Source organism: Sphaerodactylus townsendi, unplaced genomic scaffold, assembly GCF_021028975.2.
Source record: "Sphaerodactylus townsendi isolate TG3544 unplaced genomic scaffold, MPM_Stown_v2.3 scaffold_18, whole genome shotgun sequence".
NCBI lineage: Eukaryota > Metazoa > Chordata > Lepidosauria > Squamata > Sphaerodactylidae > Sphaerodactylus > Sphaerodactylus townsendi.
In genome coordinates, this window is record NW_025950341.1 from 2693102 (window position 1) to 2934482 (window position 241381).

At 43.5% G+C, this 241381-nt stretch overlaps 2 protein-coding genes across 4 annotated transcripts; one reads left to right on the forward strand and one right to left on the reverse strand.

The window, feature by feature from the left end:
• The first annotated feature begins 4699 nt into the window (after positions 1 to 4699).
• COLGALT2 (collagen beta(1-O)galactosyltransferase 2) lies at positions 4700 to 80238 on the forward strand. Of its 3 annotated transcripts, none has more exons than XM_048482525.1 (13): positions 4700 to 5186; positions 51126 to 51236; positions 54287 to 54404; positions 56246 to 56380; positions 59747 to 59951; positions 62806 to 62925; positions 67683 to 67759; positions 71212 to 71318; positions 73586 to 73718; positions 74675 to 74802; positions 76189 to 76395; positions 77822 to 79801; positions 79958 to 80238. In XM_048482525.1, the coding sequence occupies exons 1-12, from the start codon at positions 4921 to 4923 to the stop codon at positions 78096 to 78098; spliced, it is 1884 nt and encodes a 627-aa protein (XP_048338482.1). In that variant the 5' UTR covers positions 4700 to 4920; the 3' UTR covers positions 78099 to 79801; positions 79958 to 80238. The 3 variants fall into 3 exon arrangements, with proteins under 3 accessions (XP_048338482.1, XP_048338483.1, XP_048338484.1); XM_048482526.1 differs by lacking the exon at positions 4700 to 5186 and adding an exon at positions 6000 to 6124; XM_048482527.1 differs by lacking the exon at positions 4700 to 5186 and adding an exon at positions 44874 to 44925.
• Positions 80239 to 83312: 3074 nt separating this feature from the next.
• RGL1 (ral guanine nucleotide dissociation stimulator like 1) lies at positions 83313 to 190657 on the reverse strand. The gene is made up of 18 exons (XM_048482505.1): positions 190433 to 190657; positions 189213 to 189323; positions 140032 to 140240; positions 127151 to 127228; positions 115827 to 116011; positions 113607 to 113719; positions 109804 to 110019; positions 108209 to 108312; positions 106744 to 106828; positions 104680 to 104769; positions 97858 to 97944; positions 96239 to 96271; positions 95307 to 95428; positions 93362 to 93451; positions 92029 to 92215; positions 89838 to 90092; positions 87210 to 87324; positions 83313 to 86110 (listed from the first exon to the last, which is right to left on the reverse strand). The coding sequence occupies exons 1-18, from the start codon at positions 190457 to 190459 to the stop codon at positions 85923 to 85925; spliced, it is 2295 nt and encodes a 764-aa protein (XP_048338462.1). The 5' UTR covers positions 190460 to 190657; the 3' UTR covers positions 83313 to 85922.
• Between the last annotated feature and the right edge of the window lie 50724 nt (positions 190658 to 241381).

A 241381-nucleotide genomic window follows, 5' to 3' on the forward strand; every position in this document is an offset into this window, starting at 1 on the left:
AATGAAGACGCAACGTTATATGGTAGTGGAGGAAAGCGATATCAAGTTGCAGCTGACTTATGGAGACCTTGTAAGGTTTTCAAGGCAAGAGATGTTCACAGATGATTATACATCTAAAAATTTAAAAAATCAATGCATGGGCTTCTATTTACACTCACACTTTATATGATGGCCTATGTAAGTATAATTATTCATGGATTCAAAAATATTAAATTTACAGCCATCGTTGAACTGTTGTAATAAATGTTTAAGGGTTGTTTTTAAAGGCTAAGGCAGATTTTAATTTTTGGTGGAGCAGGGGGCAAGAAGCAATATTCAACCCTCTCCATACCAGTCCCCTCAATACACAAATCAGTGCCTGGATCATCCCCAGACCTCTTCCACCTTACTATTTCCCCCAAATCTTGGTATTCCAGGGTTGCCTGCTGGGGGTGGGGGCAAGAGACAGAGAAAAAGCCTTACTCCCTCTTTAGCTGTTGCTGATGTGGAGAAATCAGCTCTGGGGTTACAACAGGGACATCTTGGATTGCACGCCCTAAGAGAGCCAGCGAGGTGTAGTGGTTAAGAGCAGGCGGGCTCTCATCTGGAGAACCGGATTTGATTCCCCACTCCTCCAATGAGTGGCCAACTTTTATCTGGTGGACTCCTACATTCCTGCTGGGTGACCTTGGGCTAGTCACAGTTCTTTGGAAGTCTGATGGAATTCCACATAGGGCAAATGTAACATGTGTAGGGTGGAATACAAACCATGGGGTGGGGCAAGGATGTAGGTAAGGGGGGGGTTTTTCCCAGGTTCAACCCCCCGGCCTTACATGTCCAAAGCTCCGCCCGCTGTTTGTGGGGTTTTTTTGTATTTTTAGTGTTTTTTCAGTTTTTGGGCTGCAGGGGGCATATTTTTTAGACTAGTAGCACCGGAATTTCAGGGATTTGTTGGGATACTCTCCTGATGATACCACCCAGGTTTGGTGAGGTTTGGTTCAGGGAGTCCAAAGTTATGGACTCCCAAAAGGGGTGCCCCATCCCCCATTGTTTCCAATGGGAACTAATAGAAGATGGGGGCTACAGCTTTGAGGGTCCATATCTTTGGACCTCCTGAACCAAACTTCACAAAACCTGGGTGGTATCAGAAGGAGAGTCTCCTAAAGATACCCTGAAAGTTTGGTGCTGCTAGCTTAACAATTGCACCCCTGACAGCAGGCATTCCCCAAATTTCCACTGATTCTTCTTTTAAATCCAGCCCCTTTGGCATGGATTTAAAGGGAGAATGTGAAGTCCCCAGTTTATTTTCCTGGGCAGTAACAATTGGAAACCAAGCTGCTGTTAATGGCACAGGAAACAGGTGACAAAAGAGTGGGCAACCCTAATTCTGTATGCTATAACAACTTCAGGTTCCTGTTTGCTCTTCCCTTCTCCTTTTTTTCACCAGTCAATAAGTATGATCCTCATTTTTATTAATAATAATATTAGTGTTTTATGGTTAGAATATTGTCATTTTGGAGTATACAAAGAAGAAGAAGAGTTTGGATTTACACCCCACCTTTCTCTCCTGTAAGGAGACTTATGGTAGCTTACAAACTGCTTTCCCTTCCTCTCCCCACAACAGACACCTTGTGAGGTAGGTGGGGCTGAGAGAGTTCTGAACAAACTATGACTAGCTCAAGGTCACCCAGCAGGCTTTGGGCGTAGGAGTGGGGAAACAAATCCAATTCACCAGATAAGAGTCCACTGCTCAGGTGGAGGAGTGGGGAATCAAACCTAGATCTCCAGATTAGAGTCTACCTGCTCTCAACCACTACCCCATACTGATTTTAACAAACATTTTTCAAACAACTCTGTAAAGTAGGACAGTATTCTTATACCCACACTGTAGGTGGAGAACTGAGGAACAGATATATTCTTACCTGGTATTTTCCTACCTGAACGAGGCTTTTAATAATAGGATATTTTGGAGGTCATTAATTCATAGGGTTGCCATAAGTCATAAGGCACTTGATGGCACATAAAACACATACGTACATACACAAAAGCCATGGCAATTGCCTGATTTCACATGTGCCCCAGCCTTGACATTGTAGCCCTTTCTACCAAAACTGAAGGCAAATTATTGGCCCTTTCAGTGTTATGTCACAAGAAAGAAGTTCTCAAACTGTGTTCTGCTTAAGAACCTCCTAAAAATAATCCTACAAATTGGCAACCTTGAGAAAGCTCCTTTTGGGTTTCCAAAGAATGTTAATTAAAAGCCTGTGTGAGAACAAGTGCGCCATGCAAACAGGTTTTTAGACATTTTTAAAACACAAAACTGCCTCACGTGAATGTAAGTTTCTTCCCCATTCTGTTCCCTGAGGAGCTATACTTTTAAAAAATGCTTGCAACAACTCTACAAGGAAGGTTAGGTTGAGACACAATTTTACGGTTGAGTAGATTTGAAACTTGCTATCCCACATGAAACCACTGCATCACACAGGTGATTTTTCTGAGCCAGTTGACTTGTAACTAAACCAGTGGATTTAATGTTAGGATGTACACCAGATCTGGCAGTAAACTCTGGATTGTGTGGGGGAGATTAATAGGAATCTACTAGGTGGATAGCACTGCCTTCCAGTGAAGGGGCTTGCTAGTTGGGTTTATAGCCCAACTGAATGCTTGTAATTCAGTGGTGGCGAACCTTTGGCACTCCAGATGTTATGGACTACAATTCCCATCAGCCCCTGCCAGCATGGCCAATTGGCCATACTGGCAGGGGCTGATAAACCAGTCAGCATGGAGACCTGGTCGCTCCTGGTAATCCCTGTATCTAGATAAGAACCATACCACTATTATGTCAATAATTACAGAATTCAACCGTACTCTCTGGTGAGACTGCATATAAGTTTGAAGTGTCCTAACAAGGTTACTGTGCTGGGTGGGCTGCAGTACCGGATTTACCTAGGGCAGTGATGGCGAACCTTTTTGAGACCGAGTGCCCAAATTGCAACCCAAACCCCACTTATTTATCGCAAAGTGCCAACCTGGCAATTTAACTTGAATGCTGAGGTTTTAGTTTAGAAAAAATCGGTTGGCTCCGTCTACCTCCCCCCCCCACTCAAGAAGGGGCCAGCCTGCTGTAGCACCGCTCTGTGCCTCTCTAGCATCTCTGCCTCCTCTGCACACACACCCCCTTGGGCAGCAGCCACCCGGAGCACAAGCACCAGGCCTGCCAGCCAAGTCCTCCCTACTCACCGTGGTGCATGCACATCATGCTCAGTGGGCTAGGCCAGCCTAGATGTGTGTGTGTGGGGAGTGATTTTCAAATCCTGTGTGTGCATGCCCACAGAGAAGGCTCCGAGTGCCACCTCTGGCACCCGTGCCATAGGTTCGCCATCACTGACCTAGGGCCTCAATATATTGGGAGCCTCTGGCCGAGCTAGCGAGATATATTTTTGACAAGGTTTTTTAAAAAGAGTATAACAGTAAACTTACAATTTAATTTTCCTAAACATTCCTGCTGATTCCACAAAATAGTTACAAAGTTTGGTTATTGCACGTTTTTTACAATGTTAATTTTAACATGTATTGTCGATCCTCTGAAGATGCCAGCGACAGATGCAGGCGAAATGTCAGGAGAGAATGTTGCTAGAACACGGCCATAGCCCGGAAACCACACAGCACCCCATTAATTTTAACATTTATGCATTTCCCCCCCAAGCACTACAGTATTTAACAATAACAGCTTATGTCCTTTAGAGGAGGAATTGTGAATTGCAGAGTTTTAAACACCTGTCGTCTGGCTTTACTCAGTTTTGTTTAAACTCTCTTCCATCTTCCTCTGGTCATGAGGGTAGGGATTGAGAGGGGCCTCAAAAGTGGAATAGCCTAGGGCCTCTCTTCATCTAAATCGGGCACTGGTGGGCTGGCTGGACAACTGGCCCTGTGCATAGACACACAAATACAACATATAGATGAACCTGGATGCCTGGGAATAGCCTGGATTTAAAAACTAATTTCCAGAGATCAGTTCCCCTGGAGAAGCTGGATGCTTTGGAGGGTGGACTTGGTGGCACTGTACCCCACCGAGGTCTCTGTTCTCCCCAGACTCCATCCCCAAATCTCCAGGAGTTCCCCAACCTGGAACTAGCAACCCTACCACAGGTGCTGGTGCTGGTGGGGTGTGGGCAACCCGTAGTCTCACAGAAGAAGGTTTGTGAAGGAGAGCCGGTGGGTGTGTCATTTTCACACCTTACAACGTGATTTTGCTATGTGTATGTGGTGCGCTGGATAGTCGTTACGTTATGCAGACCCCCAGTTTAATTTGCAACAACTTGGCTCCTTCTTGGCACACAGATGCCCACATGCAGGATGTTAGGGGCATCCTATCCCTTATCCCAAAGGTGAACAGGGCTTCGGTCCTCATTCCATGGCATAGGGGGAAGGTGCTGGCGGCCTGAGATCCCCTCCCCCTGCAATTTCCCATTTGTGTGAACGCTCTTTTTACCCTGATGCTTGAATTGGTATTTTCTCTGCCCCCCTCCCCCCCTCCCCACTTTATTATTATTACAAAGTGACGTTGATTGAAGGCTGGGAGAGAGAGAGAGAGAGAGAGAGAGAAAGAGAGAGAAAGCCAGCTTTGTTTGTTGCTAACTTGCTCCCAAGAATGGAAAGCAAAGGGGATTGGCGGCCACTTTGCCGCCACCAATCCGCCTATTTGCAAAGGAGCGACAGCCTCCTCCTCCTTCTGCTCGCAAAAGCACTCCAAGACGCACGCATGCCATCCGAGCGGAGCCTGCAAGCCCGCTCTCCTTTCCTTCCCTTTCAGCCTGTTCCACAGGTACGCCTGGAGCTTTTTTTCGCTTCGTCCTCTCGCAGCCCCTGCTGGCCTTGCGCGGCCACCGGGAAGATTTTTCTCTCCCCCTCCCCGGATTTTTTGGGGGGTTCCAAGGAAACATGGCTGCGATCCTCGCTCTCCCTTCCAGCCCTGCCTCGATCCGGCTGCTGGGGCTTCTCTACTTGTCTTCATCCTTCTGGCTGCAGAGGAGCCGCTGCACGGAAGAAGCGCAGGAGTTTCCCCATCCGGATCCCTTGCCGGAGTCCGCCTTGCAGAAGCCCACCGTTTTCTTAGCCATCCTGGCCAGGAACTCTGCGCGCTCCTTGCCCCATTTCCTCGGCTGCGTGGAGAGGTTGCGGTACCCCAAGGACAGGCTCGCCATCTGGTAAAGGAGCCCCCAGCACCTGGGGGAGGGGGGGAGGGCTGGGGGAGGGGGCAGCTCTGCAGTATCCCAGGCTCAACAGGGAATGCAAAAAGGTTTCTCAGTTGGGTGCTCCATCAGGATGGAGGAAAGCACGTAGGGTTGCCAACTGACCCGGAAAGAGGCCTGACTTGGTGCTTTGCCTTTAACGTAGCCTTCAGCAGGTGAAGATTTTCACACAACACAACCCATGCTTATTACCAGTTGGTGCCTGCAGCCCAGGCTGCTGTGAGAGGCACAGGATTAAAAGTCAATGAGAAGACAGTTGGCCATCCTTAGCTGCAGGTGGAGGTTGCTGTGGGGGGACTGCCCAAGACCACCTGGTCCTGGTGAATGGAAAAGGGATAGATGCTGATTGGATTTTGGAGGGGGGACGGGAATATAGCACTGCTGTCCTGTTCCTCCTTACATTTGACTAATCCCCGCCAAACTCCGTGGCACACTGAATAAACAAGAACACGACCTGAATGGAAGTGTGTGTGAAATTGTTGAAAAGTCAGAAATGGCAGACTGGTCAGGTTATGAGGGTAGAGAGGAAAGGGGGGCGTTTTGTAAGAAATGTGAAGGGGAGTCCTGGTGGCTCAGAAGTTTGTTTGGTTACGTCATGGCTTCACAGACTGAGGACCTTCCAAAGCACGGTTTGGGTGAAGAAATCCAGTTGTTAGCAGTTTGGCAGGCTGGACTAACAGTGCTGAGCCAGTGATGACAAGAGAACAGGGGAAACCGTTGGCTCAATTGGACCTTTTTTTTTGGTTACGATACCTGGCTAGCCCCGAAACAGCTCTCTGTTTATAACTTTAACTCTTGCCAGATGCGTCTGTTTTAGAAAGATACATTTTGGATCCTGTGGGATGTGTAGCTGTTTCTTATCCTGAATGGAGGGCAAGATTCACAATGTGGCTGTATGTGCAGTATGTACTTAATTCTGTTTTTTTCTGAGGTACAACCATTGAATCGATTAAGCTCAGAAGACGCTTGGTGGGTTTTTAATAGCAGGCTGCAGTGCCACTTTCCCTCATAGTAACTATGACTTGATTTTAAACATAATGCTGGTTGGGGCAAAGGACTTCATGCTCGCAAAGTGTCACGTTTAAATGAGGCTGCATCCTGTGCCAAACAGCTACATGTGCAGCCTCGCTGCTTCGCGCAAGTAGAAACTCAGATGCAAACATAAAGTATCTATGAGTAAGGGTGCTTTTTTCTGTGCCATTGGTCTTCATATTTAAAATCTGGCCAGTCTTAAAAAACACTAACACGTGAGGCATTTAAGCCATGCACTTGAGAGGCGAGGGTGTCAGAGTGGGAAGGATTTGGTCCTTCGCCTACAGTGTGGGTGGAATTGTTTTCCGACAACAACTAGTAATGAGGGAATATGTTGCTGTTGTAGTTCTTTAAAGAACTTAACTGAGATTTATTGTAGAACAATTTGTTTTCTGGGCATTTAAAAAGAAATTAGTTTCGGCAAATTCTTCCCCATCCTCTCCATGTGCAAATTGAAAATGGACAAAGAAAAGTTCTGTAATGATTTACTCAGAGCAATGTTTTGGCTACATCTGAACATTGGCAGCTATTGCACTATTGAGCTGTTGCAGCAATTTGCAACAGGAATGACTTGTCCACACAGAGCAGTCCAGTTACAATGGTTGCTATAGGACAAAAATACCACAGTATGCAGTGATACGTGGATGTGGTCACCACAGAGGTGATGTGGCTCTCAGTGTGGTTGTCGACAGTAATTTGAAGTGTGCATTTTTGCTTTGCTACCCTGTTTCCCCTAATATAAGACATCCCCGAAAAATAAGACATAGTAGAGGTTTTGCTGAAGTGCGAAATATAAGGCATCCCCTGAAAGTAAGACATAGCAAAGTTTTTGTTTGGAAGCATGTCCGACAAACAGAACATCCCCTGAAAATAAGACATAGCGCATCTTTGGGAGCAAAAATTAATATAAGACACTGTCTTATATTCGGGGAAACACTGTAGCTCAAGCTCTGCCAATACAAGGCCATTTAAGCATTCAGTACTTACCCTGTGGATTTTGCTTTGCAGTGGCTTTTTCCTGCAGTTTTTTGTTCACACAGGGATTCTCCTCCTGTAAAATTGTACCTAGCTGAGCTGATTTGCCATTTTGCCTGCCTGCCACTTCCTTGTTCTTTCTGTGCAATCTCTGTTTGCTTGCTGCCTTTTTTCTATCCTCTTTAGTCTAGCATTAGTTTGCTAAATCATGTCAATTTCTTGTCAATTTCAGAAGGTCTATCCCTGAAGTGATTGACCTTCAGTGTAATTTTTTTTAAAAAAAAGGAAAACCCTTCTGATCCTTCTAAAATGGTGGCCCAAAGAATGGGAGGAGCTGCTTTGGTGTGGGCAAATACATTCCGATCTCCTTCGCTTTCCCTGTGAAGGGAGATGAAAACTTGCACTTTCAGAGCTTTTGGAAACCATCAGGATTTTCCGATCTGAAGGCAGGGGGACCACCAAAGAGGGGAAAATGTGTGTGTAACCAAGAATCAAACTCAAAGGGAGTTCATGCTCAATGCAAAGGAGACAATGTACCTTACACAATGTTATCTAATTATAGTTCTCTGGACTAATTTAATGTGCCATATAGTTCTATGACTGGTGATAAAAATAGTTTGCTATTTTGAACAGTAGTTCATCCAGCTTTTTACATCCAGATAAATATTTTCTCCCCTCTGGGCATTCTCTTTAATTATGCCAGTGGTGAAAATGCTTCAGTGCTCATTTCTGTCGCTCCAGTTTGCAGGGACAGGGTGGAGGGAAGCAAAGTGAGCTTTCTGAATGCAGCAGAACTTCCAGGGGAAAAGAGACAGATTACATGTTATGCCACAGTGCATGGGTCCAGGTGATCACTGTGTGGCTTGATTCGACAGATGAATGCGTACAGATTCCTAGTATCTACATTCCAAGTATTTGCTTGATTTTGTAGGCCAAAATTATCATATTGGAATATATCAGGCTGCTGTATGGAATAAGTTCAATTAGGGAGTTCAATATTCACTCTCTTGGATTTTGCATGCTAAAGAGACAGCAATAAAAACAAAGAATACAGCCATCATTTAGAGGAATTTTTTTTAACCTCCGATGCTCAATTTGTCCCTGCAGCCTTGGATGTCTTTTGGATGTGTTTTTCCAGTGGCTTCAAAATTACCAGAAATTTTACATCTCTAGTTCCTCCCCTTCTGTTGCTGCGGTCTCCAGTTCAAAAGTCTGTTGTTGTTATTAAATGTCAGAAGAAATCAGTCCTGAGACTGATAGTAAGGTAATTCTATTGCACAGTCCAGAACAGAATCAGTGGGCTTAGAATCATGTAACTGCACAGTTGGAAAACTGTGCTGTGGGTTTGTGCTGAGGTTTGTGTATACTAAGTACAATCTTGACTCATAAGAACTGCAATTTGGGGTCACCCAACATTATTTACGAGTGGTAAATACAGACCAGAACAAGTAAGTATCTCAAGAAATGGTGTTGTCTGGGTATTGGCCTTGGTTGGAGACTGGGATCCTGCTGAATGAATAGCTGGAAGTCGAGGAATAAATCATATTAGAAATAAATATTTTTCAGCCTTGGAAAACCCCTGTAAAATGCATTGCTGTATATACGTTGGATGCAGGATTACCACCTTGCCAGAATTTTACTGGCCAGTCCAGAATTTTTTTCTCTTGCCTGTTTGTCAAGACTGGGAGAAGCAAAGACTGAAGACAATCCATCCTAACCATTTCTGTTGTCAGCACGTGGGTACGCACACACACACACACACGCACACAGAGTCATAATTAGAGGGCGGTATCTCCTCAGAGACCAACAAACTTTCCGGGTCAAGAGCTTTTGAGAGTCAAAAATCCATCAGGAATCTGCAGAAGGGAGCTCTGACTTTTGAAACTTTATACCCTGAAAATCGGGTTGGCCTCTAAGGTGCTGCTCGACTTGAACCTAGCAATTCTACAATGGACTAACATGGCTGAAACAGTTCTGTCGCAGTGTATCTTTTTTTTGCGGGGGTGGGGGAGCTGGAGAGAAAGAAAGGAGGGATCCCCTGTGACCACAGGAAAGGCTGTGCCAGGGAACACGGGATTGGCATGTATAAAAGCCATGTGCGGTGGGAGATGTAGAAGTAAGGCAGGGAAATGGGTGAGACTGAGTGAAAACGATGGCTGGATCCAACCCCACTCCCTCTGTACATGAGCCATATGAGGCATATTCACTGGAATACCCCACAATCCTGGATTGTCTTTGAGTGGGAAAGGAAACAATCTTGTCCCTCAGGAAACATTTTAAAGAGATTTTAGGATAACATATCTTGGATGAGATTTTACAGTCATGTTTGGTTTACTGTTTATTGTTTTAGTGCTTTATTTGGTATCTAACAGGTTTTGAGTATTGTTATTATTTATTGGGTCATTGTATTATTCCTCTGTTAAACTTGTGCTATGCTGTACGTTGTCTGTTATCTGCTGTTGTATGTGCATGTTGTTACAGCCTATGGCCACAACACTAAATACATTCACACATTCGTTCATTCAGGAAAGGGCAAGGGTATACCATTATAAAACGGCACCTGGGGCAAGCCTTGGTGCTGCCCTCCCTTCCCCCGGAAGAGCCAGTTCAGGCAGGGAAGGGAGGCCGGTGTCTGTTCTTCTCTAGACTGCAAAAGAAAATGATTTTGCTTAGATGTGGTATGGAAGGACGGGGGCAGCAGCAAGCTTCCCAGTCCAGCTTTCTGGTTCTATGGAGGAACTAAGGTTCTATGGAGGAACTAAGGCAACTGCCTGTGTGAGCAGGATAGGCAAGCAGTGTGGGCTAGTGCGGAGCAGGGCAGGCAAGCAGCAGGCAAATGAGCAGTGAGCAGGGTAGGTGAGAAGTGACAGTAAGTGAGCGGGGCTGGCAAGCGGGAAGTAGGGTGGGTGAGAGGCGGTGGCAAGTGAGTGGGGTGGGTAGAGCAGCAGTGGTGTAGTGGCTAAGAACACTGGCTAAGAGCAGGTGCACTCTGATCTGGAGGAACCAGGTTTGATTTCCAGCTCTGCCACTTGAGTTGTGGAGGCTTATCTGGGGAATTCAGATTAGCCTGTGCACTCCCACACATGCCAGCTGGGTGACCTTGGGCTAGTCACAGCTTTTCGGAGCTCTCTCAGCCCCACCTACCTGTTGTGAGGGGGGAAGGGCAAGGAGATTGTAAGCCCCTTTGAGTCTCCTACAGGAGAGAAAGGGGGGATATAAATCCAAAACTCTACTCTCTTCTAGATGGCGGCAGCAGGCTGGCAAGCAGCGGTAATGGGCAGGTGGCCAAATGTGCCCCTCTACATAACACTTGCCTGGGTTGTCTGCTCCCTGTTGTACCCCCCAGCAGATGTGTAGTGCCCAGGGGATGGGGGGGGCGGCATCTTGCCCCAGGCACGTGCTGGTGCGGAGGCGTGGCAGGGGCACAGGGCGCACACATGCCCCGGGTGCAGTTTTCCCTCGCTCTGGCCCTGCCCCCCATTGGAAAAGGTCTTTCAGCCTGAGTGGTCAGCATTTCTGTGAATAAAATGGCTGCCATACTTAGTCACTATACCAAGAAGTAGTTGCAAGACTGTCAATGATTAGGTGTAATTCACTACAAGTAAAACAAATCCATGAGTTAACTTCTGAGAACCTTTTGTGAAATATGAGCATAGGCAACAGGGTCAGTCTACTTTGTTTTCAAGAATAAATGCAGCAATCATCTCATGCTTTTGCATGCTTTTGCTAGGCGTTAACAAATGACACAGACACCCCTTCTGCTGACTGCAGCAGAAACGTGAATCGAAGAATTTTACAGCTCTTTATTTTTCTGTCAGAAATTTTCCATAATTGTCTCATAAGATTAGTAACAATGAATAGATGCTGTTGCCAGTACCATATTAGGGAAGCTTTTCAGTTTCAAAGTTGTAATTATTTTTTAGGTGATTATCCCAAGGAATTGTGTGAAAGAGTACACGTATGTTTTATTGTTTTGTAAACTGGGGGCAGGAGGATAAAACCACAAATATGTACTATGATCCAAACATTAAAAAAGCAATTTCTGAATACCCTGATTGACTATGAAGGCCACATCAAAATTAAAAGCCAAGTCATCAGTCAAATAATAAACTGATAGGTGATATTACAAAGAGTGACAGTGACATTGGGGTGCATCAGTGACCCCCCCACCCCCATGACAGAAAGTTAAATTTTGTTGAAATGTTGGGTGGATGACTACATCCACAGCATACCGCATACAATTCTTTGGGTATGCTAAAATTAGCATGTTAACAGTTTTCAGAGCCTTGGTTTTTTTTCTTATATTTAAACAATGAATTGACTTTGCATTTTTTCAAGTATTATTCAGATGAAAATAATAACTTCCATATAAAGCTCTGAATTTGTTTGAATATAATTTAAATATAATCATTGATTAATCCCTCCCTAATCAGATATTCCATCTCCACGTGGCACATGGCTATAGCCCTACTCTCCTTCATGTTGCTCTTTGTCACTTCAGAGTTACCAAAAGAAGGATGTGGATGAGCATCTTTAGGAGGCCATGAGTGGGGTGGGTAGAGCAGCAGTGGTGTAGTGTTTGCCTGTTGCTAAGTTGACAAAAATTGTCGGTCACCAAGCCTTAGATATAAGCCAATGAAGTGTATGATAGCAAAATATTATTGGCCAGAAACATAGTCTACGGATGTATGCAAAAGGGTGAACACATTTCCTTTCAGTTGAAAATGAATAATACATGGTCACAGCAGCAGAAACTAGTTGATCTAAACAGAAAGGACGTTTATATGCTTAGGGTTTCTAAAAAAACATATTTCCATCTTAGGATGGAAACGAGACTCATTAATCTTTGCAAGTTTCAGAATCAGTGATTTGGGACGAAGGAGTCATATTTTAAAAACCTTGTCAGTTCCAAAACAAACTTGCATTAAGGTATTTGCCCAAAGTATTTCTTCCCCCCTAGCTACTGTTTATCTACCTTCGTAAATTCTGTGGACCTCTTAAAAATGACAAAGGTTTACTATTTTAATTATCCACTGTTGCTCTTCAGAAACTGTTCATATCATTTAGGACATTGGTTTTCCAGTAAAAGTACTTATTCTGAATGCTTGCATAAAGTTGAGCTAGAAATAAAATATAAAGCTAATGCTGGCAGATGTCCAGGTGATATAGAATTCCCTAGGTTGTCTGAGGGAAAGGATAAATTTGTTGACAGTTTGGACTCCAGAATGGTGCTCTTTCAATTAGAGAGCATTTTATTGTTTCCCTGAGTGGAACTGTTGACCTCCATGTTAGAAAGCCACCTGTTTGGGATATAGAAGAATATTTTAAAATGGTGCATCAGATATGGTTGTTCATTGCTGAGTTGTGGTTGATTCCCCATTTCAGAAAGGATAGCCTAGGAAAAGTTTGAAAAGGGACAACTTAGGGGTTGAGGCACCTTTGTGTTCTTAAGGCTTAAAGCCGTTGAATCATTTTCGTTTATAGAGGAAAAGACAAGGAGATAGAAAGTAGTTGGGAAAGAGGAATAAACAATTAAGAACTGTATGAATAGAAATCTCTCTTCCAGTGCTAGAACAGGGGAGGAGGTCACTAAAGGGGACTGATAATCTAGTACAGGGGTCTGCAACCTGCGGCTCTCCAGATGTTCATGGACTACAATTCCCATGCTGGCAGGGGCAGATAGGATTTGTTGTCCATGAACATCTGGAGAGCCGCAGGTTGCAGACCCCTGATCTAGTAGGTTCAGTTGTGGCAGACAAAAATATGTAATCACATCATGAGTAGTTGGCATGTAGAAATTACTGCTAAACTAAGTTACTTTCATGGTGGGAGGGACAATATGTAGCTGTTAGCCATGGCACTTGAGTGGAACAAACAAGTTAGAATTTAAACCCTTCAGTCTTGCTAAGTGATGGTAAGTAGCAGACATGTAGTTTTCTTTCTCTTTCTCTGGATATTGTATAGTGAGACTGACCATCTTGTTTGAACTATCCATATTTTCATCTTGAAGTTGTATAGGGCAACCAAGGACCAAATAAAATTGTTTTGGGAGCAGCTGGCCCTCAGAGAATTAGGCAAGTGTAGATCTTTCATAATTTGCGTTGTGTACGATCAATATTTCTGAAGTTCTTTTAGAATGTGATAGCAGTCGATACTATAGAACTTGTAGGAGTCTGCCATTGTTTGAGCCTACTGTATTGATAAACAGAGTTTGCACCCCAGCTCTGCTTTGCTTAAGTTTTAGAAGATGTCTACAGTGCTGAACCTCCTCATAGAGTTCTACTGTGCTATGAATGGTGGAATCCTACCTAAAACTTCCTAAAGTTTTCCTAAAACTTTAGTTTCCTAAAACTTCATCAAGTTTCCAAAAACTTTCCTAAAGTTTTCTTTCCTAAAGTTTCCTAAAACTTCATCAAGTGACTTTTGGGAGACTCTTCAATCCTGGAGAAAGTGAACCCTTTTCATGAAATAGCAGCAGTTAACACTTTGCATGTTGACTCCTTAACTTTATGCTTTAGCCAGTCAAGTGGAAAATCATAAACATATCACATTTATGCTCATTTAAAAGATTGTGTTGTCATCATATCCCATGTTTGTGTTGCCTACTGTTCAGAGCAGCTATTCTGGTCCATATGGATTTGGATAGATATTCAAAATATACGCACAACATTCCTCAGAAAATTCTATTGGAACTTCTTTTTGTCTGGACTAAGACTGGAGGCACGCTTAGATTTTACTGTCAAAGATACATATGGATTTTCCTGTCTCCCAGAAAACTGGGATGTACCTGCCTTTCAATGACAGTTAATATTTCCTCCCAATATTTTGCCCTTCAATCTGGCCATGCTTTCTGTCAGGGGTGATGTTTCTGGGATTCCACCATGCATGTCAGCTATATTGCAAACTGGACCAGGGAATTCCATGCATCTTTCTTCCCTTGGGTTAATGCTGCTGCTCTTCTCGTGTCACAAAGAAGGGGCATGCATGTTGTTCAGTTCTGCCACACCCTTGGCATTGCATGGTGAATGTATCCATCACATGGCCGGTTAAATTATCAAGACACGTTGCAGCCTCTCTAACAGCACAGTAATGTGTCCTAGCATAGTCCTGGATTAATCTAGAAGTCTAGGACTTGAAGGTCACAGTCTTGGACGACTGCCCAGTAAAGGACTACGTCCTGCAGCTTCCTATATTAGAACTGGAATGTGTTGTGGTTGTAAAAAGGTTTTGATAAGAGCTGTAAATTTCAGGTTGGTGGGTGTTGTTTGAACAGCCAGCTGCTATTTTCAAACATTGTCATTTATTCCAGAACACTGAAACAGTACAACTTCAAGAGAAAAAAAATCATGCTCCTGGGGTTGAGACTTAATTTTCTGAATATCAGCACTGCCATCATCTTCCATTTCTAAGTGCATAAGGTTGACAAGACATGTTTAAAAGTGTCAGTGAAACCTCATAAGTTGGGGTAGGGTGACTGCATAGGTCAGTGGTGGCGAACCTATGGCACGGGTGCCAGAGGTGGCACTCAGAGCCCTCTCTGTGGGCACGCACAAACAGTCTCCCCCCCACCCCCACATCTAGGCTGGCCTGGGCCACTGCCCCTGAGCTGGGCTCGATTAGCATTAAACTTAAGACCTAATTTTGGGGAAGCAGTGTAGGTAACCCTGTTAAGTGCTGTTAAACCCCACTGATTTTCATGCGAAGAACTAAAGCGCGATCCTTTACCTGGGAGTAAGCTTGGTTGCTGGCAATGGGGCTAGCTTCTGAGTAAGCCCTCCTTGGATCGTGATTCCCCCTGTGGAAGAGTTGCATGGATGCTTCAAAGCAAAGCCACCAAGCTTACTCCTGAGTAACGCACGCCTTGGAGCCAACCGTTTTTTCTAAACTAAAACCTCAGTATTCAGGTTAAATTGCCGTGTTGGCACTTTGCGATAAATAAATGGGTTTTGGGTTGCAGTTTGGGCACTGGGTCTCGAAAAGGTTCGCCATCACTGGCATAGGTCTTTCAAGGGTTAAAGACAGGCTGTATCTACAGATCTTTGAAACTTTTGCCATGGCAATTATTTGCAACTAGACTTTGCTGTGTAAACAAAATAACCCACTATAAAAAGTTATAATGACTACTATAATGTGACAATAGTACAGTATCTAATCATGTGGCCCATTAGATCTTCTACCAGGATTTACAATCTGAAAGTGGATATTCCAATATAATGGTGCAAAAGACAGACAAACCACCTACCAGTCAAAATTTTCTCAAACTTAATTTAAAAAGACCATATTAGAGCTTCCTACCTTACTAATAATGCTGACCCCAGAACAAGTTTTATATTGCTTTGTTTTCAGATCATGCCATCAGTTAGTTGGATGCTCTATTTAAATACCAGCATTCTTGTGTGATTGTATTGTGGAGCTCTTGCCACTGAGAGTGTAATTCAGTATATTTTTCGCCCCTTATATTCAGAACCTAGAGCCAAATTTTTGGCAGTAGTAGTCTTGTAAATAAATTGATAATGCTTTTGTCTGACAATGATCCTTTTATTTCTCACAGTGTCTCACTTTTTGGTTCTGACTGCCAAAAAGATGTGCCAAATTAGTTACAAATCAAAAGACCTTTATTAGGCATAAGTATCAAGGATAAAATCACAAAAGAAACAAATATAACGAGAGAGATTAGGTTTCTCTTGCCAACAAAACCTGCAGCAAATACTGGGCTGTGTTCCCTAGCATCAAGGGATTATTACTGTTGAGTAGTTTTATGGTGGTAGCTTTAGGCGAGCAGTTGCGTATGTACTATGACAATAAGGCTTCCCTGTGAGGCTTATATTTTGGGCAGTAGAACAAGATGTGTTTGAGCGTTTCAATGCAAGTTGGGCAATGTGGACATATTCTGTCCGAAAGAGGGGAATTCCCAAAACGACCCTGTAACAAGGCTGGAGAGAAAACATTGCATCTGGCTCTGGTGAGGACCCACCATTGCCTAGGATTGGCAAGATTCAATAGGCATGTGGCCATCTTGCCAGCTGCTGGATTGATACCAAGGAACAAATGAGATAATGCTGTTCTTGCTTGACTCATTGGGAGTTGCTGCTCTTGGTCAAGTAGTTTTGCTCTAACTTCTCTTAATATTTCTTGGGGCTCCATCATAGCAAAGGCTTCCAGGGGTAGGCCCAAAGAGGTAAGTTTACCAATAATTGTGCAGCACCATTCCGAGGCTTATAGCTCAGGTAGGGCCCTGTACAGTAGGCTATTAGTTTCAGTGTAGAAGCACAACCTTATCCAGAACTTGAAGGTTAGTAACCATGCCCTAGTTGTTCACAGGTGCAGGCCAGCCTTTAGGCATAGAACTACATATGGGCCGTAATGGGGTACTCCGAAAATTCTGTATAGAAACGATGTTTGGACCCTTTCTACTGATTTGCTCCGTGCACCAATCCATAATGGGACCCCGTATAAAAGCTACTGCAATACCTTGGCTTGATACCTTTAAGGCTGATGAAATATATTTCTGCCCTTTAGAATAGAAGAAGTTACTCACTGCTGCTGTAGCAGTAGAGCAACCCTTGACTTCAGTGTTTCTGTGATGAACCCACTTCACATTGGATTGGAAATAAATCCCCAGATACTTAAAGAGTTCCACCTGTTCGATAGCAGTTCCATCTATGGAGTTTAAACTTATTAGAAAATACCATTATTTTGGCTTTTGTGGTATTTAAGGTTAATCGGTTAGTTGCGCAATACTCAGTACACTTCGTCATGAGGTGGTTAAGCCCTGCTCTAGATATTGAGAGCAGAATTGCATCATCTGCATAGAGCAGAATGGGTATTAAAGTATTATCCACAACGAGGCAGTGTGAATTTATTACTTTTAGTGCAGGAGCCAGATCATTTAAGAATACATTAAACAGTGTTGGAGTTACAAAAGTACGGGCAGCTCCAGTGGTGGGATCCAAAAATTTTAGTAACAGGTTCCCATGGTGGTGGGATTCAAACTGTGGCGTAGCGCCAATGGGGCTGGGCGGGGCACGACGAGGGCGTGGCCGGGCATTCTGGGGTGGGGCATTCCTGGGCGGGGCTGTGGCAAGGACGCAGCCGCTGCGCCGGTCTTTGGGCGGGAAACGAATGCAAGCATGCACAGACTGCCACGCACGCCGGTGCACCTCCTGCTAGACTGCTTCAAGTTCTGCACACTACTGCTGAGAGGAGGGGCATAACTAAGGCAAAAATCATGTGGCAAAATCACCAATTAGTAACTCCCTCTCGGCACACACAAATAATTAGTAACCTACTCTTGGAACCTGTGAGAACCTGCTGGATCCCACCTCTGGGCAGCTCCATACAAGAGCTGGGCACCTAGATGCAGTGGCGTTCCTGCCTAGGGACAGGGGGTACCCTATGTCCCCGGGCGCCCCCATTTGGTCACGTGGGGGGGCGCCAACATTTCAGGGTCGTTTGTGCATTTTAACATTTTAAAGTGTTTTTTCACGTTCCGGCCTGCAGGGGGCGCATTTTTAAGGCTAGTGGCACCAAAATTTCAGGGTACCATCCAGAGACTGTCCTGATGATACCACCCAAATGTGGTGATGTTTGGTTCAGGGGCAGCAAAGTTATGGACCCCCAAAGGGGGTGCCCCATCCCCATTGTTTTCAATGGGAGCTAACCTGAGATGGGGGCTACCCACTTGAGGGACCATAACTTTGGTCCCCCTGAACATACCTTCACCAAACTTGGATGGCAACATAAGAATAGTTAACAGATGATATCCTGAAATTTTGGTGTCACTAGCTTTAAAAATACACCCCTTCCAGGCACCCCAAGAAATTTGCCCAAGATTCTTTGTTTTGCAGTGACTTTGCTCCATTGTAGCCAATGGGGAATTTCTGAGTGTGTAGGCAGGCTGCACATTTTTGAAGATAGAGGCACCAGACTTTCAGGGTGGCTCCAGGAGGGCCTCCTGATAATAGCAATAGTTTAAACACCATTGAAAGTGATGCTGTTTGGGGGTGGATTCCACTGGAGGTGTTTTGTGAGAGATGATGCTGACATTTGTTTGGTAAATGTTTTGCTGGGGGTGATTTGTGAGAGATTTACATGCTTAATACCCACTTGCACTGGCTTGGAGTTGTTTCTCAGGTTAACAACCTACCTCATAGGGTTGTTGAGATTAGGAAATTAGGAAAAGAGTTGGTGGGGAGAAAACCATGTATGTTTTGATGGGAGTGGGAGGTGTTTTGTGAGCTGGTACAAAAAATCAGTGTTTGGTCATGGTGGGGGAGGGTGGCCGCCCATACACCGGGCGGGGGGGCGCCAAACTCAGGTTTTGTCCCTGGGCGCTAGTTTGCCTAGGTACGCCCCTGCCTAGATGAGATGCTGGAGTCACCCCTGGTTGCTGCCCCCATACAAGCTTCCCAGTGATGTAAGGAGGGTCAAGATAAAAGTAAAAAAAGTCTTCCCACCACCAAGAAGCCTTTATGGGTATCAATGGACTTACATAGGCCAAAAAGGTGGCTTAATTCCCCAGTTTGGGCTGCCAGCACAACACCGGTAATGGCCAGGAGGGAGCCGACTAAATTTGGCTCCTCCCCTAGCGATACTCCCATCCTGCTATGTTGGTGGTGGCAGCACTCCTGGGATGCTGGTGCGGCCTCTTGCACCACATTCCAGTCCTGGGGGAGGGAGTGTGGCATCCGGATGCCAGCAGAATCACCCCACTGCTGGGGTAAGTGTCCCAGGGAGGGCAAAGCGCAGCACTCCTTCGAGTGGATTCGTTCCCCCCCTCCCACACATACACATTGGATGGGGCTTTTGGATAATTACTTGATTTTTGTGTGTTGTGAAATTGTAGCACCATTTAAAATGGATTATTTTAATTATCTATTATCTGTACTTTTAATTTAATTTTATATTCTTGTGGGTAATTGTAATGGCCTGTGGCCAGAAACCATAAATTTAACTTGACTTTAAAAAAAGACTCCAGTCATGTGTGGATGCAGCCATGGCTTCCGTGCTCTGTAATTTTTAAGACAGATTGCAGGGGAAATGCAAAGCTATTCAATTTGATAAAAGTTGTAGAATTCAGCTTTAGGGGATGGGGTGTACAGATGTTTTATTTTAGTGCAGAGGACACTTGGACTTGATTATGATTTGGTTTTCCCTGGACTAAGCGTAGGGAAGCTTTATTCTCCTCAGCTGCAAAAAAAGGAAACAGTCTGATTTTTTTTTTTAAAAAAAATTAAAATAAACCAAACTTTGCCTAAAGGGACTTTTGACTCCCCTAACCTCAACTGTTTGATATCTCAGTCAGCAAGCAAAGCCTGCACATGGCTGAAGCCTGTTCTTCATTTCATGCACACTGACCCAGTAATAGTTTATGGCATCAAACCTTGAAAAGTCTGCTTGACTGCTGTGGCAGGCAGATGATCACCACTTGTGCGGAGGATCCAAGGTACCGCTGACTTAACTTGCACAGTAGCAGCTTGCAAAACCGAAAGCCGTCTGAAAGTCAGGCTAAGAAATGTGACTTTTAAGCATTCTTGCAGTACTGTTGATTCAGATTGAAAGGACACATTCAGCAGATACTCCAAGGAACCCTATCCTCTGTGAACGGTTGCAGGGCAGTGAGAGAAGGCATAGTGTGAAACAGCGGGCAATGAATCCATGAAGCTGCCTTACAGTGAGACTTCTTCTGCACAGATGTCTCCCCTGCTGCAAGATTATAAGTCGCAACTTCAATGTGGCCGCTGCTGCTCCCCATCCAAGTGTTTGGATGCAAAACCTACAGACTTGGCTGTGCTGCATTTAATTTGCCAACCTCTCCAATCTATGCTGCTTTTCCTGGGAGGCATTACTGCCACCTTTTCTTGGGGTTTTATGCATTATTGAAGGCTTTCACAGCCAGAACCAACTGACTGTTGTGGTTTTTGCAGGCTGTGTGGTTGTGGTTTGATCCTGATGTTTCTGTTTGATTGCTTAATGTTATCAATGCATGCAGAAAACTGCATTTTCTGTGGGGTCCCTTGCTCAGAAAGAACAGACTTGCATTATTAAGTTCAAATGAATGTAAACCAGAAAAACCATAGGTTGAAAGTTGAGATGTTACTGAAGAAGAATGAGCAAAGTCTATTCCTGTAGCCCTCCTCCAAAAAAGCCCACCTCCATAGATGACTGAGGAACCTCTCAAAATACTTTCCTTCTCCCAACTCATATTGTGACCATAAAAGCTGCAACATAATGGAATATTTGAGTTAAAGTGGGAGGCAAATGTTAGCGAACTGTACTAATTTTTTTTCTTTTAGAATGTATGAAAGTATCTTCCCTGCTCGTGTGAGTTAATTTTGGGGTGTACATCTTGACTTTGAAGGTCTTCTCAGACCAAGAAGAAATATTCAGGCTGAGATTAAACATCCAGCTTCTACCTGAGGGCAGGTAATTCTGTGGCATTCAGAGTGATTATACCTGTTGCAGAGGCAAGGCAAAATTGTGGCTCTCCCAGCAGATGCTTAGAAGAAAATTGGACCAGAGCAATAGATTATTCAGAGATAAAGCGGGGAACCTCTTTCGGTGTGTGTGTATTTCAGGCTTGGTAGGGAAAATGGTATTATATAGCCGGAACTCGCTACAGCTTGGAAGCTAAGCAAGATCAGAAGTTGGAAAGGAGACCACCAAGGAAAACCCTGCGGAAGAAGGCAATGGCAAATTACCTCAGTTTCTCACTTGCCTGGAAGGCCCCTTGCTGGCCTTGCCATATTGCTGTGGTGGCGAACCTTTGCCACTCCAGATGTTATGGACTACAATTCCCATCAGCCCCTACCAGCATGGCCAATTAATCCATAACATCTGGAGCGGCAAAGGTTCGCCACCACTGCCATATTGGTTTGAGACTTGATGGCGCTTGCCTAAGTATTTCAGCTTTCCTTTAATTTGTCATGCCTTTCAATTTGCACTGTTTAATGCAGAGTTTGGCAGAAGGTGCTCCTAGTTCAATCTCATAACAAAGTCAGTCATTTCAGTTGTGGCCCTTCTTCAGTGAATTGCATGAGTCTTGAGCAGGAAATTATTTTGGATAGGGAGGGTTTTTTAAAATGTCTTTTCAAAGCAGTATCATGTTACTGAAACAACATGGTTATGGTCACTCTTTGTAGCTCACACAAGAGTAATAATTGCCTAGTGTACTTGCTGAACATTTTTCCTGGAACAGACAGCCCTCAAATTACTCATCTTGGCTGTTTTAGGTACTTTACCTCAACTTTCAGTAATTTTGCGAAGCAAATCAGGGCTCATCAGAGGACTGTATTGATTAGAAAACAGCGTGAGAAGGGACTGTTAATTTTAGAGCAGCATCTGGGGCTTCCTTAGTAGCGTAAAGGTAAGTGGCTGCTGAACCCATAACAAGTGACCCTCCCAGTTACGTGTTATTTAAGGCTGGTGAAGTCATGGCTGTCTCCTTGACAGATTCCATTTTTGGAGTCCTTCAATGCAAAATAAATTTATTGCCAATAATTCCTCTCCGCATACTTGAGTCTTAAACGAGAGCTGCTTGAACAGGTCAAGATATGTTTTCGTTGGTTTGTCGCCTCTGGATGTGGCGGCTCCCTTTAGTCATTGTGGCTGGTAGCCACTGATGGACCAGCCCTCCGCGGAACTGTCTAATTCCCTTTTAAAACCACCTATGCTAGCAGCCATCTCTAAATCCATGTGTGATGAATTCTACAACCACTTGTCTCTGGAGGAACTAATCAAATCCACTGTTAGTGTCCGTGTGTGGGGAAACAGGCAGTTTCAAAATGTCCGTGTACTGGGTTTCTAGATTCCCTGATCACCAGTCCCAACAAGAAAAGGGGAAATTAACAAACTTAACCCAAAAAATAATTAAGTTCTGAAAGGTTAAGAATAGATAAGAGCTATTAAATTAAAAACTGCTGTATAGCAAAAATGCATATGTATTTATTCAGATTAAAATCACCCAGTCATAACAGACGGCCTATGATAACCTGCCTTATGTGTATAAAATCACAATGAATTAACACAAAAAGATCCTATGTCAAACCTTATGACCTAAAACCAAATGCATTTTGGCCCTCTGGCCTTCTTCAGTGGTCAAAAGTGGTAATTTCAATGTTTGGACTTTATTAAAGAGAGAATGATACAGCGGATGGAGTGGTTCTGCCAGCAGGGGGGAATTGGTATGGAGATCAGGAATCCTGTGCTTTCTAATTCGCCTTCTACTAGTTGGGGCAAGAGCGGGGAGGGAGTGCAATCCCGACTCCTTACCACAGCAGCGCATAAATGCAGGAGAGTCAGCTCCATCGCAGACTTTTCTGACTCCTCTGATAGTGAGCCTGGTTCTACGGAGGAAGGCAAATTCCTTTCTGAGGTGGAACAAGAGGAGGATATTTCAGTGCTTGAGTCTGAGCACAGATGTTTCAAACAGGAAGATTTCCAATGTTTGATACTCTGGCTGCCCTTTACCTAACTGAAGTGCAGGAAGAAACTGAACAGCCTAAGAAAAAGACAAAACCTCAGCACAGGGGGCATGCAGAGTTTCTCCCTTGCACTACTGCCGAGGAAACGTCCTTTACCCAGAATTTTTTTGGAAACCAGATGAAAGCAGAATGGAAAAATCCATTGGCCAATTGCCAATACCCATGCTTTATTAAAAAGCTGTGCTCTGTTCCCCAATATGCTAACAATTTATTGCAGGTGCTGCTGGTGGATGGTCCCATAGCAGCCTTGCAGTCCTCCATCCTCATGACTGAGGATGGGGAAGGAGACAGCGGGTGATAGGCAGGCTGACCAACTTTCCAGGAAGGAGCACAAGGCGTTCTCCTTGATGATTAAAGCATCTGTAGCTGCCTCCCTAGTTTCCAGAATGTCCGTTGTATGGGCAAGAAAGATGGTGCAGCTACTGGCTGATTCCAGCCTCAGACTGCAGGAGGGAACCAGTTGCTTACTCAAGGCAGTCACTTTCATATCTGAGGCCATACTCAATGCATTGACCTTCTCAGCCAGGGCCATGGAGGTAGTGACAAAAGGCTACTCAATAGAGTTTACCTCCTTCCAACTGGAACAGTTTATTTTCTCTCCTAGAGCAAAAAATCTTCAAAAGAGAGAAAAGCAGTACAACATCTTCTGGACATTCAAGATGTAGAGCTGACTCCTGAGGAAGATCGGGGAAGAGAAAGGACCTAAATCAAAGGACTCTCCTCGATGTCATAGATTCCCTACCTGGAAGCTAAACACTGTGTTGGATGTACTCACCAAACATCTGTTCAAACCTATACTGGATATCCCACTCAGATTTCTCAGAATGAAGACTATCTTCCTCAAGGCTGTCACCTCATCAAGGAGAATCTAAAAAACTGGAGCCTTGTCAGTCGAATCCTCTTTACATTTCTTCCACAAGGACAAAGTAATACTTTGGGCAAACCCGACTGTCATGCCCTCACAGAAGCCTTTATTATTTTCATTGTTAAGTATCAGTTTCCCATAGATAGCATGGGTTTAGTCCTCTGTATAGTCTCCAAAGCGAGGAAATTTTAGTTAGCCCCTGTCCCTTTAAGAAGTTTCCCAAGAGGCAGTCTTTCAGTTATCTCCCAGCAAGGCCCCTGTTTAACTCAGTTCAATTCAGTACAGGTGCCCAAGGAGTTAGGAGGCAGCAGTATTTTGCCACTGTTCTGTTCCCCAAGCAAAACTGTTTCTGGTGCCCTGTGCCTGGCCAGAACAGAGTGGGAGAGTCACAAGCAAGGTTTAACAGTTCAAATAAAAGGTTTAATATTTAGAAGAATGGAGACCCTAACTCCTCCCAGGGTCTGCTTCAAATAAAGTACTTGCTTGACTGGACAGTAGAAGCTGTAGACTTTTGTTCTTTCTTTGACTGCTTTCAGGAAAGTCCACTTCTTTAAGTTCTTTGAGTCTTTATCTGGCTACTATTCTCTGTAAACCTCAACTTTGTGCTCAACATACACCTTTGATGTGGCAAAATACTGCTGCCTCCTAACTCCTTGGGCACCTGTACTGAACTGAACTGAGTTAAATGGGCATTGCTGGGAAATAATAGAAAGACTGCCTCTTGGGAAACTTCTTAAAGGGACAAGGGCTAACTAAAATTCCCTCCCTTTGGAGACTATACAGAAGACTAAACCCATGCTATCTATGGGAAACTGATACTTAACAATGAAAATAATAAAGGCTTCTGTGGGGGCATGACACTGACCTTCATTCCCAGGGTGAATACTACTTTTCATAGACAACAAGAAATATGCCTTCCTTCATTCTGCTCTCAACTGGGAAAACCAAGGCGATGTTCATAGCAGTTTCTCCACTTAACCTAGGAAACAAAATCTTGAATTCTTCCATCAGCAAATGCCTAAAAGACTATATAGTGGAAGCATACAAGGCTCAAACACTTGATCTACCCTCTGGGATTGCTACTCATTCAATAAGAAGTTCAGCCACCAATGCTGCATTTAGAAAGAATGCTTCTATATAGCAAATTTGTGAGGCAGCAACGTGGTTGTCAGTCTCCACATTTATCAGACATTACAAGATAAACATATACAGTTCTGCTGATGCGGTGTTTGGGAGAAAACACATGTTAGAATTGCACAATGATGACCCATCCAACAAATAAGGACACTTCTATGGGAAGTCCCAAAGATGTCCTTGGAGTTCAGAGAGAGAATGACTGTTGGTTACTTACATGTGAAAGGTCTTTCTCCTCTGAGTTAATGAGGACATCTTGCCCTTCCATGTCATTGTTATCAGCAGGGATCATAGTGTATTCTTTACTTCTTCCTACATACTCTGCCTAACTTTATGCTCTCTTATCAATTTTCAATTATTGTTAATGTTTGCACAGTTTTATATTTGGCTGGAGTCTTAGAACTGAAAGAGAGAAGGGTAATCTCCACAGGAAGGATAAGGATTTTAGTTCCTGCCTTCCTAACAAGAGGTGGAAATCAGCCAGAGATGTCCTAATTCCCTCAAAGAAGAGGGATCTTTCATGGATAAGTAGTCAGCAGTCGTTGCATAGCGACCTCTTTGAAATTTTAAGATATAGGAATTATGTCTTCCTGCAAGTACCTGCTTTGTCTGAGGTACGATTGACTTACCTCAGACCAATGAGATCACCTTTGCAGCTGCTGCCCTCAGGTTGTGGTACTTTTCCCCTCTGTTCTGTTCCCCAAGTAAACTAATATTAGGTGCCTTGCACTCAGCTAGAACAGAATGTAAGACCCACAGACAAATGAGCAACAGTTCAAAATGAGTTTAAGAGTATTGAAAGTTTAGGACTCTGACTCCTCCCATGAAGTCTAACTAATAAAGAATACTTGCGATGCTGGAAACAATTGGAGATTATTTGAAGAGCTTGCAGGCACCAATTCTTCCTTAACTGCTTCTAGAAAGTCTGCACTGCTTGTGCCTCTTCTGAAATCTCCCGGTGTCCTCTAGCTGGACTCTGTTTTCCTGCAATTCTGTTGAAACTTGATTACTCAAAATATTAAAGATCTTTAACACATTATATGTCTGGGATGTTGCTGTCCTCAGCCTTCCACAGACACCTGAGATTAAACAAATTGTAAAACAAAAGGACTACAAGCTAATAAAGATACGTAGTGCTCTTGGCTTCTTAAAGGGACAGGGTCTTACTAAAGTTCCCTCCCAAGGAATACTACACAAAAACAACTAAGCCCATTCTACCTAAAGGTATAACTGAGACCTAAACAAAGAAAATCGCGAGGGTGTCTCTCTAGGGGCATGACACCCTCCATTTTTAAATTTTGGAGTGCCTTTGAATCTGACTGATTGGTGATGACTCTATTTCTTCCATTTTTATAATTTTAAATTATTTTTACCAATTGTTTTATTTGTATGAGGCAGCATTGAAATTAACTGAATAAATAAGTTCCCCACTCATCCTGACTTTTTTGCAAAAAGTAGACTTATTGTCCATTGAGAAAGTTTAGAAACTAAAAAAGACTCTGGTGGGTAGGGATAAGAGCTTCAATAGTCCTCCCTCCTTTCAGTTCCTCATGGCAATCCCTTTATACAGCTCCTATATGTTCATTAGGTAAAGCAGAACTGGGGGAAAAACCTGTAGTTGGTAATCCTGATCCCCCAAAAGCTGGAACCCCCTGGCTTTTTTCTGGGATCTTTTTGGGATCACTAGCTAGCTGTAGAAAGAGAAGAGACTTTTTCTAAAAGAAAAAAAACCCTCTTTGGCATGGCACATTCACATCAAATTATGCAGTTCTTTAAAGTTTAAATCTCCCCCAACCTCCTGCTGCATTATAGCCTATGGGGTATTTTTCCAGGGCTTTGGTGGAGCTGGGTTATTATTATTTTTTTTGTAAAGTGTAGGCACCAACCCTCTAAACTTGATAAAGTTAGATCAGGGGGTCCAGTTTTATGTCCAGTTGGACAAAAAAATTGGACCCTTGTTTGTTTTAAATTGATAGTTGCCTTGATGGCCCTTGGTGGGTTATAAATTTTGTGAATAATATTCTGAGGTTGATCTTCATTGTCAGTTTAAACACGACTTCTGGAGGTTAACTTTAATAATGTTTAGCCATAATTTAAAGGTGGGAGTGAATCCATGACATTTGATTCTTGTGCCTCAACCTTTGGGCTGTGTTCACCATTAAGTATTCTCCAAAATTTATGAGCTTCTTCACTGCATTCCAGTAGATTTGTAAAACTGTACCGGAAGCGTACCCTGCAGATTTATGTGTAAAAACAAAAAGCTTTTTGGAGAGAGAGAGAAAAAAAGATGCTGAGAAGCTTAAGGGAGAAATTAATCTTGAAGCCTCTAAAAGTATGCTAGCCAACCCTCTGTTCTGTGTTGGAGGGAGAAGAGGAAGAGGGAGAAAAGGGAACGTTTGGGCAGTAATGCTTTCTCTATAATCCCCGGCGTTTCACTTTCTGCATCAGTTTTGAGATCCTAGTCCTGAAAACTAAGTCTTTGGCCTGTTCTGCACAGGCCAGTTAGACCAGCGGGGGGCCGGTAAAGACACTGTTGTGGAGAAGATCGTGGCGTCCCCCCCCCCCCCACGGTGTTTTCTTTTTGAAAACGCCGGCTTCCATCCAGTGCTGAGCGAATGGCATTGAGTGGAAGCGGCATTTTCCCCGTGCTGCTCCCAGTCCCCTTTTACCTCCTGCTGGCTCCTGTCACTCTGTGGAGTTCAGTAGGGGACATGCCTCTTGGCCTCTTACCCTGCAGGCGTTGCTATGGCCACGGGGGCATGTCCCCTGCCCTCCACAGAGCGACGGGAGCCGGCAGGAGGTAAAAGGGGACTGGGATCATTGTGGCCCGTGCGCAGACTGTGCCACTGGTTGCTGGGCCAGTGGGGCTGTTCATGCGAATTGCCCCTGCTCACATGGGCTGTGCGGAAAGGACCATAGTTTCTATGTTTGCTCCTGCCAGCTTTAATTGTTCATTTATTTAGAATTTTGGTTGAATGATGTCATGCCCCCCACAGAGGCTTTTGTTATTTCCCCATTAAGCTCTAGTTTCCCCATAGTTAGCATGGTTTTAGTTCATTGTTCAGTCTTCTAAGGGAGGGTATTTATTTAGCCCCTGTCCAGTGGTGGGATCCAAACATTTTAATAACAGGTTCGGATGGTGGTGGGATTCAAACAGTGGTGCCGCCGCACACACGGACCTCCAGTCCCTATTGGGCAGGGAGGTTGCTTTAGTAACCCCTTCTTGGCACTCAGAAAAAATTAGTAACCACTTCTAGAGAAGTGGTGAGAACTGGTTGGATCCCACCTCTGCCCCTGTTCCTTTAAGACATTTCCCAATAGGCAGTCCTCCTTTTTTACCCAGCAATCCCCTGTTTTAGTTCTAGCCAGTCAGTCAGAGCAAGGTGCCAAGAGTAGCTGGAGACTGGAATATTCGTGACATATATGGTGATATATAGAGCACAAGTTAAGGTTAACAGCAGTTAGAACCAGACAAAGACTGAAAGAACTAAAAGGAAGCGAGACATAGTGGACTTTCTTGAAAGCAACTAAGAGAGGACACAGTCTGCAGCTTCAAATCTGCTCAAGACAAGCAAGTACTCTGATTTAGATAGACCCAAGGGAGGAGTTAGGGTCTTGATTTTCCGAAGTAATAAACCTATTGTTGAAGTGTTGAAACTGAGTTATGTCTCCCCGACTCTGTCCTAGCCAAGTATAGGGCACCAAAAACAGATTCACTTGGGGGGCAGAACAAATGATATGGGGCTTTATAAGGACAGATTTTAATCTAATGAGAAGTTAAAACATGCTTATTTGTTTTAACCTATTTTGACTCTGGTGTGTCACTGAAATAGGGAATGGAAAAATAAATGTTTGTTTTTTTAAAGAGGGAGGGTCAGCTTGACCAGGCCCAAATATGCCCCTTCCCTGGGCCAACCTCTCTTTCTTCCTGGGGCCCAAGAACGTGAATGTAGACTGGCTCCTCCTTTGTGACAACCAGTAGCCAAACACCACTCCTTCTCACTTCCTTGAAGATGAGGATCGAGTGGTTTTGTGTCCAGCCAGTAGGATGACTTATAGTTTAGACAACATCACAAAGTTGGTAGGTTGCAAGCCAAGCATGCACCTAGGATTGAGGCAGCTGTTTTCCAATGGGGGATACCTGGAGACACAAATACCAGGCCTCAGGATACTAATCTCAAAGTGAGGCCAGGAGTTTTCCCAGAATTTTCAGCTGCTCTTCAGAGATAATTTCTCCAGAAGGAAATGACAGCTTCAGAGGGTAGGCCATATGGCACCTCACCCACTCTGTGCTCCTCTCTTCTTCCCAAACTTTGCCTTCCCCGGGCACTAACCCCAAATCTCCAGGAATTGTCCAACCTAGAACAGGCAAGCTTATTATAACTACCAGCTCTAGTGGGGCAGAAGAAAACAAGGATTTGCTGTTTGCTTTTGGGAAAAGATTATTTATGAAAGAACCAAATGGGCAATAGAAAACCACCTGATGGGTGCCATTTTGGGGAACACTCTTCATCACTGGCTATTTACCAAGCCATATCTTCTTCCTTTACTTTGTTCTCAGCTTCATTAAAACTTGATAAAATGCCCCTCTCAGTTTGGTAGTCTTTTAAGCTAAAGTTGGAGTTTTATTAGGTATACCTTCTAACTACAGCTTGGGGCCTCAAGTTGTCCAGATCTTAGAAAGTTGCTGCCAGAATTGCTAGTTAAAACAATCCAACATGAAACTTAACAACTTGCTGACCAGACTGCAAATCAGCAAATCGATTAGATAATTTTCCTAGGATCTGTCTGAAGTATCTTCCATTTAATTCTTTCTTTTGTAAAAAAAAAATCACTTAACTAATCAGTGTTAATTCCTACATAATCTCATAGGCCTCGAACACCTTATAATTTTTCCCATCACCTCAAAAACACTTGGAAGCATTAATTTAAAAAGCAAAACTGAATGGTTAATGCACATAGTTGACTCTGACATATCAACAAAGTAGCTATTGTAGTGTTGAGTTTAAAGCCCTGGTATCAGAAAATAAATACATCCCCATAAAAATAGAAATAACTAATGCTGAACACATTCCACTCTGCTGCCTTTTATAAACAAAGCTGCTTACAATTGATATGGATCATCTTGTAATCCCACTTTGTGCTTGACCCGGTGTCTTTTGAGCTGTGTGAACAGTACACTTAATCCTTCCTACAGGTCCTACCTGCCCCCTGCCCCCTCCACAAACCCCTCCACAAACACCGGTGCTTCAGGGCTTTGAAAATAAATCGTCCTCATAATTGATGCCCCTAGAGAAACCGAGGGCTTATAAAAATGCTTCTGTAAATGCTGATGGGGTGAGAAAGGAAGTACAATAATAGCATCCTGTTTCAGACTTCTAAAAGAATGTGTTCAGGGTGAACTCAGTTAAGGCTGAGGCAAACTGCTTTGACACAATTTAAATTTGTTTTTGTGAGTGCTAATGAAGAGTGCCCCCTGTGTTTGGCATTTATCATGTATACCAGGGGTCCCCAAACTTTTTAAACAGGGGGCCAGTTCACTGTCCCTCAGACTGTTGGAGGGCCGGACTAAAAAAAACTATGAACAAATTCCTATGCACAAATGATTGTAAAATGTTTGATTTCACCTTTCAGCCTTTCTGTCATGGTCTATTTTTAGAACAGTGACCAAAGTATGTCAAGTACAGGGTGGGCTCCAAATATTGTTGCGGAGGCTGTGGAATACCTTCCCCTGTAAAAAAAAGCAGAACTTTCCCAATGAAGCATTCCATCTAACCCAGGATCAGGTATCTTCCTGGGTTCTTTCCTCCCTAGCAGCCAGCGGTAGCTTATTCGCCAGCCTGGCTGATGCCAATGGGAGTGAGGCGGAACAGAAAGCCTGAGAGCAACACATGGAGTAGCCGAGAGGGAAGGGCGGAGCAGGCGTTGCCACATGTAAGGTTTCCAACTCTGGGTCAGAAAATTCATGGAGATTTGGGGGTGCCATCTGAGACCCTCCTGATGATACCACCAAGGTTTGGTGAAGTGTGGTTCATGGAGGCCAAAGTTATAGACCCTCAAATGTGTAGCCTCTTCTCCTATTAGCTCCCATTGGAAACAATGGGAGATGAAGGCACACCATTTGGGAGTCCATAGCTTTGGACCCCCTGGACCAAACTTCACAAAGCCTGGGTGGTATCTGTGGGAGAGACTGCTAATGATACCACCCAGGTTTGGTGAAATTTGGTTCATGGGGGCCAAAGTTATGGACCCTCAAATGTGTAGCCCTCATCTCCTATTAGCTCCCATTAGGGTGTTTTTTCAAAAAGGTGCATATACAAGCAGGTCCCAGGAAAATCCCGTGTTTGGAGGGGGGTGGGGGACGGGACTGATCTGTGTTCTGCTGTTCGACAGTGGGAAGATCATGAGGAAACCTGCATATTTCAGGTGACTATCCCAGGATTAATCGCCAGTGGGAATTCGCCCAAAGCAACTAAGGATCCACTGCTCAGTGTTTAAAGCGGCTGTGCATTTATTTTTCATTTCTGCCATCCTGCTTCTCGCCCTGTTTCCCTTGTTGTAGCAACTATTCGATGTTCCTCTGCATGCCTGCAATTCCACATCAAATGTAAAATAGGAAGTTAGCATAGTTTTAAAAGAATAAGAAAGCCTCAAGTGTCCTGGAAACAGGTGCAGATTGATTTTGGTGAAATGGCATCTGATTTCAAAGTAGCTGCTTAATATGTGAACCAGGAAGAGGTGAGCTTGGATTCATTTGTCTAAACAATACTTCTTTGTATCTCTGATACTTGAGAGCAGTTCTGTCTATGTTTTTCATTTGGAGAGGTGCATAGAAGGAACCTGTGCAACCAGATCTCTGAACTCTGTGGCAAGAAATCTAACTTCAATACAATGCCACCCTCTTGCACACACAGCACCGGTTTTTTCCCAGTGCTGTTCTTCCACCCGTTCTCAAGTTTCTTCCACCCATTCTCAAGTTTCCCTAGTTTTCTTCCACCCATTCTCAAGTTTCCCTAGTTTGATGCCATTGATTGTTTGTGCCAGATATATACTTGTCTTAGTTCCCTCCCTTCATTGATTAATTCAAAGTTCCAAGAAACTCTGTAATTTGAGAAGTGTAATACTTCCTGCCTGGGCGGGGAAAAAGGTGGGGTTGTGTCAACTTTTTTCCCAGGTATTGCCATTGAAGTTGAGACCTGTCCTGAGGTGTCTGCCTGTGCTTCTGTGACTGATGTGACCTGTCCTTGGTTCATCTGTTGATCCACAGATAGAGAAACCCATTATATGCTTTCACATGTGTCTGGTGTGGGAAGTGTAGTGGGAGCATATAGAGTTTGTTGTAGATAGTTTCTTGTCCTGGAAGGAAGGTGAATGAATTCTGTAGGATGTTGATATATTAATATGGATGACCCCCCCCCCCCCCCGTCCCCGTATTCACCTGGAATACTGTGTCCACTGTTCTGAGCACCACAATTCAAGAAGGATATTGACAAGCTGGAGTGTATCCAGAGAAGGGCAATCAAAATGTAAAGAACAAGAAGAAGAGTTTGGATCCCCCCTTTCTCTCCTGTAGGAGACTCAAAGGAGCTTACAATCTCCTTTCCCTTCCCCCCTCACAACAAACATCCTGTGAGGTAGGTGGGGCTGAGAGAGCTCCGAGAAGTGGTGTCTAGCCCAAGGTCACCCAGCTGGCATATGTGGGAGTGCATAGGCTAATCTGAATTCCCCAGATAAGCCTCCACAGCTCAAGTGGCAGAGCGGGGAATCAAACCCGGTTCCTCCAGATTAGATACACGAGCTCTTAACCTCCTACGCCACTGCTGCAAAAGGGTTGGAATCTATGCCCATGACTAAGGCCCATTCCTCATTGGCCAATAAACACAGGTTTAGGATGGTAAAATGATCCCACCTCTAAAATGAGTGCCCCGTGTTATTTCCCTCAAGCCAGTTTTTTTTTTTTTTTTTGAGAATCATGCTATTTGCGAGTCTTTTGAAAAATCCCAGGTTGCAGCCGCTTGGGAGCGAATGGTCAGGTAGGAGGTGCTTTATTTGCCTCCATTTTCCTTTTTTAAAAAACAATTTCGTGGCTTACATCTGCATAGCCACGCAGGTACATATAGTCGCACTGTGAGATGTCAGCATGGCTGTGGGAGTTCATTTGTGCATTTCTGCGTATCTATGCCTCAGTGAGAAGTAAATAAAAAAAAGAGATGTGTCTGAGTGTGAAGGCACAACAGCAACCCAGGTTGTTTCCCTGGACTCCAATTGCAGTTTGCACGGATGCATGTTAACGCAAAAACCGGAAAGTCGGTTACTTTATCCCAACTGCAACCCTCTATACCAGTGATGGCGAACCTATGGCACGGGTGCCAGAGGTGGCACTCAGAGCCATCTCTGTGGGCACACACAAACAGAGTTCATCATGGGGGGGGGGGGAAATCGCCCCCCCCACACACACACATCTAGGCTGGCCTGGGCCGCTGGGCTTGATTATTAGCATTAAACCTAAGACCTAGTTTTGGGGAAGCAGCGCAGGTAATCCTGTTAAGCGCTGTTAGGCCCTACTGATTTTCATGCGAAGAACTAAAGCCCAATCCTTTACCTGGGAGTAAGCTCGGTTGCTGGCAATGTGGCTTGCTTCTGAGTAAACCCTCCTAGGGTTGTGATTCACCCGTTGGAAGAGTTGCACAGTTGCTTCAAAGCAAAGCTACCAACTACCACCAAGCTTACTCCTGAGTAACGCACGCCTCAGAGCCAACCATTTTTTCTAAACTAAAACCTCAGTGTTCAGGTTAAATTGCCGTGTTGGCACTTTGCGATAAATAAGTGGATTTTGGGTTGCAGTTTGGGCACTCGGTCTCAAAAAGGTTCGCCATCACTGCTCTATACATTTGCTGTGTGGAAAGGATCTTAGAGAGCTGGGTTTGTTTCGTCTGGAGAAGAAGAGGTTAAGGGGTGACATTATAGCCATGTTTAAATATTTGAAGGGATGTCATGTTGAAGAGGGAGCAAGTTTTTTTTTCCTGCTGCTTCAGAGTCTTGGAGTAATGGATTCAAAGTATGAGAAAAAAGATTCCACCTAAATATTAGGAAGAACATTCTGACTGTCTGGACTGTTCGACAACGGTGTTCACTGCCTTGGAGGATGGTGGAGTCTCCTTCTTTAGAGGTTTTTAAACAGAGGCTGGATGTCTATCTGTTGGGAGTACTTTGTGTATTCCTGCATGGCAGGGTGCTGGACTGGATGGCTCTTGTGGTCTCTTCCAACTCTATGATTCTAAATATAGGGCAGGCTGGTGGAAGATAACTTCATAACTACAAGCTGGAGAACAGTGGTGCTCATTAAGTCACAGCTGACTTATCACAATCCCACAGGGTTGTCAAGGTAAGAGCCACCAAGTACTAACCCATGCTTAGTTGCTGAGAACTAATGAGATTGGGCTAGTCTGTGCCAGTCAGTTCAGGACCCAGATGACCCAAAACAGATTCACAGATACTGAATTCCTAAGCAAATGCAATGGTCTCTGGAATGTGATATCTAGGACCGCTAAACGAAAGCTGGATCTCAAGGCAGCTGTGATCTGTGGGGCACAGTTTTAGTTCTCCAAAAAACAGCAACCAGGCAGAGAAGCTGGGTTAGGGAAAATGAAACAGGCAGGGCAAGGAGGGACATACAAGCAACAATCTGGAGTTCTGAACTAGCAGCTCCAACACTTGACAGTCTCAGTTTTCTGATGACTGGATTTCTCCAGAGGCTTGTGAAATAACCGTAGCAGCTAATCATTCTGCATTTAACTCACAAACAACAAGCAGGGCTCCAGAAGAGAACCAGATGTGGTGATGACAGCCAGGGGCTAGTCCCGACATCCAAAGAGACACCCCATGCCCTTACTATTTGGGGGGTGGGATGGAGGGGCAATGGCTATTGGCTCAAACAGTGTTTACATATTTAGGGCGTTAAGGGCAGTCAGTCATCCTACATGTTCCTTATGACCAAGCACTGGAATGTTCTCCATTCTTAGCCATTATGCTGCACCATCTGTAGAAATCTGAAGGCTCTTCTGTCTTGTTTACACTGTCCTATTGGTTATGTAAAAGAATTTGTGAATGCCATATTTGCCCATGCAAGAAAAAAGTCCATGTAATGCCTTTTAATTGAGCCATGCTAACCAATATTATATAGATTGTGTTCTTGCTGTTGAACTATTGGTTTCATGCCAGCTTAGCAGTCATGGCTTTCTAGAAAGACTCCTGAGAGCTGTAGGCCTTTTCTGCATACTGCAGTTATCCTGTTTTCAACCTGTTCTCGATTGCATCGTTTACAATGTACAACCTCCTCCTCCAAATGTTGTTTCCTCGCAGCAATTATTTATTTATTGCTTTTTTCACGCCTGTGCTGCCATGATGATTCATAGCTTCGCTGACTTGATGGTCCCCAAAAAACAAAACAAAAAATGCAAGAAACGAAAAATGAAGAGCAGAGGAGGGAAGTATAAAGGTGAGGGACAAAAAAAATAGTGGAGCAAGTACCAAAAGGGAGGTTGGGCAACTGCAAAGTGAGCATGGATAGTAGTTTGCTGTTTTGGTGCTGTTTTGGCGGGAAACTTTCAGAAACGTTTAAGCGAAAAACACTGTGAATGTGTTTTCAGAAACAACAGAGAAAAAACATTTCTGGAACCAAGCAGGGCAAAACCAATGTGGAACTCCATGGCGGAAACAGTTTATTATCATCCTGGAAAAGTTGTAAGTGACGTGTGGAAAAGGCCTCAGTTTTGCAATGAGCCTGAGTTAAATGAGTTAAATGCAGATAATTCTGTGAGAGTTCCTCAGGATCTATCTTGTTCCATGATTTTGTTACTCCACAGTGGCTTAGCAGGTGACCCCTGAAGGCTCTCAGTGAGAGCAAGGAAGCTTGAATGCATCAAACAGTCATATACTTAGTGAGACACTCGACTGCCAAGGCCATTATACTCTGACTGGCAGTGGCTTTCCAGGGTCTCAGGCTGAGATTTTTCACATCACCTGCTACTTGATAATTTTAACTGCAGATGCCAGGGATTGAACTTGTGTGTTCTAACTCAGCCACAATCACAGCTCTCTCTTTTTTTAAACTATTGATTGTCCTCTCTCTTGCCTGAACAAATGGTATTCAGTGGTGCATGGCTAAAAACGAATGTTCCATTTAATCATATTCGTCAATTTTGATGGCATTTCTATCCCCTGTGAATGTGTCTGATCCCACTTAAAGCCATCTAAGGAGTTGGCCTTTACTTCATCTTGTGGTTGCAAATTCCATTTGTTTTTGCATGAAAAAGAACTTCCTTTTGTCCATTTGCCACCTCACAGAAACACAGTTTATTGGATGACTGGGAATGACTTTTGTATTCATTGATGTCTGTAGTACCAACACACCCAACAAAACTCTACAAATCTTTTTTTAGTTTTTTTTCCACATTCCCAATTTTGCAGGTCAGTCCTAAATTAAGAGTTGTCTGATGTCTTCCAGACTGTTTACTTCTCCTGTATTCTTAACAGATTTTCTTTCTTGCACATGCAACCCATCACTACTAAATCTCTCAAGATTCTGTTATCGGCATTTAATTTGTTAAAAAATTAAACTTTGAGTAAATAACAACAACAAAAAGAAGAGCAAAATAATAAAATGATTTACAGATATAACTTTATGCTGATTGGGTAAATACATCCTGAAATGTTCGCAATCATGGTCACATAAAGCATTACCGTGTAATTTAGTAGTTATAGAAGACAAAAATGAAAAGAAATTTAAAAGGAGGAAAGTGAAAAAAAGAAAAAGAGTTAGAAGGGTTGTAAGATTCAAGAAAAAGAAGAGATTAAAATTTCTAACAGCTTTTTTTGCTTCCGCTATCGAAACAGATCTGTATAATTACTTCAAAGAAAACAATCACCTGTTACAATACTTAATGGTTTATTTTAACATACTATATATTTATTTCCTTTCTCTACAGGATAAACATACTGGAAGAGTGGAGAAAAAAGGGAAATCTATCCAGATTTAGACATTCAAAATAGAATCAAGATACTTAATATCGGGATTTTTTAATGTGTTTTTTCTCCGTAATATTCTCTGCTTTGCATCATTAGCAATATTTAACATTTCTGCTCCTCTGCCTTCTAACTGTAGCTAGTGAGAACTACTGCAGATCTCTCTCAGTCATTTCATGAACCAAACAGGAGTATCTTTCATGAAAGGAAAATGCAGAGTCATGTTTAGGAATGCAGATGGGTAAGAGAACGTACTGTGCCTTGCGCACTCAGTAGGTAATTTTCCAGCAGCCAACACCACAGGAATATAACTGACATCAGAATAGGAAAGAAATCTGACTGAATTTACTAATGACTGTTTTCTGGACTCCTTTATGCAAAGCTACTGAAGTTTTACCACCTGCTGTTTTTCGTATATTTAAAAATAGGGCAGGTCTGGAAGGGATACAGTTCTGCGCTAAGGTGGCTGCAAATACTGAAGATGATAGGCTGAGGTTTTGCTGGGGGTTGCCCACACACTTTCATGTATATATCTGCAACCATACAGGTTTGTTTTATTTTAGGTCTTGGGCAGCTCAATTCTGTGATCGTTACAACATTTGCCAGCTTTTTCTATGCTGCTATGAAACTATCATTCGTACTGGCCCATTCCGCACCACACAAATAAAACATCTTGCTGTTTTAAAAAGAAATGTTTTGGCTTTTTTATTCACATTAGCGCAAGCAAAAAAAGCATTTCAGGGGGAAATGGTTCTATTGTCTGCCCCCCCCCCCCCCCAGCTCTCACTTTTGGTTTGTAAACAACTTGCGCCTGTCTTTTTCTACTGCTTCAGGATTCTCCATACCACCTGCCATTTGCAGAAGTTTCCCACAGACACTGGAAAGTTGCTAACTTAGCATTTTCGGAAAAGTCTGTTTTGAACAAAAATAAAATGTCTTCCAAACCTTTGGGGGGCAGACTGTGTGGAATTCCACCCCAAAATGCTTTTTTAAATGTCCTGAAGACGTTTTATTTGTATTGTGTGGAATGGGCCACAGTCATACATTTTAATTGAATCTTGCCTTGCCTTTTAGCCCTGAAGAGCTGTCCATTTATTTATATTCTTATGGAGATTACTGTTCCAAAACAAATTCTGCTGCACAACTTTGAGATAGATTCATTTACTGATCAACAATGACCTTCTGATTTATATGAGCCATCTTATCAAGCATTTTGTAGATACTTTCCATTCTTGTATTGTTTTGAAACAGGTTTAGATTAGTGATCCCCAGCTTGGTGGTTGTGGAGTCTGCAGCTGCCTACTAATGTATTTCCTGATGCCTAGTTGCTTCCTCCAGTCCTCCCAAAAGCAAACATCAAATTCTGTGTTTTATTAGGAGGTAACACTGTTGTGTCTTCAGAGACACCCATTTGGAAAATGCTTCACGTGATGGAACCTCCTAACATTTTATGGGCCTTCCTAATATTTGTTGATTGTCCTCCTGGAAGTCATCTTTAGATGACTTTTGATTGCTGAAGCCCATCTGTTGTTTTATTGTGGTGACCAGCCCACTTTTTTTTCCTGCTGTCAAGTCACATCTGACTTATGGCAACCCTGGTGGGGTTTTCAGGACGAGAGATGTTTAGAGGTGGTTTGCCGTTGCACGCTTCCACATCATATCCATGCTTTTCTTTGGCAGTCTTCCCTTATCCATGCCCCGTTTAATTGCCCAACCTCCCCTTCAAATTTGGCTGAAAAAAAGTGGTTCTTTGTGTGTGGGGTGGGTGCGTTATGTGTTTCTGTCCCTTTAGGTAATGGCACCTGCTCCAGGAGGTTTTTTGGTTCCAGTTTGGGTTGGTAGTTCTCAGTTGTAGAATTGGAGGCTGAGACATTTTTTAATTACTGCTTCAAAAGGTGACTGTACAGTAACGCTGGAATGCCTACGCAATAGAAAAAAGGGGAGAGGGTTCTGCGTCACAGATGATAGCTTACCTCCATTGGGAATAATACTTTTTTTCAGCATAAATGCAATGGAATTTTTTCAGCATAAATGCAATGGAGAAGACAAGAGGGAAAAACCAAAATGACAGAGGGAAAGAAAGTGTGCAGAATGATTTTACAGAAAACATTTCCAAGAAACAAAGTTTGACCTCTGGTGAAATCTGTGCTAAGCTGTGTTGCATGCGGAGAAGGGCAACATGTAGGTTGCTGTGTGGGTCCATAGCAAAAACCAAAAGCCATGTAAAATCTTATATTTAAGACCCACACAATATAATACAATAAAATAATACAAATAACACAATGCAGCGTGCAAGCTTTTGAATCTTTTGAGTTCTGCATGACTCTACCTCTGGCTGGACAGTAAACACAGAGCACTGAAGTGAGGGGTCGACCCTCAGATTTTTCAGGCCAGTATCTTGCGACCTCTTGGTAAGCATCCTGAGTAGAATATTTTGCGGACTGCAATGGGCACAGGGTGTGCCTACTATCATATTACACCCTTGGCAACAAGAAGCAAAAAATGGATGCCATCCAGCTAAAAACTCAACAACCACTAGCTGATTGAATGTCTCTCTGAACTAAATTATTTGCAGCTGAAACTTTGGGGTTTTATTTAGTAAATTTTGAGCATTTGCAAAGAAATTTCCCTGACTCTTATGCCTGTGGAAAAACTTTCTTGGATTTCTACACACATTCAACAGGATTGAACAGGACAGATGAAGGAAAATAATGGATAAATCAACAGAAAACATCCTTTCATTTATTTTGGCATATCTAAATCACTTTGATTTCACAGGATGGTCAAATGCAGAGGATAGTTTTGTGGAAAGAAAGTCACTTGAGTCTGTGAGCATTTTAACAGTGCAGAAGCTGAGGGAGAGGACTTTCCAAAGCACATGTGGATTTAGTAGTATTATTCTTTCTAGTTTGCTATTGATTAGTTCTCAGCCCAGTCTCTTAGACTGACCATTTTTAAGCATTCCCAGTTTCCTCACATCTAATTTCCTATTTATTTGTGTGTATATATATTCAGCTCTGCATGTATCTTACTCCTTCTGTTGGTTGACTCAACATCACACAGCTTTAAATGAAGTATTTTTCCCTGCAGTTTAAATCAGCAGCTTTTTGCACTTGATAAATATTGGTGCTAAATTGAATTGAACACTAGAAGGAGAAAAATTGACCACTAGAAGGAGAAAAATGTGTGCAGAACTGAGCCCCCCCCCCAGTGGTGGGATCCAAAAATTTTAGTAACAGGTTCCCATGGTGGTGGGATTCAAACTGTGGCATAGCACCAATGGGGCTGGGCGGGGCACGACGGGGGCGTGGCCGGGCATTCCAGGGGCGCGGCATTCCTGGGCAGGGCTGTGGCAAGGATGCAGCCGCTGCACCGGTCCTTGGGCGGGAACTAAATGCACGCAGGCGCAGGCTGCCACGCACGCCGGTGCACCTCCTGCTAGACTGCTTCAAGTTCTGCATGCTACTGCTGAGAGGAGGGCGTAACAAAGGCAAAAATCACGTGGCAAAATCACCAATTAGTAACCCCCTCTCAGCACACACAAATAATTAGTAACCTACTCTCGGGAACCTGTGAGAACCTGCTGGATCCCACCTCTGCCCCCCCCCCCCCACCACCACCAAAATGGGAAGTTAGATGTGAGAATGTGTAAAAACCCTGAAGCTGCTGTTTCAAAGAACATACCCACATGGTTAAGAATGCATGCCTCATGTCCTGAAGAGGTGCATGCATGTATTGCTGTTGGACTAGATGATAAAATATTAAATGGGCCTTGCTTCCTGGAAAGTGTTCTTAGAATTTCAGGCCATGTGAATAGTGGTGAACAGAACTAGACAAGAAATATAGTTAAATGCTTTTAGGTTTGTGTTTGGGGGGTTATTGAATGGGCAAACAAAGACTGGCAGGATCATGGCAGCAAGCTATCACTTTGATTGGTAGTGAGTGTAATACAATTGTAAGAATGGGTGTGTATGATCATGAATTTCCTGTGTGTTGGAAGGCAGAGAGTTGGCAAGGAAAGAAAAATGGAAGAGGGCACCTGCTATTGCTCCCCAGCCTGGGCCCTTGCCTGCTAGTGGCTCTGTACCCATCCCCTTCCCCTGTTGTCAGCTTTTGGAGGTGCGGCTATCCCTTGCAGGAGCTTTTTATTTATTTATATCCCCTTTTTCTCCTGTAGGAGACTCAAAGAGGCTTACAATCTCCTTGCCCTTCCCCCTCACAACAAACACCCTGTGAGGTAGGTGGGGCTGAGAGAGCTCAGAGAAGCTGTGACTAGCCCAAGGTCACCCAGCTGGCGTGTGTGGGAGTGTACAGGCTAATCTGAATTCCCCAGATAAGCCTCCACAGCTCAGGCGGCAGAGCTGGGAATCAAACCCGGTTCCTCCAGATTAGATACACGAGCTCTTAACCTCCTACGCCACTGCTGCTCTAAGGCCTCTGAGCTCAGGAGAGAGGTGGATAAATGGCAGCGATAGCAATAGCCTGAGCACTGGCTGAGTGAGGCGGGGCAGGTCCTCACTTACTCACAGCTGTGCCCCCACCATTGGTTTTTGAAGGGGTGGTTCTCCCTTGCAGGGTACCTCTGAGCTTGGGGGAGAGGTGGGTGAGTGGAGGTAAGAGGTTGGATCAGCCATGATCCTGTCTTACAAAGGGGTGGTCAGGACCCCCTCACTAAAGTGCTGCCCAGGGTACATGCCTTGGCTTGCCCCACCCTTGTTACACACCCGACAACTCAATATCAATTCCTCTCACAGGGTAACTTACTGGAAGAACTGGTATCTTCATAGACCTTGAAGGCACTGTTGTATATAAGAAGCTTTTAGGGGCACAAGTAGCAATATAAACTTGTGGTGGCCAAGTTTGCAGATGATACCAAATTATGTAGGGTGGTGAGAACCACAAAGGATTGCGAAGAGCTCCAAGCGGACCTTGATAAATTAGGTGAGTGGGCTCAGAAATGGCAAATGAAGTTCAATGTAGCAAAATGTAAAGTGATGCACATAGGGGCAAAAAATCCAAACTTCACATACACGCTACAGGGGTCAGTGCTATCAGTCACAGACCAGGAAAGGGATTTAGGCGTCTTAGTTGATAGTTCCATGGGAATGTCAACTCAATGCATGGCAGCTGTGAAAAAGGGCAGCTGTGAAAAAGGCAAACTCTATGCTGGGGATCATTAGAAAAGGAATTGATAATAAAACTGCAAAGATTGTCAGTGCCCATATTATATAAAGTGCAGTGGTGCGACCACTAACTTGGAGTACTTGTGGTCCAGTCTCTGGGTTTCGCCGATCTCAAAAAGGATATTGAGGAGATAGAAAAAGTGCAGAGAAGGGCAACAAGGGATGATTGAGGGACTGGAGCACCTTCCCCTATGAGGAGAGGCTGCAGCCGTTTGGGACTCTTTAGTTTGGAAGGGAGGAGGGAGGCTTGGGAGGGGGATATGATTGAAGTCTACAAAATTATGCATGGGGTAGAAAATGTTGACAGAGAGACATTTTTCTCTCTTTCTCACAATACTAGAACCAGGGGACATTCATTGAAAATGCTGGGGGGGAAGAATTAGGACTAATAAAAGGAAACACTTCTTCACGCAACGTGTGATTGGTGTTTGGAATATGCTGCCACAGGAGGTGGTGATGGCCACTAACCTGGATAGCTTTAAAAGGGGCTTGGACAGATTTATGGAGGAGAAGTTGATTTATGGCTACCAATCTTGATCCTCTTTGATCTGAGATTGCAAATGCCTTAACAGACCAGGTGATCGGGAGCAACAGCCGCAGAAGGCCATTGCGTTCACATCCTACATGTGAGCTCCCAAAGGCACCTGGTGGGCCACTGCGAGTAGCAGAGAGCTGGACTAGATGGACTTTGGTCTGATCCAGCTGGCTTGTTCTTATGTTCTTATGTTCTTATAACTATTATGAGTCAAGCTTCACTAAGGGCTTTTGGGCAGGATGGGAGGACATCTTTGTTTCAGCCTAGTACAATTCAATTAAGAACATATATAGGAGAAACACATTGCTAGATGAAGTTTTGATCACTATAGCCTACAAAGTTATACTATTACCATGGGTTGTGGTTTCAGGGAACAGCCCTAACTTACCTGGAAGGAGACGGTTAGCTGATTTGGATTTAATTTTGAAGAACAGTTTCAAGTTTTCAACCTGAAGGGAAGATCTTTTTTTGGACAATATATCCTACTAAGGGTACGGTGGCAAGAATATATGTGAAATTGAACAGTACCTTTTTTTATTTTTAAGTACAGGTCTATTCCTTTTGAAATGAGACAAAAAGTTGAAATGGAATTGGCAAGATTATGAAAAGCAGGTATTACAGACAGAACACCTGTGAAGCCTCATATCAGCTTTGAAGCCCCTTTTCCTTTTCAAAATATCTTCTAGACAGATTTCAACTCATGGCTATTAAGTAGTAGTACATCTCAGCCAGATTAATTGTAAGAGTGACAGTGTAAGGTACTACTTAAATAAACTTACATTCTTTATAGTATAACTTTTTCTTCTCTTTTAAGCCTCCCTGAACTGGATAGTGGGATAAAAAGGTATTTAAAACAAACGAAAACATTGTGCAGCTGCCTTAAGTAAGACCTGAATGTAATTTGCATATCTTTTGTGTTCCCTTTTGGAAACTTGGCTAACAGCAACGGCTTAATATAGTACCCGTTTGTTGCTTTGTTGATCCCCATCAATGTTTTGGCTAGCAATTGTGATGGCATTGTGGTAGTTGTTTCCTGACAATGCACATTCCAGAAAACTGATTGGGTATAATGGAAAATGCCTGCCGGGGATTCATCTTCCTTCCTGAATACTCTTCATGAGCTACACTTTCAAAGGGGCCCAGCACACCTGCATGGAAAAGCAAAGAACAGCACACTCGTCTTTAGGGTTGTTGCTGTCAACACAAAATCTTTGGGTAGCTATTCCATTTGGCTATCTTTGGTGACCTGGCTTGTAAACAACTGAGATACACAAAACAGGAAATCTCACCAAATCCCTATTGCTGGCTACATGTTCCAGTACACACATGTGTTTGTAATATGTGCATTTACTTTGCAAATGAAACTGGGGATCCCTACCTGGATACATGTAGAGTTTGTGTCACACATTCAGCTTTACATGCTTTGATTGTAACCTGAGAATTACTCAAAGATCAAGTGTGCACTATACATGAAACGCATGTGTTTTCACCAAAACTGTGAACAGAGCTTGTGTTGGGATAGAATTGACCCTTGCCGGTGTCTTTGCTCCTAAGAAAATGATGGAGATTATTAATAGTATGGGGTCAGGTAGGAAGCCTGAGAATCAGGATTTTGCCCCTGTGCTTGCCATTTTGTTAATAAATGTATATAATGACGTTGGGGAAGGGATCAATTCCTGAAGTGTAAACTTTGTAAGGGACTGTGATTTTGAAGTGAAAAGTAGGGGTTTGCTTATTTTCTGAGTGAGGCATAAAGGTTTTGTTGCTCAGAATCGTAGCTGTTGCAGGGGGATTGCAAACATTCTTGCATGCTTGCCCTGTTCCCCAGCAGAAATAGTGGTCTTGACGAAAGTATACGTAGAAAAAAAAGAGTTGGTTTTTATACACTGCTTTTCTCTACCTTTAAGAAGACTCAAAGTGGCTTACAATGGCCTTCCTTTTGCTTCCCTACAACAGACATCTTGTGAGGTAGATGGCACTGAGAAAATTCTGAGAGAGCTGTGACTGGCCTAAGGTCACTCAGTAGACTTCCTTGTGGAAGAATGAGGAAACAAATCCAGTTCACAAGATCAAAGCCCCCCACTCATGTGGAGGTGCAGGGAATCAAACCCAGCTCTCTAGATTAGAACCCACCTGCTGGTAGCCACTACATTTTTGTTTGGAAGGTCACTTGTGTTTTTACAGGCTGCTGGTGCCAAAAAAATATTCACTGGTGGCTGGAAAAGCATGAAACACAATTTATTCAATTTACTTGCAAGAGTGACTGCCTTCCTGTCTCAGGAGGTTTCCTCCCTGTTTTTTTCCCCCTTTTGTTCTGGCGAATAGCTTCATCAGGGAAGCTTCACATGCTACATAAAACCATTTGAGAAAGGAATCATCTACACACAAAGAGAAAAGGTAGCCTTCTCCAAGAAATCCTAGAATGCCTACAGTGAAGCTGCAAAATATGATACCAACTAGTCCAGTAAGACCAGTTTACATTTCCATTTTTCTTTCCCTTTTGATGTTATTTTGTCTATTTTTGACAGTAGTAGTCTGCCCAGGGCAGCCTGATCCCATCAAATCTTAGAAGCTAAGCAAGGTTGGCCCTGGTTAGTATTTGGATGGGAGACCACCAAGTAATACCAGGATTGTTATGCAGAGGAAAGAAATGACAAACCATCTCTGCCTTGAAAATTCCACAGGGTTGCCACAAGTCAGTTGTGACTTTGGGGCATTTTATACACACAGACATTAATACATGATAACTTATTTACATGGTGTAGCTATCTTGCATTCACTTAATTTACACAGCTGGGGATCTTAGTATTCCCTCGGCCAGAGGAAGACTTTACATTGGGATGAGTAGACTGATAGGATGAAAGCCAGTATCTGCTTGTTCATTTCCTTGTTCATTTCTTTGTAGGGTGCCATCAGAGTTCATTGTACTTTAATTAATATGACAAGACAGGTCCTTCTTCCAAGGATCTTATAATCTGAAGCTCAGTAAAGATAAGCAAAGAGAAGGGAGAAAGAATGTGGCAGGGATCAACAGAAAAAAAGCCAGCATTTATTTGAGCTGTAAATGCCTCGGCTTATTTTTTGGCTGAGGAAGCATAATAAGGGGTTGTACCAAAGATATTGTGGTAATGCTGTGTTTGAAGAGGTACTTGAAGGAAATGCACAAATCCTCGAAAAGGTTTCTGAAATGTTTTCAGACCCCATCTTTACCATGATTTGTCTGCACTCACCCCCTCAAAACAATTCCTGGCTGCTCTTTTGTGATTTCTCCCTTTTCTAAAGAGAATGTTGTCCAAGCAATATTTGCTTGTTTCACAGCGAGGTGCTGCAATCTTCTATGCCTTTTACAGTCCATCTGTTGAAGATTAGCGCCCTCCCATGAAAAAAGGTTCCAAAAACAGGAGGAGGGGGGTGAGATTACATTCACAAAATGGCACCGATGAGGAAGTGCAAAGGCAGAGAGGTGTGGGAAACATCTTAAAGAAACTGCACAGGCAAATGAAGCCGTTCTAAAAACCTTTCAACTAAAGAATCATTTTAAAAGGGCATTCATTAAAAAAAATTTTTGAGGCTGCAAATAAAACAGTTTGGAGTAAAAACAATGCGGAATTCCACAGTGGAAACATTTTATTTTTTTTGTCTCAAAAGGTTTTAAGGTGTCTGTGCGGAAAGGGCCATGGTATCAGCAGTTCCAACATAGGGGACAGCAAGGGAGAAATGCACGGTCACTAGAAGGGGTTGGAGAACCTTCACTGGTGGAACTGAAGGAGTGTTTGGTCCACAGACATAAAGAATGGGGAGGAGCAGGGCAGAATGGTGGAGTATCTGTTTTGAATGTGGAAGGTCACAAGTTCAATCTCCAGGAAGTAGGTGATGTGACAGACTTCTGCCAAGAACCTGGACTGCCAAGTGCACAACACTGTCCTTGATAGACCAAAGGTCTAACTATGCCAATATCTTGAATTCAAGTATTGAGAGGTGCTGCAGTATGTCACAGCATGTATCTGGGTTGTGTGTGTTTAGGAATAAAGAGTCTGATTCCTCATCAGGATATTTGGCTTATAATGAAAAGTGTCTGTTTTCTTTTAAAATTGGGTTTCTACTTGTGGCAGAAATTGCATGTCCCTATGAATAAGACGGAATAAATGACTCACCTGTTTTTACCATTGGTTATGGGGAAGCTAAAACCATGTTGTTTGGTTTGTATTAGGACTGTCCTACTTTTCTATCAATTCTGGTGTTTTGGATGGGAAGGATGCTTGTTCAAAGCTTCTCCTGTTTGGAATACGTTGTAGGAAGCTATGTTGGTGCACATGATTTTTTAAAAAACAATAGTAATAAATTATAGATAGTAATATCATGAAACTATGGGCAAGATTTTAAATTTACCAGAATTCTTCATCTCTTCTTCAAGCTAGATGCTGAATATAAAATAAAAATGGGGGGTAGAGAAAAAGAGAGATTTTAGCCCATGATGAAGAATTACAGACTTTGTGTCATGACCTAGACCGTGGTGGCGAACCTTTGGCACTCCAGATGCTATGGACTACAATTCCCATCAGCCCCTGCCAGCATGGCCAATTGTCACGACCTAGAACGTCTTCCCCCACCTTTTAAATTTTTTGGTATTAAACATCCAACAATCAGTATTGCTCCAGATTTACTTATATAATGCAACACTTTTGTCATCACTTAAACACGATTATGAGAAACAGCAAATAGTTGAGGATTAGGTTTTGTGGTAGGAATAATTAGGTAATATGGTCATTTAAATATAAAACCCTGAAGGCTGAAAAATGAGTCTGGCTGCTCAATGTTGTGCCTGGCTCCTAGAGGCAAAGGCCGTTTCCGCATGGGCAGAAAATGACGGCCTGGAGATGGTAAAAACGCCGTCTCCAGGCCGCCATTCGCACGGGGGGCGCAGCTGCAGCGCAGCCGCGCCGACCTCGCGCCGCCCGCCCGGCCTGAAGCCGGCGTATTCCCAGAACGCTGGGAAACGTTCTTTTCGGGAATACGCCGCCGTGAAGCCACTGCCGAGCGAACGGCAGGGGCTTCACGCCGCCTCCCCCACCCGGCACTTACCTTGTCCCTGGGCCTCCGGCGCGTCGCGAGGCCTGGGGACATGCCCCCCTGGCCTGCGCCGCTCGAGCAGGCGCGCGGGGCCAGGGGGGCGTGTCCCCAGGCCTTGGCGACGTGTCGGAGGCCCAGGGACAAGCCGGGTCGGCGGGGCGCTGGCGCTCTGCGGCGCCGGCGTCCCACCTCTTCCCAGGACCGTCCGTGCGGACGGCCCCAGTGTCTTCGGGTCGGCGCGGAATGCGCCGACCCAGCCGTTTCCGCCGCCGTGCGGAAACGGCCAAAGAAAACTTGTCAAGGCCTGGTGTATGCTCAACAATATGGTGTGACCTCACATTGTAGGGAGAGGCATATGAATGCAACCATGTGGATGGGCCCAGCTGCATGACAGTTTCTGTCAGAATCAACACACAGACCCACACCATTGTCATTTCCCGTGTTGTCCTCTTATTCACGTGCATACCCTTGCAAAATGGGGCCACACCACACCACACTTCTGGCCATTCCTCTGGAGGCCTCCATAATTTGATGAGGGTGAAGTTAAGGCCTGGGTAATGTATGTTGTTTTATTTCACACGGGAGTGTTTAAATATGCCGCTAACCTCAACCTGAACTGATATAGTCTTTTCAGTCTCAACTATCTAACACCACATTATACTGTATGTGTAAACCTGAGATTTTCCATCTAGAACCTTTCCCACAAAAGATTACTCTTTCCCAAGATGAAGGAGAAGCTATTTATGTTTGTCCTGTGTAGCTCATGTCCTCTGTCTCAATCCTGTTTGGTTTCCTGCTTTTCCTTCTCCAGTATAAGGGAGGTTCGTGCCAACAAATGTGCTCCTCCTTCCCTTACCCCTCCCAGTCTACCTGAGTAATAAATGAATGAATATTAGGATGGGGGGGGGGATTGTGGGGAGGAGGAAATATGTTTGCTTTCCCCCCACTTCATAGACCACAATGAAGTATTTACGCTGCAGAGCCACAAGGCACAGAGTGTGCTTTCGATGGGGCAGTACTTTTCCAACAAGGCAGAAGATTAGTAAAATAGTCCTTCACTCTGCTGATACAAGGTTCATAGTGGACAAGCAAAAATTCAAAATAATAATATAGAGGAAAAAAGTGGATGGAACCCCTAGTGTAACACAAATTGTCTCGGTGTGTTTGTTGAATATACAACAGTGTGCTCTTTCATGGGGTGGCAAATTAAACAAGTTTGCCAAACCAAAATGTTTTGGTTCTGGCCATCTGGCTGCCTTCGCATGGTATCAAATTCAGGCCCTGTGTCTGAAGCTTAATTATCAGAGTGGCAGCAGGAAAGAAAATTTCCTTAAAAATAAGTATACCAAATTTTGCAAGGACCGAGGTTGTGTGTGTGTGTGTGTGTGTGTGTGAGAGAGAGAGAGAGAAAGAGAGAGAGAGGAGCAATTTGGTGGCTTGTCTGGCCAGCAGAACCTGGCTTGAGGTCCCAAGAGAGGAAGAGATTATTTATTTCTGTATTTACAATATTTATATGCTACCTTTAAATGAAATGTTTCCAAAGTGGGTTGGGATTCTTTGTCACACATGGCCTCGAAAAGCAGCTTATGGACATTTTGTCAAGACATCCTACTTGCTTTTCACCTGTGACTTCCTGGTAATATGAATCTAGAGATAGGTTCAGGTGAGTAGCCACATTAGTCTGCAATGTAAAAGCAAGACTCAAGTCAAGTAACACCTTAAAGACCAACAACGTTATGCAGGGTATAAGCTTTCGAGAGTCAAATCTTCCTTTGTTAGATACATGTTCTTTGACTCTCTTTGTCTAAAGCTTATATTCTGGAAAATCTTTTTGCTCATTAAGGTCCTACTGGACTCAAATCATGAATTTAGAGAGAAAATAATACTGGCTTTGCTCGAAATTTAGAAGTCTAGGCCTGAAATTGGGTACAGTAAAATGGGCACTCATCCATTAAGATTTGAGACTAAAAATGCTGCTATCAGATCTGAAAGAAGAATTAAAAAACCTGCTAAATACTGCATTCTTTTCATACTGTCCCCAGGGTTTATCTGCCCAGCCTTGCAGTCTGCATTACAAATATTCACCAGGAAGATTCTTGTCTTAAACATGTCATTCCTTCCTGCACTGTCACACAAAAGTCAGAAAAGGCTCTGGTATTTCTGCTCGTCTACAAAACAACAACACTATTTGTGTATCTCAGTCACCAATTCAGTAGAAATGTCTTTTGTAAGATGAGGCTTTGACTGATGAATCAATTTCCATTTGTTTTTGTTTTTTCAAACTGGTCTTCCTTTGTCTCTGCTCTCTTGCATTCCTGTTGCTTGCAGGTTTAATTTAGAAAATATTTGTGCCATGTATTTGAAGCGTGTGTGTTGGATGAAAGGAGATGTCTGCAATAAGTGTTGTTTTTCTTTAATGTGCCACTGGACTTCGGTTTTGTTTTGCTGAAGGAAGCGCTTTACTCTTAGTAGTTTGCAGTTGAGTGTGGACTGCTCTTTAACAGGGGCCAATGTCATTTCCACAGGAGCCCTTCTGCATTATAACAGTAGTTTTCTACATAGAAGTCGTCTTTTGCTTGTGAACTGAATGCAGGCTTTTATGCTTCCCAAAGACAGAGGAAGGAAACAATGCAGCCAATTGAATTGCTTCCTTATAGATTTGAGTTGCTTTGTGGGTGGCTAAACATTCTGGCCATTCCTCTCTGGAGCAATTTTCATTAGAGACTGATGAATCTTCTTCTTCTTATCTAGTCCTCCTCACCAGCTTTTTAGCCCAGCCGCTGAAAAAAAAATGCACACAACAGAATCTAAAATGACTTTTCCACAAATCAGTGGCAGAATTGCTTTTGGCTGGAACAGTTTGGTATCTGAAGCTGCTACTTATACATTGCAGACAATCTAGAATTCATAAAAGGGTGTCCTTGAATGGACTAACCTATTTTTCTGGACATATAGACCCTTTTCAAACTACTCTTATAATCCATTTCAGCAACCAGTTCCTAACAGACTATTTGGGTCAATTAGAACAACCGTTTTGACTCAGCTGCTATCTTTTTTTTCTTCTTTTTAACCTATTCAGACAAAACTGCTTACCTCTGTTGGCATCCCAGCGTACAGTCATTTCTTTCTGAAAACTACTTTCTTCTGTGTTGGTTGAGAGTGTGGGACTGGCCCAAGGTCACCTGGTGATCCTCAGGATAGAATGAGGTCTCGATCTATGATTTCCCAGATCCTAGTGTAGGACTTTCACCGTTGCAGGGCAAGGGCTGCATTGTTATAACTTTATACTCTCTGCTTAATTAAAACCTGAATTTTCAGCTGCGATTCTAAACAATCTGAAAGTTTGCCCCCGCAACCAAAGCAGATCTAGTGATTGATATTGTGTTATTTTAGGATGTTGTTGGAGGTTGGTTAGTGGGGACGTACGCGCATGTTTGAGATTCAAAATATAGCTCTTATCCTAGAACAATGTACAGTAGTAATGTCTGAGCCTCAGTTGCCAACCATATTGGATCTTTCTGGGGTTATCTTGGATGTGAAGATGGTGATGCTCAGAAGATTAATTATTCTGTGTATTCACTATTGCAACTTTAGGGTAGCTACGGACCACAATGTCGACAATACAGTGGGTATCCTGAGAGAGTGGTTGAAGAATGTACAAAAGATGTATCACTATGTGGAGTGGAGACCAATGGATGAACCTCAGTAAGTAGTGGAGCACTAGCCTCTTTCATCTGAAGTAATGAGTTGAACAAACTTTAGTTCCTTTGCTGCTGGGGAATGTCTTCTGCAATACCATCTTACCCATACCAGAGAAGTAGGAGGGATGAATACCCCCTTCCCACTGCCTTCCCTTTCAGATATGTTCAGTGAGAGACATTTGAGGGAGTTGGCAAGTTCTTTTCTCTCTCTGTCGTGCCCTTCCCACATCTTGTTTTATGGGTAGAACTGGATTTGTCATTCAACACAGGATTGCTGCTTAAAATGGCAGCCCTGAATTATGTTGCTTCCCATAACAATAGTTAGTCCATATTATCCATGCCATTCACCCCCCTGCTCTGTCTTCTCCATGTTCTGGGATAATGAGAGAAGAGAAGTACAAGGAAATGGCAGAGTGAACTTAGCAGGAAAAGGAGGACAGAAATTGGCACACTGCTGCATTTTCTGTGGCTTGTTTCTGCCTCTAATTCTGGCCTCTACAACAAGTTGTTTTAATTCCAGTTCAGTAGGCAAAATACTGATAATGTCAGGCTGTAGGTGCTGTCCTCTTCTCATATCTGTTCAGCTTTAAGTTGCACTCACACGTTGATTTATCAAGCCAATAACAGCAGAAATGTTTTGGAACTCAATCATGAATATACATATCCAGAGAGGAAATTATCCAAACTAGTTTTTTAAAAAGCACCTAGTTCAACTTTCATGCCAAATTCTGAAACTGCCTTGGAATCCACATGCCCACCTACACTGCTGAAGTTCAGCATTGTGTTTGCTTGTAGAGAGGTGAGTGGGCAGCTTACCATACTAGTTTTTCTGCCACCTGAAAAGTTTTAGCATCCCATCCTTGCCAGCTAGTCAAACCCTAGCCCAGGGAGAATATGTTAAAGCCACCAACTGTTGATCTGTTATTTGAGGTTAATTGCTGGTAGTGAGAAAAGTCGATTAAAATGTTTGGTTAGCAAACTTTGGAGTTAGACAGAATGCTTTCACAGTACAAAGCTTGCTTTGTGGGATCTGTTCTGTTTTCATATGGAATGGATCTGGCAGCCACCCTGGTGGCTTTGGTTACTTCTGCATAAATTTAATACCCATTTGCTATGGCACTTGCTTGTGATGAGAATGTCGCTGTTTCACAGTCTTCTAGAGTTTGAACATACTTTTCTCAGTATAAACATGTAAATCACAGAGCTTTCAGTCTTGGCAAAACCAGCCTCTGTTTTTGCAAAACTCTGCTTTAAACAGTAGATGTTTACAGGGGAATAGCTTTCCTTCCACTTATTCAAGTTTATCAGTGTGGTGTACCAGTTAAGAGCAGGGGGACTCTAATCTGGAAAACCTGGATTGACTCCCCACTCCTTCACCTGAGTGGTGGATTCTTATCAGGTGAAGTGGATTTGTTTCCCTGCTCCTGCACATGAAGTCTGCTGGGTGCCCTGGAGTTAGTCAGTTCTTTAGAATTCTCTCAGCTCCATCAACCTCACAAGGGCCCTTTCCGCACGGGCGCCTGACCGGCGCGAAGCCAGCGTTTCCCAACCTCGCTTGGCAAGCGAGGTTGTTGGGAAACGCCGGCTTGGCTTACAGGCGCCTTCCCCCCCCCCCCCCCCGGACCGGGCGACTCACCTGTCCTGTGGCCCTCCGGTGCGTTGCCGAGGCCTGGGGACACGCCCCCTTTGCCCTGCGACCCTGGAGCGGTCGGGCAGGGCAGGGGTGTGTGTCCCCTGGCCTCGGCGACGTGCCGGAGGGCCGCAGGACAGGTGAGTTGCTCTGACAACGGCGCAGCTCTGCGCCGTCGTCCCTGCCATTTCTGGGACCGTCCATGCGAACGTTCCCAGAGGGGTCGGGTCGGCGTGGATTGCGCCGACCCGACCCCTTCCACCTCCGTGCGGAAACGGCCAAGGTGTCTGTTGTGGGGAGAGGAAGGGAAAGGAATTTGTAAGACCCTTTAAGCCTCTTTACAGGAGATAAAGGGAGGGCATGAAGCTGAGCTCTTCTTATCTAAAAAGATAAAATCTTCCACCTTAAAGAAAAGAGTGCTCCCCTTACCCCATATTTCATAGAGATAACCCAGATTTGCTGTTTTTGAGGTTTGCTTCTTTGAACAATTCATTGCTTAGTTATTATTATTTATTAATATGTTTATTTATTGATTTGATTTAATATACCGCCCTATCCTCGAAGGGCTCAGGGAGTTATACCTTAGAGAGTTATACCTTGCTTTTCTCCCTAGTGAGGTCCCGAAGAAACTCATGACCATCCCCCCCCCCTCTATTTTATCCTTACAAGACCACTGTGAAGTAAGTTAGGCTGAGAGAGAGTGAACAGTGAGCTTCTGTGGCAGCGTGGGTATTCTGTCCTGGTTCTCCCAGATCCTATCTAGCCTGACACTTTAAGCACATTAGCCTTCCTTGTCAAAAGGCAGAAGGAAAACACAATGCCAAAAGACCATGCTAAAAACATTAACAGTTGCCCTCCTGGATCATACCAAGGGCATCTGGTCCAGTATTCTATATCAGAAGGCAGCCCCGTGCCTCTGCCTCCTCAAGATCAAGTAGTGAATACAAGTGGTAGTTCTAGCTGAATTTCTCCCCTTGAATCTTTCTAATCCTTTTTGTAAGCCATTGAAGCTAGATGTAGCTGTTCCTACATCTCATAGTCATGAATTTCATAAGTTAATTGCTGTTTTGTCTTATGGAAGCCACTTTGTGCAAGCCTGGGGGGAAAGTTTCCATCTTGTTTTTATTTTTATTTTCCAACAGCGTTTCTTTTAATGCCTACCTGGGGCACGAAGTGCAGTGATTCTGCATGTCCTGCTGAGTCCTGGGCACACACTTCCAAAATAAATCTGCAAGCATTTTCTTTGCTCAGAAACCTCCTTCTACTCGTACTTTTTAGGGGCACTCAAGGTGACTGAGTATATTTGCTTTCTCTCTTTTTAAAATGCTGATGTCAGAAAGGAAACGTTAGTGGGCAGTCCTGCATGAATTAAGTATGTAATACTGTGAGGTACTATTTTTTCCTTTTTGCCTGGTGTTTTGTAGGTCTTATCCTGACGAGATTGGGCCCAAACACTGGTCGAACTCCAGGTTTACCCATGTGATGAAGTTGCGGCAGGCGGCTCTGAGAACTGCCAGAGAAAAATGGTCTGACTACATCATGGTGAGAGTTCCAAGCTGCTGGCAGAAGAGGAAAAGAAAAACACCCGAATGGTGTTTTTACTCTTCCTCTGAGATTTAAAAAGGGGAAATGGGGTGTGTGTGGATTGTACTGAAGTCCTTCCCCACTGCTAAAAGTTTTTGTAAACAACTTTGACATTTTGGGATTTAGTTACCTTTGGTCTCCCTACCTCCCGAAGTCCTGTTTCCCAGACTTATCACTCTCTCCACTTCTTCCTGGAAGAGGATGTAAGTTGCCTGCAATCAGTCCTTTAAGAGGTTGGGGTGTTTGTTTCCTTTGCTATTGGATAAGCTTTGGTGGGGAAAAGTGAGTTTGTAATTGCCACTATGGCTAACAGGAGGAACAACAGGTTTTCTTGAGCTTGATACATGAGAGATGAACATCTGACCTGAATGGGTTGAATGTGATTCTGTGGTTGACTTACTCTGTAGGGAAGGCAGGATAGTATCAGTGGCATGGCTAGGGGGGCATTGGGGGACTAGAGCCCCAGGCACCCCTTCCTAGGGTCATATCAGTTGGGGGGGGTGTATTGCAGGGCAGAGCCAACAGTTTGATCCTGACCTCAGCAAGGCTTAGATCAGAAGGTTCTCAACCTTCCTAATGCCGCAACCCTGTGATACAGTTCCTCATGTTGTGGTGACCCCCAACCCTAACATTTATCCATTTTACAGATGGAGAACACTGATGCAGAGAGTCTTAGGCAACCCCTGTGAAAGGATTGTTCGACCCCCAAAGGGGTCCCGACCCCCAGGTTGAGAACCACTGTCTTAGATCGAGCTTCAACTTGCAGGCTTGAAGCCAATATCAAACAGGGCCATGCTATTCCCAGACTCCATGTGATGTTCTGGGGTAGGGGCAAGCATTGCTGGCTGGCATTCAACTGTGCCCCTGCCCTAAACTCCTCAAGGTGTTTGGGGTTGGGACACAGTTGCAAGGGGGAGCTCTGAGGTGCTTCCTGAGTCCAAACTGGCACTCTTATCCTGCTTATCCAGTAGTAAAGGTCCAAAGAAAAACGTGTCAAGTGTTAACTTGCCTGGAGGGCCTAATGCCTGTCATCCCAAGTTGCTGATTGGCTGGTTGTGATCTCTCTGTGCTAAGGAAAAGGCACTCTGGTCCTGCTGGAATACATCTTACCACAGCTGTTCCAAGTTAGGCCCAAGCAGATTTCAGTCACAGATTATTTTAAGTCCTTGTTCTCTAATGGCTCCAGCCTTGGACTATTTTTGTGGGCCTGCTACAAAATATGTGGAGGTTTCTGCTCTTGTTTATGGAGTTAATAAGTTTAGGGGCTCCATTCCAGTTCAGTGGCGATCACCTACTAAATAGTGTTGCTTGTTGATATGTGCCTATAAGCAGTTATAAAGTTGACCAATGTTTGCCTTGGCTGCAGTTCAGTGTAAACTTTGGTTAGCTTAATGCTGATAGATTTGTGGTGGAAGTTTCTACTTACTTGTTCGTTTTGCAGTATTCCAGGAGCTCACGGTGGGTGAGGCTCTTTTTAAAAGTGAGTCTTTTAGGTACCCATCCTCACAATTTGATTGGACAAAAATCCACTTCACGAGGTTGGTTCCAGTGCAAAACTTGCATTTGCGCTAGAGCTCTTGCATAAATGGAATCTCAAGAGATGCCCACGACAACAACTTGCACCATCAAATGCACTATTTCCCCATTTGTATTTCTACTTATGCATCCAATATCTGGGCATAATAATATGTAGAGAGGAAAGCTCTACATGTTGTAAAAGATCTTGCCCAAATGGAATTGTGCTAATGTTTTGGTTGTTCATCACTGGATCCAAGCCCATATCATCATCCTTTTCCTAGTTCATAGATGCTGATAACTTCCTGACAAACCCAGAAGTGCTGAATCTGTTGATAGCGGAGAACAAGACCGTTGTGGCACCAATGCTGGAATCGCGCACTCTCTACTCAAACTTCTGGTGTGGAATGACTCCTCAGGCAAGCGATGTTACTGTATCCTTACTTTACCGTACAGCATTGCCAATATCCGTGGGGCTTTTTGAGTGAGCAAATAATGATAGAAAGGACTCTGCCCCAAGGAAGACAGGCAGCACTAACAAAGGATGAAACAAGAGCTAAACTGTTTGTGACGTTGAGAATCTACAATTAGGTTCACTAATGTGTAATTAACTGCAAGAAGCAACTATGTTTTTTGGAGGTCAGGACTGATGTAGGTTGAGACCACAGTACTTTAGAGGCATTACCATTCCCTCTCCCCAGATTGCTTTAGGATTTTTAAAAAACAAAATAACTTAAAACACAAACACAATATGAATACTGTAGTTTGCAGTATAATAGTACCACACATATCAAAACCCACAAGCTTTATTAGAAAAGCCTATATTGGCCTGTGGCAACTAGATCAAGATCTTCTCTTCTGGGTCACTTCCTGGGTTGGAGGTTCAGAACCTTTCTGAAGGAAGGTCAAGAAATACAGCAAAAATGTGGAGGGGCTTGGCACGTGACCTTAAATTAGAAGAGTAAGCAGATTCATTGTTGCATTGTGAAATAGGGAGGCCTCTTTCACTCAGATGAGTTTCTGCTTTAATAGTTACTCACTGCAGCCTACTAAAACAATAAGCAGTGTGTACTTCACCACACTATACCATCAGGTAGTGTTGCAGTTGTCATCCAAAAATGCTTCCTCAGTATTCGCAGGCCAGAGACAGCTGACTTTGTTATGTATATCTGTCAACTGGAAAGCCCTCAAGGCCAGGCAGCTCACATGTAATTAGGGAAAACAAGCTCATGACAAAAAATTTCTAACCTATGTGAATGTTGCGTTCTTTGAGCATTAGTTGGACCAATTCTTTTCCTTCCAGCAGCTGGTGGTGGTTCCTTCAGTTGCCAAGGTGGAATAATTTTAATGCTACCCTGATCTGATTATCTGAGCCAATATAATTTATTATACATTTAATAAGTGCTGCACTTACTAGCATTCTCCTGTAACAACCCATTGAATGGATGTTGTTTCTGTTCGTGTTGCGCAGACAGAAAACTGAGTCACTTTTATGGTTCCTAATTTCTAGTCCATGAAGCTCAACATAACTTTCCAAGACCCTCTAACATCATCTGTTTACGTTTGCATAATAAGATGAAGAAAATCTACTGGAGGAATAACTTATTGCAGGATTTTCTCTCCTGCTTTTCCCTCATTTGTTTTGTTTATAAATACTTCCAGTGACGGCATTTCATTCTGTTCCATCAATTTTCCCTCCTGGGAATTAATAGCTGACGCATAGCCTGAGAACACCAGGAAGCTGGAGCAGTGATGGGGCAGGAGGCTTCAGAAGCGGGAGCAGCCCAAACTCCTTGTCGTTCAGCCAGGCATTCTCAGTTGATTGTGCTTACAGAAGCATCTAGGTGTATGTTTCCAACAAGCAGGACAACTTCCCAACAACCCTACAGTTTATGGGAGGTAGCAAAGCACAACAGGACAACAAACTGCATGCTCAACTTTAGTGAGAATGCTCCACTTCAGTGTGACTATTTTAGGTGACTCAGTATCTGGAACAATCTCTGGTGTTGCCTTGGCCTGTCTCTGACTGTTCTCGCTTTTTGGCAGTAAGCTCGCAAGTTGTGCTTTTTCAGGGTGGACCTGCTAGACAATTATTTCCATCGCTTAATATTCTGGTAACATGACTTGCACAAAATATTTTCTGGGACGTGCGCAACAGAAAAACCCACATTGGCAGTATGCTTACCAGGCATGAAGATATGTCACAGCTTGGGGTTTGTCATGCCTTGCCCATACATCTTCAAAAGGTGCCCTATTTCTGAACTGAATCTCTGGAATAGGAATGGCAAAGGTTTTAGATCCGCATGGAAGGATCTCATCTTTGATCAAAAGGACCAGTCAATTTCACGACAGCCAGTGACCTTAAAAGAACTTAGAGTGTTGCAATCATTTTCCCTGATCGTGCAAAGCCCACCCCCCTCCACACAACGATGGACAATAGGGTCCTGTTCGGTAACAGTGGCTACCAAAATAAAAACCGGCACACTTCCATTGGAATGGAGATTGCCTCTTCAGATATCTTTAATCTCTTTTAAAAGCAACTATTAGGGTAGGGTAGGGTGGGGATTTAGATCAGGTTGCTGCACTGTTGCAGGGGGTGTAATGCCTTCCCCCTAAATTGTTTCCCTAAGAGAAACATCCCCTGTCTCTGTTCATGAAAACACAGGTTGTCACTGATCCCCACTGTGTTACCTGGTTGTGCTCCTGATGTTTTGTTATACCTGGGCCAATTCACATGATACAAATGCCTCTAGCCATGGATACCACAAGGACTTTGTTTCATACATGTCCTGGGAGTTCTGTTCCTCCAGTTAAGTATTTTGATCATGGCCACTGTGCATGTTCAGAAGAGCTTTGGCCTCCCAGTCAGTGTACTGTTTTCACAAATGGACATGGCCCTGGGCGCCTGGTATTTCTGCATTTGGAAATTTGCCCACAACTATCATTGGCAACCACAAAGTCTTCCAACTGTGTGACTTGGCCCCTGCTATCTGAATAGGTGCTAGGTAAGTGTTTTGCAAAAGTTGGGAGATTTCTGGTGATGGTTTCAGCTTGCAGAAACAGCCTGTTGGTCTTGAGCGGTGTTGGTGGTAGTGTGGGGTTTGACTTGCACTGTGCCCATCCTGCTCTCTACCTGTTCAGTCATATATGTTTTGTAAATCAGTCAGTTTGTTTCACAAGCCTCCAGCAAACCCTGTCTTTCTATGCCTGGAAAATGATTCTGTAAAAGGCTGCTTGGATACTTGCTCCTACTGTGGCAAGGAAGGGCACAAAGTAATATTGTCAACTTGGTACAGAAGAAAAGCGCAGCAGATGAAAGCTGACATTCGAAGAATGGCCTCGAAGAGTAGAGGGAGAACCAGATGGCCATTTGTAGCTCAGATTGAGGGTAAAGAAGTCTGGGTATGGGGTATTTCCATGGCACACCATTTATTTTTTATAAGGAACAAGGTCTCTTCTCCTGCTCTAGCTGCCTTGAGGGCAGACCTGTTAAGGGTACAGTCCCAAGAAATCTCAGCAAGCTTGGTAGGAGTATATTTCACATACTTAGTTCATTGATCAGCCATGATCCATTTTTTGTTGCTCACCCAAGAGAAAAATTGTAACGATATTTTGTGAGTGAGTGGGTGAGATTTCTTTGCCTGCAGTGCCCAGTGTTCAAACAGGCCTGCAGATTAGATACCTCAAATTCTGGAGGTTTGCTGCTTGCCGAAATGAATTGGGAGTAAAGTTTCTGGTCGGCAGTCCTTCTCAGCTTGATAAACTATGAGTTGTCTTTGTTGCAGGGTTACTACAAGAGAACACCAGATTACATCCTGATCAGGGAATGGAAGAGGGTTGGTTGCTTTGCTGTTCCGATGGTCCACTCCACGTTTCTGATTGATCTGAGAAAAGAGGCCTCAGATCAGCTGATGTTTTATCCCCCACATAAGCACTATACCTGGACCTTCGATGACATCATTGTCTTTGCCTTCTCAAGTCGCCAGGCAGGTAGGCTTTGTGAATAAACTGCTGTGGACAAACATGGTAATATGTAGTGTCATGGACCCAGAGATTGTTCAGATAAATCAAATCTGTCCTGTTCTTAGAACTGAGGTGATTTTGTAATGGCTGTAATAAGACTAATCTCTGGGCAGCCGTGTTGATAGATGTATATTGCCTCTAATGTGCAAGTGTATCAATGCCCTTCTTTCTAGCATCAGACTAAATGGTACAAGATCTGCTCATCACTGGCCTAACAATTGATCACTCTCTTCTCTCCCAAAGAGAGAGAGAAACCGCTCTGCCACACTACCAGGCAGAGCTACCCTTCATACTGTCTGCTCTGTTTCCTGAGCGAGACCTGAGCAATCACTACTCTCTTCCAAAGGGAGAACTCAACTCCCTCATCTCCTATGTTCTCTCCAACATCTTCCCCTTCTCAAAAGTGATTGGATGCTGGAACAGCTCTCCTGTGGGCTCATCTGAGTGGCCGATTTTCCCGTCAGGGGCAGGATAACCTCCTGTCTGTCACAGAAGCCATGCTGCCTTTGTAAAACTGGGCATTGGGTAATGTCCTGGACTTAGTCTTTATTCAAGGTTTTAAGGTACCCCTGAGGAAAGGCATTATGATGGAAATATTGAGGATAAAAACACTATTGGAGCAATTGCTTCGAAATGGCCCTGAAAATGTTTTTTTTTTTACAAGGCAAAGGAGGTCAATGTCTGGGAAATTGATGGAGGCGGATGTACGAGTTGATTAAATCATTGCCAAATCCATTAATGTCAGGATATCTTTTCATCCATTTCCCATAATGATACCTGACAGGTAAATTGTGGTTTGGCAAAGGATTATAGTCAGCTGGTTTGCCTGCAGAGGGAAGTTCATAATGGGGCAGATGTACAACTAAAAATACCTAGGGGGTTCTGCTATTAATAATCTGGAGCCTCTGGCACAGCTGGTCATGTCTGAGTGGAGCTTAATCTTGAACTGCTAAACTTGGATCTTTCAAAATGTATATCCCCACCCACATTTATGTGTGTGTGTGAGTACACACACACCACGCACATACTTGCACGCACGCACGCACGCACGCACGCACGCACGCACGCACGCACACACACAAACAAAATGGGGGGTATAAATTTTAGGGAAGATATATCTTTGTATTGGATTACAGCTTTGGGATATCCTGAGTTTCTGCAGCTTTTTAGGGCTGCTGTTGATTTAACTGCGACTCTGATTGGCATCCCATAGCCATTACTCGGGCTTTTTTTCCATTGGTTTTGGCAGCCTCTCACTCTGTGGATGAGGTCCGGAACCGGAGAAGGGACCTGCTTCTGCAGAAGATAATCACATTTGCAACCAGACCTTTGGAATTTATTGCAGAGTGGGCGGCTCATGAAATTGCATTGAGTCTTATACCTGGCGATATTTTCCAATGAAAAATCCGCTGTTCATTGAGTAATGTTTATTGGCAGCATATATTTAATTTTTTTAAATTGTGGCAAATAAATATTTTGCCTATTATTCATAGAAGTCTATCCCATGGTCTATCAACTTTGCCAGTATTAAAAACAAATATTTAATGGATTCCATTTATCAGCAGCATTCTTACTGTAACAGGTAACTAAAGTGAGACTTGCTTCTGAGCAGGCCTGCTAGGAACGCTCCCTTAATTATGTTTTTTAAAACGGAGAGAATACAAAGGAGGGGCCACCTTGGAAATTCTACCCGTGAAAGTAAAATAGAGCATTCAAGACTGAATGTAGGACTTTCTGGCTACATACATTCAGTTAGGAGCAGAAACAGCAGAGGCGTATTGAGGGCAAATGGCGCCGGGAGACAAATGGTCTCCAGGCACCCTCCTGCGCCTGGGGGTGGGGCTTTGCCCCTGCCCCCCACGTGACCAGGAAGACAGCAAGGCAACAGGACTTCCTGCTGTCTCGTCGTCTTCAGGCGCCCTTAACCCCGCCCATGTCATCATCAACATGGGCAGGGTCAAGGGCGCCTGTCTGCCGTGTGCCCCCACGTGCCCTGCCCCCCTTGCTTCTGGCTAGGCTCTCAGCTGGCAGCAGGCAGTCTCTCCTCCCTCCATGTGACCAGGACGACGGCAAAGCAGCAGGACTATCTGCTGCCTCGTCGTCTTCTGGTGCCCTTGACCCTGCCCATGTCATCATCAACATGGGCAGGGTCAAGGGCACCTGGCTGCTCCCACCTCTGGGGAAGCCAAAAATGACTGCAGTTTTTTACCCTCTCCTTCTGTCAGCTAATTTTTCAGTGCTTACTCCTGAAGCCAGGATGAGGCCACCAGGAGAGGGAACCTTAAGATGCTGAATTTGTGAGAGAGGGCCCTAGAAAAAAGGAAATAACTCCTTGTCTGCATTTTGAGACTTCATTAACAGCTCATGTTTCTCCCTTGCCTGTGTTACCTCCTCTGCAATGATCGATCTACATTCATTTGATTCCCTTTTTAAAATTCTTACTGTATAGGATTTCCTGGGCAATTCTGGTTTGCTTCTTTTTAGTCACATCCAAAGTTTTCTCTGATGCTTCAAAATCCCTCTCCTTTCCTCTTTTTTCAAAAAAATCTAGATTGACAGCTTGAGGACAAGGAGCTGTGCATTGCACAACTGCCTAGTGTACAGGGAGACTGGCTTGACCTTCAGCCCTGGTAACAAACTTGGTGGAAGGAGACCTTCCATTTCTCATGTTGTGCTGATTAGGAAGGATTAGCTGGTGGTGTGCTCTGCCCCCAAGACCAGTCCAAAACACTCTGAAAGAGGTCATGGCCTGTTCCCATGGTAACCATGTCTTACTAGAAGGGTCTACCTCACATTTCTGCCCTTCCCCTTCTGTCCCCAGGCATTCAGATGTACATCTGCAACAGAGAACATTATGGGTACCTCCCTGTGCCCCTGAAACCTCACCAGATGCTGGAGGATGACACTGACAACATTGTTCATGTGCTGATTGAGGCAATGAGTAAGTAAATGCATTAGACATCTATGCTTCATTACTTTGCAAGAAAGGTTCCCTTCAGATCTCTGCAATATCGTTATAATGTCAGGCTCATCTGTATATCAGGCTCTCTGAAAAGTCTGAAGCCCCTTTCATTGTGATGATATGCCTTTTCTCTTATATCTCCACAATGAAAGAGGCCATACCTACATATAACCTGGAAATAACCTGCCAAAGTCGCCTCGAGATTGCTTTACGGAGTCCCAATTTGGATTCAAGCTATCAACCACTCCTTGAATTCTCTTCAATCCAATTTTTTTCACAAGATAACTGGACTCCCAAATTGTGTGCCCTATGCAGCCCTTTGTCTGGAGTTAGGTCAAAACTCCTTGGAATCAGCCGCGGCTGAGGACTTTTAGATTCTGGCTCGCTTGAATACACTTTCTCTCGGACTGTAAGTTCCCTGGTCCACCGTCTGCTCTCGGTCACCCATTTCAACCCCTGGTTTTCCATAATTGAAGAAAAAATTGCCTCCATTGGACTGTCAGTGGATTCACTTTGCCCTTTGTCCTATTCAGAAGCTTATAGGAAATTAAAAGGTCAACTATTGGATAGAGAGTTCTCTACCCTACTCACCACAGCCAAGAAAACGTTGCTCCCCCGTGTACTTTTCTCTCCCATTTGAACGGGGCCACTTGGCACACTACCTGTATTGCTTAATAAACCCTGTTCAAAGGAGAGCCATAATGCTCGCCAGGTTTAATGTAATGCCTTCTGCCTTGTTACATGGCAGATTTAATAAGCAAGAAAAGGCGAAAGGTTGTGCCCATGTAGCGATGAAACTCCAGTTAGAATCTCTGGCCCACCAATTACTTCACTGTCTCAGATTCAAGGAAATCAGATCCAAGTATGTGAATCTCACTCCCTTACATTTACCAGATCTCCCCGATTTAATTAGATTACACTACTTGCTGAACAACCCTGATCCTTCTCTCTGTATGATAGTGGCAGACTTTCTTCTGGAAATTACTAAATGCCAGTAGATTTCCTTCGTCCTATCATGTATATCCTGTATTGTATATGCTTTTTAATCTGTTTTTATTATTGTTGTACTGCTTTATGCCAATAAAGGCTTGCATATATAACCTGGAAATTCAAATAACCTGATAATATAATAATATTCAATTGCTGATTATTTAAAAAAAAACTGAAAAAGGCCCAATGGCCACTGCAAGAACAGAGGCAGAGAAAATATCTACTATATAGGTAGAATTGGAAAAATCCAGACATTCCCACCCATACAGCAGCCATCCATGCAAGCCTGCAAGCCTGATAAAGATCGGAAAAAAGCCTAGGATACCCTGGAGGTACACGAATATAGCCCATTGCAGTGAGGAAGCGAAAATCCAGGGCATATAACCTGCATGAAAACTGCCATTATCCATTAATTGCATACATTTTTGTGGGTTTGTCATTTTACAAGTGATTAATTCTTTTTGAGAGAAAGTGTGGGGTTTGCTAATCATTATGTACCCTTCTGAAACTTTTAAACAATGGAATACAAATCAAGAACATTAAATAAATATTTATGATAGTGTGATACCTGTGAGTTTTATTTCCTGGCAAACATAGGAATGTGTACGGTATTGACAGATTATTTTAAGCAGGTTTCTAATCTTAGCTTGGTAAAATATACTGTGTTTCTCTTCCCTTTCTTCCTCCTGCATAAATTCTCCACTCCTTTCAAAGTGTCCTTTAAACATGAAATAGTGTTATGTTTGCATTGGTGCTAACGATGCTTAATCCCACCTAGGATTGCCTTAGTGGTCTGGGTATAAAGTGCATGAACGTACCCTGCTTAGGAGAGAATCTGATTAGCATGAAGTAACCATGGCACCAAAATTTGCCGCTGGAGGCAATTTCCCTTCCCTATAGCCTACTTAAAACTGGATGCTGCTAAAAGCAACAACTACATTTTCCAAGCTTCTTAATAGTAATTTGATACTGCTAGATGTGGTTAGGCTTTGAGCCTGAACTGTATATTACAACAAGATCTCCCCATTTGTACAAGCCCAGTGGGTTTGGACAAAATGAAGCCAAGAACTGTTCCAAATTGAGAACGTGAAATAATTGCCTTGGGTCAGTGCTGGATTTAGATGAAGAGAGGCCCTAGGCTATTCCACTTGTGAGGCCCCTTCCAATCCCCCACCATCATGACTAGAGGAAGATGGAAGAATTTTTAAAACAAAACTGAGCAAACCCGAGGATGCTGATGGGTGTTTACAATTCTGCAATTCACAATTCCTTCTCTAAAGATCGTAAGATGCTATTGTTAAATAACGTAGTGATTGGGAAAAAATTCATGAATGTTAAAATTAAAACTGTGAAAAACTCTTGCCATAACTGAACTTTGTAAACATTTTGTGGAATAGCAGGAATTTGTCAAAAAACTGCTGGAGGCAGTGGCAGAGGCGTATCTAGGGAAAATGAAGCCTGGGGACAAAGTCTTGAGTTTTGCGGCCGCCCGCCTGCACCGTGACCAAACCATGATTTTTTACACCAGGTTGTTTCAAAGTCACCATCACATTATAGAACATGCCGCAACTCACAAATCTGAACACAGCAATGGGCCATGCCACACAGCAGAAATAAAAAATTTTGCAAACATTTTTGAAATGCTTTAAAAATGTTTTATTCCTGCTGTGAAAACATTTTATGGTGCTGTATCCAGTCCCCCCAATTGGGGAAAACAGCATCACTTTCAATGTTATTTAAACAGGGGAACCCAGATTTTCCCTTTAAGGTGGAATTAAAAGGAGAATCTGGGGTCCCTAGTTTAAACAAGTGATGCTGGAATCCACCCCCAAACAGCATCATTTTCAGTGGTGTTTAAACTAGGGAGTCCAGATTCCCCTTTTAAATCCACCATAAAGGGAGAATCTGGGGTCCCCAGTTTAAACAGCAGTGAAAGTGATGCTATTTTGGGGTGGATTCTCCTCCATCCTGAAACAGCATCACTTTCAATGTTTAAACTGGGGACCTCAGATTTTCCTTTTAAATCCATGCCGAAGAGGTTGAATTTAAAAGGAGAATCTGGGGGAATTTGGGGGCTGCCTGCTGTCGGGGGTGCAATTATTAAGATAGCAGCACCAAAATTTCAGGGTATCTTCAGGAGACCCTCCTGATGATACCAGCCAGGTTTGGTGAAGTTTGGTTCAGGGGGTCCAAAGTTATGGACCCTCAAAGGTGTAGCCCCATCTCCTATTAGCTCCAATTAGGAACAATGGGAGATAGGGGCACCCCCTTTGGGAGTCCATAACTTTGGACCCCCTGAACCAAACCTCAGCAAACCTGGTTGATATCATCAGGAGAGTCTCCTGAAAATCCCTGAAATTTTGATGCTGCTAGCCTAAAAGCTGCACCTCCTGCAGGCCAAAAACTGAAAAAAACACAAACCTGAATTTTTGCATGCGCCCTGAGGCATGCGCCCGGTGCCACGCACCCCCCTTATCCCCACACACTAAAAAATACAAAAAACCCACCAACAAACCTGCATTTTTGCGCCCCTCCCCCCATGTCTCCATTGCAGATACGCCCTTGGGCAGTGGTGTAGTGCCATGGAGGCAGGGGGTTGCCATTGCAAGGGCATGGCAAGGGCATTCTGGGATGTGGCAGGTGCAGGTGTGGCAGGGGTGCAGGGCACACGCATGCCCAGGGCGCAGTTCCCCCTTGCTCCAGCTCTGGCTGGAGGCCCCCTAGATTTTTAGGTTTCAGCCTGCCAAGCCTGTTGGTAAATCTGGCACTGCCTTGGGTATAAAAGGCCTGGCCAAAGGACAGCCTCAGCTTTCTGAAGTGAGACCAGATGGATAGCTATAGTCTCTTCCTCTCAGTATACTCCTAAATTGTTATAAGAATAAACTGTGAGCCTGCATGCCAAATGGCCCTTTTAAGAGAGCCTCCATGTAGGCTGATGTGCCCATCTTCACAAGACTGTGTCAGGCACTTTCTTTCTTTCTTTCTTTCTTTCTTTCTTTCTTTCTTTCTTTCTTTCTTTCTTTCTTTCTTTCTTTCTTTCTTTCTTTCTTTCTTTCTTTCTTTCTTTCTTTCTTTCTTTCTTTCTTTCTTTCTTTCTTTCTTTCTTTCTTTCTTTCTTTCTTTCTTTCTTTCTCCTCTCTTCCATTTTATCCTTACAACAGTGTGAAGAAGGTTAAGCTGACATTATATGAGTTGCCCAAGGTTTATAAAGATATTGGAATGAGACACCTAAGGTAGCTTTTCAAAACCTGTTCTGGTGCTCCACCTCAATTGAAGCTCAGTTCAGAGGTGTGGAGATCACAGCCAGGACTGGACTTCTGAAATTAAATTGTCTTTTATGTACACTTCGTTATCATCACATTATTTATTTTTTATTTATTTATTTTTTATTTATTTATTTATTATTTGGATTTTTATACCGCCCCATCCCTGAAGGGGATATAAACACACTATCCTAATGCAGAGTCACTCTGGCTTAAGACCGTTGTGGATGTAAACTGGAACAATTCTATATAGGATTGCATTGTAAGTCTGTAATTGGATGTATACTTATCTAGGAACAAGAGCTGTTGAACACAGTGAAACTGATTTCTGACTCAGCATATATAGGGATTAGTCTGCCAACAATTTGCCCAACATAATGAGAAGCTGAGTATAGCCTTCCTTTTTCTCAAAGTGCCCTTTGTTCCAAGTTTCAATGATTTCTTTATTAACATCAGATGACAGCGGTTCATTGTCTCTTTCAGTTGACCGTCCAACAATTGAACCTTCTGAATATGTCACAGTTCCTCCAAAGCACCCTGACAAGATGGGATTTGATGAGGTAATTAAATGACCCTTTGCAGGCCAATTTGGGGAAGGGTTTAGTGGGTAGAGCATTTTTGCATACACAAGGTCCCAGGTTCAATCCCTGGCAACGCCAGTTAAAAGAATTAGGGCATAATAAGTGATGTAACACTTGAGACCCCGGGGAGACATTATGTGTCACAGGAGATGATGCTGACATGGATAAATGAATGCTTTAAAAGACATTTCCAAGTGTTCAGTGTTAGTGAGCAAAAAGGGAAAGAATAATATCAGGTGGTTTTGGAAGTAGCCATTGCTATAATTGAACAGATGGCCATTTGGTTTTAGACATCAGAGATGCAGCCTAAATGGTTTGCAGCCCCCCCTTTTTTTGCACTATATGTCTGAGAGTTTCTGTCTGCCATCAGGTTTTACTTTTAACATTGATCTGAAGATGATGTTCTAAGGTGGTCCATGAGGCCCTCATGAAAATCCAAAGAAGATGCTGAATTCCCTCTTCAAAGCTAACAGCAACAAATGCCCAAGGGTGTAAGGAAATCACACGACACAAGGAAAAAGACAAACATCTTAATTTGCATCTTGTGTATGAGACACACCCAGCCAAAGATTTATAGCCCTCTTTCTCATGCTGTTTTGTAACAGGCTACCCTGTTAAATGGATATTCACATACTGGGATCTTCAACTTGGCTCCAGTAATCCATTTTGCAGGGAAACGTGCAGTGATCCTTGCTTGTGGTCATGTGATCCAGCTTGCTACTGCACGCAAGTCTTTCTGGACTGGGATAACAATCCCACACTGAAATTAAAAGCAGCATTATCTGAAGCCCCTCTTAAGAATGTTGTAAAGACAGAGCTGTTCCTGCGTTCCTTTCTTTCCAAATCGTGCTGGGATGGTGGAACAGTAAGAGAGCAATCCTAAGCAGGGCTACTCAGGATCCAGCTCAGGTCTATTCCAGGGGCTTACTCCCAGGAAAATGTTTTTAGGATTGCATTGCAAATGTGCAGCCCCCCCCCCTCAAATCCAATGTGTATCAGTGATGGTCCACTGCTTAGGGGTAAGGGTCACATGCATTTGGGCTAACCAGGGACTTGGCTAGTGGGGAAGGCACAATATTCTTCAGAATCCCATCCATCTTAGGATCCCTGAAGACAACCCATCCCGTAGTCTAAAAAAACTGGCTTGACAATAATACCATTTAGAAAGAGGTGGGTAAAAAGTGCTGACAGAATGTGCATTCATTAAGCATGGGGTAACAGTGCATTCATTAAGCGTGGGGGTAACACCTTTCTTGGGGATACTAAGTACCTGTAGGCAAGAGCTAAGTACCAGTAGACAAGGACTAACACAAGTGATAGGCCTATGAAAACCTGGGCTGGACTCAAAGAAGCGGGGCTCCTAACAGAATAATCCTAAACAACATCATACCCTTCTAAAGGTTGCTTAGGATTGCACTGTAACTTGGCTAGCCTTTAGATGTCTCTGTGTACATGGGCTGTATAATTAAATATAGGAATGGTGCCTAGCTATGTGGTGGCACACTGTGTTTGGAGCTTATTCTGACTGTCTGATATTTTGAAAGTGTGCTGTTCCTGATGTGGCTGTTATACAATTTTCCGCCTTTATTTAGTTGCACCCTGTTTTGAAGGAAATGCTGAAGCACCACCGGCTGGATTTATATTTGTCTCCATGTTCCTGCTACCCATATTTCAAGGTTGCACTTGTTTTTGCTTGCCTTTGAGCCACAAGCTCAATCCAGGATTCTTGGCCATGTTTGTGTTCAGTGACACTGAATAGTTTGTCTTGGGCAAGGTACTTCCTGGCAGACTTTTTCTTCCACTGGTATATTTGTTTTATAGGTTGGAGTTTTTCCCCAAGTTTAGATATAGGATTTTAGCCGTTCTCTGCACATCTCTGCATTTCTGTGGTCGGCAGATATACTGATTACAGCTAGGCCTAGCAGAGAGATGAGTTATGCCAGTCGAGAGACAGCATGGTGTAGTATTTGAAGTGTTGAGCTAGGATCTGTGAAACGCAGGTCTGAATCCCCACTCTGCCATGGAAGCTTACTACCATGGACTTTGGGCTAGTCACGTACTCTCAGCCTAACCTACCTCACATGGTTGCTGTGAGGTTAAAATGGAGGAAAGAATGATGTAAGTCACTCTGGGACCCCTTTATTTATTTATTTTTATTTATTTATTTATTAATTCGGCTTTTATACCGCCCGATCCCCGAAGGGCTCCGGGCGGTGAACAGCAAGGATTCAGAGACAACAGGAGCAAAACACATATACAATATAAAGACATAAGCTCCATCTCATGTCAGCACTAAAATAACCTAAAACCAGCGGAAACAAATTAATACATAAAAGCATAAAAGCAGGCATCCAACCTCAAATTTAAAACCTACCCCCAGAAAAAAGGGGGGGACGGTAGGCCCCTCAATATGAGGGGACCCTGATGTAACAGCCCTGAAAACCAGAGGGCAATAAGGAGCAGTAGGGGGCACCATATCAGCGGCCAGACACTCCAAAGGCCCGGTGGAACAACACAGTCTTACAGGCCCTGCGGAACTCACCCAGGTCCTGCAGGGCCCGGACAGTTGGAGGAAGGGTGTTCCACCAGGCCGGGGCCAGTGCTGTAAAAGTCCTGGCCCGCGTGGAGGCCAGCCGCATCATAGAGGGGCCAGGGATCACCAGCAAATTGGCCTCTGCTGATCGCAGAGGCCGAGTAGGGATATATGGGGTGATGCTCCTTTCTTTAGGGAGAAAGGTAGGATATAAATAAAGTAAATAATGCTGCTTGCACTTTTTTTTAATCCCACCCTTTCTCCAAGGAGCTCAAGGCGAGGAGATATACAGCTCCAGGCAGTCAACAAAACAACTCAGTAAATTGACTGGATTGGCTGATCTAAGATCACCCACAGTATTATCCTAACTCAGAAGGGTGTAACTCTGCTTAAGAGTACGCCACTTGTGTACTTTATAGCTGAGCTGAGATTTGAACAGGGGGCTCCTAAGCCTTTGTCCGGCACTTTAACCATTATTCAGCACTGGCTGTGAATACAGCTGATGAATTTCCTCTGTGGTATCACAGAAAGAAGTTCTCAGGCAGTGGGCAAGTAGAATCCAGTTCCCCCACCAAAAGTTACATTTAGGGCCTGTTAGATTCTGCTTCCCTTTGGGATCCTGCCTGGGAGGAGCTTAGAGCAAACCTTGGATTGACCATTACTGTGAGGAGAAGTTATCAAGTGGACCATGGCATGGGTGGATGTAGGAAAAATCCTAATAGCCCCTAGTTACACCCCCACACTCGCTTTTATGTTTCAGAAATTTAAGTCACTATGTTTTATTACTTTCTGCCCCAAACCAGAGGAAACCTGAAAATTACCCATAATCTCCTCCTATGCCACTCCTCATTGCTTACATTTATATTTTAAATTCTGGTTTCTCTCCTCCTCCATCTAGATTTTCATGATTAATCTGAAACGTCGGAAAGACAGGCGGGACCGTATGTTACAAACATTGTATGAGCAGGAAATTGCAGTCAAGCTGGTAGAAGCTGTGGATGGAAAGTGAGTTTTGAGTTGCCACGTGATTGTGGAAGGTTTACGTGCTGCCTGACAAAGAGATTTGTATTATTTTGACAGTCTAAGGCCCCTTTCGCACAGGCAGCAACAGGTTCATGAAACCCATTTCTGCTGTGCTGCCGCCGTTTACATGGCAGCTGCAGGATCTAGCTGAGATCCCAGAGGCAGAAGGCAGCATGGTTTGCACAGAAACACTGTGTTTCTGTGTGAACCATGAAGTTGAGATTCCCCCGAGAATCCACCCCCCTGAGAATCCCCCCCCACCTGAGAATCCACCCCCACCTATCTGCATGGCTTGGTATTAGAGTATCCTCTCTAATGACAGCTCCCTGTGGAATCCACCATAATGGTGGAGGGAAGGGGGTGGGGATGGGATGCTCCTGCTTGCCATAGTTTGCACTTCAAAGCAGGAAGTGTATGCAACCCAGGTTTTAATCACAGTGAATATGTCAATATAATGGAGTATGTATTTGAGCCCTCATTTCTCACTCTCTGCTTGGAAATGCTGGCTTGGATCCCCCAGTACTTTCCGTGGACAGAAACAGTTAACATCTGCAGGGGACACCTTCCTTGCCCTCTCTCTCCTGTTGCAGCCTGAAATGCCCCCTGAAATGCCACTCCCAGGGGATCTGACCAAGAACTGCATGAGTGGGGAATGACTTTGTTTTACTAATGCTGTTATACTGGGAGGGTAAAAAGGGCCTACAGAGAAATTATGGGTGAGAGGTAATTGCCATCAAGGGCTCCTGCATGGGGGAAGTCCTCCTTGGAATTGACAATATGCAGCTCTAGGCTATTTCTCCCATAATAAATGTTCAGTCCACCTAAAATCCATTTGGTCAAATGTTGTGAATTTTCAGGCATGGCAGTGTCCACAAGGAAGAGTACAATGAACATTTGCCACTTCCTGTTAAAGCTAAGGCTTTGGTTGTGTGAGGGACCACTCAGCCTGTAGGGGTTATTTGCTTTCATTGTCAGGAGGCGGGACCTTTTAGATCTAAGTGCCCTAAATTAGAGAAAATTAGAACACCTATTAGCCCCACGACTGTCAACAGGTTGAGAACATGAATAGTCAAAACATCAAGATCATAGCTTCTGACTAACCCAAACAGACAAAGCTGCAAAAGTTTTAAAGGTCCAAAGGGTAGAAGGAGATCTTAGTAAAGACTTTATGGAAGCATAAAGAGAACCTTGTGGGGTTAAGAGACACTGCTGCAGTTGTTCTGTGGTAACTTTGTTCTCTGGAGGCTGAGGACCAGTTCTAAGTGAGCTGAGCTATTCTGATTAAGGACAGATGTGAAATAGGAAATCTGTTCCAAGGTCCTGGAGTTAACCATAACACAGTAACCCTGAGTAATCACATCAGTGGCTTGATTAATTTCTCTGAGGAGAACCCACCCAGATATGGGCCAATGACGTTCCTGAAGGTGGTTTAGTTGGTAACTGGAGAAAGGATTAGGTTTCCTGGAAGAAAGCCACACAACTTTCTCTGATAAGCACCATGTGAAATAGAATTAGTATTTGAGGAACTGTGTAGGTTATACTTACCTGAGGATAGAAATTAAGGTTTTGTTAGCACTTTAACCAAGGCTGATATGGAGCAAACTGAACACTATCCTGGTGGGGCTTTAGTTTGTGGAGAATTTAAATGATTGTAACAACTTGAAGGCACTAAAGGCACTATGTGAACCTTGTGTCCACTGTAAAAAGATACTGAAACAACTTGTAAAATAGTAACCTCTCCGAAACCAGCTTCTTGTATATAATTTCAGTTTTATTCCTTTGCCAGAAAAACTGCCTGATTTATTTCTTGTAAATAAAAAAAATGATTCTTTGTTTTAACTTTACAAGCTTCTGGTGCCAGTTTATTATTTTTTTCTGGCAGAAAGGAAAAGGTTGTTTTGGTGTCCCTACAGATCTGCTCATCTTCCTGTCTGTGAAGTGCCCTGGTTGATCAACTAAAGACCATTGTTACTGTTGAATTTAATTTGTAAAAGTGGAAAAATGCAAAATCTAAAGTCTAAATTGCCACATTTATGCTACTGCATTGCCTACTGCAGTACTGAATGCTTCTTAGCAAGCACACAATCTTGCAATACTGAATGCTTTTTAGCAATCACACAAATTGGCATAAAACCTTTTTATAAAATTTGCAGGTAGTTTTTAATGTTGGGGAACATTACATAAAATTAAGAGATCTAGGACATCCTGCTGATCTATGGTTGAATGATTTCATTCTTGCCATCTTGCAGAGCCCTGAATACAAGCCAACTCAAAGCTCTCAACATAGACATGCTTCCTGGTTACCGGGATCCTTACTCCTCAAGGGTGCTGACAAGAGGGGAGATTGGCTGCTTCCTCAGTCACTTCTATATCTGGAAGGAGGTGATGTGCATTTCACATTTTCTTGATCATTATCATGAAGGGGTGCTTTGCCTATTCTCAGTTTGACTGGAAGAACCGGTAGATCATACTTGCTGGTGCTGTTGATTTATTGTTTATGCTGTAGAACCTTCATATTTGCAGTGTTGCCTTTCCTGGAACGTCTCCATGTGAAACTCCATACCTCTTACCAAGGCCTGCTTCTTGCGTCTTTGTGTGGACAAGTGTGAATGATGTGGACCACACTAATGGCACCTGCATTATGAAGTAGCTTTCCTGAGATTGTCAGGAAGACATCCACTCTCTTAAATTTTAGAAATGAATATCAGGCAGAATTGGGTGGGTTTTTGTTTTTTTGAGAGGGTGACTTTTAACTGATGGTTTTAACTAGTGGGTAAGTCTATGCGAAGGTTTACTGTAGTGATTTTTAAACAGGATTAGACAAACTCTTGAAGGGCTGTTGTATGACTGGGTAATGGCTGAGGGAGCTCAGCGGCACCTCAGAAACTGGTTCCATTTGAAGTCCATGTGCTGGAGACAAGTAATTGAGAAATGCCACCGGCTTTTCCTGGGGGTATCTGGTTGGCCCCTGTGGAAATCAGGATGCTGGCTTAGCAAGACCATTCTCTTCTACTTGTGTTAAGCTTTCATAAGCTTTACTCGCGTTCTCTGGTCATTCTTCCATTAGCTGCATGTCTTTCCTCCTTTCTCTTTTCTGTTGTCAATCAGTTAGAGAAAGTTCAATTTAACTGCCTTTTAGTTGATTATGCATTCATTTAACAACATGCTTCAATTTCTGTCCAACTTGAAAATTGAGCAGTGTGATATGTTACATCATTGGTATTGCAGAATTGATTTAAAACAGCCTGTTTTAGGTATGCATTCTGTAAGCCTTACAATGGGTTTTGGGCATTGAGCATCAAATCTCTCCCAGTGACTTTTCAAAGTGCTCTTCTAAGGTTGTGGACAAGGAAATGGAGAAGACCCTAGTCATAGAAGATGACGTGCGCTTTGAGCATCAGTTCAAGAAGAAGCTCACGAAGTTGATGGATGAAATCGAGAAAGCCCAGCTAGATTGGGAACTCATGTAAGTCAATTTCACCCCTCCTGGGTTCTCCTTTCCATGGAGTTTAGAGAGGAGGTATTGAAATGGTTGAGGGGCTGACTGAAAGGCCAGATAACTGCATTGCACAGCCCTTGAATAAGAGCAGTGAATGTAGAGCCATGCCACCTCTACAGTGGCTTCGGGCAGCACAGAAAGGAGGGCTATTCAAAAACCCTCCTGTTGCCCAAATTACAACATAGCCTAAACAGGTTTATGCTGCACAAAAATACAGCATAGGTCTAGGACTCTGGAATGCTGGTGAAAGCCAACTACATTTGGCAACACCTCTGGGGATGTCCCGGCCCACCCCACTCTGCATGGGCGTCTGCTCAGATGCCTGTGTTGCTCTGTGACAGCACTCACTTCTGGGTTTCACCGCTGCGAAAATGTGGGGCCCCAGCCACCGGAGCCTCTGCCCTCTTCACTGGCAGGGGTGTGGCAAAGGGGGGAAAGCATCAGCGCAGCCTGGCACTGCATCCATAGCCCAGTTGCCTCCATTTGGATTGGGCTGCCGGAATTCCCTGGTTGCTCCTGTGTGTGCATGAACTGAAACCCAGGCATGTCTCCTGATTCACACAGAAGGAAGCAAACCAGAATAGTGATTGTGAAGAGAGACAACAGTCAGCCTCCTATAAAATTAGTCTAGTCTGCATTGGGCATTTTTCAATCACATCTGATTTGGAGCCATAGCAGAACTGCCTATCTCCAATATAGGCTGATATGGAGCAAACAAATCCGGAGTGGTGGCTTATGCAAAGACATAAAGGCTGGGCTCCTCAGAGACCAAGTAATCCTTCTGATGCCCTGCATCAGGAGTGATTGAGCTACTTGCTAGTGTAGAAATGCAGCAGAATTACCCTCCTCCAGCAATGGCTGATTGGAAGGAGAGAGGACCAGATTAATTGAAACATGGTCAGAGAACTCAGAGAAACCATAAACCACAGCCCGGAAAACCCACCACAACCAAACCATAAACCATTTATTTATTGTGTCACATAAAGCATTGGTGGCCCTGACTTCCCTCTGTCCTTTTGGAGGGTGGGGCCCTTAGCTAGGGTCATTTTAATGGTAGCTTTCTTGGTTTTTATGTTTGCATGGCTCAGAATGTAAGGAAGTGGAGTTATGACAGTCTTTCTTTTGCACTGGCATTAACTGTGCCTGCCTGTGCATTTATTACATTTCCCACCTTTCCTTTGACCAAGAGAATCGTGTGTGTGGCTCTCAATGGTTTCTTACTAAGGCACTAATGAGGTTTACTGGTTCTTGGCTTCACAACTGCTATAATTTCAAGTGCTGGGATGAGCATACACTGGGGACTAGAAACGGAACAACATTTACATGGGAGAATTGCCCATCTTTTCTTTCTAGCTACATTGGCCGGAAACGAATGCAGGTGGAGCGTCCCGAGAAGGCTGTTCCCAGGGTCATGAACCTTGTGGAAGCTGATTACTCTTACTGGACACTTGGCTACGTTATCTCCCTGCAGGGAGCACAGAAGTTGATTGATGCTCAGCCTTTTGGCAAGATGCTGCCAGTCGATGAATTCCTGCCGGTCATGTACAACAAGCATCCTGTGTAAGTTATTTGCCCTGGTTAGTTTGCATGATCATAGTCAGTGAGATTTTACCATGCCATGTAGCAGAATGTCAATGTACATCCAAAGTAAACAACTGCCGTCAATTAAGCAGCAAGAGCCTGTGATTTTGGGTTGGGGTAGAATGCTGCCCATCTCTTCCTCCATTTTTATGAGATTACTAGCACTTTCAGAAATGGTTGCTGTGATAATTTTGGAAATGGCCTGCTGAACAGAAGAGAGGGGATTGTTTCTGGACTAGGGAATGACAAGAAGATTGGAGTTAGCGTGAGAAAAATGGCATTCATATCAGGTAGAATTATGCCCAGTGGGAAGTGTGGCCATACATTGTTAAAGAAATACTGGAGAGCTTTAAGAGGAGGTCCCAGAAACAGTAGACCAAAGGTATTTTGAGCAGTATGATCTTGATGCTGGCATTCAGATTTATTTCATTAAAATATATATATAATCCTGTCTGCTCACAGAGAGGAAAACTTAATACTTAGCTTTAGGGCTGCTCAAACTCCTGGTTCACTTAATGTCCTGTTTGCCCGTCACACAGAAGGAGATGATGTTTTAGCCAATTGGTGGGTGACCCATTTGCAGTTGTTCAGCAGGTTGCTTCAATATATTTCTTCCTAAAAGTACAACTTAGCACATTTGGCTTTTCAACATGCGTACTGTCACACAGCCCAATGGAGTTTTGCTTCTCTCTTGTCTTCACTATGTTGCTGCTTCTTTCAGCCACCAATTGTTTAAAGAGATAGTTAAACTAGTCACATAAATCAATCGCTGTGTCTGCATAGTGCAAACCGATGGAACTGTTTCAAGTGGTCACAGGCCTACTGGAATTCGGCCTATACAGGAAGGAGTGCTTGGTGTTCCACAGTGACCACTCAACAGATAGTTTAATGTGGATAGTTGTGTTGCAGACCAAGATTCAAGTTCAGGAGCACCTTAAAGACCAACTGTTTCCACAGTATAAGCTTTCAACAGTCCCTCTTTGACCCTTGAAAGCTTATCTCCTGGAGATTTTGTTGGTTTTCAAGGTGCTCATGGACTTTGTGGATAAAATTTGTGGATAAAAAATTTGTGGATAAAAAAATCTATTGCATTTGTACCAGCTTGGACTCTATATTAGCCATGACAGGATCAGATGGTGCCAGGTACTAACTTGTCCAGTTGATTATGACTAAACAGATGTTGACTGGACAACTCCAGGACTTCCTAAATGAAGCCAGCTATCTGGATCTTTACCAGTGTGTCTTCAGGCCAAAACGTTGGATTATTACCACCTTGGTCACCTGGTCAGATGACCTGCACCAGGAAATAAACAGAGGGAGTTCAAATTTGTTGATTCTCCTATACCTTTCAGCAGCTTTTGATACCATCATCCATGGTCTTTCTCATGGTCTTTCTTCCCTTTAGTGCCAAGTACATGGAATACTATGAACCAAGAAACCTGAAAGCCTTCTCTGCAGAGCCTCTGCTGATCTATCCAACCCATTACACTGGGCAGCCAGGTTACCTCAGTGACACAGAGACCTCCACAATCTGGGACAATGAGACCATGGCCACAGACTGGGACAGAACGCTGTCTCGGAAATCACGGCAGCAAGGTCAGATCCACACAAATGCCCAGAACAAGGATGCTTTGTCGCCTCAGCCCTCCCTGGATGCATCATCTGCGAGGGATGAGCTATGACTGCTGGGATGAACTACAATTGCTAGACCTCCCTCAGGCTCCGTTTTTGTTTTTTTGCTGTAGGGAGGGGGGTTTATGGCAAACTCTTTCTTTTTGGGGCCAGAAGCTTCCAGAGATCTTACGGTGTTGTTTTAATTGGCAAACAAATCAATTTGGTTGGATGCATCTTGCATTTTTGTGGGGAAAATGTTGAACCTGAGTGAGTCAGGCTAGCAGACTTCTGAGAAGTGCTGTATCGACGGTAAGCCGTCTCTTTGGCTTTCAAGATTCATATCATAGAAGCATCTGTTGAGATGTTGGGGGATTTGTCAGGACAGTGAGTTTAATGCATAAATGGAAAGATGGTTTCTTGAATGAGCTCTTTCTACTGTTCCTCACGTAGAATTACTGTATTTATAAAGATTAATATATGCCTGGGTTAGGAGAGGTGTACAAGCCTTCCTTTGTCACTCCACTGCTGCATCACATGAATTGTTGCTGGTTTTCATTTTGTTAATCACCTGCTCTGAGAGAAGTTAGATGGGAAAGGGCGGGTCTCCCCCGCAAAGGGTTCATTGTCAGGAATCACGTGGCTTACTACTGGGGGCTTTGCTGGGGCTGTGTCCTGGCCCCCCTTCAAGCCCTCAGCAGTTTCAGTAGATTGGCTCACCTGTAGTAATGCCATAAAATACAGCTGTAGTTACAAAGATTTTCTAACAGCTTCCCATTTGCAAGATGCAGCACAGTCCATCTTCTTTATCAATATCTAATTCCTGGCCCTTTCTGCACAAGTCACCTAGAACATTTTAATAATGTTTTTGATCCTCCCCCCTCTACCATGATGCTTGTCTGCTCTCACCTCCTCCAAACATTTCATGACTGCTGCAAGGGGCTTAAACATTTTTTTTTTGCTTATTCATTGAAGAAATGATTCTTCATTGAATCCCTTCTTCAATGCTCTGTAGCTCCATTTAATTGATGCTTTGTAAATTCACTCAAAACAGCAAAAACACACACAAAATGGTGAAAATGAATCGGCAAAAGGGAAAGAACAGAAATGAATGGTGTGAAAAAATGGCACCGAGGAGGAAGTTGGGCGATGGTACAGAGGTGTGGAAAACAGCAGAGGGAAAGATAAAGCACTGTAAAGATGACTGCACTGAGCAGGAAGCTGGCTCAGACAAAAGATAGTTGTAAAAGGGATTTTTGAAAAACAGTGAAAAAGCTGCTTGGAAATGTCTTTGGAGCCAAAGAAGGGAAAAAACAATGCAGAACTCCATTGAGGAAATGTTTTATTTCCACCCTGAAAATGTAGGGTCTTTGTGTGGACAGAGCCCCGTTAGATCCCTCTTTAATTTCTCCCATTTTTCATTTAAAGTGCATGTAAACTGGTTACCTTATACTTCCAGTTCAGTGACTCACCCCACCCAAAACTAATGTTCTCTTCACTCTTTTTACCAAATCAATTTCTACTCCCCCCAAAAAAGAAAGAAAAAATAAATATTTGTCTAAAAAGAAATAGGAATTCTTTTTCAAACTTCCAATGAATAGCACAAGGGGTTTGAGGAGAATCAAGCTTTGTAGCCATGAATGCCAGTGGCACCAGGTTTGCTCCTTGGAGCTTTGAAGTGAAGAACACTTGGCTCTCCCCCTCCCTCCCCGCCCCCAGGTTGATGACCAAGCGTATCCATTTTAGAGATGAGCTGCAGTATGCTCCCTCGCAGGTACTGCCTCCATAGGCTAAGTCAGGGGTAGGGAACCTGCGGCTCTCCAGATGTTCAGGAACTACAATTCCCATCAGCCCCTGTCAGCATGGCCAATTGGCCATGCTGACAGGGGCTGATGGGAATTGTAGTTCCTGAACATCTGGAGAGCCGCAGGTTCCCTACCCCTGGGCTAAGTCCTTTACTGTTTAAAAGTGCACAGGTGAACAGCTTCTTCTAGAATCATGATTAGCTTGTGCAGGGTTCAAAGCATTGGATGGAGAAATCGTTTCTGATACAAAATGTTAAAACATGCAAGAATGTGTGCATTTAAAAAAACTGCTATAGATGCTGTACATGGGAATTGTTGGAATAATTTATATCTGTGTCCTTTCTTGAGGGGATATGATGCTGGTTATCAGCTGGTCTGGTAATATATAGCAATGGGTTCAAATCAACTCATCTGTGTCATGGTCTTTATTATTGACGTCATATGTAGCAATGCTGCAGAGAACGCAAGTGTGGCTGGAAGACAGAAGAGCACACAGCTTGTTGCTACCATTTCTGTTTTGAAGGATTCAAGAAACCTGGTTAAAATGCTTTTGGTCCTGATATGGCTGTTTGAAGGAATAAGAAAGTCGCCGCACAAGTTTGTTGAAAATACCCAGGTGTGGGAGTATGGGTGTGAGACTGGGCTCATGTGTTTTGCTGCTTTGAGGTTTATTATGCACTTGTTTGATTTCAAAATTCTTGTTCAGGGAATGCATTGAGTAGTCTTCATTGAATAGGAAACCACACACATCTGCCAAAAAGCTGGTTGCAAAGAATTACAGAGGATTCTGGGGGCATGTTGTGCAGTGGGCCAGCAATCATTAGTGAGTTGCTGGCCAGAAGTTTTGGGACATACCTCCACTCTATGTAAATTGGATGAGTGACCTATTTATTAAGATCACTTTTAGCTAATTCTCTACATACTGTACTCTAGCCTAGAACGCACCCAACACACCCCTGCAAATTGCAGGGGAAGTTAAGCAGTTGTGCGTCTTTTCGGAAAGTTTATCTGTTTTTACTATTAATCCTCTTAAGGATATCCTCGACAAGCTGTTGAAGGCTCTCCAGAACACAGTCTGAAAACCATGGGTGACAGAAATATTTAGTCTTTCAGAAATGGTTGATGGAAAGTCATTAAATAGAATCTGTAACATGCGAAAAGGTGTTTAGCCAGGATTGGCTTCAGATTTGCATTTGATTTTATGTTCTGGTTTTCTCTTTCACTTTGCAATTCATCAACACAGTGCCGACTGAATACAGCTACTGTCTGGTACGTGTAATGGGGAGGACACACAGTTTTACACTTTGGGCCAGGCCTGTCAGAATTATGCACAAAAATTTGGAAGGATGGAAACAAACTGAGCCATGTAGGAGCCCACCGCTGCCTTGAGTTGAAGTAGTGATGGTAAAGAAATGGTAAAGATGGTAGTTGAAGTAGTGATGGTAAAGAAAGTCATGTGCATAATCTTTTTAGTACCGCGCTTCTCCGAAAATAAGACAGTGTCTTATATTAATTTTTGCTCCCAAAGATGTGCTGTCTTATTTTCAGGGGATGTCTTATTTTTCCGCTCTACAGCTGCATGCTCTGGTGTCCTGTTCGATGGGTGTGCTTCCAAACAAAAACTTTGCTACGTCTTACTTTCGGGGGATGTGTTATATTTAGCACTTCAGCAAAACCTCTTATTTTCGGAGAAACTGGGTAGGCACCTTCTAACAGAAGTTCTGTTTTGTTTGACAATGATTGTTTCTACAGTCTGAACCCAATGTGTTTTCACTCGTGGATGGAAAGCAATGCAGGGATTTTTGTGCTTGGCCTCGGGCAAGGAGTAGAGGGATTATTTCATGCGGTATCAAAATATACATATATGAAAGTTATTTAAAGGTCATAAGGAGCAGATGGTTTGTATTTGCATTTAACAGTAATATTTTTGATTACATCCCTGTTTTGAAAGTACCACATGCTTCCTTTCAATCTTGTGAAAGAGAGAACGCTTTTTTTTTGGAGGCAGTTAAATGGAATTTTCCAAAGGTTTGGGAAGGACAGTGGTCATTTCCCCACTTTAAAAAATAACGTGGAGCCAAACCGCACTCCTTTGAATCGGTGCTTTTGAGTGCGAGGTCTGACTCCCCACCGCAGCTTGTCCCTGTAGTCAACCTCGCGGCAGCCGCTAGCTTCATGACGTGCAGCATTCCCCACAACCACGCGTTCCGTGGTCATCGGCAGGGCGCTTCTCTGTCCCGATTGGCTGGAGTATCGGTTTGTGGGCGGAACTTGGTAAAAAAAACAAACCTGAAATCGTCGATGAAACATCGACACACACAGTCATCATTGCAAATTGAACCAATGCCTTTTTTCCTTTTAAAAAATGGTTTCTGATTGGCTGTCGTGCTGTGGTGCGAAAATTTGCAGAACACAGAAGTGCCCGTTTTCCTTTCTCCTCCATTTCATGAGATGAATGTTCTGAGATGAATTAGATGAATGTTCATGAGATGAAAGTTCTGAATGAACAATGAATGTTCTGAGTGAACTATGAAAATATGCTGTGTCCGCGTGCGCTCGAAGCGACGTGCAGACAACTGATTTCCTGGTTTAAAAAATGGTGGAAGGAAATGCTGCATGCGCATCATGCATGCCCTGCAGTGCCCTGATTGGTCCACGTCACCATGTGCGGTGGGAAATTCAAACCCACAGTGACCCCCGGCTTCCCCACTGCCTTCTCTCCCCTGCGGTCGCCGTGGGGTTTTCAGAAATGCTGCTCGACCATCCAGGGGTTGAAATGATGCGTGCTGAGGAGGACGGAGAGTGGCAAGTTGGGGTTGTTGCGTTGCTGCTGCTCAGGCGAGGAAAATGCAACAGGCCCCCGGTTTATTTGCCGCAACTACCGCGCAATGAAAGGTGAGTGGGGAAACGACCAGTGACAATCTGCAAAGGACCATTCACAGACCTCTGCTAGTCTCATCGACCCTAGCCTTAAATATTCACCATCTATTTTTCAAATATTTGGTATCTATCTTTGATAGCCTGTAGTATCTGACTGCTGCATGGATAGTGGGGTTGGATGCAGACTCAGTGTTCCATTATTTGCAGGGACGGTCACCAACACAACAGAACTATTCTGCCTCCACTTCCCAATGCAGCCCACTCAGCTCCCCCAAAACCTGTTCCGGGGGTGGGGGGGAGGGACTCTTTCAGGTAGCTAAGTGAACTGTGGTGGTAGTGAGGAAGCAGAACAGGTCTGTTGTGTTGATGGAAGCACCTTCTGCTATTGGAAACCAAACTCTAGATCCAATCCAGTACACCAATTTTATATTTAACATTGTTACAAAGGATTGGATGGCATTTACTACTGACCAGTTTATAAGGAATCATTCTGCTTTTGACAAGTGTTCAATCAAGATGCCAATAACTGGTGTTACAAACTGCTTCTTGGAATAGTGGAAACAGCAGTCATAAATAAATGAGACTCCTTTCACCCAACAGTTAATAACTCTCACCTTTGTTTAAAAAGACACTCTTATCATTACAAGCTTAACAATATAAAAAAATCTAGATGATTCTACAGCTACATACAGAGTGTATGTGCATATACTTCCCACACACAACACACATTTGGGCACTGCTTTATCTTTCACCAGAAATCAAAGAAAATGGACCTTTTGTCACCTGCTGAAAATTCATCCCAACTCTGGATATGTTTAAGGCTCAGTTTTGAATTAAACCCTTGATTTCTCTAGGCAATAACACTGTGGGCGTTTTAAGAACACAGGCCAGAATGGAATTCTTTTGAAACAGCAAAGAGTTTCAAATAGTGCAAAATATATCACAGTCATAATCTGATAAAGCCAGATTAAAAAAATAAACACTTATGGGAAGCGATGTTCAGGAGTGTGCATGTGCTGTGCCGACAGCACAGGGTGCTGTGTCAGTGACTCAAGTTCTGCAGCAAGAAAAGCAGAATTCCGTGATCCCCATTATGCAAACTGGGCATTCTCTTATATAGCATGACTGCAAATCTGAATTCAGACCCCTTCCGAATCCATATACAGTACTGCAACCATACAAGTCAGAACAAAATAGCTTTAAAAAATTATTAAAGCTATTATTTTTTTCCCCAGAAGATGAATTCTGTATTCAGGATTAGATTCTGCACTTCCCCTATGCTATTGCTGTAGCATATGCACAACTCTGAACAAGGTCATGACAAGCTGTAAGGTATATGGGCCAGGACCCAACAAATCATACATGGAAATCCAAGAGCCCTAGAGGGCTTTTAAGTTGGTTTTAACTAGTAGTGTGCACACGCTGTCTCCTCATGGCAAACTGCCTTTGAAACGGAGAGGAATTTCAGAAGCAGATTGCAATAAGAAGGCAGGAGTGGCCATTCAGTTCCATTGTCCCACAACAGGCATTTTCCAAGACCTCAAGGAACTTTTTCAGATCCTGACTACAGCCCCAAAACACAGCTCTTTTTCCTTGCATAGGCACTGCTGCAACCTGTGGCATACTGACAAGATGTCAGTCATGCCGAATTCAAGGCAATCACATAATTGCTTAAGTTGGAATTGGTGCCGTTCTGTTTGGCATCTACAAAAGACATTCTGGGGGGAAACCCTGCTATCTTTTCTGTACAGGAAAAGGACTGTACCAGCAATAGCCAGGGGAGGCTGCGTGATGGATTGGAAAAAGAGGAAGTTACTCTTGCAGCTAAATGACGGCTGATGGTGAGGAGCGGGGAGTCGGCACACATTTATTGGCAAAGGACACAAAGCATCTGCAATGGCAGAGGGCCATCTGCCAGAAAGGCTGGACACTGATAGCCTCTTCCTATCTACTGCACTACCTCACCAGTCGCAGATGAACTGTTCACAGTCCAATTTTCCTTATGGCTTTGAAGTTATTCATTTTTGTGATTCTGCACTGCTGTGGCTGGTGCTCTGGTTATCACCTCCCACGTCATTCGCATGTGTGTCAAAGGAAGTCCCCCAAGAATAGCAATTTGGTGGGCCAGACTATAGAAAAAGCTAAATTCTGCAACCCTGTAAGGCTGTACCATGTCAGGAAGCTTATTTAGTTAAGGAGATGCATTCTAGGAGAAGGGAGATCCCATAGATTTTTTAAAAAAACAACAAATTCCACACGCATTGTAAACGATCGTGGTATTCTCAGATGCTGCCGACTACGTGTAAGTTGTGTGTGTGTGTATGTTTGCTGATTATTTAAAAAAACCTGATTATATGGCTTGCCACAATGCCAATGTGGCTGAATACAGGTAAACTGTTCCACACCTAAAGGGGTGTAAAATTGCACACTCCAAAGATATATACCTTGATCTCTTTTTTTGATAAATAGATTAGCATAGCATTAGAAAAAAACAATGTAGTGGCATTAAGAGGAGTAATGTCTGCATTATTTTGACTTGCTCCCAACCAAACGAACCCCTCCCCCCCCAAAAGGCATTCCTGTGTTTGCTTAATGTTCTTTAGGAGGGGAATGCACTTGTTCCAGCTTTGATCTCAAGGCTGGAAAAAAACCCAGCCCAATGCAAGGAAACAACAGAGCCTGATGTGGCTCCAGAGACTGGGGGAGGATAACAGGAGAATGAGAGTCCTCCCAGCTGTCAGAAGCAGCTCTGCCACATTGCTTGAAGCAGCAGCCCATCTACACCATCTACTCATTGTTATAATTCAGCCAATGGTCAGTCTTGTGCACCTTCTCCTGTAAATACAGACACAGCTTAATGGCAATAGCTCTCTTCCATTTATAAAAATAAATCCACAGTACTCCAAATTAATACTGGCACAAATGAGAACTGAAGATAGTTGAAGAAGAGTTGACTTGGAAGAGTTGTCCGGCCAGGAGCACAGTTCTTTTTTCTTCCCAGCCCAAAAGTGGTCTTGCATTCTTGAACACTGTGCAAACATTTTTAAAAGATGGCTGTAGGTCTCTCTTCCCACTTTTTCTGCATCTAAATGTGCATACGCTCAACAGCAAACGCTGGCTTTGCATTTCCCAAAGCTCGAATACTGACACATTCATTTCCGGAGACCTTGCAATACTGGATGGTTTTCTTTTGTGTTGGCTGACCCATTCTCAGAGGGTGATTTTGCTGTTTCTGTTGCTCCAGCACCCCTTCTTGGAGGTCCTGGGAAGAGTCAAGCTGGACCGACTTCTCAGTTTCACCTCACTAGCAAGAGAGTTTTTCTTCCGCAGGATGAAGTCGAAGTTCACCTGGCTGTTCATGGCGTAAAAGACGTTTGCAGTGTCCGGGATGACTAATTCTGCAGATAGAGGAAACACCAATTGCATGAAGTCATACACTGTGCAGTTTTTGAGAGCTGACTTCCAAGAGGCAGAGTTCTCAGGGTGGAGACTGCGTGGCCTTTTCCAGTGGGCCAAACAGTTTCCACCCCCCAGATCAGAGGTGGGATCCAGCAGGTTCTCACCAGTTCCCAAGAGTGGGTTACTAATTATTTGTGTGTGCCAAGAGGGGGTTACTAATTGGGTCCGCTTTTCCATCTCCACGCCCTCGCCTCCCTGAGAGGCATACTGCCTTTGAACGTGAAGGTTCCATATAGCAATTGCGACTAATAATGTAACTCCCGGAACTGGGTTAATCCCTTCCAGGTACTGCAATTCATTGATTCTCAGCCTTTCGTACCTTTTATCTCACCAGTTTCTATCAAAGAACCTGTGTGTTTCACCATTGCTGTGTTCAGATTTGTGAGTCTGGGCATTTTCTGTAATGTGATGATGATTTAGAAATGATCTGGTGCAAAAAAATTTTTTGGGGTCGTGGTGGGGAGGCTGCCCATGGGGGGTGCATCCAACTCAGGTTTTGCCTAGGGCTCAGGTTTGCCTAGGTATGCCCCCTGAGGGGGGGGGGGCTGGCAAGGGAACCTGTTACTAAAAATTTTAGATCCCACCACTGCCCCAGATGACAGCATGGATTAAAGGCACCTTTGCACACACACCATAATCCTGATCTAGTGTGGGAACAGTGCAGAGGGGAAGAGAGAAAAACATGCAGATCAAGTATGACTAAGGATATACACACAGGATGGGTCCATGGTTCCCACCCTGCAACTGTCTTGTGGAAATAGGCCCCGAGTGTAATTACAAAATATGTGATTACAAACTGAAAAAGTGTTGGTTGGGATGATGGCAAACGTTCTTCCTCATTATATATGATTCTCATAATGAAGGAAAATGAGGACAGCCTGTTAAACAGATGCAAGGGCGGAATTCAATCACAACTAAAATTGCATGAAAAGAGCAGAGGAAGATTCAGCCGGGCTGAACTCTCTGCACAGCTGAACTCTCTGCCTCCAGAACAAAGGCAAGTCTTTGAGAAGCACACCAAATCCTTGTCCTTCTTACCTTTGTCTTCTGAGATGACCTGCACAAGCTCATAATCCTCCACAGGATCAGACTCCAGGTTGTGTTTCAACATAGCTCTCTGGATAACAGCCGGAGTCTTGTCTTGGCTGGTCAACTGGAAAGACAATGTTGTCATGTTTGTCTTATTCTCTGAACTTGAATTTCGAGCAAGTTTAATTATACACTACCTATAGTGTATAATTCCGGAAGGCACTGGCCCTCCGGAATGACTGCCCCTTTGATTTTAAATCTCAGCTGGAATCCTAACAAAAAACACTTTGTTTAGAAAGACAGATAATAGCCCAACATTGTTAAGACCTAGAAAACAAAAACCTGACCCCTTTCTCTTAGGCCAATATTCAATCCAAGATGAAATATCAACCAAGCAGTGAATTATGTCACCAGTGATTACCAAACTATATGATAAGACAGGCTGAAATGCATTTTGAAAAATTAAGCCACTATATTTGAAACCCTACTGAGCAATGAAATGAATTCAAGGGAGGGAGCAAAACTTGGATTTCTCAACTCAGCTTGCACTGGTTCAGGGAAATCTCAGAAAATAAAGTCTTCTTCATGAGGTCTGAATGATAGCAAAGGTCAGATCCTTGGGACTCAAAATCTAGCCTGGCTGCAAATTAAAGAAGGTTGCTTGTCCATGGTTGTGACAACTGACTGCAGAAGTATCTCTGAGTATAACAGTGAAGGCTGCATCAAGTTTCTTCCCTGACAAATCAAAGCTTGGGAAATGTCCATCTATATAGTGGTAGTAGTCATTTATTTAAGGTTAACAACCAGTAAAACAATAATTTATAAAAAGCCAAATTCCAAATTGGCCCATCTATATAAATAAGTTCTGTTTGAGGCTCCAGTGAATCACAAAACCTGGAGGGCAATTCCTTGCCATTTGGCCTTTTTAATGTTCTATTCGATACTCTATCTCATAAAAAGATGTTAATGGATTGTATATTCATCTGCCTCAGGACTCAACATGTGGAGCTTCTCTCATGTAGAATGCTCCACCTGGATCCTAGTGCCTACCTAGCCCGCTTCAGCCATGTTTGAAAGTTTGATAATAGTCGTTCAATGAGCTATAAATGCTCATGTATCAAAGTACCATGTTCAATAATGCACAAAATAATGGTTTTGGCAAAGGCCGCACATTAAAAATGAATGATAATTCTTATGTATGTTCAAGATTATATTCTAATGCAGAAGCATACAATTTTCTCAATGGCTGCACTTCAACTGACAATACTAATATCTTTTCCTGAGACAGTATATTAATTTTTAAAAATGTATTTAGGGAATTAAAATGGTATGCACAGATTTTCCCAAAAAGTGGAGTCACAGTACACAGTCAACATCTGTCTATACTATGCATATGATGCTTTGATATGCATAAACTGACCAGTTAATTATTTTAGTATTTGTATTCATGGTTACCCAGGTTATATATGAGTGGTAAATATACATGTTGCCTCTATCCATACAACATGGCAATTGCATGTATCAAAAGGATTGCAGGTGGCACATGTTCCCAGTGTTTGCAATTGTTAGGCTCCCAATATGTGTGATTTCAACATCTGAAAGGAACTGTGAAAGTATTTATTAGGTAAAAATCAGACCATATGTATTACTGTAACGGTATCCCTATACAGATGGCTGCCTAGCTGCTGTGAACATAATGCTGAACTTATTGAATATTGTTTGGATGTGGAAATTCTTATTGTTCTTAAAATCTCTGGTTCATTATTATTACATTCACGTAATTGCTTGTCCATCGAAAAGATACTCAAGACAATGTGCAAAACAATAGGGTTATCCTCAGTGGTGGGATTCAAACAATTTAACAACCGGATCCGGTGGCGGGATTCGAATAATTTAACAACTGGTTGTTTACAAGCACCATTTTAACAACCGGTTCTGCCGAAGTGGTGCGGACCTGCTGAATCCCACCACTGGTTATCCTGCCATTTGCGGGCTCTGTAGAATAAGACTTTCCAAATCCTCCAATTTCAGTCCACTGAATCTCTCCCCCAATTTTGTTCATTTTGGGCGGAGCTGTCATTCTTGCATCAAAAAATAAGCCATAGGAACCAACATAGGATAAAGGTAGGATAAGCAGTTCTTAAGGAATAGAATCACAAAGTGCGATGGTAGAATGAGCAAAAACTGCTCGCCTGCTCCTGAAGACTGAAGAGCCATTAAGTTTTAAGAACTGCATGGATGAGTTCGAGACACTATAGCCATATATTCACATTAAAACTTCAGTTTCTAGCTCCACCAAAATATAAGAAAAAACCTTGTTCTGATGCTCTAGTCCAACTCGATTTCCCTCCAAAAAAGAAACCTCTTTGTCCCTTTTTCCAATTGTCCCACGCCAGTAATATGGCCTGCAATTTCATGAAACAAGACTGCAGAAATCAAGACTACAGAAAGCTCCCTTGTCAAAACGCCCTCAGATGTCTAGTTTTCTAGGGAAAAGAAACACATTTAGGCCATGGAAGCACACTGTGTTCATAGTTACCAGATGGACATTTGAATTGGTTCAGTGTCCTGAGAGTACAAATGGACACTACCTGCCCAAAGCAAAGGCCCCCCCCTCCGCAATATTCCACTTTGTACCATGATGCTCTTGTACATGTTCCCATTGTTGTCTTCGACGCTGATGCGGATGATGCAGGTGTCTTCGTTCTGTTGGTTGTAAACGGGAGGCAAAACCGTTGAGGTAATGGAGGTGACAGAGATGGAGCGCTGATGAATTCGGGGGTTGCTGGCCAATGAAGGCGGAGTTGAGAGAGGGTTGGTGAAGGATGACACTCCTGAGGAAGACGTGTCCATGGAATGGAGGGAGGAACAAGAGGAGGAGGACTCTGAGAGCTACCAGGGTGGAGGGGAGAGAACACAAATTAAGAAAAACAATTACTTCAAAGGCACTGCATTTGTGTGACTGGTTTAATATGCTACCTTTCCTTCTAAGAGCTCCCTGAGAACTGCAGAATTAAAGAGAGAATGTTCCTCCACATTTCCCTGGAGACCACAATTGTGTGTTTGGGGGGCGAGTCCTATAGGGAAAGCCCCTCTCTGCATCCCTGAGAATCAGGAATTCCAGGAAAAGTGCACTTACATGTTTATAACATTTTTTTAAAGTCACCTGAAGCATTGTGAAACCTAGGCTTTACTTGCTAGAAAATTTTTTGAAAATAAAATTTTGATCATACAATGGGCTATTTGAAAATTTTGAAAGCATTCTTATTTTTATTTCAGTAAATGCATACTTTTGATCCTTGGTATCAAAGGAAAAACAATGGCAGCCCCTCAAAAGCCTTTTACATGCCTCAAAACATTAAAAGAAATGTTGATCTGAAAAAGAGTTTTTAAATATTTCCCACCCTTCAAGTTGTAATACAAAGGCTGTGCTTTGCCCAGGACCCCTGAATGTAGGGTTGCAGGTATGCACACCTATAGGGCTTTTACCCCCCCTCCCCCCGTATTTCAGGTTTGATACAAAGAACAGTCCAATGGGAGACATCCTAGATTTATTTGTGAAATCTATCCCTTATAAGTTTTCACAACCAATCTCTGCAATTGAAGGATGAATGATCACTGCTTCTTCAGCAGATGTGGTCATTTAGCTTTTTAACTATAAGTACAATTGTGATTCCCTTTAAAATTTCCCAGAATAGGGCTGTATATTGGCCAAAACATGTTAGGATTTAGATTCTGTATTATATTTATTCAAATGGAGGACTCTTTTCTCCCCAGTTATGCCATCAAAACTCACATCTGCATATAGGTTACTCTTACATTCATCAATAAAAAGTGCTTTGTATATAACTTTGGTGGAGGGGGGAGTGTTGTCTTACATTCAGGATTGTCTAAAATTCTTGAATCCACATGAATCCACTACAACCTTCTGCCTTGCATTTAGAGGAACTGGCCAGTGGATGGCAGCAGACACTAAGTTGTTTTCAAGACCAAGGCCTCTGGTATTTTGTGATGGATCTTTCTCTCATTGCTTTTCTAGCAGGACCTGTACATGATGTTCTGTCTCTCTGAGCAAGGTACACCATCACCTTCTGGGCTTCTGACACTGCTGGCTGGGTCCAAGCCAAGCCCCTGGGGCACTGTCACAGAGACTTGGATTAAATCCAGGCAATTATATAGTGAGCCCAGGAAGTTTGACCTGTGCTGCTGGTAGCAGGAAGTGAGCTGAGCTGATCCTATGCATCAGTGCCCTCTACATTGTGAGGTTGTTTTCCCAAAGAACAGCCTTTGATCTCTAAGCAGGTCCTTCCACACAGGTCTTTAGAGACTCCAGGTGGCCTGGCTCAGTCCTGCTAAAAACTCACCTATCACTTATAAAAAAATCACTACTGTCTTTTTCCCAGGGCCTCTACAGCCTCACTGTGCATATGGTGCTTTGCAGAATAATAAAAAAACCAGTTATCTGCAGCAAATAACATTAACATTCAACACAGGGAAAGCAACAGAGGGAGAATAAATGAGGGACAAACACTTGCTCAGTTCAGTTACATACACTTGGGGTCTTATTTCAGTATGGGATGAGGAGTAATCAGGATCCGTTAAAATCAGGGTTTAACCCTCGAACTCATGAATAAAGGGAGGCACCCTAGAGAACCTCCATTGCCAAAGAGTGACAACAGAGGGAGTCCCCTCTATCAAAACTTGTGCGGTGTGGGGGGGGCGGGGGCGGGCTACGGAGAGCAGAGACGTCTTTCCAGGAAGGCAGGCACCCAGGATCCAGCACCTCTTCCTAGAAACTATCTTTCCCAGAGGCCCACCTGTGACATACCTTCTTCTGAGGCTCATCGGGCGTGTCAGTGGGAGTGATACAGGCATCCTCGGATTCAGAGTGGTTTGACTCACAGGAGGACACGCTGACAGAATCCATGCTCTCACCGGAGCTCCCACTCGGAGTAGACTTTGGCTGCTCTTTGGTAGGGGTGCTATTGGCAAGCAGATCAGATCCCAGAAACAGCCTGGGAAAAAAACAGATGAACAACAAATGAAGGGTGGGGTGGGGTGGAGGGGTACCATGCACAATCCAAAACGCACCTTTCTTTTCCACAAGGCACGTTCTTTCTCTGTGTTATCCTTTCTGGTACTTTGTATTTTTCAAGTACAACCTTTGGGGTATGTATACACATAATGGATATTCTGAGAGGGAATAATACAAACTACAGCTGATACGTCCTTCCAAAATTGTAATCCAGGTTTACCCAACATGGTGCCTGTGGGCGCCATTGGTGCCAAGTTTTTCAGAACCAGGTAAAGCAGGGTTTGATACTAGCTGCCTTCCTTGAAATGAAAGGGTTTTCCACTGGAGGATCAAAAGGACTGAAAAGCACCTGGGCCTTCCTTAATCAGTGCGTGGTTCATTCTATTCAGCTCCACTTCCTGCAGAAACTATTTTGGGTTTGGCTCTGCCTCCTGCGGGAGCTGTTTTTTTGTGGTGGCACACTAACCCCTCTCAAATTTCCCAGAGTACTCACAGGATCATAAAGTTTGGGGACCCTTGTAATCTCTGATTTAACCTACTCTTGCCTGCCTAATGTGTGTCCTGTCAGAGGAATAATAAGCCTGCCCCCCCCCCCCGATTTTTGAATGAATGAATGAATCTGTCTTTCTGTGACCATCCATCCATCCATCCATCCATCCATCCATCCATCCATCCATCCATCCATCCATCCATCCATCCATCCATCCATCCATCCATCCATCCATCCAAGCATCCATCCATCCATCCATCCATCCATCCATCCATCCATCCATCCATCCATCCATCCATCCATCCATCCATCCATCCATCCATCCATCCATCCATCCATGAAGAGCTTGAGTAATCCCACAAAGGGGACTCTCACCACATTGTTTATTATACCCATTAGTTGTCTCCTGTGGTCTGATTTGCAACAATGACTGAGGTATCCCAATTTTTGCAGGAAGACCTGTGAATGATAACTGCCTGACCAAACCTCTTCTGGAGAAGTTCTACTTTGGCAGGGAAATAAACTCCATCTCTGGAGTGTGGCTATTGATAGCATACTTTGAAAGAGTGTTGTCATGCCATTTCACCTAAAAGCCATCCCCCACCCCCACCCCTACCCCTCATGTGTGACACTCACAGACTCAGACGCTTCACCATGCTCTTCCGAGGTTTTGGCGAAGTGGTCATTGTGTCAACAGCAGCTTCAACCTCACAAGAAAGGGCATAACTGTAAAACAGAGGCCACATTGAGGTCAAACCTAAATACAATTCTGCTATCATGCAAGAAAATACAACCAAGCCAGAGATTGGATTGGGGGAAGATTGGATAAACACAGGTTTATGTTTTAGCTGCAAGGATTTATTTTTACTTAATTATTTCAGGAAGAGATATTTTGCACAACTGTTCTATTACTATACAAGAATTCGTTACAGCTTGGAATAAACAGAAGGGAGAATGTTGCCTTGAAATTTACTCTTGTAGGAATTCTGACAGGTCGTTTTCAACACTTTCATCCAATTGACCTCATAAGTAGACTCTTATATAAGTCAATTTCGACATCAGAATAATCATTCACATTACTACTCAAAAACCGGACAAGTCTTTTTTGCCCTTCAGCTGAAGTTAGAACAGATTAGGCCTGCTACTGTAATCACATGTTTTAGTGATCCTCCCAGGCTGTTTTTAGGCTATCTAATCATTTAATTTAATCATTCTAATTAATCATCTCATCCAACAAGTTCTGTAATATAGCCAAAAATATGAATGAAGTCGGAATATTCAAACTGACATCTTCAGCAAAGACCTTATATTATTAACATTTCTATTATAAATTATATTCATGATAAAATTATATTTATAAATTATATTTAGTCCAACAAAAAGTCCCTTCAATTGTTATATCCCCCCCCCCCCCAGGGATATTTATTTGTTTGTTATTAGAAGTGAAAATGCCCCATTTGTTACTGGCATTACAATAATGAAAACAAATAGGAAAACGAACAACATTTGTGTGAATTTGCTGTTCTAGCCCCTGGCTGGCTGCTTGAGAGAGTTCAAACTGCATTTATTCAGAGGGAAGAGGAGAGGTCTGGAGATCTAATAGCCAAAAGGAAGGGAGGGACAGAGAAATATTTTGGAGTCTCATGAACTGGAGAGGAGGAACAGGGAATGTCTGGGGATACAACCTCAGGAGGAAGCTGCTTGCCAGTAATCTGCCGTCTGCTGGAAGAGAGCTCATTTTGATCCATTGCGCTGTATTTGCAGTATTTGTTTAATTTATAGAATTAATTTATAAAAACACAAAGACACCTTAAGCAGTATCCTTAGATGCAGTATCCTTGCATCTAAAAGAAACAAAACCCTAGAGCAGAGTTTCCCAAATGGTGGGTCATGACCCGGCACTGGGTCACGAAAGCAAAATTCTGGGTCACCTAATGTCCGGGGCTGGGGCTGACCACCCCACCCCTGGCCTTGCTTGGAGGGCACCACCCACCGGGAACCAGACCAGACAGGATGATACGGCAGCTTAGGGGCTCCTCACCGGTCACCCGACCAGTCAGAAAGGAGCTGGGGATGGTGCCACAGCTCGTGGCAGACGCTGTTGCCGTGAGGGAGGTGGGGGTGGAAATGGCACCCTGGGAAGCCTCCTTGATGCCATCACATGCAGATGAGGCTTGCCCCTGCTGAGCCAGGCCGGGGGGGCGGGGCATTCAAATTTGTTTAATTTTACTAATAAATAGGCCATAAATGAGATATTAAAATAACCAGGTCATGGGGAAAAAAGTTTGGGAAACACTGCCCTAGAACATTGCTGCTGGAATCTGGTGAAGTGTGTGATGGCAACATATATGTACATACAACTTAGGTACAAGAGCACAGACAAAGAAACCAGACTGAAGCTATAAGCATCCGTTTGAATGCTGAATAACCACACATCGACATTGTTGTTTTCCATGTGCTTGTACCAGTAGATCCTACAGTCATCCCCCTCCCCCCCAATTATCACAGATATGGGTGAGAATATCTGACTGGGTTTTGAGAAAAAAACATCTACCTCTCCTGTAGAAAAACTTTACCTCACCTCTCCTCCTCTGTTAAATGCCTCTGTCTCCTGAACCACTGGATAAATTTTCTGTCTGAAGCCATGCAATAGCTGTTACAGGAGGACTGGAGGAGCTTAATCTGAGCAATCACTTCAAACTCCTGAGAAAGTACATGAGAGAACTTCAGTTAGGAAACAACGCCAAATACAGATTTGATCTCAGAAACAGTAGTAGGCAGATGCTAAGAACTGCACTAAAGATCCACCTACAGTCATGTACCCATACATAGTCCAGTTTAGAAAGGGGCCGAGAACCCATAATTCCAACTTGATAAACGGACCAGAGGGCATTCCTTGCTCCTACCATTCGCCCCCCCTGTCAACAGCAGCCACTAATTCCAACAGCATAATCTATAGTCCTTTTCCACTCTCAGAACATCCCCCCCTTCTCTATCCTAAATTTTCCAAAAGCCTCAGGTGTGTTCTAGAAAATCCCAGTGAAAGTTGGTTTCCAGAGAATCACTTATTACAGGAATCATCCATAGATGAAGGCTTTATTCTAAATTGCCAATAAAAAAGGTAAATAGGTTGTGGTGCACTTTAGTAACTGATCTTACGAAAGACACCTTTATACTTCCAAGGCAAAACCAGAGCCTGTTCCCTGTCTCACCCCACCCCCAAGTGAGTCCATATGCCAAGATTCTGGGCTTCCTGCTTTAAAGGCACCAGTATTCACTTGGGGAGAGAAACATCCACCCACCCACACTGCATTCAAGAGTTAGGTCAGGAAAACTTGCAACTTCCCCAAGTGCAGCTTATTTCTTCTGAGGCCTGCCTGGCAAATTGAACAGAAAGTCTTCAGTATTTTCACTTGTGCCTCACTCTGAGGCCAAGCAACTAATCCCTTGGAAGTATGAACAGTGAATCATTAACACAGCAATGAACCCAGGCACAGGAGACAATAAGCTTACCCTCCTTCTCTTCTCAAAGTTTATTAGCCCTCCCTGTAAGAAACAAAGAGTACAGAAACGAGTTTTAAAATCCACATGTTTGTACAACTGCAGTTATATAACTTTAACAGAGGAAGTAAAAGTGCTTTCATTCAAAACAGCGATCAGGGATGAAGCTGGCCCTTACCTGTTGGAAGGATGACTCTTTCAGGACCAGACTCCTACAATAGCATTCATACATCTAAATCCCTGTTTTTGTATCTTTCAAGAAGTAGCCTGACTTTTGAGAGTAACAACTGATTGTGGCTCCCTGCTGCCAGTTCAAAATGTATCTTCACATCATTTTAAAAGATGCCCATTTTACCTTCAAGCTTTTATACTTCAGAAGCTGGCAAGTCTCATACAATGGAGAGCAAACCTATTCAGTTCTGTGCTGTTGTAGCCCCATGGAAGTGTTCATGTTGTGACAATGGACTGAAAACGTTTTGTCAGGACCAGCTGTTCCACGTGGGACTATAAATACTGCTTGCACTGTTTCAAGCCACTTCCACTGTGCAAATTGCAGTGGCTGTACATATAGGTCCCTCTGTGGAGATGGTAATTTTTACATCTCCACATGAGAAAAGTCCAGCTACGAGCCCTCAAAAACCCCCACTATATCCCCCAAAGCACACACATGAGCTGTCATAGGTATGAACCATCCTGAACCACCAAAAAAGGCTGCAACATATTTATTTCAGATACTCTAGTGTGGATACTGTTTTTTCTGAAGTTCCACCTACCAAGCTGTGAAATTATTATTACAGATCACTCAGACTTGGGCATTTTTTGTGAGGCATATCCATGATCTCTGAAGGGGCCAAGAACAGACTTCATTCATCAGATTTGTCCATAAATCTCACATTCATTGAAGAGGTCCTTCATTGAAGAGGTACTATCCAAAGCTGTCCTCCCCTTCTTGAAGCTAAAATTCATATTAATTTGTTTGGGTAATGGTGTCCACATGTGCGGTTAAGGGTTAACTGAAGGCATCTTCCAGCCAAAGTTCAGAACTCCTTCCTAAATTCCCACACTTTTAATGGAAATTAAGCACATGTTTTGGTCATCCCTTGCCAAACTGGCTAGACAGTGCACTAATTTTTGATAGGAAGGCAGGGCACTGAACTGCGAATGTTCCAGCAAAACAAAAAATATTTTGCATTCAAAATATTTACAAGCCAGATAGTTTTTAGAAGATGCTGCACTGATAAGTCTTGGTTCTCTTTCAGAATAGAAAAGTTGGTTTACAATTTAAATACCAGTAGTGTGAATCAAAATCCCTTCTCTTGTGTTACAGTGTTAAAAACAAAGAATGTGTTTTTGGAAAGCAATATATTTTGAGGCATTCTTTCAAAATAAACTTGATGTCAAAGCTACATTTGGTAGCAATCTTTATTCCCCTATAAAAATTCCACTCACTTCTATTTCTGAGATTCTTTTGAGGGGAGGGGGGGAGGGAAGGCAGCAGGTCACCAACGGTAATAAAGATGCAATAGGAAAATATAATAAAATCTCAATGACTGCTTGGAATGCTAAACAAAATAGACGTCTAGTTACAGCGTTGAAGTGCTATTCCTCCTATTTAATAGGCAGATTACTACCTCAACGTAGTCCTGCAGGGCTGTGTCCAGCATCGTCAAGTCAGTCAGAAAAGTACCAAGGTAAGGGACAGTGCCCCGCATTACGCCCTGCATAGGAACAGAGTGCAAAAAGTTAGACATTTTATAGTGCAATCATATGCACAATTACTCCTGTTGAAATGAATAGGCACTGTTAGTGTGCCCGAAATGACTGTGCGTTAGCTTTTGGATCTACTTCCATGTGCTGATTATTTAAAGCCCTAGAACAGGGGTAGGGAACCTGCGGCTCTCCAGATGTTCAGGAACTACAATTCCCATCAGCCTCTGTCAGCATGGCCAATTGGCCATGCTGGTAGGGGCTGATGGGAATTGTAGTTCCTGAACATCTGGAGAGCCGCAGGTTCCCTACCCCTGCCCTAGAAGATGGATGTGGATATTTTGCAAACTTGGGAGAAGCCCTGACCAGAATGGCCCAGGTTAGCCCAATCTTGTCAGATCTCAGAAGCTAACCTGGATTGGCCCTGGTTGGTATACAGATGGGACACCATCAAGGAAAACCAGGGTTACTAAGCAGAGCAAGGCAATGGCAAACCACTGTTGAATGTCTTGAAAACCCTATGGGGATGCCCTATGTTTTCTGCGACTTGATAGCACCTCACACACACACACACGCATGCAGGCATTCTAAGCTTTGGTTTGTATCTTCTCATCTGCCAGCAATGCACTGTAAGAAAGACACAATTTTCTTGGTTTGCTGGTGAACTGAACTGCTACATAGTCATCCTTCTGAAACTGTAGTGATAACTCTGGTTAGACCGCTCCTTTTAAGAAAATAATATTTTTTGTATTACATCCACTACAATATGGTGTACCAGCCACCCTACATAGAGAGATAAAAGAAAAAAAAATGAAATACATAGGGTCAACCTCTATCCCCCCCCCCAAATAACCATTAACCCAAACAGTGACATTTAACAAAGAAAAGGTCAGAATTAAAAAAGAAAAAGAATTCTAAGTGTTTCTCATCCTGCCTTCACCTTCTGTATAACATTATGTATAACCTTATGTGTAACATTTCTGACTAAGCCCATTTACCAGCTTATGTTATCACTGTTCCCACCTTTAAAAAATAAGTTAGTTCTACTAATATCTTATTTGCACTTAAACAATGTATATGCACCTTTCTTTTGCTTTAAATCCAGCCAAAATAATTTATCTGCTTGACAATTAATATCTTTCTGATTTGATTCCCCCTTTGTTTCAAATCCTCTGAAATCCTTTTGAAGTCAGTAGCTAGCCCTTTAATCTCCTTTTTTAAATGCCTGATATTTTCCCATCATCTTGTCCTTCATATCTGACATATCATTTCACATGAAAGTCAACAACAGTTCTATTTTTTGCATAGGGTCCAATCCACCACATCAGATCCAGTGCACATTCTTTTCTTATCTGTCATCTTCATTCTTGCCACTAGATGTCCTTCTTAGCTCACCAAATGCCCTTAATTCACTCAGTTTCATTCAATCCAATCTCCATGCAATCTCGTCCCCTCTTTTCCTTCCAAAAAATCAGTCATCAGGATAAACTTTCCTTCTTCAAGATGAGTTATAGTTAATTTGCTTCTCCACTGAGCAGCAGTGGCGTAGTGGCTAAGAGCAGGTGCACTCTGATCTAGAGGAACTGGGTTTGATTCCCAGCTCTGCCACTTGAGTTGTGGAGGCTTATCTGGGGAATTCAGAGTAGCCTGGGCACTCCCACACATGGCAGCTGGGTGATCTTGGGCTAGTCACAGCTCTAGGGAGCTCTCTCAGCCCCACCTACCTCACAGGGTGTTTGTTGTGAGGGGGAAGGGGAAAATTGTAAGCCCCTTTGAGTCTCCTATAGGAGAGAAAGGGGGGGGGATATAAATCCAAACTCCTCCTCCTCCTCCTCCTCCTCCTCCTCCTCCTCCTCTTCTTCTTCTTCTTCTTCTTCTTCTTCTTCTTCTTCTTCTTCTTCTTCTTCTTCTTCCAGATATTAACAATTTGCCCATAATCTCTTTTAGAAAATAATGTTAATAGGGTGTTTCAGTTTCACACTATAGTTTTCCATTCAAACAAAATGGCAATCTATGATGTAGTTCATTCAACCAGTATACAAACAGATAGTACCCATCTTTCAGCAGATTTAAAGCTCTAGGTGGTCACAACATATGGTGGATGGCAAAATGACCCTTTTGTTTTTCTTTCTATCCATCATGTTTCACAGGTTTCACAGGTAGCACTGCATTGCTAAGGCTTCCACAGCTGGTGCTGCCTCCTTCTCCTCCTGTCAAGATGGCATGAAGCAGGCTCCAGTGGGAGAAGTAGACAGGGCTGCTGGCAAATTTCCAGTGCCCTCACTCATCCTCCTACCCACCTTAGCAGATCAAAGCACTTCCTCTTCCAGCTTTGTATCTCCTACAAAGCTGATCTTGCTCCAGGATCACATCCCGGTGCAAAATAAACAGAGGGGGAGTCTTTCCTTTTGGGAGAGATGTCGTCATTAGCAATGACCGGAACTGGAGCCCTTCATAACTTTGATTAGACCACTCCTGAAAGTTACAATGCTGCATTAAACTTTTACTGAGTTCAGGCTGAGGTAATCAGTAAGCAACATGGTTTACATCAGAGTCTTGGCTGCAAAGGACATGACACAATAAAGAGCCTCAAAAATGGCTGTAGAGTTATAACCGAAAAGGGCTTAAGAAAGAGCTTTTGTTGTCATGAACAAGTTGGACTACACAGGGGAGGCCATGAGAGAGTTTTTCAAAACCACATTTACAGGCCAGTATCTTAATCCCTTTCCCTTTTTGCCATCAAATCGCATCTTACTTATGGTAACCCCTGGTGGGATTTTCAAGACAAGAGACATTCAGAGGTGATTTGATATTGTCTGCCTCTGTATCCTGACCCTGATATTCCTTGGAGGTCTTCCATTCAAATACTTGCCAGGGTCAACCCTGCTTAGCTTCTGAAATCTGATGAAATCACAGTGGTCTGGGCTATCCAGGTCAGAGTCACCTTAGATCTTACCAGAAAGAAATAAAGAGTTTTTCCCCAATCTATTGTTTCGGAGAGCAGCCATGTTGGTCCACAGTAGAATGACTAGATTGGAGATCAATAGCACTTACAGACCAAAAGGATTTACAGGGTATGAGCTTTCAAGACTCAAAGATCCTTCAGAGCTACTGAACTCTAGTCTAGATCTCCCCACATATACAGGAACAAATCAACATGAAGACAGCTCAACAACCTTGGCTGGAAATATTTCAGGTACTTCCCAAAGCTCATAAAATATGCGACCCTGTTCACCCCACAGTTTTTGGTTTTATGGACTCCATTCTCAGGCTCATTATGTCTAGTGCCCCAAGTTATATGGAAGGCACTACTGGCTTAGTGAAGGAACTACAATTTATTGGCAATTTCCTATAGCCGTGGTGGCGAACCTTTGGCACTCCAGACGTTACGGACTACAATTCCCATCAGCCCCTGCCAGCACGGCCAATTGGCAGGGGCTGATGGGAATTGGCAGGGGCTGATGGGAATTGTAGTCCATAACATCTGGAGTGCCAAAGGTTCGCCACCACTGTCCTATAGCATACTATCCTTGCTGCAACGGATCCCAACATCACTTACAACAATGCATTATACACAATCAGAAATATTATCCTGATGACATAAGAGACGTTTAAAAATAAATGTAATATTGAAATTCTTGGCTCCCTAACTTTGGCTCCCTAAGTTTGCTTCAGAAAAGTGCTATGTAAGTTCAAAATAAATAACTGACCCTCCCCCCCAAAGCCTACAGTTGAAACTTATATATTTCCCTGATTAGTGAATTCAGATTTCTTGCAAGAGAGGGCCCCTATCATGCTTCCCTTGACAAGTCATTAGAGTTTTAGCGAAAGTGACCGATTCCGAGTCTTCCTATGCCCTACATGGAGCTGATTACACCAGAGTAAAAATATGATGCAAGAACCACATTTATTGAAAAAGGGAAACTGTGGCAGAAAGGAAAGTAATATACTATGTGGAAATTAACCATCCATGTTCTAAAACCACCAAGAAAATAGAAAAAAATCTCAAGGCTTTCTATGTTGAAGAGGAAACAGGAACTGAATGCTAAGAATTGTAAGACCCTCTCAGAGGGGCACTCTGTAGGTGGGATTCAAATATGAAAGAGATCTTCACATTAGTCTGCTGAGGAACACATAAAATTCTGCCTAATTTGTTACAGAGGGCTGTAGGGCATATTCTGAAGCAGTGGTCTTCAAACCATGGGCCAGAGCTCTTAGGTAAGTCATAGAAAACCTGGATCATGAGCTCCTACAAAGCTTCCTTCTTGCTGATAACAGGAACAGGAAAATGAAGTGAGGTCACTCAGTGGTAGAGATGGATTGTCCACGGCTCTGACCCTTGGCTTGATCTCCACTGTAGTAACTGCCTGGTCCTTGGATTATGTTTCCATCCAGTTCCCAGCTCTTTTGGTCGGCTGCTATGGACCTGGCCTTCACGCCAGTGAAGTCATAAATCTGTCTCCCTCTCATCCTGTCACACATTTCCTTTGACTTGTCCTAATGGGCTTGCAGCTCAAAGGGCCCTGGCTTTGGAATGGTTGCAGACCACTGTTCTGGGGCGGACTTTGTCCACATCTTTTGAGACTTTTACAGTTCATGGCTTGACTGGAAACCTCATCCAGTCTAAAGGCTCTCAGAGCAACCAAGTATAACAAAATATAAGAAATACCATAGAAGCTCTTGCTACTACAGAGCATATTGGTTCCATCAACTTGCCTAGTTTCAGATCCTGAGAACAAAGTTATTTCCTAAGAACTTTCTTCCTTGTATAAAGCTGGGGCAAACTGGAGAAAAAAAAGGAAGGGTGTTCCCCAGACAAACCTACCCAAATTCTGCCCTCAAACCATCTATGCACAAGACATCCATCAAGCTGTGGGACATTGCTGCAAGCAGAGGTGTAGCTCCAAGGGAACCCGGGGGAGGGGGTTACGATGCACCGGGCACGCGCCCCTACAGGGGCGTGGCAAAGGTGTGGCAGGGGTGTTCCGAGGGCATTCCAGGATGGGGCAGACGGGGGCGTGGCAGGGGCGGAGGACGCACCAGTGCACCGGGTGCTTTCCCCTCTCGCTCCGTCCCTCGCTGCAAGAGCAATGGAGCTTGCTGTCACACTCCCAAATTGCATAGCACACAAGCCCCTTTACATTTCAGGATAAAACTTGCCCCAATCTGTATCAGGTAGAAATGGTCTTAACAGAAGCCAACTGATTTGGAAGCAGCATTATTCATCAAATGGGCTAGATACACTGTAGGTTTCCCCCCCAATGATTTGAAGATGAAAAGAGGTGACACATATCATCAGGTACCTCTGATGCTCCCTCCTCCTCCTTTTTTTCTGAAGTGAGTAGGAGAGAGTATAAGAAGATCTTAAAAACACTTTTCCTAGCAGACCAGGGGGTTGAAACACCACTGAATGGTGAGGAGGATAGATGAAGAGGAAACCTCCATTTGGCAGATTCCCCAACATTTATTCTGTTGTTCTCAGACCTCTCCCAAGCTCGCCTTTTTTTTTTTTTTTTTTTTTTTTTTTTTTTTTTTTTTTTTTTTTTTTTTTTTTTTTTTTTTTGAGGTGACACAGTTATCTCAATAAATATCACAGTTCCAATACACACATTTATGCTTAAGGTATAGTTAGCTCAGCACTTTAAACTTGTTTGATCAGAAACCACAGTTTGAGATAGAAATAAACGCGGACATCATAGGAAGCAACTGATTCAAGACCTCTAAGAACCTGTCTGTCTTTAGTCACTGATGAACAAGGACACTAGAAAAAAAAACACCAAGCCTGTCTGTATTTGAAGGGAAAGAGTCTCCCAGGAGCTGTTTTTGGCACCATTTGACTTATATAGCCCTATTATCTTGGTCTCCTAATATTACTTTCACACTTACTGACATTCTATTTTCTTTGAGACATTTTCAACTATAATCGGCTCTGCTGATTTCTCTTGAACAGAAATTTCCCTACACCTTTCCATACAGTGTGAGTCTGTTGGATATAGGACAGACAGGAAAGAAAGGCATCTGCCTGATCTTCCAGTATCAATAACCTCTATATGAATAGAAGACAGCAACATCTGGAGGAGGGGACATTCAGCATCACACAGTTTCAGGTGTTTGCTCTGTGTGTTCATTATATTGAATGTTAGTCCCTTAGACACCACTAACTTGACACCCAGCACTTATCCCACCTAGGACTACGGTGAGCTCAATGCAGATGTTTCAAACGCTCCACAATTTTAACATATTTGTTCTTATTCACCTTATACCTAATAGTATCATTTGACAGAAACATGCCAACAATAAACGTGTTTGTTGGTCATGAGGAAATCACCAATCTGCTACCTCTATGGAGTGCTGCCTTGAAATATGGCAGCCTCCAGTGGCCCTACTTGCAAAGTCACCTACACTTTACCTCAGTTTGTTCCTGTTTGTGGACCCTAATCAGCAAGTTTGGGATCCAGGCTTAGGACAACTAACAGTGACTAATGCTAACCACAGTTACATGTTATGGACTGGATCTTGTGGATTCATTCCACTAACAGAAATGTTTTCCTTGAACAGAGCCCTTCCCTATGGAACAGGATTCAAATGTATGTCTGCATTGGGCCGGGGTGTGTTCTAAAATCATGAGGCAACATAAGATAGATACCAGTTAGGTTTTCATACTGTTTGGAGAGGATAGCACTTTCTGGTATGTACCGTAATTCCTTAATATCCTGATTACCGCATGGATGTAGTTTAGAACTCACCATATCTTTCTGTAGTTGAAGCCGCCTCTGAGTTCTCTTCTGGTTCTCTTTCACACTGCTGTCCAGATTTGCAAATTTAGAAGTTCCTTCCTGTGGGTGGAAGAAAAGGGCAATGGAAGATACTATACTGAACATCCTGCCAAACATTTTCTCCACAAAACTGCCAACTATACACTCTTCTCTCAAGTTCAAAAAACATGTGGCTCATGTTCCTGTCTAAGGGAGTAAAATGTTTGAGTTTCTGTGTCTGCTGGCATCATAAAGAATGCCTGTGCCAAAATGCTACAATTCTTATAAAATACTTCTGGTTCAATTGAAGAGTACAGCCAACCTCTGGACTTCCCTGAATCAAGCTTATCTAGAGTACAACTTATTCATTTTTGGATAACTTAATGGGCTTTTTCTTCTAAACTTTCAAAATGCATGTTGTTAATAAACAGTTCCCCTATCCATTATGTAATGCGCTGGTATTTTTCTAATTCTCTTGAATCAGGGGTATTATGACTAATCTTTTGCTTTGCTAGACCGGCCTGTTTGATGATAGCCAGGAAATCGAGAATACGTTTATTTCGAACATTCCAGCAGCCTCCAATGGCCTTGCTCTGGACTGCTTTTTCCAATAACTTTATGAATGAGAGCCATATTTCACAACACTTGTTGGTTTTCTGGCACAGAGTGATTAACCTACCGATATTATTCACTGGGCTGCTTTTAGTCACAATTGCAAGGGTCAGCAATTTGACATAGCTCCTCAAGTGCTGTCCCCAAAAAGCAGTGGTTCAGATGTGGGTCTTCCTTCCATTTTTTACCACAATGAAGGCTAGCTGAAAGCATTCCTTGAGCTTCTCTATCTCCATATTCCATATGCTTGGTTTCTATAGTCAGGTGACACCTGACATTTTGAGATTGCGTCCATTCAAACATCTTTTTTTTTTTTTTTTAACCGGCCATAACTTCCAGCTGAGCTTTCTGTGATCCGATGAGACTGGCTAGCCTGGAGCTATCCAGGTCAAGAAACGCAGAGCTGGTCACCAAGAAAGAGTGGGGTTGCTATGCAGAGGAAGGCAATGGTAACCATCTCTGTTCATCTCTTATTGATTTATTTGTTTGTTTGCCTTGTATCCTGCTGCCCTGCTGGAGCAGGTTTAGGATGGCTTCCAACACATTTATATCAAGCACAATACAATATAAAATCACTAAAGCAGTAAAACACCCCACAATAAGATCCAGCATGGCACAGAAGTAACCAGGTGGAGGAAAAAGAGAGGGAAGAAAAAGGAAAAAGAAGGGAAGGGAAGGTAGGGGAGGCCAGCAAAATGACTCAAGCCACTGCTTGCCCTCAACTATAGGCCTGGCAGCACAGCACTGTCTTTCAGGACCTGAAGAACTAATAAGTCCCACAGGGCCCTGGTCTTATTTGACAGGGCGTCCCACCAGGCTGGTTGAAAAGGCTCTAGTTGAGGACAGCCAGACATTTTTCAAGCCTGGAACACCCCATGGGTGGGTTCATCACAAGTCACTAGAAGCTCAACAGCTCATTCTTCTTAGAAACATAACATCCAACTACCTGCACAACACAGGAAATTCACTACTTCCCCTCCACCCACTCCCCCAGTAAGCACAGAGGAAGGTAAAAAACCTCCAGGATCCATGGCCACTCTGACCTGGAGGAAAAATCCTTCCTGGTCCCAAAGTAGTGATAAGCGTTACCCTGAGGATGTAAGAAAGGGCCAAAAGAGCCAAGCACTGACTCATCCCAGTCTGCCATTCCTCTAACAATCTGCCTACGTTCACAGAATCAGCACTGATGTCGGGTGGCATCTAGCCCCTGTTTAAAAACCTCTGAAGAAGGACAGTCCACCACTTCCCAAGGAAGCCTTTCCACTGAGGAACCAATCTAACTGTCAAGAACTTCTTCCTAATGTTTAGCTGAAAAATATTTTAATTTTAACCGGTTCGTTCTGGTCCAACCTTCAGGGCAATAGGCAACAACTACGCTACTTACTCGTAAGTGATAGACCCTCAAAGAGCCAGTGCAGAACTGAAACATCTGCTGCTTCTCACCTTCATTAGCAACTCCCGGCTTGTCAAATAGTTATCATGATCCGAAAAAATTTCTGACAGTTCTTCAAACATCAACATTCTGTCCCTGCATAGGGGAGGAAGTGAATGAAATGTGACTTTCTCTGGCATACTAAAACAAACCACCAGCTAATTTCTTGGGCAGGATGTATGGTCTCACTGATTCAGAATTCAAGGCTACTGCTGGTGTTGAATTGGCAGCCCATGGGATGGGTATTCAATGGCCTTGTGTAGTCATCTCTGCACAGAAGGCACATAGTATTTTCCCCCATGTTTTTTGGTTCTCAGAAACATTTCCTGTGATCATGGGACCTGTGCAGACAAACAACCAAGTAAACTCTGGTGGGGGCACTGGAATAAGGAGAGGAATAAAGAGATGAAATAATCCCCTCCAGTCAATGGAGCTTTGCTTGCAAAAGAGAGGAGCGATTTCACCCCTTGTCCCTCCAGCCTCCAACGTGCTTAGATATTTCTCTTTTTTGCATTGCCCTGGCAAGTAGCAATCAAGGAAGAAGGAAAAATATTCCTTGGTTCTTACAGAATAAGTGAAAAAAATATGATAAAATGGATGAAAACCCTGGGGGGAAATATAACTATGGAACAATGGGAGATGTTTGGACTAAAAAAATAAAATGTATAGAATGTTCAATACTGAGAGAAAATTGGTACAACAACTTTTTAAGATGGTGCATAACACCTAAAGATATAGCCAAAGCAGATAAAAGTTACAGTTCAAAAGACTGGAAATGTCAAAATATCAGTGCTGCTTTTTATCACATGTGGTGGATGTGTCCAAAAGCAAGAAAATGTTGAATTATGATTCATGATGAGATGCAAAAGATATTGAAAGTAACGTTTATATTTGAACCTAAATGGATGTTATTAAATATCTTGCCAAATAATATACCAAAAGTGTATAATGAATTGTTTAAATATATGGTGACAGCTACTAGAATTGTATTTACAACAGGATAGAAAGCAGACTACCCCCCGCCCCCACCCCCCCCCGACCTTCTGGAATGGATGAACAAGCTAACATAAAACTCAACAATGGAAAAGCTAACATCCTTGGTGCCCAGTTGACCTTCCACAGAGTATGAAAGAACATGGAAAGCTTCTTTGGATCATACTAATTGACGACTTGTACAGTTGTATAAATTAATTACTTGTATAATTAGAGGGTATAAGGATAAACAATGGTAACTGTATAATAACTATGATTGGAATTTTAGACGTATGCAGACTTCACAATAGGTTCTTGCCATTGTTCCCTGTAAGCTGCATGGGCGCGTGGCCACCAAACTGGTGCTGCACAGTAAGGTGTTGCCCGGCTGGGAAGTTTCAGTTCCGCACAGTGTTTTCGAAGTTCCACACAGAACTGGGGAATGCTTAGAGAAACTATTGGTTTTAGCTGGAAAAAAAAAGGAGCAGTAGGGAAAAGTCTTACTTTGCAACAGATGACCACGTCTTCTTTAACCGATATATAGAGTTGGACTGCAGAGCTGAAACAATGGCCCTCAAAGATGAAAAATTCTTCAGGATCCTACATTCCTGAATAAAGAATTATTAAGAGACAGAAGAGGGGTTAAATACCAATATTCAATATTCAACAAACCAACCACTGTTTTACAGGCATCACAGTTGCTATAAATTCTTATAGCCACCTGAACAAATACTGAGATTTTGGAAGGGGAAAAGGAGTCTGTTATCCTTCTCTGTCTATGAAAACATGCTATATATAGGTTTGGGCACTTTTTATCTTGTTTTCTTCACTTTTAATTTTGTTTTCTTGCACTGATGGTGTTGATTCAATGCTTTACTTCTCAGTTTAAATGCTAGAGCAGGTGGGTCTCTAAAGACAAATTAAAGGGAATTAAAATGTATCTAATTAAAATCTGTTGCTGCTGCTATATCTGTCTAAACTCTGGCCCCACCAACTGCAAGGGAATGAGTTCAGATACCTTAAAGTTACTTGGAGCTCTTCACTTATGGAAGGTTCTGGACATGGAAAGGAGGAGACATATCAGCAATAGAGGCAGAAAATTTGTTAACAAATGCAAATAGCCAACTTCTGTTGAGGCGGATCATACTGGCATGAAGGCATTTGGGTCAGAAAAAGAGCATGGCAGTTTAAGCAGAACTTCAGACCACTGATATTTACTGGTAACCAGGTCTTATTTATGAAAACATGGCCACTGTAAATTTCTGATGATGTGAGGAATCTCAGCTGATTTCTATCAGCTGAGAAGAACTTCCTCATCTCTTGCTTCAACCCCAATTCCCCCAAGGAACATGAGGAGGAGTTGAAAATCTACAGCAGGAGGGAGAAAGCATTAAAAAAATCTGTAGGATCCAATCTCATGACTCAGGTACGTGGAGTGGAGGCTCCTTAGCTATGACAGGAAAATTAATGGCTACAGTTTTGACATTCAGTACTAAAGTCAATGCTCCCAGAACACACTCATTGTAGTGGTCTCGTGCAGGAAAACCTCTTCGTGAATATGTGTGGTGTTGTGGTTAAACCCTGAATGTGGACTGGAAAGACATGAATTCAAATCTGTGTTCTGCCAGAGAATCCTTAAGCCAGTCAGTCAACATCTGTTAGCTTTATCTACCTCATCTTATGAAGATAAATAATACTATCTGGGCTCCTTGTGGGACACAAATGTAGTTAACAAAAACAAATGTCATTAAAAACAACTCTAAATCCCAAGAGTAAAACCAAGGGTTAGTAAAAGAACGGCTATCGAAAATAATTAAACTGTGTTTTGTAATTGTCCTGACCTGACTGGCCCAGGCTAGCCCAATCTCCTCAGATCTCAGAAGCTACGCATGGTCAATTCTGTCTAGTGCTTGGATGGAAGACCAGGGTTACTACACAGAGACAGGTATTGGCAAACCACATATGTTCTTCCCTTGCCTTGAAAACACTTTGGGGGTGCCAGAAATCAGCTGCAACTTAATGGCGTTCCCACCACTATTTTGCAGTGATCCTTTTTCTTTGAAAATTAATGGAATGAAGTATTTTAAAAAGCAGCTTACATGTGCAATGTTGATCCACTTCTCTATGATTTTGGCTCGTTGTTGTGTTTTCAGCTCCTTTCCATTCAGGATGGTTCTGATGACACATTTGGTCACAGCATTAAACTGTGCGATGGTGGCTCTGATGGTGGGGGCTAAGTGCTTGTTTTCTTTCTTATCCCTCCGAGACCAGATGCAGCCCAAACAGTGATGCGGAACCACTCTCTTAAAAAGTTTCTAGAAGAACACACACAAAAAGGTCATCAACAAGAGCACCCTAAATTCCTGTTAGAAGTATTGGTTTGTATCCTACCCCTCAGCTCAGCAAAGTTTTCAGCATTACTCCAGGCTTCCTCAGATGTAAGCAGCCCTTCCACCAGCAAAAGAGTCACTTCCTTCTGAAGAAGGGCACTAAACCCGAAGGAAAACTAAAAAATGTGCTAAGCAGTATGGTGAGATGCTGGTCATTTGTGCCAAATTTCCAAAACTTCTCCCAGCTGAGGCACATTTTTCATCCTGATGTAAAACTGAAGAGTGTACTTCATACTGACACAAGGCCAGATTTTCTTTTAGAGTAGGCTAAAGCAAGAATCACCCACCCTCCGTGCTTCTTTTAAACTAGAAAGAGGCAAGCCCAGAACTGCAACTCATATGCCAGTGATGGCGAACCTTTTTGAGATCGAGTGCCCAAACTGCAACCCAAAATCCACTTATTTATCGCAAAGTGCCAACACGGCAATTTAACCTGAACACTGAGGTTTTAGTTTAGAAAAAATAGTTGGCTCCGAGGTGTGCGTTACTCAGGAGTAAGCTTGGTGGTAGTTGGTGGCTTTGCTTTGAAGCAACCATGCAACTCTTTCAACGGGTGAATCATGACCCTAGGAGGGTTTACTCAGAAGCAAACCACATTGCCAGCAACTGAGCTTACTCCCAGGTAAAGGATCACACTTTAGTTTTTTGCATGAAAATCAGTGGGGTTTAACAGCGCTTAACAGGGTTACCTACGCTGCTTCCCCAAAACTAGGTCTTAGGTTTAATGCTAATAATCGAGCCCAGCGGCCCAGGCCAGCCTAGATGTGTGTGTGTGGGGGGGGGGGGAATCACCATGATGAACGCTGTGTGTGCTCTGAGTGCCACCTCTGGCACCCGTGCCATAGGTTTGCCATCACTGTCATATGCAGATAAAACAGATAGCTTCCAAGGATGGATAATGCTATCAAGTTCCTACAAGCCTTATATCTAATCATACCCAATGCAGAAGCTGGTTGAAAAGATATAAAGCTAGAGAAGTAAATTATAAAGAGATGCAGCATGCAGCCCATTGAGCTTTTTTGATGGAAACCAGTTTGGGAATTGAGCTTTTTTGATGGAAACCAGTTTGGGAATTACAGCAGTACTGTGAAATCTGAGAAAAGCACAGCAAGATCAGGTAAGCGTAAACATTTTTATGCATGTCTCCATGTAGAAGGCTGGTGTTTTTTTTAATGGATTTTCCATTTTATCATTTAGGGTTTTTACTATAGATAAGGCATGACTCTTCTCCAACAATTTGAGCCTCAGAATATCATTGTCACTTTAACTGCAACCCTACATAGTGATATATAGACACAGGGAAAAGTCATGCACATAGACTGAACTCTGTTTGGCTGCTTGCACGGCATTTCCAACCATCAGGGAAATAAATCCTACTAGATGCTTGAATCTTCAGCAGCAGGAATTGCTATGCCAAACTTAACTGACTGATTTTGATGCGGCTGTTCCTCACAAAGGCTGATTCTGACCCAGCAACTCAAACAGGTTACATGAACCCACGTTGCCTGTGCTGCTGTTTGCATGGCGGGTGCAGGGGCCATCCAGGGTCGCTGGGATCCTGGTGGCATGAGGCGGCACGATTTGCATGGGAAACACTGCGTTTCCCTGTGAACCACACATCTCAGATTCCCCCCTCCCCCGAATCCCCCCTCCCCCGGATTTCCCCCCTTTACTGGCACAACACAGCAGCCGCCAAGAGAATCCACTCTAATGGCAGCCACTTGGGGAATCCACCATAATGGCGGCTGGGGAGGGGAGAATTGAATGCTTCCTACTTGCCGTAGTTCACATAGGCAAGCGGGAAGCGACTGAAACCCAGGTTGAAAAGAAAAAATCACTAAGTTAGCAACTTTCATCTAACCTGGGTTCAGCCAAATATAATAAGTCAGAAGCGTTTTGGGGGCGAGTTCTGTGGGAACTTCTTCCTCAACACGTTTTTTTCACTTCTCCAAACCCATTATATTTGATCTGTGTGGAATCACCCAAACCATCTCTTTCCTTGGCATACTACCATTGGTGTTATTTTTATTCCTTTTTAATATTTGTTTACAATATTATTCGGTAAGCTTACTGAATGTGGAATCTCTAGGCAAGCTGGTTCCTTTCTGAAAGTTTATAGTATCAATCGACAAACAACCCAACAGCTGGAATCCCATTAATAATTCTGAGTTTTATCCACTTGTGTAGAGAGGAGAGCAAACTGTTTTTGTGTGGAATCAGATAAATATTTACAACCTGCATTAGCAAACCAGACTTCTGGCAGTCTGCTTTTATAAAAGCCCAGTCCAATTTTTATAAACCTTTTAATGCTCCCAGCTGGATATCTATGAGTGGAGTTTGCTCATACGAGCGTTGGAACATTATTTAAACAGCACAACTGTACACAAGGAAATGTGTTCTTCCCACCCCAAATCAAACACCTTTGGAAGCAAGGTCTGCTATCAGATATGCCCATGCACAGTACTGGTAGTATCTGATTTTTGGTCTCTGTGTGTTCAAAAGAATGCAAACACTGAGAATGTTTGACTCTTCAGCCTAAATATTATCCACTTGTAACTGTGGTTGCACACTTAAACACACCTTAAAAATTACCATTTCAATAAGCTGCTATTTTGAAACATCTGTTTGCAGAAATAGAAAGATTTAGACAAAAAAGGAAAGAGAGCAGATCTAATTAATGAGTTGACTGGTTTCAGAAAAAGGTTTTTACTTGAATAAAAAAAATATTCCAACATCATATCAAACCATCATTATGTTGGGACAACTATGGTTTAGTGTAATATCTGAAACAATGAACCATGGTTTGCAAAAGGACAACAAATCAATACCAGAAACCATGGGGTGAAGTGGGCTTTCAAGTCTTTGCTTGGCCTGATTTCTGAACTGACAAACCACAGATAATGGCCATCACTAGACTAGAGGACAGAAGAATATAAGAAATCTTGCCGGATTAGACCAGACCAGTGAGTCCAGTATACTGCTCAACACAGCAGCCAGCCAATTGACCTAGAGAGCCAAAAAATAGACATAGGAGCCAAGGCCCTTCCCTGCTGCTGCTTCCCAGCACTGATATTCACAGGTTTGCTACCTCTGGATATGGAGGCTCTCTTCAGTCACTATAGCTAGTAGCCACTGATGGTTCTATCCTCCATGGATCTCTCTTGCTTTCCTTTATAGCTATTTACACTCTTGGTCATCACTACCTCTACAGGCAATGAACTCCACAGTGCAATTACTTGTGAAGTAAAGAATTCTGCCCCAAACCCATTCCCCAGCAATTTCATTGGGTGTTCATGAGTTCAGGTATTATGGGAGGGAGAAAAAGCTCTATGTACTTTCTCTGCCTCATGCATAATTTTAGAAACCTCAGTCATGTTTCTCTTTGGCTGTCTTTTTTCTAGGTTGAAAAGTCCCAGCTCTCCAGACTTTCCTCATAGGAAAGATGTTCCAACGCCCTAATCATCTTCGTTGCCCTCCTTTGAGCCATAATTTGGAGTGCATTTTATACTTACGGCATCCATGTAGGTAAGCTGTTCTGCCACGAGGTCCTCTGGGAAAGAAGAAAACTCTTCCAACCCACCAGTCTCCATTTTTTCCTCAAGGGCAAGAGCGTCAAGGATCCCAACTAGAATAACATAATACTATTGTGAGCACAGATAAAATAGACTTTCGGTCATTTAACTAAAGCACGCAAACGTATGTACAATTTCCATAACGTTAGAAAGCCTCACTATGCTGAATACTATACTGGAACATAACATATCTAATATACTGAAACATAACATACATTTCAGTCAGTGGTTAAGCATGGTGGACTCTAATCTGGAGAACTGGGTTTGATTCCCTGCTCTTCCAACATGAAGCCTGCTGAGTGACCTTGGGCCAGTCACAGTTCTCTCATAACTCTCTTAGCCTCACGTATCTCACAAGGCGTCTGGTGTGGGAAGGGAACGTGATTGTGAGTCACTTTGAGGCTCCTTTCAGTAGAGAAAGCAGTGCGCAAAACCAACTGTTCTTCTTCAATGAAGGATACAAGAGTTGGAGGCAAGCCACTTCAGGGAAAAAAAGCTTTCTAGCTCCTGCTTAAACACATGAACCACATTATGCTCCATTAGTATTTAACTGCACACTCACTACACAGCATCCTGAGGTCCCAGTATTTTACATCAAATCCTCATGGGAAGCCTGAACCTCTGAAGGTGAGGAGGGGCAGAAAGACAAAGGAATCCCTGTACCAGAATATCTTGCATCACAAGGGTACCGCACCCCACCAGCTTACAGAACAAATTTCACAGTTCTGAAAGATCCCAGCCTACGTTGGTGCTATACTGCCCTGGCTGACAATGCCATTTAAAAGGTTTGACATGTTTAACATTAATTAAACAAATTAAACATGCAATATGCATAACAGGGAAAATGTAATGATTTCACAAAGTGTACAGAGTCCACAGATCTAAAAACAAACATAAGTTGCTCCTACAGTGTCCAAAACTATTGTTTATGCTGTCACGATTTAGATCAGTTTTGCCCACTAAAGTGTCTGCAACTCTGCTGACAAGCATTTCCAGAAGGAAATACAAATTTTGCACTGGCCAGACTCCTGCACCTAGGAGATTCTGTGAGAAGAACTAAAAATCCTGTGAAGATCTAATGGTAGAACTCAGTATATACATTTTCTTTGTTTGGTCTACTGGAAACAGTTTCAGTGAAGAATACAAATAGAAATGAGCAACCCTGTTGACTTGGATTTTTTTTTTCCCAGTGAAAGGAACCATTTAGGTCTAGAGTACAAGCCTTTAAAATAAGCAATTAATTTTACTCCACATCTGATTTGATTGTAATTTCTGGAATGTTCGTGTAGGTGACGTTTGACATTGGAAAGAATCACTCATCTATTGCATTCTTCTATTCTCTGGCATTGTTACTTCCCATCAATTTCTTACAGTTTTTCCACGAGAACTGGCTGTGGATAGTATTACATTCATTTCACACCAGTTCCAGCAACCCTCTAGCTATGGTAATTATGTCCAAAGGAAATGTTCTGTCTTGGGGGGTGGGGGGGAGAGCTATTTATCAGACTTGTCAACGCACACAGCATTCCAGTGTCACTACCGTTCACAAGTGGTTCAGTGGCTCTTTGACCCGGTAAACGTAAATTTTCCTATTGTTCTTGTATGTCAGCAGCTCAGATACTCAGATAGGAAAAAACAGCTACAGACATTTCCCTTTGTCACAACAGCAGCTAAGGAACAAAATTTCATGACATAAATGCCTCAATCCAAAAAAGCCTGTTTAGCCTAAGGAAAGTCACATTACTGAGCTATTTTAGAATTGGGGAAAAAAAACAGATTGGGGAAAGACTATGTTTACTTTGAAGACTTCCAAATTGCCAGCCACTAATAATAACAATTAAGGCTACAGTCATTTTAACAACTTCAAAGCACAATAGAGTTTCAGAAATGCCACCATTAATACTTTTCAGTGAGAAACTCTAAGCGTGTGACTTGGCAGTCAAATTTGGGTTTTCACCCTACTAAACAAGAGCAAAAATAGACAACTGGTTCGTTCACCAAGCACTTGGTTCATTACAAAGTCAACTGTGTCTGATTATGCTATTTAACGCAATTGCTATTGAAGCACCATGGGTAGAAGCTGTCCAAAGAAATGTAGCATTTGTATTCAGTCACTAGTTCTTTTAAGCATTTTGTGATAACTGAATATACTATTCTTACTGTCGTTCACCAGTTCTTGTTTCTGAAACTGCTCCAACAGATGTTGTGCTCTTCTTTCTGGGTCTGATCCTGGCATGATCCGTGTCAGATACTCCAACAGTTTCCGAAGACAAAGGTAATGGGGTGGCTCCTGGAAGTCTTCAGAGCACTGGTCTAGCCATGCTCTTAGGATGGAGGCTATTGCACTGGTAGGAGGGGGGTGGGGGGAGAAATTACACACACATAAAAATTCAGATACATCAGTTTCAAACTATATTCCAGTGAGCCTCAGCCTCCGCCATGCACATTATGTGCCATCAAGTCCTTTCAACTTACAACTCCATAGACAAATTATATATTACTGGGACCCAAGTCAATGTACATCAGAAATCTTTGTTATTTCAAGAGACAGACCCAGGCAACAGCCCCCCCCCCCCTTGTTGTTGTTGGGGGTGTTATTTTGAAAGCAGGTGACTTTTAAAAACCCTACTTCTAATTAGTTATCAGTGTTTCCTTCTCAGGACTTGTGACAAACTGCCCAGCAATGGCTAAGATTCATTTCAAAAACAGAGTTTAAAGATATTCTGATGCAAATTGACATGTCTGCATTATAAAATGTGAGGCAAACCCTATCATATCGTGCAGTCATTTTCCCATGTGTAGGAGCATCAGTTGTTAATCCCAGCCAAACAGGAGAGTATCGAATCTTGAGATTTCAACAAGAGCCATCTGTGATTTGATTTGGCAGTTACAAAAACACGACTTATAATTTAAGATTATGTATCCACCGATACAGTTACTGTTGTAGATTGCATTATTTGTGTTTCAGTGCTGCGTATACAAATATTTTAAGTCACATTGTGATGCTACACAACCCCCTTTTATAACATATTGTGATATCTTAAGACTATCCAGCTCTTCCCTGCAATTTAGGGGTTGAGTCTCAGCTACAAAATGCAGACTTGCCCAAGGTGTCTCTTAGACAAAGTTTAATTCCTTCTTTTTTGCAAAAACTCTACATAACAAAAACTTATGTGCACAGGAACGCATTACGGTAAGCAAGCATCAATGAATCTGAAAGACTGCCAGTTCTTGCTATTCTTAGAACAGGAAACATAACTTTTTTTAAAAAAAACCCAACCATACAAACATAGTAGTTGTAAATGTTTTAAGCTCAAAACTTCTCCTGAAGAGAGAAACATCATAAAGGACGGCAGAAAAGTACTACTCAAACAAGAGGCACATAAAGTGGATGGGAAATGTGCATTCCTAAGCAGTAACTAATCGGAGGGAGTGACCTAACTTTTGCTCTCTGACTAAACTCCAGAGCTCATCTTATCGCATTCTAAGACCATCTGCCAGAAATGGGGTTTAAAGAAAAGTTTTTTCCTTCCAAGTTCCAGATTGCACATCACACACAGTGGGGCTCTGGCCACAGCAAGAGGACAAGACTGTGGAGGTCTGGCTATACTTAGAGATACTCAAAAGCCCTTCCCTGAATGTTTCAGTTTTCATATTAAAAGACAAAACAGAAGAGAAGATTCTGCCCTTTTATAGAAACAAAGGGATAAAAACAGCAGCATTCTCAGCAAGAAAGTTCAGCTCTTTCAGAGCAATTGCAAAGAATGTGACCTGTATATTTTGCCTTCTCTTGCCAATGAATGTCGATAATGAGTGTTGATGAACACTTGGGATACCATTTTATTAGAATAATAAGTTGCTTGAGTTAAAACACATTAGACTACTAGTATTTAGGCTTTTGGGAAATCAGATCTTGAAGCTAAAGAGGATCAGTAGTTGGATGGGAGACTATCAAGGAAGACCTTGAAGAAGAAGTCAGTGGCAAACTACCTCTGCTTAATCTCTTGGCTTAAGAACTCTATGGGGTCACCATAAGTCAACCGCATCTTGGCAGCACTTTACAGACACATTTAGACTTTTGCTGTTTCATATTGATTTATGCTGCTCCCTGAAGAATCCTTAGCAGCCCCCTATGTGTTATAAATTGCCACGTGAGAAGTAGCCTTGACTGTAAAGACAAGGCAGCAATTACAAAATTACCGGCATCAATGTGGCACTGCCCCACTGCCTCTACTAGGGCTTTCTGGCGGTGTGGCAAGCTCAGAAAAGCCCCCAAACTCCCCCACTATCAGAAAGCCTCACGGGGTTTAAAGGACATGCGCCACCAAAAGGGTGGCATAAATCCAAGGGCTGGTAAGCCATGCAACCAGCCCTAAACCCCGGGAGGGAGCCAACTAATGTCAGGTCAACCTCCAGGAACACCTCAGCCTGCCTCCCTCAATGTTGGCATCCAAGCAGTTCAACCTCTGGAAACACCACAGCCTGAACATCCAGGTTTTGCAGCAGCAGAGCACAAGGTTGCACCATTTCCAGGAGCCCTTTCAGTTGCCCCCCTGCCCCCAGGATGGGGCCGACATTCACTTTATTTATTTGTTTGTTTATGTATTTATTAGACACCCTTTCTCTTATGGACTCAGGACATTGTACGTCAAACATAATAGAGTAAAATTGCACAAAAGTTCATACAATATCATAAAATCATTTAAGGAGAGGGTAATACAAAACATATCAACAAACCCCATCCATACTGCCTAAAGAAAAGGAAGGATTGGGGAAAAGGAAAGGAAAAACAGGAATGGAAGGGGGAAGATACAACACTGTTGCTGCCCTTGGCCATAAGCTTGATGGAATAGCTCTGTCTTATAGGTCCTGGGGAACTGCAGCAGATCCCGCACAGCCCTGGAATCATTGGACAGAGCATTCCACCAGGCTGGAGCCAGGGCTGAGAAAGGTCCTGGTCGAGTGTCACTGGACTGGTTTTGGGCCTGGGATCACCAGTAAGTTGTTTGCTCAGTGCGAAGATCTTTGAGGAGTGTAATTAGAAGCACAGATGTTTTGGGGTGTTTAACAGCACAGGATCCCAACATGACAGTGATTTTCAAACTGTGGGACTTTAAAGATCTTTGTGAACCCAATCAGTTCCTCAGTGAAAAGTTTACTAATGGCAGATTCACTGCCATGTTCTCAGGCATTCCTCTTAAGTCACATTTGGCAAAGGTGACACCCAACCGGCTTGGTCAGCACCCTATGTGAACTGGAGTGTGGATTACAGGAAAGTTTAAAGTACTCTGCCTGCCTATTGGCTCTCCCTTGTAAAGTCCCCTCGCCTTGCCCCCACATGTTTGCTCACCATGGGGAATGAAACTGCTAAGCTGATCCCCCGCGACCTCTTTGCAAACCACTTTCAATAGCCTTGAAATTTATTGTCCAACATAAGGGATTGCAGAGGAACAGGCAAATGGGAAGTTGTTTGCCTGTGCTATACCAGTGTGAGCTGCATGCACAGTTGGCTGCCAGTGATATGTGAGATTCCCCTCTGAGAACTCTTCCCACAACCATGGAAACAGAATGCATGGGTCTGTCTGGCATGCACATCCACAGCACTTGAAAAGTACAGAGCTGCCAAAATTGCAAAATAATATCTGTCAGAAGGGACTTTTAAAGACAAGCTATGCAGGCAATGCTTATAGCCTGCTGACCTCCTATCAGCAGACTTTAACCAGTGGGTTAGGGAGGGAAGCTTTCTGGAAAAGGCTGGTCATTCTGCCAAATCTTTGTAGCAGCTTTACTGTTCGATGCCCCTGAGAAACAACTCCCTGTTCCTGGCAGGCCAGAAACATAGATAGAGCTAGGTTTCCAGGATATCAGAAGGAAAACTGATGTCTTTGCAGCTGTACTTTAGAAGAGGAGATTGCTCTTGGTAAAGCTTTCAGTATGCCTTACCTTTATGTTATGTCTGCTTGCTGAGACATATTGACCATTTACTTTATAAACTTTTGTCTTGGACACTGTATATTATGTTTTAGAGCAGTGGTTCTCAAATGAGGGTTTCAACTCAATACTGGGGTGTGACCATTTTCTCAAGGTTTGGACGCTAGAGCTGGGACAGAAGGCTTTCCACCTCCCACCAATGCAAAGAAAGGTCAGCTCGGCCTCATCCCTGAAGCCTTATTTTTCCCCAAGGGCATAGTTTGCACCCAGTTGCCTTGCAGAGTGGGAGGCCTTGGGCTCACACCCATGGCTTCCCAGATTCACACTAGGCCGGCAGAAGTTGAACCCCACCTTGCAGAAGTGGGTCCCAAAAGGGACAGTATATTTAGAAGTGGGTCTAGAGTTGCCAGCTCTGGATTGAGAAATACCTGGAGATTTTGGGGATAGAGACTGAGGAGGGCAGGATTTGGGGAAGGGAGGAAATTCAATGGGGCAAAGTGCCATAGACCCTACTTTCCAAAGTCACCATTTTGTCTAGATGAATTGATTTCTGTTGCCTGGAGATCAGTTGTAATCCCAGGAGATCTCCAATCACCACCTGGAGATTGGCAAACCTAAGTGGGTCCCACTTCAAACACTTGAGAACCTCTGGTTCATGCCTATGAACTGGCAGGGAAGGTCTAGAATCTTGGGTCTTACAGACTTTAGGTATTACTTCCTCCCAATTGTGAACTGTCTCACATCTTGACAATGTCCTCCATAAGCATAACAGTTCAACATGAATGAGCACAAGAAGGACAACAGCACAGTATGCAAAAGTCTGAAGTGCACCAAACTGCCCTGTTTTTGTTTTTTGTTTTTGGTTTAGAAGAGAGCAAACTCTGGATTATGGTACAACCAATGACATGATTATCGTGGGAAGTTCTGGCACTGTTTCAAACCACGGAGGAACACCTTACCAAGCATCAGTAATGCCTTTGGTTACATTCCTGTTGCTGGGGGGGATGCAGTTCACTAAACTGGCTGTATGATATGGTGTTTGAGTTAAATGAGGGAAGAGTGGATAGGGAAAGGGAGATGTTCATTTGGTACTGATGCAGAGCTGAGGTAGGCAGTCTGACATGCAGATGATTACATGGACAGGGTGGAGCAGGGAAAGGTCAGGTTCAGTCTTCAGACCACTAGCAGGCCTTTCCTAGTCTAACTGATCGTGAATAATTTTAAAATCCTCACAGTAATATGCAGTTCCACATAAAATCTGAATAACGCATAAACAAAAGTATGTGTCTCTAACCGAAAATCTTCTCAGCCATAAATCCCACTAAAAGGTGTTGTTTTGATGTCTTTCAAAACATTCTTGACAGAACAAAGGAAGATATCTTCCATGGATTGAGACAATTAAATACACACGGAGGATTTTTCCAGGCAGAAGGGTTTTCCACAATTTTTGTGTTTTTCCTCGCACTGCAGCCTCAAATACCCACCACAATATTGTTCCAGGAGCAGGGGGATTCCGAGGAATATCTTTGGAAAGGAATCAGGGGTTGCATGGGAAGAGAGGCAGAACTGGCAGAAAGCAATCATGGAAATCCACTGTTAGATTTAAGCCAATTATTCACTTTGTCCTACACTGTCTATTCCAAGCAGCAGTAGTTATACTAGTAGACACCAGGCTTGCCAGATCTCCTGCTATACTTGGAGATTTCTGTTCTGGCCACGCTGCCTCCACTGCTGCTTGATGAAACAGCAGGAGTAAAATGAACGGGGAAGTCAGCAGTGAACCGACACCACGGAGGGCCTTTCCCCACTTACCTTAATCCCCGCACTATTTGAGGAGAGTAGCGCGGGGTCCTCACACCCCCCACTTAGAGGGAGGACACAGAGTCAGCTGCATGCGGCTACGCTGTTCTGTTTCCTCAGCGTACGGCATCCCTGGCTTCTGTGCAAAGCCGCACTGATGACCAAGCGCCCAGAGCTGGGTTGTGGATTTATTAAGGATGCCGGGGAGGCATGCCAGGAACAGCGACATGTAGGGGGGATCATGGTGAGTGGGGAAACGCCCTATATCACTTCCGGCACAAAAACAGAACTGATCACACCATGTCAGTGATGCTCTAGGATTCACCCAAAACTAAATTAAAACAATCGAGTTTGGAGTGAATCCTAGGGTGTTGTGTTAATATGGAGCCATCACTTCCGGGTTTGCACTGGGAGTGATGTTGTGGCATTGGCCCATTCCCATTTGTCGTGACTCCCCATGCCCTTACCAGATGCTGAGGACTGAATATTGGACTTCATGAATGTAAAGCATAAAATGCACCGTAGAACTGAGGTCATCATTCCAAAATATAACTATTATATGAGCATAGATGCACATTAAGGCGCCATACAATATGTGTTTTCCCCTCAGACTTAACTAGGCTTGATGCTGGCTGAGCTTGGTAATCCCTTTATGTCCCTGCGGTACTAGGCCCTTTAACTGCTCCTTTGTATCTTCTTTTAAGTTGACTAGGCCTCAACCACTGTTATCATTACTCACTTTTTCCTCTTGGTTTTTCATTGTGCAACTAATTTGTCTTGTTTTTATAACCTTCCCCAATCTTCTAGTTTTGTTAATTGCCACCATTTGGCCCTTTGTCTCCTCACTTCAGCCACTTTGGTTTCTTTTGTTATTTTAGTCTTTAGTGGAATGAAAAGTCGAACTGCATACAAGGCAAACAAAACTTAAAGGCATCCCACTGAGGATTTCTCTGCTTTAAAGAACTCCAGCCAATCTTCTTTCACTCATTTCAGATTCATTCAGCGGTCACATCTCTTAAGTCCATTGCTTTGGTGCAATTATTTATACAACCCTGAAACAGGATACCAGACTTTACTGAAGGAATAATAATACCAACAGGAGACAAGAAGACAAAAACCCCTTTCCACAAAAAAAGAAGTTGTGACCTGGATAATACATTATTATTTTTAAACAGTTTCATAAAACTATCCCACATGCTACAATTTTGCTCTTGTAGGTTCTAAAATTTGGCACCAATTATTACCACATCCAAAGTTTAGTTCCTTGAATTGTGTCTCTTTGCTACTTGTTTGATTACTGTCTGATTAATATTGCTATCAACGTGCCTGCCACTTTAAAGCATAACACAGGGAAGTGGTTGTGGCTCGGAAGTATAGCTGCTGTTTGGCAAGCAGAAGGTCCCAGGTTCCATCCCCATCGTCTCCACCTAACGCTATCAGGAAGCAGGTGATGTGAAAGTTGCCCTGCTAGAAAGCCACCACCAGTCAGAGGAGACAATACTGATCTTGATAGACCAATGGTCTGACTCCAGATAAAGCATGTTTTCAAAGGCCCTGGCCTGAGAGGCTCACAGTCAAAATTTGACACAGAGAAGATAATAAATAGAATGGAGGAAAAAACAGACAAGTGTAAACTGGGGAAGAATATATTGCTACTTTAGTTTAGTTACAGGCACTGAGATGGCTTAGTCAGAGGTGGGATCCAGCAGGTTCTCACAGGTTCCCGAGAGTAGGTTACTAATTATTTGTGTGTGCCAAGAGGGAGTTACTAATTGGTGATTTTGCCACGTGATTTTTGCTTTAGTTACGCCCATCCTCTCAGCAGTAGCACGCAGAACTTGAAGCAGTCTAGCAGGAAGTGCACCACGTGCGTGGCAGCCTCCGCCTGCATGCATTCGTTTCCCACCCAAGGACCGGCGGAACGGCTGCGTCCTTGCCATAGCCTCGCCCAGGAATGCCCCGCCCTCAGAATGCCTGACCACGCCCCCATTGTGCCCTGCCCAGCCCCACTGGCGCTACGCCACAGTTTGAATCTCACCACCATGGGAACCTGTTACTAAAATTTTTGGATTCCACCACTGGGCTTAGTATTGGTGTGGGATGAGGATTAAGCAGTTGCATCGAGGCTTTAACATTAAGCATCATGCAGCTGTTCTGGGAGGCATGAGGGAGAGGCAGACTGTCTTACACGGAGATAGGAATTTCTGGAAGCAAGGAACACCGGTATGTGTTTTGTGCTGTTTTTACTGTTATTTGCATTGTTCTGTTTTATTGTTTCAGCTGTCAACAGCCTTGAACAGATAATGAGAGGCCACACACAAATTCTCAAAACAAAATAATAAATAAATTAACATCCAGTACAACCGCAGCTTGCCTAGCACGTGTGGTAAGAGTGGGCAGAGTTCTCTTTGGCTCCATGTGCACAACTTTACACAAGGAAGTACATTTGCCAGCTAAAACACCACTGAGTTAGAAAAAGAAATTTCACATGCCCCCATGATTCATATGGGAAATAACTAATTTCCCATGAAACTAAGCAAAATAAACCCATTGTGTTTCTTTGAGAGAAAAACCCTAGCTTTACAACAGTTCAGAGCTCAATTTTATAGCTGCATTGACTGAAACTCACAAAGGTCAAGTGACTTGCCCAAAGTCAGAATGAACCAATGTTTCAGGGCTGCAGCCATGTCAAGGTCAATCTGACTCTCCTCCAATTTATCTACACATCACATTATGCCATAGGCTCCTTGACATATCTGACATAGTTGAAATTATCATGTGCACGAGAAGTGCTTTGTGACAAAAGGGCAGAGGGAAAGAATAGTGAGAGGTCGACTTCATGCCAGTCCAAAATGCTACAAAATATGATATAGATGCCAAGACAGCATTTTTCTCAAGACCCTGAAAGGTTAATAATGTGCCTGAGGCCATGCTATTCTTTCTTGCTGGACAAGGAAATAAGACCGTAAGACTTTTCAGATGAAGAGGCTTCATTCATTATCAGGTATTTACTCTCAGAGCGAAAGATAGAATGCTGGACCTTGACTAGATTTGGGGAGACCAAGGATCAAATCTTACTTCAGCATGTAAAGTTCACTGCGTGACTTGGAACCCATCATTATTCCTTAACCTAACCTATTTTACCTGCTTGTGTCAAGAAAAAGCTGACTGCCCCATGTACACTACTCAGTGGCATATCTAGGAGGGCAGGGAAGTCATTTGACCCAGGTGCCAACTGCCTGGGTCACGTGGGGGGTGCATTTTGGCCCCCTCCCATTGCCCCCACCTTCAGCTGAACTTTCTGTTCCCCCCGGCAAACTTCCCCCGCTGCAAAAAACCTTTCCCCAGGGCAAACTCCCAGTCCCCTCACCTTCCAGTTCCTGCGGCCTCCCTCCGGCTTCCTCCTTGGCTTACTGGCCAAGCCACCTTGTGGTTTTTAATTGTTAGCTTTTTGTGCTGTGTTTCAGTATCTTTTGTAAGCTGCTTTGAAGAGGCATTTTGGAGAGGCATAACATTTTTCTAAACAAATAAATAGCTTTCCCATTTCATTATTTGTTTCAAATATTTAGATCTTACCTTTCCACCTATAAACCAGAGCCTAAGGCAGCTCACACAATATATACAACAGCATAAACATTTTCTATTTTTCTGTTTTTCAAGTTTTTTTCTTTATTTACTTGACCTGGTTTGATACAATCTTCCTGGAAAGAGTGCAGTCCAAGTGCATTTGCATTTCATGTGGGTGAAAAGGTGAATGTTTTTGAAGGTCTTTATTACACCAATATCATCTTCCTATAGCAATACTACTATTTTTTTAGAAAGAGAAAGAGATCTCTGTTGGTAATGAGACTGCATGAGGTCTGAAGTCAAGAGGTCTGAAGCTACAAAAGTGTGAGGGAAATGGTCATATAGATGCTGTATTGAGATGAGAGCTACACAAAGAATTGTCACTGTGTGGAAGCAATCACTGTTGCTCTGCTATCATCATTTTGTGTATCTTCAGAAGGGGATACAACTTGCAGGAGTTTGTTGCTGCTTCCAGAAAGGTTTAACTGTATGTCATAGCATATCCTGCCTTTCCTTAATTAAAATCCCTTCAGGCTTTCCTCTACTAGTAGTATCTTTGGTCTCCTTTGCATTCCAATTCGGATTGCCAGTGGATCAGTGGGGAGGAAAAGAGTGAGATGATGTGCTTGTGATGCTCTAGGAATATCCCTGATCTGGGGAAATCCTACAAAATTGTGTGTCATTTCCAGGTTCTGCTCTGCTGGTCTCCATCCCCCAAATGCTCCCAATGCCGTTGGAGCTGGGCTGGCAACCCTAAGATAACTTGAGTGTGGAATCCAATTGGGCACATTACTACCAGTACCCTGTTTCCCCAAAAATAAGACCTACCCTGAAAATAAACCCTAGCATGATTTTTCGGGATTTTTGGAGGATGCTTGAAATATAAGCCCTACTCCAAAAATAAGACCTAGTTACAGATTCCCCGGCGCAGCTGATCTGGTCATGTGAGGGGCGCAAAATCAAGGAAAGAAGTAAGACATCTCCTGAAAATAAGCCCTAACACATCTTTTGGAGCAAAAATTAATATAAGCCCCTGTCTTATTTTCGGGGAAACACGGTACATAGAGCCTGCTCATCAGTACTGGGCTCAGAGGAAATTGATTAGTTCTGCTTGCAGCACAAACCAGCCACTGAGACAGAAGACTGGCTGACCCCTAAGTCTGTGACCAGATTGTCACCTTTTTAAGGTGGGACGCGCGCGCGCGGCCTCAGGAGAGCACTGCCTTCTGGGGCACTCCCCGCAGGAGCGCACTGCCTTCTGGGGCGCTCCCCACAGGAGCACACTGCCTTCTGGGGCGCTCCCCTGTTTCCCACCCTGTCACAGGGCGGGAACCGGGAGTGCTCCAGAAGGCAGTGCGGCAGCCTTCCAAAAATCGGGACATTTTTAAAAACCCGCAGGACGCAGGACAAATTGGTTAAAAGCGGGACTGTCCTGCCAAAAGTGGGACGTCTGGTCACACTACCTAAGTCACTAGATCACTTCCCTCCACCTTGACTGGAAAAGTTAAAACTCATAGAAGTTGTGTTTTATTTTATTTTTTTTTGCAAATCAAGCAACAAATATATTTTCAAGCGAATGGACATCCACACTGTGCTTTTTAAAAAAGGAAGCCAGCCTACCTAAAGCAGAGGGGAGGAGCAAATCAGACCAGCTTATCTACATCGGATTGGATTCATATTTCCATCAAATGCATTGTCAAGGCCCTGACTTCAAGGTAAGAAAGCCAGGTGTGTGATCGGGCACCAAGTAGTGTACGGAAGCATTAGCTGTACTTTTTGGAGGCGGGGAGGAAAAACAATATGCAAAATAAATAAAGTTGTAATTCTTTATGAATCACAAGACAAAGACAAATGAAAAAAAAAATCCAAACCAGGACACAACCCAGCCAACCTTAGGCACTATTAAATCATATGTGTTGTAATGAGAAAGATATGAAGAAAATTTGAACTCTGACTGGCTCATGTCCATGATTTTTCATTTATTCAGCCCGATCCCTTGGCATGGTCCCCTTCATGAAATTCAACTCCTTCCTCTGATCTTCAGTACAGTTATGAGAAAGTTCTACCTCTTTTTTGAACACTAAGCAGATTGGTGCATAATTTTCTAAGGAAATACTAACCACATCCTTTTCCTAGTACTGAATCCCGGCTGTGATTTTTGCTGTTCAGAGAAAAGCGACACTTACTTCCTGAGTACTGTTTTGGTCTCGGCAGAGTTCTGACTCCCATCTTCTTCACAGTTTGAGGTTTCCAGGTTTCCATATCTAAACATAACAGGAAGATGTACAGTTCAGATAATGGTGAAACATGGGGGAGGCATGCCTAAGTAATTAAATATTAAGAATATCTAATTTAGATATTAATTAGATATTTATCTAATCTAGCTATCGATTTTTTTTAAAAAAAAAACAACCCTAAAACTTACTAGACAACTGCAGCCAATTAATTGACGGATTAATTCAAACTGGTATGTGAAAGTTCCCTCATTTATTCCTTCAATTTGTCACAGATAGTATTCCTCTTCAATAAAATTCATAAAAGGCACAGCAGCCAGAGACTGAATGCCACCTTGGCTTCACGACTCACTGGCCTTTCCTGTACAACCAAAATAAAACGTTTCTTCTGTGGGGTTCTGCATGGTTTTTTTCCCCCAAAGCATTTTATTTTCAGACTGAAAACATTTAAAATGAATCCTCTTCTTTGGCAGTTCTTTTGTAGAAACATTTTCACTTCAGCGATTCTTTTGTGGAAACGTTTTCACTTGCTGTGCGGATCTCTGTAAAACTTTTCCCACTCCACCCTGCAGTCCCTGGACTTCTTCCTTGGCACCATTTTGTGAGCTCCCTCCATCAGCTCACCTGTTTGTTTTCGTCATTAAAAAAAATTATTTTGGGCAGGTCAAATTATCGAAGCCTCATGTACAGTACCTATGTGACTCACAACACAAAGCTTTGAAGCAATGCAGCATCAAATCCACAGAGAATTTTTAAAAACCCCAAACAATCACAAAATGTTTTTTAATTAAGCACATAAAAGCTAACGAAGCAAGAAGTGAAACCTTTTAAAACCAACGCAATCCACCATGATTAGAAATTAAATTGCATATGCAAGGAATAAGTGCTTTATTTTTCAGTCAAAGGAGAACTTTAATTAAGGGTTGCAAGTATATTAATTTTTATGCAACCTCTTTCCCTGTATTTAATACTTTACTCTTGTCAGGGCTTTTTTGGTGACAGCATGCACCTATACTCAGAACCTTCTTTCAGGGATTTCCCCAAGTCTTGAGGGGAGAAAGAGGATTGGAGGAAATCAGTGCAACCTTATATATTTGTACTGGCACTAGGTTTTTGTATACCGCACAAATTACCCAATAAAGTAATGCTTTCCTTCTCTTAAAGCAGTCATCATTTATTTACACTGCAGGGCTAACCAGAATCACACCTTTCTAAGTTCATCAAAGTCATTCGGTGTTGATTTGTTTAGGTCTGCATGGGTTGCAACGAAATGATCAAATCTGTGAAAATTTGCATATCAATCAAAATTCAGATGAAGAACAGAATAACATTTTTAGATCATCACAGATATCAATGGCCAGATTGTTCATTCTGGTATTCATTCTAGTTTTCTGGGCTCCATGGCGTCTTTGTGACATTTCTTCTCTTCCTTGCTCGATTTATGTTCTAAAACCACATCTGTGGCTGTGCCTCATAAACTTCATAATCCCCTGTGTTCCAGGTGATAAAATTCTAGGCAACGCATAATCTACAAAAAATTTCAAAGATAGCATCCCAGGGATTTGCAACCTTTGATTCTGAACCATTTGTGTGATAGGAAGAAGTGGCGATTTGCTGGGATTTCCTGTGGATTCTACTGTTTATTATAAAAGCTGGAGAAAATTATAATGAGGTCAGCTGGCCTTCCTGTACAGGATGTGTGCAAGGCTTGCTCTACAATTGGTATGGATGTCAAACAGATCAGAAGTGAGGGAGTACACCATATGCTACACATCATCACTTGCACGCGGCTTTGCTACTGATATTTTAGAACTGCTTTAATTCCTTTTCTGACCTTATGCTGTTTATGTTATAGGTTTTTATCTAATCTTGTAAACCACCTTGTTATCCTAACTAGGCAGTCTTCATTTTGGTTGGGTGGAATTAGCTGAAGACAAAGAGTGAGAAGGGGGTAACTGTGAACTGTAACCTAAGTATACCAGGATGTATACTGGGTGAAAACTCTCAAATGAGCAGGCAGTTCAGAGGTGGGATCCAGCAGGTTCTCACAGGTTCCCGAGAATAGGTTACTAATTATTTGTGTGTGCCGAGAGGGGGTTACTAATTGGTGATTTTGCCATGTGATTTTTGCCTTAGTTACGCCCCTCCTCTCAGCAGTAACGCACAGAACTTGAAGCAGTCTAGCAGGAGGTGCACCGGCGTGCGTGGCAGCCTGCGCCTACGTGCATTCGTTTCCCACCCAAGGACTGGCGCAGCAGCTGTGTCCTTGCCACAGCCCCGCCCAGGAATGCCCCGCCACCAGAATGCCCACCTCCGCCCCCATCGTGCCCCACCCAGCCCCATTGGCGCTACGCCACAGTTTGAATCCCACCACCATGGGAACCTGTTACTAAAAATTTTGGATCCCACCACTGAGGCAGTTGTATAATTAAAATTGGTTTTATTAAAGAATTAAGATAATAAAACAAGAAATATATTTTAAACATTGAACATATTCACACAAAGCAGACAAGAGATGACTAAGAGAAAAGAGAGAAAGTTGGAAGTTGGTTTCTTCTCTGCAGGGACATCCAGAGAAAGCAATAATGAAGAGGAAAATGTCCAGCGTTTCCAGGAGCAAAAGGAAGAGCCTTCATGAAAGTGGGGTTGCATCCAGAATATACACACTATAAATGGCCAAAGGACCAATATTTATACCCCAAAATGTGTCCTGAGGCAATATGAGCTAAGGTAGCAGGAAAGCCAGAGAAAAAGAATGGCTTGCTTTTCTAGGGTTTTAACAAAAAGATAGAAGAAGCTTGATGAGTCTTCATGATCCAAGAAAATGCCTGGGCTATTCTCTCGAATATTGATTGATTGCTGGGATGAGTGCAGGTAGGGTAAGTAGTGGTTGGCGAAGAGTGCTTTTTAAATCACCCCAGGGGGACACAATTGGGTTTAGCTGGCCTCATTTTCCAGCCAAGCTTACCTTAGAGCCAAGGGAAAAGTTCAGTGGCCAATTGCCTTCCTGTTCAGGCTTGACACATAAGATGGATCCCAAAACTCTCTGTGGAGCATCTATTTGGAGGAGAGCAGTGCCTTGTTCTGATGCAAGCCTTGGCCCCTGTGCCTTAGTGGCACCCTTTAGAAGGAAAAGGGGCCCTCCTGCTTGCAACTTCAGGGAAATTTTGTTGGTTGACAAGCAGTTGGTTGTTGGTTGACAAGCAGTTAAAATAAATGTTCTAAATAAGATATCCTACATTTTCCTGTCGCTTTCAAAAATAGTGTCAAGGAAACTGTAGTGCCACAATTGCAGCAGAAATAGTAATCTCCATATTCTCATGTAGAACAAGCTGAGCTCTACAGAATTTTCGGCACAGTTCCATGAAAAAGGTTTGTATGCTTCATGAGTACTTATCAACTTGGAGAAAATATGATCAATTTTTACTGAAAATAGAAAAAACTTGGTATGGACATGTCTTGCAGTTTTTGTAGTATAGTACAGTATAGGTGGGTTGTACAACTGTCCAGTTTACAGAGATCTCCAACAGAACATTCTTACTAATAAATCTTAAGAATCAAGTTCAAGAATGTTGCCACTAGAATTATCCTATTTACTTTTCTCACTCTTAGCAATGAATGGCAAAGGCTTTATTGCATGTATGAGCTGAATGAATAATGCACTGGATTCAATTACTGCCTTATCACACTCTTACATACATAAAACCTTTATTATGCATAATACCAATAACAACCAGCAATATCCAGACAAGTGTTCCGTACATAAAACCGTCACAGGTATTATTCCAAAATTCCTAAAAGAAACCTAGCTACAGAAGTTAAAATCACAGAAGAGGAGTTGTTTGGAATATAACCTTCCCAGCAGCGGAATATTCCTCAAACTTGACAGGAAGAAGAGCCAAGAGCCTGGTCCTAGCTCCCTTGTATTTAGGACAGTCGAGCATTATATGTTCCATGGATTGCACCACTGTAATACAGTGGGAACATTTCCGCTCTTGCGAGTCAATTTTAAGAAACCTTCCTTGAAGTATGGAACAAGGGAAGGAATTACAACGAGCCCTAGTGAATATCCATCTAAGCTTGGGCTCTTGGAGTATACTCAAATAGTCTCCCAGGATAATCCCAGGGAAAGTATTTTAATTTCAACTGCCCGCCACCACTTAGATCCATGGAGCTGGGGAAGGATATGATAAGTAAGGCTACTAGTGTTCGAATTAAAGCACAGGCGAATCCAAAACTTTAAGGTAGCCAGCCAAGCTTTCGTAATAAGATGCTGTCCTGCTTCCAAACAGAGTGCAGCATAAGGCATGTAATGTGGCACTCCAAATATTTTGTATAAGAAGGCTGACTGGATCCTTTCCACTTTATGATTCCAGGCATTAATCCACCAGGGAATCCCATAGAACAATTGGGGAATCGCTTTCATGTTAAAAACTCTCACAACGGCAGGGATAAACCTATTACCTTTTGTAAAAAAAAAGTTCTCCACACCCGCCACAGTAGCTCTACAAGCTGTCATAGCTAGGTCTCTATGGCCCTTTTCGCACGGGCGGTTAATGGCGCCCTGGGGACGGCAAAAACGCCGTCCCCAGGGAGCCATTTGCACAGGGGGCGCAGCTGCTGCGCAGCCGCGCCGCCCTCGCGCCGCCTGACCGGCGCGAAGCCGGCGTTTCCCAACCTCGCTTGGCAAGCGAGGTTGTTGGGAAATGCCGGCTTGGAGCCGCTGCCATGCGAACGGCAGCGGCTTCCAGGCACCTTCCCTCGCCCCCCGACCGGGCGACTCACCTGTCCTGCGGCCCTCTGGCACGTCGCCGAGGCCTGGGGACATGCCCCCTTTGCCCTGCGACCCTGGAGCGGTCGCGCAGGGCAGGGAGGCGTGTCCCCTGGCCTCGGCGATGTGCCGGAGGGCTGCAGGACAGATGAGTTGCCCTGACGACGGCGAAGCTCTGTGCCGTCATCCCTGCTGTTTCTGGGACCGTCCATACGAATGGTCCCAGAGGGGTCGGGTCGGTGTGGATTGCGCCGACCCAACCCCTTCCGCCTCCGTGCGGAAACGGCCTATGTTTGTACCAACAAGCTTTGTGATGGAAAACAATTCCTAGATATTTACAAAACTTAATTTGTTCAACCAATGTACCATCTAGCATCCAACTGCTGGGTTTATAAATGTTAGCAAACACAACCACCTTAGATTTGGAAGGATTGATGGATAATGAATTCCGTGTACAATAATCACTGCAGTTGGATAACAAGCAGTTTAGGCCCATCTTCGTTCTAGAGAGTAATAGTGCATCATCTGCAAATAAAAGCAATGGTAGGGTCACATTACCAAAGCTGGGACAGGGTGAATTGACCGCTTTTAGGTCAAGGGACAAATCATTAATGAACAGGTTAAATAACAGGGGGGCCAAAACGCAGCCTTGTTTAACACCTTTGGAAGATTGTATTTTTGGCGTTAGTTTTCCTGATGGATCACATCTCACTTGGAGAGTGGTATTTGTATATAGAGCTTTGACTTTTATCATACTCTCTCAATGGTCTTCAACTCATAGATTGGGACTCTTAGGTGGGTCATGGAGTCCCCATAAAGCAGTGATGCCAGAGGTGACACTCAGAGCCCTCTCTGTGGGCACGTGCCAACAGAGTCACCCCCCCCCCTCACACACACACATCTAGGCTGGCCTGGGCCACTGGGCTCTATTATTAGCATTAAACCTAAGACCTAGTTTTGGGGAAGCAGTGTAGGTAAACCTGTTAAGTGCTGTTAAACTCCAGTGATTTTCATGCGAAGAACTAAAGCCAAATCCTTTACCTGGGAGTAAGCTTGGTTGCTGGCAATGGGGCTTGCTTCTGAGTAAACCCTCCTAGGGTCGTGATTCACCTGTTGGAAGAGTTGCACGGTTGCTTCAAAGCAAAGCCACCGACTACCACCAAGCTTACTCCTGAGTAAGGCATGCCTTGGAGCCAACCGTTTTTCTAAACTGAAACCTCAGTATTCAGGTTAAATTGCCGTGTTGGCACTTTGTGATACACAAATGGGTTTTGGGTTGCAATTTGGGCACTCGGTCTCGAAAAGGTTTGCCATCACTGCCATAAAGCAACCATTTGTGTTGCTTTTGGGAAAGACCTGTATGAGCAGACAGCAAGGGTTCCTATCTCCTTCCTCGGCATGCAAGTTAAAAGGATTATTTCAGCACAGACAGATTCAGAGACACCCATCCTCCCCATTAAACCTCTCACTTGCCTTCCCTCTATTTTCCCAACCAAGAACAGTTGAAAGTAGCAACCCTACCAGCTGGTTTGCCAGTGCTCTACACATGTGGCAACAAAGAACCTCCAGGTGAGCTCGTGACTCTCACTTTTCTTCCTAGCATGTGACTTTGATGTCATGAACTTTCCAGTCATGGGTTTGCTGCTCAGTGGATGTGATGCTTAAAGGTAGGGATTAATGGTGGTTCCCAGATCTGGAAAGATTGGAAACAGCTGTTCCCCCTGAGCTCCCTATTCCTCATCGTCAGCCTGTTTGTTTTTTCTTGTTTCTTACTTTGCCTATGTTTTTCCTTGTTGGCTTCAACTTCCCTACAAAACTCAGTTTAAACTTTTTATAGCTTAAATAGTCTTCAAAATCTAGCTCCTTATCTTTCAACTCTCTTATCTCTTCCTACTGCAGTTCTAGGGGTATTTTATTGCTTGTCAAACCAAAATCTCATTTGTTATCTTTCCTCTTTGTCCTTTTTCTCTGATTGTTAAGGAATGCTTTGTCTCTTGAGATTAGAACACCATAATTGGTTTGGTTTCTAAACACTACTTGAACACTACAATTGTTCTCTCAGGACTAATGGCCTCAAATCTCCTGCATTTCCCTTTTGGATTGTGGGGGTCCTTTAACTTGACATTCCTTTGTTTCAAAAGCACTGAGGATATAGTACATAAAATTCACATTTTTCTAGATTTGACTCAAATTTGGCAGTAAAGGGCTTTTAGGAGTCAGATAAAATTGCTCCAGGATCAGAACAAATCAATGAAACTGATAGGAGATCGACAACACACATCCAACTATTCTGAAGTGATTGTGACATGGTTTTAAGAGAAAATTCTTTTTAGTGTTAATTTTGAAAGCAAAAAACCAACAAAAAACTAACACTAGAACAGTAGCTTTGTTTGCTGCAACATTTTCTGATTAAAAATGCAGCTATTTTCCTTGATGATTATGCTCATTGACTGACTGTCTGATTGTTGTGGGTATATTCAGCAACTACTGCATTTGTCCAATAAAAGCATGATGCAGCGGGGAGACAAAGTTGCTGGCTCGATTCCCACATATGACCCAGAAAGGAGTTCCAGGCACATCAAGATTTTGGGGTAAGACCATGGCTCACTGGCAAAGCATATGCTGCAGCATCTGGTACGCCAAGGTGTTAACTGGAATCCATTGCTAGCATTTTGCATTTGCCTTTATTTCTCTCACTGTTTCGTTTACAGGATGTTATCATATTAACTAAAGATTTGTAGTGATGCATATAGTAAATGCTATAAAAATAAAATATGGAGAGGCAGAAAGACCCATGTTCAGTCTCTGGCATCCAAGTTAAAGGGTAATGTAGCTGTTAATGTGAAAGGTCTCTACCTAGAGTTGCAAAGGTCTAGGACAGAGGTTTTGGCCATGCTGGCAGGGGCTGATGGGAATTGTAGTCCGTGAACATCTGGAGAGCCACAGGTTGCAGACCCCTGGTCTGGGAAATCTTTCGCATGGACTTTTTTCCAGGTTGGGTGTGTGAGACAGAATTTACTAGTACCGAGTACCATCTTTTATCAGGGCTCTCCTAGGTCTGTGGACCCTCAGGAAAAGCCTGGTGGGAATCTGAAAAAGGAGGGGGAAATTGGTGCAACCTTGTAGTTGAGTAGTAGCACCTTTTTAAAATCCAAAAAGCATCTTTTTTCATTTGATCTAGTAAAAGCTTAAAAATTTGGAAACCACTAAAAAAAATCCCACTCGATCCCCCCCCCCTTTTGGAATGAAAGAAATGCTTTTTAAGACAAAGTCTTATGAACTCAAAATGTTTAGCATACAAACACTGGCGTAATGCCCATTGGGAAAGGTGGGCAGCTGCCCAGGGCATCACCTTGTGGGGGGCATCAAAATGCTGGGTTCGTTTTTGTGTGTTTTTGTGGTTTTCCATTTCTGGCCTGCAGGGGGCGCGGTTTCTAGGCTACTGGCACCAAAATTTCAGCGTATCATCAGGAGACTGTCCTTATGCTACCCCCCAAGTTTGGTGAGGTTTGGTTCAGGGAGTCCAAGGTTATGGACTCCCAAAAGGGGTGCCCCTATCCCCCATTGTTTCCAATGGGAGCTAATAGGAGATGGGGGCTACAGTTTTGAGGGTCCATAACTTTGGCCCCCCTGAACCAAGACTGACACCAAACAGGGGTATCGAAGAGTCTCCTGATATAAAATCCCTTCCGAAAGTTTTGAGACTGTGCCTTCAGAAATGTGCCCCCCAATACTGCAACCCCCATTGACAGCAATGCAGAAAACTCAATGCAGAACAAAGATTCTGGGGCAAATTTCTAGGATGTTCCTGCAGGAAGTGCATTTTTGGATGTATCGGCATCAAAATTTCAGGGTATCATCTGGAGATGATGGCACCCCCCTAGTTTGATGCAGCTCAAAGGAGGCAACTTTGCCACTCTGTAATAGGGATGCCAGCCTCCAGGTGGGATCCCCCAGAACTATTCGTTTGCAGACTATGGATATCAGTTCCCTGGAGAAGATGGATGCTTTGGAAGGTGGGTTCTATAGCATTGTACTTCACTGAGGTCCCTCCCCAGGCTCCACCTCCCCAAATCGCCAGGATTTTCCCAACCTGGAACTGGCAACTCTAACCCCGCCTCCCAATTCCTACGCTGGTGGCCAGAGGGGACAGGCAACCCTACTCTGCATCCTCCTCAGTCAGAAACACGAATTAGCTATGCCTGCTTTATTTACAGACCATACATCTTTAACCCAGTTGTAAACATACTACTTCATTGATAGTGCAATCAGTGAAAAGGTTTCTGCAAACAAGCCCATTGAAGTCTGTATAGGATTAAGGGTTGAGTTTGCAAAGGATTGCGCTGTGAGAACCTTTCTTTTATTGCCTCCAGAGCAATCAAAATCACAGCGTTTGGATGGATGTGAGGTTTTTTCTGCTCAGTCACTGGAAAAGTGCTTTTCTTTTTCATCTGCCAATGACAGTGCTGAAGTCCCTGACTAAAGGGAGTGAACATACAATATAGAGCTGGAGTGACAGTTTGCAAACTGATGTTCTTTGTGAAAGTACACAGCAGCAGTAACAATGAGCAGCTGCCGAACCAGCTTCCCCCTGAATTTCCCAGGGCCGGGCCTCAGCCATGACTAAAGGAGGTTTCTCCCCACCACCAGGCTAACTTAAGGAGCTCAGGACAGCCGTGCAAATCACTCCCTGGTTTGCTTTGCAACTAAGAGCCATCCCCTTTAAAGAGGAACTGAAAACCACAACTTGCAACTAACAATTTTAACAGCAGTCTTTCTGAAACAGATTTGTTTTAAAAAGTACTAGTGGTTGGCTGGTTGGTTTTTAAATGAGAGCTTTCAACTCTGGATTTACAGTACGGTACAGAAACTCACATGGATTATGCAAACCAGGCTGTATGAAGACACTAGTTTTCCTTTTTGCCAGCAAACAAAATGCAGATTTGGACTAAAAGCCGAACAGGGTAGAATACAGCTTTCTTCATGTATAGTTGGTGGTGCTGCCAGCCTCCATATGGGGCCAGGAGATATTTACAATTGATCTCTAGACTGCAGAATCCCCCTGAAGAAAATGGCTGCTGTTTGGTATTACAACTCGCTAAGATCTCTGCCCTCCTCAAACCCTGTCCCTCCAAGGTTCTACCCCCCAAATCTAGGAATCTCCCAATGCAGAGTTGGCATATGAGGCTACTCCCTGCTTATAGCCTGCTTTTTCTCTGCAACTCTGAGAAGCAGAAGAAACATTTTTTAAAAAACAGCAATGTCATCACTTCTGTGGGAAACCAGAAAATTAAATATGGCAGCTCTAAGAGTCACTGGAAACTCTATGGTTTTACAGTAATCCCTGAAGTTACCCAATGTCACTTTAAGGTGTTGCATGCTGCCCCCATTTCTCCACCTCTCCTGTTATTTGGGTTGGCAGCCCCTGAGGTGGAAATCCTAGTTCAGTTGCTGTTCCTTTTAACAGTTCCCTGCAGAACTGTTAACAACAGACACAGTCCCTAAGCTATACTGCAAAGTTATACACTTCAGTAGCCACAGCTGCCTGCAGAGTCCTGGGGACTGTAGTAAGGTGAGTATCTGTAAAATACCATTACCATTGTAAGGGACAGTACCTGTTAATTTAATTTCAGGTATGTAGGGTAGATATGCTTGGTGACTCTGTTAGAAGGCTCAGTACCAGCTAGAAGCTAGAAATTATTTCTGCAAAGTGGTTAGTTGGATTCACCCATGGCTACTGCCTTTAAATCTTTTTTTTGTAGAAAATTAACCCTGATCAAGATGGCCAAGGCTAGGCTGATCTCAGAAGCTAACCAGGGTTGGTCCTGGTTAATACTTGGATGAGAGACCACCAACAGATACCAGGGTTGCTATGCGGAGGAAGGTAATGACAAACCAACTCTGTTAGTCTCTTGCCTTAAAAACCCGACTGCGTTGCTATAAATTGGCTGCGACTTGATGATATTTTGCAAATTAACTCTAAAATATTGTTAACTAGTCAAGGAAAGAGCACACAAAATAAAACGCTGTGCAGAGTTAAAAAGGGAAACACATACATTGTTAAATTCAATTCATGAACTTTGTTTTCGATTTTTACAAAAAAGCCTGAGCTGACATTCACATTCATGAACTGTTTAGTGGACTCTGATCAACAAGTATACTAGTAGCGTCTCATTGTTCAAACCTCAAAAGGGAATCTTCAGCTGTAAAGGCATAATTAATACAGGGAAATACCAGAGAATGAAGACGAAAAACACCACGCAATCAACAGCAGAGCTGTTGGAGAAAACATCGTGTGGGTGGAAGCTGACAATTTATTATCCTAATTTTTTAAAAAATTATTAAGAAAAGTGTATGGATGCAGCAAATTTAGAGGCTCCAAAATGACATCTCAAAGTTCAGCTGTTCTTGATTATGTACTGTCACATTTTAATAAAAATATTTTAATGGTGTGCATCATTATTCTTCCCAAATGGCTCCTGCTTGCTTCAGATGTAAACAGAAAAGGTTTATGTATATTTGTAACAGATTTTTATTCCATTCTTCCTTCAAGGAGCCCAAAGCCTCACATGTAGTTGTTCCCTTCTTTGTTTTATTCAAACAGATAGGTTTGGCTATGAGAAAGAGTGTCAGAACCCAATGTCATCTAGTGAGTGGAATGATGGATTGGTGACTGAACAAAGATGTACCCAGTCATAGTTAGAGACTCTAACCTCAATACTTCAGTGGTTTTTATTCCGTGTCTCTGAATACCCATTTCCTCCTTTCCCCCATCTATGATTTCTGAGCAAGAATGAGGATTCTGGGGCAAATGTGTTAGGTCTCGGACCCTTAAGCCAACAAACAAACTCCGAGATATTGGTCAGAAACGTTTATTGAGCAGGCCAGTAAAGCCAGTTCTGACAAAGCTGGCATTTGAAGTCCCCTTTATTCCCCAAGAAAGTCCTGCTCCCATTTTCCCAAGAATTTGTGAAAAACAAGCAGATAGCAAGAGAAAGCCACCTGCCCCAAAAGATAATGAACATAACATTTTTAATTAACGATTTGATCAACTGTTAAATTATGTCTGTTGTTCAATCTTATTTATTGTATATAATTGCTGCTTAATTTTAATTGGCTAACAGGTTAAGTTTTATGTGATTGCTGTTTGAATAACAGCCGTGTTGTGAGCCGCCCTGAGCCCTTCGGGGATGAGGCGGCCTATAAATCGGATAATTAATAAACAAATAAACAAACAAACAAACTATTCTTCTCCAGCTTTGGTTGCCCTGCTGACCTTCCCAGACTTGTTTCTTGTGCTATATCCAAAATGGCTTCTAAAGACAAAAGAGGATTGTACCACTCTTCTTGGGTTTCTGATTTGAATGTCCACTCTTGCCTAGCAAAGGCGGGGGCTTTGATCTTAAGCCTTGGTTCCACTTGTACTGCATTATAAGGGAAAGTTCTCTTCTACAGAGCATTTTCCTTTAGCATTCAGAGCTTTGAAGCCACAAGGACCCGATATGAGAATTGGCAATACCCAATATGAGAATCGGCAATATGCGCATAATTCGTGACTTCAAACACACCTCCCACAAAAAAAAAAAAACCCGAAAACTGACACATGTGCAGAATTGGCAGTCAAAACTAACTTTATTCATGTACTTTAAATACTTGAAGTGTGGCCAAATGAGCTGCAAGCAGAAGGAACCTTCCATGGGAAACTTCAGAAAATGGCAGGTGGCACAGAGAATCACGTGTGGCAGAAAATGGCAGGTGAGACCTGATCAGAAAACAGAAGTGGGAGCTGGGCAGGAAAAATAAAATGTTTCTGCTCTTTGCACAGCGAGCAGAAATGTTTTGAAAATGTTTTCAGCAAAAAAAGTCGCTAGTTTAGCATTTTCGAAATAAAACATTTTTAGGAAAAATAAAGTGTTTTACAAACATTATGGAGAAAAAACTGTGTGGGATTCCACCCAGAAACGTCTTATTTTGTGACATGGACACATTTTTTTTTGTGTTGTGCAGAATGGACTATTGAAACGCCTTTCTTTTCATTTCCATTTTAATAATTGAATCTTACCTGTCAAGGAGAAGTTCCAGTACCTCTTTTGTCGAGGCGAATCCCCTGTAAGTCGACAGAAAGATGCTGATATAGGTAAAGTCATTGTCCCCAAAAGCTGTCAGCAGGTTCTCCACCAGCTTCTCTAGCGTACCAGCTTTTATTGTTCGGATCTTACACGTCTCATATTGGCTGACAGTATGCCCTGGGGGCAGTTGGTCCCCTTCAACCTGTGCAAGGAACAATAAAAACAGGGGGGAACCAGTAAGAAAGAGAGTGAGCAGCAACTGGAGATTATTTTAAGGCACACGGCACACCTTTACTGGTGATTGTAAGCAGGTGCTGCTCCATAAGGTACCTTGGTGTGAGATCTGTTTCAGGCTTATCAGCGGAAAGGTAATAAATACATTTGTCAGAACCTATCTCTAACTTTCATTAAACTATTGAAGATCTGATTATTTGACACTTCAGCGTAATATGATTTTTATACCTTCAGTGTTTTGAACAAAAAGCAGGATGTTATCAGAACAGCAGCCCCATGTCTAGTTCCCCCTTCTCCCCGCTCCCCCCAAAAGTTTTTAAAAATACATAATAATTAAAGATGTCATGGCACAAGTTGGATCCTGTCAACACAGATTAGTTGCCTCAGTTGGACTCTTCCACACCCCTTTCCCTGCTGCACCTCACTGATCCTCCCACTAAACATTTTGTTTCTGGAGGTGAGTGGACTCTTAGGAACAGGTTGAGGGCAAATCAGTTAAAACTGACTGATCCTTCCTCCTATACAAATATAAGTTCCTTTGGGGAAGGATAGAGCCAGTATGAGACAGTGGCCAGTTACCCATCAGTGCTCTGGTTCATGGTGGGACTGGAAGTACATCAGAACAAGAAATTTCGTCCCAATGCATTTCCTGTTTGCAACGCGCCGAGAGAGAAGGTGCATTAGTTGTTCTGACACACTTCTTCTTGCCCTGCGTGTGACACTTCGCGTCAGAGAGCAGGGAACAGTCAACAGGGGGTAATTGGACAGTGACAGAGCATCACTTGTACATGCAGAAGGTTGAGAGTTCAGTTCCTCAGGCAGCAGGTGATGTGAGAGACTGACCTCAACCTAACACCCTGTAGAGGGTCAGTCCGAGTAGACAAGAGACACCTCACAGCACACAGTGATATAGACCAGGGATAGGGAAATGCACGATGTGATAAAGTCAGATCACACACATTATTACTGAGCATTACAGAGGAGATGAGGGGGAACTAAACATAGCACTCCCAATCTTGGCAGTGGCCCCATGATTTCAGAATCTAATTCTGCTCAAAGTCTAGTATAAACATTTGTCTCCAGCAAAGAAGACTGTCAAGAACCTTCCTCCACATATCTTCCAAAACTGAAACTAAGCCTGAAAATGCAAGATGAAGCCAAAGTCAACACAGGCAACATGAGCTTGATACAAAACATGTACAAACAAGTTGGATGCGAAAGCACTCGGCGGTGAGGATTAAAGCGAATGCGAGCTGAATTAGATTTCTGAATGGGATTATAAACAGGCAACCTGAGACATCAAGGTAACAAATTAGTCAGTTCAGAGATCTCTTCAACAAAATATACTTACTAACATTCAATACAGCTGTCCCAGCTGCAGTGTACCTTTATTAATTGAATTTCCCCTAGCTCTTATCAGATCCAGTATTTTAGTTATTTTAAGTTTCAGCCTCCATAGGTGCTGATGCAAATATTTCTGCATTTGTTGGAATGATCATTCTGGACTTCAGTGGATTTTCAGGGAGGCCCTTTTAGGGGTGATAGTTTATCATGTGGCTATAAAATCAATATATTTCTGCAGATACAAGCCCTTGTGCAGAAGTTAGGCAATGAATATGCAAGGGAATTACACCACTAAAATGCCCAGGCCTAGGACTATAAGTAGCCTATTGCTTAGTCACCCAAGGCTACCAAAAATCTCAAAATTGTCTCAAATGTTTGTTTGCCCCTCCCCCCTTTCCTTTTAGGTTACAAATAACTAAGAGATCTGTAAGCAAAACTGCAGACACATAACTTTTTCTCCAGAGTCAAGCATCCCACAAAACAGATCCACTGTCTCACAAGAGAAAAAAAACCCACAGGAGGCCAGAGCTTGGCCATATACGCAAGAATAGAAGACATGGTTATCTGAGAAAGAGAACTGTGATGGCAAGAATAGTTGGTGGCTTCTTGACCAGTGGGCTTGGGATCATGCTCAATGAATCTCAGGACGTGGATGTTTGAATATGAGACAGAATGTAGTGGCATGTGTTTGGGTGATTGTGACAAAATAGCAAATGTCAAAAAGTGTGCCAATTCATAGGGAAACCAATCTCGTATAGTTACCATGGGCCAAACCACGTGGGCAGCCATTCACATGAACAGCAAAAATCATAAACGAGCTCTCCATCCAATGTATCATTCCGGCAGTGCGATTACCACAAGGATAATGAATGAACAGGCCCTGTATACGAGAGTGGGAAGCACAAAAGGAGGGAGGAGGAGAATAAGGATTTAGAGGCAGTGGCGATGAGGGGGGGGGGGTGATCCATCTGTGATTTTTTCTCTTTTTTTTGCAGTCTCCAATTGTGACTATCTCAAGTTACACTTAATTACACGATATATACCATTTGGAATAGGATACACACACATCCATCTATTTTATCAGTGAGGGGTTACACAAAGGGAAAACATTAGCAGGCTACATTTTTCAGCAATGAAGTCTACATGACACCAGTGATCTCCCAGGAGGAGCTCCATTGCTTACATCACTTGCATTAGACTGTGAAAAGGCCTAAGTGAATACGCTATAGAAAGTAATCCAATTGAGGATGGGCTCAATTACCTCATTATGTTCCTCCAATTTCTGTTACACCATCAAGATGGAATGAGAGATATTCAGGCTTCCCTCCCCCCCCCCCCACCCGCTGCTGTGAAGTAATGACACTGTACAGATCTTTCTCTGTCAAGACAGCAAAGCTTTCATGCATCACATCTTCCACTGGTATGGAGGGTCCCACCCTGGCATTATCTGTTTCTGTTTCACTAAATGCGACACACTCACAGAAATTATAGCATAACGTTGCTGCTAACTGCTGCTCCTTTCTCAGATATCTATCAAGATTTTGCTCTACCAAGATTTTACACAAACACACAAACACACACACACACACCTTCTGTCATACTGGATGCAGAAAGAACTGTTGTACCAGTCCATCACTCCTCAACTGTCCTTATGAGACCCTAGTGTGCCTATACAAAAGCCAGTTCAAAAGGTTCGATCACATGGTTCATCGTCGCACCAAGAGAAGGAACCTGGGAGAAAGAGAGGGGCTGTGCAAATCAGGGGCAACTTATACAAGTTGTTCCTTTTGATGTACCACCCTAATCTGGAAACTCCTTTAATTGTTCCACAAGCCCCAAATTCTGGTTGGGATCCTGCCTTTCCCACTCTGGGCTGTTTTTTTTTTAAAAACCAAAATGATGCCAGAGGAGTGGGCTGTAACTTGGAACATAGGTAGGGCTGCCAGGTTCCACCCAGCCAGTGGCAGGGGATTGGGGGGGTAGGGTTGCTAGATCCACACTGGGAAACTCCTACAGATTTGTGGATGGAACCTGAGGAGGATAGGGACCTCAGTGGGTTCAATGCCAAAGAGTCCATCCTCCAAAGCATCCAGGACAACTGATCTTTGTAGTCTGGAGATGAGTTGAAATTCTCTGGGATCCCCATGTTCTGACATCCCTAAACATCACTTCTGCTGCTGTTGCACTGCATGTACGCATTCGTATGCCCTAGCCCAAAGGTGTCAAACTCAGGCCCTCCAGATGTTCATGGCCTACAATTCCCAGCAGCCCCTGCTAGCATGGCCAATTGGCCCTGCTGGCATGGGCTGATGGGAATCGTAGTCCATGAACACCTGGGGGGCCTGAGTTTGACACCTATGCCCTAGGGTATCTCCAGTACATTGGCCCACTCATATGTCATGATAGGCATTTTATTAGAACAAAAACCATGAATAATCATAAAATGTGTCATAAAAGCTAGGAACTGTACAATGGCAACAAGTCTCAAGAGTGTCATAAAAACAAAAGTATGTTTGCAAGGAGAAGTGGCAACTGTGGGCTGCATTGAGACACACACACGGTCACCTAGAAGCTGTCCACAGAGTATAATGTCCCTTTGTGCATTAAAGTTCGTGAAAGGATCTTTGGGTGCCAACACACCTGGTAGTTCCCTACCACATCTTCAGGTAAAGCTGGTAAGGACAGGTCTATTTATGTCAGGAAAGTAGAATAGGTTTTGTGCTCATTCCATTGGTGCCCTCAAATGCAATTTCATTGGTGCCCTCAAATGCAAGATTTAATCCACCCCATGCAGATGAATGAATAGTTGCCACCAGCTTTTATGTAAAAACAAACCACTGACTACTGATCCCAGCATCAACACAGTCTGCCATGTGTTCCATACTTTAGTGATATATCTTGGAAACTGTGTTTATACACACACACATCCATACACACAGACACACACAATTCAGGAGAGAGAAACGTTTGTAATAAAGATTTTTCATTTAGAATTTCTCCTCAGAATGATGGTACATGACATCTTGGAACACAGACTTGAAGCATTTTGTTCTTGACAGATTATTAATCTTTGATGACTGTTTCAATCTGATTCTTTAAAAAAAACCCTCATCATAAACTACCACGAGGCTGACGCAAAAGAAAATATCAGCTCCTATTTCTTTTTTGTTTGTTTAGAGGTGCTAATTTTTTAAAGTTCAGTTCTGTAAATAGACAATAGTGAAACAGCATCATTAATGAGTGAATGAACATTATTAAAAGACAATTAAAGGTACGAGCATTATAAATGCATAGTTATTTTTGTTTGTTTACATGCAAGGGGTTGTTTCTAAGTTTCAGTTCTGCATTTGTGCAGCAGTGAATGCCTTCAAGTTGGTAAAAAAATCTGGGGGAAGGCCCTCCATTAATTATTCTCCATTCATTTTTTTTGTATTTTCTTAATTTTTTGCCAGCGATTAATATGTATTTATATCATTTTTCTCCCATTAGTGTAACTAACCTTCAAACCCAAGTATTTCCTGATTTCATTTTCTCTATGCAACTGCAGATTATTGAAAACAGCGGCTGGAAAGAGACTGTGCTGCAGGCTATTTTAAATAGCAACACAACCAGGAAGTGGCAGGGAATTATCAACCTAACTGCTCCTCCTGGCAGGTGTATCAATATTGTTTTTTGCCATTCCATGTTAAACCTGGCTAATTCCTGTAATTTTGTTCAAAGGAAAAATTAACTGCCACAAACCAAGTCTAAAATATACGGAATTATTGGTTTGGAACTTTTGAAGTGTTTCCATGGATAGAAGGATTTCTTCCTGTAGAACCTAATTTTCCTGACTCCCCTGCTTGAAATGCCACCAAAACTTGGTTGAAGTATGTGTGTGTAGGGGGAAGAGGGGGGGTGCAAAGCAAATCACACTGTTGTGGGCCATCCCCAGGAGAGAGATGAGTCCTCAGGGGATGAGCAGAGTCCAGCAAGTCCAAACCAGGTTGTGTACCAACGAGGGCAGGGCTTGGAGCAGCCAGGGCCCCTGCAGGCTTTACAGCGTGAGCAACGGGCAGGTCAAGACTCAGAGTCAGAAGTGCCTGCAGAAGCAAGCCATGCTTCCAGCCCTGCTCCAGCTGCAGAGACTCAAGCACCTAGCTCACCTGAGCCCAGGTGTCAACAAAGGCAGAGACGCCGGGAGCAGTTGGAAATTAAAAGGAAAAGTGCACGTCTGCTAGCTTAGAGAAGACACCTTCTGCAGCAGGGGGAAGCAGAGTCTTCATGGGATGAAGCCTAACATGCCGGAAGACCCTATATCAAGCAGGCTCACAGAACATATCAACATGAACGCAACAAAGCATGTGACTGCTGCAACACTTCCTCAAACGTAGTGATTCTATGCACTCTGACCCTCGGACCGGACTTCTGATGCTGAAATTATTTAACCGACTCTTGGTCTAGACACAGCTCCCTACTTGTAATTTGACACCTCTGCCTGACAACCCAAGCCGGGACATACACATTGTGAATAGAAATTGTTCTGATCTGTGGTACTGCTCTGGTGGGTCCAAGCAATGGGAACTGTAATCAATGTTATTTGACTTCTCCGTCATAACTGTTACAAAGGATGCCAATTCCATATAAAATCAAGTGAGAAAAGAACCTGTGTACGTTGATGCTAGGAGCACAAGGGGAAGGGATCTATATTGCAGATTTGCCATGGAACCCAAAGTCCAGGTTGTCAAATTTCCTTCCCTTTAGATGTTTTCCAAGAAAAAATACAGGACATCTTGACTTTCAGGCAGGTGATCACTTGGAACAATCCACAGACTTCCTGCTGGAACAATTAGATAATGCTTTCACCATCCTCTTGAGAAACACTCTGCTACTAATTTTAAACCAAAGTTATATTAAGAAAATGTGCCTTTCTGTGTTTCTAAAAATATGCTCTTTACAGGCTTGCACAACATGACCTAACAAACAAAAAACAGCCCACTGGCTATGTTGTTGTCAGCCCAGCCAGGTGCTTAACAACCCCCCAAATTTTGCAGCCTCCGGCCAGAAACAAAAATAGTTATTTGTCAAGCCTCTACTGGACTCCTTCCAGCTTGAGGTGACACATCACATATAATGCAGGCCTTATTTAGATTGTTTTTCCATTGTCCCCCTGTTTCTGATTTGTTATACATATCTCCAACTCATCTTTTGGTGCAAATCAAAGCCAGAATTTTGTTTTTACAGGGAAAAGTCTTGAAATGTACTTCTCTTTATAACCTACTTGTAGTTTATCAGCGTCATGCCTATCCCACCCCCTCCCAAGGACACAAAGAATTTAGCATTGCTCAAGCTGCACACCTCAAAGCTTTCTGTTGAATAATGCCTCAGAACATGCAGTTCCTTCGGAGGATGCGCTAGTTGAATCAGTGCATACTGATTTGGTGGCTGCCAATCTTAGACGGCTTTGAAGCAGACATGCGAATGAGATGAACGTCTAGGGGTTGAATGAAGAATATGGAAACAAGCGTAGAGGAGACAAGTGCAGTATGCACCAAAAGGGGAGCCTCAATGATCAATTAATTTCACACGATTTCTCTCACTGAAAGAAATGATGCATGAAAACCTAATTCTCAGATGTAGGGACACAGCTACAGCACTGAAATTGCACACACACACCCAGACTCCGCTGCCCCAGCACCACCTCCACAGTGGGAAGGAAGGAAGGAAGGAAGGAAGGAAGGAAGGAAGGAAGGAAGGAAGGAAGGAAGGAAGGAAGGAAGGAAGGAAGGAAGGAAGGAAGGAAGGAAGGAAGGAAGGAAGGAAAGTAGGTCGGTCGGTCGGTCGGTCGGTAGGTAGGTAGGTGGTGGTGTGTGTATTTGAGACAGTGTGTGAGCATCTTGGGGTCTTCTCTGGTATTGTGCTGAGTGAGTCACTGACAGTGGCAGGGTGCGTGCGTGCGTGCGTGCGTGCGTGCGTGCGTGCGTGCGTGAATCTCAGCAGGCAAGCCTGCCCAGAGCTGTGCAGGCAAACCACTTACAACAGTGGTAGGAGGAAGTCTTGGCATGCCTGCCCAGAATCAGATGGTATTCAGAGTAACCCTGATAGCCAAATATTTCTCACAGTTTTAAGCCAGGAAGACCTATAAGAACATGCTTTTCAGCATGCCAATGGCCCTTAGTTTTCAAGCGTAACCTAAATCGTTGTCTCCTCTCTAGAGTTCCCTAAGAGTTCAGCAGGCCACAGAGTGTCTCTCTACCTGCATGTGTATACAAAATGATGCAAATTATCAGCCACTCAGCCAGTCGTGCTAAGAATCATTTTAAGGAACATCTAGGGTACTATTTTTGCTCGTGTTGTTTCAGCCATTCAGCTTTGAAGTCTTTAAAGAGACTGGCAGGCCACCAGGCTATAGCACCGACATACAGAATTGAGGGCTGCGCTGGCATGCTAACAGGAAACAGGTCAATCTGGATTCAATCAGTGACCATCTCTTTTCTGGCACAATCAAGATCCTTGAAAAGCAAGAAGAATTTTCGGGCTCGTTTTCTAGCCAGCTGTCCGCCTATAAGAAAATCTGACAGGATTTTTTTTCCACAGGTAGCACATGGGATACCAATTAAGGTCAGGAGAGGCCATACGCAGGAACTCTCTACGGCCCCTTCCGCACACGCAAAATAATGCGTTTTCAAACCACTTTCACAACTGTTTGCAAGTGGATTTTGCCATTCCACACAGCTTCAAAGAGCATTGAAAGCAGTTTGAAAGTGCATTATTCTGCATGTGCAGAATGAGCCTACGATTTGTATTTTAAAAAATATTATCTTCCTACATGCACTTTCACATTTTACAACTAATTTAAACACAGAGTACTGTGGGATATGTCCTTCACCTTTGCAAGTTATTGGAATGCCACTTTAAAGCTGATTCACTTAATGCAACCAGTAGCAGTTCCAGGTATCTGCCTTGAACTATTCTGTGTGGAACGCTTTTGGGATAAGTGACTACAGCTGCCTTAAAATGGTCTTTTTGGGGGGGCTCATGTTAATTAATTATCCAAACAATTCACATTAGGTAACAGTGGCCCTTTCCCCACTCACCGTCAACCCCCCTTGCTGCGCGCTACTTTCAGCGTGCGTCATTTCTGGCGCGCTCCCGGGCGCCATTTTGAGGAGCGCCAGGAATGACGCGCGCTGAGGGGGCGCGAGAGCGGCAGCATCGGGGCGGCTGCATTGTCGCCGCCCCTGTAGTGGGGAGTGCTGCGGGACCCCGCGCTACTTGGCAAGAGTAGTGCGCAGCAAACAGTGAGTGGGGAAAGGGCCAGTAACTGACATTTCTAGCGGCGCTATGTGGCTCACTGGCAGCCTTCAGGGATTGTATCACTCATTCCTTCTCTCTTCCAGAGTAGTTGGGCTAATGAAAGGGGACAATCTAGTCTGTACTATTACAGAGGACTCCTGGATGGATTCCCACAGACTGGGCCAACAGCACCAGACAGATCAAAAGCAGCATGGGAGAGCCACAGACTGCTTCTAACCCAACCTATCTGAAATGAGAGCAGGTTCCAGAATCCCCTGGTGCACCTTCTAACTTTGCTTCTTCTGCCCTCCTCCCAGACCTCTCTCAAAGAGGAGCAGAATAAATGGTTTGGTCAGAGAATACACATCTGCATCAACTATGCACACATGCTCCTGTTGTTATTTGCTAGTGTGTATATCCAAGTGTCAGAGATATTAATTACACATATTAGAGTCCAGTACCCTGGACACTTGCCTTTTCAAAAGGTAGCAATCATGTTTACCTTCCACCTGCTTCTAAATACCCTTGGCAGCTTAGAAAAACAGAACATACCCCACCAGCCTTGCAACAAAGGCAGGGCAACACATTAAGAAAACACAGGAATCATAAAAATGTGTTTTTCTCATAATGTTAGTGTGGGGGCTGGACAGCACATGTAGGAGAGAATTGGCTGATGGAAGGCTGGGCTTACTTCTGGTGCTGAAGCGCGGGGGGTGGGGGGTGGGGGGAATGAGGCATCTGTAAGGATGCTGCTCAGCAAATGGTTCCCTATCCCCCACCTCCACATTATCTGAGCAAATATGGATGTGGGAACATGTGTTTGCCAGGATTATATGAATTTCCTCCCTGCCCTTCCCAATCAAATAAACCTGAAGTGATGCTATTTATTAAATGTTAGTGAGAGAATGGCTTCCCTGCCAGAGCAGAAATCCCAACACCAGATGAAAGTACTTTGAAAATACTGAGATATATCAATGGCATTCCATCAACAGAAACATAACATTTCCATTAAGAAGGCCTTATCACCCCACTGTGCACCCTGAGGGGTGGAGCTATTTTTAAACTCTGAACAGATTTAGGCTCCTTCCACTTGGAGGATTTCTGCTTTGCTGTCCAAACTGGAACACTTTTTTTGTTGCATTCACACACACTCGTGTCCTGAGGGTGCTCAAATCAACTTTTCTTCACACACAATATGGTTTTCCCCAAACCTGCTTCACTCCTATCTTTTGTGGAAGAGCACAGACCAAGTGTGTTTACCATGCCGATTCGACAGGAAGGTGTGCATGTCCTGACTACACTGGTGTCGTTTTCCTTGTGAATTCCTCGTGGCTGCTGTTTTCCCCATCATGTTCCAGAAGGCCTTTTGATGACTTAAAATAGGTAATTGCTACACTAGCGTGCCATTTATTGATTTTAAAGGCCTTAAATAAAGCTCCCCAGCTAGAGATGCCAGCCTCCAGGTGACGACTAGAGATCTCCCTGTATTACAGCTGAACTCCAGGCGACAGAGAGCTGTTCACCTGGTGAAAATGGCTGGTTTTAAAAATAGGCTCTGTGGTATTATACCCCAGTGAAGTCCCTCCCTTCCCCAAACTCTGCCCTCTGCAGACTCCACCTGCAAAATCTTCAGGTAGTTTCCAACCCAGAGCTGGCAACCCAGTGGTGGGATCCAAAAATTTTAGTAACAGGTTCCCATGGTGGTGGGATTCAAACTGTGGCGTAGCGCCAATGGAGCGTGGCGGGGCACGACAGGGGCGTGGCCGGGCATTCCAGGGGCGGGGCATTCCTGGGCTGGGCTGTGGCAAGGTCGCAACCGCTGCACCAGTCCTTGGGCGGGAAACGAATGCACACAGGCGCAGGCTGCCACGCACGCCGGTGCACCTCCTGCTAGACTGCTTCAGGTTCTGCGCGCTACTGCTGAGAGGAGGGGCATAACTAAGGCAAAAATCACGTGGCAAAATCACCAATTAGTAACCCCCTCTCGGCACACACAAATAATTAGTAACCTACTCTCGGGAACCTGTGAGAACCTGCTGGATCCCACCTCAGTGGCAACCCCACCTCCAGCAGCACAGTGAAGGGAAAATGTAGCGCAATAACAGCCTGTGGAAGAATGTGCAAAGAAAACTCCTGTATGGAAACTTCATTACCAACTTGCATGCCTCCGAATTTGCTTTGGCAATAATGCAAAATGAAAAATCGTCATGCTGTGGGTGCAGCCCCAGAGTGGCATTCAAACAATGGCCCTTTCTGCACAGACACTTTAAAACGTTTTGAGGCAGGAAATAAAACATTTTCTCCATGGAGTTCTGCATTGCTTTTACCCCAACATGTTTAAATTGCAGCCTCAAAATGTTTTAAATGAATTTTAAAATGATTAAGCCATGCCCCTCACTTGTTTTTCCTGTACGTTTCTTTATGGGGGTGGGGGTAGCTAATCATTAAAGGATGGATTGCAGTAGGTGCAGAGAATTGCACCCTCTGGTGTGAAGCACAGAAGCAACATTCTCAAACAAAAAGGAAGAAAAAAGGGAGAAATCACAAAATGGCAGCCAGAAATCATTTGGAGGAGGTGAGTGCAGCCAGAGGTGGGATCCAGCAGGTTCTCACAGGTTCCCGAGAGTAGGTTACTAATTATTTGTGTGTGCCAAGAGGGGGTTACTAATTGGTGATTTTGCCACGTGATTTTTGCCTTATTTACGCCCCTCCTCTCAGCAGTAGCACGCAGAACTTGAAGCAGTCTAGCAGGAGGTGCACCGGCCTCCGCCTGTATGCATTTGTTTCCCACCAAAGGACTGGCGCAGTGGCTGCGTCCTTGCCACAGCCCCGCCCAGCAAGGCCCCACCCCCGGAATGCCCGGCCACGCCCCCGTCGTGCCCAGCCTAGCCCCATTGGTGCTACGCCACTGTTTGAATCCCACCACCATGGGAACCTGTTACTAAAATTTTTGGATCCCACCACTGGTGCAGACATGCACCGTGGAGGACTGAAAAGGTTTTACAAACATTTTCAGGGATTAGTGTAGAAAGGGCTTTAATTTGTGAAAGCCCTAAAAAAATCCACACCTTCTGTTTTCCTGCCCCATATTCATGTCCACTGAGATTCTTAGGGCATCTTCTGAAAAACATCTCATGCAGACTAATTATTCCTAAATGCTTCAAACTACATACTCTTATCTCCAAAAAAAAAAAAAGGTACTTGTTACAGCTACAGTTAGCTCACATTTTGCTTTTTGAACTTTGGCACATTTCCTACCAAAATTTCAATGATAAAAAACAGCCAACTGAATATTGAACTTATCCATTCAAATCTAAATGCATGAGAATGGTCCCAATTTGAAACATAGAAATGTGAATTGGCTCTTGCAGTAGATTGGTCTGCCCTTTGAACTGGACTGGTTCAATCACAACTGTATCTAAAAGTGAGCAAAGGGCAGATTTACATTTTATATGCATACTTGGTAGGTCATATTTCTCCATAATATGACTGGAAGCTGTTAGGTCACGAACCTTGAAGCAACAAATGGACTCTGTAGTGTTGATCAGCAGCATTTATTGTTGGCATTGAAACACCCAGCTTGACAAAGCCAGCTTGACCTGGCTTTTGCTACCCCCTTTATTCTGATGTTAATCCACCCCCCGCTCCTGGGAGAAAGAGTTAGTGAATAAAAATAATTGATTTTTTTAATTTGAATCAGGGTTTTTAAAATTAAAATCAGATTTTTAAAAAAACAAAGTACTTTTTGAGGAAAATCTATCTAAAGATAGTTAATGGTTATTCATCATGAAACAAGGATTCGTTTTAATTATGTAGCTTTAGGCTGTATAGTCATACAACATTTACATTTTTTGGTAAATGAATTCCATTAATCCATTCACACCGCCAAGTTTCTGTAAGATTATTTTGGGCAGTTTTTCTGTCTAAGATATTATATCAGATGCCTGGTTTTGCAGTTCTCAAAACTGTAAATTTGTGTCTACTGAGAAAACATGTCGCTTCTTTACGGCAAAAATGTTATACAATGGACATACAGACTTGAGAAGAAGATCGTAATTCTTTGCAAATCTGTGTACACAGAATCAACCCCTTGTCTCTAAAGAGCTACGTTTCAAGAAGGTCAATGAATAGAAGATTGTTTGGTATAGAACAAATCTGCGCAAGGAGCTAAGTGTGAGGAGGGAGGGGCAAGCAGTCAAAAAGAAAGAGAAACTTTTTGATCAGAATACTCCGCAAGTCTTGGGATCTTTGCTGTATAGGTTTATCCTATTATTCTCTCCTCGAGGGTAAATAGATATAGTTTGGGAATATTTTAATGAAGTTCCGCTACCTATAGGTAAGGCAGGCAGGCATGCAGTATGCAAACACTACAACAAAGAAAGGCAAGGCCCCTTTGACAGAATGAAACTGAAAACAGATAATTATGGCATTATTGCCAGGTGAACTATGTATTTCTAATAGCATAACCAAATCAGTAACTTCTGGTATAACTATAAAACTAATCTGAAAAATAATTATTTTAACAATGAAACTTTCATCTTTGGTTGCAAATATTAAGATTATACCAGCAAGAATGAGTCTTTGTGTAGAAAACCATTATTTAAATATAGTCTTACTGACTAATGCTACAGTGCCTCCAAAAAAGAAAAAAAAGGGGTTGGTGGTTCTTCTGCGTCACAATATCCCATCATCAGAAATATGTTTGTTAGCACTATTGCATGGAATAAATGCATCTGAAAAGACAAAGGGGCAAAAACTCCATAGCACAGTGATGGCGAACCTTTTCGAGACCGAGTGCCCAGATTGCAACCCAAAACCCACTTATTTATCGCGAAGTGCCAACATGGCAATTTAACCTGAATACTGAGGTTTCGGTTTAGGAAAAGCGGTTGGCTCCGGGGAAGGCATTACTCAGGAGTAAGCTTGGTGGTAGTTGGTGGCTTTGCTTTGAAGCAACCGTGTAACTCTTCCAACGGGTGACTCACGACTAGGAGGGTTTACTCAGGAGCAAGCCCCATTGCCAGCAACCGAGCTTACTCCCAGGTAAAGGATCGTGCTTTAGTTCTTTACATGAAAATCAGTGGGGTTTAACACCGCTTAACAGGATTACCTACGCTGCTTCCCCAAAACTAGGTCTTAGGTTTAATGGTAATAATCAAGCCCAGCGGCCCAGGCCAGCCTAGATGTGGGGCGGGGGGGGGAACTGTGTTTGCGCGTGCCCACAGAGAGAGCTCTGAGTGCCACCTCTGGCACCCGTGCCATAGGTTCGCCACCACTGCCATAGCACCATGGGGGAAAGGTAGTGTGTGGAATGATTTCACAGAAAGCATTTTCAAGCACAAGGTTTGACCACTGAGACAATCTGTTGTAAGATGTTTGTATGTGGAAAAGGCTGCATGAAATGCATGTATCTTTTCAGTTCTTTTCCTTCATTCATTTGGAAAGGAATGCACGTTCCCCGATCGTCATCTGTTCTCCATTAGAGCAGCTCACACCCTGGAATTTTATTCCACGTAAACTACAGTTTGATGGGAAGTCTTTTGCTTCAGAAAATAATATCCTTCAAAGAACTGTTTCCTGTGACCCTTTGTGGGATTCCTAGTAACCAGTATGCCCACGCTTGAGGAAGGCTGTTTTCTCAAAATCATTTTGTCTGCTTTGATTCCTGTTCCAATTTTCCACATTTCTGGCTTTGGTAACAAATCTAACAAAGCTTCCAAGGTCTGGCTCTTCCCAAGACAAGAACAAAAGAAGCGTTTTGAGTTCATTTATATTCTAACAAAACTTGGGTTCTTCATTCATTTTGAAGCCCCTTTCCTTTTGCTTTCCTTCCATATCTCAGTCTACTTGCACCACAAACAAGACCTCCTTACAACCTTTTCTAAATCATGTCAAAAGGAATTTTATAGCTACAGTGATTTATATCTGGGACTTGAAAGAAGCTATATGTAAAATAGGACAACTAACATATGGGGCATTTTCTCAACTTTCTTTTGATGGTATGGTAACTTTCTTTTGATGGTATGGTAACTAACTTTCTTCAGTCCCAGTGAAGGAAATGTTGCTACCATTCATGATTTCTTTTGCATGAAGACAATTTAAGATAGCCACAGATTTTTTAACAGCAGGGATTAGGCACTAGAGCCTTTTATAATCTCAATGGGGCTTCTGAATGGATGAGCACACTGCCACAGACGTTGACAAGGAAAGCTGATAGAGAAAGCTTTCTGCAGTGCTGTAAATTGTACTGACAGCTGCAGCACATCCCTTTCTGTCACTAATATTATCCTGTGATTTGCAAGTTTACTGCTTCTTCTCTTCTCAGCTATCTGAAGCTTCAAGGGGGGGGGGGATAGGAAATCCCATACTGCCTCTGAGAACTTCAGAAAGTGTGAACTGATCTGTTAAATTTCTATTCCACACATCTTCTAAAGAGCTCAGAGTGGCAGAAGGTTCTCTCTTCCTCCTCACAGCACCTGTGTCGACAGAGCAAAGTTGTGAGGTAGATTGGAGAAAAAAGACAGGATCTTTATCAAAATAGATGCATGTTAATTTTCCCAAAGTCATAGCAGTTCAAGGAAGCTCACCAATGGGCCAATAATGAATAGGACAAATAAGACATCCTGAGGGCAGAGGAAAAAGGCATCTCAGGGAGGATCCACACAGCTTTCCCCCCAAGACATCCCCAGAATGCCTTATTTCTGCTCAAACCATCTTTTTTGGAAGTTGCTAAAATGCCAATTCCCCCCCAGAAGTTGTCTTTAAGACGTTTCCTCTCACTGTGTGGAGCTCCAGAGATGAGGAGCAAGGATGTAGATAAGGGGAGGGTTCCCAGGTTTAACCCCCCCCCATTACATATCTGAAACTCTGCCCCCATTAGTGAGTTTTTCAGTATTTTAAATGTGTTTAGTCATTTGTGGCCTGCAGGAGGCGCAGCTTTTAGGCTAGCACCACCAAAATTTGAGGGATTTGTTGGGAGACTCTCATGATGATACCACCAAAGTTTGGTGAGGTTTGGTTTGGGGGGTTCAAAGTTATGGACTCCCAAAGGGGGTGCTCCATCCCCCATTGTTTCCAATGGGAGCTAGTAGAAGATGGGGCTACACCTTTGAGGGTCCATAACTTTTGACCCCCTGAACCAAACTTCACCAAACCTAGGTGGTATCATCAGGAGAGTCTCCTAAAGATACCCTGAAAGTTTGGTGCTGCTAGCTTAACAATTTCCCCCCTGACAGCAGGCACCCCCAAATTTCCCCAGATTCTCCTTTTAAATGCATCCCCTTCGGCATGGATTTAAAGGGAGAATCTGAGGTCCCCAGTTTAAACATTGAAACTGATGCTGTTTCAGGGTAGGGGATAATCCACCCCAAAACAGCATCACTTTCAATGTTGTTTTAACTGGGGACCCCAGATTCTCCCTTTAAGGTGGATTTAAAAGGAGAATCTGGGCTCCCTAGTTTAAACACCATTGAAAGTGATGCTGTTTGGGTGTGGATTCCAGCATCACAGCGGCTGCCCATGGGGCCCCCCCACAAAACTCAGATTTTGCACCATTTTCCCTAGGTACGCCTCTGCCCGGAGGGGAAGGCAGAAGGGGCTGCCAGTTGGGAGCCCAGCTGGTGGGGGTGGGTGGGCGGGGCAGGGGAATCTGAGTCCCTGGCCTCAGAGAGCTGCTTTTATAAGCACTGAGGCCAGGAGTGGGGCTTGGGGAGCGTGGCCACACCCCCAGGGGTAGGTGGGGGTGTGGCCCTGCCCCCCGAACCCATCCATAAAAATCTATACCTATATCCCTGATGAGGAGACATCTTATTTTTCCCGCCTGATCATTAAAGCTGTCTGGTCAGCTTCCTCCGTCACACACACCCAACATTTTGTGGTAATGCAGGGATTACCAATTCCTGCAGCTTTTTGCTTAGGTTTTCTTGGGGTGTTTGCTCTGCAGGCTTTGCTGCAGGGTGCTTTTCCAGCCTGAAAAGTACATAATTGTACTCAGCTTGTCCTGTCAATTCTGGCAATATATAGGTTTCCTTGTTTATTTTCGATGTGCTGTCTTCGGCTACGCAGACACAATTTCTGAATACAAGCTGATTTTCATATTGTGTCTCTGTAGCTTTCATATCTTGTCTGATATGATGCCAATTTTGTCCATGCTGTCCAAGTAAAAAATGAGGAGGCAGCTTTTTCTAAGTTGTCCCCAGGATATCTTATTTGTGTTGTGCATAATCAGCCAAAAACACCTTGTGACCTTCATGGCTGAGCAAAGGTTTGAATCTGAGGCTCCCCTAGTCTAACACAAACCACTATACCATATCATACTGACTCTCTAATTCAGGGGTCTGCAACCCCTCGCCCCCCCTTCCTTGCTTTGCTCCCTGGTTCTCTTGCTCCCTATTTTATAATCGGTTTTTGCATATTTACTGCTATTTTTAGGGAGGAGTTTGGTTGCTCCCTTCTTTTTGGGGTGGTTTTTAAAGGAATTGGATTGCGGGACGCCATTTTTATTGTTATTGTTTTGACCGCTGTTTACGTGGTTTTAATGGTTTTAACGAATTTTAGTATATATGGTCACTATTGCGACCCTTGTTATATATTGTACATAGATTATGTTGTGCACCGCTCAGAGCCCCTTGGGGATTGGGCGGTCTATAAATTTAAATAATAAATTAATAATAAATTAATAATAAATTAATAACAGCTACCTCAGAATATCAATCAACGAAGAGACATTCAGCTCCTTCCTCATACCCACTTAAGGAAATAGTCCGCATTCTCTTTCACTCTCTCACTTTGGCCATATCCACAATAATAGTATTTTCATAGATTGAAGTACGGATTACTGAAGTAACTTATGCAATGAACCCTTAAGAAATGTATACTATGAACAGTTCATCCCCCTATGAAATATGGTTTTAGAAGCTAGTTATCAGGACTTCCTTTTTTCCTGTACTCCAGTGATTAGTAAGAGTAGATATATCAGAAGAGCTTGTAATTTTTCACTTCTATTAATTTACTTAATGCTCATAAACGAACAAGCCATGAGCAAAAGGAAAAGGGTACATTTATATTTAGGAAAACTCTTGGGTTCTTTGAAAAGTTGTCAGAAGTTCCTCAATTGGAAGAGTAATGATGATGCCTGCACAACCGTGAAAATCGTTTGTTCTCCATTATCTCCTTTGTTATATGCTAAATGAAGGCCTTTTTCTTGGAAGCAATCTCAACCTTCAGAGGCCAAAAGTGAGATCCAACATTTCAGTCCAACAAAATGTTGCCAGACTTCTGCTGGTAACACTGAGGAGATTTCTGGGGCAGGGTCTGGGGAGGGTCACAGCTGACCAGGAAGTTATATCACTTCTGGGCTTAACTCTAAGAATCTGGGCTTAACTCTAAATCCTTATGGTAAAAATCATAGAGGGTATGGGAATTCCTAGAGTGTATTTGAAAGTTATGCTACTTTTGGATCAGATGTTATCACTCCCACTCCTGCCACAACATCAGTAGTGCTAGGAATATAGCAGTAGGAGATTGCCCACTGGAAACAGGCCCTTGGTATGCCTAGTCCGACACCTCACATAAACTAGGGACAAAAAAAAAATGCCATCCCTGGGTTTGCACCACGTTAACGAGTTCCCAGATTGGAACTTCTTTAACTTGTTCTGTAGGAGCCCAAAATACAATTAAAAAGCCTTCAAATATAATATGTCTACTAATTTCAGCTGGCAATGTTTAAATATTCCCCTTGAGGAAAGTTGTAACATTTTTTCCATCCCCTCCAAGAATCTGATCAACTCATCATTTACCATACAGACCACAGAAAAAGAAAAAGCAATGCTTGAAAGTGTAAACAATGCTGTTGAACTTCAGATGGCCTTTAAAAGATACAACCCAAATTCATTCCATTGCATAACAGCAGCACAAAACACATATTATATAAATCTACATAGCTTTGGATAGCAAGACTGGAGAAACAGCTCTGATTTGAGATTATGGAGCTTATTTTAACAGTTCAAAGCATTGTAAGGCCAACAATGAAAAAGTAAAAAGAAAAAAAATTACTCAGGAAAGCAGGAAACAGCTACTCTATCCAAAGCAAACAACTTAAGATGGATAAGAAGGTTTATCTTCTGAATTTAGAAGATGGGGAAGTGAGTGGTAGACAAAATAGATTTTACTGCAGAGAAATAAATACTCAACAAGGGTATTGTTCATTTAAATTTGACTTTGCATGGGGATGTGTGGAGACTCGTTCCATCAAAGTCACTGACACATACTTGTTGGAAAAGAAATCGGCCGCAGCCCAAATTTATTCACATATAACAAAACTTTGAAGCTGGGCGAGCATAACAGAGCACATCCTGGCCCCCAGGCAGCAAACCGCTGACCTGGTTATAGGGCAGCCCCAGCTGACCCCTCTTTAGGCCCACCAGGACAGAACTCCACAATCCCGGCACATCCCCCGAGGGAACCGGAAGAGGAAGTTACTAGATGCCACATGGACGCAAACCCAATTTGTGACACCCCTCCCTGCCGGGCAGCGAGCTCTTGGCACGGCCCCCAGGCTTGTCTTCAAGAGCTCTATCGCCACCACGGACCTCATATGGAGGCCCCCGTGGGAAGGCCCGGCATGCAAGCTACTGCCCAACTTCCCACAATAAGGATGTGCTCTTATGCCCAAACCGCCCAGTGAACTGCGACAATATACAACACAATAAAGAACCCCAATAATCCTTCAAATTGGGAGTGGAGGGAGGGCCTTTGAAAGCCGCCGGCCTCGAAGAGGCCGGTCCCCGCCGACGCAGCCCTTTATAGGCTGCTCAAGGCCCCTGTCACGTGCCGGCACCCGGCCACGTGACAGCCTCCCCCAGCTCTGGCAGTCCAAGGGAAGGAGGCTTCCACTCGTTCCTCCCCCCTTGCAATGGCGCCTCCAGGTTGAAGCCTGGGGCGCGATTTACAATGACAAGTTAATTCAAGTAAGAGATTTTCTGCATAATCTTTAACTAGAGTTTATATTATCAGCATTTTTTAAAATTTAAAAATACATCATCATCAAAGAACATTAGCCGCTGTCAACATAAATTAACAGTGTGAGCTGGTTTGTAGTAACGTTTTTGGGGAGTTTATTTTGTTAATCAACTTTTATATTGCATTAGATACTTCAAGTATTAGACCAAAGAAATGAGGAAAATCACAGAACTGTGTAAATGAACACCAAAAATGACAAGCTTAAACATTTCTAAAAAGATTAAGCTCATGCTAAGTAGATTAGCTAAATATACACAACAGAGAGTCTTATGGCACCCTGAAGACTAACAGCCCAATCCTTTGCATGCCACCCCTTACTCCTTCCCCTGCCTCCCCTCCCTTGCATGCCATCCCTCCCTCCCCTTTCCTCCCCTTGCATGCCACCCCTCCCCCTCCCTCCCCCTCCCTCCGCTAGGGTGGGTGGGCCAAGTCCAGATGCCGGGGCCCCTCCCCCTCCCTTGCATGCCACCCCTTCCCCTGCCTCCCCTCCCATGCATGCCATCCCTCCCTCCCTCCCTCCCTCCCCTGGTGGTGGAATACTGTTACTTGTAGAAATGTAGTAGAATCTTCAAATTAAGAACAAATATTTATCACATGAGATGGTATATTGGGAAAACCTCAAAAATCTCGAGAGTGCTCTCAAAAATGTTGATTGTTCCCCTGCACTAAAAAAGACTAAGTTGAGGGCTGAACGCTGCATGTCACAGAGTAGATGATGCAGGAAGACCTGACAGTTTGTCTGGAGTTCATCAAATCATGGAGTACCGCTTGGAAGGTTTGCTGGAATTGTACTCACCTCAAATCAAAGGACCATTTTTATTGATAATCTGTATTCAGGGCATAGGTACCTAAGTACAAAATATGTATGTCTCATGTTCATTGTGGTTAGTTTATGTGCCTGGGAAGGATTGGCCATTTAACTTACAGGAAAACTTCCCAGTGGGCTGCCGACAGTCAGGAGTGAGAAGAGCCAAGCCTTAGTAGCTCTTTCAGCATTGCAGAACCATTCAGATCACACCTGTCCAGTGCCACCAATGATGGTGGGACAAGAAGAGGTGAGACAATGACTATCACTGGAGTGGCTGCTGACCAAGTTTGAGCTGAGCAACCCTGTAAGTTTAGTCTGTAGTGCTGCAAGAACCACTCAGCCTGATTTGTTCCTGGGTCATTTCATCTTCTTGGTCTGGCCTTGCATGTGCCTTCAGATTGTTGTATTTCTCAGGAACATAACACAGATGGTGAAGCCAATGTCATAGGGCCACACTGGAACATTTGCCTTCTCTGCTGGTATAACAGACACCCCTGCTGGTGAAGAGGGCAAAGGTGCCAGTGGCCTGGTGCCCCTTAGCTCTGCGCCACTGAAACCCAGAAATGGGCGGCACCGCTGAGGGATGCAGGTGTCTGATTGGACACTGGTGGGGGAGGGGCACAGGCTGGGGTGTTCCCTGAGGTGTAGCCAGTGTTAGGCAGCTTCCACCCAGGCCTCAGAGCCAGAAACACAGCACCCAAGTCTTGGACATACTCCGCCTGAAAAGATGGCATAACTTCATTTACAACTATGGAGGGCTTCTGGAGGATGGGGGTGGGGAAATGTCTCTTTCTGCATAACCAAAATTCCCACAGCTCATGCACTCGAAGCTTCAAAGATTTCACTCCCTGAAAATAAAATGACAAAAATAAACAGGCACAATGACAGAGCAAGCTCAGAAAATGGCACTGAGGAGGAAGTTCAGAGACTGCAGAGAGGTATGGGAAATAGCTTGAAGAGATTGCATAGCAAGTCAAAACATTTTTAAAGCATTTTCAGCAAAAGGATTGCTAAAATTGAGGATGCATTTAAAACATTTTCAGGCTGGAAATAAAACATTTTGGGGTAAAAACTATGTGGAATGCCTTGGAGGAAACATTTTATTTCCTGCCTCAAGACGTTTTATTTGGGTTATGTTAAAAGAGCCAATTTTCATCATTTCTGTGTTGTTTTTAATTTGGGGGAGGTTAAATCTTTGAAGTTTCAATTACATGAGCTATGGTGAATTGCAGCACGAGGCATTAAAGCATCAAAGCTTTGAGTCCACGGAGAATTTTAAAACATGGAAAAAACAAAAACAAAATGGCAGCCAGGAATTGTTTTGAGGGGGTGAGTGCAGTCAAACATTTTTGTTTTAGCCGCCTCCTTGCATTGCCTGAAAGCCCTCTGGAGGTGGTGAGGCAGCATGGTAGCGGCACCATTCCTGGCCAGACTTTGGATTGGGCTGCCCAACATATATTGCAGTATAAACTTTCATGGTCTTGAGAGAGAGCCCACATTTTGAGAATAAATGTTATCCTCACCGCATTCTGAGAATAAATGTTATCCTCAGTCAATAGCTGCATATGCTATTGCCATTTGGTATCTCAGTTCATTGTTTTCTGTTTAAGGAAAGATGGACTCATATTCTAGCCATACCTGAAGAAGTCGACTGGGACTCATAAAAGATCAAACTCTGCCAGAAATGTTGTTAGTCTTTAAAGTGCTCCTGGACTCTTGCTCTTTTGTATTGTTACAATATTCAGTGGGACAAAGCAGTACAATTCTTACTCTAAAATATGAATAAAAATATAAGATCATGAAACAACCAAGTTCCATAGTGGTCATTTAGTGACATAAAAGAGAAAACGGGGAACTTACGAAACTTTCCGCAGTTATAGTCATAAATGGGACATGAACGTTAAGGGATTGTTTGTACCATTTCAGACTGTTATAAGCGCCAAAATAGGAACTGTGGTAAATATGCAGGTTGCTCCAAAAATAGTCAGTGCAACTGCTGGAGACCAAGGAAACAGAATGTAGACACTTAGGGGTGATGCAGGTCTAGGAGACCTTATCCTGCACCTCTGACCCCGACAGCCCTTCTAATGCTTCGGCTACTTGTGCAGAGATGTTACCTTAATTGCCAAGCAAAACGATCTGGTGCGCTGCTGTTGGCATGCATGCCGGAGGATATGGCCAATGCAGATGTAAGAAATAGACCTCTAACCATGATTAAGAGTTTGTATGCAGGCCACACATCTCGTCCAGCTGGCCCCCTTCTTTCACTGAAGCATATCTTCCCCTCCCACCTTACAGCCAGTTAGAATACCGCCTTCAACTGGAAAAGCCAAAAACATTTCAGTACTTGAGTTGGAAAATCCAAATCTTTCTCTCTCCTTTGTGAGACAAGAGTAAAAGATTTTTTTAAAATGAATTAACAGATTATTTCTTGCCCTAGATTTCCACCAGCCCTTGTGATAGGACTCTACCTTACAAGAAAGAGGAAAATGTTTTCTGCATTTGTTCCTGTGAGGAAGAGAAGGGTAGCTGCAGCAAGTTCCTGAGGCACTTCTGTGTGGTCCACACTCAAGAGACTCCTCTTAAAAGCCTGAGAATTCCAACTTTCATTTTTAATCCAACATAAATATCTTGTAAGCCCACTTTCCCAGAGTTTGATACTGGGAGTGACTGTGACCCTGTCAAGATTATTCTAAAGATTAAGCTCAAAATGGGGGGATGGCCTGTATACTTCACTGAAAATACATCAAAAATCTGAGGAAAAATTGTGGTGAGGTCTGCTCAGCTCCTGAGGATGGGAGCTATAGAAGAAAAAAATAGCAGCTTGGCAGCATTACTGCTCTCTATGGAGTTCCCCATTCAATGGAGTCAGCCTCTTTAAGGTGAATTCTGCATAGTAGAAATAAAACATCTTGGGGATATTTTAAAAAGCATTTTGGGGAAGAAGTTTGCACAGCTTTCTTCCCCAAAATGTCCTCAAAACATTCTATTTCTCTCAATCCGGGTTTCTGATAATTGCTAAACTAGCAATCTTTCTTCCCCAATCTGGGTTGAAGATGTTTCCTGCCTGCACAGCTCTCTTCCCGAAAATGTCCTCAAAACATTCTATTTCTCTGAACCAGGGTTTTTGAAAATCGCTAAACGAGCAATCTTTCTTACCCAACCCAGGTTGAAGATGTTTCCTTCCTGCTGAGAACAAAAGCAGGCAGGAAATGCTGTATCTCTCCTGCCCGAACCTCTTATTTTCATTTTTGCCGTTCATGCCCACCATTTTGTGTCCTGCAGCAGATTCTCCTTGAAGATTCCCCACAGAGGTTTCCTCTGTTGAAGTTGATCCGCACACAATTCTGCTGTAAAAAGTAGGTGAATAAAGTTTGTTTTGCCTAGTGATCCTGTGCATGAATCATTTTTCCTTTTCTATATATCTGCAAAGCTACAATGTCACAATTAATGAAGCTGCAATATGTGCGTATTTGTGCCATCGTAGCTTTGCAGACATTTCCCTCAAAACAAAACAAAATAGGAAAAACAACACGTGCCTGAGATCACTAGGCAAAACAAACGTTATTCATCTACTTTTGCAGCAAAATCACACATGGATGAGCTGCGAGCAGAGGAAACCTCCATGAGGAATTTTCACAGAGAATCTGCTGCAGCACACAAAATGGTGGGTGCAAGCGGCAAAAATGGAAGTTAAGAGGTTTGGGCGGGATAAATACACCATTTCCTGCCTGCTTTTGTTTGTTTTTGTTCACTCAGCAGGCAGGAAATGTCTTCCACCTGGTTTAGGAAAAAAAGATCGCTAGTTTAGAAACCTCCGTGGAAAACCTTCACCAAATGGTGGATTCACAGCACACAAAATGGCGAGCACAACTGTGAAACTGACCATTGCTCTGTGCAGCAGGTGGAAAACAAGATCCCTTTTGGCTGGCTGTTTTAGGCAGGCTGTGTGTGAACTACAAAAGCCAAAACTGAGATTTTTTTAAAAAAACCCGCAGAACGTTTTATTTCTGCTGTGTGGAAATCACCCATGTCAGACATAGAGGCCAGGTTTTGCAATTTTCTCCCTATTGGAACAAATGGCAAACATTTATTTACAGGCAACAAAGAGGTACACTCAAGGACACACTGGAGACCAAACATGCTCTCTGGCCACTAGTCACTTTGACCAACTGGCCTCTTCCCCAACACAGGACATGACATTGATCCCCACCCCCCGAGTGGCCTGAATCCTACTGCTCCACTAACCAAAATTCAAAGCCTTCCTCCAGCTTTAGAAACTTACTTTCAGCTCAAGTGGTTCTTGCTTTAACAGAAGAACCATTTAAGTTGGAGGAAGATTTTGTCAGGCTGGAGAAACACTCCTTTGAATGAATGAACTTCCTCCAGCCTAAGGCAGAATACCAAACAAAATGTCAGCTGGGACAGCAAAGGATGCCAACTTAGTGAAGCAGACTGGTATTAATGGTTGCTCACTACTATGACCACTGAGTGGTTCTATAAGCATTGCTGTTATTAAAGAAGAAAGTCAGATTTGTCATCAGAAGAGCTAGATTCAACCAGCTTTTCCATATATAAGGTGGAGGGGTTCCCTCAGACCACCTTAAAAAGTTATGCTGGAGATCATGGAACCTGGAGATACAAAAACCATGTGGAACAGGGGCTGCAGAAAGGAGGAGAATTGGACAACATTGAGTGAAAAAGCTAGGTGGATCCAACCCCAAGTCTGTTTTCTCTCAGTTCCAGATCCTCTTTACCATTTTTTTCTTAAAAAAGAGCTTAATTACATACAGAAGAAAGCACATCTCATGACGATTAAGTGTGTGGGAATTCTTTCCCATATTGCGTGGTGCAAGTAGAGTGATGAATGACCCAATGTTAATCTGAAGCATTCCACAGAAGAATACATGTTGGTTCTCAAAACACTATAGATCTTACTTGCACCTGAAGGAACTTTGCACTTCAATCATGCACAGCAATTAAGTAGTGCACAAATAAAATCTGAGTAATTTACAGTTTAAGACAATATAAACAATGCCTTTTACTGCAGCCACACTGCTATTTACAAGACTGATTCATTATTTGTTTTATTCAACAACCACAAATATGGCTTTAATTCGACTGATTTCAATGCCTGTTTAACCAACTAGAGCACCAACAGAAGACCAGTGCTCTCTCTACAGGGTGCTATCCAGGAGGGGCTAGAGTCCTCAAAAAGTATCTATTTATGCATCAGATTCTATAATCATCCAAGATATCATTAATGGGTTTAGGGTTAACATTTTTTGTTATATCTCTGTGAAGTAGATAGAATTGGTAGAAATGCATGGCTGAGCAAGAGTTTGAATGCAGGGTTACCCTGTTCTATAACTATAGAGCCACTACATCAATCTTTCGATTTCTATGATCCACCTTTAAACCCAAGATGCAACATAAAACACATATTATCCTGTATGTCTTTTATTATTTGAACACACATCCTTCTCATCCTCTCACATCTTCTCCTTCCCTCTCTATGTTCCACTAGTATAGGATGTTTCCTCCAATGGAAGAAGTCTTTCCCTTTAGCTATTTCTGTTTCCCACTGAAGTGTCTCTATTAGTGAAATGTATCCATGTGAAACCAACCCTCTGGTAGTGCTGTGGCTTCTCCTTCCTTCTCTCTCTCACTTTTTCTTTCTCAAGAAGATAACCACAATAACACTGATGTGACTCAAGTATAAAATAAGCACCTAACTGTGAGCCTCGATACACCATCTGATGACCAAACTGGCACAATTTTTTCTCTGAATGTGCTTCTAGGAATTCCTTAATGTACTTTCTGCTATGATAATACACAGTATGTAGTATTAAGATACTACACTATGGCTCATTCCGCACATGCAGAATAATGCACTTTCAAACTGCTTTCAGTGCTCTTTGAAGCTGTGTGGAATGGCAAAATCCACTTGCAAACAGTTGTGAAAGTGGTTTGAAAATGCATTATTTTGCGTGTGCGGAAGGGGCCTATGATACTACACATCTGCACATTTGATGCCATTTCTTTACTAGTGTGAATTTCTGCTGCCGTCATCCCAGCTAGTATTCGTGAGATCATGAATTAGCTCAGACCAGACTTGCTTTCTCAGGCTTTCTCACCATTTACTAATATTACAACATAAAGCACATATTATCCTGTATGTTTTTTATTCTTTGAACACACATCCTTCTCATCCTGTCGCATCTTCTCCTTCCCTCTGTTCTGTTGGTAGTTACATGCTGATATGTTCCTGCTGAAGAGTATTCTGGCACGATAAACTATGGGCCATTTCCACACAGATCCCTGAAAATGGTTGCAAAATATTTCTTATCTCCTCTGTTTGTTCACACTCACCCTCAAAACCATCCTGGCCACCATTATGTGGTCATTCTGCGGGTTTTTTTTACAGATCTGTATAGCCAAAGCTACAAAGCTTCAAAGCCTCGTGCTGCGATTCTCAAGGGTTCATGGTATTCAAAGTTATGGAGACACAACTCCCCAAAATTAAAAAAAAACCTGCCTCAAAACGTTTTACTTTGGTTGTGTGGAAAGGGCCGCATAACAAACTTATTCACACTCTCATCACTTTGTTCCAATTCAAACCAGTTCATTAATATATATGTATATAAATGCTCCAAAATGTGTAAATTACATAATTTTTACTTAATCTGCAAATGCTATTGGGGATTCCCAACCTTTGGGCAAGCGACAGTAAGAGTTCCCAAAGACTCTTAGGCTCATTCCGCACATGCAGAATAATGCGCTTTCAAACTGCTTTCAGTGCTCTTTGAAGCTGTGCGGAATGGCAAAATCCACTTGCAAACAGTTGTGAAAGAGGTTTGAAAATGCATTATTTTGCGTGTGCGGAAGGGGCCTTAGTGTCTGAATAACAAAGTAAAAAAGCCATATGTTTTGGGAAAATTGTGAAGCAGTTGGTGACAGTGATACATTCTTGTTATATACCTGAACAAACAGTATTAGTGCCATCCAAGCAGAAAACCCTTCTAAATCCATTAAAACCAATGGGATTAGAAGAGTGTACCTCTGCTCAGGATAGCACATCTTGATGATACTGAAAGGGAAGAGTATCTACAGGATACAAGTACACATTGAACATATCAGGAATGGGATAAGAAGAGGAATCTCAGAGAAATTAAGGGAGGAGAACCAGCTGCAGAAAAGCTAGAAGTGCATTGCAAGCCTGCCCTCTGTACAAGGAAAATGGATGAAAGAACAGAGAGTAATAACATTATTCAAAGGAAGTGCTTGAAATGCCTACACCTCATTAATGTAACTACAGTTCAATAGGTAGCAGTCTTGGCAGCGAAGCACAAAGCTGTGGGTTCAAATTATCTGCCAGCGCCTTGATCTCATCCCAGCTGCTGACTCTGCAGCTCCTGTTTCCCAGAAAGTATGTTTTTGTATAAGAAATCCGTGCCCCCCCCCCCCCAAATTTGGTCAGTGTTGGTAGAAAAATCACAATCTAACTACAAGAGAATGTTTTGCGTTTAAAAGTTATTGAGTGTGTGGATATCTACAAAGTGCCCAGAAAGGCTGGGAAGCTAACTTCTACTATTCAACAAGTAGATCTTGAGTTCAGTAAGGACAGTCCAATCAAAACCAAATATAACTTTATGACATTAGGTCGCCCCACCCTTTCTCCTAGAGCTTAGGAAAGCAAACATAAAGGATCTCAATTTTATACCCATACTAATGCTCTGAGGCAGGTTAGGCTGAAGAGGTTGGACTGACCCAGTGTTGCCTGATGGAACTGATGGCTAAGATGGAATTTAATTCTATGTATAAGGCCCATTCTCATCCATTCAGATTCAGAGACATTTATATACAGCATGGGGACAAAAGCAGTGGTGGGATCCAAACATTTTAGTAACAAGTTCCCATGGTGGTTGGATTCAAACTGTGGCATAGCCCCAATGGGGCTGGGCGGAGCATGACGGGGGCGTGGCCGGGCATTCTGGGGGCGGGGCATTCCTGGGTGGGGCTGTGGCAAGGACGCAGCCACTGCGCCAGTCCTTGGGCAGGAAACGAATGCACGCAGGCGCAGGCTGCCACGCACGCTGGTGCACCTCCTGCTAGACTGCTTCAAGTTCTGCGTGCTACTGCTGAGAGGAGGGGCGTAAATAAGGCAAAAATCACGTGGCAAAATCACCAATTAGTAACCCCCTCTCGGCACACACAAATAATTAGTAACCTACTCTTGGGAACCTATGAGAACCTGCTGGATCCCACCTCTGGAAAGGAAAAGGTAAATCCAATAGAGAACAGTGAAGAAAGTGTGAACAGAAGCAGCAAAAATTTGGCTATGATTTCCGTTATTTCAGCCTCAGGGTTGTTGAGCAGAAGAATCATCTTTGCGTTGGTAGAGAGATCTGTGAACCCCGCCAAGGTTAAGAAATTGGCCTTAAAACCGTTATATTTTGGGCAGGAGAGCAAGATGTATTCAAGAGAGTAATAGCAGAGGCAGAGAGAACAATGTCGATCATGCCGAGGGATGTTTAAGAACCGACCTTAAAGTAAAGACAGTGGAAAGGAATGGCATCTTGCTTTTGGGAGTTGATTCAGATAGGGGCCACACAGAGCTTTCGGGGAGTGATCCCAAAGTACAAGGATCTCATCAAATCTAAGAAGCTAAGCAGGGCCACTCTTGGTTAGCATGTGAATGGGAGACCACCAAGAAAGTCCAGGATGGCTACACAGAAGCAGGCAGTGGCAATTCACCTCTGAATGTCTCTTGCCTTGAAAGCCCTATGGGGGTCACCATAAGTCTGCTGTGACGATGAACTTTCCACCACTATTTCTCAACCCACCAAACCTGACTATTCTATAAAATACCGCAGTGAAATACAGCAAAGGCAAGCAGGAAAGGAATAGGGGAACAGGGGATCAGTCAGATCAGGGGAACAGAAAGGCCTGACCTCCAGGAGCTATGCCACAATGGGTTCCTTGGCTCAGGACGCAGAGTTTCATTTTGGGTTGGATAACATTTTGGCCACAGTGAAGAGACTGTGCCAGTCTGGGCTCAGAACGTAATCATTGGTGTCGCTCTGTTACAAGTTTCCAAGCTAACTGACTTCAATTCTGCTTAAAATCTCACTGAGAGGTCCCTTCCGCACATGCAAAATAATGCACTTTCAATCCACTTTCAATGCACTTTACAGCTGGATTTTACTGTGAAGAATAGCAACATCCACTTGCAAACTATTGTGAAAGTGGACTGAAAGTGCATTATTCCGCATGTGCGGAAGCGGCCTAAGTTTCCTCCCTCTCTTCAGAAATGGAGATTCATATGCAAAGTCATAAGCAGAATGAGGAAGATTAATAGGAAAGAGTAACTTCCACTCTCATAGAAGAACCCGTGGAAAGGTACAAAGTCAACAGGAAGCAATTTTTTTTAAAGGAACAAAAAGAAAATGCATTTGCACACACTGCACAACAATCCTATGGAAATCATCACCACGAGATCCCAATTTCTGCCTGCCTGTGGCTATTATCTCAAAGACTGCCAGGTGCTGAATATCTATCTTTGGCTCAACATCTGGTCAAAAATTATATATAGGGTTGGGATTCCACTGTAATGATCAACACAGAAGTTTCTAATTTTTTTTAAAAGGTATACTACACACAGCACAAAAACAATGTCTTCAAAAGAAGAGTCTTCTGCAATGCAATCCTGGCATTATTTCTTCCTTAGGGGCCAATTCAAATATCTTCTATAGCTTATTCTTCGACTCCACAATTGGTCTGTTTCCATGAACACTAATGCAATAAAAGACTGCATGCTCTGAGAATTCTGCAAGTTTGCCAGGAGAATTAAGTGACATGAAAGGTTCACAAGTCCAAAGTACCCATCCACAGAAGAAACTGCCAGCTGCACTCGATACGTTATTACATCTTTCTGTACTTCCAATCACTTTTCCAGTTAAGCAAGATATTTTGCTGCATCATGCATTATTGGATCATGCTGAATCATGCATTATTGGATCATCCTAATCCTTCTCAATATGAAAACACAGCAGAAATATCAGCTCTCAGAGGAGCTTGCCTGCTGTGTCCATGTCTGTAAAAGTCACTTCTGAACAGACAAGAAAAGCTGGTTCATATGTCAACAGACACATGCTCAAATCCAGGGGCATACCAGCCTAGGGTCATGGGGAAACCCATGTCCCTTGGCGCACGCCTTTTGGTCATGTGGGAGGTGCTGAACGCCCCCCACGTGATGAAATGGCATGCGCTTGTCCACTGCAGAGCCCTGCCCCGGACGCCCTACAGGCCGGCTGCTGCTCTCCCCAGGCTCTGGCGAGGGCAGAAGCCAGGCTACAGGGAGTCTGGGGGGTGGGGGCCCTCCCCTGAGCCCTGCCCCCAAGCATGGGGAGGGGCACCCGGGAAGAGCCCAGACAAGGAGTTGTCTCCAGGTGCCATTTTCCCCCTATACGCCTCTGCTCAAATCATAAAGAAGACTGACATGTAAGATCCTTTGTATACTGTTAGTTCTTGTTCTTGTATGCTCTAAAAGGTAACCTATTCAGCTATAAGAGTTCTCAAACTTTAATTACAAAAAAAGAGTATCAGATATTTGGGAAACAGCAGGCTGATGTAATGCAAGAATTGGGAAGTTGCAGGAATTCCGCAGCAGCTGCTTTTATTACCTATTAAATATATTTTGGAATTTCCCTTGTTGACAGAAGTTGTCACAGATGAAATTTGAGAGTTCCCAGTTTACACATGCTACAGTGCTCCCCAGGCAGATTTCTTGCAAGGGGTGAGGGGAGTCTTGCAAGGGGTGAGGGGAAACACAAATGCGGTACTACTAAACCACACAAGGTAACATGTACATTGGTTTTCTAAGAGCGTTTTTTCAGGTTATATATAACAATATCTGTTTTCTTTGGATCCTGTATTGTCATGCCCTACCTGTGCTTCTAATACAGCTCAGAAAGCCAGGGATACATAACTGCTTTCTTCAGAGAATTTCAAAGTGCTTGTAAAAGAAAAGGAAACCAAAGGTAGTAAAAGGCCAGGCTAACTGAGCCACTGAAAGGAGAATTTATAAGCCTGCGTGAACTTCTATAGCTAACAGATCATGACTTTCATAAAGCGTTTACGCAATCTGCTAGTCATTAACACCAATCAAAACAAATGCTTATACAGTGAACAAGCTGTTTATTTTTGTTAAGAGCAATTTTTCTGGGTCAAGTACACACTTGTAGCTAGCCCACTCCTAAAAATCTCAACTTAAACAATCTTCGGAGTCATTAAAAATAGATCATATCATAGTAATAGACATATATAGCAGGGCCCCATAAACTCCCAGACCCTGACAAAGTATACTGCATACCCTCCCCTATAAGTTCTTGGGCTCTACCAGCACTTATTTGCACATGTGTGATTCCTGATGAAGAAAATATAAAGAAACACACAATGCGCATACCATGCAAGTTATAAAATGCTACACTTAGACTTACACCTCATCCTGCAATAGTACTAGACAAAATAGTAGTTAGATTCAATATAAGAACTTTGCTTTATACGTTAACCCATGCTGAAACCAAAATCGGTTTGGAAAATTCAGGCACAAAAGAACAATCATAACCCAGGGGAGTGTAATAGATAAGGTATTGTTCACACAGTGGCGCGACAGTACATATTTTCACACCTTGGTGGCAACTACCAAATTTCCCACGTTCCGCTTTGATTTGAGAAAACTGCCATCAAAGTCAAAAGGGCAGCCGCATTCGGGTGAGCTGGGAGAAAGGGGAACAGATGGGTTTTGCACTTAAATGCTGAGATCTGCAAAGGGTTAGGGGGAAGCCTGTCACATGCACGCAGAAAAAAAAGTGTTACCCTCAGAAGGTCATGTGCTATACTGAATGTATCAGTAAAGAAAGGAAAGAGATCTGGCATCTCTTTAAATCTTGCAGAACTATGCTTCACAGGGGAGCACAAAAAAATGCAAACACAATCTCGCAAAGTATAAAAAGAAGGCATTGAGCACAAGTCAAAAGAACATTATTCTTCTGCTGCGTAAGAGACCGGTAGGGCCCTTTGAAGAAAGCATTGTGCTCAAGTCCAGCTGCTACTTAAAAAAAATGTATTAAGGTTATTCAGAGGCTTGGATAAGGTAAAGCAAAGGGCATCCTACATGGCTATAAAGATAAGCTGAACACTGGAAGGGCCGTAGCTCAGTGGCAGGCCATATACTTTGCATATAGTTTCAGTCCCTAGTTAGTGGGTTGCAACTATCAGGCATGGGAAACCACACAGGCTGGGATCTTGGCCAGGGGGTGGGGGGAGGCTGCCATCAGTCCAATCCTGGGCTAAATGCAGCAAAGGTCTGACTCAATATAAGGTAAATCTGTATGTTAAGGCTTGTGATGAACCTGTCTAACTTAAAGAAATGTATCTTATATAGAGAACTCTGCTGTAAGAGATCATATGATCAAGGCTAAGGGAGTGCAGAAAAAAAGAGGAAGTTCTTGGAATTCAATTTTTGGCTTTTCAAACAAGAAACTCAGGAAACGCCTAGGCATGTTTAATTAGAAGTTATAAGTGTAAGAAATGTGATGTTTTAATACTAGCAGTAAAGTCCATTGTGGGGGGAAATGCAATGGGCTCTAGAAAACATGGGAAGGGTGAGCAAGCATTTTCCCCTGCAATGGGCTTTACTGCTGATTCATCTGCTCTTCCCTCACCAGCATTGGTAAGTGTTGAAAGCAGTGACAAAAGCAGTGGGTGGCCAGGTAGATGTTTGAGGGCTGGGAGGGTGGGAAAGGGATGGGCACGGCAGGCCCGGTGGGGAGGGTGCTCTGCCACCAGGCTGGGTAAGTGTTGGGGGCCTGGGGGGAAGGGTAGGCTGCTGGCAGGACTACTGGGGAGGGTGCTTTGGCACCAGGCCAGATAGGTGTTTGGGGTCTGTGGTAGTGGGGACGGCTGTTGGCAGGCCTTGTTGGAAGGGAGCTCTTGTGGTGTGCCAGGTAGGTATTTGGGATCTGGGATGGAGGATGGTGGGCCTGGCAGGGAGGGGGCTCTTCCATCAGGCCAGGTAGATATTTGGGGTCTGGGAAGAGCAAGAAGGGAAGGCTGCTGATGGGCCCAGTATGCAGGGCACTTTCCTGCCAGTCTGAGTAGATGTTCAGCAACTGACAGAAGGCAGGGGTGGGATAAGGGAAGGTTGGTGGCCCTGCTGTTTGCAGCAGGGGGGAGGGTTTATTTGGGAGGCTTGCAGGCGAGCAAGGGGATAGAGAGGCCGGTGGAATGGAATGTCGCCCACCAATGGGCACATAGGACTCACGTCGTGAGTCCGGCACGCCCATTGGCTGGGGGTTCATCGTCAGATATTCCAACCCTTAGGGAATTATATATAAGGATGTGGACAAAGTAGCAAGGACTCACAATCATGCTGGAGATAGGATACAGAGGTTGAGAAGGGTAAAAATGGTGTTTTGAAAAAGTTGTAAGAGTTTACAATAATGTAACATTTTGTTTATAAAAAGTGAAAGCTAATATAAAGGGTATTTTTTAGGAAATCAAGGCTAGCTTTTGAAGGCATTCTAACAAAAGCTTTTAAAAACTGATGTCAGATTCTTAGAACAGCAGTGGGGGAAGATCAATAATAACATTACACAAATAGGTGTACAAAAGAGAACCTTGAATTTTCCTGCTATTAACATCCACCCTCAGCTGTGTTTGGGAGTCACAAACTACAGTAACCTTTGTAAATACCAGTACAAATAGGTTCTGTTTAGATTGGTTCTCAGTGCAGGTCAGAATCTTTCCACACTGGTACATGACCTACTATTACATACTGTGTCAAATTATAAAATCCATTTTTTAATGGCAGTCAGAACTAAAATGTTTCAAAGAAAGCTGAAGGAATTCCCATGACAAGCAATTGCAGTGTGGTTTAAAAACAGAAGATGCTTCCAGTTCTTCTAATTGAGTAACACAGCCATTACATTTAATGAAAAGCTAAAAAAAACAGTCACCAGATGTTATGGAATTATTGCCTTCCAGACTGCTGGAGTGACAACTCCGTAGATTGCAACTAACCTAGAACACCAGATCAGGACCTTAAACGGCAAACTGCTCACCCGAGAAATTCTGTTTCGCTTTATTCCCTGAGACAATGGTCATTAATGTACTTGTGGCTTCTTTCACATTGAGCATTCACTACCTTCAGGTTAAATTCTCTGTTATGCGCATGTTTCCCCATCTCCCAAACTCACCACACCTCAGATCAGAGAATCTCCGCAGTTTCTGAAACCTCTGAAGCAGGGGCAGTGAAGGAAAACAACATGCATTTTGTTTTCTTTGAGTTTTCTTGCTTCTTCTCACCTTCCCCCACCCACCCAACAACAGTTTCTCCTACTGTTACAGCCACCAAGAGAAAGAGCCCTGAACAAAGAGTACTAATTACAAATACAAAAGGTGCAAGGAGGAAGCAGGTGGGGAGGAAACGGGAGCCAGGGGTTTTTGGCTTCACAGCTCTGTCCAAAAGAAAAGACCTGCTACCTAGTGCTTCTCTAACTGCCTTCCAACTTGAGAGCAAAGAAGAATGAGACAATTTTCAAAATATATATTTTTATGCTGAGGGTCTATTGTTGGAGCGATAGACCCTTAAACTGACATAAAACCTAGCAAATTAATGGGAGACCACAGGCAGCACCCCCCAAAAAGTGGCGGGCAACCTCACTAGATGGAGGTGGCATAGAGAGGAGGAGGAAGTAGGAGGCAGGCAAAATGGTGGATTGGCTCAGGTAGGGACACTTTGAAGCAGGAGAATATCAAGTGTGCACAAAAAAATGGGGAAAAAACCACACTGAAAAGCAAATAGCCCTAGGGATAAGCACTGCATGCATAAAGAGCAAATAATTAGGAATCAGATGGAATCAGTACTGGTGAGGATCAACAAAAACAAGTTCTGAGACATATTCCAGATCCATTACCTAAAGAGGCAGAGAAATCCATAGCCCACCTTGAAGAACCAATTTGTTGACCACCTGTCTCTGAATTCTTCAAGTGGAGAATATATATCCACACCTTCCCTTGCCAGTCACATACAGCTATGCACTCCCTAATAGTACCTTCCTAAATTGACAGAAGGTCACTCAGGTAAGGGAATGGAAGGTAAGGGTCATTTCATTGTTTATTTATAAGAGACGTTTGTACCTCACCGCCTCCTACAAATCAAATATGATTAACTTCTTGCTGGCCGTCAGCACAGCCCCCTGCCCATTTGCGCTCCCTCCGCAAAAGATTGGGCTGTCAGGTTTAAATCCCCACAAGGTGACCCTGGGCCAGTGCGATTCACAGAGTTGTTGATGTAGGATAAATTGGAGAAAGGGAGAACACTGTTGTAAGCCACTGAGGGTCCTCACTGGTTTAAAAAAGGGCAGCATGTAAAATATTTCAATAAATAAATAAGTTTTATCAGCCTTGAAAATAAATTCAGAAAGGTTAATAGCCCACGAAATGATTCACCAGTCTGATTGCCCACCCACACCTACTTAACGCTAGCTCTCTGTGGTTTTAAAAGAGAAAAACAGCCAAGGTCTCTGAAGCCTCCTTGCCTGTACGTGATTCTTACTTACCACAGGAAACTAAGCAAATGTCTGCTTCCAAGCATACTACAAATCTTAAAATGACAGAAATGGGATTCTTCATGCATATCCACTATTTCATTTTACAAGGTAAAACAGAAAGAAAACAGAACTCTGAAACCAATGGGTTGCAAAACAGCATTACATTTCCAGTAATATCATCTGCTGTATTCTGTGTACTAGCATTTCTGCTAGTTGTCATGCGGCTTCCTTAAACTGTCACCACAACTAAAATTCCAGGAAGAACTAAATCCTGCTCCAAGTAATTTCCTGGCCTTAACTCAAGGGCAGAATACTTAAGAACATAAGAACTAGCCTGCTGGATCAGACCAGAGTCCATCTAGTCCAGCACTCTGCTACTCGGAGTGGCCCGCCAGATATCTTTGGGAGCTCACATGCAGGATACTTGCTGTGCACACTGCAAGCTCACAAATTCAGTCCCTGACATCTCCTGTTTAAAGGGTCTCAAGCCTCAAGGCTTGGAGATTCAAGTGCAACAAATACTGGATTCGGCCCAAATCTGGGCAAATTTGGGCATATTCGGGCAAAAATCGGCTGAATATGTCCTGCCTGAATATGAATGAATCCGAATGCAAGGTATTCAGGCTTTTGGGGGGCATTTTTAATTGGTTTTTGCGTTTGGGCCTGCAGGGGGCACATTTTTATAGCTATCGGCACCAAAATTTCAGGGTACCATCCGGAGACTGTACTGATGATACCACTGAGTTTGGTGAAGTTTGGTTCAGGGGGGCAAAGTTATGGACCCTCAAAGGGCTAGCCCCCATCTCCTGTTAGCTGCTATTAGAAACAATGGGGGATGGGGGCACCTCCTTTGCGGGTCCATAACTTTTGCCCCTATGAACCAAACTTCACTGAACTTGGGTGGTATCATCAGGACAGTCTCTGGATGATACCCTGAAATTGTGGTGCCGCTAGCTTTAAAAATGCATCCCCTGCAGGCAGAAATGCAAAACACACACACACACACAAAATCAGACGGACCTGAATTTTTTGGGCATCCCGAATATTTGGGTATATCCGAAAATGTTATTTGTCTTATTCGGGCATACAGATCATTTTACTGGGCATCCAAATTTTACCGAATTTCTAGGGTATTGAACAAGCCTAGTGGTTTCCAGGAGCTGAGGTAACAACAGTCCTGGGGATGGACCAAAGTAGCTTCATGCAGTCAATACTTTGAAGCTTGATTGCTTGTGTTCCTTTAAAAATCCATGCCTGATTTATCTTCATAACAACCTATCTAGAAATTAAACCCCATTTCTTATTCACCTATTTCAAGGTATTTTTAGGACTGCTGATGAGAACATTTCTTTAAGTGTTTCAGTGTGGGTTTTGGATATGGAATACCACCTAAAATGAAAAGTATAATTCATCTGTTTATGATCCATGCGAATTTACCAGCACAAACGCTGCCAACTTCCGCAACTCCAGTTGCAATCAGCACCCAATGACATTGCCATATTCAATATTTCATATTCATAGTTCAGAACAAAATTCTAAGATTCCAAAAACCAAACCAAACTAAATTAAATCTCTTAATCATATAAGGTAATAGTCAAATACAATATTCCAGAGGTCTTCAGGCACAAAAAATACCATGAACGTGTTAGTGGAAAACATTCTACTTGTCATTTCTTCCAACTGCCATATAATGTTGTTATCAGGCCTAAAGTATTTACCGGAATAGTGCGTGTGTTGTAGATAGGGCTTCCTGCTCTGGGTTGGGAAATACCTGGAAATTGGGACAGCAGAGTCTGGGGAGGATGGAGCCTCAGCGGTGCACAATGTCATAGACTCCACCTTCCAAAGCAGCCATTTTTCCCCCTAGAGGAATTGATCTCTGTTGTGTGGAGATCAGTTGGGGATCACTGATTCAACAGGTTGCATGGAGCTAAGAGGGAAATGGAACTCTGGATGCAGAGTGGCTGTTCAGGTTCTATAAGAATGTATTAGTTGCTTGATTTGGGTACATACAATGCTCCATCCTATAGAATATGGGCTGACATAAGCACAGTTACACAGACCTCTCTTGCACTGTTGTTGCACAGTTGCGCAGCTCAGTACTTTCTGGTTTATGCGCTGAAGGGTTGGTTTATGCCCTAAAAGAGGATCATGAGCCACAATAAAAAAAATGCATTAACTTAGGTGCAGAGGAACTGCTTAAGTGGGCAGTAGGGGTGACCATCCCCCCCCCCCCAACATTTTTTGGGTTCAGGTTTAAGAGTTCCAGATATGTTTGAAAAAAAAAGAAGCCAAATCCACATACCTTTATGGGGAGGGGTTTTGGCATCCAAAATTGTTCAGCTCTATTAAATCCAAACCTGAAAAATTCCGATTGTCTCTGAGACCCACTTGGAATTTGCAGGCAGCAGCACAGAGCTAAACACTGGGCTCAGCTGAGCCCACTGTTCAGTTCTGTACCAACCGCCGCCTCTCTGCCCACATGCACTTTGGAGGAAGGCTGGCCTGGCCAATCCCAATCCCAAACCAAGCCTGCTACCTCCAAGACCCAACCAAAAGGTAAGTAAGGAGGAAACGGGAGAGGGGATCCCCCCACACGCAGTGTTTTTTACATGATGACAGGGCAGAATTGGCCTGAATAATGTTGGAACAATTAGGAAGTAAAGGAAAAATCCTGGAAGGAAAGAATTAAGAAGAAAGAAAAAACTTCAAAAATCTTTGCTAGAGTAAATTAGCTTGCATCTCTCTTCCAGCACTGAAGGTAAGTACAGCCTGCAGTTTGCTCTCAAAAGTTACTGATCATTTATATGATGGGAGAAAATGAGTTCCATATTTGCAGAGAAAGAGCCACAAACCTCAACAATATTATACAAAAAGCTATTGCAAGCAGCATTTTTTTTTCTACAAAGAATATGACTAAGAGTGCTGTCTAAGGCTAAAACAACAGTTCAGGAACATGACATTTATTTATTAACTCTTTATTTATTGGGGGAGATGGGAAATGCTATAACTTGAGAGCATTTTTGCTCTTGGCAGGCCTTAAAGTTACATGATCTCAATGAAGAAGTCTCCTTAGAATTGGAGGGAGGGGTGCAAAGAGGGGTTGGTTCAGTTGCATAATGAGACCACTGGGACAGATCTTTATATGAATACTTTCTGAAGCCAAGGAAGTATTTTGAAGAGAGAAAACAGCTATGTCCAAGAGCAAAACAGGCCAAATTTGTCTTCACATTACAGAGATATTCTCTCACCCCAGAGGCAAAACAGATCAGGATTGTCAAGCTTTTCAATACTCAAGAGGAGACACCCCATTATGTTTAAAATGGAGCACGGTACTATATACCAACATTCTGTCATCTAATAACACCTAGGGGTAGGCAGAGGTAATATCAGAAGCAGTGAACAGACATAGCCCCCAGTCAAATGGTACTTTCTTCTGTGTCTTTCCCATCATTTTATTTTATGTATGGTAATGACTGTCATTTATTACTACGGCTGAAAAATAAAGTGCTTCAGTGAAGGCTGGGGAGAAACGGAAGGGAGAAAGAGAAATTTTAGCAGTGGAGACAGAGACAGCTCGAGAGCAATCTTGGTAGGTTAATGGGGCTGCGGGATACAGAAAGGGATAGACTGGAAAGAAATGAGACAAGGAGACTGGATTCCTCCCTTTACACACCCCACACCCCCACATTTCCACTTGACGAGGATTGATAGCAAGTAAAGGAAAGCAGCTTTATACAACTTGTCCCACCCTGAGGATAGAATTCGAGATTCTAAGCTTCTTCCCTCCAATCCTAAAAAGTGGCACACAGCAAACTGGAATTAACCTTGGCATTAAACCCAACGAAGGCTGCCAGTTCTGACTTTTGGAAATTCCTGGATATTTAAGGGGCGGTATCTTGGGTCTATGGAAGTGATGCTATGGAGTCTGCCCTCCAATGATGCCATTTCCTGCACGGGAACTAATCTCTGTAGTCTGAAGATCACTTGTAATTCTGGGAGAACCTCAGTCTACCATCACCACCCTCTCAGAGGTTGGCACCCAAGGCACAAGAGTGCCACTGAATGTATTGTAGACATATATTGTTACCTTGTCTTGAATGCTGTTTTATGACCTTGTTTTAACCTATGGCAGGGGACATTCATTGATAATCTTCTATGCTTGTGTGAGCAGTAGTGAACTATAGGTTATGTATCACAGCACCCTCAAACTGGACCCATTGGCTCAAAATAAGACCACACCACAAAGAGGAACTATTTCCAAAAGGAAGGTATTGTTCCTCTTTAACATAAATTTTTAAAATATTTTTTGTGCGGGGAGGTTGTTTTGTGTTGTTGTGTGATGCGATGAGATATCAAATAACTTAGGCAACAAGAATTAACAAACAATCAGTGGGTCAAGCTTTTCTCGACTTTTATTAGAGAAAGTGTCGGCTGCACTAAATAGTCACTACAAGAATTTGTTCTTATAGCCACAGAAGGAAGCTTCCAGAAACTGAAACTCAGCATCATTCTGTAAGAAACTTTATGTCTCATCAAAAAGCAAGGCTGAGTCAACTGCTAACAGGTTTTAATTAGTATGTCCAGGAAGTCTAAAAACAACAACTAACTCTCCCCCCTCCCCAAACACACACACAAATAAACCCAAAATATGTGTACTCTTAAGTTGCTAAGGGGCAACTCTTGCTGTTATTGTCACTGGGAGTTGTCAGGGACAACTCATGTTATTATTCCTGCTGGCCTGAATCCAGAGAGCCATGTGCAAAAAAAATGCAACTAAGTGGGCAGGGATTAGGGTTAACAGGACTCCCTTGACCACCTGTGGGGGATGGGGGGATAGGGTTGTTAGATCCAGGTTGAGAAATTCTTAAGCTGTTTCTGCACTGCCAAGGGAGAGAGCCTGCATCGGCATTAATCATGCCGATGCAGGCTCTGGGGCCGTTCGCACAAACGGCCCCATGGGATGCGCAGCTGTTGGAGCAAGCTCTGCACAGCCGCATATTCCCCTCCCCGGCCCCAAATGCCACCTTCTGCGGGCAGCCATCGCTCTGTCGTCGCTCTGAGGAGGGAAGGGGATACGCCCCCATGGCCAGAGCGACGGCTGAAGCACCAGAGGCCAGGGGGCATGTCCCCTTCCCTCCTCAGAGTGACGACAGAGCGACAGCTGCCAGCAGAAGGTAAGGAGGCGTTTGGGGTCAGGGAGGGGAAAACGCCGGCTTCCACCTGCTGCCGTTCGCATGGCAGCAGATGGAAGCTGGCGTTTGCAGGAAAACTCGCTCCCCAAGCGAGTTTTGAAAACACCGTTTTGGCGGCCACAGAGCGCTGCTGCATTGATTTGGCAGTGGCGCCTGTGAGAAGGGTCCCCGCCAAAACGGTGTTTTACCGGGCTGAAGCTGTTGCTTTCAGCCTGTGCAGAAACCGCCTTAAAGATTTGGGGATGGAGACTGGGTAAGATAGAGACTCCCCTGGGGTATAGTGCCAGAGAGTTCACCCTCCAGAACTGCCATTTTTCCCCTAGGGCAGGGGTCGGGAACCTTTTAGACTCAAAGAGCCATTTGGGCCCATTTTCCCCGGAAAAGAAAATTCATGGAGCCGCACCGGGATTCCGCTTTCTCCCCGCCTCTGTGGGGGGGCGGACGGAGGCGCGGAGGCCGCTTTCTTCTGGGGGGGGGGCGGTGCAGAGAAACCACCTTCAGAGCAGAAGTTTCCCACTTCCTCACCGCCGGACAGCTGCTATGCGTGCTGCTTCTGCTCCCTCCTTCTCTCCTTGCTCCTTCCCTCCCTTCTTCGAACCTGGCTGGTGTTTTGGACTCCTGATAAGCGAAACCCATCAAAAAATCCCCTGCGTTGCCAACTCCAGGGCTGAGCTGGGGGACTCTCTGGACTGTGTCGGGGATTTTTGGGCGAACGGCTGGTGCTGGCTTTTTTCTCTTCCAGGGCCCTCTGGAAGAGAAAAAAGCTTCAGCACCAGCCGATCGCCCAAAAAATCAACCCGAACAGTTCCAGAATCCCCCCAGCTCAGCCCCTGGAGTTGGCAACGAGGGGATTTTTTGATGGGTTTCTGGCCATCAGAAGTCGAAAACACTGGAGCTCCCCGGAGCGTGAAAGCGGTGGAAGAGGCGGCATGTGTGGCAGCTGGAGGTCAGCCTGGCGCGTGGAAATGGCCAGGTCGCTTTTTTTTCTCTTCCTTCCCCTGGGGGCGTGGCGGCAGCGGAAGGCCGCTTTCTTCTCTCCCCGGGGCGTGCAGCCACGGAGAGGCCGCTTTTTTCTCTTTGGGGGGCGGCTAGAGCCGCTTTCTTCTCTGGGGGGGTGGCGGCGGGCGGCGGGCGCGCTGGAGGCCAGCTTCTCTGGGGTGGCGGGCGGGCGGCGCGCGCCGGAGGCCGCCTTCTCTGGGGTGGCGGTGGCGGAGCCGGAGCCGCTTTTTTCTCGGTGGTGAGCGGCGAGCGGGCGTGCCACTTTCTCTCTCTCTGGGCGGCGGTGGCACGGGATGCCGCTTTCTTCTGGGCGGGCGGGCGCTGAGGTCAGCTTTCTTCTCTCCCCGGGTCGGGACGGCGGCACGGGCGGCAGTCTCTGGGCGCTGGGAAGGGGGCGGAATCCCACGCTGCCCAGGAAGGGGCGTGGAGCCGCACCACAGGCTCTAAAGAGCCGTTTGCGGCTCGCGAGCCGCAGGTTCCCGACCCCTGCCCTAGGGGAACTGATCTCTGTAATCTGAGCTGTAATTCTAGGCCGGGAATCTCCAACACCCACTTGGAGGTTAATAATCCTAGGCAGGGTGTCTTGAGAAGCTACTGTAGAAAACATATCTTCCAATACTGGAACACCCCTGTTTTTATCTCTGAAATGTTGGAGGCATACCTGCCAACCCCAGAACATTTGTTTCAATATCTCAAATACTGGAAGTATGACCAAAGAGTTTAATCATTAGGGACACAGCACAGGAATAGCTAGTCCAGGGACACTTTAAAGAACAACGTTTTGGGGGCTTTTGAGAGTAACATCTGAAGGAGGGAGCTCTGACTCTTAAAAGCTGATAACCCCAAAATCTTGTTGGTCTCTAAGGTGCTACTAGATTCAAATCTAGCTGTTTTACTGCAGATCAACATGGCTACCCCTTGAAACCACAGAAATAATAAATATAATACTTTATTGCCAAACAAACCTAGTAGCCTCTTAGTTTCCCCTAATGCTCTCTAACTCTCAGTGCTTTCAACTTCTCTAGTGAGCAGGGATTCTCTAGAAATTCCCATCTAATATGTTCCTTATGTCTCAAAATTCCATCAATTGCTACAGAAACAATGGAACATTCCTGTCTTTATCTGTGAGATAGTGAAAGTCAAAATTCTAGAGATTAAAATGCATATTTTAGTGTATTCGTGATACCCTCTTATTCTCACCCAAAGGGTCAGTGTCTGTGTGACCGTATGCATACATTTATAGTAAATGTATGTGCACTTAGGATGCACTCTCATATCCAAGATTTAAGTTGTAAAAAGCTATTGAACAGGCTAAAAGCTGAACACGTTCATTACACGTGTGTCATACTGTGTACCTTTTAAAAAGACATTCTCAATGCCTCTCAAAGAGATACTTGCATTTGTGAAATGTATGAACAGCTGTCACAGGGAATAGAGTGATGATTTGTTCAGAGGACAAGACTAAATCTAATGGGCTTCAACAATAGAGGTCAGATTTGAGATGAACATTTGGAGAAATCTCCTCAGTTGTTTGACACTGGAACCATTTTCTAGTGGAGTGATGGGTTCTCCCTTGCTGGAGGTCTTCAAGCAGAGATTGGATATCTGTCAGGAATGCTCTGGGGCAGGATTTCTGGCATTGAGCAGGGGTTAGATGCTGTAGGATCTCTTCAAACTCTAAGACCCTATGATATAACCACAACCAAGGGACAAAGATTTGCCAAAGGAGTATAAGGTTAAGTAGAATTGCTCAAAAGAAACAGAACATAGGAAGAAGTTTGCCAAATACAACTGCTTGGGTTCCACCCCCTGTCCCAGATGGGTGCTCACAAGCTCTTCCACAATTCACCCAATTTACAAACAAAACAGGAATTACAGCACTATTAGAAAAAAAATGTTGCTAAGGATAGACAGTAACAGACACAATACTGATTTAGGTAAAAAGTTCTGATTTAACGCAGAAGTACATGGACTTTCAATTTATAAGTTCTTTATAAGACAGCAGGGAAAAAGTTGACACTATTATATTTAAAAAATACATTTTGTTATTAATGTCCCCCCTTTGTTGAAGTAGCCAAAGACTTGTAATCTTGGTTAAATTTTCTGGTTCCTCTTTGGACCACTCTTTAAACAGCAATCTCACATTTGAGTTCCCTAAGAACGCTCCTGCATTTAGAACCTGCCAGAGAATTTAACCTCTACAATGGCTTTAGAATTTCACCTGTCATCAATATAATTTGACTCAGTTCTTCAGAGTCTCTCTGGCTCATTCCGCACATGCAGAATAATGCACTTTCAAACTGCTTTCAGTGCTCTTTGAAGCTGTGCGGAATAGCAAAATCCACTTGCAAACAGTTGTGAAAGTGGTTTGAAAACGCCTTATTTTGCGTGTGCGGAAGGGGCCTCTGCTCTTCCAATATGGGACAAACTAGCAGAGAGCAGCTCCACTTCTCAAAGAAAGACAAAGCATCCTCAGTTTCTCCACTACTATTCTAGTCTGCTCCTCTTCATTGCTTTCCAACTTCCACATTTCCCCAAGGAGGAAGACAAGGAGGGAAATAGGAACCCATCTCCTTCAGCAGTCCCCAGTTTGTCTTAGGCTAGAGTCAGCAAAAAAAGAAAATATTTTCTTTTTCAGAAGAAGGAGGTGCATTAAGAAAACCACTGCATTGATCCTGGTGCCACCAAGCTGGTTGTGATTATTTTTATGGCTGGATCAGAATAAGAAACCATGGAGGATTCTTGCAAGCTATACTTCTCTCAGCACCAAAATTCTTTTCAGTCAAACAAAGGTATTTGCACTGATAACTTAGCGCATCTTTCAGTGTTCGCTCCCCCTTCCATCCTTTCCTTTTGCATGTTTTCATTTCTCTGACTGTGACATCACTATTATGATGGGAATGGTAGCTTCAAGATTAGGCAGGGAATCTCAGATTTTAGTGTACTGTCTGTTTGGGATTATTAAGTCTTTCAGGAAAGAATGGCTGCTTCTGCACAAAGTAAATCAATTTGTAAATGTTGAATTGGTCCCAACTCTTCCATACACACAAGGCCGCCACAGTCACAAGTCCATGACTAATGACTCCCTTCCATGGAAACCAGAAATCCAGGCCATACTGCAAAAGTGGAAGAAGTGCAACTGATCCCATTCTGACTGTATGCAATGACCTAAGAGTCCCAGTCCTCTCTGATTCCCCTTCCATTTTTTTACCCTATCCACTTCTTCCAAAGAAATGAATGGTCCCCACATCACAGAGATGGGCTTATGAGTCTACATTTTAGAAGACTGTTGACAGAGAGGCAAAGACCATCCACCCCCAAACATAAACGTTTGAATTATCATTTTGTCCATTTAGCCAAGAATCACCTCAAACGAGAAAAGATTCAACTAGTGAGGTTAGGCACATTTACTCCCAATGACTCCTTATCCACAGTGTCCATGCATATTAACTGTGCACCACTAATATATGTAAATTAATTGGTATCCTCTGCCTTAAGGTGCCTCTCTAGCATATATTGGTGCTGAACAAGCTGTACGATCCAGCCCTCTTAGAATACTGACTTTGCCACATGCTTCAAAATTTGACTATAACTTTTTAAAATCTGCAATGACTTGACTTAATTCCCTTCCTGGTGCTCTTGCGCCCTAGCAAAAGCTGCCATATGTGAAAAATATTCAAATATTTTATTTTTTTCCCATCCATCTTTACCACAAAGAAGAGGCACTGATGGGAAATTTGCCACCCACAGAAGGAAGCAGATTTTAAAATCATCTGTTCTGTTGAGAACAGTGTGTGCTTCTTAGGAAAAATGAAAAGGGAGAATTTCTCAGCATTATCTATATGCAGGGCAAAGTTTACTTATCTCGCCCAAGGATGGTACCTCACACCACTGCAGCTCATGACAAGAATTCTGTTTAATTAAATCTCATAGCAGGCAATAATTTAGAGATTCTTGGAACTACGTTCAGATTTTTTTTTAAGGTGTCTCAAAAAAACAGCAAAAATTCCCAACTTCCAGTTCTACACAAAAGGACATTTTACACTGACAGCAAATGAACTGAGATACTTAGAGAACTTAAAAACATCTTTTAAAAGTTTTATGTTTAGAATTTCTAAGCTGTTTTTATGCCATATGATACCCAAGGTGGCTCACAAACAATTAAATATTTAGCACCGTCATTAATAATTCACGAATTTATATATAATTTTTCTACCTGATGGGCATTTGAGGCCGCTGATAGCAATGAAATCTCAACCTAATACATTATCTCTAAAACAATAACACTTTATAAACAGAATGTAAATCCCATCATAAAGCACAATGTAAGCCATATTCAGAAATGGCTCTGCGTAAAACATGTACACCGTAGGGATTCCTGAATGCATGGGCCCCAGTTCCAGACGTCACTGATGGTCACTCTTTTAATTGTTTTTTTCCAAACAGGACCCATTGGTGTGGGTCCTAAACTTTGCCTCTGTTCAAGCTTCACTCTTTCCCAGGGCAGAGGGAACCTTCTGCAGCTAATAACATTCCTCTGGCACTTGGAGCTTCAATCTATAGATGCCCAGCATCCTTTAATGAGCCTAAAAGCACCCAGAGCAAGAGAAAACAATTGTGTAGCAGAAGAGTACCACCACCACAGATTTAGAGGAGTGCAACTAGAAATAAGGCTTAAGATCTAGGCCAAAAAGTGCAGAAGCCAGACCAGTTTCAAAATTGGGGGCAGGGGGAGAAAATTAGTGCAGTGATAGGTGATTTGTCAGGTGGTATGTACAGCACCACTGGAGGAGTCCGATGTGACCCATATATTCTTCCACCATGAATGGTGCCAAGTTTGCAGAAGGCTGTAATAATCATTTCACAGTAACCAACGCTATCAAGTGGATCCTCAATTTCTGCAAATTATCAGAGGCACTGAGGAATGGCATAGACTGCCACACCTTGTTAATCCTACTATGCAAATGAGATAAAGAAAAATGATTCTATTTTCCCCAGAGCAACGGTGAGGGTTGGGTGGTGCTTGAATGAGCCCAAACTGTTAACTAAATTTGAATTCTTCAGGATTCTAAATCAGGACAATCAAAGGATTCTGAAGAATAGGTGATATTTTATAAATAACTCAGCTTCTCATTGGTGCATTGTCCTTCTCATTCAGATCTCACTATCATAAGTGGAATTGCTGTGATTTAATACACAGAAAACAATTCTATATTTAAGTTTTTTAAGGTTCTTTTTTAAAGGATGGTTTTAGTTTTATCTGCTGAGACATGGCTGTTTTTAGTAGCATAAGGTATGATGTGTTAGTTAATTGTTGTATTTGTTTTTAACCATGTTAATTACCATAACTGTTTTTTGGCGAGTAATCCTAATAAAGGATAGAAACAAGAGATAACACAGAACAGTGTACAGTAAAGAATGCTATGCATTTTGGAGCAACCAATTTGCTAATCCTGCTGAATCTGAATACCATAAAACTAGCTTCAACTTGTGTTCCTTAGGATTCTCAACAAGCAGATCAGCGAAGTCAAACAAGCTTCACTGAAAAGGACAACTTCTCCACCTCTTCCAGTTTTCTCTTGCAGCATATTTTTTTAAATTATGAGCCCCAGACAGCATACAAAGTTTTTATGGTAGACAGCCCAGCAATTCCTTGGCACCAATTGTACTTTGAAGAATACCCTGTCTGAAAGGCTCTAGACTTATTCAGGGCTAACCACAACACCTGGGAACATATGAAGATGTTTTATAGAGTCAAAACCATTGATCTACCAATGTGTATACTGATTCATAGACACAAGTGCAGGCATTTATTTTCTTCACTAAGTCCTCCTACTCTAGGCTGTAGCAATCAAATGTTTATCCCATTCTACCTCCAAGGGTCACATGGGTCTCCCCTCCTTCATCATAACAATGCTGTGCAATAGGCCAGGGATTCCCAGCGTAGTGTCCCAGCGTAGTGTCTGTGGTGGTGCCAACACATTTTCTGGTGGCACCAAGTGTTTTTAAGAAGCAGGTGGGGCCAGATAGAGTTTCTGCCTAGCAAGGCTTCTGATTGACTTTCTGGAGATCCAACTGTGCAGATTTTTCAAAATATTGCTCTGGCAATCATTTTATGCCTAGCTCAGCCTCCTGTGGTAGCCATTTTGTGATGGTCACTTTGTTGGTGCGCCCTTCATGCCATGGTAGAATTCCAAATGTGCCTGCAGGCTCAAAAAGGTTGGGGACCCCTGGGTTAGGCTGAGAGAAAGTAACTGGATGGCCCAAGGTCACCCAGGGAGTTCCATGGCAGAGGGGGGATCTAAGTGGAGATGCCAGGGATTAAACCCAGGCCTTCTGCCCTCAAAGCCTGTCCTCTACTACTTCTCTCTTCTGTAAAGAGAAACAGGCAAAAACATCAGAAACTTAAATCCTTTAAATACGCTACAAATAGGCTTGGTGGGAGAGGAGAGACGCACTGAAACTACAGCTGGCCCAAACCCTTAAGTCTCATGTCTCGTGCCAGAGATGAATAATCCAAGCACAAAAGAAGACCTGCGAGAATTTTAATGTCAAAACCAGGCTTTGGCACAGTTTACAGAGCAGCCGCTCTCTCTTGGAATTGAGTTCTTTCAAGCAGGACTCCAAAGTCCACCAAGCATTTACCCAAGATGCCAAGGTGGCTTCCCCCCGCCCCCACTCACCCCTAGCCATCTCGCTCCTTTATTAGCAGCCTGTTGAATCTGCACTCTTTTCAAGGTGACATGGTAAACTGCTCCTTCCTCTACCTCTTCACCCCAGTCCTGAATTGAGCTCTGCCAAAGGAGAAAAAAAAACACAAATGCGACATTAAGAACAACAACAACAACAACAACAATCATTCCTTCCTAAGCACAAATCTAGGCCAGCTACTGCATAGCTCATTCCAGAAACTCAGCGCACAGGATGAACTGTGCACAGTAAATATAACAATTGCACAAAAAGGCGAGAAACTTTTCAATGGAGGCAAAGCGGAGACATTCTTGGCAAGCTGCCCTCTCCTGTGGTATCAGGACACCCTGAGTTTCCAGTTAGCTTATTATTTTTTCCAGGACTTCCACATATTTCAAATTTTTTTGCAGTGTCTTTTTTTTTGGTCAGGAAATATTTCCTTCTTTACCGCTGCCCCCGCTCCCCCATTGGTATTATCGTGACAGTTTCAACAGCAGGCTGCATTTTCCATATGAAGAATTAGGCAAGCAGGCCAATACCATTCCAACAGGCATTTAAATCCCACTGGCTCTTCATACATTATGGAATGATGGTCAGAAATAATTGCAGAGGTTTTGTGCCAAAAAAAAAAAAGAGAGGTCAGGATACGAAAACATCTTATAGATTCCATCCGACCCCCCCCCCCCTTAAAGTTACAAATGAAGGCTTGCATGAAAACAGCTCTCCTAATCTCTTATGCAACTTTCTTTGAAACCTGTGCTGCATCCAACCCACCCCCGTCCCACCCCCCGCATGGTATTTCTAAAGCAAATAAAGTATGCATTAAAGAAAAAGAAACACGCTCCTCGCATTTCGCCCAGGGAGAAAAATATCCTCAGTTTCTCCAAGTTTATCCCAGATATTTCTCCCGGTCTTTTCCCACATCATGCGTGCACATAGAACACAATTCCTCTCCGGATCAGCATCATTTTATAAACAGTAATTCATTAGGAAAAGTAATTCAGTAGGTTAAAGGGGGGGGGGGGGAGAGAGAGAGAGAGGCACAGAAATACTTTTCAAAACATATCCTGGGAAACAATAATTGGGGGGGAGGGCACTTCCCGCTCGCCTCTCTCCCTTCCAGCAAACACACAAACAAAGTGCATCCAGTCCCCACAGAGGGATTCCCTGCCCGAGAGCAGCCTTTTCGGAAAGAGAAGCAAGCTGGCCTTACCATTTTAGCTCTCCAAAGCAGTTTCATCCTTAGACTTCTGCTGGCCGCATCGAAAGGGCATGATGGGTCCCGCAAAAAAGCCTTTAGCAATCCGCTCACACGCGCTCCCTTCCACTCCAGCAGCACCACTCCGGCTGGGCAGCCAATTCATGACCACAAAAGAGCTGTGAGTGGTGTGCAGAGCCGGAGGGAGACAGACAGACTCCTCCTCTCTCTCTCTCTCTCACACACACACACACATCACACACATGCAGGGAGTGATGTCAGGCTTTCCTGTTTATGCTTGTGAACTTCAACTCTCTCTTTCGAGGCTTCAGATAGAGAAAGAGTTATCAGCAAGTCATCTCCGGGCGCTTCCAGGCCCTCCGAGCCCGCGCGAAGCCTCTGAAGTTTATTATCTGACGTTTCCTGATAGGCACCAAGTGCCACAACAGCACTGTCTGCACGGGGGGATTTTCCTCTGCCTGGTCTCTTTTTCTTTCTACAGCAAAAGGGGACAAAGAGGAGGGAAAGGGGTAGCTAAACTTCTATTAGCTGGGCGTGTAGCCTTGTCTGAATAATTAAATCGGAATGACCCCAGCAAGGCGGACAAAATGGAAAGAGACCTGGCTAATAAGAGGAAGGAGCTTATCGTCCAAGATGACCCCCCCAAAAAACAAACAAACAAACAAACAGAAAATCCCAAGGTACTGTAAGAGGCAAAAAGCCATGTGTACTAGACACCCACCCACCAAAACCAATGAAAAGTTCACTTCAAAATAATCTTTTCTTTCTTTCTTTCTTTCTTTCTTTCTTTCTTTCTTTCTTTCTTTCTTTCTTTCTTTCTTTCTTTCTTTCTTTCTTTCTTTCTTTCTTTCTTTCTTTGGTGTGCCATGGGACTCTTTGCCATTGTTTCTGAATCGGAAACTATTTTTAGCTCCAGTATTGCTAGCCAGCTAGGAGAGTGAAGGGCCTCGCTTTATTCAAGCCACCATGAGGGAGGCAGACCAAGAGGAGAGCCACAGCATTTTAACCAGTCGGATAAGTGGTGCTCTTGAAGGTCACACAAGATGCATCGCTTAGACTTCTGTGCTCCCAACAACATTTTTGGTCTGGGGGCTGTCCTTAAAAAAAGGCCCATGTTGTCCCCATTCAGATCACGGGAGCTGTGCAAAGGAAGTCAGGTTTAAGCCTTCCCCAGGCACCATTTTACTGACCTGATGCAATTTCACATTTGTCTCTATTTTCCTTCACCCTTATCTTTGGAAGAGTCTCTCTTCCCCACTAACAGAACACAGAAGAACTAATCAAATGTGTTCAACAGCAAATGCAAGTTTTACCTGCACTTTAAGGAAAATCTATTGAAGCTGTATGTGAGAAAACAACCTCATACTCAAGATGTTGCGTGAGGAAATCAAAGTTCCCAAGACAGGTAACCCAGAAAATGCTTTTCAATAGATATGATTAAGTTTCTGTTATGACGCAAAAGATACAGCTCTTCCTGCAGTTCTTCTCATCTTAAATCTCTGTGTGACTACCACATTCCATAGCAGCAATTATGTCCCATCTCCTCCACTGTACATCTCCAGCACACTGTAGTAGCAATTGCACAGATTACTGTTAAGATTACTACTCCAGGGTAAAAACAATTGGCACACACACACGCACGCACGCACGCACACACACACACACACACGCGCATATTTTGAGAAAACAAAGCAAAATCAGTAGTTCAAGCATTTGCGGGAAATTGTGCACCATACATCAATAAGAATTCATGCTTTATTGTAAATCTGTATCATATACCAATTAAATATACCATATACCAATTAAATATACCATACCATCATGGTGGAGTGGCACACATTACATTTTTTTCTGTCTACAGCAAAAAGTTAAACTCTGATAAATGGCTCAGGACTAAGGGACTGGAAAGCAGTACCACCATACGCCATTCAGAGGGAGGACTCTTTTGGGGGATTTTCTGGTGTCAGAGACAGCGTGCACATGAAATGGGGTCCCCTCTGCAGTCATACCCAGCTATGCAACACTGCCTCCTAAAGCTTCTTCTTTTCTGGACCTTGGGGGGGGGGGGGGGTCTATGTAAACACCTGTAGATTCTTTGGGAAACCTTTCCATTTGGCTGAACCTTGTGTTTTCCTGCAGTAGTGTTGCTGATTTTTACTGCCATTGACTTGTTTTTGTGCATATTTGTTGTTTGGGAGGTTTTATCATTATTTAATTGCTACTGTATTTCTTTCATCTTCTTATTTAAAACAGCATAAGCCACCTCATGTATATAAAAAGTAGGAAGTCAGGACTTAAATATTCAAGGATCTTACACAGGAACTTGGACTGAACTGCTTCCAATCAACACCATTCTTTGTAGATGCAGAAATTGGAATCATATAACAATCTTTGATCTCAGTATATAGCTCCCATGCTATATAGCTCCCGAAGAATCTTATGAGTCCCTTCTGCTTGTAGACTAGTTCTGGGAGACAATGACCTAAATTGGGCAAGTTGGCCATGTAAGCTGCTGGTTGAGACTAGTAATTCTAGTATAGAGGTGACATTACTCTTTTCTGCTATAATTTTTCCATTATTATTACTAATAATCATATTTTATGTTTATTACTATCTATTAGGGGCTGATTTTGTATTGAAATAAATATTGACTTGACTTGAGTTAAATATTCTAAATAAATAGGAATCATTTTTAAATTAGAAAGGACATAAGGTCTGTCAACATCAGAGTCATGCTCTGAATTAAGAAAAAGGGAGGGTGAGAATATATGGACAATTACGCATTATGTGCTTGTTGCGATTACGCATTATGTGTTTGTTGCGAATGTCTGTCACAACAAGATTTCTTATATGGATGATCAGGCAGAAAACCTCAAAGAGGGGATCTGAGGTAGAGCCCAGGACAGGAAGTTGAAGAATTTAGTTCCTGCCTCCCTAACAGAAGGATATGGAAACACCCACGCAAAATGGGTTCCGCCTCTAGGAGAAAGGCCCTTGTAAAGATTTGTTTGTCCCAGTTCCTCTCCCTTCAGTGGCAAGGTTTCAGACAAATGAAGACAGGAAGCTTGCTGCATGTGACAGAAAACAGATTAAACTTTAGAAATAAAATAAAGGCAATGTCAGAGGGCCACTTTATCTTTGTGAAAAACTTTAAGCAATAACAAGGACTCCTAGCTCTTATACTCGTATGGCAAGAGTATCTGGAAAAAAATTTATATAATGGAACACAGTCAAAGGATTTCATTTTAAAAAGATGATCTCATGTGACCCTTGCCTGTTGCTGGGGTAATGGATAAATGGAGATCAGGGAAACATATCATGAGTGATACTGAAGGTGAAACAGCCTGTTTCCTCATGCCCTGCTTTCACTTTCCATTCTCTCTGTGGCAAGCAAGACTACTTTTAGCTCAACTTTAAATTTGTTTCACCACCAGAGCAGGGAGATTTGGCAGTGAGCACAGCTTTGCCCCGGAGATCTTCCCTCTCCCTCTCGCTGCTTTGCATACCTTCCCCCTTACCCCTCTTTCATGTTGCTGACTGCTTCAGAAAACAGAAAAGAAGCTTACTCATACAACACCGACCTCTAATTCTCTTGATATTTCAAGATATCGATATAAAGAGAGCGGAAATAACAAGTCTCTGTCTTTTGGGTCCAGCAGCACCAGCAGCAGGAAGTCTTGTATGTAGGGGAGGGGGAGATAATATATATTCTAGTATGGTTCCCTTTTTTAGCAACCTGTGATCCAGGAAATTGCTTTGCCTCTTTCATTGAGGGGAGGAAAGAGAATTACTTTTGGAACAGTAGTAGTGACGTAAGTGCAGCTTAAAGGACTAAGCCAGAATTCTTGAGTACTGGGTGTAATGAGATTTGTGCCTTCAAGAATCACTTGATAGGCAGAGTTAAGAGAACCAGGCCTGGAGAGCTCTCTGCAGAAAAACTCTGGGGAAAGGAGGGAGTGCCTCCTCTTGTGTAAACAGAGAAACACAAGGAAAGCCCTCAGCAAGCTCATTACACAGAGAAGAATCCCGAGGTAAGCGCTCCAAGCATGCTCAACCCATCTCTTTTTCGTCAAGTGTCATAAAAGCACAATGCAAATTTTGCAAAAGCAAGGGATTTGGGTCTCATATTCAAACAGGTATCAAATCAAGAAGGGCAACTATCTATGACAGTAGCTCAATGACCTTTTCTTCACTGAAACATAAAATAGTTCACAGACCAAGAGAAGTGTATCTCATGGGTCTTAAACCTTATAGTGTTTCTGTTACGAAGCAACCCTTCTTGGGGGAAGCTTTGTAACGTGAAAGGTAGCCCTGGATTAGAGTTCTCCCATATAGTGTAACATGTAGTCTGACTCTTGCACCATGTACAAAAATAGACCAGAGATGTGTATAAGCCATGATTCTGTGATCCAGTAAAAGAGCAGAATTCGACATGAGGCATAGAATACAGATCCGGTCCAACATTTTTTGCCACTGTACATTAATTAAAAAGTTGCTCCCTAATTCCTCGGTGACTTCTTATGCAGAGTAACAGCAATAAAACATTCACTGATAAGATTTTGCCAGGATGCTATTTAATTTTTTAATGCCAGTCGTTTCTTCACTTGATTTCCCTTTACAAATTCATCTGTGCCCTGGACAGCTAATGACATCAGAAGACTTAATTATGTCCCACACATAAACACATGAAGCTGCCTTATACTGAATCCAACCATTCAAGGTCTGTACTGTATACTCAGACCAGCAGGTCTCCCCCATCACTCAAACCCCTTTAGTGGAGATGCTAGACCTTCTGCATGAAAATCTGCCATTGAGCCACGGTCCCTCCCTAAACACATCTGATAAGCTCTTTTGTGAATACCCTCCAAGTCACATGCTGAACAGAGGCAGGTACCCTTGAAATGTTGGCACCACGGGCAGTCACGTAGTTTGCCTTTATGGTTGGGTCAGGTATTTCATACCCTTAAGGTTATGAAGATAGGCCTGAGCAAGTAGGCACTGACTCATGAAGTCTCAGAAGCCATAAGGAGCTTACCAGGATTTCTAGTAGCTTGAGAACAAGGATTGAACACATACTTCTTTATGCTTCCCAAATGCTAGCAAGAAGAGTGTGAATTGTGCAAAATAAGCACCGTGCATCTTAGAATTTAAGCTTGTCCTAGCACATAATCATGTTTTTTTGGCATGTTTTTATTAACATGCAGAATACCCACCATTGTGATCGTAAGTCAGCTTTCTAGGAAGTTGTGCTTAAACCTTTTCGGTCAACTTTGGAAAAGTGTATATATGAAGCTGGTGGGGTGTGACAAATGCCCATATTTGGGAAGTGGTTTCCAGTGAGAGACTGCCCTGAAAGAGTTAAGTCCTGCCCAGTCCTGATTGGCTGGAGGAAATTGCCAGAGAGAAGAAAAGGAGGCAGCTGGAGTGCTGAGGGTTCTTTTCCCTTGGTTCGTTTGTGGACCAGGATCCAAAGCAGAGAGCAGCTCAGGAAAAGAGTTCTGTCGCTGCTTGTGTGTTCTGACAAGAGGTCAGATTGCTCTAGTCAGGCTGAGGAGGCTTGGTAGAGTGTGAAGGAAAGCCCTGGGCTTGGTGGAAGGTGAATCCGCCACTCAGGTGCTTGGCAGCTTGGCTGTCCAGACTAGTGTCTGTCCAACCCCAGTTCAAAGCCCAGTCAGGAGAAGACCAGTCCATAAAGGGGACAGTTAGGCCCTAACAGGGGATTGAAAGGGAAGGTGGCAAGTGTTGAGCCAGAGTCCTTCCAGTCTTAAGAGTTGGGTGGTTGTGTGAACTAAAAAGGGTGTGGATCAGAGAGAATCTAGTGTCTGTGTGTATAACAACTAAAAGCTGAAACCTCTGTGAGAGAAAGCTGAAGTAAAATAGAACCTGTGTGTATGAGAAAGCTTAAGGACCAGAACCTCTTTAAGAGAAGAAGTATATTGGCCACCTGCGTGTGACCAAACGGAAAACTTTATTGTAACTGACTGAGTAACCTCGCAGGTAGAAGCTCTTCACTTTCTGTAATCAACAAGCGTTTAAAATCTCTCAAGTCAACTGAGAAGTCTTCATTTCTAGTAAAATAAACTTGACAAATTCTGTTTCACGTTATCCTAAGTTCCAGTCTAATTTTTTCAGTGTGCCTACAAAGGGAGGTGTCTGTCAGCATATGAGCCAACACTCTCTCATACAGTTTCCCCTCCATTTTTGTCAGAGGTTCCTTTTTTTTATTTCTCTGGGGAGAGTTGGAGTGAGGCAGTCTCCAGAAAGGGAGTCTGAGCTTCAAAACCATGTTACATGGGGCTTTGATTTAAAAGGGGAAGACCCCTGCAGTAGCAAAAGTCTAGTAGTGATCCTTTCTTCTCTTGGTGTTCCTTTGAAGGTTGCCCAACCAAATACTTACCAGAGCAAATTGAGCTTCTGATAAGATCAGGTGAGTCTGGGGCTATCCGGGTCAGGACTGACTTGCTCTCAGTCCACATACACAGTATGTATGTGTTGGATTGTTACTTAAGTCCATTGTATCCCCCTTTGGAGCACAGCATACCTTATAAACTCTCTTGACTTCAAAATTCCAGATGTTCCTCTAATGAAATCCATACCAATAGAATATTTTGGGTCCTTGAGTCTGTCACAAACTAATTTATACACACAGTCCCTAGAATGTTCGCAGATACATTTATTCATATGCAAATAAAACCCAATATATTTTGAGTAACATGATCCAAACATGTTTGGCTTTTTTAACACTAACAAAGTTCATCTTATAAGAGATGCTGCCTTCCTTCTTTAAAGCCCTTTTTCTCAAGGACAAACATAGCAACACCTGATTATACTAACCAACTAAGATAAGTTACACAGCTGAATTTCTTCTACCTATTGTGGAAGAACAAAACCTGCACCTATGCAATAGGGTTGCAGTAGGCACACATCATCAGTAAGGATCTATTTCTTGTGGTTTCAATATACAAAAGTAACACAGATTTTATGCAGTCAGCTGAAACAAATGGTAGAGCTTTCCTAGACCACTCTGCATTTAGAGAGCATTTTTTTCATCAGCTTAGGAACAAAGTATTGGGAAACCTACCATCATACAGATACATCCACCAGGAATCTGAGGTATTTGAATATTTACTATTTTAAAAAACCTCAGGTTTTCTCCATATAGAAAATTAGAATGTCAGGGAGAAAGTTATGCTAATTTTTTAGATGCAGGGATTTCCTTTGCTTAAACAAGGATCACTGAAAATACAGTGCCCCCCCCCCCTTTGCAGGCTGAAATGGTACAATCCAAGAAAAACTTGGATTCTGCTAATGTAGCTGACAGAATCTCATCAATTTGGACTATGAAACTGAAGAGCAAGAAATATAAATTGTTATTGGTGGGCAAATGTAGCTATTCCAGACTTTCATTTGCAGTTTGGTTACATAATATTAAGGCATGCAAGGAAAGATTCTTCTTGCTGTGGTTTAATTTTCAGCATTTCTCCCCTTTCCCAAATCAATGACCCATGACTTGCATACTACTTTTTCACCGAACAAAATGCTTTTATATGTTTTTAAATTCTTTGGTTAGTTTAAAAACAACAACAGAAAATCAAGTTCTAGATTGAAATACACAAATAACTGAACAGCTGCTAAATAAAAAAACACCCCCTTACATGGAACTATAGCATAAAATCAAATCTTGGCCACTCTCATTTTAGTGTTGTAGCAATATTTGTTTCTAATATTTCACTTGAGATTTTACCCTACCCCAAAACCTTACTGAATATGTGATTATTTTTCTAGCAGAAAACTGTTCACATTTTTCCTTCACATAGCCATTTAAAATATGTAAATACATATCTAAGAACCATAAATATGGTACAGATTAAAAATATGTAGAATGGAGCCCTGTTATGTATATAGCAGGAGATTTGTGAAAAACAATTCAAAACATCAACAACAATGTCTGCACACCTGCATATGGTGGTGGAGGGGGGACAGCCAATGACCAAAAACCAGCACCACCGGGGGCGGGGCGGGGGAGAGAAGGTAAGTTTGATAGGGTGAAAACACAAGCTTGGAGAGAATAGGCAGGGGCCCCACAGGACCCCATGGGACCCCACAGGAATGGCAAGAGAGAGAAGGAAGAAAATATCAAGCAAGTGAGGAATGCACGCAGGAAAAGGTGGGAAGTTTAGAAAGAGGACAAAAAGAAAAAGAAAGTGGAAAAATAGATGTTGAGAGGAAGAGGAAAATGAGCAAGTATATACAAGAGCAGCAGAATCAGAGCAGAGAGAGGAAAGAGAGTTGGACAAGCCGGAGAGAACTTGAGGGGAGAGTTGAATTTCTGCAAGAGGAAACAGGATTTGCCTCCCCCACAAGTCTATATGGCTCTCCAATTTGTATTAATATTATTTTGAACCTTCTGTATCATCACATTCATTCACAAATTTAAATACATATTTTCTGGCTGCAATTGGGATAATGAGGAATGATGAACAGGCGACTTCGGATCTTTCTTCTCAAATGCCCTCAGTTGGACAGTCCTGAGGGAAGCACCCAAACTGACTTGGAGGAAGAACTTAGATTAGATGATAATAGCTATTGTATTGTTGGGGAGAGACCAAGTGGGGAACAAGATAAAAACATAATAGCCTTATCTGGTAATCTGAAATGTTTACTTGATTAGAAGCGGGGTTTTTTTATATAGCCCTGGTTTATCTATTTCCTGGAATTACAGATTCTTTGAAATAATCAGGAAAAATAAAATAAAAATAAGCACACACGTCCAGCAAAAGTGCCAGAGTCAAAGCCAACTGTTTAATTACTGGTAGGCTAACAGCAAAAAAAAATAATAATCTCAAAACCATTTCTGCTATTCCAGAAAGGAAGGATAGATTTACTAGTTCTTTGCCAGAATACTTTGAGCTAGGGCATGGGTTTCTCAGCCACAGCTTCACTATTATGAAACTTTCTCCCCAATGAAGCCTGTCGTGCCAGAATCTAATTGTGGAAGTCCCCCGTCCCTCATAAGGCAAGTACGGGTTTATTTGATTAGGCAAATGCACCGGGATTAGCTGTAATCTGTTACAATGATTGATGCTTACGTCTAATATTTATACCATCTACATATGCATATGACTTTATGTATTAAGTTGTGATTTTATGCTGGGAGTTTTGAGTTTTAGAAACTTTTGTGAAAGAGAAAGAAGCACAGAGTGGACACATTGCACACTTATTCCCAAAACAGGTAGTAGTGCCAACCAGCCGTTGTTTTCTGCATTTCACCAGTAAAACAGTATCTGGCACCATAGAGCCTCCTACCGGCTCCACCAATGGAAGCCCCTCCTCCTGTCAACCACAATAGATAAATAGATCCTCCAAGTTGAGCAACAGTATTTGTCTGAATCAGTGGAATTCTACACATGGGGTTGTGATCCTCAGATGGATCAAGGAACACCACCTGCTGTGTCATAGGGTCCTCTTTTTGCTGTTATTTTGAAAGATTTGCTGCTAGTATGCATGCATGGAGAATGTATGAAGCTGCCTTATGCTCCATCAGACCCTGCGTCCACCAAGGGCACGATTGTCTACTTAGACTGGCAGCAGATCTCAAGGATCTCAGGCAGAGGTCTTTCACATCATCCACAACTTGATATTTCTATTTGGAGATGTAGGGATTGAACCTGGGTCCTTCTGCTCTATGGCTGAACCAGGACCACTTTCCAAGAAAGGGCTTTATCCTCTCTCTCTTGGTATACATGCTGAAAGCAGCACCATAAAATCACTAGTCAGTAGAAAGGGTTCTCTTTTTTAGCATAGGCAGGTTGAGAGATCTCACAAAAGCTCTGCTCTATCTTCTTTCTAGCCATCTCTAGCCCTACTGTCACCTTGACCAGCATCAGAGCGGGGACAGGAGTTTTGAGCCCAGCTTTCATAGCTCCCTCCCCTCAGTGTGTTGCCTTCACAAGGTGTCTGTTGTGGGGAGAGGAAGAGAACAGAGTTTGTAAGCCCCTTTGAGTCTCCTCACAGGACACTCTTTCTTGCTATATCTTTCGGTTGCAAGGAGTCACAGCATGCTTCTCGCCTGATGGTTTCTTCCCTAATTATCCCTTCTTCCTCCTGTTCCACCCACTTCTCCAGGTTACCTTCTTCCCTTCCACACTCCATCTGCCCCCTCCACCTTCCTTTCCTTTCCCTTTCCCATGGCATTCCTTCCATGGTCTGTTTGTGGAGGTGGAGCGGTTCAATCTATGCAGGTGTGCGGTAATTTGAAAATCACAGTTTATTTAAACTTTGAAATTAGTTCTGGTTCTTACTGAATGTTGTGCCCTTGCAAAATAGAGGGTTTGGGCACCTGTTCTTGATTTACATTTTTTTCCTGCCCTTCTTTAAACAAACTTAAGATACAGTACCTGTTCTTCCCCGCCTTTATTTTATTACCTGAGAGGCAGATCAGGCTGTTCTAATAACCAGCTGGGAGTCACCCTGTAAATTTCACAACAGGTTATTTGAGCCTGTGTCTCCTCACTCCACCATACCACACTACCACACAAGCTCTATATGCTGTGTCAGTCCCAATATTTTAAAATCAAATCTTCCCAGTCCTAATTCCAACCTTGTACAGGTTTATTCATGGTAGAATCTTCACCACTGCTGAATAGAGAACTATAAACCTTGGCTGAAACTACTAAAGAGCCAGACACAAGCTTCCTTTCCCTAGTTTTCACTGGAGAGCTAAGTTAGTTATGCATGCATGCATGCACAACTTAAGTTGCACATTTTACAAGCTCTGAGAACAAATCTAAACAGCATTCTCAGCTCAAGATTTTCCAAGGCTCATGACTTGATTAGTTCAGCCAGAACTCTCAAACACTTCTCAGTGAGAAACAGTTTCCATGCCAATTTTCAGAATGTAACCCTTCACCACTCTGGCAAATGAACACAACAATAAGACAGGAGGGAAATTGTTGTTGTTTTTTCCCCATTCTCTCAGTCAACTTCATTTTCTTGCTCAAAATTTCCAAAAATGTAAATGTAGTCATCCCCGCAGGGTCGTCGCTAAGGAATAGGCGAGACGCGGAGGAGGTTTCATCTGGTGGAGAGCGTCAGCAACAGGAAGCGCGGGATTTCGTGATCCTGACAACTCTGCCCTGTGCTGATCTCTGGCACCTTTTATTAGGGTTTCATTGTGGGCGTGTAAAGGAGGTGGGTAGGGAGATGAGCAGGAGACCGGGAGACCTGGAGATCATCATGTGATGCATGATCTCACCTGGCTACGTGCGGAGAGGAGCGTAAGCGTCTGAGCCTAATCCTCACCTGGGGGCAAGACCATTGTCCCTGCGCCCGGTGACTGAGCCAGACAGTTCATGACCCGTGACTCATAGGGGGATGAGGAGTGGGGGTGCGGTGCGACCAGAAGGCCGTAGGTCCGTTGGCGTCCCAACGTTCTACCACGGTGCTGCTGGGTCAGCAGTGCATTACTACATGTAAACATTTAATAGTAGTCCAGGACATAATTCTCTTCTTGGTGAATGGCTCTTTTTGTAAATATATGCTTCAACTGAAGCTTTGAAAAATGCAAAGATCTTTGAGAAATGCAAATGTAGGACCAGAGTTAAGGCTATCTATTTAACATCACACATGTGATCTCATGTAGCTAGAAATTGGCCTACCCCTGTAGAACTCTAAGTTCCCTCCTTATGCTCCCAAGCAACACGGAAACCATCAGGGCATTTCACAAATTTTAGACAATTTTTAGACAGACATAAGAAATGTCGTCCATCAGTGGTTTTTAATATATCTTGGATTATTAGAATTCATATTAAGTATACTCATCATTAGTAACTGTGTTTTGGTTATGTAATATACTATGGTTTTGTCTCTTAGAATACAATCCAGGTTGGGGGAGAAGTGCTGAGGCAGCCTGGGATGACGTGGTGAAGGTAGTGCCATACTATCTCCAAAGGGACTTTGGGCAGCATAGAAAGGGTAATTTGAAAACTCTCCTGCTGTCCAAATCACTCCATAGCCCAAACATGCTCGGAAAGTGGCATTCCCAGGCTGAAATGCTGGCGGAAGCTGACTAAGTTCAGCTCAACTCCTGGGAACTCCCCCAACCCATACCCCTGACTAGCGGCCATTTGGACACCAGAATAGTTCCACAGCCAGCACCCAGTTCTGTGTGGGCCCACTGCAGAGCTGTGAGTCCGTCAGTCAGAGATGCATTTGCTCCCTCCACAGGTATGGGTGCCCCTTATATCAGTGGGGAGGGGGCGGGGGGCGGGGAGCGGGATACATCGACATGGCCTCTACCATTCACAAAGGCCATTGGCCCCTCCCTCATCTAATGGTTTGGGCTGCCCAACTCTAAACCTAATTGTAACTATGATCTGGTTTTGATTTCTTTCTTCTGTTTTATTCATTTTCATTCATTAAAATTCTATTTCAAAACAAAACAAAAGTATGGGTTCCTGGATTTCTAGGTAAGTTTTTACATGTTGATGAAGCCCCTAGATTTAACCGAACAGCCTAGTTCAGCAGGAATTATACAGTGGCTTTCTTGTTGTCTGTCCCATGATAGCAGAAAATGGGGGAGGTGGACTACCCAACTTCTCAAGCCTCCAGTATGAACTGAGCCTAGGCAGGGGTGGAGTGAGGGTTGGGCACTGCCCGCCCCCACCCCGGAACCTCTCTTCATGGCATAGCCACGTCCCCGCCAGGGCGCTTCCCGGGGCATTGCCCCCCCAGCACTGTTGGCGCTACACCACTGGCATAGGAGCTAGTATTAACCTTCAGTGTCCTCCTAACTTTGTAACATGAGTTCCTTCCTGCAGTCTGGAAGCATCTGATGTGATATTCATTCACAGGATTTTATATAGCCCAGTAAACGAATGTTTTCTCATTCTCAGAACTCCAGAGCTGCCATTTTTTCATTGGCCCTGCTTCTATGGTATTAGAGCAGACTAACACAGGAATTTAGCAGGGTAGATAAAAATAAAAGAGAAAGCTTTTGTACATTGGGCTGTTGGGACAGGACCATGGCCAGTTAAAAGAAAAACTTAGTTGGTAACCTTACTCCAGCTCTCCACCCTAATGGCTTCAGACTGGGACTCTCTTCCTGTGTTTCCTTTCCTCACTTGGGTCCCAAGCTGCCTGCCAAGCTGTGAATCCATTCCCTTCCAGAGCAAGAAAATAACTGGGCTAATTATTATGCATATTAGATGTACCTTGTTATGTGTATTAGAAGTACAGCTGTCAACCTCCAGGTAGGATCTTATTTCCTGGAACTATACCTGATCTCCAGACAACAGAGATGGCAGTTCCTTGGAGAAAATAGCTGCTTTGAAGGATGGATTTATACCCCACTGAAGTCCCTCCCATTCCCAAACCCCACTTTCCCCAGAAATTTTCCAACCTGGAGTAGGTAACTTTAATCGTCAGAACTCCAGAGCTGCCATCTTTTTATTACAACTCCAATTCGGTATGAGCCATGAAGGAACAGAGGGCTGAAAAGCAGCATATAGTTTTTAAAAAAATGCTTTCCAGGCACTCTGGGCTGCTGGGGTTTTGTGGTCTGGTCTCCTATGAAGTATCCAGAGCTTTCCTTTTTAACAGGTTTTCAATATCCCCTCCGTGAGGCGTCCATATCACTGCAGCAACTGTGTATAGCGAGATGCATCTTGCTTTGGTTCTGTTGTCCCAGCCTTGATTTGGCAGGTTGTTTTCAGCCACTAGGACATCCATAGCATAAAGGGATGGAGGAATCTCAACAATTTACAAATCTTTCCTTGCATATAGGTAAATTTCTGCCATATAATGAGCAATAATTGTTACAACATAATGCAGAAAGAGACCTGAAGAAATGCTTATGTGGTTGGATTCATGTCATATGCTTATCACTCTTCACTTTTCACTACTTGAGCGGAGAAAAGCTGGATCCAGGTGGGCCAGCAACACAGCCTCTGCTAATACCAATGCAGAGTTTACAAGCCAACTCTTCTCTTCTTTTCTAGGGCTGCTTTACTATCCTGCTTTCCTGACAGATCGTCTGCATCATCACCAGGCACAACGCTTCAGCTCAAAATGTGTGTGTGTGTGTGTGGGGGGGGAGACTTTTAAAACAATTGGTGGTGTGATGAGTTATCATCACTTGGGTAACATATGCAAAACCCCGTTTGCTGAGAGATTATAGCGGATCAAAAATACGCACACACCTCATAAGTAATAGTGGCTCTACGAAACCACTGAATTCTTATGAAAGCTAGGGTTTATATCCAGCCTTAGAAAATGAACACTCACTGGCTTCCTACTCACCTGCTGAACTTCAGCATTAAAGTGCTAGCCATGAATGCAAGAAATTACCAAGTCAGCATGGTTTCTCAGAGAGGGCATGTTTCCCCTGACAGTCTGAACGTCACTGCAAGTTAATTTTTAGTAGCTCCCTGGGTTGATGACTCATTTCTTCCCCTTTTTCAGACCCACCCCCTGGAGAAAAATGGCTCTTCTACATTACTTATACCTGACTGGCTCTATGCTCAAGGACTTTGCCCCTCCTTGTCTTGCAGGTGCAATTGCTCTGCTTATGTTTGACTCTTTCAGTTCCAGTAACCAGCTAATCCAGCCAAGCAGTTTTATTACTTCTAAAAAGGTCACCTGGTTCAGAAGATTAGTTTCATACATGCTACACAGTAGATAAAGCCCTCCTGGCTTTTCAAACGCCTGTGACTGATTTTCTCAGCTTAGATTCTAAAATTAACTCTTGATTTTGGAGATTCAAATGAAAACATAAAAGTGTGTGTGAAGATCAAGGAGCCCACCAACATTCAAAAATCAAATGCCAAAATCATTTTTATCTCTCTGTGTAAAGCTTGAACTATAAAGACTTACTCATATGCACATTTAAAGAGACCACAGACTGAGAAAGCGTGGGACTATGAAGCATTATTGTATTTTATTGAGTGTACTGCTTTGACCTGAATTTTTGTTGTAGCTTTATGGATTTTCATTGAACGCTGTATTTTACTATGTTGTAAGCCATTTTTGATGACTTTTAAAGATAGAATGTAAACAAACTAACTGAGGTGGTCACGCTCACAATAACAACTTTATCTGGGTTAGGAATGGTGCCCTCTGTGCATATCAAGGAGGGATTCAACTAGAATGCCCCCACCCAATTCTAAATGAGGAGAATGCTGTGAGACAATCAAAGAAGTCAGCCATCTTTGCTTCAACAGATCAAAAAGCAGAGCAGACCATATTCCCTAAGTCTTACAAAAGCTTTTGAATCAGGCTTACTCAGTGATCTGAGCAACAAGGAGATCTGATTTTCCAACTTACAGCCTGTCTTCCCCTGTCCCCCATCTGAAATTGTGTCATCCATGCATTTACCAACTTGGCCATAGATAAATATTGACATCATGTCCAGCACAAAGACCGCCACCACCCAGAGCTGGAGCAAGGGGAAACTGCGCCCGGGGCATGCGTGCGCCCTGCACCCCTGCCACACCCCCACCTGCCCCAGTACAACCCCCCCGCCCCCGGAACTCCCCGTCACGCCCCTGCACCGGTGCGCGCCCGGTGCATTGCGCATCCCCCCGTCCCCGTGACACAACACAACTGCCACCACCATTACCCCCCGCTGTTCATCTAATCTCACTGTGCTATAGTTTCCCTAAATGTGAGGCAGCCATTTCCTGTCATTTGTCCAGTTTGTTAATCCACCCAGGAAGGGCTATGACCCTAAACCAATTATTTTATTTGCTTTTTAAAAAAATATTTAGATCCTGCCCTTCTTACATTATAGAATTTCAGGGGGTGTCCATAGGACTCCAGGAGATCCTCCTGCCTAAATACTGACCAGATTCATATCTGCTTAGTTTCAGAAAGGTTGCTATACCATATGCCTTCAGTGGTACATGTCCTGGGTTCCATCAATGCACTCCTCTCCTCTAAATGTTGGTAAGGGGCAACATTTAAGAATCCTTGTCAGAGCAGAACGATGTCAATTTCAGGATCCATATTCTAAGCAGCTTCTTGAGTCAAGGAGGACATCTGGTTTAACTTCGTGGCTGCCCAGTTCTTTTAACGTCAACAGTACAGTGCTGCGCTGTCAGCTACCTCACTGTAAAACCACTGGTGTCAAAAGAGTTCATCTTATTATAGGAAAATCGAATTTAAAGTTCAACACAACACATCAGTCAAAGTCAGCAGAAAACTACTTGTGGCCTGCAACGGAAAGTTGGCAAGACGGACTCAGTCTGTCCTCCAAAATATTCAGTCTGAACCAGTCCAGCAATAGTTATTTTGATTTCTTTTTGCTCTGAGTTGAACTCTAACAGCTCCATCCAAAGGGGGGTAATCTGTTGGGGGGAGTAGTGCGCTGGCAGCACTGGCATATTTGCTCACCCAGGGGCACTTGCCCCAGCGGAGGAGTGAATCCGGCAGTGTCCAGCCACAGCTCTCCCCCATGGTGGAACACGGTGCCAAATACAGTGCCAGCATCACAGTGCCTCTGCCCACCCCCCACCAGCATGGTGGGGGAGGAGCTGACATTAATGGCTCCCTCCCAGCCACTTGGCACACTATGCTGGCAGGCCAGGATTGGGACTTATGCTACCCTTTTGTATAGTGTAAGCCTATGAACCCCAAGGGGTTTCTCATCAGCAAGGAGGCTGCCACTCTTGTGTAGCCTCCCCACTGCACCAAAAAGCCATTTTGGGAGCACCAGGGCCCCGCTCCGTCAGCAGCACAGCTGCAGCACCATGATCAGCCACCTGATCTGTGTATGAAGCTGTGAGTAAAGCAGTAATGACTTATTCCCTGTCTCAGTGTACTTATTTCTATATTAAATCTGTCTCGTTTTGATTGTCACCTCCTATTCCATATTGCTTGGTTCAGTGAAGGATAGTATGCATTTGTTCCGAGTACATGAACTTTTGTTTCAAGGCACAAAAAGCTCTTTTCTAAACCCACATTGAGGAGTCACACAGATCCCAGCAGAGTCCAACACATTAAAGGCAACCTCTCTTTTATGAACTCCTCTCTCATGGCTCAGGGGTACAGCATCTGTTTAGCAAGCAGAAGATCCCTGGTTGACTCTCTAGCATCACCGGTGAAAAGGTCTGGTAGCAGATGAAGTAAAATATCTGTACTTGAAGAGCTGCTGTCAGACAGAGTAGATGATATTAGCCTTGATGAAATAACAGTCTGATTCAGTAAACAACAGCTTTGTGTGCTTGTATACTTTTGTGGAGGGGGCCATGTCTCAGTAACATAGGCTGACCAGCCGTCCTGCTTTTGGCGGGACCGTCACGCCTTTGGACAATTTGTCCCGCGTCCCACGGGTTCTACAAATTGTCCCGATTTTGGGGAGGCTGCTGCACTGCCTTGGGGGCGCAAGGCAGTGCGGCAGCCTCCCGTGCACCCGGCTGCAGGAGCGCATGGTCTTCTGGGGCTTGCCTTTTGCTGCTCTGTCACAGCTCCATCGACAGTAACAGAACTTCGGCTTTGCATGAAGGAAGACCCAGGTTCAATACCCAACATCACTAGTGAAAGGGTATGAAGAAGAAGAAGAAGAGTTTGGATTTATATCCTCCCTTTCTCTCCTGAAGGAGACTCAAAGGGGCTTACAATCTCCTTGCCCTTTCCCCTTCACAACAATCACCCTGTGGGTGGGGCTGAGAGAGCTCCGAAAAACTGTGACTAGCCCAAGGTCACTCAGCTAGCGTGTGTGGGAGTGCCCAGGCTTATCTGAATTCCCCAGATAAGTCTCCACAACTCAAGCAGCAGAGCTGGGAATCAAACCCGGTTCCTCCAGATCAGAGTGCACCTGTTCTTAGCCACTGCTCTTAGCCACTACACCACTGCTGCTATGTGCTATGAAAGGTCTCAGAGGCCTCTTCCACACATGCAGAATAATGCACTTTCAATCCACTTTCAATGCACTTTGAAACTGGATTTTACTGTGCGGAACAGCACAATCCACTTTCAAACAATTGTGAAAGTGGGTTGAATGTGCATTATTCTGCATGTGCGGAAGGGGCCAGAGACTCTGGAGAACATCTTATGGTCAGATTATACAGTAGTGACCTTGACAGACTAGGACATGTTGCGGTGGCCTGAGTTTTCAGAGCAGACTGCGGTCCCTGACAATTTCGAATAATTGCCATTCTAACAAACTTTTGTACATTCTGGAAGCACCGATATATGGAATTTATGTTCCACTAGCCTTGAAGCTTGTTTGAGACTAGTGCACATCCGGTTCTGGTTAGCTTAGTGGATGTTTTGTACCACACAGGATTTTTATCAGTGTTTTTAGGGTCTGAATTTCAAATACCTTGTATTGCTTGTGGTTTTGGATATGTATTATACTTATAATAAGACTACATCTGAAAGTGGACAGCAATTGCTGCAAGCCTTCTTCAGTGTAATTTCTATTGGGTTGTACTGCGTGCGCGGATCCCCCCTTAATTCAAATGTTGGACCTACCTGGAGGATGTGCATCTCAAGATGGTCAGTGAAAAACCAATATATAAACATGAGCTAAGTATATTTGAGAGTGGTTCCAATTTAATGTAAAAATGTAAAATTCTGTGTTGAATGTGGCACAGGGCGCCAGGAAGTAGCTTCGGTCTGTGAACTGATACTTGTATTGAAAAGAACAGGCCCCGGTACCTTATTTGTTAGTTTTCTTTGCTTCCAACCGAAATCCTTCTGACTGTATGAGAGAGATTTTCTGAGGTTTTTTCCCCCTGCTTATGAACACAACGTTCTCTCATGAACACAATGGCAAATAGTCTGGGAAAGAGAGTGCGTAGACTGCTTTACCCTGCTTCTCAAAGATGCCAGCCCTGCCTGCAGAGCTGTGCCGTGCCCCTTTCTTCTCCTTGGCTGGCTGCACTATAACCCTTCAAATATGTGCCAGGACTTACTTTCATGCCCAATGAATCAATAACTGACTCACTCACCCCCTGGTACCCAGCTGAATTTCTTTCCCCACCACTGCTAGCTTCAGTAGGACTTATTCTTCTTCTCAGCCAAGTACCCAGCTTATGGCTTCCCTCACATAGCACAAACAAAATCAGTGCTGGAAAAGTTAATGCTTTCTTATGCTAACTATAAGTGAGAATGTTTAAACTACCTTTAGTGAGAATGTTTAAACTACCTATAAGTGAGAATGTTTAAACTACCTTTACCTCAGATATACAATGTTTTACTTTTCCCCGCATTCCCTTCTATTGAGGGTTGATTAGAAAATCTCCTTCACCCCTGCCAAATGTGTAATTGATACTTACCATAAGAAAATGCATGGGATAGCAGACTGAGGGGCCCCTTCCGCACACGCAAAATAATGCGTTTTCAAACCACTTTCACAACTGTTTGCAAGTGGATTTTGCCATTCCGCACAGCTTCAAAGAGCACTGAAAGCAGTTTGAAAGTGCATTATTCTGCATGTGCGGAATGAGCCTAAGAGAACACCAGTACTTATTTTTGCACCTATACATAAATGCCTAGAGACTTACTATTTAAAAAAAATGAAGAGCAGAAGTTTGGATTTATATGCCACTTCTCAACCATAAGGAGTCTCAAGGTGGCTTACAAACTCCTTTTCTTTCCTCTCCCCACAACAGACACTTTGTGAGATAGGTGGGGCTGAGAGAGTTCTGAAGAACTGTGACTAGCCCAAGGTCACAACAGCAGGTTTCATGTGTAGGAGTGGAGAAACTAACCTAGTTCACTAGATTAGAGTCTGCCATTCACATGAAGGAGTGGAGAATCAAATCTGTTTCTCCAGATTGGAGTCCGCTGCTTTTAATCACTACACCACACTGGCACACAGAAAGCTGGAGATTCAGAGAATCTGCTACACATACTGTTATAACATTATATCTATATAACAATCCCACACATGGCAGAAAGAGGAATTGGCAAATGTGGGGGAAATCCAGATTTACCCACTCCTATGGCAGCCATCCAGGCTCTGCTGTGACCTTTCTCAAAACTTTGAAATAAAATAGGTTTGGGAAAGACGGAATAAAAGTTAGGGAAAATCCAGGTGTTGGAGAAAGGTACCACAATGCTTTGGGAAAACAGGAACAAAACAAAACAAAGGTAAACAAAAAAATTTTAAAAAAACTTCCCAGTAGCATCAAACTCAGGGTAAATAACTACTGTGTAAATGGCCTAAGACACTACGGCCCCTTCCGCACATGCAAAATAATGCACTTTCAAACCAGTTTCACAACTGTTTGCAAGTGAATTTTGCTATTCCGCACAGCTTCAAAGAGCACTGAAAGCAGTTTGAAAGTGCATTATTTTGCGTGTGCGGAATGAGCCTACTATTTGCAGCTGTTTCAGTCTGAACTGTGAAACTACAAGATTATACTGTTAGAGGAGGAGGAGGAAGAAGGAAGAAGAAGAGGAGGAGGAGTTTGGATTTCTCTCCTGTAGGAGACTCAAAGGGGCTTACAATCTCCTTGCCCTTCTCCCCTCACAACAAACACCCTGTGAGGTAGGTGGGGCTGAGAGAGCTGCGAAAAGCTGTGACTAGCCCAAGATCACCCAGCTGGCATGTGTAGGAGTGCACAGGCTAATCTGAATTTCCCAGATAAGCCTCCACAGCTCAGGCGGCACAGTGGGGAATCAAACCCGGTTCCTCCAGATTAGAATGCTCCTGCTCTTAACCACTATGCCACTATTTTAGATCTCAGTCTACACGCTGCTGGTTAGTTTTATCACACAGCTAGAGCCTGAAAAAACCATTAATATTAATAACTGACATTCAGATAGCTTACCTCTTGCATCACTGATAATATGCCATATCGAAATCTGGTGAACCATATACTTCAGTGATGTCAGCTTTTCCTTTGCTTTCAGATAATTTCCGGGGTAATGGAAAGCCTCCAAGGAAAACGGTGGAGAACCGGATAGAAAATCATTGTTTAAGTTCCTGCATGAAAAGAACAGCAGACAAACAAGTCTCAGTGTCAGCAGGAACATATCTATTCATCATCTGTGGTCAAAGAGACAAGAAATGAACCAACCTATCTATAGCTTTTCTTCTTCTTTTACTTCAAGGCAATTCTTACCATTGCTAATCAGATAAGTCAGTGTTCACATTGCTGCACATATTCCCATCTACCTAAGTGAATAAAGGCAAACTGGAGTATTGCATATTAAGAAATGACAATTAGCTATCCATGAAAAATGTTTCAGGGATTATGCCATCTCTTGCTTTGAGGAGAAGCCCCGCAGGAAAAAATCGGGCTTGTTTGGATGTGGGACACATAAGAGCAAATTCCTCCCACCCACCCCAATACATAAACACTTTTTAACTGGGCAAAGGTATAACCCCACCCCATCCCCGCTTCACTACTGAAGGGAACCTGGGTGGCATAACTTACTGTCTGTCCCACAACACCAGGGGTCCAAGCAGGTTTTAAGGATGTTCAACGGGATAGAAGCTGGGCCTGCGTATAAACCCACCCAAGACTGGATGGATAACTGATGTAAACTGTGGAATAAAGTGGTCTGCTTTTTTAAGTGAACAAGATGAAAGTTTATTCAGAAAAGATACAGAACTGAGGTAAATATTAACACTTGACCCAGGTGTTGTGAGAAATTAGGTTTCAGACAGTACATGCCCAAGAAATTTTTTCTCTCAGGTAGCTTTGTGACATACAGACAGACAGAATACTGCTGTGTTTATAACTACCTTGTACACCAGACACTGCAAACCCTGAAGGCCTGTTATAGGATCTTCCACGACCCTGGGCAGTATTTGGATGGGAGACCTCCAAGGAATACCAGAGGCATGATGCAGAGGCAGGCAATGGCAATATCTCTCTCCTTCAACATCCCCACCAGTGGATGCTATAAGCCAGCTGTGACTTGTTGGCCAAAAAAAAAAAGTTACACAGAGAGGGGTAACTAAAAACAGATATTTCCTCAGATCTTCAATTCCTTCGCAGCTCAAAGCTTTGTACTTTAGTACCTTGAAAAGACTCACTGGAAAAGACAACAATGCTAGGAAATGTTGAAAATGGTTGGAAAAGAGGGAGATTCACTATGAGATCGATTGACTCAGTAAAGGAACCCACTGCCCTTAGTTTGCATGACCTGAGCAAGGCTGTTCTGAGGATATTTTGGAGGTCATTGATTCGTAAGAAGTGACTTGATGGTACACAATGCACATGAACAGGTCCTCCATTGTTGTCCCCCACCCTTTCCCAAGGTGTAAAATCAGGCTTTCCGGGGAAGGACATCAGACGAGGGGGTAAAACAACAGTCCATTCTTTAAAAGATACATCTTTTTACTGGAGGGAACAAATGAGCAAGGACTAATTCTGAAGTAATGTTTGGTGCATGTAGGATAACTTTATGAAGTGACATCATGAACACCAAACGATGAACAAGTTAACCTTGTATAAATCTGATCTAAGAATTCTGGAGGAAATGAAAACTATTAATAAAATCAAACCCCATGATTATAAATGGTGGAAGGAAATATAGTTCAGGAAGGAAGACAATGCGCACAATATCAGTTCATCTGGACTTCTGAGGAAACACAATTGCATTTTTTTCAAATGCACAAAACTTAAGAACCGATGTAAGCTGTGAGAACAGATTCTGGAAAATCTGGTCTAAGATAAAGCAAAAATAGAATATTAATTTTTGCATCATTAAGTTGCTTGAGAAGCTATTCTGTGGAGAAAAGAAAGGTCATATAAAAACAGGCCTGAATACTATTGAGCTTCCATGAAAAGCAGTAAAGAGAAGATTTCTGTTTCTGGAAGCTACTTAATTTTTTTTCAGGTGTCTTGGGAACTACCTGGCACAAAATGTACAAAAATTACACTGTTTCAGAGTGGGTCTGCAGCACTTAGACCGCTCACCCCCCCCCCCCTCACATTTGCCTGCCAGCACTTAATGGGGTGGAAGTAGAAAAATACCTGATAATTCAGTATTGTATCATCAATTCCATCAATACCTGGAAGTGATATCACTACATTGAAGATACCATTCTACAATTTATCCCCTCTCCCAAATGGTTTTACTAGAGTTTTGGCAGACCCTAGAGTATGACTGGTTGTTGCGGGTTTACCGGGCTGCGTGGCCGTGGTCTGGTAGATCTTGTTCCTAACGTTTCGCCTGCATCTGTGGCTGGCATCTTCAGAGGTGTATCACAGAAAGAAGTCTGTTACACACTTGTTGAATCCGTCCGTGAAAGCCTTCAACAATACCTAGAGTATGACATTCAGTATGATAATGGCACTTATGGATATTTGCTGCAAGTGACATGCGCCAAGACTGCCTAGTTCCTGGTCGGGGTGGGAAATCACCCTTCAATAAAAAAAAATCACTGTTGGGCAAAAATGTGACATCATTTTTGCAGTTTCCTCAGAAGTGATGTCACACCATCACCTGTGGTGCTCCCCTTCCCCCTCATTTCCCACCAGTTGCAAGGCAGTTGCCAACCTTCCTAGCGGTGCATGTGTGGGTCCTCTGCTTTTTAAAAAAGCAACCCCCACCCCCCACCCCATAACTAGCCGTAGGGAAGATGTACAGTAACCTCTGACTTTTCCTGGAATAAACAAACAGCAGGTTTGATGCAAAGGGAAAGAGTTAATAGCATGCCCCTTTCTCATTCAGTGCAAGGGTGTGTGTATCTATGGAGGAGGAGGAGGAGGAGGAGGAGGAGGAGGAGGAGGAGGAGGAGGAGGAGGAAAGGCTAATGGGCAGTACTGGTGCCAGTGTTTTCCCATCCAGAGCAAAGGTGTACATAAGTGTGTGCTACCTCCTCCATTGCACAAAGGTGAAAGAAAGAGCTGATGCAGCAACTTTAAAGGGAAGGATTTGAAAGCATTGGACAATGGGTGGGGACATATTTTTAATTGGTTGGAGATTGACTTATCACTCCTGAGTGACCTTCTGCAAACCCTGGAGTACCAGGCTCCCACTAGAATTTGTCTGGTGTAGAGCATGGGGAAGTCTACTCTTTCACCATCCAGAAATGGCAATGGATGCATGTATAGAGCAGTGACTATAGAGCACAAAGTAATTCAGACTACATTTATCATCCTCAACGTGGCCTGATGTATAAAGCATCAGTCTGGCAAACGTTTTTAGAGAAGGAATTCTGCTTATTTTTTGTTCCACCAGCTGTTCCAAAACCACTTGCAAATCTGCACAATCTGTCTCCAACTCAGTCTCCATTGAGAAGTAAAAGTTAGACAAATGTCTGCCTTGTGTGCACAGGCGCATGCACACACGCAGAAGACTTTTCTAACTTTGTCATTAAAATGAAAAAGCAAGAATTTGGGAAGAAAGAAATATTCTAATCCCCCCCCCCCCACCACATTCTACAAGAGATTCTTTTCTTTCGGGCAGACTTCATGCGTTTCATCACTTCACTCTCTAAATAATAGTATTTGGTACTGGGGTTTCATTTAAAAAAATGGAAACCAGATTGCTTTTGCATTACCCCAGTGAATCTCTTTTGGGAAATTGTGTGCATTGCTTAGTGATTCCTATTCAGCACTGAGATCCAGCACCAGGGAAACAGCTGCTGTGAGTGACTTTCTCCTATTCACCATTCAGGCCTAGTGGCTAAGTTACTTGGTCCATTTGCTTAACGACCTTTAAAGAAGTCTTAATATTAATGCATGATTTTATGAAGCCACATTCACGTTCTTGTTTCAGGTAATCCAAACCCACAACCATCTGTCAATTTGAAGCCTGAAGCTCAGGAGGAATATTAAAAGCCAGATCTATATCCACAAATTTATTTTATCGACTGGTAGGCTGATTTAAGATATCAAATATCAGTCTGCTGTGGTTCTTAATGGAGACTCAAAGAGGCTTACAACATTGTCCCCACTTTATCTTCACAACGACCATCTATGAGATCAGATGGGTTAAGAGAGAGTGACTGGCCCAGCAGACCAGCACGTTTCCACGGCAGAGTTGAGATTCAAACAAATGTGAGTGCCAATGTGGTTAAGAGCTGCAGACTCTAATCTGGAAAAATGGTATTCATTTCCCACTCTTCCACATGAGCAGCAAACTCTTATCCGGAAAAATGAATTGGTTTCCCTACTCTTACACTTGAAGCCTGCTGGGTGACCTTGGGCTAGTCACTCTCTCAGAACTCAGAGAGAGTTCTGAGAGAGGCTTCAGAACTCTCTCAGCCCCACCTACCTCAGGAGGGATGATAATGCATAGAACACTTACCTTAGGAATATTCTCTACACAGTGGGTTTGCAGTGGGCTCTCCTCACTGTTTATGCAAGGAAGCAGTAACCCACAGCCTGCCTCACAGTTTGCCAGCCTCTCCTCCTCCTGGTCCTCTGAGGTACAGAGATCTCTAAAGGCACAGAGCTCAACACACCAGGAAGTCCCAATACTAGAACTGATATTATCTCCCCCTCCCTTCCCTCTCTCTGTGGTTGATTTGCCACTGGAAAAATGAAAGTGGATACAAACTGGTTTGGTTTGATTCGGGACCTTTTCAGCGCGGTTTCATGGTCCCCACTGCAGCCAAACGACCGCTGCTCCAGGCGATGCAGCAGCCAGGCTGAATTCTCCACTGTTCGCAGATCTGCCACACGATCCGGTCAGGGGCTTCCTGATTGGCTGATACGTTGTGCTGGGGTAGGATTTTTTTATTTTTTACACTTTGGATCCACGTCTGCATGAGCATGTGCAGAAGCACTGCACGCAGAAATGGGGAAACAGGCATTTAAAGCAATGCCCCGTTTCTGTGCTGCTTTGTCTCCTGGTATCCATGTGGATACAAGGTGTAGCATTCCTTTGTGTTGCCTTTCACGCAAAGAATTCCAAACCAGCCCCATGTCACCACGTATCCACGTGGATTTCAGCTATGTAAAATAAAAAGAATAAAATAAAGGGCTGTGCGCGCATCGCACGCAGCCCATTGCGCCCAGATTGGATGGGAGGCTCCAAGTCACTCGCAAGGGTGGGTAGCTTGAATCTAGATTCACCTCCCCAACTTCCCCACCACTCCAGATTGACCATGCATTTTTTGAAAAGGTCTACTTTGTTCCAGGTTCTACAATAACGCATGCTGGGGGGGGGGGGGGAAGCGACAGAAACTGGGTGAATGCACTTCAGCACTGGTGCAGTGGGGAGTTCTGAAGGAAACCTGGATATCTGAAGTGGCGAGCATGCATTTAAACGTGAGTGAGTAATCAACCTCTCTCTCTCTCTCTCTCTCTCTCTCTCTCTCTCTCTCTCTCTCTCTCTCTCTCTCTCTCTGTAACTTGTTTTAAAATAAAGGCTTCTCCACTTGCATGTGGGATTGGATTTTGCTCTCTTCCTTTTATTTTTGCAGTTTGCAGAAGCCCTGATGGGGGCAAAGGGTGCTCTGGCTGGCATCCCGTTTCCCCAAGTTTCTTTGCCACTCTGCAGAGTGCTGCTCATCCTGCTGGGGAGGAAGAAGACGACCTGCCTGGACGGGGCTGACAGCTAGTGCTGGAGAGTGGAGTGGGCTGCCAAGGAGCACAGGGGGCAGCGTCCAATGCCCTCTCCACTGAGCTGGCAACTGGACCCCAGGCTTCTGAGATGCAAAGCCTCACCCTGCTGTGACAGGGGAGAGGAGGGGAAAGAGGGGAGGGAAAGCAGCTATGGCAGGGTAGGTGTTCACCTCTGAGGGAGTGTGTGGCAGGTGGGGGGAGTGTGCACCAGATGCCAAGTCTCTGTTATCATAATATTGCTATATCAATAGGAACATTTGGAGAATCAGGAAGGAGCTGGCAACATGGAAGGGGGGTGAGAGGGAAAGCATGCCAAGAAGAGCAAGGTAGTGGGAAGGCTGGCCATGGGCAGAGGGAAGAGGTCCAAGGCAAATCTGTATTCACTGGCAAATCTGTCCTGGTCTGACAGCAAAGCAAAATTAAAATTGTGCTACAAGTGTTTTGCTTGCCGTTGAGAGAGAGTAGAAAGTGAACATGTGGCTAGAGGAAATATGTAGAAGAAAATATTGCGTGGCGGTCATTTACAGCAAAAACCTTGTGTGCAATGAGCCCTTAAGATTTCTGTTGTGGGGAGAGAAAAGGAAAGAGGTTGTAAGTCACTCTGAGTCTCCTTGAGGGAAAGAAAGGTGGGGTATAAATCCAAACTCCTCTTCTTCAAGCCTGGGAATCCTATATCCTAGTATTGCACCCTAACCACTACAGAACCCTGGCTGACAGGCAAAAGAACCATCACAAATAGGCTGTTTATTGCAAGAATTGAGGACTTTGTTTTCACTCCAACAAGGAAAAGAAAGTATGTGAATTTATGAACATCATTAGGCAAGGGTAAATCCCAGGAATGGTGGTGCTTCCACCATAACATGGTTGCCAGTTGCATCCATTTACGTTAGCCTAAAGAACTAAGTGGGAACCAGCGAGAAGAACCAAACTTACTTCTGTTTGCAATTTTGCCTCACCATGTAAATCGGAGTTGAGCAACCTTTTATCAGTACAATTCTGAGGTGGCATAGAAATCCCCGAAACAAACAAATTGAATTCAAGAGTCAAAGTATGTCACAATACACAGCAAGAGCTTTAAAAAAAAGAGTCAGAAAGCCTATTTGCATAAGAAAGCATATTTGCATAATTGAAAATATTTAACTTAACACTGTTAACAGGAAATGTCATGCATAAGGTCTCACAATAAGTAATATACAGAGGAGCACCCTGTGCGATTGTTTAGTGCAGTGGCATAAATCTTTGTATGGTGTGCATATGGACTACTGGCAACCATTTATCTTCATCATTTCCCCTTTCTGTTAAGTGTCCCCTTGAAGCCTTTCACCCTCTCCCCCCGCCCCCTTCATTCTCTTCACATACTGGTTATTCTATCATCTCTAATATACCTTAAAGCACAGATGTCAAACTCGCGGCCCTCCAGATGTTCATGAACTACAATTCCCATCAGCCCTTGCCAGTATAGCCAATGCTCATGTTGGGAGGGACTGATGGGAATTGTAGTTCATGAACATCTGGAGGGCCGTGAGTTTGACACCCCTGCCTTAAAGGATTTCACTGTCCTTTGTAAAAAGCCATATTTGGTTCCATAGTAAACCACACGTGACACTGCAGGTTGCATCCACCTGATTTAAATGGTTCTTCTGTAACTGCTACTTCTTAAGGATAAGCCAGGCTTGATTCTGGGATTCTGCCAATGGATCACCAGCTATTCTCCCCTTGTTTTAATAGTAGGCATGTGGTGGCCCGATTTGGATTGGGACTGAACTGAAACAGGGTCTTGTTTATCGTAATGAGAAAATAAATAATTATGATTTTGGGCATCATGAGGTCTGTTTCAGGTAAGGAGAACTGAAGGGTGCAGGCTAAAATCTCAGCCATGGTCCTGATCTAAACAATACCTGTATCCTCCTGCTATTACAGAAAACAAGTGCTGGGAATTTGATTCCCCAAATTTCTAGTCTAATGACTGGTTTGGCTGTTAGTTATGATGAAATAAAAGGCTAGAATGTCAAAGAAAGAGAATATATTGAGAATTGGTTTTTATTATGGAAACAGAGGAGTGGCTCCACATGTTAAGACACGTTTATTCTACATTCTAACATTATCATGCCTGAAAAATTATCTCTTCTTTCTCCCTCATTTTCTCTATAACTTACTAACTGTAACAGCAGGACACACACAGTCAAGGAAGGGATTCCCCAGGTATGTAGAAGATGCTGATGTAGAGAGAAAAACAAACATGAACAAAAACAAACAGCTGGAGAACTGAATATATTCCAGGAGTTCTTAAGGTTCATTAAAAGGGAAAAAGTAGGTGGGGAAATCAGCTTGGCTGAGTCCCTGAGAACTTGCTGAATAGTGAAGGAGGAAGTTCTGATTGGTGGAGTAGGTCTTCCAAGCTGACTCCTCTACCACAGTTTCTCAAGAGCTTTCTGCTCATTCCATTAAACAAATGATCTAAGCAATACGTCCTATCATTCTGCAATCTGGGATACAGAACTCTCTGGCAAGGGATGGCATTTATCGATATTTCCCAAAAAAATCCAGTTTAAGTTGGCAGATCTGAACAGAAACTTTATTTAAAAAATTGCCTTCATCATGAAATATTGTGCATTCCTAACTTTTATTTTGCAAGCTAAACATACTTTAAAATGTTCCTTTTCCCAATTTAGACGGCCTACAAAAATTCGGAAGAATTCCAGAGGTTAGGGCCTTGCTGTATTGTCAAACTCTATAGGGTTCTATAAAGTGATGAGGTGTTGAAATTCCCACTTCAGTTTTGCGTTAACTTACCATCATGTTATATGGGTAGGCTTGCTTGGTAAGATGAGCTTTGTCCATTGAAGTTCTGCACAAAAACATAATGATGTGGTGGGATTCTAATTAACAACTGGTTCGCCGAAGTGACAAAAAATTAGCTAGCTTGAGAATGGCTGAATGCCACCACTGGTTCCAGGTGATAAGCCTCAAGGGGCAGGGAATTCCACAGTTGTGATGCCACCACCAGAAAAGCTTAGTCACTACCTACTTTACCTCCACAGGCGTACACAGAAACCATGGCTTAAGAGGACGATAACACTGAGACCCTTACAGTTACAGTTTTTGGCACAGTGGGGTCTCCCTGCGTTTCCTCATTTACACGTGAAGAAGTGTCCTGCTGCTTCTCCCAAACCTAGCTGCTATTTTGCCTGCTCCCTGAGGAGAATGCTTCCAAGTCATTTGCTGCCTATTTACATTTTTTAAAGGGATGTTTCTTCTGCCTATCACTCCTTGGATAGATCAAAAATGTTTAAATTAAAAAACAAAAAGGAGCCTATCGGCCCCCAGAAATTTTGGCGGAACTGTTCCTGCGTGGCCAGGGGTAGGAGGGGAGGAGCAGGAAAAGTGAAGGAGTAAAACACATACCGCTTTGCTCTGCTTTTCTTGTGTAGGCAGGAAAAAAATCACACTTCAATAATACGAGGCTTCTCTGAACTACAGTGCAGTGAGTTTGGAAGAAGGAGAAAAATGTGCACAATGGAGAATCTGACCTGAAAGTAATGTATGCTTGATCAAAAGAGATCAAATGTGCACAAAAGGTCTGGATCTCCCTTTATATGTAAATTTTCTCCCAAACAGGTATGGAGTTTTTCTAGGTGTCTCCCTGAGATGACAGTACCTCAGTCCACTGTTGGCTCTTGTCAAAAGTTAGATGTAGGAATGTAAAAGTGTACAAAATAGGTGTGAGGATCCCAACCAGATAAGTGCACTCTACAATTTTAAGCATGGAATCCTCTGTTAAAAGCAGAGTTATTCACAGATGTGTGGTCAAGCCACCTTCATCTCTGTTTTAACCCTGCCCTGGGAGTATATCCTGGAAATGATCCCTCCACATCACTTCTAGCCACACCCTATTTACCTAGCATATGATCAGTTGTGCGCTGGATAGGTCTGAGAAGCATAGCACTACTTCACATGAGTTAATCCATAACACTGTTCGGCTAGCAAGAAATACTCTAAAAATGTGTTTTGAATTTATGCTGGCTATGGAAAACACACTTGGAAGCTGCTGCCAAGAGCAACAGTTATGCATTTTTGCACGATATATACTCATATCTCTCCCATTACAGTGTCAAAAGCCATCTGAGATCATAATGAACTAACAGGGTAGTTGTTAGGCCGTGTGTTTGAAATGTATTATTTTCTTATTTTTGAGTCTTGAATCATGAAATATCTGAGATCATTCCTAATTTCTGGAAGAGACCCAACAGCTAAACATCTCCTGGGAAAATATGACATAGCTAATAATAATTGAGTTCACTCAAGGATAGAGAAAATTGATTTTTTCTGGCTATGTTCTAGGGTTGCCACCATTGCCTTGGCAAATGCTGGGAGAGTGTGATGGCAGTGCCTAGGGAGCGGGGAGTTCAGACTGGATGTGACATCACTTCCAGTCAGCACTAGGGATTTCTTTACTGTGAAGACTACAGAGACATGAGAAAATTCCTAGAGCATCAGTGTGAAGGCCATTTTCCAGCTGCATTTTAAACATGTTATTTAGTGATTAATTTATATATTGTTTTTATGCTTATTGTATTTGAATTTTGTGTTGTCCGCCGCCCAGAGCCCTTCGGGGGTTGGGCGGGATATAAATTTGGAAAATAAATAAATAAATAAATAAATAAATAAATAAATAAATAAATAAATAAATTTCTCCTACTGTTCAGTTTGCCGAGGACAGGTGATTGGGACTGAGATTAGGGATTTATATGATGTAGGTGGGCAAATGTTTAAAGTTCTGCAATTTACCGTTACTACTTTTCTGCCTTTGTAGTGAATATTTTAAGGAATGCAATGGAATAATCTTAACAACTCTTCCTCACTTTGGAAAATGTTTTTATCCCATTGTTGTCAAAAAGCTAGACACTTTATAAAACATGATTACTTCTCCCATCCTGCAACGGTGTGCACATGGACATAATTGGGAGCATGTCCTGCTACCCGGTGTGGAACTCTATAACTCTCAGCTTATTAAAAACAAACACATTTCTAACTTTTACAGGTTGTAAGGATTTGTTTTTTAAAATGTGTAAGCCATCTACTGCATATATATATATGCAGAACATCTGTGACTGCATGGCTGCATTGATGACTTCATATAGCAAAGTTCGGCTTCCCAATATATGCGCGCCTCCTGCTACTCCTCCCTGACTCATAAACCTTTCTTCTTGGCAACATTTCATGGCTAATCAGAGACAGCTCAAAACAACAGATTCGCATGCAAAAGGAAGGGAAAAAAGAAGTAACAGGGTACAGACACTATCCCTTTTCACAAGCAGCCAGGAAAGAATAATATCAGCACTTGTTCATGAGCAAGGACTATTGTGCATGCAAACATCTTCAGTGAGATCCAACCCATTGTTAAGAAGAATGACACCCCAAAAAGAGGTGAGGGGTTATAAACCTAATAAATAGGGTATGGAAGGGAGATGCATTAGAGAGGTCTATAAAGGAAGACCCAATGCTTCTGCGTTGATGCACATTTCATATACATCATTCCAAAAAATTATGAAAATATCAGTGTAAGACAGGTCAGCAGCGGGGAATTGGGAAGAAAAAACAGTCCTGGAAATCCCACCCTCACAAGGGGGAAATCAGCAAAAGCTGACTCAGGTCAGCAGCTGCTCGCCCACCTTCACAGATCCCATGCAGCTGGCTTGCTCACCTGCCCTGCAGCTGTCCACACAGCTAGCTATTTTGCAGCACTGGCTACTCACGTACCCTGCTCGAGGTGAGGGCCATCCATTTGCTGTAAAGGTGGCTCAAGAGTCAACCTTCATTTGGGGCCAGGGTGGGGGGTGGCAGCTTCCTAGGCCATCAACCCATTGAGACTTTCCCCTGTGCCCTTAATGGCCAACCCGCCCCTGCAGGTTGGTAAATGGGGCATGAAAGAGAGTAACTTACATAGGTCCATCTAATAAGTTTTTGACAGAGGTGAAGTGTCAAGAGCAATACTGAATCCTGTTCTGTAGGACTTACTCTGAGGAAAATGTTCTTAGGATTGCACTGTTCCTCCAGAGACATGCCTCTACTTAATCATACAGTAAGCTCAATACTGGCAGCATTTTCCTTCTGTCTCTTGCATGGAATGTCCTTTATCTTATACAACTGAGAAAGTGGAAGGAAGAAGAAAATAACACTAGGTGCATTCCACAATAATGCAGAACTGGGGACTGTCTCCCCAATTTTGCTTTCAAGGAGATGTGTTCCTTGCATGTGTCTACGAGATAAAAGGGACTAAATAGAAAGTGGCTACATCTGTCAAGCTTTTAGCCTTAGGAAAATATAATCTAGGATCAATCAGAGACAGACACCAGACATGCAGGAGGCATACCAAGCTGCCTTTGAAAATTAATCAGAGACTTAACAGCTGATGAGAAATCCAGACCTAGTCTTGCTAAAGGCATTTCATACACAAAAAGCTAATTCCCAGCCCACCCCCCGAAAGCCAGACTTACCTTCTGTGCTATCCAAGTATTTCCTTTTACCTTTTTTTAAAAAAAAGCAAAATTGTATTACTCTCTATATAATTTATTTATACGACCAAAGGCCAGGAAGATTGAATTACTCTAATTTATTATAGCACTTTTTTCACACCCTTTTATACTCAGCCCCTCCAGTACTTCAGACAGATGAACAACTGCATCCAGATGTGTTCTGATCATTATACACAACCCACATCAAGGATACCCCTCATCTCTGCCACAAGCATATATACCTAGAGCTGGAATTTACAATTTCCTGCAGAAATCCTCTTAAAGAATTTGTCTGAGGCCCTTTCCTCACGGGCCATTTACAGCAGCCCAGGGACGGCAAAAACGCCGTCCCTGGGCAGCTGCTCGCACAGGAGGCACTGCTGGATCACAGCAGCGCCGTCTTGGCCGCCCAGGAGCGGCGTGAAGCCACTCCTAATAACCTCACTCGTTGTGCGCCGTTTGTGTGACCAACCATCGCATGCAAAGCAGCCAAGCAGAGAAAGAAAATTAGAAGTGCATTTTTACGCTACGCTTGGACGGTTCCTCCAGCTGTATGCATGCCCGAAACACTCAGCTGTGATTGGCTGAATGGCGGACTCCTGGCACCAGAGATTCTCAGCCCTTTACTGGAATCGAGCTGAGTTCGAGCGTGGTTCCCTGAAAAAGTAGTAGTTCCCAACTGGAGTTCGAGATTTGACCGTTACACGGGGCGAAGCTGGTACAAAACCACGTCAATCCCAGTGGTTGTGCGGAGCACTTAGGTCGAACGCAGCTCAAACTTAGGTCGATAATGCAAGAGTCGCGAGGAATCTCGAGCTGGGAAGGGTGAGTGGGGGGGGGGACGCCCAGAAGAGGTGGCTCCATCTTGCCAAGGCACCTCTACTGGGTTGCGCCGGCAATGAGGGGCCGCTCGCACGCGCTCCCTGGGTAATGGCGAATGGCCCCCACTTGCCTCCACCAAGCATAGCTAATTTCTGCTGGTTGGAGAGAGAATACCCTTTCCACTGTGCGGAAAGGGCCTGATACTCTTTTATCAGAGGAGTGGAAAGCAACATCAGAAAACAAACTGTTGCAAAATAGACGTAAAACAAGAGTACAAAAAGGGCCTTTCACTACATACCCTGAAGTTAGCAATATTTTGGGTCTGCATCAGATTCTTGGTAATTACAAAGACATAATAGCAAGCAGTGAGAAATAAGTTATGTCACTAAATGTAAATAAAATAATCCAGTGAGTGGTGATAAATATGTTAGCCGTCTCATCACTAAGTATAAACTAAAGAATCCAATGATTAGGAGATCCTGTAAGGCCACCTATACAGGAAAATGGTCACTGAATTTCTGAATAATTCACTGCTCCGGCTTTGCTCCTTCCCAATCAGCCTCTAGTAGGGAATGACAGTTCCCAAGCATCTCTGCTTCAGGAATGACTGGATCATTCACACATGCATAGTACAGAGAGGCTGCAGAATTCTCAGTTCTTTTACTCATGGAAGCTCAGACCCTGCCAGAAATTTTGTTAGTCTTTACGGTGCTTTTGCTCTTTTTTACTTCCACAGATAGACTAACTCAGATACCCATCGTGATCAAATTTCTGTCAAACAGTGAAATCCCTGTATCAGTCTCTCACTTCTCTGCACTGGCAAAAACCAGTGGTGGGATTCAAATAATTTAACAACTGGTTCTGGTGGTGGGATTCAAATAATTTAACAACTGGTTCTGCCAAAGTGGTGCAAACCTGCTGAATCCCACCACTGGCAAAACTACTTTCCCAGATCTTATCTTGTTGTGTGCTGAAACCTATCCTCTTAATGTTCCCTTAACTCCTAAAGGAATTTTCAGATATTTTGTTTGTTTGTTTGTTTGTTTGTATGGTCATTGGTTCGTTTGTTCATTCATCAAATTTATAGGCCGCCCTCCCCCGAAGGGCTCAGGGCAGTGGACAACAGAGATAAAATAACATAATATATAGTTTAAAACAGTTTTAAAACTCATATAATACGTATAAAACCGGCACAAACCTTTATTCATTGCTTTGGTTTCTAAAGAGAACAGCTAGGCCAAAGCCCTTCTTCTAGGTCGTAGGTTTGGCTGTTCCCTTCTGTAGCACTTCAGCCCAAACAGCAGAGGTGAAGCAACAAGGGGGCCAGGGGGTGCGTGTTGCACTGGGCGTGCACTGGGGGGGAGGGGGGAGGGCAAAAATTCAGGTTTGTGTTTTTTCAGTTTTTGGCCTGCAGGGGGTGCAGTTTTTAGGCTAGCAGCACCAAAATTCAGGGTATCTTTAGGAGACTCTCCTGATGATACCACCCAGATTTGGTGAGGTTTGGTTCAGGGGGCACTCCCACAGGGGTGCCCCCATCCCCCATTGTTTCCAATGGAAGCTAATAGGAGATGGCGGATACACCTTTGAGAGTCCATACCTTTGGCCCCCCTGAACCAAACCTCACCAAACCTGGGTGGTATCATCAGGAGAATCTCCTAAAGATACCCTGAAAGTTTGGTGCTGCTAGCCTAAAAACTGTGTCCCCTGCAGGCCAACAAGTTTGAAAAACACTAAAAAATACAAAAAACACAAACATGGGGGGAGGGGCGGGCAAAACTCAAATTTTGCACCAGGCTCCATTTTCCTAGCTATGCCTCTGCCAAACAGACAGAGTCTTGCCCTACTCTGAGTGGTTACAGTTAACTATTTGAGCCTATCCCAGCCCTCTTGTCCTCATTCCCCTGCTGGGATTCAACACTGTGCCCTCCTCTTTTGGTGCCAGCCAAAAGTCTGTTGGATGATCCTCACATTATCCCAGGTAGAAGAGATGTTTTAAAGCAGTCGTGGAGGCATTTCTGACTTGGTTGGAAAGTTCCCTTAGATTAGGGTTGCCAACTTTCAGGTGGTGGCTGAAGATCTCACAGGTGCTACCTGGAGGCTGCCATCCCTAATCTGCTGTAATAATATTCATAAAGAGATAAAATGTGGAGATAAGATGCTTTCTTCAGTCCAGGGTTTGGTTGCCAGCCTCCAGTTGGAGCCTGGACATCTCTTGGAATACAATTGATCTCTAAATATCAGTTTTCCTGGAGAAAATGGAGACTTTGAGTGGTGGACTCGATGTCATTATACTCAGCTGACGTCTTTCCCCGGATCAAACTCTATCTTTCCCATCTCCAGCTCCAATCTATAGGAATCCCCCAGCATGAGGGTGGCTGCCCTTGCCCTTACACATAGACACAGAGAGAGATGGCAGAGAGATCTAGGAAGGAGGGCCACAAGGTACTCTTGAAGGAGGCAGGATCAGGAATGAATGTAATAGTTACTTCTTACTGGTACTCTGTCTCTCTGTCCCTCTCAGGGGGCTCAGAAAAGAAAGAAAGTACCACTACAGCCACTTTCTTGCCATACCAGATTATACCAGCTTCCTTTCACCCTTTGATGGTGGTGGGTTTTTTTTTTAAAATTATCACCCTTCTTGGGATTTAAGATTTCTGAAAGAGCAGCTAAGGAGTTTCATGACAAATAGAAAGGCAGACAACTTTCTCTGTAATTCAAGCACTGTTTTTAGCCCATTCTACCTTCAAGGACCTCATGACTTAGTCCCCTATTTTGTGATCAGAAAAACAACCCTGTGGGGTAGGTTAGGCTGAGAGAGAGTGACTAGCCTGTTAACAAGTTTCATGTCAGCTCAGTGATCTTCACTCAGGTCTCCCTCTTCTAAACAAACACACCAAACACTTTGGCTCTTATCCCAAGAGGCTGGTGAATCCTATCCTGGTACCAAGTTATAAAGAGAAAATTAGCCTGAGAATTTGCCCAAGAAGGAGGAGAAGGTAAAATAAAAGGATGGAGCACTCCCTATTTCTTTCCCATGACTAGGAAACCTGACCCCACAGAAAAGCTGCACAGGCAGAGGTGGGATCCAGCAGGTTCTCACAGGTTCCCGAGAGTAGGTTACTAATTATTTGTGTGTGTGCGTAGGAGGGAGGTTACCCCTAATTGGTGATTTTGCCCCCGCGTGATTTTTTTTTTTTTGCCTTAGTTCGCTTACCCCTCATGTCTCAGCAGTGCAAGCGCTTGTGATACCTGAAGCAGTCTAGCAGGAGGTGCACCGGCGTGTGTGGCAGCCTCTGCCTGCGTGCATTCGTTTCCCACCCAAGGACTGGGGCTGCGGCTGCGTCCTTGCCACAGCCCCGCCCAGGAATGCCCCGCCCCCGGAATGCCCGGCCACGCCCCCATTGTGCCCCATCCAGCCCCATTGACACTACGCCACAATTTGAATCCCACCACCATGGGAACCTGTTACTAAAAATTTTGGATCCCACCACTGCGCACAGGGCAATAAAAGTGGAATCACAGTATGCTGATGGGCAGTAGTGGGATTCAGCTGGTTTGGACCTACTTTTTTGTTGAGTTCGGTGAACCGGTTGTTAAAAGTGACTTTCAGAGCCCTGGAGCAGTTGGGCTCCTTCCTGCCTGGCTGCTCTGAGGCGCTAAAAGTCCCGTTGTTCTCTCTCCCAGGGAAGGGGGATTGAAGGAGGCTTTCACAGCAACAGTGACAAGGCCCTGTTGCCCCCTCCACCCCCACAAGAAGTTCCTCCGCAGAAGGTAAGCGGGCAGCAGAGGGGGCACACGACAAGGAGGGGCACGGGGGGCATGCAGTGGGCGGGGCAAACCAGTTGTAAAATTATTAAAATCCCACCACTGCTGATGGGGATAATAATTTGTTTTCAGGGAACAGTTTGGATTAACCAGGCCACTTCTGGGGATTTCTCTCTGTGGAGTGTGACTTTCTTGCCACCCCCTTTCCCCACTACACCACTACATATTCCCTGACTCGTTGCTTCTTGGAGCTCCCTGCTGCCAGGAACAAGATCTCAAGGGGAAATGTGGGCTGCCAATAGAGAGGAATGGTAAGAAAGTCACATGTTCCTTCTGCCTGTGGAAATCCTTCAGTGGATCAAAATAGGGGTGTGCACATCAAAACATTTTGGATTAATTCTGGATCCTGATTTGGAGAAGGCAGCCAAGCATACTTTTCATAATCCTGAATTTTTTTGACTCTCCTTACCATTTCAAGATTTTTTTCCAGATTTTTTTCCAGCTCCCCAAAAAATCAGGAACACTTTCTTAGTTAGAGGGAAGGAGAGGAAGCCAGTCTTGCCAAACAACTGTTTGTGGCATCTCCCTCCCTTTAAATTTTAAAGCACCATTACTTTCTATAAGAAGGCCTGGTCCATAAAATCAACCAAATCTACCTCCATACAAAAAAATGGCACTTTAAATTTAAAGTGACTGGAGATGCTGACTTACAGCTGATTGGGTAGGCCTGACCCTGGAGGCTAGGTCTAGGGTGCATAGGAGCCATTCTTTCCCAGCTGTAGTAGAGTGGCCTATTATTTCCTATAGATGGAAGAAAGGCCAGGTCTACCAACCAAATAATTGGCCCATTCTTTCCTGCGCGTGGTAAACCAGCCTGTACAGCAAATCAGCTGTCAATCAGCATCTATTGTCCCTTTAAATCTTAAAGTGCTGTTATTTTCTATGGATTAGCTCTGGCCTCCAAATTTAAAGGGATGGGGACCCCACCAAACTGCACGATAAATTTTCTTGAAATTCTGCAAGAGAAATTCTCCTGAAATTCTGCATTACTCCTGGAATTTGGGAGTGCTTGAGGTCACTCCAAATATCACAGAGCAGATGCCAAACAGCTAATTCCCAGTTTATTTTCAGCTCAGGTATATCCAAGCACACACCCCTAGATCAAGGCCATTGCCCATATTGTCAAATGGAAGCAAAGAAAAGAAAAGAAAAGAAAGAAGAAAGCACTTGCCTGCTTCTACCAGTCTACTGTTCTTTAACATCCTACCAGATAGTAGCAATCACAGATAGTAGCAATCACAGACTGGGCAGATTTTGTTTGTTTTATTGTTTAAATTGTAGTCATAAAGTAGAACTGGAGAACTCTGAGCCTGTCCCAAGCACAGGAGTGCAGTGTCAGCTCCCAGGAGGGGGGTCAAACATTAATAGCACTTTAAGCGAGCAAGTTCATTTTGTCCCAGCTTAGTGAACCTCATGTAGTATTGGGCTCCGACCCAAGCATTTCCTGGGGCCATAAATAGAAGCAGAGATTTTGGTGATGCAGAGAAAACAAGGTGCTCTTGAGGAAATATGGCAATGGGGCAAGATGTCCCAAGAACTTTGATGCTCCTTCGAATGAGACTGCAGGCATCCATCTGGAGGTGTGCAAAGGAGCCACACATTTGCATTTTAAAGCATCAAGACATTCCCTATGACCACAAATCATGCTAGGGAAAAGAACCAGGCTGACAAATATGTGTCCTTCCTCTTTCTGCAATATGTTATTTCCAGTTCTGCTTTCACCCCTTTTATGCAGTCTAGCAGATTGATTTGCATTTGTAACAAAAAAAAGAGGTAATGCATTCTTTTTAAAAAATCACCCTTTAGAAGGAATAAAAATTGCATTTTCTGGTGCACAGCGGCTGGCAGAATGCTAGTTCTATTTATATACACATGCATAAAGGTAACCCGTCTACTCACAAAGAGGTTTGAAGGAGAGATGTTCTGTTCCTCAATTTGATCTGACCACATACAAAGCCGGGGGCTGCAGCAAGCAGGCTTGGCAAACGCAGGCTGGCAACCGCAGTACCTTCGCAAGGAAGAAGATTTAAGAGCTACAGATCCTTCTGCTTTGGGGGCATTGCCTGGTCATGTACTGAGCTGCACAGTTAATCAAGGTTAAGAGAGTTCTTTGAAGCATCTGACGTTGGGATCCACTGCACAGCCAAGGATAGAATCAGTCCAACCTTTGATCTATTCTCATGTCCCCACAGGATAAAATCTGTGCTATGCAGATCCAGAAAGAAATTAGATGAAATTCTATTCAGCCTGCAAATTCAGCTTCCTTAGAGGTTAAAAACACATGAGAAGACACTTTAATTCATTTTGCAGGTATTTAGGCTGAACTCAGGGCCAAACTACACACTTGGGTATTTGATGAGGTGAGTCTGGCTTTCCAGGACCCAGTTTGGGTTCCCCGCAGCCAAACAACAGCTGCAGGGAACAGCTTTTGAAAAAAATAAAGGTGAGTCAAATGGACTTGAGACACCACCACCAAGTGGAAGCAGTGTTGGGGGGGAGTTTTCCCCATTTTTGCTGTTCCACATGCACAGAATACTCCACACATAGCAGTGAAAATGAGAAAATAACCCACCCCAGGGCTGTTTCCATGTGGGAAAAGGGCCCCCCCACTGTGGGATTCCAAGGCCATTTGGGTTCTCTTTAATTTCCCTGCAGCTGCTTTGTGGCTGTGAGGAACTCAGACCAGACCTACCTAACAAAATCAGAAATGTGTGGTTTAACCCCAAGTGCTCCCTTTAAAATATTTGTCCTTTTCTTCATTAGAAGCTCTGGAAACATACACACATACCCCTGTGCCCTCCCACCCACCACTGATCACATCCACTTAGCCACAACGATGCTACAACATTCAGTGCCTCCAATTCCCACAACTCTCTAATTCCACTTCACTGGCATTTCCTGAAGGCAGGAAATGCTGGACCCAATAATACCACATCAGGAGTTTCTTTTACAAGGGGATAGCATGGTGGCATTTGCAGATGTGGTTTGCCATCTATATTGTCTCTTTAGGTCTTGAGTCCTAAACACCTCTCTGTAACAAATATGCATTTTGAGTGAGGTTTTTTTCCCCTCTGTGGATGTTCCCACTGGTGTCTTCCCGTAACTGAAATGCAAGCTGTTTGGGGCAGTGGTCTACCTTGTGCTTGTTGGTGACACCCTATGTCAGGGGTAGGGAACCTGCGGCTCAAGAGCCGCATGCGGCTCTTCTGCCCTTGCACTGCGGCTCCATGAGCCAAGCAGCCGGCCCCATCCTTGCCCGCCCTGCAGGCAGCAGGGCGGGTGCACCAATTGCCCACGGCTGGCTGGGCCGTGCTGCAGGCTTCCCCTCTTGCCCGCCCTGTTCGAGCGGGGTGGGTGCTTTCCCAGTAGTCAGCAAGGCTCCGCCACGGGCTTCCCCTCTCGTCCGCCTCGTTTGAGCGGGGTGAGTGCTTTCCTGGCAGCCGGTGAGGCCAAGCTGCTGGCCCCATCCTTGCCCGCCCTGCAGGCAGCAGGGCGGACGCATCCATGCGCTTCTCAGAATGAGCGGAGTAAAAGGTTAAAAAACCCAATATATACAGTGTTATCTTTATTTTAAATGTCAAAAATTATTTGCAACTCCAAGTGTTTTCTTTTCCCACGGAAAACGGGTCCAAATGGCTCTTTGAGTGTTAAAGGTTCCCTACCCCTGCCCTATGTAGTTTTACCCCTCTAAGCCCATTGACTTCAAGTGGTCTTAGAAGGGAATCTCTCCATTTAATATTACACAGTATGTTAATCTGTAAAGTACCAGGTATACTGTAAAGAGCCGTGTAATGCAGTAAACATGATAACTGATGGCAGTACTTTAGAATAACAGAGATGTCCTGCTGAGTTAGCAGACATCATGGTGTGCTCAGTGCAGCAGTTCCATCCAGTGATTTTATCCCTGTTCTTCCTCTCTGACCTTATGCAGAATGTATCTCTCTCATTATAATGGAGGTACTCAGCCAGATCAGTCCATGAACTGACATTATCAGAAATAACACCCTGATAAAAATGGAAAATACCAGATATAATTGGAGGGGAAAAAATGATGCTCGATGTCTTTTCTTGCTGGCAATTAGCCCATCTGAAATGCCATGGTTTTCTCATACCAAAACAACAGTTGGCTACAAAAAGAAACTAAAGTGCAAATTATTTTCAGTTTAGATTTTCAAAAGCTGAGATCCAAAAAAAATGGCTTTATCATCTGGATTCATGACCACATTTTGCAACAGGGCAATTTAGATGTAAACATCTGAACGTGACTCATTCCAGTATAAATACATTGATTGACCGATTACTATAAAATGCCTGAAATGGAAAGCCAAGTCTACTCCCCTTCCCACATACTAAATGTATGCAAAGCTTATATCACAACCATTTGTTATCATTTTGGGGGTTGTTGAACTGGTCTTGAACCAATTCTAGTTCACAATGAATTGAAACCTTTTAAAAAATACCCTCAAGAGGAAACCAAGGCATTTGCATTATGATTTTCTACATATGCAAAGCTTCATGGGAAAACTATGTTGGCTCTTCACATTTGTGTTCTATCATTTGCCTCTCAGAGTATCTCATTATATACCAAAGAACAACAAGAAAATACTTTGAAGGACAATAACTCTCAACAGGGAACTGGACAGAAAGGGTGTACAAAGATTCAAATAATCAGAGACAAGAGAAGACATACAGTTAGAAGCACCCACCAGAAGTTCGAATTATTTCTCTGTCACCTCCCACTAGTTGGATTTTGTCACGTTCTTGAACTTGGGCATTAGATTGCTAAAACTGACAAGAGATTTCCAGCCATCAACAGAACATCTCACTTCCCTTAGCTCTCACTTCATATTTCATTAACTGGTCATCCTGGACTATTAGATAGCCATGAGTTTAATGAGGGTAGTGGGGCTCTCCCACTATCAATAATAAAAAATAACCTAAACAAACTCTGACATTTGAAAAGTCTCTCCCTCCCTGACCCAATCAAGAGGAAAGAGCACAATTGATCATTCTTCCAGGAAAAAAGTTGCAACATTTGGACTGAAAGTAGGACACTGACAAATTATGCAGCAAATTACCAGTGGTTCCAACAATAACACACATTATACTATTCTGCAGTCCCCTCCGTTATCATATATGAAGCCATCCAGTAAAAACCCTCTAACTTAACTTTACATGAATTTCAGATTAACTGACCACTTACAATTTTCTTGCAATATAAATGGAATTCTGTGGAATTCCAACATTCCATACAGGGTGCTAATATTTGAACATTGATGAGTCCAATCTATCTATGAGTCCAATCTATCAGGAAGAAAAGGAAAGATGTAAACTGACAGAACAGAACTAAATTAGCAGTTCTTAAAAATCTGGTCTAAGGACCACCATGATGCAAATAACAGACAAAAATGCTGAGATGCCAGACGCTTCTTTAAAGTTTCCACCACATGGAGAAGAGATCACCTCTTTAAAAAGATTAAGCTGCAGCTGCTTGCAGAGCTGAAGGCAAAGCTGTTTTTCCATGGAAATGTCAAAGAAATCTTTGAGTGTATAGACTGTCGTCCCTTGTGTCCCACAAAGACCCAACTTACCGGGGCAAGTGAGAAAGCCGTTCACCAGCACAGATTCCCAGGTTTCATCTTGATTTCAATCTAGTCCAGACTCATAATACAGAGTCTACTCTTATATCACAGCTGAGTGTTAATTCAGAAGCTTTCCAGTAGCCTCTACATGATGATCTGAAACTAAAAGATGATGGGGTTCATGAAGAATGTCCAAACCCAGAAATATAATTTAAAAACCATTAAATTAGTCTTGAAGCTGCACCTCTGGAATGAAAAGGTCAATTGAGTAATGAAAAGGCAAATTTAGAAATGAGGATTTCAAATTGTGTTTTTAGGAACATTTTCAGCTTTATCAGAGATTCCTAACCATTCACATGTCATGGAGTACATAGGTTGGATCCAGGGTGCACAGCTCAAGTCCGTAAAAGGTTCTCTCCTCCTTCCTTCCATTACCTTCGCCTGACTGGCACTGGGGGATCTACATGTTTGATAGAGAGGGCTTGCCTGCCCCTTTCTCTTGCCTGTCTTTGGTAGCTGCCACCACTCAAGCTTTCTTTCCAGCTGCCTGTAGCCAGTGCTGTAGTGCCAAGGGGGTGGGGGGATGCACAATGCACCGGGCGCATGCCGGTGCGAGGTCATTCCAGGGCATGGAGGGACGGAGGGGCAAGCGGGGGTGTGGCAGGGGCGCAGGGTGCATGCATGCCCTGGGCACAGTTCCCCCTCACTTTGGCCCTGCCTGCAGCCCAATTAGATATTTCTGATACGTTGTGTCAATGAGCAGTCGTGCACCCTGGGTGAGATCGTTGACCACAGTGTGAGATCTTAAAAAGAAAAAGTTTTCATTTTGTCAAATGTGACCTCAATTCATTAGAGCTCAAGAACCCTAGAAAACTATACCTAAACATTACAGAGTGTTACAGAACTAAGAAAAGAAACAAAAACATGAGGTTGAATTGTGCAGTCACTAGTGTTTACTTTGGCATTTCCTGAAGCATGGAAGCATGGAAGCATCAATTCCACAAAAACACAAAATGGTCAAGAATCATTCTGAGGGCGTGAGTGTGAACAAAAGGGGGGGGGAAAACATTTTGCAAACATTTTCAGTGACTTGTGTGGAAAAAGCCGGTCTCAGAGCAGCTCAAAATCAGAGGCTATAAGCCTAAGTAAAACTAGAAAGTGTGAAAGAAAAAAACCCAAACCAATAGGGGAAAAGGGCATTGCAAGTGGGAAGGCCAAACTCAAATTTTCCAAATTAAACAATAATATTAAATATGCAGTTAGTTTAAGGCAACACTCTGCTCTGTTCCTCCTTCACTTATGCTTTCCAATAAAGTTCTCAAAACATAGCCTAGAAACATTAAAACTCCAATTGTTTGACAATCATCTGACACTCCTGGACTTTGAACTCTGTTAATTACCAGATGAGGCCATGCATAAATCTACTGAAGCTCATTTGAACACTACAAATTTTCAGTTCACAGACTTCAGAAGCAATAAAAGAAGGGACTTCTTTATGCAGGCTGCCATACTAGCAGAAACAAATGGAAATCCCTTCACTGCATGCAAAAATGCATACATATATATATCATTCATCGGCTTGCTCAGCAAATATAAATTGGCCTTCATTTAGCTAATGGAAGGAGGTGTAACTGTGGCACTCTCAGAAACTAAAATTATACTTCAGATAAACTTTCACCTAGTTCTGTATAAGCCCTTAATCTAATTATGTTCTTTCATTGAAAAAAAAGAAAGGCTTTATAAACCACATTATCCCCATTTTCAGTAAATGACCCCCTGTATGAAAATTCTTGCACTCAGGAAAAATACACAGGGTGGAAAGGCATCATTGCCTCCATTTTCAGTGAAGTGCAGCAGTACAAAATATGACGGAACAATTCAGACTGATCGCAAACATTCTTAACAAAACAAAATAAATGCAGTGAGGATGGGGAATGACAGGTTTGAACAACTGCACAAGCAAACAAAAGCATCACGACAATTAATGTAGGTAAAATGTAATCCATATAAAACAATTACATATCACCAGACCAATAACATAGATGCCATAATGTCATAGATGGCATTTTAGATAATGTAAGATAATAACATAGCAATAATAGAGCTTCTTAATTTTAGGAGAAAATGAGGTGCAATGTTTTCTCCCTGTTTGCCTTTTTTCTCATAAATTCAGCAATTCATCACAGCTGAAACATTCTCAGAAATATACCAGAGGATGTACTAATTGATTCCGTGTTATAAAATGACTGGAAAAGATTGTAGGGTTGCCAGGCCAAGCCTGGTAACCATCAGGAAGGTTGGGGATTGGGTCACAGGAGTACAATGCTGGCTATGTTGCTATGCCATGTCCAGAAAAAAACTGGAAGTGGAATAGATTAAGGCCCTTTCCACACGGGCCTTTTACAGCGCCCTAGGGACGGCAAAAACGCCGTCCCTAGGGAGCTGTTCGCATGGGGGGCACAGCTGCATCGCAGGGGCAAAGCCAATGTTTCCAAACCTCACTCACTGAGCGAGGTTTTTGGAAAACAGCGGCTTCCAGCCGCTGCCGTGCGAATGGCATCGGCTGGTAGGCACCATCCCTTCCCTTTCTGATCAACTCACCTTCCCTACGAACTTCCGGTGCATCACCCAGGCCTGGGGACACCCCCCCTGCCCTGCGACTCCAGAGCTGTTGCACAGGGCAGGGGGGCGCGTCCCCTGGCCTGGGCGACACGCCGGAAGGTCGCAGGGAAGGTACGTCGTTAGGGCGACGGTGCAGCGCTGCGCCATCTTCCCTGCCTTTACCGGGACCATTCGTGCGAACCGCCCCGGGGTGTGTGTGTTGGCGTTGTATATGCCGACACGCACCCCCCCAGAGTGGCCGTGCGGAAATGACCTAACTCTAGGAATCACTGAAAATTCTGGTAAAATCATGGTGTTTCCAGCATTCCTTGAGGTACCTTAAGTCACTTTTAAGATTTCCTTGGAAGTGACATAGTGACCCAGCCAATGTGCCCTTAAAAAATTCTCTCAAAGTATCATTTACTGAGGAAAGGGATATAAATATGCAGTCACATAATATTAGTATTGCTACTGGTTCAGTAATAATCCATTTTCTTTAAGAATTACAGAGGTGCTTTCTGCTGTGAAAAAGCTGCGACGCGTGGCATTGCAAAGATGGCTAAACTGGTTCCTCATTTGCACATCTATCTGCATAACCATTTCACCGGCTTCAGCGTGGGAAGCTCATACAAAATCATATTCAGCTTACTGGGTGGTCTTGTCTACTTGGAAACAGAGTTACCTCCTGTTGAAAAGATTGCTAGGGCACATTGGGTTCAAATGCTGAAGTTCCAGAGCCAGCATGGGGTAGTAGTTAAGAACAGGTAGACACTAATCTGGAGAACCAAGTTTCATTCCCCATTCCCACATGAGTGGCGGAGTCTTATCTGGGGAACCAGATTTGTTTTCCCACACCTGCACATTCCTGCTGTATGACCTTGGGCTAGTCACAGTTCTTCAAACTCTCTCAGCTCCACCTACCTCACAAGGTGACAGTTTTGGAGAGAGGAAGGGAAGGGAGTTTCTAAGCCCTGTTGAATCTCCTTACAGGAGAGAAAGGGGAGGGGTATAAAGGCCCGTTAGATGACAAAGGAACAAAGGGTGTGCTAAAAGATGGCAGGGAGATTGCAGAGAAGCTGAATGAATTCTTTGCATCTGTCTTCACCCAAGAGGAGGTGAGGAACATTCCTGCACCTGAACCAAGCTTCTTAGGAGGCGAATCCGAGGAACTAGCGAAGATAGTGGTAGACAAGGAAGAAGTTCTGGCAGCCATTGATAAACTAAATGTTACCAAATCCCCTGGCCCAGATTGCATTCACCCAAGAGTTCTTAAAGAGCTCAAGCATGAAATTGCTGATCTTCTCACTTTAATATGCAACTTATCCCTGAAATCAGGCTCTATCCCTGAAGACTGGAAGATGGCCAATGTCACACCAATCTTTAAGAAAGGATCTAGGGGGGACCCGGGAAATTACAGGCCAGTCAGTTTGACATCTGTTCCTGGTAAATTAGTAGAATCTTTCATTAAAGATAAAATTATAAAACATGTAGAAAAGCAAGACCTGCTGAGAAAGAGTCAGCATGGCTTTTGCAGAGAGAGCAAATCCTGTCTTACAAACTTTACTAGAGTTCTTTTGAGGGAAGTGTAAACAGGCTTGTGGACAGGGGTGAACCGGTGGACATTGTCTACTTGTGGATTTCCAAAAGGCTGCTTTGACAAAGTTCCTCACTCAGAGACTGTTGGAGAAAACTCAGCAATGAAGGAAGAATAAGAGGGGAAGTCTTCCTGGCGTGGATTAAAAACTGGCTTGAGAAACAGGGAAACAAAGAGTGGGTGTAAAATGGGAAGTTCTCACCAATGGAGAGATGTCGGGAGTATGGTGTCCCCTAAGGATCCGCTTTTGGGGACCTGAAGTGCCTCTTTTAACTCTATTCATAAATGATGACCTGGAAGTAGGGGTGGGGTAGCGTGGTGGCTAAGTTTGCAGGATGATACCAAATTATGTAGGGTGGTGCGGAGAACCACAAAGGATTTCGCGTAAGAGCCTCCCAAGCCGGACCTTTGATAAATCTAGATGAGTGGGCCTCAGAAATGGCAAATGCACAGTTCAATGTAGCAAAATGTAAAGTGATGCACATAGGGGCAAAAAAATCCAAATCCTTCACATACAACGCTACAGGGGGTCAGTGCTATCTAGTCACAGACCAGGAAAGGGATTTAGGGCGTCTTAGTTTATAGTTCCATGGGAATGTCAACTCAATGCATGGCAGCTGTGAAAAAGTCAAACTCTATGCTGGGGATCATTAGAAAGGGGAATCTGATAATAAAGAGCTGCAAAGATGTCGTCATGCCCCTCTATATAAAGCAGTGAAAGTGCGAGCTCGCGACTTTGGAGTACTGTGTCCAGTTCTGGTTGCCGCATCTCAAAAAAAAGGATATTGAGGAGATAGAAAAAGTGCAGAGAAGGGCAACAAGGATGATTGCGGGACTGGAGCACCTTCCCTATGAGGAGAGGCTGCAGCGTTTGGGACTCTTTAGTTTGGAGAGGAGGCGGCTGAGGGGGGATATGATTGAAGTCTACAAAATTATGCATGGGGTAGAAAAAATGTTGACAGAGAGAAATTTTTCTCTCTTTCTCACAATACTAGAACCAGGGAGGCATTCATTGAAAATGCTGGGGGGGGAAGAATTAGGACTAATAGAAGGAAACACTTCTTCACGCAACGTGTGATTGGTATTTGGAATATGCTGCCACAGGAGGTGGTGATGGCCACTAACCTTTATAGCTTTAAAAGGGGCTTGGACAGATTTATGGAGGAGAAGTCGATTTATGGCTACCAATCTTGATCCTCTTTGATCTGAGATTGCAAATGCCTTAACAGACCAGGTGATCGGGAGCAACAGCCGCAGAAGGCCATTGCGTTCACATCCTACATGTGAGCTCCCAAAGGCACCTGGTGGGCCACTGCGAGTAGCAGAGAGCTGGACTAGATGGACTTTGGTCTGATCCAGCTGGCTTGTTCTTATGTTCTTATGTTCTAAATCCAAATTCATCTTTTTTTCACCAGCGTATATGTGTTTTTAAATAGGATATTTTACAAAAATAAATTCAGGCAAATCCATCCATGGTGAGGTCGTAAGACCAGGGGCAAATCTAGGCAAACTGGAGCCCGGGGACAAAATTTGAGTTTGGTGCCCCCCCACCCGCACCCCAGGTATGGACGACCACCCTCCCTACAACGACCAAAATAAATGATTTTTTTTTGCACCAGCGCACAAAACACCTCCCACCACCAGCAAAACATACATGGCTCTCTCCCCACCAACTCTCTTTTCCTAATTGTGTCCTCCACACCAACCCTATGAGTGTAGGTTGTTAGCCTCAGAAAGAGCTCCAAGCCAGTGCAAGTGGGAATTAACTTTTAAGCATGTAAATCTCTCACAAGTCACCCCCATCTGAAGGTTTACCAAACAAACATCAGCATCATCTCTCACAAATCACCTCCTACCCCCAGCCAAACAGGCATGGCTCTCTCCCCACCACTTTCCTAATTGTGTCCTCACACCAACCCTGTGAGGTAGGCTGCTCGCCTCAGAAACAGCTCCACGACAGTGCCAGGGGAATTAACTTCTAAGCATGTAAATCTCTCTACAAGTCACTCCCCATCTGAAGGTTTACCAAGCAAGCGTCAGCATCATCTCTCACAAATCACCTCCTACTCCCTAGCCAAACAATATGGCATTTGGCTCTCTCCCCACCACTTTCCCTGCACTGTAGTGTCCTCACACCAACCCTGTGAGGTAGGCTGCTAGCCTGAGAAACAGCTCCAAGCCAGTGCAAGTGGGAATTAACTTTTAAGCATGTAAATCTCTCACAAGTCACCCCCATCTGAAGGTTTACCAAGCAAACGTCAGCATCATCTTCAGTTCTGCTGCTGCTTCTGGGCTCCCTGCTCAGCTTGCCTTTTCCTGTGCCTGCCAGCAGGGAGGAGGCTTCTGAGTCATGCCACACTTAATGTAAGGTGAATAAGGCACGCTGGGTTAGAGGGAGGGGAGGCGGAGCTCCCGTCCTGCTCCTGGGAGCCCAGTGGGACTTCTCCCCCGCCCCCTGGACACTCCAGGCCACTGTACAGAGTGGGCGGGGCTACGACAGGCACTGGGAGCAGTGGGCTGCTTCAGTGCCTGCTTTCTAGGGCTTGCTCAATCCCTGGCTGCCTAGGAGGATGTTTTGGCGCCCCCCCACGTGACCTCAATCAATGCGCCCGGGGACAAGGGGTACCCCATGTCCCTAGGCAGGAACGCCAGTGCGTAAGACACCACAACTTAAGATGCTATGAATAATAAGGTCATATGAAATGCCCACATTAAATAACACCAAAGAGCCAGTGGTGGGATCCAAAAATTTTAGTAACAGGTTCCCATGGTGGTGGGATTCAAACTGTGGCGTAGCGCCAATGGGGCTGGGAGGGCACGACAGGGGTGCGGCTGGGCATTCCAGGGGCAGGGCATTCCTGGGTGGGGCTGTGGCAAGGACGCAGCTGCTGCGCTGGTCCTTGGCCGGGAAACGAATGCACGCAGGCGCAGGCTGCCACGCACGCCGGTGCACCTCCTGCTAGACTGCTTCAAGTTCTGTGCGCTACTACTGAGAGGAGGGGCGTAACTAAGGCAAAAATCACGTGGCAAAATCACCAATTAGTAACCCCCTCTCGGCACACGCAAATAATTAGTAACCTACTCTCGGGAACCTATGAGAACCTGCTGGGTCCCACCACTGCAAAGAACCATACCCTGCACTGTGTCTCCAGTAGAGTTGCCAACTCCAGGTTGGAAAATTCCTGGTGATTTGGGAAGCTTGGGTTTTGAGGATAGAAGGGAGCTCAGCAACAACGAAATTCCACAGAGTCCATTCTCTCAGCTGCCACTTTCTTCAAAGTCTGAAGACTGGAGATCACTTGTGATTCCAGGAGAACCCGGGCCTCACCCAGAGGCTGGTAGCCCTCGATGATAACCAACTAGGTGCCTCCTAGGAAATTCAAAAGCAGAGCAAAGTGGAGACAAGCATCTTCTGCTGCTTGCCCCAACCATTCCAGTAATCAAAGTTATACTGCCTCTTGTAATATTTAAAAGTCGATTCCATATTTTATTATAGTTCCAGAGTAACTATAGTTTCAGAGTAACAG

Bases quoted from the DNA above. Each gene is read 5' to 3' on its own strand.
- COLGALT2 (XM_048482525.1), top strand. From the start codon at position 4,921: ATGGCTGCGATCCTCGCTCTCCCTTCCAGCCCTGCCTCGATCCGGCTG. The intron at 71,319-73,585 runs GTGAGTTTTGAG...GCCATCTTGCAG, and splicing joins GTAGAAGCTGTGGATGGAAA to AGCCCTGAATACAAGCCAAC. The intron at 73,719-74,674 runs GTGATGTGCATT...TGCTCTTCTAAG, and splicing joins ACTTCTATATCTGGAAGGAG to GTTGTGGACAAGGAAATGGA.
- RGL1 (XM_048482505.1), bottom strand. From the start codon at position 190,459: ATGAAACTGCTTTGGAGAGCTAAAATG. The intron at 106,829-108,208 runs GTAAGACTTTTC...TCCCCTATGCAG, and splicing joins ACGTGGTCATCTGTTGCAAA to GGACAGAATGTTGATGTTTG. The intron at 87,325-89,837 runs GTACAAAGTGGA...TTGTCTTTCCAG, and splicing joins ACATGTACAAGAGCATCATG to TTGACCAGCCAAGACAAGAC.